Raw genomic sequence first — 269,608 nt, 5'->3', positions numbered from 1 at the left:
TCCTAGTCACAAGGCAATCGTTTGATACGATTTGAGTATCTATCTATCCAGAAAGATGCAAGACAGGAACCACAGCTTCAAGCAGGGCAGCATCCGGTATTTCTCTTCCTATGGAAGCTCTTGCCAAATCCACATAGAAGAACACTAGCTATTTTCTTTAGTCCCCTGCTTACAAAGCTCAGGTGCAAGGAAAAGAAATTCACATTGGGTAGGTGCAGGACCTGCCTGGTTTACATGCCTCAGGGGCCAGTATATCTTGTAACGATTCCATAGGCATAGTTTCTAGGGTCCTCCTGATGGATTCATCTAGCCAAAGAAGTCAGCACACAAACCTGTGGTTTCCTATTAGGTATTAATAGTTCATTTATAATTCCTTCCAGTTAGATGCTAGTTACCAATCAGGGGTCAAGCAGTGTTACTTAGTAACATATTTGAGACAAACTGTCTTACCGAATTACTAGGAGAAGTGTTAGAGAGTCAGTTGAAAGTAAAATTCTCATGAGAATTTTTATAAGAAAGGAAGTGAACCCTTTGCCTATACCTTCTTCAACCCTCCTCTGATGGAAGCATGTCATCTGCTACTTTGGCCTGAGGGCATGCTGTCAGGATAGGGAAGGCACAAGGCTTAGGGGCACATTTGAGCCTGGCGTTCAGAAGGTTTGAGTGTTGGCCAGCTCTGCCACTAACATAATCTTATATAATAATTCCCTTCACGACAGGTTTGCCTGCACTTACGTGACCAACAGACCATCTGCAGGGGAATCTATTGGGACCTGAAGTTTCAACCAATGAGGATCATGGAAGGAATGTTGAGATGAGGGGGCAGTTAAGAATGAAAGCAGACAGAAAGCAGATAAAGGACTCTTAAATACCTAGCTATGGCTGTAAATTATAGCAGAAAACCTTTTGTTTTTAATTAATAACGAAATAACCTCTGAAATCACTGAAGATATAAACCATGTATTTACATGGAATGTTATCCATACATCTATATAATATAAATTCAAGGACCATAGCATTTTGCCTATCTTATTATTGTGATAAAATTACCCTTAATGTTTGGATAGTCATTTTTCTTACATGTAAATTTAATATTATTAATAATTTACATAATTTAAATTAAATATGTGTGCATTTACTTCTGAGTATAAAGGATCTCTTTACTGCTTTATTACATGTTTAGAACAAAGGGTCATGTGGTGGCTCAGTCGGTTAAGTATTGGACTCTTGATTTCGGCTCAGGTCATGATCTTGCAGTTCGTGATTTCAAACCCTGCATTAGGCTCGGCACTGACGGTGAGGAGCCCACTTGGGATTCTCTATCTGCCCCTCCTCCATTTTTGCTCAGTCTCTCTTTCCCTCCCCCTCTCTCTCTCTCTCTCTCAAAAACAAATAAAACAATGTGTGGAACATGATGTTTAGTTGCCCCCATAGTATGTATTACTCTCTCTCCCTTCTCTGTCAGAAGGAGGGAAGGACAGATGTGAGATTATTTAATAATGCTTAAGGATGTAGGCATGGACTGTTGAGTAAAAATATTTTTAATTAGCTTGAAAACAATGGAGACCTAATAGTGAGGAATTGCTGGGCAAATATCTAGGAGCAAAATTCAGAGAGTTGGTTCTGGCATTTAGAGCCACTTTTTTTTTTTCTCCCCTGAGGGAATGTGCAAATTCTAGAAAATTTGGCTGAAAAGCTGAGTGAATCTTTCCCCAGCTTTGTAAAAGTAAGGGGACAAAAACTGGAGTCACATTGGAGGCCCTGGTAAGCCTCTTCCATTTAGGTTGGACTCTAAAAGGCTGTGTGCCAGTAGTAAGGATTAATTGGAAATAACTGTCCCTCACAAAGACTACCGTTTAGCTTCCAGTCATCTGAATGCTCCAAAAAAATCTCAGTTGCAGAAATTGAATTAAAGAGATCATTGATTCCTGTTGCTTCAGAAAACTTGTCAGAAACAAAACTTAAATTCTCTTTGTAGAAAGATGACATCATCCTAGACCTCTTTTCAAAAACAGGTTTTTATATACAATTTCCAGAATATGATCAAGGATATCCAGGTACATGAGAACAAGCAGTAGCAGAAATTACAGGTAATAGAAACAAACCTAAAGGGATCTAAACTATTGGAATTATTAGATTTAAAAATAACTATGCTTACTACTATGGACTTCTAGCCTCCAGAATTGTGAGAAAATAAATTTCTATTGTTTTAGCCACCCAGTCTATGTTGTTATGGCAACCTGATCTAAGACAGATTTTGGTGCCAGGAGTGGAAAGCTGCTGTAACAAATAGTTCAACAATGTGGAAGCAGCTTTGAAACTAGAGAATGGCCAGAGGCAGGAGAGTTGTGCAGTATATACTAGAAATATGGATATTAAGGGCAATTCTGGTAAGGTGTCAGACAGAAATAGGGAATGTGTTACTGGAAACTAGATGGAACACAATCATTTATAAAGTGGCAAAGAACTTGGCTGAACCTTGTTGTAGTGTTTTGTGGGAGGTAGAACTTGTGAGCTATGAAATTGGATAGTTAGCTGAGAAGACTTCTAAACAAAGTATTGAAGGAGTGACTTGGTTACTCCTGACTGCTGATATAGTAAAATATTGAAGGGAGATGAAATGAAGAAGGAATTATTAAACAAAAAGGAATAAGAACTTGAAGGTTTGGAAAATTCTCAATCTATCCATATTTCAAAGAAATGAGAAAGTGTATTCTGAAAAGAACATTAAGGGTGTGGTTGAACAGCTATTTGATAAAGAGCTTATAGGATTATAAGAGTAGGAATACTGCCAGTTTGAACTGAAGGAGATGGAGGCAGGATGAAATGAAGGAAGGCTGTCAGACCTCTTGGCTTTGACAGGATGAACCGATAGAGCTACTATGAGGCAAAAGTACACAATTCTTCAAACAGTTTCAACAGGTCAGATGGCCTTGATGTAGAACCCTAAGAGTGGGACCACCGTGGGACCTGATCCAGGCAGAGGTGCAATGATAGGACCCTCACCAAGAGCCAGGACAATGGGACACAGCAGAACCAAAGCATTGGGCCATCCTCCTGATCCATGGGAGTAATGCTGCCATCCCCACAGACCTAGAAGGCAGGACATTGAGGCAGAGAGGATTAATTTCAAGCTTAAGAATCTGATAGGATTTGTCTAGCTAGGCTTTGGACTTATTTGGGACCCATTACTTCTTTCTTCTTTCTGATTTCTCCCTTTGGAATGAGAATATCTATTCTATATTTGTTCTGCCATTATATTTTAGAGGTACATGACTTATTCACAGCTGGAGAGGATTTTGCCTCAGGATGAATCATACCTTGACTCTCACCCATACCCGATTTGTGATTTAGAGGATATTTAGATGAGATTTAGTTGATGCTCTAATGAGTTAAGACTTTGGGGGCTATTGGGATGGAATGAATGTATTTTGCATGTGAGAAGGACATGAACTGGGGGAGGGGAGGGCTGGGGTGGAGTGCTATGGACTTGTGTCCCTCCCAAATTCAGATGTTGAAGCTCTAACCTCCAATATGATGACATGTGTAGATAAGGACTGTGGGAGATAATTATGATTAGATGAGATCATGAGGGTGAGTCCCCCATGATGGGAATGATGCCCTAATAAGAAGAGACACCAGAGAGCTTGTTTTTTCTGTTTTTTGTTTTTTTCTTTTTTTCCATGCCATATGAGGACATGGCAAGAAGGCAGTGATCTACAAACCAAGAAGAAAGTTGGCCCCAGAAACCGACCATGCTGACATCTTCATCTTGGACTCCTAGCCTGCAGAACTGTGAAAAAAATAAATTTCTTTGTTTAAGCTACCCATCCTATGGTATTTTGTTATGGCAGCCTGAACTAAGACATTATGTGTAAAGAGATAAAAATCAATATTGAAATTTTCAAGAGAACTGTAAATGATAAAAATGATAAAGCAGATTTGCAGAAAATAATTCTAGAATCTAAAAACACTGTAGTCAATGCATGGAATTAATAAATACAGCTAAAGTGAAAACCAGTAAATTAGAAAATAGATGAGAAGAACTTACTTAAGAAAGAATACAGGAGCAAAGAGATGGAAACCACAGAAGAGATGCAAGGATTGATGTAGGAAACTTAATCCTTGGGAAGAGACAAAAAGATAGTAGACATACATCGACCACTGATTTTAGATATTTGATTGCTAAGAAGAAATATGTTCGGAAATCTTATGAAATGTGAATTTTCTTTTTTTTTTAAGTGTTTATTTTTGATAGTGAGAAGAGGAAGTGCAGAGAGAGACAGGGACAGGATCTGAAGCAGGCTCCACAGTGACAGCAGAGAGCCTGATGCAGGGTTTGAACTCACAAACCATGAGATTATGACCTGAGTTGAAGTCAGATGCTTAACCAGCTTAGCCACGCAGGTGCCCCTGAAATGTGAATTTTCTAAAACCAGTGAAAGACTCAATATTTAGGAACCCTTCTTAACCCCAAACAGAAAAGAATTAAAAATCTATACCTAGATATATTTTAATATGACTGCTGAAAACAAAAGAAAAAATATCTTAAAAGTTTTTAGAAGAAAAGTTGAATTACCTTCAGAAGAGCAATAATTAAGCTGATAGTTGACTTTTCATCAGAAGCAAAACTAGAAAATAATGGAATGATATTGTCAAAATGCTGAAATAGTGTAATAAAATAGAATTCTATACCTTGCAAATATATCCTTTGAGAATGACAATGAAAGATATTTTCAGATAAATGAAACAAAATTTGTCACTAGAAGAAATTGCCACAGGAAAAACACAAGGGTGTTTTTCAAACAGAAGAAAATTTATCCCACTTGGAAAGTTGGAGGTAAGTGAAGAACATGTAGATAAATATTTATTGACTGTATAAAACAATAAAAAATAGCAATACAGTTATACAACATAAGTAGTGTATAAGTCAGAAATCCATAAATGGATTAAACTGTCCTAGGGCACTTGCATTATCTAGGAGGAAGATAAAAGTGTTACTTAATATTATCTTTGATAACTCAAGGAAACATTCTGTAACCTCTAAGGTGAATCCTAAAGGATAGTAAAAAGATGTAGGACATTGAAACTAATAGGAGAAAATTGAATTAACCCCCCCCCCACCACCACTCAATACAAAAGGAAGATAGGAGAGAGAAAGGAAACAAAACCAGTAGAAAGCACCAAATAAAATGGTAGGTATTTATCACTGATTCATCACAAATTTATATTAAATGTAAATAAATGCTCAAAGTCAGAATTTTTCAGACTGAATAAAAAGGCTGTTTGTAAGAGGCATATATAAAAATACAGAATCCTTACAAGGAGAGAAAAAAATACCATGAAAACATCAGCCACAGGAAAGGTGATACAACTATATTAATATCAGGCAAAGAAGACTTTAAGGCATAAAGCTCTGTTAGATAAAATGAGGGTCACTTCATAAAGATAAAGGTTTTAATTCATTGGGAGAGTATGAGTCACAAATATGAATGTATCTAATAACATGGCCTCAACTTATGTAAAGAAATTTTAATAGAACTGCAAGGAGAAACAGACAAATCCAAAGTAATGCTAGGAAACTTTAATCTCTCTTGGGAACTGATGGAGCAAATAAAGGGGAAAAAAGTAAAAAACGGAAGATTTGAAATACATAATTAAGAAATTTGACCTAACGCACATTTATAGAATATTACATCTAACAACTACAGAATGCATATTATTTTCAAGAACACACACAACATTTACAAAAACTGTATACTGTCATAAACCAAGTGTCAACCCTTTCAAAGAGTCGAAATCATACAAAGTGTATTCTTTGATAAAAAGGCAATGACAAGATAATTCTAATGTTTGAAAATTACAGATATAAATCTGTTCATCAAAGAAAGTGTCATAACAACTAGAAAATATTTTGAAAAATGACAAAAATGTACGTATCAAACTTCTGGAACACAGTTAATGTGGTGCTTACATAGAAATTTGTAGTCTTAAAGGCATTTATCTGAAAAGATGAAAATAAAGACTAAGCATTCTTTTCAAGAAATTAGAAAAATAACAGCTAAGTAGATACAAAAAAGCAAAAGGAAAGAAAGAATACACTAAAATAACAGAATTTAATAAAACAGAAAATAGACATGTTTACTGATTCTAGGTAGGATGTAGTAGGTAGCTGCAACAATTAGAGAAAATAAGACATTGTAAAAATCATTTTTAAAGACATTGGAGAGCTGTGGAAATTGAAGGGACTAGAACTAAAAGGACAGAGAAAAGTCCTTCTTAGGTGATCTGAGATAACTGGCCATTTTCTTGCCTTGGGGCATTAGCCAAGTTTGGGCATAAGCTGGGGCTCAGGCTTGCCAAAGACAGAAGGGTCTTAATTTACTAGGGGAAACAGAAACCAGGAAGGTTCTTAAAATCCATATGGGCTATCATGATGGATTGCAATTGAGAGGAACACCAAATGTAAGGCCAAATTTCCCCTCAGAACATCAGCATTAGGTTTTTGGTGGATAAAACTTTTACTGATGAAAACATGTTTGAATCTATCATGTGTTATTTAACCAGCTGTCTCAATGGTGATCCTCACTCAGTCACATGGATTTAACCATTGCTAATTATTGCAACATGAAAAATTTTTTTAGTCATAAATAGCTGCATGTCTTGACTTGCCCTACCTACTAATACTCGATGGCTTAGCAATGGTGAGTTTCAGTGTGAGTTTTTGAGCTCAGATTGAGATTTTTCTAAGAAAACTACCCTTATCCACTATTATGGAATCCTGGATGGCTTTGGAAATTAGCTTTTGCTGTAGACTTGGTAGTATTTTTTAATGAGTCCAACCTAAAATCATAAAGCATAACAGAGTTTATATGTAGAACTTAACACTATGGTAAAGTCTTTTCAGTGACAACTAACATTGACTCACAAAGTAATGGCAAGCTGCTTTATATGCTTCCTGTGCTATCAAAAGTTAAAACAAGAAGTTAATTCCCACACATATTTGCAGCGAATGTGTTTTGAGTTTAAATCACTGAGTTATCAAAGATAATGTTAAACACTTTTATCTTCCTCCTAGATAATGCAAGTGCCTGTGGGCAGTTTAATCCATTTATGGATTTCTGACTTATATATACTACTTATATACACTTCTAGGAGCATTTTTTGGACTTTGAAACAAGTGCAAAGGAAATTTTCCCATTTCACAGTCTCTTTACCTGTGCAATGGAGGGATGTCTACCTAACCTTCAACTGGAAGTGATTAAAATGCATTGTAATGACATGCTTAGAGGGAAATATCAAGAGAAGAATCTAATTGAGTTCTGTAAATGCCTTCCAAGCAATAAATATGCACAATAAAAGCCTATGCTCATGGATTGATATCAGTATTGGCAGCATCTATCTGTGTGACAGACATTTTCAAAGCTGAGATGGGGGCGGGAGGGCCTCATTGCAAATGTTTATCTGCTAATGGTGATATGTAATCAGTTTTGATGATCTGAATCTCAGGCAAAATGTTATCCCCTAAATGAGACTCCCTTTTTTTTTTCATTAGTAGACCTGTATTAAAAAAAAAAAAAGAAAAGAAAAGAAACCTACATGGGGCGCCTGGGTGGCTCAGTTTAGCATTTGACTTGATTTTGGCTCAGATCATGATCTCACAATTGGTGAGATCAAGCCCCACATCGGGCTCTGTGCTGACCATGTAAAACTTGCTTGGGATTCTCTCTCCCCTACCTCTCTGCCCATCCCCTGTTTGTGCACATGCGCACACTCTCTCTCTCAAAATAAATTATTAAAAAAAAACTATAGTCAATTATTACTGTCCTTTGAATTTTATCAGTAAGAGATTTGTGAACATTTGTTTTGTTTCATTGAGTACTGACATAATATCCTTGATTTTATTGGCCCACAAAGCCTAAAATATTTATTATCAGGCCCTTTGCAGAAAAAATTTGTCAATTCCTACTATGCAGCAGTTAAAATGAATGAAACAGACTGAATACAACATGGATGAATCTCACAAATAGAATAAGAATTGAAAGAAGCCAAATCCAAAAAATAAATCTACACTGAGTCCATTTATGTAAATTTCAAAATTAGCACTAAACTGTGGCATGTAAGAATGCATAATTAGGATGCAAAGATATAAAGAAAAGCAAGGAAGTGAATACTATAAAAATCAAATAAAATTCAGAATAGTGACAACTTTTAGGGAGAGGGTTGTGATTGGGAAGGAGTAAGTGGGAACATATACGATTTTTTGACCGGTATGGTATTTACATAGATTAGTATTTAACATGACATTCACTAAGCTGCACATTGGTTTTCTTTATTTTCCTATATGCATCATATTCTGTAATTAAAAGCTAGATATGTCTGCATATATACAAACATATATATACATGCATGATGCCTTCAATATACACAAAATATTTCTGGAAAGATCAATAAGCAATTGGTAAGTATTTGTTGGTAGGCATGGGAACTGGGGGGAAATAGACATACTTTCCTGCTATTAATATCCTTTTGTAGTGTGAATTTTTTTTTACAGTGTACACATATTAAGTTTTCAATTATAACTCCATTAATGTAAAGTTTTTAAGCTGTAATTTGAAAACTGAGACCCTGTGAGTTAAGAAACATTTGGATCATGAAATTCATATGTGGCAGAGCTAGGATATGCTTGGGATGTCTAGCTTCTGAGCCAAGGCTCTGTGTAATTGCATCACAGTAATTTTTTGGATATATTGGTCTGATAATGATTGTTTCTTAAAAGGTGACATAATCGGGGCGCCTGGGTGGCTCAGTCAGTTAAGCGGCTGACTTCGACCCAGGTCATGATCTCGCGGTCCGTGACTTCGAGCCCCACGTCGGGCTCTGTGCTGACAGCTCAGAGCCTGGAGCCTGTTTCAGATTCTGTGTCTCCCTCTCTCTGGCCCTCCCCCATTCATGCTTTGTCTCTCTCTGTCTCAAAAATAAATAAACGCTAAAAAAAAAAAAATTAAAAAAAAAAAGATGGCGTAATCATAAACATTTGTGTTTGGTTGTTTTTACAGATTATGATCTTTTAAAAAACAAGCTGTACAAATCATCATAAAGAATTCCAATAGTCTGTACTTCTCCCAAGATGTGCATATCTTACAGATTTATCAATGTGTAATTCATGAGAAAAGATAATTATTTTCCATAAACTTTGAATAATTTTAAATGATTTTCAGTAATAATAATCAAATGAAGGAGGTTTCTTCTCTTTGGTGTTTCCCGGATGCTCTACTTCAAGAGAAAATTTTCTCATGTGTCATTTCAACATTTGTTAACTAGGAGGATATTCTAGCTTGCCGAATCAAAGAAATGTTACTGAATATTTCTTACATAGTTTTGGCTTGCTATTCATAGTGCATTGCCCTACCTACTAAGTTGGAAAGCATGCATACCCCAAGACCTGACATTTCATCTCCTAGATATATACTCAATAGAAATATATACTCAGTAGAAATATATGAGTATGTACACCAACAGGCATGACAAGAATGTGCATAGCAGTACTTTTCATTATAGCCCCTAAACTGGAAACCCAAACATCTATCGACATTGGCATAGAAAAATAAGCTGTGGTATATCCATACAATAGCACATCAACTTACCATTGAGCTTTAGAGCTAAGAAGAATATTCATGCAACACCCATAGAGAGAGTGCTGTTGAAAAGCAATCTGCCCATCCTGTGTGTTGACAAACATCAGGATCCCTCCTCATTTAAAGATTGATAAATAGGAAAAAATTAAAAGCATCAACAAAAAATCTACATGGGCCTCATATGCATGTTACTCTGAAAACAGAATAAAGCCTATCTTAGAAAATATCTTACTTATAGGAAACAAAAAGAGCTTCAGAAACTATCCACTTGGTGATTTTAAGGAAGCAAAAAGAAATGACTGTTAGGAAGCCGAAGCAGGGAATAATAAGAGCCGACACCAACAGATGCAAGCTGAGAAGAAAAAGCTGGCTAAAATGAAAACAAAAATACAAAAAGATTAAAACTCAATGAAACACAATTCGGATGCAGTTAAAAGAACAGAAGTAACACAGCAGAGAATAAAAGAGGTGATGTTGCTGACAAATTTGTCAAGTTATCCAGTATGGTTTGGGAAGTATAGGGTAAAGAGATGAAAATGACAAAGAGGTTAGCTTGGGATGACCAGTCCTACAAGCAGTAGGAATTCTTGAAGAAGAAAGAAAACAAAATAAAAATAAAGTTGTAATAAAATATTTTCTGAGCTGAAAAAATACTTGATCATACAAACTGGCTAAGGTTTACTTGTATGGGGAAAACCAGGATCAGGGTAATGTTTTTTTTTCCCTGAGGATCACTGACAAACAGAAAAGTACTGCACAAGTGAGGAGGCAGTTGAGTTTTGTTCCTTAAAAATGCTAACCTGAATGAGGTAAAAGTTATTCACCTGTAAAATTTTTAAAAAAAATCAGGAACACAAGACAAAATGAGAAGCACATTAGGCATGATGGAATAGAAGAGGAGGGTTGCTATACAATAGACAATCGCAAACTTATTCTGTAAAGAGCCATATAGTAACTATTTTAGGTTTTGTGGGCCAGTCCCTGTTGTAATTACTCAACTCTGCCATTATAAGATGAAAGCAGCATTGGATAACACATAAATGAGGGAACATGCCTGTGTTCCAATAAAACTTTATAAAAACTGGCAGCAGCCAGATTTGGCCCATGAGCTATAGTTTCCCCATTCCTACTATATAGCAAGGAACTAAAGTTAAAATAAATACGTACTTTGAAAAAGGGTTTAAAGTGGCTTCTAATAAAGAAGATATAATAAAACTCAGAATTTTTTTTGTTAATTTTATCTTACTGTGAGCATGAGCCAAGCAGGTAGAGAGAGAATCTTAAGCAGACTTCACACTCAGCACAGAGTCTGATGCAGGGCTTGATCCCATGACCCTGGGATCACGACCTGATCCAAAATCAAGAGTCAGACGCTCAACTGACTGAGCCACCCAGGCGCCCCAACTTAGAATATTTTCTAAAACAATCTTTATGCAGTCTTCTAAAACTAAGATTTGTATTTAGACAAAAAGGAAAATACAAGGTATTACAGAATTCTCATTAGCTAGCTGAAGTTTACCAGGAGGGGAAAACTTTTTTTCTGTTAGTAGCGATGTTCTACTTATAATAGCTTTAGTTAAACCACCTGAATTTTAATAACTTTTGCTCTTGAGAATAAAACACCTTGAGTGATGTTTAAAGCTATGTGATCATAACAACTGGAGCCATGTAGTGGTTTGGGGCCAGATTAGTACAATCAATAGCAATATACATCACCATAAACTGAATTCTAAGGTAAAAAACTTTTCTCATGGATGCATAATCAGATAGTGAATCCTTGTGCCACTTAACAAAGGCATTGCCTCTTTTCAACATTTTTAAGAATAGACAAGGTAAAATCCAAGGAAGAAGTGTGTAGTGTGAATAAAGGATCTCCTTGGGATGAGCAACTGTTAAGCACAAAATTGTTGGAGATTCCCAATCCTTAAGTACAGAGCTCCCAGACAAATTAGAGTATATGTTGGTTCAAGGGAACACCCATCTCTCTTCTCAATTGTGGACCGTGGTGCCCACTTGTGAGGAGAGTTGCACCTACTAAGACAACTTGTAAATACTTTTATGCAGCAAGCTGCAGAGGCTTACAGACCCAGTCACCAGTAGAATGGAGAATGCTGAGTGGCAAGAGTATCTGAAAGCAAATGGCTTTGTTGTGGAACAAAGGCTAGGCTAGCCTCTTAGCAGTAAAGTAGCATAGAGATTAAGAGCCCAGCGTTCTGGATTGAAATCCCAGTCCAATGACAGCGTGTCCTCAGACAAGTTACTTGATCTCATTAAGCTTTGGCTTCCTCATAGCTAAAATTGCATAACCATAGAATGTACATCATGGGGTTGGTATGAGGATGTGATGAATTCATTCATGTAAAAGGCTTAGGACAGCAGCTGGCATATGGTAAGCACTCAATAAGTACCATTTAGCTATTTTTGTTATTACTATAGGATAGAAGCAAAAGAGAAATGGGTATAGCAAAGTAACTACATCTGCTATGCAGAAAGTGGCTCAGGGGATATCAAGCACTAGCCAAATAGATGAATTTCTCCATCTCACTTGGGGAAGAGTGAGAGGAATGAGTGCCCCCATGTTCTTTAGAGTCCTGGAATATTGACAATAAGGGCTCACTCTCTACCAGACATCAGAGCAGTAGAGGGAAGCCGTAAGTATTGTGAAGAAGAATTTCCCAGAAAACTTAACTAAAACCATTGAAGGAGGCTTCTTTTGTTATAGGTGTCAAATGTTGAGGAAACTGGAAACAGGCTATAATAGTCCTCAACCATGGCTGCATGCTAAAGTCATTGAGTACTTTAAAACCATTGGTTCTTAGACCTCTCCAGACCAATTAAGATAGAATCTTTAGAAGTGGAGCCAGGCAAGTGTTTGTTTTTTTTTTAAACTTCCCAAGTGATCTAATGTACATTCAAGATTTAGAATAGGAGAAATCTTTCCCAAGGAAACCGTCCCTCCCCAAGTATTTACCATTCAGAAATTTACCATGGGAGGCAGGTCTTTAGTTTTAATGATATTTTATTTCTAACTCCTCTCAACAATTCCAAAAACAGGGGAAACAATTGTGGGAGGAAACTCAGGCACTGGGCACAACCATAACACTTGTACTTCCTCTGCAGTAGCAGATATCACACTTGATTGTAATTGCCTGCATAATCATCTCTCTTAACAACTGGCCAGTTAGCTCTGAGGGGAGGGAGGGCAGAAGCAGTGCCTCCTGAATACATTTGTTTTATTCCTGGTACCTGGCCGTCTCTGGCACATGGTAATCTCTAAGTATTTACTGAATGAAATTCTACATACTTAATGTTTGTAAAAGCAAATGCTTTATGATGTGATGTCTTGGTATTTTATGGTATGAAATAAATCAGTTTGCAAAAACAAAATTTTAATTTGTAATATTCATTTCCAGCAAACAAAGTTTTAACTTTTTGTGATTCAACTGGTGAATGTTAGGAAGGAACCAACTAGGCAGGCCTGGCCCTGCTTAGCTTCTGAGATCAGACCAGATCAGGCAGTCAGGGTGCTTTGGCCATAGACCGAACCAAGTAAGTCATAAAGGGAGCAGGGGCCTTCTATACTACATCCTGAAGGGAGTTTATCTGCACAAACAACATTCAACAACTTAAGAAACCTCCAACAGATTTTAGAGGAGATGCAGAAATGTTCTCACTATTTTTAATAAAAGTTAAAGACCTATTAAAACATAACCATAAAGTCAGCTTCTAATTATGATAGAAGAGGTCAGCAATTCTCCACAATATCCTCTACTGATGATAGATGATGATAGATAGATAGATAGATAGCTATACCTAGACAAAATTGTCAAAAACACCCGTTTTAGGGCACTAGATATCCATCAGAGATGGTCAACAAATTTAAAACCTGCTGAAGATTCTGATAAGAACAGCAACTCCCACCCAGCTCAGTCAGCATGAATGGCAGTCTTCCAACCTATCAGCCAGAGAAAGGCTTGATTTAGGGTGGGGAAAAGGGGAGAAATCTTGTGATGTTACATGGTAAAGGTAGCACATTCTTCTCAGTAGTTGATAGAACAATTAAACAAGAACTCAGTACAGTTTTAGATGATTTGAACACTACTCACAGCCGTGACCTAATGCTAATTAGAACACTACACCCAACTGCTACAGGATATATATATTATTTTCAAGTGTACATAGAATATTTGCTGAGATAGGCCATATCCTGTGCCATAAAAAAAGTCTCAAAAAATTTCAAAGAATTGATATCTTATGAAATATATTCTCTAGCCACAGAAATAATTACACTGGAAATCAGAGCAAAAACAAAAAAAAAGAAAGGAAAAGAAAAATAGAACTTTGAAATTTATGGGATACAACTAAAGCAGGGGTTAGAGAGAAATATATAATTTTATATGCTCCTATTAGAAAAGAGGTTTAAAACCAATTAAGTTCCCACATAGGAAAGATACAAAAAGAAAAAATAAACCCAAAGTAAGTAGTAGTAAGGCAGATACTTTAAGGTAAGAACAAATCAATGAAACAAAACTTACAAACAGTAGAGATAACAAAGCCAAAGTTTAGTTCTTTAAAAAGATTAATAAAACTAATTTCTAGCAAAACTAGTTTAAAAAAGAAAACACAAGAGGTGCCTGGGTGGCTCAGTGTCCAACTCTTGGGGCATGTGGGTGGCTCATTGGTTAAGCATCTGACTTTGGCTCAGGTCATGATCTCACGGTTCGTGGGTTTGAGCCCTGCATTGGGCTTGGTGCTGACAACTCAGAGCCTGGAGCCTGCTTTGTATTCTGTGTCTCCCTCTGTCTTTGCCCCTCCCCAACTCGTGCTCTGTCTCTCTGTCTCTCAAAAGTAAATAAACATTTAAAATTTTTAAGAAAAAAACACAAATGTCAAAATGAGAAAAGGGGTATCACTACAATGAAAGAAGAAATGTCACTATCGACCCTACAGGCATTAAAAGAATAAGGAAATATTTGGAAAACATAACAATAAATTTGAGAGCTTAGATGGAATGGACAAAGTCCTTGAAACACAGTCCTATTGTTATATCTGTTTTGTTAAGAATATAATATCTGAATAGCTCTGTACCTGTTAAGTAAATTGAATTTTTATTCAAAAAGTTTTCCACATAGAAACCTTCAGGACCAGGGGCGCCTGGGTGGCGCAGTCGGTTAAGCGTCCGACTTCAGCCAGGTCACGATCTCGCGGTCCGTGAGTTCGAGCCCCGCGTCGGGCTCTGGGCTGATGGCTCAGAGCCTGGAGCCTGTTTCCGATTCTGTGTCTCCCTCTCTCTCTGCCCCTCCCCCGTTCATGCTCTGTCTCTCTCTGTCCCAAAAATAAATAAACGTTGAAAAAAAAAAATTTAAAAAAAAGAAACCTTCAGGACCAGATAGTTTCAGTGGTGAATTCCTCAACCAACCAAATAAATAAATTCAATCACATAAATTCACCAAACATTTAAGGATACTGATACCAATTTTATGCAAACTCAGAAAATAAAGGCGGGGGGGGGGTGCCTGGGTGGCTCTGTTTGTTGAGTGTCTGACTTTTGATTTCGGCCCAGGTCATGATCTTGCAGTTCATGGGTTTAAGCCCCACATCAGTCTCCATGCTGACAGCAAGGAGCCTGCTTTCAATTCTGTCTCCCTCTCTCTCTGCCCTGCTCCTGTCTCTCTCAAAACTAAATAGATAAACTTTAAAAAGAAAGAAGAAAGAAAGAAAGAAAGAAAGAAAGAAAGAAAGAAAGAAAGAAAGAAAGGAAGAAGGAAACACTTCCCATTATATTTTAAGAGGCCAGTAAAATCATGATACCAAAACCTAACAAAGAAAAATAAAGTTATAAAAAATTAAAGAAAATAAGACAGAAAAGAAGGTTATAGGTCCATATACTTCATGAATATAGACGCAAAAGTCATTACTAAAATGTTACCAAGTCACATCCAGCACTACACAAATGGAACACAAAAACCAGGAAAATACATCAGGACCAGTGGATTTATTTCAAAGATGAAAGGTTGGTTCATCATTCAAAAATCAATATAATTCACCATGTTAATAGAAAAAAAGATAAAAGCATTATGACCTTAATAATTGAAGAAAATTCAAAATCTCATACTCATTTAGGATTAGAAATTCTCAAAAAACTAAAAATAGGAACTTATTCAATCTAACAAAAGAATCTATACAAAATCCTCCAGCTAGCATCATAGCCAGTGGTAAAATATTGAAAGCCACCCACATCAAGATTGGTAACAAAGCAAGGATATTCACCCCTCCCCCCATTCTATTCCACACTGCATTCATGGTTCTAATGGGTGCAATAATGCAAGGGGACAAAAGCATAAAGATTAGAAAGGAAAAAGTAAAACTAAAAACATATTTTTCAGAAAACATAATTGTTTACACAGAATAACCTAATAAATATTAAATTTCTACTAGAATTATTTAACAAAGTCATAGGACACAGGGAAATATACAGAAAAATACGTATTTCTATATACTAGCAACAAACAATTGGAAGATGCAAATAAAATTAAATTCTATTTACAATAGTATCAAAAGACCTAAATACTTAATACATAATAAATTTAACAAAGGACATAGAAGACGTCTGCACTAAAAACTACAAAACACGGTGAAAAAAATTAGAGACATATAATGAATGAAGAGATATATGAAGAGACATACAATGTTCATGAACTGGAACACACAATATTATTACAATGTCGACTCTTCCCAAATAGATTTATATTCAAAGCAATCACCAAAAAGCACAGGCATTTTAACTTTGATAAGTTGATTTTAAATTTTACATGGTAAAACAAGGGGCTAAGAAATAGTCCAAACAATTTTGAGCAAAGTTTAATAGGGCATTCTACCTGGATTCAAAATTTGCTATAAAGCTGATTCCAGAACTTGCTTGTAAAGACAGCATAATGTTGGCATGAGGATAGGTAAATAGATAAATGTTACAGAATATGGGGTCCAGATATAGGCCCATACATTGACAGTTAATTGATTTTTGACTAAGATGTCAGAGCTATGTAATGGGGAAAGGATAGTCTTTTCAACAAATGGTGCTAGAACAACTGAATAAATAAACAGGGGAATGAGTCCTTGTTACCCACATCACACCAAACACAAAAATTAATTTGGGATGGATCTCAGAATTAAATTAAAAGCTTAAACAATGAAGTTCCTTGAATAAAACATAGATGTCTTCATGACTTCTCTGCAGAGGAACCAAAAAAGACAGATATGCCTATAGCTCCCTCTGGGAGAGGTTGTTCACCATTATGACCAATGTGGACACAAAACCCAACATGGCAAGGTCTTGGGCTTCTGAAATAGACTTTTCTTATTTTATTGATCACTTTTCTCAGACGGAAAGCCTTACTACAAACGACCTGTGTCATTTTCTTGTATAGAGAAGGGAACTGAGACATACACAAAGAAGTTATGAAATGAGGCATCCACTAGCATTGGTAATATCAGAAAAATGGCAAAGTGGACAGTTCTAAACTCCTGTTCCTCCACAGAAACACTGAAGAGCAAATACCAACTGTTAGAACCAACTTTGCTAGAACTCTTGAAAAGAGTCAAAGGTTTATAACAACCAAGCAGATGCTGAATCAAGAAAAGGACAACTTAAAAATGGTAGGAAAGTGATCACAAGACTTCTGGGGAAGATGGGAGAGTAGGAGGATCCTAGGCTCACCTCATCCCACAGATACACATAGATAACACCCACAACAGTATAAATAACCCAGAAAATGACTCAGAGACTGGCATAACAGACTCTCCACAGCTAAATGTAGAGAAGAGGCCACATTGAAATTGGTAGAAAGGGAGAAGACATGATAAGGAACTAAACTGACCCATGAGACTGTGAGAGGAAGGGCCCTACAGAGAGGAGCAGACCACACACCAGGCACCCAGGCACAAGGGACCCACACTGGGAAGATGAATCCCCATAACATTTGGCTTTGAAAACCATAGGGCCTGACATTATGCATTCTTACAATCAGTGGGGCTTACCACCTAGAACTTACTCCTGGAAGAGCTGAATCCCTGTCCTTAAAGAGACAGCATAAAAAAAAAAAAAAAACACCAAAAAAACAGGCCCATGGAGATACAGCATAGAAGCAGCAGTTTGAAGAACATCTGGCATATATAGGAGGGAGATTTGTTCACTAATCTCAGCGTGTACGCTGCAGGGGCAGGGACCTATGGGAAACTTCAGCAAGAACAAAAGAGTTGATGGACACAATTCCCATCCCCTGCCCCCTAGCCTAGATACAAGGACACCTGTGAGAGCCAACACAGTGTGAACACTCTCACCTAGCTTGCTAACAATGCACCCTGAATTCCCACTTCTGTAGACTGCCTCCTCCAGCCCTAGTCTCAGCAGGAGTTTTCTCAGGTGGTCACAGGTCCCCTCATGTAGCAGCCTGGGTAGGATGTCACTGACACTACATACACACCACTACCACCACCACCACCACCACATTCTCCTGCAGATCTGCCACATCAAACATCCCCTTAACAGGAGTCTATTTAAAGCAGCACTGCAAGCCAGGAAACATGCAAGCCGGCCCAACAGAGGGCAGTCCACTCTAAAGTGACTCCCACCACAGAGAGAAAGGAAGAAAACCACACATATCAGTTTGATTGCAGCCCTAGCAGTGGGCGGGGGTAGACATCTGGTCTGACTACAGGCCCCACTCACCAAGGAAAGCTTCTCAGGGGACAACACAGGAAGAGCGCCTTGTAGTTCTGTCCTATTGCATCTCTGGAAAACTCCTGGTCTGACTCAACTCAAGCCCAAAGCAGCCCCAGACTGGTACATGAACAACACAGGGATCAAACCCTGCCCACAACAGGCAAAGAGAGCCATTGCAGACGACTGGACTGGAAGCAAACATGAGTCAGCCACAAGCAGTCGGGCACATGCAAACACACATAGGAAACACCCCTGAAGTTCCAGGTTCTGGTGAACATAGGGCATTGCACTGCAGGGCACTACAGGACCACTTCTTCATAAGGCCACTACTTTCAAGAGCAGAAGATATAGCTGACTTGCCTAACTAACAGAAACAGATGCAGAGAGTTACCACAAAATGAGGAGACAGAAGAATATATCCCAAATGAAAGAACAAGACAAAAATCACAGCAAGAGAGCTAAACAAAATGGAGATAAGTAACGTTTCTGACAGATTTTAAAGAAATGGCCATAAAGATACTCAATGGACTTGAGAAAAGAGTGGAGGACCTCAGTAAGACCTTCAACAAAGAGACAGAAAATATAAAAAAGAACCAATCAGAGATGAAGAACTCAATAACTAAAATTAAAAGTACCCTAGGTAGAATAAATAGACTAGACGAAGCAGAAGAATGGATCAGTGACCTGGAGGGTAGTGTAGTGGAAAGCAATCAAGCTGAACAGGAGAGAGAAAAAAAAATAATAAAAAATGAAAATAGGTTAGGGGAACTCAGGTACACCATCAAGCATAATAACATTCACATTATAGAGATCCAAAAAAGAGAAGACAAAGAAAAAGGGGGGAGAAAATGTTATTTGGAGAAATAATAGCTCAAAACTTTGTGTGTCTGGGGAAGAAAATAAAAATTCAGGTCCAGGGGGCACAGAGAGCTCTCCACCAAAAATCAACCCAAGGAGGTCCACACTAAGACAGAAAGTAATTAAAATGGCAAAGAGTAGTGATAAAGCAGCAAAAGAAAACAGTTACATATAAGGAAAACCACATAAAGATATCAGTTGATTTTTCAGCAGAAAACAGACCAGAAGGGACACATGATATAAGCAAAGTGCTGAGTGAAAGAAACCTGCAACCAAGAGTACACTATCCATCAAGGCTTTCATTCACAATAAGAGAGAGTTTCCTGGACAAACAAAAGTTAAAAGGAATTCATTACCACTAAACCAGCCTTACAAGAAATGTTAAGTAGGGCTCTTTGAATGGAAAAGAAACACCATAAGCAAGAGTAAGAAAAGTAGGAAGCACCAAAGCAAAAGTAAAATTAAGTATATCTAAAAACTCAGTCAAAGGATTCACAAAAAGGATGTACAGCATGACACCATGTACCTAAAACGTAGGGGGAAGAGGAGTAAAACTTTAATGCTTTTAGAATGGGTTCGAACTTAAGCAACCATCAATTTAAAATAGAGTGTTATATGCATAGATGTTACATATCAACCTAATGGTAACATCAAAAACCAGTAACAGATATGCAAAAAATAAAGAGGAAGGAATCCAAGTACATCATTAAAGAAAACCGGAAAATCATGAGAGAAAAGAGTAAAAGAAAGGAACAGAGAACTACAAAAATAAACATAAACAAATAGCAAATGGAAATAAGTACATGCTTATAAATAATTACTTTGAATGTAAACGGACTAAATGCTGCAATCACAAGACATAGGGTGATGGAATGGATAAAGAAGCAAGATTGAACTCCACATTGGGTGTAGAGATTACTTAAATAAATAAATAAAAATAACTTTAAAAAAAAAGGCCCATCTATATGCTGCCTACAAGATCTAAAGACACCTGCAGATTGAAAAGTGAAGGGTTGGAAAAACATTTATCATGCAAATGGAAGTAAAAAGAAAGCCAGGTTAGTAATACTTCTATCAGACAAAATAGACTTCAAAACAAAGAGTGTAGCAAGAGAAAGAAGGACAGTACATAATCATAAGTGGAACAATCCAATAAGAAGATATATATAACAATTGTAAATATTTCTACACCCAGCATGTGAACACTCAAAGTTGCTAATAATGAACATAAAGGAAGTAATCGATAGTAATGCAATAATAGTCAAGAAATTTAACATCTCACTTACATCAATGGTTAGATCATCCAAACAGACAATCAATAAGGAGAGTGGCTTTTAAGGACACATTAGATCAGATGGATTTAAGAGAGAGATTCAAAACATCACATTCTCAAATAGTGGCGCACACATTCTTTTCAAGTGTACATGGAAGAGTCTCCAGAAGAGATCACGTGTTAAACCACAAAACAAATCTCAAAAAATTCAAAAAGTTTGAAATCATATTATGCACCTATTCCAACTACAATACTATGAAACTAGAAAACAACCACAAGCAAAATCTGGGAAGAACACACATACATAGAGGTTAAATAATATGCTACTAAACAATGAATGGGTCAACCAAGAAATAAAGAGGAAATTTTTAAAATACATAGAGACAAATTAAAATGAAAAAACACGATGGTCCAAAATCTTTGGGATGCAGCAAAAGAGATTCTAAGGGGTAAGAGTCCATTTCTTGGTTTGCCTCTCTCTCTTTTTTTTTTCCCCTTTGCTAGTCTGATGATGGTTACCAGAGGGAGATGGGCGGGGGTATGGCTTAACTAGGTAGTGGGGATTAAAGACTGCACTTGTGATGAGCACCTTGTGTTGTATGGAAGTGTTGAGTCACTATATTGTATACCTAAAACTAATATTACACTGTATGTTACTTAACTGGAATTTAAATTAAAACTTTAAAAAAAGAGGGAAGTTTAGAGTAATACAAGCCTACCTCAAGAAGCAAGAAAAATCTCCAACAATCTAACCTTACACCTAAAGGACCAAGAAAAAGAACAAACAAGGGTGCCTGGGTGGCTCCGTCAGTTAAGCGTCTGACTTCAGCTCAGGTCATGATCTTGCAGTTTGAGTTCAAGGCCCATGTCGGTCTCAGGGCTGACAGCTCAGAGCCTGGAGCTGCTTCAGATTTTGTGTCTCCCTCTCTCTCTGCTCCTCTCCTGCTCATGCTCTCTCTCTTTCTTTCTCAAAAATGAATAATAAAATATTTTTAAAAATTAGAACAAAAAACGTTAAAAACAACAACAACAACAACAAATTAAACCTCAAACCAGTAGAAGGAAGGACATAATAAAGATTAGAGCAGAAATAAACAAATAGAAACTTAAAAAAAAATAGAATAGATCAATGAAACCAGGATCTGCTTCTTTGAAAAAAAAATCAACAAAATTGATAAACTAGACGAGAGAGAGAGAGAGAGAGCGCGCTCAAACAAAACCAGAAATGAAAGAGGAGAAATAACAACCAACACCACAGAAATACAAAGAAAGATTTAGAAAGAAACATACGTGTCCAGGTCAGGACACATGTTCAGAAAAGACCTGAGAAAACCCTAAGCTTTCACCACCTACCTGAGCACATCCCAGAGAAATCCTAAGAGGTTTTGAGAAGGACCACTTGCTTGGTTGATAAACACCTGTTGTCCTCAGACTCCTCCTCTAGTGAAACACTCCTTTAGTAGACTAGCTTTGTTGTTCTTTCTAAATATAAATATTCCTTGACCAGGTAACACATTCCGTGAATTCACATTAAGGATACTTCCTAGGTTAATCAGATCTGTTTTCCTCTGAAGAGTGGCTTAGGAGCTCCATGTTTCTGGTTGCTGCAACAGACAACGTGTAGAACGGAGGTCAGAGACTCAAATTTTTCCTACTTTCCAGCCGTGCTTGAGATGGATTCAGACCTAGTTGTGGGGCATCTGTACGCTGTCCTTAATAATTACAGTGTCTTATCCAGCTGTTTTCTTAGCTTAGAGGCATGCCTAATGTTGAAACAGTGCTTGCAGACTGCAGATGCCAGGCAGTTCCACAGCCTTCCTCCTGTCTTCTGGTCCATGAGCTCACAAGAGACCCTTCTAGAAGATCCCTGCAGAACCTGAGAATAGTTTCTTTGCCTCAGTGGTTTTATAACCTGTTCTTAGTTCCCTGTTTCTGCTGTAAATAATTCACCATTTTTTCTAAGTGAGATAAGGCCGGCCCTTGTGAGCCAGGAGAGATTTGAGAGATGATGAAAGCTATGTATTTTGCCCACAACCCAAGGACTTCTGGCAAGCTGCCCCACCTGAGCTGGGATCCTGCCCTTTTTTTTTTTTTTCATGAACACATAAATGCCTGTTTTTACAAAAAGGCCTATTTTTTAAAGACTTTTTTTTTTAGGGTATAGATTCGCAACAAAATTGAGAGGAAGGTACAGAGATTCCCCATTTAGTCTCTGTTCCTGCACACACATAGCCTCATAGCCTGCCCCATTATCAACATCCCCCACCAGAATGGTACATTTGTGACAATCAATGAACTGACACTGACACATCATAATCACTCAAAGTCTATAGTTTACATTAGAGTTCATTCTTGGTGTTGTGCATTTATAGGTTTGGATATATGTACATTGACATGTATACATCATTATAGCATCATATAAGAGTATTTTCACTGCACTAGAAATACTCTGTGCTCCCAGAAAGGCCTCCTTTAAACTTGGAGATCAAAGTTTCCTGGAATGAGTTCCTAACACTTTTCAGTCTTCCCACCCACTGTGGTTGTGTCCCACTGGTCATAGCTTTGCAGGATATCAGGCCCTGAATGTAGCTGCCAGGGCACACTAGACAGGCTGCTTCCACTGGGAACTCAATCCAGTATTTCAGCCCTTCTAGGTCCTCCCTGTCTAAGACTCAAGTCAACCTCCTAAGAAGTGGGATTTATAATCCAATGCTCCCCAGCCCTAGCTGAATCCCCTGGACAGACAGGAACTGGAGTGGAAGACAGGAGTCCCCAGGACCATGGGTCCTATTCACCACTGCTGGCTGAAGGTCACTAACAGTGAGATGTGTGCACCATCTTATTTCTGCATTTTCTTGGGAAGAGCAAAGCAAGGAATCCCTTGATGAATGTTGACCCTAGACTCCAATCCTCTTCACTCCTGGGAGGGGAAAGTTGAGTGGAAGAGAAGAAACCAGTCCAACTAAAAAACGAAAACAGACTCATACTTATTCTTGCTTTTCTTATCTCAGGAGAGCTTGATTAAAACATCTAATTCAAGATAAAAATAATTTAAATCAGAAATAAGTATAAAGAAGTCCAAATTACCCAGGAAGTCTGTGATAATTGTTTGGACATCCCCAGTTCTTATCCCTACCCATATAATTGATCAGCTCCCCCTCCTTCCTCCTCTTTCTCCCCTTCTTCCTCCCCCAGTGACTCAGCTTTACTGTTGTCAGAAGCACGTACCTGGTCTACTCTCCACGTCAGTCATAAAACACCTTTTAAAACAAAGCAAGTAGAAGAAACATAGTTTGTGAAACCCACTGCTTTAGGCTTTTGTCTGCTCTTTTCCCTTGAGAGCTAGAATGCCATCAGGCTGCTGCCAGGGAACATGAAAGATCAGGTGGACTGGTGAGGAGCTGCTGGCTCTGGCCAAGCCCGGAGGAGGACAGAGCCTTGGACCCTTTCTCCGAGGCCGTTCTGTGGCTCCTGGTCGGCCATCAGTCCTGAGGTGGAGCTGCAGGTCACACACCCTGCTATGGGCTCAAACCCCTCATTCCTCCCTTTTCTTCTCTCCCTGTGTGTCCCTCTCTTACATAAACATTCTGGCCCTCACTCATCATCCAGTACCTGGCCCTCACTCATCATCCAGTACTTGGTTCACTTTCATGCCAAGTAACAATGTCCAGGAAGGTGGCTTACTTAGACAAAGGACAAAGCGTTAGGAGATCTAATTGTGAATTAACTTTCCCCGAGAGGTACAGCACAGACACCCTCAGATGCATGAATTTCCTCAGAATCAGTTAGACAAAGCAGACACTAGCAACATTCCTCACCTTCTCCTGTGCTTTACAGTGAAGACATGAGAGAGAAAAAAGTAGGGGCACATAATGAGAGTAAATACGGTAGTAGGTTCATTTGCTAGTTGGAGCTCTGGACTTGGGACTTAGGAGTGCCAGATGGGGGCCATTCAGAGCCTACGTCTGACCTGGACTGAAATGTAGGTGAGAGACAAGATTGGCTCACATCCTAGGAAATAACCCATAACTAGGGAAGAGGAAGCACTGCCTTACCTTCAACAGGAGCCACAGCCTCTGCCCAAGCAAATTGTGCTCTACTGCGAAAAGCATAATTTTAAGGTAATGTTCCAGTCTTCACCAAGGCAGCGACTTCAGGGGTACAGAGGTTTTGATTGATCCTTTGTTCCTAGTTATTCAAAGTGGATCCCAAAGGAGAAGTCACAGCAAAGAAGTTGCCACCAAGCAGGTATGGATTTCTTTCTTTCTCTTTTGCTGGGGGCAGACTGCACACCCACCCCCAGCTCTCTGCAAAAGAAGTGTGGGAGCACAACTGTATCTTAACATTTGAGAGCAGCATCAGAGAGGGTTGTATATCCCGTTGGCCTTGCTGCTGTTCACATTTCCAGGATGGAAAAAAACATGAAGATAATCATTTAATACAGAGTTCCATTAACCATGCTCCCTGATCATGCAAGTATCTCCCAAAGAAATAATCACAGTGGAAACGTCAATCTTGTATCAGCCACGATGAGTCACACATACAATCAGCCCCCTCTCCGTTGCAGGGCTGGAGTCTCCAGATCCAGAAAATACCAAGGTGCGGAGACTGTGGGAGCTGGGAACGACTCAGCCCTGTTCCTGTAGGCCACTGGGGGAACTGGCAGCCCTTGGGACCAGGCTGAGACTCAGCAGCAGGAGTCGTAGGGCCTCACCACCTCAGTGAGGGGTCCCCAGGGGCTTTTCCAAACCCCTACCCAGTCCTAGGGCCTAGTTGGCTTTGGGCCAGTGAGGTTTCTACCTTTACTTGCCAGAGTACACACCTTGTCCCACAGTACAAAAACCTCTCCTACATGTGCTTGTAGAAGCCCTCCTTCTTCCCATACTACAGCCCATCCTGATTGAGGCTATAGTCAGAGGCTTTAAGACAATACCTTATCTGGGGATGGTCAGGAGTCACCTCTGAGGCCACTGAACCTTGATTCAGTGAGTCAGCTGTGACAGGCACTATACCACTCCTACATGGGGTGGTTGTGAGGCTCTGCTGCTGGGAAAGTCAACGGTCAGCACCAAGACAGCTGAGGTGACTGGGTTATTTCCACTGGGATGGGCCTTTGATCTCTAATGATATGACCAGAGTCCAAATATTCTAAGCAAGGCCCCAGAGGCTACTACTTAATTAGTTATCTAATAGGAAAGATTAATTTTTCCATATACCGAAAATACTCATTTTTAAAATATACTTGAAAAATATGTGTTAGTTGTATAATGAACAGTCTAAACCAGGGATTGGCAAATTATGGCTTACAAGCCAAATCAGAACCACCAACTATTTTTGTAAATACAGTTTTATTAGAACACAGCCATGCTCATTAATTACATATCACCTACAGCTGCTTTTGCCTTAGGACGGCAGAATTGAGTAGTTGCAAAAGAGACAGTATAGCCCCCAAAGCCTAAAATGTTAACTATCTGGCCCTTTACAGGAAAAGTTTGCCAACTCCTAGTCTCAAACTATCAACTTACTCTTCAATTATTATGGAACAAACATAATAAACAACCACAAAACTGATTAAACTATTGTTAGTAGGTAATAGCTTTTTAAATGGATGTAACACATGATTACTTACTCTTTGTAAAATGATGAATCATAAAGTTAAAAATAGGACTACCTTATGATCCAGCAATTGCACGACTAGGTATTTACCTAAAGGATACAAAAATACTGATTTGAAGGGACACATGCACCCTAATATTTATAGCAGCATTATAAGCAATAGCCAAATTGTGGAAAGAGCCCAAATGTCCGTCAACTGATGAATGGATAAATAGGGTATGGTATACATACAATGGAACATTACTCAGCCATCAAAAAGAATGAAATCTTGCCATTTGCAATGACGTGGCTAGAGCTAGAGAGTATTATGCTAAGCGAAAAGAAGTCAGAGAAAGAAATACCTTATGACTTCACTCATAGGTGGAATTTAAGAAACAAAACAGATGAACATAGAGGGAGAAAAAAGAGAGGCAAACCATAAAATAGACTCTTAACTATACAGAACACACTGAGGGTTGCTTTAGGGGAGGATGGGCTACATGGGTAATGGGCATTAAGGAGAGGCACTTGTGATGAGCACTGGGTGTTAAATATAAGTGATGAATCACTAAATTCTACTCCTGAAACCAATATTGCACTATATGTTAACTAAAATTTAAGTAAAAACTTGAAACAATAAGTAAGTAAGTAAGTAAGTAAGTAAGTAAGTAGGTAAGAATCAGCATAGATAAAGCTCATCTCCTTAAGCCAAAAGTAACTGCTATAACTAGTTTAGGGTATTTGTTGCCAGTCTCCTCTGCATTCACATACACATATGTGTACTAATAAGCCATTTGTTGTCATATTATTCTCATTCTATTTTTCCATTCAACAAACTTTTCATATCTGTTTTCCATATGGAGACTTTCCACAACCGTATGTAGCTCTACCTCCTTAACTTTATATGTATTATACATAGATTATGTGCATTTTAATTTTTGTTACTGTGAAATCCCCTCCATAGTGCCTGCACCAATTTATACTCCCACCAGCAGGGAATGATAGATACTGTTCCTCCACACCCTGATGCTTGCTATTTATTAAGCATTTTCCTGCTTACTAATGTGTCAGTTTGCCAGGCCTAATTTTTTTTTTTTTGTCGTATTGCCTTTTCTTGGCCTTCCAGAACAATGCAGAGGAATAGTTAAGACCAAGCATAGTCTTAGGGATGATGTATACAGTTATGTGAGTAGTACACTGCACAATTCTAAGGGTACCATTCATAAACCTTTAGAGGTCTTAGGTTTTTTGTCACGTTTCTGATTTTAATTCATTTTTATTTCATGTGTGGACTCATATTTCTTGGAGACTGCTCTGTTGGACTCTTTGACACAGGAGTGTGTGTGGTGCCTTCTAAGTGGTATGATTTGAAGGGGACTGGGAAGAGTTCCCTATCACCCAATACCTCCTCATCCACCTGCCATACCTTCTAAACTTCTGTGAAACACCAAAATAACAATATCCAACTGGAAATTAAGATACAGAGATATATCCAAATTGTTCATGTAATGTATGAAACAATTCTCCTGGGTCTCTATGAATGCCAAACTATAAAACCCTAGGCGATAAGAACATTGCACGTGTATGTAAGACACAGTTCAATCAGAGGTCATTGTGTCCTGTTAAATATTGGAAGATGGTGCAGGGTGTGCTTTTGACTTGGGCTGATACCAGCTCTTGACCCTGATCTGTATCTAGGAACAAATTTTCTGACAGCTTGAATCTGATGACTGTACCCCAGGAAGAACAAAAGCCATGTTTCATTTATGGCCACCTAAAGATAGCAGCTGACTTTTCATATTTGAATTCGTGTAATGTGATCTTTGCTAAGTTCCTTCTGGGTGCCTGTCCCATGTCAGGGCCAAGGAGGGAGTCCTGTGCAATATTTGATCCATTTTTAAAAAAACTTTATATGATCTCATTTTATCCCGGTGACTTTTGTGACAAAAAATGTAACTTACATAGTACATAGTGTATCCATTTGCACTATAGGAAGAATCAGAATAAAGGGAAAAGGAAGTTCAATCACTTGTTGCCTTTGTGCCCTTGGACATACAGCCCCAGTTTCCTCAGTTGTAGACAGTAAGACCTGTCTTGCCCTGCTCAACTGTGGAAAGACCTCACTCTGCTTACCTCACAGGCACCTCACTTTGTAACAACAAAACCTGTGTAATAGGAGTTAATAAAATTTCTACCTTTTCCCTTCACCGAATAAAGCCAAGAGTTTGTAAGCTTCACTGTCAATTTCTTAGAAACCCAATTATTGTGTAAGTTTCCCTTTACCTGCTTTTTCCCCTCTTTACCCTCTGGCCAGTTCTGATATATATACACACACACATACATACATTTCTGATTTTATACATTTATGTGTATAGATACATACATATATCTACACACATAAGATATATTATACATAAACATATGTGTACTATAATCCTGCTGCTTCCAATAGTTTCCATCCCTAAAATCATGAGTTCTGTATCATTTTCTCCTTCCACTTAGACTCCTTTTGGCTTCAAGTCCAAGTTGCCCACGCTTTCCTCCCCATAATCTTGGCGACCTAGTTCCAAAGCTTTTTGATTTGACTCATTTGAAGATTAAATGTATATTCACCTCCTCCCCACCCCCTTTTCCTTGGAAGGAGCTGTCTCACCCCCAAATGTATATTGACTTTAGACAACAATTTACAAGGCCGGTTATTTCATATGTGTGTTTGATTACTTCCCCCATTTTCTAGAACCCCCCAAATGTTTGAATTGCCATACCCTCTGCCTTCCGCTCAGTCATCTTCTCCATCGTGTCCTTTTTGTGTCCAGCTGATTTTCTGGCTGGGTTAGTTGGATTTCTTAGGTCCTTACCACTCCAAGTGTGGACATAGACCAGCAGCACCAGCAGCATCCAGGAGCCTGTGGGAAAGAAGGCGCGGGGCCCACCCAAGACCCAGGGACTACAACGTGCATTTAACAAGCTCCCCAGGTGATCTGTATTCACTTTAATGCTGGGGAACCTGCTCTGAAATTATATGCACGTGCTCTCGGTTCCCTTAACGTGGAATCTGAAGCAGACGAACAAGACAAGGCAGGCAGAAATTTTATCTTAACTGTCGCCGATTTCCAATGTGGTTGGAAAGCCAGGCTCGTTCAAGCTCAAGCGCAGCTGGACTGTGACCTGGTTATCTTTTTATTTCTCACTGTAGTGCTTTTAACTACTGTTGCTTCTTCTTTCCTTTACTTCTTTAACTCCTTTCCTCCTGCTTCATCTCTGCCCCTGCCGTCTGCTTCCTCACGGCCCTGCCTGGCTCCACAGCTGCCTTCTCTGTGTCAGGGCTGCCTGTGCAAAGCAGGACTGAGATATGTGGCCACTCACATCAGTCTACTATTTGGCCTTCCCTTTTAATATTCGTTAAATATTTGATCAACATTTATTTAGTGACAAGTCATGTTATTTATTTAAAAAAAATTTTTTAATATCTATTTTTCAGAGAGAGACAGACAGACAGAGCGTGAGTGGGGGAGGGGCAGAGAGAGAGGGAGACACAGAATCGGAAGCAGGCTCCAGGCTCTGAGCTGTCAGCACAGAGCCCGATGCGGGGCTCAAACTCACAGTCTATGAGATCATGACCTGAGCTGAAGTCTGACCCTTAACGGACTGAGGCACCCAGGTGCCCCACAAGTGATGCTGTTTTAAAAATTTATGGTAAAGGGGCGCCTGGGTGGCACAGTCGGTTAAGCGTCCGACTTCAGCCAGGTCACGATCTCGCGGTCCGTGAGTTCGAGCCCCGCGTCAGGCTCCGGGCTGATGGCTCAGAGCCTGGAGCCTGTTTCCGATTCTGTGTCTCCCTCTCTCTCTGCCCCTCCCCCGTTCATGCTCTGTCTCTCTCTGTCCCAAAAATAAATAAACGTTGAAAAAAAATTAAAAATTTATGGTAAAATACAGATAAAATGTACTGTCTTAGCCATTTTTAAGTGTACAGTAATGTTAAGTATATTTATATTGTTGTGCAGCCGATCTTTTTTCATCTGATAAAACTAAAACTCTACCCTTTAAACAACTCCTTATTCCTCTCTTGCTCCAGCCCCGGCAAACCATTCTCCTACCTTTTTATACTTTATTGAGAAATAACTGCAAATAAATTTGTATATATTTAAAATGTACAACGTGATGATTTGCTATACATATACATTTTAGAATGATTACCAACATCGGAATAATTAACGCATCCATCACCCCACACAGTAGACATAGTTAATTAACTCTGTGTGCGTGTGTGTGTGCGTGTGCGTGTGTGGTAAGAATGCTTAAGATCTACTCCCAGCAGCTTTCAAATAAATAATACTGTATTATTAGCCAACTGACTACATTAACAATGTTGTATTATTAACTATAATGCCTATACATTGCCGCCATTCCACTTTCCGTTTCTATGAGGTTAGCTTTTTATTAGTTTAGGTATCTCGTACAACTGGAACCATATAGTACTTGTCCTTTTGTGACTGGCTTATTTCATTAGCGTAATGTCCTCAAAGTTCGTCCATGTTGTAGCCTGTGTCAGAATTCCCTTCCTTTTCAAGGCTGAAAATATTGCATTATATGTATATGTCACATTTTGTTTGTCCATTCATCTGTTGGTGGACACTTTGGTTGCCTCCACCTGTGTTGTGAATAAGGCTGCTGTGAACGTGGGTGTGCAAATATCTCTTCAAGACCCGGTTTTCAATCCAGAAGTGGAATTGCTGGATCATATGGTTCTATTTTTAATTTGGGGAGAACCACCATACTGTTTTCCACAGTGGCTGCACCATCTCCCATTCCCACTAGCAATGCACGAGGGTTCTAATTTCTCCACACCCTTGCCACACACTTGTTATTTTCTGGGTTTGTGACAGCAGCCATCCTAATGGGTGTAAAGTGAGGTCCCATTGCATTTCCCTAACGATTGTTGCTGGGCATCTTTTCATATATTTGTTGGTGAGTGATTTTTTTTTCTGATGCAGAAGGTGTATCACGTACCTCATGGTCAAAATAAGTAATTTATTCTGTGCCATGTTCCAAACCAGACAACTTCTTAGAAGGCATGTTTAAGTGTTTCGATAATATTCTACTCATTCCATGAAAACAGCCCTACACCACACATGATTCTGCTTCTGACTCTGTCTGCCAATTTTAGCAGGTTATTCAGGGTTGTCCAGAGGCTTCTCCTCAGGTGGTTGGCTGCAGTGGCCCAGAGTGACAGGCATACGAGTGCCCCCGATTACTCCACAGGGACTAGTTTGCACGGTCAAGGAGTGCTTAAATCTCTGCCTCAGGGTGATGATGACCTCAGTAGGAAAGGAAACAGCTTATGATTCACTTCATTTCTGATTTGTTCTAGCAACATTTTGATACCCTTTGAATACGGTGGCTCCCTTGTCAGCAGCCCAGTCAGTCAGCCCTTTAAGTTGCTGTGTCTGTATATCTGCATTCAGTGTCACTAGGAGAGGATCTCAGTGGGTCACTGGATCACTTGTCCCTGAGAGAGAGCAGTAACCCCATCCTTCACAGGCACCCAGAAAGTCTATGGACCCTTTGTTCAGGTTCCTGGACCTGGTCCAACCCGGAGCCCCTCTGAGGGTGTTGTGAATGGGGTGGGCCTGCTTAGCATTCTCTTGCTGCGAGGTCAGGCTGGGTGAATTTAGGAGTCTCCTTTATGAGGACAGAGATGGGAGGCTGTGAATACTTGTCTGCAACATCATTTCTTCTCATGTAATTGTCTCACAAATGTTGGCATTTTATCTGACACATCTTATCTTCTTCTGATGCGAGGGGACAGGGGAGGGGGTAATGCTTTTTTCTACCAAAAGCTTTCCTTGATCTCTGTGCTTAAAAAAAGTTGTTTAGTGGGTGTCCTTTCAAAACCCCAGATCTGACTTTAAGTCCCACACTGCTGCCAATCCCTTCTCTTCGAGCCAGAGTCCACTCTTGCCCCTTCAGAGTTACCAGACAGAAACAGAAGCTTCAATCCTTGTCACTGAAGAAGATTAAAGAGTTAATGGTGCAGCAGGGAGGCAGGAGAGGGTCAACCACAGGCGAAGCAGTCCCACTGTGCCCGATCAATGGAAGGGGCCTCTCTGAAGACTTCCTGTTTTGCCATTTTTGTCAAGACATTTGGGCCTGACCTCAGCATCAGCCTGTAACACAGAGAAGACTGAGCAGCGAAGGCTCTGCCGGCCGGTCTGAGATGTGGTCCCTCCTGGAGACACCAGCAAGTTGTGTAGCTTAGTTTACAGGAGCAACAGAACCAGAGAAGAGATTGATTTTAGCTAATGAAGCTTAAACTTCTGGGCCCCTTACTTACATAGGATCCTTCCCACAGCCGTGTGTTTTTGTAACATTTTCAAAAGGAAGATATTTAAGCATGGTTGTTTTGAGACGATTTCTACTCCACTGTCCTATTTCCCCTGAAGTCAGGGGTTGATGGAAGTTGGCCATGGGCTCATTGGAGATTAGTTTAGGGGCAACTGAGTTGGGGATACGTGTAGTTTGGGTGTATTCACATGGTGGTGGTTACTTGCGTGTGAAGTTGAGTTACTGCTACCCATCCAGTGTAGCAATGGGTCCCAGGAATGCCCCACTCTGCTGCTCGTCCACTATCACTGCAGGTGGCCAGCACAGGCTAAAGGAGGGGAATGAGGTTTGAAATGTGTGGAGCCAGAACCTAGACTGTGCAAAATTCTTCCCTATATGAACATTTATATGAAAGAATTTTGGTAGAGGTCTTCTTAAGTTTGACAACAATCCTCAGCTAGATGGGAAGATGAAAAATTTTCCCATTATCATAATAGTTATCATAATAAAAAGCAAATTTTGACCAGTGATGCTAGAGGAAAAACTTTATTATCTTTCTGTTCTTGGTATAAAAAATGACATTACAAAATCATTGTTATTTGAGGGGAATAATTTGCTTTCTATTGCTGCTGCAATATTACCACAAACTTGGTGGCCTGATACAAAATTTATTATCTTATAGTTCCAGATGTCAGAAGTCGAGAGTCAGTATCACTGACTGAAAATCAAGGTGTTGTCAGGCTGGTGCCTTCTGGAAGGTCTAGGGGAGAATCTGTTTCCTTGCCTTTTCCAGTTTCTAGAGACTGCCCAGATTCCTTGGCTCATGGCCCCGTCCTCCATCTTCAAAGCCAGCAATGTAGCATCTGAGACCACATCTCAGACCAGCCGGCAGAGACTTCGCTGCTCACTTTTCCACTGTCACATCTCTTCCTCTGACCAAACCCAGGAAAGTATCTCTGATCTTCAGGATTCATGTGATTACATCGGGCCCACACGGTTACTTCTGGATAATCTCCCTATTTGAGGTCTGTACACTCAATCACATCTGTAAAGACCCTTCTGCCATATAAGGAAGCACATTCACGTGTTCTAGGGATTAGGACCTGGATATCTTTGGGGGCCATTATTCTGTTTCCCACAAAGGACAATATTAATATTTGTAATTCATTGTGATTTCCTTTCTTAATCTTTCTCACAGATACATATTCTCTTTGGTACCTAATTATGTATTTGCAATGAGTATTCTTTTTCTTGAAGAAGACCCCCTCCAGTTGTAGAAGCCTCAGACCCCACATAATCTAACTACTGCCCACCTCTGCTCGCCCATTGACTAAGTTGAGAATTTGGTGAACGTTCCTCCACACCAGCTGGGCAGAGTCTGTCCTAGCTGGGTGGTTCTGCTCATGGACCAGCGAGGGAGCCAGGGAAGAGCAGGAGAGGATGGTGCCCGTGTCTCACACGGTGACCCTGGAGAATCACTTACTGAGCAGAGTGCAGCGTGTGGACGTGCAGGAAGGGACACCCTGGTGGAGGCGGAGCTCCGGGGGTGCATATGGAGGGCAGTGGAAGAGCCTCTGAACCGCTGGACTGGGAACTTAGTGAATGCCCTGCTTTGGCAACTGCCATGGTGCTCTTCTCAACAGAAGCAGGGCACCCAGTTCACTCTTTCCCTCCTGTTTGTGAATCCAAGACCATCATGTCCAGCTTTCTGTGGGATTCTTTTCTGGTCCCAGTATTAACCGAAGTCTCTCTTGCTCCTTCCATAGCAGATACTTAACTCACGTTTCCTTTAGAATTTCCCTCCACTGTCGCCTTGGGATGCATCACTCTCCTTCCTTTCTCTCTCCCCAAGTTCAGACTTGTCTTCCCTGTAGCACCATTTTCCAGCATGCTCAGATTACCAAGCCATGGAGGAACAGGTGCAACGCCCAGAACAAACACAACTGGATTCAATTGAAACTGCATATTTAATTAGTCTTATTAAATTCACATGAAAGAGAGATGTGGCTGACATACCAGTCACCAAGTTATTGTAATTTTCCTGTCTACAGGGCACCATGCTGTGAGGACTGATGTAAGGGGGGAGTAGGGACAGAATTGCAGGCATCAGCTGGCACACCCATCCACCCCAGGTCAGATCTATTTCTAACAAAACTCTAGGGGTTCTGTTTCCATTATCTCTTGCCATGTAACAACCTCCCCAAAACTTACTCCCCCAAACCAGCCACCATTTTATTTTCTGTCATGATTCTGTGTTGGCAGAGCTCAGTCAGGAGTTCTGCTCCATATGACATCAGTAGGACACTTAACTAGGCTGGGACGTCCACAAGCGCTTGTTCAAATGTCTGGGGCTTGATGGGGATGGCTGGAAGGCTGGGGCAGCTGGGTCTTTGTCATCTGGTCGTGTCAAAGTTTTCCCTCTTCACATGGCCTCTCCGCATGGTCCCTTCAGGGGGTGATCACCCCAGCGGCGTAGCTAAACTTTCTCACATGGTGGGTTAGGGCTCCCCAAAGGGCAGAAGCAGAGGCTACCAGGCCTTGTGGCTTTGGCCCAGGACTGGCACAGTGTCACTTCCGACGACTCTACTGGTTAAAGCAAGTCACAGGCCCTCCCGGATTCCTCACAGGAAAGGATGGCACTAAGGTGTGGCCCCCAGGAGGGGTGGTTTTGGGGAGCATAGGTTTTTGGGAGCATAGCTGTCACAGGGTCTCTAACTGGGGCTTCCTGACCACATGAGAGACTGAACTGCAGAATGTACAAGATCTGTCTAGTTAACAGTAAGCTTAGGCCAAACAAAGTAAAAGTTACACAAATGCTCTGAAATGAGTCTCTGGCATTAATCCTAATACCCCCTCATTACGGAACTGGAGAATGTATCAGTCAGACACAGCATAAGTAAAAGCCTCCTCCCCTTTGTCCCTTTGCGAACAATTCTTTGTACGTGTAATTCTGCTGTAAGTTGTTTTTGCTGGCTCTTGTTCAGGCTGCTGTGTTCGTCTCTGGTTCATGATTTGTGAGTTTTTGCTCGTATTTCTTGAAAACTACTTGTATGATTCTTTGTGCCTGGGTGGAAAGTGGTTCCTCTAGAGAGGAGGAGTGTGTCTGCCTCTGAGGGTGTCTGGGAACACTGCCCACCAAAAAGCTCTTTAAATCGAATCCTTGGCTTCAGGTTTTTGGGAACGCTCTGCATACACATTTTGTCAGCAAGCCCATTTGAGGTCAGGGTTATGATTTGAAAAATCAGGGCAGATTCTGTGCACACCGGTTCAGTTCAAGTTTCTGTCAGCCTATTTTATTTGCAGTTTTCTGGAGGGTCGGGGCTGCAGGACAGATTAATTTCTAATTCGTCTTTACAGGTGAAACTGCTTGCTGTCATCTGTCATGCTGTTGGAAACAGAAACTCGAGTGTTGAAATTTTTTTTTTAATGTTTATTTTTGAGACAGAGAGAGACAGAGCATGAACGGGGGTGGGTCAGAGAGAGGGAGACACAGAATCCGAAACAGGCTCCAGGCCCCGAGCTGTCAGCACAGAGCCCGATGCGGGGCCCGAACTCACGGACCTCGAGATCATGACCTGAGCTGAAATCGGACGCCTAACCGACTGAGCCACCCAGTGTTAAAATTTTACTAAGGCGCCCCTCGAGTGTTAAAATTTTACTAAGGTTTTATTTGAGGTTTAGAAAAGGCAGCGTCATCTGCGGTGTGGCAGCCCTTCAGAATCAGTGCGCAGAGAAGCTTTTGAGAAGAGTCGTGAATGGGACAGCTCCCCATTTCTGCTCACCGTCCTCTGTGCTCATTCTAAGTACAGAATCCAAGTCACGCTGTCCGGGTGCAAGCTGCCTGGGGCGAGCCTCTTGAACACAGCTCTATTAATGGGTACAAGTTCTTTGATTATTCACTCATGTCCCAGCTAGACTGGGACCTGGGCCATTTTCTTCCTGCTTCCTGAGCCTGGCTCCTCTCTGTCTTTCTCCCCATTTGCTTGGTTACTCAGTTGAAATCCCTCTTTCTGCACAGCTTTTAAGCTGTCTCTGGGAGCTTGGGCCACAACATGCCTGAGAGACTGTCTCCTTCGGGTCTCCCTAGTCCCAGACCATCTCCAGAAAGTGGGCTGTTCTATGGGCCTTTGACCAGATCATGGGCTCCTAATCTTAGTATATTCTGTAACTCAACCCAGATAGCCTTTTCTTTTTCCTTCTCATCTCTTCTCCTTCCCCTTCTCTCTCCATTGTGCTTGCTCAACGTGCCAGGGCCCTATTATTGTATACACAATGCCATGGTTACATCTCTCTTGATAACAAGTCTAACCCACCCCCAAATCTTCCACCTGGGGTCAGCTCTTGGGTCCACAGAACCACATGTGAGCGACCACAGTGAGGACTGCCTCAGCATGTCTCTGTCCAGCCCTTTCGTTCCCTGTGGTTTTTTCACTTGTAGCCCAAGAGGCCCGGCAGCCAACCTGGAGGAGAGACCTGGAGAAAGCTGGAAACATGCTGCCCTTATGCACTGTGAAGCCGCAGATTCAGCTCCTGGGAAGCCTGCCATCAGCACACTTGAGGGAGATGGGGGTCCCCAAATCTGCCGTGTATGCGGGGACAAGGCTACTGGCTACCACTTCAATGTCATGACATGTGAAGGATGCAAGGGCTTTTTCAGGTAGTTACCTGCCAGCATTTGCCCACCTGCCACCTCCAACACTGGGTCATGTCTGATGGGGTTCTGCGTTACCCGCTGGGCACTGCTTCAGGGCCTCAGCTTGACCTATCTCCCGGGAGTGTGGGGCAGTGGCCCATTCAAAAGCCTCCTAATGTTTCAAGAGAGCCATGACTATCTCAGGGTAATTCATCTTCCATCTTCCTACCCTACGTGGGAAAGGGCCCCTCTCATTAAGATATGCCTTTGTTTCTCCATGTGTTCTTGAATAAAATGGAGAGTCAGTTCATAAAAGAGGAAAGCCAAACTGCAAGTACTCAAACCAGCTTTAGGGAGTGACTGTTAAGTAAAGAAAGGCATAAAAGAAAAGAAGAGTAGGACAAAGCAATCTCATCTAGAAGCAGGGAAATGGGGAGGCCCAAAAAAATTAAGGATTAAGAAGTTCCAGGCCAGAGCAAGACAGGCCTGGACAGAAGGGCTCACATTGTTCCAAGTGAAGAAAGATTGAGGCCGAAGCTCCATGCAGGGCTCAGATGGGAGGAAGAGCAGCTGACCAGGAAAGCAGAGCCAGAGAGAGAATGTGTGAGGAGGGATTCCCAGTCTGCCCTCAGGGCCAGGTATGTACACAGCAAGCAGCTCCCACCCAGGGGCCCGCTCAGGACCCTCCTGAATTCCCAGGACAGCCAGCCTGCCTTGGTCCTCTGCAGAGTTCTTCCTGGTGGCCGGACATGTGGATGGACATGGGCCCCAGAGCCAGGACCCACCCTAGGATCCCTAAGATGGGCCGCCAGTCAGCATGTCGTGGGTGGGGGGCCAGAACGCACCGGGGGTTGCGGGGGACTTCCAGGGAGGCCCTGAGGCAGCTTCCGCATCTCCCAAGTGAAGAAGCACGGGCTTTGGGGCTGACGTGGTGAAGCCTCAGCTGCTCTCAGGTCCCACGGGGTGAGGCGTGGCCAATGCCCGTCAAGGGCACCCGTGTTCCAGCGAGAAATTAACGTGGCGTTGTACGGATTGTAGCTTGGAGCCCCCCAGCCTGGGAAGCTTGGGTATTCCCCGAACCTACCTTTTGCTCTTTGTTCTTTCACAGGAGAGCCATGAAACGCAACACCCGGCTGAGGTGCCCCTTTCGGAAGGGCGCCTGCGAGATCACCCAGAAGACCCGGAGACAATGCCAGGCCTGCCGCCTCCGCAAGTGCCTGGAGAGCGGCATGAAGAAAGAGAGTGAGCGGCGGGAAGTGCCTTGGGCGGGTGTGGGCTGGGGTGCACGGGCACTGAGTCCGGGGTGGGGGGGCAAGTAGGAAGGGAGCGTGGGGACGTGTATGAGCACGTGTACAGACATGCACCGTGAGCGTGCACGTGTCAGCACGTGGCCTGGGTGCCGCAGGCAAAGTCGGGCAGAGCTTGTGGGCCATCTGCCCGCACCACCACGGGCCCTTGCCGGAGGGACTTGACGGGTGCAGGGCATCTTTATTCTCTGCTCCGGCAGGTGTGGTGGGCATCTCATGCCCCTCGCTCCCCTCAGGTGCCCTTGCATGATTCTTTTTGTCCCCTTCATAAGTGTCCTAATGGTGTTTTAGCAAAATTGGGCAAGGTGATTTTGGGAGAAGGAAGTCAGAGACCCATGGTGTGATATGACCTCCAACCTTCCAGCAGCGGGTGCCCATCAGCCTCCCAAACCTGGTGTCCTACAGAGGAACTGTTTGCAGACAGGTGCCAGAGGATGCTCTCATTCTACCTGCCAAGCTTTGGTGTTATAATTGTGTTCCCAGGTCACTGAGTTCAAAGCTAATCGGGAAAAGGCTGGAAGCTTCTAGTGTATATTTTTCTCCACTCGTCACAGAGTAGGCAGCCTCTTTCAGGGGACAAGTTCCCTGGGCATGTGGACAGAAAGCAAGTCTCTCCCCTGGCTGTCCCTGCTGTTCCTCACACCAACCCCACATCTTTGCTCTGCACACATAAGTGGGCTCCAGAAATCCACGGAAGGCCCTAAGGCTCCAGGCTACATAGGAAGTGGCTGGAGTTGATATTTCTTGCTAAGCAGTGGCCCCAGCTCGCTAGGGTCTTGGAGACCCAGATACCTTGGGGGACTCTGAGGAGTCTTATTGGTATCTAATCCACCAAGAAAAAAAATACTATCAGGTGCCACTGACCACTTATTACGTGCCAGGAGCTCTGTTAGGCATTTTCCACCCAATGCCTCATCGTAGCAATGGTGTGAGGTGAGCATTGCCACTCCATATTATGAAGAAGGAAACTGAAGCCAAGAGCCGGTAAGGAGCTTGCTCAAGGTCACGGCTAGTAAATGGCAAAGCTGTCGTGCAAACCCAGCACCTTCTGATTCTGCGGCCCGAGTTCTTCCCACCGTTCTACAACGTTGTCCCAAAACCCACTGCCGTGCACAGCACACCAGCTACACCTCATTCTCTCCCCTTAAGCAGGGGAGCCTGGGAAAGGCGGGGGTTTTGTCACCAGCAAGTCCCCTCCTGCTGTCACAAAGTGCAGCCAAGCTCTAGCAGGTGCTTGCGCTTGCTTCTGGTTATCCCCGCAGTGATCATGTCGGACGCGGCTGTGGAGCAGAGGCGGGCCTTGATCAGGAGGAAGAAGAGAGAACGGATGGGCACTCAGCCCCTGGAAGCCAAGAGTCTGACTGAGGAACAGCAGACAATGATCAGAGAGCTGATGGATGCTCAGACGAAAACCTTTGACACCACCTTCTCCCACTTCAAGGATTTCCGGGTATGAGGATTTCCAGTTGGCTCAGCCATTATGCTAGCTCTTCAAAACCCCAGTCTTGTGCCCAGGGGTTCTCAAAGAGTGGCTCCTGCCCCAACAGCAGCAGTGTCCCTCGGAAATTGTTAGAAGTGCCAGTTCTCAGATCCTCCCAGACCTGCTGAGTCAGAAACTCTGAGGGAGGGCCCAGCAGTCAGTGTTTTGACAGGAACCCCTAGGTGATTCTGACACAAGTTCAGGTTTGAGAATTTCTTTTCTCTCCCTCCACAGCAGGTAGCAATTGGGTCTGAGCCATAAATAGAGTTTTGGAAAGCTGAGTAGCCCCAGGGCTGTTGGCATTCAGGGCTTTATGAGGACAGGGTCAGGACCATGGGGGTGGCATTTGTGAACGGGTTTTACAGATTTAAGAAACATTTGTGACCCCAGCAACGTTAGCCATGTTTGATCCCAGTGCCCCCCTCCTCCTCTGTGCTCACAAGTATTTTGGGTGGCCTGCTCCATTCAGAGAGCTGGAAGTCAGTGGCCCCAGAAGTCTGTTATTTCTTTCTTTCTGTTTTTTTTAATGTTTTTATTTATTTTTGAGAGAGAGAGAGACAGAGCATGGACAAGGCAGGAGCAGAGAGAGAGGGAGACACAGAATCCAAAGTAGGCTCCAGGCTGTCAGCACAGTGCTCAACACAGGGCTTGAACTCACAAACCACGAGATCATGACCTGAACCAAAGTCGGACGCTCAACCTACTGAGCCACCCAGGCGCCCCAGAAATCTGTTCTTTCTATGTAGCTCCCAGAACCTTCTTCCTAAGTCAGGCATGCTTGGAACACACCCATAGGTGGAGACCCCTTACCTTCTACTGGGAAGAGAGCAAACTCATTCCAGACCAGACAGGATGTGAGGGAACATGGACAGGCAGATCGAGAAAGTGCACCACCCGACAGCAGAAGCCCAGAGAGAAGAAACAAGTGCTCTGTGTGTGTGTGTGTGTGTGTGTGTACGTACCTGCTGTTGTGCGTCCTCTCAGGCTGCAGCTGTGGCTGTGCACACCTTCTGGGCCTGTGTGGAAACCTGTTTGGGAGAACACATGCCATCTCTCCTGTCCTCTCTTCACCTCCTGGCTCCTGTCTCAGCTGCCAGAAGTGCTCAGCAGCGGTCCTGGGATTCCGGAATCTCTGCAGACTCCATCGGGGGAGGACGCTGCCAAGTGGAGCCAGATCAGGGAGGATCTGTGCTCACTGAAGGTCTCTCTGCGGCTGCGGGGGAGAGATGGCAGCGTCTGGAACTACAGACCCCAAGCTGACAGCAGTGGGAAAGAGATCTTTTCCCTGCTGCCCCACATGGCTGACATGTCAACCTACATGTTCAAGGGCATCATTAACTTTGCCAAAGTCATCTCCCACTTCAGGTAGGACACAGGAGCTGGGTGAATGGTGTGGAAAGGAGCAGGCAGTGGCTAGCAGGTTCAAAGGGTGAAGGGTAGATCCCTCTGCATTTGGGAGTCCACAGACCCTCCTTTATCTCTACCAGCCCTGCCCCGCCCCCCCCCTCCCCGGCCTGAAGCACCTGGTACTGCTGGGAAGTGGAGGCCTCACCCTCTGGCTCATTAGCTTTAGACTGCAGGCCTGCCATGTAACCCAACTGTGCCTCAGCGTTCTCGTCTGCTAATAACGCCCACTGCAAGGCTGTTGTGTGAAATAAGCAAACATCTTAAGAGCAGCCAGCACATACATGGTAGGCATTCAGATAGTAAATCTCTTCCCTATTGCCCCGCAAAAGGGCAGGAGTTGGCCATCTCAAGTTGATGGTTCAAGAACAAAGAAGGAGTAGGAAGGAAAGGGAAGGAAGTCCAGAGGGAGAAAGGGAGAGACAGGAACAGACACCAAGAGAAGGTTGTGAAGGTCATGAGGAAGAGGGGTGGTCCTGAGAACCAAAGGCTTGGGCTCCCCACAGCTAGGTATGGGGACAATGATGGGCAACTGAGGTTGGCAAGAACCCCTGGGACCGTCTGGTGTGGTGGCAACCATGGCCCCGTGATACGTAGTCTGTCAGGTCTGGACAGGCATATTCTTCAGTCCGAGCACTGGTCTTGCCAGGCCTGGTGAGCTACAGCTGAGTCACACATACAAGAAGCCCCTGATTCCATCAGTAGGCAGAGGGCAGGTCATATTCCAGGACCCCACCAGTTCCCCTTGTGGCCCTGTGGGTGACATGCAGGCCTTATTTAATGGGGTGGCCACCAGTCAGATTGTAGCAAATTAGGTCGAGTAGGGAGAAAGGCCTACTTCCATGTGTGGATCTCGCAGATCCCCACTGACATCTGATGACCCACGATGTAACATCGAGGTGTGAGGTTACTTGCCATTTCTTGTGACCACAGTTGTGAGCACAGTCACCCTTAGAGGTACACATTAGTATCACCTTCTTTCTATTCTACAAATAGAAAACTGAGGTTTACCCTGGTCACGGAACTTGCACAGGGTCACAGTTAATCAGAGAGGCCAGATTTGGAAGCAAAGAGTATAGAGTTCAAAGCCAGCTGCTTGCCAGGTCGTGAGCCAGGCACTGGGAGACTCGAGAGAATAGGATCAACTTCCTGAAATTATGGATCTAAAAGAAGGGAGGTGGTGCAAAAAACAAGGGACTGGATTTCCGATGAGACCAAAGCCAGGCCAAGGGCCCCCTCAAGAGCCAGCCTGACTGTCCTCCCTCTTGGGGTCCTACTGGGAACAGCCCTCAATGGGGAGCTGGGGGGTGGGCCTCTCAGATTGGGAGGTGTGTCAGTCTATCCAGGAATGTCAGAGGTGGCCACTGTGGCTAGGCCCGTATCAGTGTTGGGAGCAGGGCTTGCGGCATCCAGGCTGCCTGGAGAGAAGTGGCAGAAATTAAATCTAAAACAGACAGCAAGAAGCAAATATTCCTGCTGCATGGGACTCATGCACTGGAGGGGGTGGCAGAGAGGAGCGATCTGCTCAGCTGCCGTGAGGGGAGAGAGTGGAGGCAATCCAAAAGCCAGGACTCCTCATGGGGCCAGGGCCCCTGCTACCTGCCCCTACCAGATTTCTGCATGATGGGAGGGGGCTGGCCCATAGACCCCGTGTGGAAGCTGGCGCCCCCCATCCTTGCTGCCAGGGACCTGCCCATCGAAGACCAGATCTCCCTGCTGAAGGGGGCCACCTTTGAGCTGTGCCAACTGAGATTCAACACAGTGTTCAACGCAGAGACTGGAACCTGGGAGTGTGGCCGGCTGTCCTACTGTTTGGAGGACACTGCAGGTGCCAGACAGACGCCTGCCCCCAGGGCAGAGGGAGGGAAGGACAGCCCAGGGGGAGGGGAGGAGCCACACCAGGATCTGGGCGTTTGGAACCAAGACCTTGGTGAGGGGAAGTCTGGGTCAGCTTCCTGAGGAGTTTGCTTGCCCTTCATGCCACACTCACCCACAGGTGGCTTCCAGCAGCTTCTCCTGGAGCCCGTGCTGAAATTCCACTACATGCTGAAGAAGCTGCAGCTGCATAAGGAGGAGTATGTGCTGATGCAGGCCATCTCTCTTTTCTCCCCAGGTGATGACCCCACCTGGCCTATGCGGCCACTTCCGCACCGCCCCCACCCCCTCCCCCCCCAACTTGCTCACACCCACCCCCCCCCCCCGGCTTAGCTATAGGAGGCAGCAACACCCCCAACCCCCACATCCCCCACCCTCCCCAGGGTGGGTCCCAACCAATGAATGGCCTTGCCCCCCAGTTGCTGCTTGGCCAGGACCGGGACACTGGCTGGTTTTTCCATGGGTCGGTGGGGTGATAAATAGCCCTCCCAGTGCTACCCTTACTTCCTGGCCTGGGTGCCTCTGACTCTGGAAGGTGGTTGGCTGGCACTTTGCCCTCTCTGGGCGGAACTGAGCTTGTCTTCACCCCCACTGTCTTGCTGGCACCACACGGCCTTCCCCTCCCCACCAGACCGCCCTGGTGTGGTACAACGCAGCGTGGTGGACCAGCTGCAGGAGAGATTCGCCATCGCCCTGAAGGCCTACATCGAGTGCAATCGGCCCCAGCCTGCCCACCGGTGAGCAGCAAGCAGGGAGGGTATGAGGGGGTCCCTTCAGCAGCCCCATCCTCCAGCGCCCCGCCCCCTCCCCAGGCCTCTCTGGGAGGGCAGACTGGAGCCACTCCTGGGGCAGCCTCTGATTTCTGGGGCTTTGGGGCCCTGCTCCGTGACCTCCAGTGAGGCCTCCTGCCCAGTCAGCCTGAGCTTCAGCCCAACTAGAGAAACCTGAGGAGGGCCAGAGACCATGCCCAGCCATGGACATTGCTCCCTGGCTCACATCTGCCCTTTTACGCTCCTGTCAGCCAGGGACGGGAAGAGCCAGGAATTCTCCTGAGGCTCCTACGGGGTCTTCTAGCAAGAGCCAGCAAGAACTGCAATGATAATAAAGATAACCAGGATAACAATAATGATGATAATAAGAAATACATTTGTATTGAGAAGTGTCAGCCCTGGTACCAAGCAGTTTACATGTATTGTCACCTTTAATCTTGAGAATAGCCCCATGGAGTGGGTGCCACCACTGTCCTGCGAGGGACTGGAGCCTCAGGGTCCAGAGCCAGCTGGGTTGGATCTGGAGCTAGCCCCGGGTGGATAAGTCCATGGCCCACACCTCTAGGAACAAACCCAAGCAAACAGGGTAGGAAACTTCTTGGTTTGTTCTGGTCACAAGCAAAGGAGGAAGCAAAGCTCAGGGCTTCACCAGATGGGGGTTTCCATCCCCTCAGCAGTCTCCATGACCTGGTGCCCGAAGGCCTCGGCCTTGAGGGGTGAAGGCCTGTACTGGGGATGCTGGCTGAGCCTAAAACCTCAAGTCCTTACTTGGCCTGCTTCAACTTTATTTTGAGCTCAGCATCTGGGATGCTGGGGGTGACCAGGTCTAGATTTGCTTGGTCTTCCCCTGTATGGAGCCAGGAGGCATCATGTGGAAACTAAGGCATAAGGTTTGTCTGAGACACTAGATACCAGGCTAGATGCAGGAAGGATCTTCAGGGCAGCCTGTAGTCCCTGCCTCCACAACTACTCCATTTGGTCCTGACCCACAGCCATTAGCCAAGGCAGTGATTTCTCCCCAAGATTGCCTTATGTACTTGGCCCCTGCAATGCCCGGATTTTCCCATGGAAATGTCTGTCTACAAGGACTCAAGCCCCATGCATTAAGGGCAAGTGGAGAGTGCAAATCCACACCTCAATCCCCCCAAGGCTTTTCTGCCCTTTTCTTCCACAGACTAAGGGAAGCTTCAGAAATTCAACTGAACCTTATCTCTTGGCTTGCCTGAGATGTTCTGAGATTAACAGAACATCCAAGCTCCAAACTTGTGCAACTTCAAAGCAGTCCCAGGGTTGGCGGATGGGGACAAGGGTGGGCTGCACCCCCAACTTTTCCTCTGGCTGGTCTGCAGGTTCCTGTTCCTGAAGATCATGGCCATGCTCACCGAGCTCCGCAGCATCAACGCCCAGCACACCCAGCGTCTGCTTCGCATCCAGGACATACACCCCTTTGCTACCCCCCTCATGCGGGAGTTGTTCAGCATCACGGATGGCTGAGCAGCTGCCCCTTGGACGAGCCTCCGTGGGGCAGCCAGAGCCCTCGGAGCTGCCATTCCTGGGGCTAGATAGATGGATACGGCTGAGAGCTGACAATGCCTTACAGGTCCTGCCTCCCTGGGGAATGCACAACCACCCCTCCGACAATGCTGCCTGGCATTCTTCAGGAAGGGGATAAGGGTCTCCCCAGCATGGAGAGTGAAGCCACATAGACACTTTGATGAAGAGTGCACTGGCCTATAGGTTGGACCCGTCCAGAGGCGAGATCACCCTCCCCTTAGAAATGGCCCTGTGGTCTGGGGATTTAGTGTCATGGTGGGAGAGGGGAAGAGGTGACTGGGGCTGGACCATCTGGGAGTCTATGCTCGCACCCAAGTTCATTAGCTTCTTGGATGTTTCCACTGCTATCTCTAAGGATCCCTGTCTTTCCCACCCCACTCATTCCCAACCTGCAGCCTCTTGTCCTGAGCTGTTCAGTGAGTCCCAGGCCTGTGTTCATCAGCAGGTGTTGTGTCTGTGAGAGAAGCCTGAAGGCCTGTAGCAAACGGCAGAAGCTTGTCATGACTTCTGTGTCTATTCTTCCTTCTTTCTGGGCACCTCATTCTGTGTCTCTGCATCCATTCAAACACATTAGTAAGCACCAACAGTTTGCAGCTCGGTGTGGGGTATACAATGCTGACTCAGACATGGTTCCCGACCTTCAATACTTTCAAGTTCAATCTAACAAAGCAGAAACACAAATAGCTTTGATCAAAAGCAGTGATAATTGACATAAGAAACACAAGGAATTTCTGTGAATGCCATGTGGGGTTCTGCATGCACTTGAGGACCCAAGTGAGGGATCTCTGGAACGTGTGTTCGTGGGACCGAACTGGCTGTGTGCATATGTGTGTGCCTTGGTTGTAGGTCTGCTCCGCATATGGACTGGGGCTTGGCTTTTCTCCTGAGGCTGGAAAACAGGGGTGCTTTGTGTGACAAGGCTACACTGGCAGGCAGTTAATAAACCGTCTAGATACACATGCACCGTATGTTCCTGTTTACACGTCTATTTTGAAAGCTACAGAGTATGAAAGTGTTTGCGTTGTTTATAGCCATTTTGACTAAAAATGTTTTTGCCCTTTGTGCAAATTATATTTTGACTAATTTCACAAAAGGCATTCTATACCCAAGGACAGGCTTAGCAAATAGGTTCCTGAGTTCAGTGTCAAATAAAGGCAAGAGGACTTAAATAACTTTTGGCTAGAGATGTAAACCTTTTTTTGCCTTCTTTTCTGGGGGAGAAAGAAATGTGGGGGTGGGAAAATAGAAGTATTATTATATATTTCTTTACTACTTATTTTACTATTGCCCTTTACACATCTAAAGGCTATTGGTGTAAAAACATAACAATGATTTCACCTGGTTTGCTCACGATTATTCCATGTAAAAACCATATAAAAATGCTACATCTCCCCAATTGTGTATGTGTTTGTGTACATATATATAAAAAATTTAAACGTAGTAATTGAATTAATTTTAAATGTCTAATGTTTTGATGCAAATGAAGCTATAAGTGTTATAACTGAATTTTGAGGAACAGATACTTGTTTATCATTTTACAAGAAGGTGGCCAAACTTTGAGAACATAAGAAATCACTGATACTATAAATCAAGCAAGCATATTTCTTTCCACCCCTCCAGACTTATCAGCCTCTTCTGCATCAAGGATATAGAACACACTCATTTTTAGAAAAGAAACTGAGGAAAAAAGAGCTCCTCTCTCCAGATACAATGAATACAGATTTTGTTCCCGGGAATTTTGTCTAATTATACTCTTTTGGAAATATAAATTTCATTCAACTGTATTCATAAATCACATGCATCTCCTCTTCCCCCATTGAAATAATTTTGAGTGTGCTATGAATTCAAGAGCCCAGAACAGTTGTTAAATGTAGGCTACAGTAAGGTGAAATTAAGATGAGATGTAAACTCCCATGTGCTCATATTGATTTTAAAAATATGTGGGCAGCTGAATGAACATAGGAGCTATGTATATTATAAAAACTATTGTAGTCCAAGTGTAGTTTAGATTCGAGGTGAGAAACACCAAATAGCTCACATAGAATACTTTGTGGATTTTGAGTTTATAGGGCTCGGAGCCAGGTTCAACTTGCCTACTCTCTAACATTTGGATTACTGTATTACTCCCTTTCCTGAGCCTTTGAACACCTAAAACTGTCCGTTTCTAGGCATCCCAATGGCTGCTATTCATTTACTAGGTTTTGCCTTAGGTGAGGATGGAGTCCATCCCTATAATTAGGCAGAAAAGCCCTTCTAAGTAAGTACTGCTTGCCTTCTGGTTCCCCCATTTATCAGAGGCACTCTGCGGCCAGTCTCTACCTGCCCCAGACTTTATGGGCCCAACTAAAGCCTTGATAACGTTTTCTTGTGGGAAGGCCCGGGGTGGCCTCTCTTTTCTGGAGAAAAGAGGATGTAAAGAGAAACATACATTTGATTGATCATCCCTTCCCAGCTGCTGACTTGTGGGCCTCATCATGTCATGTTACACACCAGCTTCCGTTTTGCCTTGGACACGTTCCCTTAACATGCCCGCAGTGCTTCTAAATCTGTAGGTGCTAGGGGGTGGATGAATACCTCACACCTGAGAAATGGGTGGCCACATCATCACTTTTGGTCACTTCCTTTCACAAACTTCTCCCTGAACTCTGCCATCTGATCCCTCCCTTTCCCAACTACTCTTCTAGTGCACCTGTAAAATGGCATTTGCTATCATTGCTCTCTTGAAACACGATCCAAAGGACAGGTTACTCAGTACTTTTTGGAAGACCTTACATATTAAAAAAAAAGGCACTTTCCAGGATTTTAAGTTAAAAGGGTATCCTGCTCAATTCCAACTCCAAATAAGGCAGGAAATAAAACAGTGGTGAATCCCAAACAAATGCATTTCAATGCCATCAGGAGGCCCATCCCACAAGTGTGATCTTTAGGTCTGCATGGATTCCTTTCCTTCCCCCCAAACCCCTGGCAACTGGTGAACATATTTAACTATTTTACAGATATCAGCCAATCCCATACCACCACCATAAACAAAATAAATAGAGAGCAGACTTTATCCAATATAAATTTGTTTTTATTGAAGCAGCAGTCACATGACTTTATATCTAGCCTTTAGATTAGGCCTGACAGAGTGAGCCAGCCCTAAAAAAATGATGTTTCTTTTTGCACTAAGAGACATAACATGTTTACATACATCATCCAGTATTGGAAATGAGCAGATTCAAACACAACATGTGTTGGTAACCTGGGAGGTACAGCCCCACTGTTTGTGGTGTTCATATATTTTACAGATACTCCCAAAGACCATTACTAATGGGATGAAAGTTAAAAGAAAATACAGCTACACCAAACCATGAACACAGTAATCGAAGACAGCAGCTTATACACATTTTAAAAATTTGTCCCTCTCAGGGACATTTCGTTCTTTTCAAAGCAGTGTCTGCAAAGCTTCCTCTACATCAAATCCAAAGGTTTCCAAGATGGAAGCTGCACCTCTTGGGGCCATACAATATAATAAGATCATTTAAAGAAGGAGAACTAGTGTTTGCATCTCGATTTTTATAACAAAGATCCATGTTTCTCTAATTGGAGGAACGGAGATGGTGATGTGACTATATACCGCAGTAGCAGAATAGGTAGGGTGAAGAAAAGAGGGTTGGGTACTGAAATAAAGACCACACACTTGTGAATTTTAATTTCATTTCCAGGCTAACCTACTTTTTATTTAATGCAAATTACAGTACCAGTTAACTATTTCCAAACCAAGTCACATAGAACGAAATGTATTTACAAGGGAATGGGGAAAGGGAAAAAAAACATTGAGCATACTTTCACAAAAAAGTTTATATTTAAAATGAAAAAAATATCAGTCACAGAGGCATTCAAGTAGTAATAATGTTATACAGATTTTGCTTTTCCTTTATATCAAGACAGATTTGCACAAGTGTTTGCAATAGTTTGTATACAACCCACAGTCCTTTATATATATATATATATATATAATAAATTTTGTTTAGATTTGTTTTTAAGATGGAAGTGGTCACGCTAATTGGTATGTGTACAGGCCCAAGTGATCCATCGGCAACACACTTATAAATGCAAATTTTACAGGCAAGCACATTTTCATACATCTATCTGTATCTGCCTGTAGACAGATATAATAAGAAAAAAAAAACAAACAAAATGAACACAAGGAAGTCTACTTTGTCAAGCTAACCCCTTATGTACTGGTTGTCATTTTGCTTTTATTGCAGAGGTACAAAACGGAGCAACAAACGTGAATAAAACGTCATAACCCTTGTGAAAATAATCCAAACCCCAGGGATTACTTTCAAAGCCTCTCAAACGTAGACCTTAGTCTGGGACTCTATTCTGCTTTTCTCTTATTTTCAGTGGCTCAGGTTTCTACTAGAAAAGACAGATTTTATTGGAAAGCATGCTTACTTTATTTTTCTATATAGGGGAGAAAGTGTTCGGCTCTGTGATTAGATGATCACTAACATCAACAATAGAAATCAGATACAATTTTGGTTTAAAACAAAGAAAAAAACCCCCAAACTCCTGGGGATCTGGCATTGGCCAAACTTCCTTTGGAAGATTCCAAAGTTAAATCCCTTAAAAAGGAAAGGGAAAAAGAAATGAAATGCCAGTGTCTTTATATCCACAGGGATAGAGAATACAGTAGTCCTCTCAGAAACCTTTGCATTGGTGCAGACAAGATGACTGGTCAGGTAGGCTTTGTTAAAACACAAACCAAAAATATGTGTCTAAAAATTAAGAGGACTTAAAAAACTGACACAACATGTCACTGGAAAGAAGGTGCAGTCTTCTGCCTTGCTGGAATGAACACATGATGTTTCAAAAATAGCAACCTTTGGTTTGGTAAAGTTTTTTTTTTTCTACTACTCAAGACATCTTATATGGAGTACTCGGAGGCAAAACAAATGATTTTGATTTTTTTCTTTCAAAAAAGGCCTTCATGATGGGCACACAGTAAGAATTAAACTTATTTTTTTAAGAACGAAATTAAAATTACATTTTACTAAACAGGGGTAGAGGTGGCAGGAGGGAGGGGATGGGCTAAAAGTTCCCTTGTTACAACGACAGCCCTCTATCAGCACGCTGGAGTTCCGTGCAGTAACTGCTAGTAATTAATTGCACTGTAGCATTTTAGACCACTGATGTATCAAAACTCAATACTATTAAGAAACTCTGATTTATAAAACCATCTCTCTCTCTCTCTCTATCAGGAGGGAAGCAGATAAAGAGGAGGGCATGTAAGGCTCCCGGAATCTGCTGTCTGTAAGACCCATGGTTAGGATTTGGGGAAGAGATGAGCAAACTCGAATCTATTCGGTATCTTCCAGATCTAGGGCTCGCTGGCACTACACTAAGTCCCTGGATGGACTTAAGTATGAAATGAAACTCGTCACTGGTACTGACTGAGGAGGAAACAACTGTTCAGAACCAAAACCAAGGCAGGGCTTAAATGAAATGAGATCATGAACATGGTTTCCTCTTTCCACGCCTGAGCATGGTATCACTGAAATTAACTGTGGAAGGGGCAAAGACACTGTTAGGAGCGAGCTAGTATTTCAAAGGGAAAGGGGCAGGACAGGGACACATGGATAGAAAAACCAATTAAAACTTAAAAAATGAAAAACAAAAACAAAAAACAAACACATGGAAGCGAAGGCACTCCAAACTATATAGATACACTATACATTGCTAGAGTTATTGTTACAATAATACAGGCCGGTACCTACTGTACAGAGTTAAAACTATATGGCTTTAAAAAGCTCGTCTACATTTTGTCTGATTATTAAACAGAATCACTGCCCTGAACAGTAACTTTTTGCTCATTAATAACAGTTCCTGGGTCCACATATTTACATACAAAACAATAAAACTTAAATTTAAAAACACTGAAAGAAAATATAATGTACAAGCTTGAATTTGGTGAGGAGCTTTTATTATTATTATTATTATTATTATTATTTACAAAAAGATATTCAGAGACCTGGATCTCACTTGTATAAAAGAGTTCTGTGATACCGCCATGATCCTTGAGAAAGAAAAATCACACACCTCAGCCCTCACACACACACACACACAATAAGATGAGAGAAAAGCATTATACTTTTCTCTCTTCTTCTCTTACCCCAATTATGGGGGCAAAGGAGGGGGGAGTGTTTCCCAAAACAAGCACAGATTTTTATGGACTCTAGTGGGTATACCAAGTCCAGAGTAGTGTCTGTGTCCAAATCTTTGGCTGGGCAGTCTGGTGCGAAAGCAGGTTTACTTCTCTGTCAGAGACCTGCTGTTCAGCTTCTCTATAAATCTTTTCTGAAAATGGTCTATCAAAGCCATTCCCTTTAGGAATTACCCAGCCAAATACTTTGATTCAGACTTCTTTCAAATCTTAATTAGCTCTCAGAAGCCCATTAGAAAATGTAAAAGTCAATTTGTTTGATTTGGTTTGACTGAGTGTGTTTCCTTTCTCACGAACTCTGATACAACCAGAGGTTTGAGAAACCCTTTTTGTGGCCTAAGAGCTTAGCTAAACAGTGAGTGAAAACTAAGACGGCTCACAGTTGCCCTTCCGGGTACTGGTTCACTTCAGCAGGCAGTAGGACTCTCTTGGAGAGTCACACACACTTGGTTAAGAAGCAGGACAGGGAACTGGGACCTGCGTGAGGGCCGCCAAGAGACTCCACTTCCCAATCACAGGGAGGGCGCAAGACCCCGAACATGACCTCAGGTGGCAATGAGGGTGAAGGGAGGCTACACACAGTCTAGGGCTCAGCTCCTCAGCCCTGCAGTCATCAGCTAACCTTGGAAGGTGTGTAGGGAAAGAGTGGTAGAAAGGAAAGGCGGCCATCACTCAAGTGATCTTTAAATGTAAAGTACAACTGATTGTGCCTTAAAGATTCATAGGTCAAGTAATGGCCCATAAGCACCAAGGTGACTAAGGTTCATTTTCGAGTATATAAGGCCCACAAAGATGGCAACCTTAAAAGTATAAAACAAACTAGTTGTGAAAATCTATTTCCTCACTGCAAACATAATCCTTCAATCCTCTTTGCTTTCCAAGGAATATTGCTTTTTCTTCAAAAACAGAGACTGAGTCTTACACCGTTCACTGATACACAAAGAGAACAGAACAAAAACTCTTAACTGGGTGTGGGGGGAAACATTCTTCTTCTCATGCTTCAACCAGTTGATTTTGATACTGTGGACAAAAACAAAAATAAAAGGCAGTATTGAATCTATGTATATATAACATATATACATACACACATTTATATAATCAGCTTTCCTATAAAGTCAGCAGTACACGTGACTGTTTATACCATTTTGATGTGTAGTTCTTAAAATTCCTACCATCTAAAATCATAATGGTCTATCTGACATACATCAATAAATAAAAATTTAAAAGCATGAGGTTAAAAAAAAGCTGAAATTAAATACAGATTTCTAGATTTGGATTTAAAATTAGAACTATGTGCAGAATGTGGCAATTTCTGCAAGCTCAATTTGTAATTAAAAAATATGAAAAATAAACCAGTAGACTGTTACAGTTCACATTATTTAACTATAATGTCCTCTCAAGTGTCTCTTTCCAAGGGAAGCAACTTTAGAAACAAGTCTGGACAAATTCGTTCACAGTGCTGAGATCTGGCCTTGGCCTGTGCCCTTCCTCCAGGTTCATCAGCTTTTGACCGCTGCAGCCAGAGAGACTGGCTCAACACCCTCTCAGCCTTCTCCTAGGCCACTAGGTTAAACTGTACTAAGATCTGCAGAGAACCTTCAGTCAGGCAAACAAAGACCTGCACTCGGAGCACGCTTGCTCCTCTGATCGCCTCCTCTTGAGTTTCTTCACCACTAGCACTGATTACGAGCAAAACAAGACCTTATCAAGTCAATTAAGAATCTTCAAACTTTATTGACCTCCCTGGGTTACATACAAATGATACACATTTCCTTTTTTGTCTGCCACACCTGCCACCAATATGCCAAAGGCAAGTCTTCAAATACCAGAGGATATGGATTAATTTTACAAGTGACATTTAAGTCCCCACTGAGTTATACCTGCTAAAGCTCCCAACCAATTTCAAGCTGTGCACTAGCCCAAAGTCTTACACTTGACTTGAAAAGAAAACAAAGTTCAAAAAAACTTCAGCACAGAACAAAGTCTTCTTCTTTGTGGAAGGGGCATGAGGCAGGAGTCCTGTTTTTAAAGTATACAACAGCAGACTTTTGATAAAAAAGATTGTCGTGGGAGAGAGATTGTGTGTTCTAGTGCTCCGCTTCCCTCCCCACAACCCCTCCCACCCCCTGGATCTCCCTCAAAGTGAGAATACAATGAAATTGGTTTGTATTTATAGATATTTTACAAGGTTAAATAAGAACAACAATAATAATAAAAAAATTGAACACTAAAATGAGCAGGTTTTTTTTCTCTTTTTAATTTTCTTTCCAAACGTGACCAGTGTTGCTGAGTGACACTCAAGTAACTGGTGGTTTTTCCTGTGCAGCTGGCCGCTGGGGGCTGTTCAGGTGGAGTTGGAAGCTGATGCAGAAGCAGCGCTGTTGGTCTGTCCACGGTCTCCAGCATTAGCATCTGCAAATCAAAAGTCCCGAGAGAGCATGAGCAGTGCTGTAACAGCCCGAAGAGAAAAGCACACTGCCCGAATTGCAGACTGTGAGCCGGTGGTCTTCCAAGCTGTATCTAAAAATGTTGTTTTAAATACGGCCAATACCATGAAATCCGAATTTCTTTCTGCTTAGAGCTAAACCCATGCCTTGGCCTGGTCCTGGTGCAGGAAAGATAGTGTCTTTGAGTTAAGTTATAGACTTAGGGGGCCAGACCCCACTTATGTCAAAACTCTTGCTACAGCTGGGATTAACAGTACATGCATGAATACTCAGTTGGGAGTCAGCTCACTTGAAAATAAATGAACATCGCACAGCTGCGAAACTTGCTAAAAATTCTGAACCGTGTTATAATGTGCCATCTGCTTAAGTGTAAAATGGGTGGAGGCAATGAATGTAATACGGGTCAGTGTTGAGGCAGAAGCGCTATGCATAAATCAAGTTCAGCTGTTCACTTTCTAAGTCCCCCCCCCCCTTTTAAACTCCATTATTATTCCACAGCATCTATTAACATTTAAGCAGTTATTTAGTTGCATCTGGGGCAGCACTGCCTCTCAGGTAGGCAACAAGACTGCTGTTCAGTCGGCTAGTCCAGCCACGTCCCTGTGTCATCATGTATGTGACTGTTAATACACAGCTGGGCAAATTTTCTCCCTAGCCACTTCATGCTAAGCCTTGAGCAAGAAGAGAAGTGGCTTGACTGGGATGGGTAACTTCTATGAGCCATCTCCCTAGAAGTCATACTGCCCTTGACCATACAAGCTGGTGACACTAAAAAACAAGTCCAGAAGTTTTGCCTCCCTAGAGGCTATAGCTATATCCTATGATGAGTTAAACAACTGTTATGGCTGAATGTAACATTTGGTCCTTGGATCTTTCTTGTTTGAATTTTCTTTTTTTTAAAAAAATTTTTTTTGGGGCGCCTGGGTGGCGCAGTCGGTTAAGCGTCCGACTTCAGCCAGGTCATGATCTCGCGGTCCGTGAGTTCGAGCCCCACGTCGGGCTCTGGGCTGATGGCTCAGAGCCTGGAGCCTGTTTCCGATTCTGTGTCTCCCTCTCTCTCTGCCCCTCCCCCGTTCGTGCTCTGTCTCTCTCTGTCCCAAAAATAAATAAACGTTGAAAAAAAAATTAAAAAAAAAAAAAATTTTTTTTTTCTTAAGTTTATTTATTTTTGAGACAGAGAGAGACAGAGCATGAACGGGGGAGGGGCAGAGAGAGAGGGAGACACAGAATCGGAAACAGGCTCCAGGCTCTGAGCTGTCAGCACAGAGCCCGACGCGGGGCTCGAACTCACGGACCGTGAGATAGTGACCTGAGCTGAAGTCGGACGCTTAACCGACTGAGCCACCCAGGCGCCCCTGAATTTTCTTAATTATAGGAAGAAACAAAAAAAAACCCAAGAACACACAGGAACTCTTCACGTAAGGATTAGGTGTTCAGTTTATCATTCCAATGGCTACTCTAAAAAAACTAAACTTCTTTTCTAAATTCCTGATTTTTCCTGCCCTCCAGCCTTCCTTCTATATATTTAACTCAGCCTTTGGGGAAGAAATGTTTATATCTCTTAATTTGGTTACGTGTAATTCATTTAATTTCCTTCAAAACACTTAATAGCTACTTCTACTCCTATTTTCATGCAAATAAGCACAAACATTACAGCACAGGGTCCATGCACAGACCATATTACATTCATTAACTCATCAGTATGGCACATAGACAGGTGGCAGGGTATATGACACAGAACCTTTCTCCAAGGGCAGGTACATGTCTTTTCCAATAATCAGTAAATAACAATGTCTAAAATGTTTTCTTCATGACTCCTGGTCTTTCTTAGATATGTCTTTCTTAGCAGGAATTTTACTCTTCAATGATCATCCAAATTCTATCATCAGGGATAACATCAATTTCTGTCTATGCACATATTGTAAGCCTTCCTCAAGAAAAACAATCATTTTCGTAATTCAGGCACGGGCTGCTTAAAAAACAAGTCTAGAAAGAGTCTGAAAGGCCACAGAGCTATTTCAGAATTACAATGTTCTTCACAAGTCCAAACTTATTGTGGCATTTCCCGTGCTTTGGCAAACGCTCAGAAACTATGCGTGATCATCACCAAATAGCACTCCTCTCTCATTTTTTATATGTTCTGGTCTTCTTCGGGACTTAAGAGATTTACCAATCATGAGAAATTAATCTGCTTGACCATTTAACAAATATACCAGCATTGTTAGCAGCTCTGGCCATGTCAGCCATCAGCTACACTAGAGGACAACCACTAAGGCTCATCTACAAGGCCATCCAGCTCATTATGTAAATTTACTCTTTAGAAAAATCCTATTGTGTGCATATAACCAGAACAAATTCACCTTCCGAACAATAAAATTTGAAAAGACACTTAGGCTCCTCAGATTTGTCATTTAATGATCTCATATTTCTTCTCTGAATTATCTCCAAATCACTTAGTAACTAAAATTTTAACAGCTCATTACTTTGATTACAAATATCCTTGATACCTAAAGTCACACGACTGTATTCATTCATCAAACAAAAATACCTTTGCCCACTGCAATGAATTCCACTTAAAGTCAAATTATATATGTCCTTGAGAAAAAGAACTGAGATCTGTTTTTCAGAGGCAGACAAAGTATAGGGAGGAGAAACGCAAAACAAAGAAAATATAAAGTTCTACAAACTCAATAGTAGCTCCAACAGAACACCTGGCTTAGTGACTGAACAAAACTACATTTCAGATGCTCTTCTTGGTACATACTTACTTTGTTCCTACTGTCAAATCAGAAACCTTATTAAAAAAGTTTTTTTTAACAATTTTTTTTAACATTTATTATTGAGAGACAGAGATACAACATGAGCATAGGAGGGGCAGAGAGAGGAGAAGACACAGAATCTGAAGCCCGCTCTAGGCTCTGAGCTGTCAGCAGAGCCTGACACGGGGCTCGAACTCAACAAACTGTGAGATCATGACCTGAGCCGAAGTTGGACGCTTAACCGACTGAGCCACCCAGGCGCCCCTTATTTTATTTTATATAATTGAATATGGGCCTTTTATAATAAAAATGTTTATTAATTACAAATTGTCACTGGATTTGGATGTTTACTGTAATTTCTATAACGTTTCTTCTCAAACATTTAAACAGTGACTGTTTAAAAGCAGCAAAATTCATTTTGCTCATTTCTCCTGCATTCCCTTCCCTTTAACATTCATACTGGTAAAATTGATGCTACATGGCATTATGGTTTAAAGGATAGGCTAACGTCTTTTGATTATAAAGCATCCAACTCAACTATGAATAACCACAGACTGACTATACAGTCTCTTGTTTTTAGTCTTGAGATGCTATTTTGAAATTCACAATGACACATCTTTCTTAAATCTAATCTAATTCCACAAACATGGACTAAGAGACCCAGCAGTACAACTTAACAGCTGTGTGATCCTATAACAGGTTATTTAACCTATGTCTTAATTTCCTCATCTGTAAAATGGAGATAATATCACTTGCCTATGAAATAAGACCCATAAGGTGCTTTAGCACAGCACCTGGGTTATAGTAATTGTTCAATCAATGGAAAGGTAAAAGAGACATCTAAAAATACATAAATTTATAGTTTAGTGTGACTGCAATAACCACCATCACCACCATAATAAAGGGGCAGCAACTGTTAACATCTGAGTGCTTACCAATGTGCCAGACATCATACTAAGTACACTGCAGCATGTCATTTAGCCCACAGAACAACCCCAAGAAATAGGTATAATTATTGCTCCCATTTTGCAAAGGGGAAAATAGAGGCAAAAGAAATTAAGTAATGTGCCCAAGGTTGCAGAGCTGACAAGCGGGAGAACTGAGTACAGAGGGATTAGAGAAGAGAATGATGGCCTTTATGGGCAGTACAGGGGACAGAAGAAAGGATTTCCTGGCAAAGGGAGAAAAGAGCTTAAGGGGACTTTCATTCAGACCCAACTCCTATGTAACTGATTTACTACGATTTCTAAAAGCCTATTTCTATTATCTAAAAGGGTTACTCATTAAAACAGATCTGTGAATTTATGATATGAATTAAAAATACAGTTATTTTATTTCCTAATTCTCAATCTATATGGGGTATACAGAGATACAAGTGTTTTGGAAACAACTATAGAGGTGATATTTCACTGACATCTAAGCTTCTTAGAAACCAGTGCCTATTACCATCCTTCTAATGCTACTTCAGAACCAACCAACCAACTAACCAACCAACCAACAAAGGACAGATTTCAGGGAGAATGGAGAGAATAATCAGCTTTGAGGAATGAAGGTATAAGATCATTCTTACACACTGTGGTAGCCGCTTTCCAAGATGGCCCCAATGAGTCATGCCTCTTGGATGTCGATACCCTAAGGTAGTCCCTTCTCCCAGGAATAGGGCTGACCTATGTAACCAACAGGATACTGCAGAGGCAATGAATGGTGTGTGATTTCCAAGGTCAGGACATAAAAGACACTCTGGTTTCCACCTTGTCCTCCGTCCTCCTTGGATCACTTGGTTCAAGGGAAACCAGCTGCCACAATGTGACACTTTAGCAGCCCTATGGAAGGTACACATGGTAAGGGGACATGCAGCCAGGATGGATTCACCAAGCATATAAATGAGCCATCCTAAAAGCAGATCTTCCAGCCCCAGGTAAGCCTTCCAATATCTGGAGCCCTGGCTGACATCAACCTCATAAAAGACTCTGACCTAGAATCATCCAGCTAGGCAGCTTCTCAATTCCTGACCCATATAAACCATGTGAGATAATAAATGTTTATTCTTGTTTTAAGCTGCTAAATTTTGGGGTATCTTAATCTGTAGCAACAGAAAACTAACACATACACATAGGTCAAATAAGTTAAATGCCAGGCAGAATTTACACTCACAAGCCCATGAGAGCATCCCTGACCAACTCCCTTTATAAGATTAAGTATGCTCCTAATAAAACATAAAAAAGGCAAGGAAAATGGTATCAGATGATCAATTGTTTTTTCCCCTAATTCTAAGAAGATTCTATGGTTCTGTAGCTTTTGTGCTGGATAGCGCAAAGGGAATTTGTGTACGTATTTACTGAAACCAACTTTATTCTGTGTGGCTTCAGAGACAAAAATGACAAGTAGGGCAACCTCATAGTGAAGCCAAGAGTGAAGCCCTAAGGTGTCTGGTTCTCAATAAAATTCATGAGGGTGCAACTTTTGTCCCACAGAATTTTTTTTTAAGCTTATTTATTTTGAGTGAGAGAGACAGGGGGAAAGAGCAAGAGCATGTGCAAGAGTGAGCAAGGGAGGGGCGGAGAGAGAGAGAATCCTAAACAGGCTCCGTGCTGACAGTGGGGCTTGATCCCACGAACCATGAGATCATGACCTGAGCCGAAATCGAGTTGGCTTAACTGACTGAGCCGCCCAGGCGCCCCATGCTCTAGAGAAAATTTTGATGTACAAAATTCCATATATAATACACATACATTTTTCTCGGAGAGGAACCATAGCTTCTCCCCTACCTCTCAGCCTTTCAGAGAACTGTCAGAGTGGCAAGATAACTGAGTCATGGATTCATTGAGCAGCTGTCTCAATACTGAGGAAACTGTCCCACCTAGTTGCTCAGGTCATAAACCACAAGTGATCACCAGGATTCTTTCCTTTCCCTATCCCCCTACATCTAATGCATCAGCAAGTACTGTCTATTCTCCCTCCCAATGTGTTTAATCAAATGTACAAATGGCAAGGGGAAGGAGAGTGAATGGAAAGTCCCATCTTTATAAACTGTTGCCAAAGTGTTTAAATGAAAAGAGAGTTAGCAAACAAGGAAACAAGCTGGGAGGAAAGGACAGAAAACATAGGAGGCTGGGTGTTCCAAAGGCCGTGCCACCATGAATCAGCATTCTGCAACTATGGGTTTATAAAAGATAAAGCCTTCTAAGTAATATAAGTGCTCACTGGCCCCGCAGCAACAATGGAAATGTTCTATCTACACTCTCGTATAGGGTGGCTGCTAAGCTACATAGTTACTTAATTTTAACTGAAATTAAATAAAAATAAAAGCTTAGTTCCCTATTTATCCTAAACATGTTTCAAGTTCTTAAAAGCTATAAAAAATCATTAAATTTTTAGTATTTTTATCATTGACAGATTAGTGAAAGAGCATATTTCAAATATATCAAATCCTTTTTCTATTTTACATGTACTTTATAAGTATATTTGGCTAGCTTTAAGTACACTTTTATTTCCTTATTTCTTTTATTATACTCTCCCAAGTCCATTTTATGTTGCTATTTGCCACTATTGTCTTTCTATTAACAGTTAGAAATGTTGGGGCGCCTGGGTGGCGCAGTCGGTTAAGCGTCCGACTTCAGCCAGGTCACGATCTCGCGGTCCGTGAGTTCGAGCCCCGCGTCGGGCTCTGGGCTGATGGCTCAGAGCCTGGAGCCTGTTTCCGATTCTGTGTCTCCCTCTCTCTCTGCCCCTCCCCCGTTCATGCTCTGTCTCTCTCTGTCCCAAAAATAAATAAACGTTGAAAAAAAAATTAAAAAAAAATAAAATAAAATAAAATAAAAAAAACAGTTAGAAATGTCTCACGACAGGTCAACTCCTCTAAAAGATAAAATTTTGGCAGCCTGGGATATGTTACTTATACTGTGTAGCTAACTCAGGAAGTTCCTATTCAAATTGTTCCAAGTGGAAATATCTTTATTAAAAAATCATATTTTAGATACTAGAGTTATTAACTGACACAGGAATAAGACCATTATTTACAGAGAATCAAATGGATACCCTAAGCTTGTATTTAAATTGAAATCATAACCTACATCAATGAAATGAAAGTATCATCTGTAAGGAAAAGGACTCAATTTTCATTTTTCTCTTTATAATGTCTACTGAGTTTTTGACAGTTTTGGGTGTATAATAATGAGGGAGAGGGAGGGGGGAACCCCTCTTCAGCAAAGCATCATTACCTCTTTTTTCATATTTTTCTGAGGAAAAGATGTGCCACAAGTAGTTTCAGTCATTTCAAAAATAGAACTGCAATTCAGATGCTAGTGAGCCAAACTAGTCCACTAGCAAAGTTGGAGGGCTTGTCAATAAGACTGTTTATATTTTATCTGCCAGCACCAGAGAGGTGTTCTGGGCTCAGGCATAGAGGACACTGAAGAAACGTGGTCATTCAGGGTAGGGAACTGAAGGTCATGGGGACACAGGAAACACTTTCACCTAATTTAGGAATAAAGAATATGCTTATATGAATATAAGCAGGTGACTTCAGGCAAGAAACTAAGGAATATTTGAAGAACATCTAAAAGAATATTTGATAGGACGTTCATCAACTTAATCAACTTTTGGAGGGGGGGAAAAACAGGTACAATTTTTGACTCAATGGGAGAAAACAGGTTTTGAATAAAAAGAAACAATTTCTGGGGCACCTAGGTGGCTCAGTTGGTTGAGCCCCCCCGACTCTTGATTTCAGTTCAGGTCACGATCTCAGGGTTGTGGGATTGGGCCCCATGTTGGACTCTGTGCTGAGAGTGGAGCCTGCTTAAGATTCTTTCTCACCCTCTGCTCCTCTCCCTCACTCGTGCACTCACTCACTCTCTCTCTCAAAAAAAAAAAAAAAAAAAAGGAAAAAAAATTTCCTGAAAATAATACTTAGTGCTGCTCTGATGAAAATAATAACTAAGCTGGTTTGACTTTAGGTATCTATATAAAAAACCTGCCAAGTGAACTTGAAACCTTAACATAGGATAGGTACATCCTCATTGGTGTCAGTCATTGTGTCAAACTGACACATGTGGATGGATGTATTTCAAACACAGAGCCAATAGGAGGAACTGAGTATAGCACTGTACCTAAAAAAGACACCCACATTCTTGGGCTACCAAGTTAATAATACCTAAAAATACATGTCCACACATGCACACAGCACCTTCTCCACCCCCACTCTGGGCTGGCTAATGTTAAGGTAATGGAGAAATGGAAAAATATATCCACTGCCAGTTGGCAGTGTAAACTGGGACATACTTTCTGGAAGGCAATTTGCTATGTATCAAAAACTTAAAAATCTTTCATTATCTTTTGACTTGGCAATTATACTTTTAAAGACTGAGATGTAACACAAATGCCCAAGAATAAGTAATTAAGTTAAATAAAGTATGGTATAGGCTTAAGATGTATAGTCCTAACCCCCTACCCCCTGAATACCATAGCCCATTAAAAAAAAAAAAAAAAAAAAAAGCACGTCTCACTGCCCATTCATATATAGACTAATATGTAAAATGTTACCTTTCATTAATCTTAGGATTGAGAATATGGGAGACTTCTATTTTCTACAATAACTATATATTATGTTTTTAATAGAGAAAATTCCCCATTTTTAAAAGTTATATACTATTAGAAATTCCATATATATTTGGGTTAAGATAAAGAGACAACAGAAAGGACATGGTTAGGAAATGGAACACCTGAGGGCATACCCTCCAGATTCTACAATCAGACAAGATACGGATTCAGCTTTCCCAGAACACACAGTACAGTGGCAAAGAGACAAAGGATAATAGTACCTGGGGAGGGGATGAAAGGATGGTAACCATCATTTTGGAAAGTATTTGATATATGGACTTAATTTGTATAATATTTTAACTCTCAAAAATCAGTGAAAACAGACAATGGGAGAAATTATTCTGGGTGTAATTCTGCCCAGCTAGAAAGAACTGACTGGCGATGTAGGTGACAGGAATTCTGAAGTAAAAATAACTGTAGTAGCAAGTAAAGGGAACCACTGGCCCTGGCTAACTCTGAGCCATGACTTTAGTCAATGGATTCAGTCAATGGATTTCAAAAAGTTCAGGAAACAATAGGTATGATTTTATGGCTATAGTCTTCAAAAGGGGCTCAAAACTGACAAGAAATAGAACATCAGAAAAAACAAAACTCTGACCAAGCAATTGCAAATAATCTCAATGCAAAGTAAAGGGAGAAGAACCAAAGAAACCAACTGAAAGGGTTTTCTCTGATAAAGTCATAATTTTAAATATAGATAACTTTAAGAGGGGCACATATCCAAGGAAGAACAGAAAATAACAATATGAACCTGTAAGAACAGGCCAGTTTCGGTTTAAATAAGGTAACAGCATAAGGTTTTCAAAATAAGGTCAAGAAAAGTTAAACCCTCTGACCAGGTAAAAAGACAGAGAAGACAGACCTTGTCCAACTCCTATCATGATTCCCTTTTCTGTTAGAAGGGTTTTCAACCTGGAAAGGATATAACAAAAATCCTAATAAACAAAATGCAGCCCAAGGAAGGTGAGGGCAATCTATACATTTTAAATGTCTTTAAACCCAGAATCAAAAGTCCAAGAAATAAACTCTTAAATGGATTACAGAAACCCACAGTGGACAAATAGTAGACACTAGAAATTTTCCTAAGTCTTAAAAAGAAAGTTTAATTTCCATTGATAGTTACCTTTTTGATGGAAAACATTTCTTGAAAAATTTCCTGATAACAATAAAGCATTTTATAAAATTTTTCATAACATTATTATACACATAAGCATTGTAAAGTTGGTCTATAGCTAAGCAAACAAGAGGGGTAAACAATCACTCAAGAGGCCACCAGAAAAATAATTTCTAATAAGCCTTGCCTAATACTATTTAACTTATTTTATCAGTAACTTGGGTAAAGGCAAAAAAATCTCTAAGTAGGCCCTGCCTTGCTTGTACTGTTGGACATAATTTATTAGCTGCTTAAAAGGAGGCCAAAAATTGTTATGTTTATGAAACGTGTACATGATATATAATTGTACAGAAAACCTAACTCCTTGACACAGAACATATTCAGGATCAGAGTCTGAAATCCTCATTAATATGGAGAGTAGTTGGTCATCATAAAATTTGAAGGACTTTTGGGTGTAAGGATTGGGCTGGTTCTATATAATTCCAGAGGAGGAACACAGAATGAAAGAAAGTATTAGGGACAAATTTCAGGTTGAAAAAAGGATAAACTTTCTAACAGAAATACAGACAGAATATGCTCATTCTTGCAGTAATGAGCTTCCAGTTACTGAATATACAGAAGCATGGGATAGATGGCTAGTTCTCACCAGTCAGTAAGGTGAACTGAAATCAGTGGTTTTTATTTATTTATTTTTTGAATGTCAATTAGTATTTTATTTTGTTTTTGTCAATTACTATTTTATTTTATTTTTTTTCAATATATGAAGTTTATTGTCAAATTGGTTTCCATACAACACCCAGTGCTCATCCCAAAAGGTGCCCTCCTCAATACCCATCACCCACCCTCCCCTCCCTCCCACCCCCCATCAACCCTCAGTTTGTTCTCAGTTTTTAACAGTCTCTTATGCTTTGGCTCTCTTCCACTCTAACCTCTTTTTTTTTTCCTTCCCCTCCCCCATGGGTTTCTGTTAAGTTTCTCAGGATCCACCTAAGTGTGAAACCATATGGTATCTGTCTTTCCCTGTATGGCTTATTTCACTTAGCATCACACTCTCCAGTTCCATCCACGTTGCTACAAAAGGCCATATTTCATTTTTTCTCATTGCCACGTAGTATTCCATTGTGTATATAAACCACAATTTCTTTATCCATTCATCAGTTGATGGACATTTAGGCTTTTTCCACAATTTGGCTATTGTTGAGAGTGCTGCTATAAACATTGGGGTACAAGTGCCCCTATGCATCAGTACTCCTGTATCCCTTGGGTAAATTCCTAGCAGTGCTATTGCTGGGTCATAGGGTAGGTCTATTTTTAATTTTTTGAGGAACCTCCACACTGTTTTCCAGAGTGGCTGCACCAATTTGCATTCCCACCAACAGGAAATCAGTGGTTTTTAAATTTAATAGCAGAACCACTGCACTGAAAGAAACCTTACTCAGAAGACTGATATACAAAACAGATAAAGAGAGAAAACTGCTCTAGCTAAAATTCCCTACCACATCTCACACTTAACTCATCTGGCTTTGGACCAGATAATCTTTAAAGTGATTCATGTTTGATCAGTAAAACTACAATTTCTCAAGATTTATTACTCTAAATAGTTTAGATGAATGGTCTTCCAAATGGAGTGAATGAGAGGTGGGAGAGTGGAGCAAATCAGAATATATATATATATATATATATATATATATATATATATACACACACACACACATACATACACACACATATAAAATTGTTATATATTAATATGTATAATAAAATTATATATCACATATATGCAAAATCATATTTTATTGACAGAATAGTATATATAATTTTCAAGAGTTTCTTATCAGAGCCATGATCAACTATAATGTCCCCAGAAACTGAGGTATTTTAAAAACAATTTAGAAAGAAAGTTTTTAAGAAAAAAAAAAAAATCAACATCCATACCCACTAATTTAACACAACTGTTTTAATTTTTGTATATATTTAACGTGTTTCTATCCATAGACAAACATTAATTTTGGCACTTGCCAACATGGTACATAAGATTTGATGAATATTTCTACAAATGTCTATGTAAGCTCATAATTATTTATAATTACATAAAGATGGAGATTCCATAATATATCAAAACAATTTCCTCCTGTTGACCATTCAGATCAGACTGGCTCTCCTTGTTATTATTATATAATTATTCCTATTTGTATCTCTGTACACGGTAGCTTTTTGTCTTCTATTAAAAGTATCCTGAAGTTAAGATCTCCAAAGTGGGGTTAGTGAACTAAAAAGTATGAACTCTGGTGGTTCTTGTTATATACAGTAATGCCTTCCAACAGGTCTTAAATCAATTTACCTGCAGTCATCCCCTGAACTCTGAATACAACACTAGTTTAAGCACTTTTATACTTTACATCTTCTCACAAGTCTATGTAATGAGTATTTACTATTCCTGTTTTTTATGGATAAGGAAACTGAAGCCAAGAGAGACAATAAGAGCATGTATATTTTAAGGTCTTATTAAAGAATATAACCCACATTGCCAAATTCTTATTTAAAATATAAATAATCATACATACACATTTATTTAAATATAGACAGCTGTTAATGTTGCATAGTCAATTCCTTCATCTAGATCAGCATTTCCTGAGACACGTTTGGTAACATACTTTAGTTCTCACTACTACCCCAAAAGAAAATGGTTTCCCCCTGACTATACTGTGGGGTTATGCTGTTAGCTTACACCATGGGGCGCTTAAAAAGGTATCCTTATGAAAACTCATTATTGCATTTATTATTGGAATGCTGAAGGGAACTTCATTTAATGTATCTCTTATAGTACCAAATCTGAGGCCCCAAGGGAGAAATATTCAAACAGCAGGGCCAGAAACATTTTGCTTCTCCTAAGCCATCAGTGTGCTTATTTAATGAAAAATGGGAAATTTTAACAGGTAGCATTTCTTTATTTACTTTAGCCACTAGGAGGAAGCTCAAGGCAGTATCTGAAATCCTCTTTGGTAAATATTAAGATACTCAAGTATCTTCTCCCTGTATTAAATTCCTCATACTCTATTTTACTTCAACTTTGAAGTAAACTCTTAGGACAAGAGTCCAATGTCATTTCCATATTTATACCGAAAGCTGATTTCAACTGCTTTAAGAATACACACACACACACACACACACACACACACACACACACACAGTTAAAACCTTGGATTGCGAGTTCTTCAAGTGTTCTGCAAGATGGGCAAACATTTCTAATATATTTTAACCTAATAAACGAGTGATGTCTTGTAATAAGTGTAGTACCTGATGGAGAATGTCATATGACCACAACTCAGCCAATGGTTCTTGAAATCCAATTTGATACACAAGTGCTTTGGATTAGAAACATGTTTTCAAAACAAATTATCGCAAACCAAGGTTTTACTGTATTTTTTTGGCAGCGGGTGTGTGTGGGGGGGAATCTGCTGTAACTTGTATCAATGCAACATAAAGATCAGGTTACACTATGCTTCGACCAGGCAGATAATATGCCCCAAACCTTACTTTAATTTGTTTAGTATCTCATACTAAGGAAGTCATTTAAAATTACCCAAAACTTACCAATCATAATTCTCATTTGTATTCATAATCCAAAGCAATTCTAACAAAACTCCTGGAAACTAGCTCAACAAGTAACTGCATTAATTCAGGGTTAGGGGCTGTTCATGTTTTGAACAATCAACCTACTCTACTCAGGCCAGGGATTTATTAAGTTTATTAATAGCTCATTTAAGCAATTCTATCTTGCTTTTAAATAAATTGGTCATAGTTTAAAAACATTTATATTTAAAAAATTTAAAGCACAATTCAGCATATATTTGATTTTTACAATATTACTCTAGGAGAGTACTGCCACTCATTTTACAGGTTGAGAAAACTAATAAGACATTACTAAAACTAATGAAGTTCATATGACTTTCTCAAAGTAGCATGTGCTGATGGAACTAGAACTAGAAAAGAAACCTTTCTAGACTTTTTCTGGAATGAAGGTAGGACATGGACTAAAGTGAAATGTTTCTCATCTTTATTAGCAATGTTCTAAAAAAACTTTGCAGAGGAACAAACAACTGTGTGTCAGAAAACAAGAGATGAATTATGACCTTTCTGCTGAATGCTAAGAACTAACAATGAAATATTTTATCTCTTGCAGCATCAATGCCCTTAGGCAAAAATGGGTCTGATCAAACTCAATTCAATGTAACAGATGATTTAAACTTCATTTTAAACAGCATCTAGCCATTCTTCGGAGAACCTTTAAATTCATTAGAGAATTGGGAGATTTTCAGAATATCTGCAGTTCTCACAAAATCAGGCCCCATTAGCTGGCTAAGGAGACTAGCAGTATACCCGAGCTCTAACCTAGGAGACCATGAGGGCATTTTTTTTTTTCACTGATGAGATCTAGTCACTTTTGATCTAAATCTTAGTTAAGTGTATTTACACTACAGTTTTAGCCCTTTCAAAATATTAAATTATACCAATCTATATTTATACTTCTTGAAAATTTGCCTCTCTAGTATATATAGTTTACATTCAGAGTGATGGAACTAAAGTAAATTACCTTCAATATTATTACATTTGTACAGATTGTTTCCTGATACAGGTATCTCATCTGACCTATATTAATCAAGAAATTATTTGAAAAGAATGATTTTTAATATAACAACTAAGATGACAGAATTTAACATTAAGATATTTACAATTTATATCTAAAGTATTTATGGGGTCCTTTCATGCTTTTTGGAAATAAAGCAACATTTTATTCACATTTATTCATTTGGCTGTGCTATGTTTTTAATACCTGGATGGTATTAAATGTTCACATGTATCAAATGAAATAAAATGGAAGTAATCATGTCTTTAAAAAAAACAGAGTATTTTTTTTTGCATTTAATAACTTGTTTTATTTTTTATTTTTTTAAATTTACATCCAAATTAGTTAGCATATAGTGCAACAATGACTTCAGGAGTAGATTCCTTAATGCCCACTACCCATTTAGCCCATCCCTCCTCCAACAACCCCTCCAGTAACACTCTGTTTTCCATATTTATGAGTCTCTTCTGTTTTGTCCCCTTCCCTGTTTTTATATTATTTTTGTTTCCCTTCCCTTATGTTCATCAAAACAGAGTATGTTTTTATGGAAGAGACTTATGTTCTCACCTGAGGCTGCTGTGGCATTTGTAGGGGTTGAAGCAGCTGCTTGAATCCGAGCATGAGGAGGAATAAGAATGGTAGCTAGAGGTGGATTACTTGACAGTTCTAAAGAGAAGTAAGATACATGTTAGAACCCATTCTGAACTCTGTATGTGAAACTACTTTTATTGTTAACAATAAGCATAAAATACTGCATTAAAACACTGGCTTAAGAGAAAAAAAGACATGATAAACCTACATCTAAAACTAAATCAATGAGCTAGAAATCAATTTATAGACAAAGTCCACAGAAATGTTGTACACATAACTAAGGCACTATCTGCTAAAATTAATATATGTCTGAGAAGTAAAGATAGCTTAGGGAACTGTACTGGCTGATGGTTTGAGAATAAGCATATCACTAAGATATATTTCCATCTTTCATTAACTTAAATATACTAGGTTTTCCCATACGGCTCTGACAGTATTTGACTACAGGAATTGAGAGTGATGATGTCATAGAAAAGAGACTAGGACTATTGTTTGCGTATGCATGCATGGACCAAACTACCCGACTGTTAAAAGTTTCATTGCTTTTATTAAAAATAATTTTTTTAAGTTTATTTATTTTGAGAGAGACAGAAATAGTGCAAGCAGGGGAGGGGCAGAGAGAGAGATGGAGAGAGAGAGAGAATCCCAAACAGGCTCCATGCTGCCAGCGCAGAGCCTGACCTGGGGCTCAAACTCATGAAACCATGAAATCATGCCCTGAGCCGAAACCAAGAGTCAGACGCTTAACCGACTGAGTCACCCAGTTACCCCAAAAATCAGAATGGTTTTATTCCACTCTATTTTCCTTTTTAACTCAGTAAGATCATTACTTTGATTCTAAGTTTGAAATAGGCTTTTTACCTTCATGTAGAAGTTTTTGTCGACTGTAAACAGAGTGGCTTTCTTTAAAGAATCAAGTTCTATATATAAGCCTTAAGAAGCAATTTAAGATGACACTGGATCTAATGATGCACACATATAGCAAGAAGTGGTAGTGAGCTCTTACATGTAAGTATCTGGTATTAGCTTTGGTAACGTGACTGTTTTCCTGGTCTGCTCAGGATAACTCTGGTTTATTTTTGTTATCCCAGCATTTATCTAGTGACTGTTGATTTTCATGCTCATAAGTGTTGCAATTTGAAGGGATAATTACACAACCATACTAGTTACAGGAAGACATTCTTTGAGCTACTGCATACACTTTGACAATTTACAGATATGGCATGGAATAAAAAAAAGTTAACCAGTATAATCTTAAAGTAAATTCACATAACAAAATTAACCATTTTAAAGTGTACGGTTTAGCGGCATCTAGTACATTCACAATGTTGTACAACCATCATCTCTATCTAGTTTCAAAACACTGTCATCACTCAAAGGGAAACCTTTAGCACTCACTCCCCATTCGTCCCTCCCCCCAGCGCCTAGCAAGGGAAATAGTGTTTTAATATAGTAGCTTAAAAACATTTTCTGTTGCAAAGCCCCTGTTAATATGGACTTACTCAAATTGGTACCTAAATATCTAAATTTTATACTAAACGATACCAGATTCTGGTAAAAATAAACAAACAAAAAACCCTCAACAAACCTATCCCAAGATTTATGAAAAATGAATGGGAACAAAAGCCTAAAACTGAGTGAAGACTATTTATTAATTCTTCCCCTTAAATGAGAAGAGGTAAGGCAGCTTCCCTGGATAGAAGTATTTCTCATGTCTTCCCTGGAAGCCAGTTAGAAAACCATTGCCTTAATGATCAAGTTTGAAGAGATGCTGTTTTCTCATAATCAGCTTTTAGCTGTTTTGGTTCTCACAGAGGAAAAGGAAGATCCTAAGTTGTTTTATTTCTAGTTAATCCAATTTTAACCCACAATCTTGTATCTATGAAAGCAAGAGAATCCTAATTACCATAGCTGATGACTCTATGGTTCTAGTAATAAAAATTAATGCAGGGTGTGGTAACTACTTTTGATTAACCTAAAAGATTTACCATCTCAATTACAATTAAAATCTGCTAAAATAGAAAGGCTTCTTAAAATTCATCCATCTATCCTCCCATGTGTCTATCAATACTGAGCATAAAACTGTGTTAAGTCAGAGAAAAAGATAACCATCTTTGATTAAAAGAAATTGAAAATGGAAGGTCAACTGCACAAATAAGCCGGCAAGAAAGGCATTCAACCTATTCAGGATAGGGGCACTTTTAAATTAAAAAGATCTCTATGAGGGACACCTGGGTGGCTCAGTCGGTTAAACGTCCAACTCCGGCTCAGGTCACGATCTCACGTCACGGTTTGGGAGTTCGAGCCCTGCATTGGGCTCTGTGCTGACGGCTCAGAGCTGGAGCCTGCTTCAGATTCTGTGTCTCCCTCTCTCTCTCTCTCTCTCTCTCTCCCCCTCCCCTGCTCATGCTCTGTCTCTCAGAAATAAATAAAAATTAAAAACAAAAAAAAAATGATCTCTATGACTAAGTGCCCAACATCTAAAAGAAAATCTAAAAATGGAAAAGATGACCAGAGATTTTAAGGCATTTTGACAAAGCCACTTTTAATATTATCTTTAAAATGTAGGGGCGCCTGGGTGGCTCAGTCGGTTAAGCCGCCGACTTCGGCTCAGGTAATGATCTCACGGTCCGTGAGTTCAAGCCCCGCGTCGGGCTCTGTGCTGACAGCTCAGAGCCGGGAGCCTGTTTCAGATTCTGTGTCTCCCTCTCTCTGACCCTCCCCCGTTCATGCTCTGTCTCTCTCTGTCTTAAAAATAAATAAAAAAAAAACGTTAAAAAAAAAATTTTTAAATGAACTGAATATCAGCAGTCTGTGGTCACTGTACTTACTGTCCATGCTGCCCACTTTCTCCCATTCATTTACTCTCTTATCAGACCACCTTTCTATGTATCTGTATATCCAGTTGAAGGGTCATGGTGGTTTTAGGTCACACACACACACACACAGGGCTTGAAAAAAGCAACCTCTTTTTCCTTAGGTAGTAGACAGCCATTTGGGTCTAGGGTAGGGAGAGAGGGGTAACTAATGAAAAGAAAGGAGAAAAGTGAAGAAAATAAGGAAACAAGAAAAAGAGAAGCTGTGGGATCCTGGAGGTTTTGCCATATCCAAAGACAGAGGGGAGAGTAAGTAAATTCCACAAAACAACTACAAAGACTAGATTCTTAACCTAGAGTCAATGAGTGGCCTTTGGGTGGAGGCAGGGGGCTTTTGCAAGTTTTTTTGACTTTGACATACTAAAAATTAAGGAATCCTAAACCCTTCCCATTATCTATAACTCACTATCCTTCTTCTTTTCCTTATAAGGATTCCTTGAAGTCCACTGCTTTCCATCTGTTAGCTTTTCTCTACTTCAGAGAGATTGTTAATTGTTGTAACTTCTGCCTATGTGAAAAAGGAAGCCTCCTTATATTCTTGCTATAGTCCTGTTCTCTACACTAAAGTGTATTCCTTTTGTGGGGACAGATTATGGGCACTTCTATGGGGCTGGTACAAAATGGCTGTAATGATTTTTTGCTTGCAAGAATTACACCCACTCCTGGTCTCCCTGCCTATCCATGACAATGAAAAATAAGGGAATTGAGGCAATGAGTGCAGATCCAAACTGCAGTGTGGGCACCACAAAGCAAAATAAGATGACATTTTAAAGGACAGGTACAGCAAAGCAACAGAACTTTTCAGGATCAGGGAGAGTGCATGTATTCTTGAAGACAGAGAATAAGAAGTACAGAAAAGACTGAAAATAAAAAGCTGAAAAAAAAAGTAAATAGTATTATTTAATAAATATTTGTCCTAGGCTTGAGAGTACGGAGATAATTAAGGAAACAAGGAGGTCCATGATACTGAATTGGTGCTAGTTCGGAGAAAAGGTAGGAATAAGATAGACCATGTTATCTCAGAGACATGGTTGAAAACAACATAGCAACAGGCTCAGAAGGCTTTGGAAACGTTAATGATGATAAAGGTTTCTTTAACCAACTGCAGATACCATGAAACTATCCATCAAAAAAACCATATAGTAGTTTATCAGGGAATATTAAGAATCTTTTGATGGTGTATCAATCATTATGTGCTCCATAACCAAACACTTTAATGGACAATTTAAATAAAAGCAAAATGAATTTTATTTTATTTTATTTTTTTTTCAATGTTTATTTATTTTTGGGACAGAGAGAGACAGAGCATGAACGGGGGAGGGGCAGAGAGAGAGGGAGACACAGAGTCGGAAACAGGCTCCAGGCTCTGAGCCATCAGCCCAGAGCCTGACGTGGGGCTCGAACTCACGGACCGTGAGATCGTGACCTGGCTGAAGTCGGACGCTTAACTGACTGCGCCACCCAGGCGCCCCGCAAAATGAATTTTAAAATAGGTATCGATAAAGGCAAGATACATTTATCCAATTATCCAAGATACAGGTGTGCTATATTACCAAGGGACACATGCACCCCCATGTTTATAGCAGCACTATCAACAATAGCATGGAAAGAGCCCAAATGTCCATCGATGGATGAATGGATAAAGAAGATGTGGTATATATATATACACAATAGAGTATTACTTGGCAATCAGAAAGAATGAAATCTTGCCATTTGCAACGACGTGGATGGAACTGGAGGGTGTCATGCTAAGTGAAATTAGTCAGAGAAAGACAAAAATCATACGACTTCACTCATATGAGGACTTTAAGAGATGAAACAGATGAACATAAGGGAAGGAAAAAAAAATAATATAAAAACAGCAAGGGGGACAAAACAGAAGAGACTCATAAATATGGAGAACAAACAGGGTTGCTGGAGGGGTTGTGAGGGAGGGGGATGGGCTAAATGGGTAAGGGGCATTAAGGAATCTACTCCTGAAATCATTGTTTCACTATATGCTAATTTGGTTGTAAATTTTAAAAAATAAAAATAAAATAAAAAATTAATAAAGCCAAGATAGATATTCATCAACTAAAAAGCTGACTGAATTCATTTAACTAAATTTTGCTGCACTGTTGTTTATAATGCAAATGAAAGAAGAAACATTCCCATGAAAGGGCAAACTGAATAAACTCAAACATACCTGACTACTTGATAAAGCAATCTTTTAAAATATTAAAACAAAACATAAATCTAGTTGACGAAACCTTAAGTATTCCTTAACTTAAAGTTTCTATTCTTCCAAATATGAATCCCAAATTCAATGACAAGTAGATAAGAAACTTTCCTAGGTTTTTTGGGGGGGTAGGGGGGACAGTGGCTCAGTGGGTGGGTAGGGTGTATATGTTTGTTCAAATTGTGTATAGTGTGAAAGCTGAGGATAAGTTGGAGAGAAGCAATCAATGTGCTAACCAGAGGGAAGCAATCAATCCTTTTGTTCACCAGACCTTCTCTAACAGTGATGTAATAAAATACCACTCATCAGGTAGAGAGGAATCTTCATTAGTTCTGAAGCTCAACCTGCAGACCTGCCGAAAGGAGTCACTGCAAGAGGCAGACATGCTTTTTCTTCTGCAATTAGGTCGAGGTCTTCATGTGTATATCAGGCCTCCTATATACATATGAAAATTGCCAGTGGTTGTCTATTATAGGTAAAGTGGTATTTCTCTCACAAAAAGGTTTAGACAATTTCACAATGGCATGCCCATTTCATCTGTGTACTTTTCATGAGCAAGAATTCAAATGCTAGGATGTACACCTTGATCACACACATTACTGAATCCTAATGCTGCTTCTATGGATTTTTTTTTAATAAACAAATAACCCTATTATAACTGCTTTCTTCTCCTAACAATTTCAAAGTGTCCAGAAAATCCCTGACCAAGTTTCTAACAAAATCTTAAAATTAAACAAATAATTAAGCTTATTAGAAGGTCAGACAAATAGTAAAATAATTAGAAGGCTCACTACTGCTTTTTAGTGATATTAATGATGTTTAATGTGAGGACTACATAATATCTACACAAATCCATGACTACTTTGCCTTGGAACTGCCTAAGAGGAAGCATCACAATTTGTACCAGTCACCAAAAAATGTCTGAATGTGTTTAGTATACTACATTTATAGCAGTGACATATTTTAGAAGTTACCCAGCAAAATGTTAGTATTTTAAAAGATCTGGTGATGAAATCCCCAACCAGGACAATGCTTGCTAAAATAACTTTCCTTGTAAAAGTTCATACAAATTAGGTAGAAAATTTGGTATTGGGGAGGTGTGGTGGGATTAACTGTAGACTCACTTAAACATACAAAGCAACCAATTTCCCAATATATTCTAGCCATGGAATAGGAAAGGAATTGGTGAATAAAGAAAATACTGATCCCCGTTGGAATTTCCTGATTCCAATTCGTGAGGTCTGATTCAGTTATGTCCAACCTTTGAGATCCAATGACTGAAGGAAAGAGGGTGTGCCAAAGGTCTCTTCAGGTTTCCAACATCTAGATGAAGATAGTATCATTCAGGGGGTCCCAGAGCACTGAAGCCCCAGTGCCAGAAAAATGAGATGTCTGATAATCTGTTTTGTGAATCCAGAAGGTCAAAAGGATCTCCAAGTTTTCTGTCCCTTGTTCATTCCTCTTCTTCCTCCTCTAGCTGATCACAGAAATGCTTGTTTTAATTATGAGTAATACTAGTGACCATTTATTGCTAGTTACTTGTGGCACAGTAACAAATATCAAACTGCAGTTAGCTTTATTGTTAAGCTTTACTTTAATACAGCCCTGTATTTTACTCAAGTGTTTAATCTTCATAGTTCTATTCATATGGCAGGTTTACTAGTTAAAACAACACTAACAGCAACTAGAAGGCACATTAGAAATGTCCAATAAATATTGGTTACATGAATATTGTGTTTACTTAAAGTGGCATGTGTGACTCAAACATTCATTAAGCACCTACTACATGCAGATCAGGAGTTATCTTTATTTCACTTGGGGGAATTAGTACAGACTTCACTGAAAATGTATGAGGCTGGAGGAGGGTTTTATTCTGCCTATAGCAGAACCTCACTAACACCCTCCCACCCCAGTGTTTCCTATCTCTGAACCCTCTCTAGCTATACAACCAATTGGGGGATTGATTCTCCTTTTCCAAGTTCTTGTATTACCCGGCTTTATTCTGGTTGTTCATTTATTGCTATTAATATGTGCTTTAGAGTTGCATCTGCACAACAGTTACATCTTTGCCTTGGTAAACAAGATCATCATTTGGAAACACTGATCCAAAATCAGAATACAGAAGGTCAAATAGAACAACATCAAACAACACTTCTTCCCTGGGCAGAAACACTCTTCGAGTGTAACAGTGATCTAGAAGGAAAAGGAGAAAGTACTACCAGTGATGACAGCCCAGTTTCAGAATGGTTGTTAAGATAGGGCATTTTAATGCTTAAAAAGGAAGGACCATCTCTCAAAATGATGGCACTCTCAATTTAACACATTTAGTTTTATGGAAAAGGATTTCAAGAACATATCTACACATTTCATGTGAACAGATACAAAGACTCCTGCATATCCTTTTCACTAATATGCACAGAATCACAGAGTCACAGCGCCGTAGAGATTGCATATACTCTATACACACCAAATACACACACACTCTTTAAATCCCCAAAGACATATTAATGTATATTCAGACATACATAGAGCCATAATTATATCTGATATTCTGGGCAAATATAACAATTTGAAATACCAAAATAAAACAATCGTCACTCCTTTTAAAAAGCTTGTAAATAACAGATATGTATAAATAAAGTTTGAGCTAAATTATTTATTCTTCTTCAAGTTGAGCCTTTTCTTTACTTTAAAATGCATATGTCAAAGCTGAAGTTAATAAAAACTTTGGAGGCTTCTAAGGACATTAAAGTTAGCTGACTCTATTAAATAATTAAATAACTCTTTAATTAACAATTAATTAAATATTTAATTATTAAACAAATAATTAAGTAAATCTGATTAAATAATATGAAAAACTGTCCATTCACAAAAGTCCAATATTTTCAAAACCATATTCTAAAATCTAAGTCAATTTATTTTCATGTCAGTTTGTCTTATGAATGTAATTTACTAGAGAATAGGTAAATAGCATTTACCAGGCTGTGATTCATTATTGCAATAAACTTATTTAGGACCACAATGCACAATGAAACACCACTTCACATCCACTAGGATGGCTATTAAAAAAAAAAAAAAAAGGAACATAAGTATTGGGGAGGATGTAGAGAAACTGGAACTGTTGTAAACTGCTGGTGGGAATATAAAACGTGCAAACCACCATGGAAAATAGTTTGGCAGTTCCTCAAAAAGTTAAACATAGAATTATCACATGACTCAGCAATACCCAAAAGAATTAAAAACAGTATTCAAATAAATATCTGTAAACAAATGGTCATAGCAGCACTATTCATAATAGCCAGAAGGTAGAAACAAGCCAAATATCCACCAACAGATGATGGATAAACAAAATGTGGTGTATCCATACACTGTGTACTGATTGTTTGTGTCCCTAAAAGTCATATGCTGAAGCCCTACTCCCCAACGTAATAGTGTTTGGAAATGGAGCCTTTGAGAGGTAATTAGGTCATGAGGGTAGAACCCCCATGAATGGGATTAGTGGCCTTATAAGAAGAGACACAAGAGACGTAATCTCTTTCTACCATACGAGGATACAGTAAGAAGGTAGCCATCTGCAAATCACAAACTATGTCTTCATCAGACACCAAATCTACTAGCACCTTGATCTTGAATTTCCCAGCCTCCAGAACTCTGAGAAATAAATGTTTGCTGTTTAAACCACACAGTCTCTGGTGTTTTGTTATAGCAGCCTACACTGATTAAGACATACTACAGTGGAATATTATTCAGCCATAAAAAGGAATAAAATACCGACACATGCTACAACATGGATGAACTTTGAAAACATTATGCTAGGTGAAAGAAGCCATATAAAAAGGTCACATAATGTATTACTCCATTTATATAAAATATCCCAAATAGTGAAGTCCAGAAGCAGGAAGCACATTGGTGGTTGCCAGGAGTTGGAGGAGGAGTTAATGGGGACTGACCACTTAATGGGTATGTTTTCTTTAGGAGCAATGAAAATGTTTTAGAACTTGATCAAGGTGGTAGTTGCACAACATTGTGAATATACTAAATGCCACTGAACTGTTTACTTTAAAATGGCTCATGTTATACAAATGTTTCCTCAGTTTTCAAAAAACTTAGGATTCCATAGAATAATAAATTTAGTTGTTTTAAAATTTTACTTTCTTTAGTAACAATGAATAATTATTAGTGAGTAAAGAATCGTATATATGAACAATGAAACCAAATCCTGGATTTTTAAATCTGATTAAATAAAATGTTTAAGTATCTCAGTTTTGATCAACACATACAGGTGTATTAAAGAGTTTATACGAAATTTGTCTGAATATAGGGAGAATCATTCTCCAAAATGTGTCCATTATAAATATCATGTGTGTTTGGGGTTCTACTGAATTGCTTACTTGACAAAAGGCTTCCTTAATTCATGTATTTGAGAAACAAAGTACTCATTGGAGAAGATACTTCGTGTGAATAAAACCACAATCAATGCTTGTTTGGGAAACTAAGTTCACCTGACAAAAGTGGTTAAAAAAAAGAGAGAGAGAGAGAGAGAGAGAGAGAAACAAATAAAGTTAACATTAACATAATAGTTTCTGATGTCAAGATTCCACAGTAACAAATGCTGGATGTCACTGTATACAGAGCCTTTTAGAGACCACTTTAAAAAGCAACCCAGCAGATAGTTATATGTGTAGCTAATTAACAGACACCTACAGTACAAAACAAAACAAACAAAACAAAACAACAACAACAAAAAAAAACTTATGAAATTTGATACCTGTAGAATTTCCAGTGGTGGCCTCATACAGATTCAAAAAGTGCTTCATATCAAAAAATTTAGGTGATATAACCTAAAAATCTATGATAGTTCAAAAAGTAGCTCTACTGATGACAAAGACACAGATGTAAAAGATGCATTTATAAGAAGTATTAATAAAATTGTTTCATGAAATGAGAGGTAAAAAAGTGAAATGCCTGAATAAATATTAATCTTGTATAATGTATAATTTTAAATATTTTTGAGTTAATCAAAAGAAACCCTTTTGTGATCTTAATGGGAAAATAGAGTATCACTTTATATTCAAAGATTATCAGTATATGTTGCATCAGAGAAAAGACTGAAAAGAGCTACACTATGAAAATGTTACAGTGATTAATTTGAAAGGTAAAAGTGATTACTTCAGGATTGTGATTTTAATTTTCTCTATACTTCTTTTGCATTTTCAACATTTTCCTCAATCTACATGTACTACTCTTGATTAAAACAGAACAGTAAGAACTGAAAATAAAGTTTATTTTCTTAGTGACATGGAATTATATAGAACCTTTGCTCCAGAAGAGGCCAAGAGTCTCCCAGTCTAACCTACTGCCAAATTGGAGAACATTGGACATCATCCAGATTCTTCCTCATACTGAGATCAGTATTTTGAAAAACACTTGTTCCACTGTTAAACAATTGAAAAATTCCCTGATTCATCAGTAATTTTATTTATTAATCTCTATCTATGCCAGGGGCTGAGGTCTGCATGATAAACTCAAATATGTAGTATTCTCTAATTTTCTGCTACCTACTATTTCCAATTTTATAATATGGAGAAAGAATATAGGCTAACACCTTTCTTTAGAAGATAATCTATGAGGTATTCTTTAAGTTTTCACTTTTCCAGGATCTACTGTCGGTTCTGTTCCTTTGTATACCCTACCCGTCTTTCATTAACATCTTAAAATGGCGTAGCCAGGACCTAAAACAACATTCCAAATGATTTCTGATCAGCCCTAAAGAGTCAGAATTAATCCCAGGATATCTGAATATTTTTCTTTTACCTTTATGAATGCAGTTTAAGACTGTATCAGCACTGCTAATAGTTACATGTTATTGACCACTTAAGATTATAATCAATGGAATCACCCAAGTCCATTTCACTAACAACTCAGGTCTTCCAAATCTACTGCTTAAGCAAAATGCATTTTTCCACTTCCAAGTTTAAATATGAGTGGGAGGGGAATTCATCTTAGAATAAAGGAAATATATATTTCTTGGTCACACAAAGCTCTCCATTTCCCTTGTATATTTTTAGCTTGACTAAACTAATAATCAATCGAATATTTATTGCGTGTTTTATCTACAGGAAATTGTACACTTTTAATGTTCAGTTTATGAAGAAAATCACAGCATCAAAGGCAGTATAGCTGATTAAATGAATCACTTAAGGTCTTAATCAGAGAGAAAAGTGAACACAGAAGTGGTTAAGAAATAATGACTTTCCCTGGGTCTTTTAGAAACCACCGATTCACAAACTCTGTTTTCCTCTCAATGTTCTCTCAGCAGCAGCAGCAGCAATAATGCCAAGCCCCAGCAGGGATAAGAATCTCTCTACCTACATCCCTTATACAAGTTCTAAGAAAGAGTTACAGAATTCCAGTTTTCCCTGTTTATATCTGACTTTATACAAATATAGCCACCAATTTATTTCTAGGTTTAAAAAACTTGATAAATCCTTGGGAAGCAAGAAATACTAACATTCTAAGTTTCAAATACAAACCTGAAAGTTAAATTGTACATTAGTCTTATTAGCGAAATCTCTATAACTTCTCATGTGCCAAGATTTATTATAATCTGCCAAAAATGAGAGCAGCTATGTCTACTGGAAAAATCTTATCTGCCACTATTTTGTCCAAACCATACAAGTAGTGGCCTAGTGGCCTAGTAAGTGGTTAGAAAAAATGCTCCCTACTTGCATAAGCACTTAATGTCCCCACTTTTGTCCTACACAGATTTTAATTAACAGAATGTCACTTCACACACATACGTAGTTTTCTCAGAAATGGTAAAAAGAGCTAAGTGTTTGGAATTACCTTGAGTGGTGAAGTTGAAGAGTGCAGGTGTGTCTCGCCCATTTGGTAGTTTGACATTTGGGTCCCTTAGTTCATCAAAAAATGAATGTGCACAAGCTTCCAGTGGTGTCAATCGGGCAGTTGGTGTATACTCCAGCAGACGGCTACACAGTGCAATTGCCTCCGGTGGAGTCCGGGGTCGGAAGACCTACAGCACAAAAAAAAGGGAAAGAACAATTAATGCTTCAGTGTAAGAATCTTAGCAAATTATCCTTTGAGTACTGAGTTAATTCCCACCACGTACAACAACATGGTTGCATTTGTGAAAGGAAGCATCTAGAATGAAAAGAGTTAACTGCATATGCTTCACCACAATGGGGTGAACTGCTAATTAAAAACTATATGAGAAAAGCTCAGAGAAAAAACTAGGGGAAATAGGAAAAAAAATCTACAGCACAATTAAATATGCACACAAAATACAGGCACAAGAGAAAGACTGGATTCTGGAGGTAAGCACACCTAGAAAAATATAAAATTTTTAAAAAAGATTTGACTACTGTGGCAGTAAAATAAAAAGCTGCCTCTTTTGTGTGATTTTTAGCAGAATAATTATCAGAATAATTGACAGACCTACTCAAATTTGGTAATCAAGATCTTTTAAAAGAGAAAAGCTATTTACTTTAGATCTACAAATGCCAGTGACTTGGTATTAACTCTTTAATATAAGAGTCTACCTTATTTGAAAAAAATTCTTGAGTACCCAGAATTTGACAAAATGTCCAAGGCTTTTCTCAAGGAGTAGCTGTTATCACAAACATGGCCAGATTACCCTCATTTGAATGAATATTCTAGGGTTTTAATTAGGGAGAAAGAAATGTACTTTTCATTAAGAGCCATTAATTCACAGAAAAAGTCAACTGAAGGCTATATTAAAGCAAAATACATATGAACTAGTTTGCTTAAAAGAACAGAACGCCTTCCACATCTATGTCTTGAAATGCTTAATCAATACATAAAACTATGAAAATAACTGTTCTAAATTATGGAGAGTTGAAGAATAAAAACAGAAAGGAGAAAAACAGAAATAAATATAAACAGATGAACAGAAAGCCTTTGAAACAAAAGAAAAATGAAACGTATACCCCTTGACAGGAAGAACACAGGATAACAGAGGGTGTGGTAGTGGCAGCAGACAGACATATAAAGAGAGGCAGAAAAGTATAAATGGAAGGAAACAGTGCAGGAAGGACATGTAGATTGTGATGAGGCATGGAGGACCCTGGGAGTAAGGTTTCCTGATGAGAGCAGCTCATGTAACATCTGGCCGTTCACTTAGACTGGAGGTAGGAGAACTAGTTACTACTATAGAGCTCATTACTTTTCAAGAGACTACTTGTAAGAGTACTTTCTACAGTGAAAACCTTTTTTTCTTTTGTTTTTACACAAAGTTTATTGCTAATAAAGATATTTTCCATGGAAATCGAGAAATTGGCTTGAGTAGGAATTCATTTCAGGACGTTAAAGGCCTTAATTATTCATTTGACCATATTAGAAAACCCTCTGTACAGTCAAAAACTGCTTTATCTTTATTCTTTTGAGTGATCTGAGTTGCCTCAGTCAAGGAAATCTTCGAAGTATTATATTATTTGAAACGTTCAGATCTTCCACTATTCTAAGAAATTTTTCCCTCTCTTGCTTTCTAGCCAGGTTCATTTTCAAACTCAGAATGTAAAAGAAAATAATCAGTGGGAAAACTCAGAAAACCTTTCATAAAAATATCAAGTATTACTGAGAAGTTTTATCCCTGAGGGCTGTCTGCATTTATTTCACAGCACATGGATTTATTTTGCTAGCTAGTCTAAGGAAAAATGCTTTTGCACCAATATGGGAGCACATAAGTAGAATTAAAAGTACCACTAAAAGTAGAAATAAGTGTCTCCTGCTAACATTCAAATGTAGGGTAGCTGGACAGTGAGTGTACTTTAATGAAAAATTTCATGTTATATTAATGAAGATTTTGTGTTAAAGGTACTAATAAACCAGTACTGTAACCTTATCTCTGATTATTAAAAAAAAAAAAAAAAAAAGTCACCCACATCCTTTTAGTATCTTACTGGCTACAAATGACCATCCAGGTTGGTACTAAGATAGGTATTAGCTTATTTTGCCAGGGAATCCTAACTCATGGAAAAACAGAGTTAAAAACAATAAAGAAGAATTCATTCTAAGAGCCTACATTAAAATCAAGACTTAAGCTGCCTTTAAAAAAGTATCCGTTATTTTTTTTATACCCTTTGAGAGATTCCTGATAAGACCAGTACTCTATGGATAAAGGTTAAGTGGGAAATTATGTGGAGTCAAAACCAGTGTCTCCCAAAGTTCAGATTTGTGACCATAATATAGGGTGTGGTAGCATACAACTTCAAAAAATTAGAGGCCAAACTAGAAAACAGCTCTTCTGAATTATCTTTGTGTCTAAAGAAAAGGAAGCCAGTAACTACTGAAATCTGGCTAAAAACAAAGCTTCTGCTGCTGTACTCATTTAAATTGTTTAAGATTCATAACCTTTATTGCTGCGTATCGTTGTTCATATTTATTCTTGTAAAAGTAATTTTTAAACCCCACAATTCCTAAACTTTAGACTAGATGTCAATAAATCACTCAGGAGACTGACAACCTAAATATATGATAAGTAAAACCTGTATCGCCACATAGTGAATGAAGAAGAAATCACAGCTAGCTACCTATGCTGTTTTTACTTTTACATTTCCAGAATGAATAACGGTTTTGCCTTTCTAAAAAAAGTTTTCCCCCTAGTTTTATAGACCTGCCCTGAAATTTTGGGAAAAAAAAATTAAGTACATACCCGCACTCCTGAGGTGAAATGTCCTGTTCCTGACGAATCCTAAAGATGATAATGCAGTGAAATAATCCAAACAGGGGAAGTCAATCCAAAAGAGAATAGTCCAGCAAGGAAAAATATATCCAGTGTTATAAGAAATCCATGGTGTTGGGGGGGGGGACATAGAAAATGTTTATACAGTTATAAACTTTAAACATCAGTCTCCACAGTAGCAAGTCCAAGTTTTAAAAATTATTTCACCACAGTGTATGCAAAAAAATTTTTGATTGCGCAATGGTGAGGCACAATAAAGAAACATTTTAATTTTAATTTATTATGTTCCAATGCCAGTGCGTTTATTAAAAAAATACAAAACCAAAAAAAGTTAAAATCAAAATGAAATCTAGAAGTAAACTTCCCAAAGTAAAGTGTTTGGTCTTCTACGACCTGGATTCATCATCCATTGACATGACTGGGATGGGGCATATTAGCCTGCTTTTAAAGATATCAGTTCCCAATATGCTAATTTTTATCTACTAATTTATTCCAGTTAGACAGTATAAACATTTTTTTGCTTAATTATTAGTGATGGAAGAAAGTAATAAATATATTTAATTTATATTACTATAGATTTCAAGCCAGATATTTTCAATTTGTGTGAGCTAAGAAGGATCAGGCCACCGCGGATTATTCTCCATTTTGGATTGACTTCCCTGCTAAAAGATATTTGCTGACATTCTCATTATTTTAGGATTCTTCAGGAAATTGACATATCACCTCAGGAGTGCGGGTATAAACTTACTTTCTCTATTGTGGGCTTTGCCCCCTCATACCCTTGCACCCATTACTTAGTAAAAATAAATATAGAACATTCTTTCCTTTTTGGAAAAACTCACTGAAAAAAAAATGCTACATCTTTGAGCACTACAAATTCAACACAGTTCCATGTGCAAATATGCCCAATTCACCCACCAAAAGCTAAACAAAAAATATATACAATAAACAATACAACTAAGGGACAGTCACAGTTATAGGTGACATGCATAGTAATGTACACCAACACCTAGGCACAACGGAGCCAAATACGCAAGGGAGCTAGTAGGATCTATTATGTCTAGGTATTGAGAATAAAAAATGGCAGAACTCACCAGTAGCTGTGAATTCCCTTGGCTATTCTAAGAGAATTTAACATTCTTTTAGGATAGTTTCCAGTGGGGGAATTAATATTTTGCAAAAATAAATAATCCGCGGATTACTTTTAGTCTGCAGACTAAAATTTAGTACACGGATTAAAATCCGGCCCATCAGAATAAAAATCTCTCATGAACTAAAACACAATCAGCTGGACAAAGATAGAAAGCAAGACTAAAAAAAATGAGAGCACAAAGTAAGACTCAATTGGGCCAACTAACGATTAGTGCGCAGACTAAATATGGCCAGCCAAGTATGTTAGCAAGGCCATGAAGAGCCCAAAACACCCCCTGTAAAAACTAAAAACAAAAGTAAATAAATAAAATAAAACAGAACAAAGCAAAAAAATAAATAAATAAACAAAAGAAAGAAAACAGAAAGGAAAAATTGAAAAGAACTAAAACACTGACATGAACTTTTAAGTGATTCAAATACTACCTCACCTGTGCAGCAACTCATTTTCTTAAATTGAAGCAAACTCTCACCACAAATACTAGTCCATAGAAGAAACTAACAGAAAAAATTCATTTTTTCAAAAAGAAAGTCTCTATGGTATTGAACAAATGCAAATGAGTCCTTAAATGAAGAATTATTCAAAATAAATTTGCATTTGGGTAACTCAAAAATGACAGAGGCAATTTTCTCCTTACATGTCCTAGACAGAAACTTTTGCCATCAAATACCAAATTTCAAGCTGGAGCTAACTGTTGTAACTGAATCTTAAGCCTTTTAAAATTACCATTTATAAACAAATATCAAGGCCTATGATTGATTCTCATAGCATCAGCTCTCAGCAATTCTACTATATTAAACAGCCAACCAGAGCAATGTAAAAATGCCTATGGCAAAGATAATTAATCTAAGTAGAACACAGAACAAGTGCTGTGCCTGTTCCGAACAGCTATTCTTTCCTAGATTTCATTGTGATAAATAAATGTACAACATAGACGCTGTTCTCTGGTTATACACAAAATACACAAGCACCCAATGTTGAAGACTGATAAACCATGAACACTCCTAAAGAGCAACCCCAATACTGCCTCTCAAGCAGTCTATTTATCATCTAAACTTATTTGCAATTTGTAAACCTAAATGTAGGATTAAAAGTGAGACGATGCCATAGATTTGTTGAAGAGTTATGTTAATTAACCAGGTTAAGTAGCTACGAAAAAAACTTAAGTCTACTAAAGAGTTCACATGTGGTACATCATTCATAAGAAGCACAAACATCCTTTCCTTAGCCAAAACAGAGACAGCATTCAACAAATTTCATCTGTACTAATTAAAAGGCTTATTGAGTTTTCCTGAGCTCTACTACAGTAAGAAATTATTATATGTGTTGACATCAGCATTTAGTTAATTTCTCCCTCTAACATCACTCACTGATAAAATAGTACTGCAGGCTTACCCAGAAGTATGATTTACCAAATGTCCACTTACTCAATTTAATCTCTCATTGTTCACAAAATAGTTACTGTAGTTAGACTGACCTTCCTAGGAATATAGGAATATTTTCTTTTTATCCATACCTCCTCATCTTAAGGGACAGTCCCCTAGGCTACAACAATTCCTGACCTTACCAACATCTAATCAAATCAAAATCCTCCTTCAACAGCCCACCCCACCTTTTTCTTCTATCACCTTTAAGAAGGCTTCCTTTTTTCCTCTACCTCCCTCACTGGAGATCTGCCTTATACCTATACAGCATGTGAAACACCTCTGAACACCTACAGCACACAATCAAGTATCTGGTTATATATTATTCAATATTTGCTTCAACTGAGTCATTTATATCACCTGTAAGCTTTTCAAAAACAAGGGCTATATATTTTACTTCTTTTTCATACTTTATGGTATCCGGCACAGTGCTGGGTACATAGGAGATAGGTGTTTTAAGGAAAAAATGATATATTAAAAGTAGATTTTTGCTTTCTTTTTTAATTTACCTCCAACCCTATCCCTCTGCTCCCCACAAGCGATCTCAAAACTTATGCCTTAGTATTCTTTCTTGTTTATTTTATCCATCTTTCATAGGGATTAGCTACCCTAGGGGCTAGATTTTAAAGTGCATAGTTTTCAGCAAAGAAATGGGAGCATAGCCAGTATAACTAGAAAAATGAGGAAGTCTACGCACATAGGAAAATAAATGTTAGAGAAGAAGTGATTATTCTAGCACTAATGAAGATGTAGGTAGAAAATTCAGTAGAAAACAGTGTATTTTTGACACAAGTGATAATGGATTAGTAGAATGTTCAGGGCAGATGTTAAGTAATAATATAAAACTAATTTACCTAAGCAACAGAACAAAACAGACAGGTGCAATCTTAGGAACTAGTGGAAATCCCACCATTGTTTTAGGCTTTCTGGAATACATGTGAGCAAAACCAGAAAAGGTTGATAAGCTTGCCTGCAAAAAAAGAAGTCTGACAACAAATTTTGTTTTGTGCTCTCTCAACCCCTCTGAAGGCATTTTTAAAAACTGTAAATGTGTTAAACTATAGTTGAAACAGCTAAGTTTACCAAGTGAAAAATATTGTACTGAAAAGCTCAGAAAAAAAAGGTAAAATTATAAAGTCTTCAAAAAATAAGTACGGTAGGAAAAAAAAAAGTACAGTAAGGTTTTGTGTTTAGTTTTAAACATAGAGAATAAAAAATGTACCATGTCCTATCTAGTCTGGTACCTTTAACAGCTGAAACGACCTCGAACCCAATTTTCTGCTTACTCATAGCTAGTTGTAAATAGTACTACATTTATTCATTTTCAAGTATGTGGACAGTGTTCTAAGAAATTGAGTATGTAAGGACTGACTTGTGGATACTGTTTTCTGTGATACTTAACCAATAATCTACGGCCCCATATACACAGACACTTAACTATTAAACTTACTACATGTTCCAAAGACTTAGCAACAAACATTTTAAAGTAACTGATATCCATCTTATTATTACCATTATGAAAAAGAAATTAGGAACTGCTACAATACATATGGTATAACTTGAAAGGTACTATAAGAGTTATATGGTGGGAATTAATCATGGAGAGCTCAGAAAATTAGAAAATATTTCATGGGAGAAGTTAAGATTTGAGTCTTGACAAAAGATTAAGATGTGGTAAGCAGGCAAGAAGATCCTTCCAAGTGTGAAAAGACGCTAATAACAGAGAAATATAAATCGCTTCTCTGGGGGAAAATTAGAGGTTAGAAAGGTCAGGAACAGAACAAGAATAAACTTCTTGCTTTTCTGGGGAAAAAAAGAAACAATAAGGAACAGAATGACTGTATAATCTATTATCCAAAATGGGACACTTTTGAGAGTGAAGAGACATTCAATTAATAACTGAACTAGACAAGCAAAAGTGGGACATAATCATCACCTTGTCTTTATATGTATGTCATATTTTCCTAAAAGCAATGAGTAATCAGAGAAGATTTCTAAATAGGAGTGACAGTATTACATGTACTTTTAAGAAAACTTTGAGCCACCTGGGTGGCTCAGTAGGTTAAGCGTCCCACTCTTGATTTTGGTTCAGGTCACGACATCATGGTTTGTGAGACCAAGCTCTGCATGATCAAGCCCTGTGTCAGGCTCCACGCTGACAGTGTGGAGACTGCTTGGGATTCTCTCTCTCTTTCTATCTCTCTCTCTCTCTCTAACCCACTCTCGCTTGACACATATGTGCTCTCGCAAAATAAACAAACATTAAAAAAGAAAAAAAAAGATGTGAAACTGAAGGAGGGAACCTGGTTAGGAGGCTGTTTTAACAATTCTATGATACGATGATGGCCAAAACTAAACTCCGGGCAGGACAGACAGGACAAACCATAGAACTATATTGGAGGCAGGATCTTTATATTATTTTAGAACTAAAATAAAATAATCCTTTATGTGCATATTACTATTTTCCAAAGAATCCTAGAAAAGACAATAGCTAATTGGTATCTTGCAAAAGAAAAAACTCCAGGCACAAAGAGTAGGAGTGATGTTCAAACTAGATCCTCACTTCATACCTAATAGACAGACTGTCATTTAACCATACCTCGGTATACTAAGTGCAGAATTTAAGCTTCCTCTTCTGCCAGCCAATTTCCATCTCTTTTTAATTCTCAAACTTTCTTTGCATCACTTGTTTTCCTTTCCATCTGGCTTTTTATTCTTTGAAGTTTACAGTATACAGCAATGCAGGAGGTTTTTATCCTCTTATCCCCACTCAGTAATGGTCCCTGTTTCAAAACATTAGCATTTTCTTTCCTACTTAAACATTAAATCAATGAATTAGATTGCTCTGGCTATTAAGTAATAGTCAAGGGCAACTTATTGGATTTCTAAGTTCTCAAGATTCCTGCCCTAAACCATACTAGAAACATCTCATTGTCTAGTTCTTCTGTTTGCTATTTTTCCTACACATCTAAATCCCTTCACTTCAATGTTTGCATAAAAGACATTTCTTTCTTGATCTTTCTGTCTGCCGACATTTTTGAGCACACCAGCTTCCAGTATTTGGGGATATAGCTGTACTATACTGCAGCACAGAAAAGCAGGGTTCACATGCTCACAGTTTTAGGAAATGGACCTAATGTAGGTTCTATCAGAAGACCAAAATAAAGGCAAAGCAGCTTTTGTTTCCAGACTTTGTTACCTGCCCTCAAAAGGCAAGAAGCTCTTCTCTTTAGAGAACATTATGTGTTTCTTAAAAAATAACTTCACTGGCAGCCTAGCGTAAGACAGTACTTCTGAGGCTGGTGTTTACTATCATAACAGAGAAGACAGGGGACTCACTTCCTGCCAGAAATTTAAAATTTTGTGTTTTCATTTTGATAATAACCTATTTTAAAAATCAACATAAGCATATTTTGGGTCATCTAGATTCATCCAGATGACAGAATAGTGTCATGGAATTTCTGTGTCTGAATTTGGTTTTGTGTTTACAACCAATAACATCAACCTAGTTATGTGCGCTAATGAGAAATTAACATAAGTGTACTTATTACATAATAAATGCATTTGTACTAAGTGAAAATCAAATTATGCCAAGGCACACTATATGAATGAAGAGTTCATAGTAGTTTGAACACACAAAATAGGTGGGAGAAGTGAGTCATCATTCTACACATGGTATATAGGAATGGAAGCCTAAAGAAGACAAACAAACAAAAGGGCTTTATATAGATTATTCAAGTTTGAAGAGCATTATTGTAAGATATAAAACATCAGGAGTCCACATAAGTAGAGGAAGATGTAAAGTATACATATTGACCACAAATCTTATGCAGGCTGCATTTTAATTATAAACAACCATTCCTCACCTCACGTTCCATCTTAGCTAATACTTCAAAAGATATATCCTGGGGGAAAAAATGCAGAATATGACACACACTAATACTGGCAGCAGTCTTGATGTAAAAAAAAAAAGGATAGAAACTGTTAAAGTAAATTTCATGACCTCAATTTCAGCATCATGTTGGTTAGATAGATACTCTATATTAAGGGTAGCATGTAAGGAATACTTAGATTATACCAAAAAGAGCTTTATTTTTCTTTCTTCATAAAAATGACACTCTTATTAATGAAAGTGTGGAAATGCAGAACAAAGAAAATAAAATCACCTACACTCATCTCACTCAAACATTAGCATTTTGGAGTATTTCCCTGTATTTATTCAATATATAGAATTCTCTTTATTTTTTGTTTTTCTTTAACATGGTTGAAATCATAGTATACTACAAGTCACTTATACTTTAACTTATAAAACTTCACTGAATTCAAACTACAACTCAACCTTTAAATCCCAAAAGGTCACCTAGGAATCTCTGAGTTTAGAGCCAGGTGAGAGACCCTAAGTATCTTCTGACCCAGTTCAAAATAAACTTTAAGCATAAGATCAAAGAATGGTTTATCTCAGAATACTTAGTGTTTATTATAAATTTTAAAAGGTGTGGTGGGGAAGGCAACATCATGGCCAGTAAAAGCTAACCTAGAATTCTGGCACTAAAACACCAAGATCTCCGATTCTAAACAAGTAATTAGTGACAAAAGGATCTTCTGCAGTGAAGAGAGATAATAAGATTCTGAGAACTTGAAGGAAAAGTAACAAGAACCATAATACAATTTACAGAAAGAAACATACTTTGAATCTGGGAATATAAATTATTTCATCTATAGCCCTAAATTATTTCACCTCTTATCATAAAAGATACATAACCAACTAAATGAACCCATCAATGCTCAAAACAAAATGTTACATCTACATTTTTAAGTACAGAAAATCTCTGCTTGAACCATAAAAGAGCTGAACATTTCTAACTCACAAAAATATATAATGAAATATACATAAAGACGAGAAGAGGTACATGTTACATAACTCTAAATAAAGTCTGGCATTGCATGCGCGCGCGTGTGCGCGCGCACACACACACACACACACACACACACACACAGAGTAGAAGTTTAATCCTGGCTTTGTCATGGCCACCTATGTGATCCTGAATAAGTCACTTGGTATCTTTGGCCAGAGTTTCTGAATCTATAAAATAAGGACACTGGAGATTCACTCTAGCAATAAGCCCTGATTGAGATTTTTCTTCCTCTGCTCTAATCTCACAAATTACACCGAAATGAAAAAACTTTTAAGTAAAATCTCTCTTAAAATTATTTCAATTAAGTATCAAAGAAAAAAATCAATTTTCTGGTAAATTAGTACCTATGCTCTTAGAATTGGTTCCATCTAATGTTGGGGTGAGGCTATCCAAGGGCTAGTGATATCCCATTAACATATCAATACTTTCAATGTATACTCCAAGCCAGATCAAATCTTTTTATTTCTCTCCCAAAACACCAACAGGAAAGTAAATAAAAGAAAAAAGACAGTATAATCTATAATAAGATCTACATAATAATAGTTTTAAAAATAAATATATGAAATATACATTTTCATATGCTATATATTGAAAAAGTATCTCTAATTGTGTGAAGAAATTAACTTCTGAGTTTTACATAGTCAAAATTTATATATAAGATACTACTCCTGATGAAATTCTTTATTTTGATGATATAGGTACACTGTCGTTATCCTACAAATAAAAACCCAGGCTGAAAACCATCTACAGGAAATCAGTAGGGACAAAACTATATACTGTCAATGACACACTGATACTACCCAACTATATTTAGATGCAGAGCTGCTGTATACTTTGTACTCAGGCAGCTATCTAGTATCAAAATAGTTTAGTTTAAGAACAATGAGAAACCCAAATTTAAGTTAACTACTGGTTAATGTGCTTTTTAAAAAACTCTTTTTGACTCACCTTAGTCCAAGGATGTGCCTTAATTTGAGGGAATTTGAATTCTGTGTAGTTTGGGTTCATTTCTCTAATTTGCTCCCTTGTTGGTGTCCCCAGGACCTAGATAAAGAAAGCAAGTTATTGCCATATTTTTCTATATACTTACAAATATTAAGTCTTTATGTTTTAGCATATTGGTTTCATTGGAAAAAGGAATTCCAAAGTTATGAAATACAAAACTGGTTAAAAAGAGCAGATTTTGCACGAGACTTTTTTTTTTTTAAGTTTATTTTTGAGAGAGAGAGAAAGAGCACACGCGCTTGTGGGGTAGGGGCAGAGAGAGAGGGAAAGAGTGAATCCCAAGCAGGCTCTATGCTGTGAGCGCAGAGCCCAACATGGGGGTGAGATCGTGACCTGAGCTGAAGTCAGAAGAGCCTGACACTAAACTGACTGAGCCACCCAGACGCTCCAAGACTTTTAATTTTTAACTGGCTATGGATCCTAATGCTATACTACCCTACACAGACTTCTATGAGATAATCATAATGTGAAGCCACTGTTGTAAAAAAAAGATCACTCAAAAGCATTCAAGTAAAAATCAAACATCTTTGTTCTAACTAGAAAAACCATCTACTGTAACCATGGACATTTGAAATGAGATCTTTTATTCATTTAGTGTAGTCAAAGGTTTTAATTTTTTTTAAGTTTATTTATTTTGAGAGAGAGAGAAAGAGAGAGAGAGACAGAATGAGTGGGTAGGGGCAGAGAGAGGGGGAGAGAGAATTCCAAGCAGCTCCATTCTGTCAGCGCAGATCCCGACGTGGGGCTCGAACTCATGAACCATGAAATCATGACCTGAGATGAGGTCAAGAGTCAAACACTTAATGGAATGAGCTACCCAGGTGCCCCACAGGTTTTATTATCAATAAATTAATAAGGAGAACTTACTCAAACAGTCATCAATAATACCATTCAGTGAGTATTTAGTGATTGTTCCCTGTGTCCAAGGAACTATGCTATGACATATGGAGAATACAAAGAAGAAGAGATTTCTTGTTATAATGAAATTACATATTTGTGCATGGGAAAGAGTATAATACAAAATAAAAATATATTGAATGCATCATTGTCTCTAGAGATGCAGTATGCACTGGACAAAGGAAAGTCTATGGAATTGACTGCACAAGACAGATGACAGGAAGAAACATAAATTACTAAAAACGAGAGTGCTTTGAAGAAAGATGATACATATCTTTCTTTATAATTCTAAAGCCTGGTATAAAACAAATTTGTTACAATATTCAGCCATTTGTAATTCAAAAATAGTGGCAAAGAAAGAGTGGAACTTAATAATAAGTACTGGATTTGTGGTGGTAACCGGTGGATAATCAGGGCAAAGTAAGAATTTCAGGGTTTTCCTGGTTTGTTTTTTGGTTCTAATTCTCTAGACTTCATTAAAACCAGAACTTAATCAAAATTTTAAGAGTTTTATTCTTCAAAGACACTTTTTTTTTTTTTTTAATGTTTACTTATTTTTGAGAGAGAGAGACACACAGAGTGCGAGCAGGGGAGGGGCAGAGAGAAAGGGAGACACAGAGACCAAAGCAGGCTCCAGGCTCCAAGCTGCCAGCACAGAGCCTGACATGGGGCTTGAACTTACAAATAGTGAGATCATGACCTGAGCTGAAGTCTGATGCTGAACCGACTGAGCCACCCAGGCACCCCCAAAAGACACTCTTAAGAAAAAGGCAAGCTACAGACTGAAAGAAAACATTTGCAAAACATACATTCTGCAAAGGACTCCTATCTAGATTATAGAAAAGACTCCTATAAACTCAAAACAAAACGACAAACAACCCAATAAAAATGGGCAAAAGATAGAATCAGACACTTCGCCAAAGAACACTCAGATAGTAAACTAAATAAGCACATGCAAAAATGCTCAACCTCATTATTATCAAGGAAATGCTAGTTAAAACTGTAAGATACCACCTACATACCTATTAAGATGGTTAAAGTTAAAAAAAAAAAAAAGATTGCCTGTGTAAACCAAGTCCTGGTGAGGATGTAGAGCAACTGGAATTCTCATCCATTGCTAGTGGAAAGGTAAAATTGTATGGCGCCTTAGAAAATACTTTGGCAGTATGTTAAAGACATAAACATATACTTACCATACATCCATCATTCCTACTCCTAGGTATTTACCCAAGAGAAATGAAAGCATATGTTCATACAAAAACTTTTACACAAATGTGCATAGCACCTTTATTTGCAACTGCCAAAAAAGTAGCAACAACTCAAATGTCCACAACAGATGAATAAATAAACAAATGAGGGTATACCCATACAATGGAATACTATTCACTAATAAGAAAAAGAACATGGATGAATCTAAAAAAATTTACACTGAGTAAAATAAGCCAGACCAGAGACAGTACCTACTGTTATCATTTCATTTGTACAGAAATGTAGAAAATTTTGTCTCCAGTGACAGAAAAGAAAGCCATGATTGTGAAGGCTGGAGACAAGCCTTACAAAGAGTACTAGTGAATTATGGGGGGTGAGGAATATGTTCATTGTCTTGATTTCATGGTGGTAGTTTCTTATGTGCATACGTCTTACCAAACTGTGCACTTTAAATATGTGCACTTTATTATATGTCAATTATATCTTTCAGAAACTAAGTATAAGAATATATAAAGTTGAAGTAAGAGAGGTATAACATTCTGAGCTATAGAGTTATATACTATTATTTGTCAATGTAAGTAAAAAAAGAATCTAGTTAACTATAAAATGACTTTTAATTGCCTAAAAGACAATTTCTGAGCAAACCCCTGATGTCATTGAGGGGATAAAAAAAGATGTGTAAAAATGATCTAAATTATAACACATCACTCTGTGGAAAGCTCACTTTTGGGCACTGGAAATGTATCTCCAGTTATTTAAGCTCCCTTCCTTTTTGTAGCAGAAGTCCAACTTTACAGACAGGAGCAAGGTATTATCTAGTATTGGGAAGGGAAATCACTGGCTTTTGTAGCTGTAGACATCAGACATTGTAAGTAAGGAACTATTCACACTTAAAATATGAAGGCTAAAAAGGAATCTTAATTTTTATTATTATTTTTTTTTAATTTTTTTTAATGTTTATTTATCTTTGAGACAGAAGACAGACAGACCATGAACGGGGGAAAGTCAGAGAGAGAGGGAGACACAGAATCGGAAGCAGGCCCCAGGCTCTGAGCTGTCAGCACAGAGCCCGATGCAGGGCTCGAACTCACGAACCATGAGATCATGACCGGAGCCGAAGTCGGAGGCTCAACCGACTGAGCCACCCAGGCGCCCCAATTTTTATTATTTTTAAATGTTTATTTATTTTTGATAGAGAGAGACAGAATGTAAGAGGGGGAGGGGCAGAGAGAGAGGGAAACAAAGAATCCAAAGTAGGCTCCAGGCTCTGAGTTGTCAGCACAGAGCCTGACGTGGGGCTCAAACTCATGAACTGTGAGATCATGACCTGAGCTGAAGTTGGATGCTCAACCAACTAAGCCACCCAAGAGCCCCTCAGTTTTTATTTTTAAGTAATAAAGCAAACACTAATATCCTATTTTAGACCCTCAATGAAGGGTGTGTGTGTGTGTGCATGCGCGCGTGCGCGTCTGTGTGTCTATGTATGTGTGTATATGTACTGGGAAAGAGGGAGAGGAGTGAAAAAGAAGGGAGTGTGAACTAATCGATAATTCTGCTCCCCAAATGCAACCCTAGTGGATTCTTTTAACTACTGGAAGAAAACAACAACAACAACAACGACATGAATAACTGAGTATTTAAAATGCGTATCTTCGGGGCGCCTGGGTGGCGCAATCGGTTAGGCGTCCGACTTCAGCCAGGTCACGATCTCGCGGTCCGGGTGTTCGAGCCCCGTGTCAGGCTCTGGGCTGATGGCTTGGAGCCTGGAGCCTGTTTCCGATTCTGTGTCTCCCTCTCTCTCTGCCCCTCCCCCGTTCATGCTCTGTCTCTCTCTGTCCCAAAAATAAATAAACGTTGAAAAAAAAAATTAAAAAAAAAATAAAATGCATATCTTCAATGATGCTACAACTTACTAATTCCATTTTAAGGTATATCCTCTAACCTAGAGAAACTTTTTATACATCCAAAGCAACATTGTTCATAATAATAAAATACTGCAGGCAAAAGCAAAAATCCCAAAGTAGCATTAATAAATTGAGGTACAGTCATAAAATGGTACATTAACTACACATCCCTTCTGAAGAATCTCACAAAGTGGTGTTTTCACTCAGCAATGAATACATACAGTAGGACTGCCTTATATAAAGCTTAAAAGCAGGCAAGACCAAAGTATATTTTAGTTTATATAGTAAAATTCTAAAACTATATAATAAACAAACATGGGAATATTTGTTAGGAAAATCAAGTATGGATTATTAAACTCAACAGAGAAAATATAGGAGGGATTATAACCAGATTGGGGCATAAATAATTCCTTTGTTTTTTTTGTAACCTTTTAAAAAAATATTATTTATTTAAAATATGAAATTTATTGTCAAATTGGTTTCCATACAACACCCAGTGCTCATCCCAAAAGGTGCCCTCCTCAATACCCATCACCCACCCTCCTTTCCCTCCCACCCCCTAGCAACCCTCACTTTGTTCTCAGTTTTTAAGAGTCTCTTATGTTTTGGCTCCCTCCCTCTCTAACCTCTAACCTTTAATTCTTAATATGAGTAATAATTACATGATATTCACTTTATTATTGTGCTTTACACTGAATACATTTTAATATATTTCTGTATTATGATATATTTCACAGTAAACGAAATGACATTTAAGAAAAATGCCCACATTTGAATCACTATTTGCTGTGCAGTCCCCCTCTATTTATTCAGTACTTTGTTAACACAAGACACAGTCCTAACTCCCTACTAGTTGGTAAGAATGCCAAAAGAAATGAGAATTGAATGATGTCCAATTAGTAAATGCAGACTGTATGGACAGAGATCACATGGACTTATCAGCCATTTGGTTAACTTTCCAATAGGGGCTAAGCAAGAGAATTCCAGTTACAAACTATAATGAAAAGGCAGCATCCTCCCTGAAATGAATGTTATAATTCTTACATGTTTTTTATTATAACCTAAGGTGAAGTAAATCTGTGAAATACACAATAAAACAGCTGTGAAACATGCCATATATACAAGTTTGCTTTACAAACTTTTAATAATTTATTTAATGTGAAAGCAAGAAGGTATACTGTGTGTTTTCACTCCCATATCTTCTCCTTAAATTCCTATCTCAGAGCTACTCACATCTAAACATTTGCCCAAAATTTTATATGTATTTTTTTCAGTGAAAACCCTTTTCCTTTATACCAACTACCCAGATTCTATGATTAACATTTTACTGTGTTTGGTTCATCACACTTCCATCCATCTATCCACATATATAAATTCACCTTATTTTTTGATACATTTCAAAGTCAGCTGCAGACATTAGTACACCTCAGCATATGTGTACTGGAATTAATTACAGTTCAGTATTTATGACTTTTACATAAGTATTTTTCTGTGTATTTCGAATCTTCTTTCAATATACACAGTGTATATATGTGCAAAATCTGTTATCACACTGAGAAATAATGTTTTGGCAAATAATGATATAAAAAAGATTCTTAATTATAATTATAATTGATGGTCAGAGTTTAAATGTGTCCTTTACTTTTAAAATATGTGTATTTGTGACTTCTGAGAACCTAGTTACTAACCAGTAAGTGGAATCACTGATCTATTCACTATCAGTTAGTTAAAAGCAATTAACCAAATAAACTAGTCTGTTACCACAAAGCAGCAATGGAGAACTTCTTATCCGTGTTATGGCCACATGATCATGACTCACTGAGGCCATTAGATGGGGAAACAGAGATTCTAATGTCATAGGATTTTCTATGTTTAACTTCTCTTGCCAAATAGTCAACTACTATAATATTTTTCTATTCTTTTTACTATTTTTTAAAAAATCTTAAACCAGGTTCTCCCCAGGTTGGCTAAAAGAGATGAAAACTAAATGGGAAATCCCATAGAACAGGGGTCAGCAAACTTTTTCTATAAAGCATCAGAGTAATACTTCAGGCTTTGTAGGTCACAGAGCCTCTGTCACTACTCAACTCTGCTGCTGGAGCAAAATGCAGCCATAAACAAAAGTTTATTTACAAGAATAAGTAGCAGAGTGAGTTTGGCTCCTGGGCCGTAGTTGCCAAACTCTGACCTCTTCCAAACAGTTTTAGAGATGAGAAAAAATGAGGCCCAGAAGGAGCACCTTTTCAGGTTAAAACTAATTAGAAGCAGAGTTGGGCATAATTCAAATCTCATCAGTGGCAAAACAATTTTAGGAGATGGTATCAAAGAATCCATTTATTGGACTTGATTGGAAGACAGTATTTGTTTCTAATTTTGGAAGCTGTGAAAGATGTTGATGCTATTAAGCATGAACGCATAGTGCTGGAAAAAAAACAATATTTAAGACATTCAAGAAGAACTTAGGGGCCAATATTAGGTATATCATTTCGAAGAGGGCATGAGGGTAGAAAACAGGTTTGGTAGTACTTGATGTACAGGTGCTTGGTGGATGCGACAGTGTATAACAGGTCGAGCAAGCTGAAGGAGAAGAGCACTAAAGATGGCCCATGGGACACAAATATATAGGTAAAAGGAAAATTTAAAAAGAAAACTGAGACAGAAGTCCAAGAGACTAGAAGTCCTACAGACAATGATACCATGGAGGCCAAGGAAAGTAAACATTTAAAGGACAGAGGTAACTTACGACACAATTAGCTCAGCTAAAATAAAGCCCAAAAGGTGTTTACTACATCTGGCTGTGAAGAGACTTCCCTTCTGACCATGGTGAGATCAACCATGAAAAGAGGAAGCAGACACAATCATCTGAAGTAAGTGGAGACAGCATATGTAAGTTCTCCTTTCAAAAGGTCCATGAGTGAGGAAAAGGAGAGAACAAAGAGAAGAAATATTGAGCATTCAGTATATAGAAAGCTCTGCGTGACGGATTATCAGTTTTCTTTTCTCATTTAAACTTTATAAATACTTTTTTACCCATTTTACACTTAAAAGAAACCTACAAGTGATGGCGGTAAACCAACTTCTCAAAGCTACAGTTTGTCAGCTGTAAATATGGGATTCAAATACATGTGTAGTTGACTCCCTAAAATGGTCTACCTAATATTAAGGGAAAAAAACAAGGAAAAGTTTTTTTTAAATAATTCAAAAAAATCATTTTCTTAAACTCTAATGATTATACTATAAAATGAAGTCTGAATCTCTTTGAGTTGTGCAGGATATACTAAGATTTTATAAGATCACAAGGCTATAATTAAAAGCTAAAAAAATAGAATTAACAATAAAAAATAATTTAAAATAAATCTACTCATATCTGGTAATTCAACTTAATAAAAAGAATATCTTGGGGCGCCTGGGTGGCTCGTCGGTTAAGCGTCCGACTTCGGCTCAGGTCATGATCTCACAGTCTGTGGGTTCGAGCCCCGCATCGGGCTCTGTGCTGACAGCTCAGAGCCTGGAGCCTGCTTCCGATTCTGTGTCTCCCTCTCTCTCTGGCCCTCCCCTGCTCATGTTCTGTCTCTCTCTGTCGCAAAAATAAAAACATTAAAAAAAATAAATAAATAAAATAAAAAAATAAAAAGAATATCTTGAACGGTTAATATAGATCTGAGGCAACAGAAGAATTATATGAAGAAATGTAAGCATCTAATTAGCTAAACAAGATTAGAAAGTTTAACAAACCTCAAACTTTGATAAATCACTTTCAGACTTCCTTAATTGTAGATTCTCACTATAAATCCTATGCTTACTCATGTCTAACTATATTTGCAATACTAAGCATTCAACTTTTAGTATTTTTGCCTGCCGTGATTATTTCACATGTATAAAATCTTGCTTGGAATGTTAAACAGTGGGTAAGTGCCATATTATGCATAGTTGTGCATACTGTAATTTTATTGCAAGAATTTTTAATTGCAAAGCCTAACTTACAGAAACTATTGTTGTTATTAAATTGTTTTGGGAGCCATAACTGCTTAAAGGTGGTCAAGTGTAAACTAAAAGCCTTAAGTAAAGTAGCACAATTTGTGTAATTTTGCATCAGTAGTTCAATAAATTTGGAATGTCATGCAAAGGCTTGCACTATTTAAAAGTAAAAAAAAAGGGGGCGCCTGGATGGCTCAGTCAGTTAAGCAAGCGTCCGACTCCTGATTTTGGTTCAGGTCATGATCTCATGGGTCATGGGATTGAGCCCCACGTTTGGCTCTGTGCTGATGGCGCTAAGCCTGCTTGGGATTCTCTCTCTCTCTCTCTCTCTCTCTCTCTCTGAAATAAATAAATAAAACTTTTAAAAAAGTAGAAATTGTCAGACTCTATAAAAAAAGTAAGTATATGTTGTCTGTGAGAAACTTGAAATATAAAGACACATAGGTCAAAATGCAGAAACTTATACCATGCAAACACTTATCATAAGAAAAATGGAGTGTCTACGTCAGAAAATGGAGACTTCAGGGCAAAGAAATTAAACTAAAGAGGGACATTTCCTAATGATAATATTAATTTTAAGACTATACTTGAACACCATGTATAGACGAAAATGTAGAACACAGGAACTCTCTTATTTGTTGGTGGGAGTGAAAAATAGTAAAACTGCTTTGGAAAACAGTTTGCTAATTTCTTATGAAGTTAACATACGCTTATTATATGACTGGCAACTTCAGTCCTTTATAGATACTTTCAAGTCCTTTCTTGAAAAGAAATAGGCATATGCCTGCAAAAAGACTTGTAAACAAACATTCATAGCAGTTTTACTTGCAACAGCCAAAAACCAAAAACAAGTCAAATGTCCATGTACAGGTGAAGAGATTAAAAAAAAGTGTGTTCGGGGCGCCTGGGTGGCGCAGTCGGTTAAGCGTCCGACTTCAGCCAGGTCACGATCTCGCGGTCCGTGAGTTCGAGCCCCGCGTCAGGCTCTGGGCTGATGGCTCAGAGCCTGGAGCCTGTTTCCGATTCTGTGTCTCCCTCTCTCTCTGCCCCTCCCCCGTTCATGCTCTGTCTCTCTCTGTCCCAAAAATAAATAAACGTTGAAAAAAAAAAAAAAAGTGTGTTCTAATAGAATATACCTCAGCATAAAATGGAAAAAACAGGTGATATAAGCAACAACACTGATGAATCTCAAGAACATGATGTTGAGCAAAAAAAGATACAAAAGAAACATACATTCATAATAAATTATAGACAAGAAAAACAAATCTGTACTGAAAGAAAGCAGACCAATGGTCATCGGAGACAGAAGATGGGGAACTAACTGCGAAGGTGCATGAAGAGAACGATCAACTGTCTTGGTTTGCCTGGCATACGCTGGAATATTTACTCAGCCCAGGCTGTACACAGGAACACTTTTGGGGTGACGGAAATATTCTAAATCTTGACCTGGACATGGTTATATATATTTGTCTAAGCTTATTAAACTATATACTTATAACAGCTACATTTTATGTAAATTACACCTGGATGATGTTGACTTGAAAAGTAAAACAGACCACTATGTAATTTGTGATACATTTACTACACTAAATATAACCAGATGCTTATCCTCATCCTCTGTTAAGGCCAGCATCTAAAGTGTCAGAGTAGGTACCAAACTCTACAGAATTATTTTATATATAATATATACATGGTCTTTAAGAAAGCAAAGGTATGGGGCTCCTGGGTAGTTCAGTCAGTTAAGTGTCTGACTTTGGCTCAGGTCACGATCTCATGGTTAGGGAGTTCAAGCCCTGCTTTGGACTCTCTCCTGTTAGCATAGAGCCCACTTCAAATCCTCTGTCCCCCTCCTGCAAGCACACGTGCGCTCTCTCTCTCTCTCTCTCAAAATAAATATTTAAAGAAAGCAAAGGTAAGACAATCAAGAGGCATTTAAAATTTTGTGCTCAGCCTCTTAAGTCATTCATTCATTCAAAACATTTATTGAGTTCCTATCTTCAAAGAGCTGTAGGGCAGAGAGACTTCTACAATCAACAAAGATCAGTACAACAAAATAAGCGTAGATACATGTGTGAGATGAAAGTGCTACCCTGCTCTAGAGGAAGGGGAAGGGGTTCAGGAAAGAGTTCTGGAAGGAGAGACAAGAGATGACTCTACTTAAAGAGTCTAGGAAGCAAATGAGTCAGACACGCATTCTATGCATGATAGGTGTGAAGTGGAAAACAGCCTGATTTGGATAACAGTAACAGCTGAATAGGAACAGAGACTAAGAACTAGATAATGGAGGGACAGCAATGTTACAGGCTGAAAAGTAAATGACAAATTATGAAGAGCAAAGATTCTAAAAGCATCACTATCTGCAATCAATACAATAAACACAGAGGACATTTAACTGACTATCCTATTTCTATTTGAGTATATCTTTAGGTTTTATATTCAATTTTATTATATACAGAGTATATATTTCTACCTGATACGCTATTAGGAGTATATTTCTACCTGATTTACTCCACCTCAATTATATAGTTGGAATTTTTCAAATTATATAAACTGAGCCTTTTCATTTGATAGATTAAAAAAGAATGTTTGAAATGAATCTTATCAACTCTTTAAAATTCCCTTGAATTTTAAAAGATAGAAAAATATTTTAAAATTCCCTTGAATTTTAAAAGATAGAAAAATATTTTTCTCCAAAACTTTTAGATTAAGGACATATGGTAAGAAAAAAAATAACTCTTTCTGGGTTTCCTAAAAACTGAGTTCTGCCATGACTTAAAGGAAATGAAACTACACATAAATGTTTTATGTACTTTCTGTAAGTATGATAGTTCGCACAATTAAAAAAGGGGGGAGGGGAGATGTTAAAAATTATCACACTACCGTTAAGAGTATATGTATTCTGTTATCTATTATTAGAATAAGACCTCTCCATTTACTGTAAAAAAACACCTTTTGTTTGGCCCACCATCCTAGATCATGACAGGTAAGGTGGTGAAAGGTTCCAAAAAATCAGAGATTAGTCGGCCACGTTGGGCTGGGAATGCTGTTCGTGATTAAATCAATCACTTCATTTGCACCCAGGCCCATCCACATTTGTTGTAACATTTTCTCACTCATTTAGCTACATAGGTACCCAGACACTGATATCAAATGAGGACTTATTTATTTCTTCAAAGAAAGAAAGCCAAGAATCATCTGACTAAAGTATGATAAGCAGTTCTTTCACAGCTTTATTTTTAATAGCTCAACACCAGAGGTCGCCAAACTTCAGCAGTAGAATGCTGCATGTGCAGCCTTAACAGCAAGGTGAAGTAAAAGAAATCCTATTACAGTTTTTACTCTTCTGCTTAAAATCCTGCAGTGGCTTCCTATTACCTACAAGCTAATGTGGTCTGGCTATGGCCCATAGCTCCAGCCTTCTCTGTCCCAGTAAATTCCTATCCTAGTATACCCACCATTCAGAACCTTAAGTTCAAACCATAAACACGTAACAGACCCAATTTCACTAAGCATCTTTGCCCAAATTCATGCACATGTCCTCTATTTCCTTCTAAAAGGTCCTCTAAAAAGGCGAATACCTTTCCTTGCTTCAAGATTCAGCTCAAGAGTCACTTGTCCCATGATACCTTTCCAGAGAGCACTCCCTCCAAAAATACAATGCTGCCTTTGTACTCTGCCCAGACTTTTGGGTAATACCCACCTTACTCCATTGCCCTCAGTTATTCCCCCCTTCCTCTTAGTCTCTGAATTCCTTGAGAGCAAGGACTCTCTGTGTTCTAGCCCAGCACCTAATAAAAACATTAGTAGTAGTTAAAGTGGTATGCTCCCTGAAAGAGTAAAGGGGCGCATGGCCAGGCCTATTATATAATAAAGCTTTTTAAATAAGTGGATAAAAATTGAATAACCTAGAGGCAAGAGAGATTATATGTAGCATGGCTGAACAATCAAACATCTTCACTTCTTTTCTGCAAAAAAGAACTGTTTTCCAGTTTGGATAACTCTCAGGTTTGGCTGCCTACACCATAAGCTTGACAAATGTATCTAAAACTAGAAAACATGTCACTGAGCTATTCTATTTCAAACTATCAGTATTCTAATGACATTGGAATTACTACTTTACATTTGCACTCCCAGAAAACTGATGTAGATTTTATCCAATATCTGCCTCTTCCCTATAATATATGATTGAAATTTTCATATAAGAAACCCTTGTCTTTATGGTGCAATGTTTCTCTCTTAGGGTTTTCTTCCAATTTCTAAAAGGCAAGGAATAAAAAGCTGTGATAGCAGTACAAATTTTTAAATTCCATTAGGAATTTCACTGAAAAGGGCAGCAAGTTGTCATGTTATTTGAACAAAACTATACGATTTGGCTAGTTTAAATTTTCAGCCTAGGGAAGGAGAACTGGGGTAGGAGGGTTCCTTTATGTCTCCATGCTCTAGTCCATTCACTCTTGTACCATCTGTCAGTTGATCAGGTGCCAGGGGGTAGATGGATAAATATGAGAAGTCATCTAGAGTCCTTTGCAAAAATATGATCAGAGTAACAACAAAGCTACCTTATCAATCAACAGTTTCATAAGTAGATGCACTCATTCTTATCTTTTTAAAAAATATCGTTATTGAGATATGCTTCATATATCATGAAATTCACTCCTATATAACTCAGTGGTTTGTTAGTATATTCCCAGAGGTATACAACAATCACTGCCATCTAATTTTATAATATGTTCTTTACCTCAAAATGAAATCCTGTACCTAAGAACAATCACTCTCATCCCCACTCCTCCCAGCTCCTGACAACCACTAATCTGTCTTTATAGATATTTATTCTGAACATTTCATACAAATGGAATCATATAACATGTGGATTTTTGTGCTTGACATTTTATCTGTTCATTAGCTGATGGACATTTAAAATGTTTCCACTTTTTGGCTATAAATAATGCTACTATAAACATGTATATACAAGTTTGTACACATGTACAAACACAGGTGTGGACATGTGTTTTCAACTTCTGAGATACAGACCTATGAATGGAATTGCCGGGTCATATGGCCATTCTATGTTTAATATTTTAAACATAGTTAACATATACAAACCATTTTTGGTTTGCACCATTTTACAATCCCACCAGCAATGCATGAGTGTTTCAATTTCTCCAGATCTTCAACACTAGCTATTGTTTGTCTTTTTATTCTAGCCATCCTAGCGAATGTGATGTAGTATTCATTGTGGTGCTAATTTGCATTTCTCTAATGAGTAGTGATGTTAAGCATCTTGTGCTTCCTGGCCATAGGTATCTCATTAGAGAAATGTTTATTCAAACCCTTTCCCCATTTTTTATTGGGCTGTCTTTATTGTTGAGTTGTTAGGAGTTCCTTATATATTCTAGATATGTCCTTTATAATATATATGATTTGTAAAAATTTTCTGCCATTTTGTGGGTTTTTAACGTTTTTGAAACACAACAGTTTTTAATTTTGATGAATTTCAATGTATCTACTTTTTCTATTATCACTTGTGCCTCCTGTCATATCTAAATAACCACTGCTTAATTGAGGGTCACAAAGATTTCCTTCTAAGAGTTTTACAGTTTTGGCTCTTGCATTTAGGTCTTTGATTGATTTTGAGTTAATTTTTATAATATGGTATGAGGTAGCAGTTCAACCTCACTCTTTTGTGTATGGATATTCAGTTCTAAGCTCTAAAAAGACTATATTTTCCCCCACTGAATTGCCTTGGAACCCCTGTCATATACCAAATGACCATAAATGTAAAGGTTTACTTCTGGACTCTCAATCCTATTTGATCTGTAGAGTTATACTTGTGTCACCATGTCCTTTTTTTTTTTTTTAAAGCATAAAATATACAACGTAGTGATTCGATGTGCATATACACTGTGAAAGGATTCCCACTATCTAGTTAAGTAACATCTCCATCGTCACACATTTTTCTTTTGGTGAGAACATTTAAGTTCTACTCTCTTTCCCAATTTCAATGAAATAGTACAGTGTTATCAACTATAGTTGCCGTATTTTACATTAGATCCTCAGACCTTACTCATCTTACAGCTGAAAGTCTGTACCCTTTACAGCCTTTCCTCATTTTCCCCCACTCCCCAGCCCTTGGCAAATACTTCTCTACTCTCTATTTCTAGACTTAGACTTTTTTCTTTCTTTTTTTTGGATTTTACGTATAATTGATACCATGCAGTATTTGTCTTTCTCTGCCAGGCTTATCTCAGTTGGGATAATGCCCTCAACGTCCCTCCATGTTCTAAAATGGCAGATTTCCTTCTTTCTTATGGCCAAATACTATCCCATTGTATATGTACTTGTCTTGATAACTACAGCTACATAATAAATTTCTAAAATGGGAAGTACAATTCCTCCATTTCATTCTTCTTTTTTTTTTTTTTTTTTTTTTTAAATTTTTTTTCAACGTTTATTTATTTTTGGGACAGAGAGAGACAGAGCATGAACGGGGGAGGGGCAGAGAGAGAGGGAGACACAGAATCGGAAACAGGCTCCAGGCTCCGAGCCATCAGCCCAGAGCCTGACGCGGGGCTCAAACTCACGGACCGCGAGATCGTGACCTGGCTGAAGTCGGACGCTTAACCGACTGCGCCACCCAGGCACCCCTCATTCTTCTTTTTAAAGACCATTTTGACCCTCGTTCTTTATTTCTTGAATAAAACTTTATACTTGGAAATAAGTCTCCTCCTTCCCCCTAAAAAGGGAACTATTGTTTTGCAAACTACTGAATGTAAGTAAAACAGTCATTCTTGGCTGATACATATTCCCAGGCATCAAAAGACCTTTTTTTCTAGGTGAATCTCAACTGAAGTAGTATGCTCAACAAAGGAGTATAAAAATAGAAAGGGGTGGCAGGGGTGTGTTTGTGTGTGTGCATTGGGGTGGTATCAGAATCTGTTCATTAAAAAAAAGAAAAAAAGAAAAAAAAAGAAACCACTTTATTTTTTTAACTTTAAAAATAGCACACCCCCTGTGGCGCCTGGGTTGCTCAGTCGGTTAAGTGTCCAACTAAGCTTGGGTCATGATCTCATGGTTTGTGGGTTCGAGCCCCACGTCGGGCTCTGTGCTGACAGCTGAGAGCCTGGAGCCTGCTTCGGATTCTGTGTGTCTCTCTCTTTCTGCCCCTCCCCTCCTCAGTCTCTCTCTCAAACATAAACATAGAAAAAAAAAAAACTTAAAAAAATAGCACACCCTCTTTGAGTATGTAAACATTTTATTCACACAACATCCAACTCTTGCTTCGAGAATCACTAACACTATAGTTCTTTGTAACATAATCAACCAAGATTTTTTCATGTTTTCCTTGTACCATATATATCAATAAAACACAACCTGTGTTTTATAAATATGATATAGCATTCAGTATACTTTTATAAACTATAAACCCTCTCCATGATTCCAGAGTTTCTTCATATTTTTTTCACAGCTCAGCTGTTAAGAATCATTGCTCTCAAAACTTCTAACCTTTTGCTTAAAAAGGAAACACAGAGTTCTTCTCAGTAAAAGCATCAGTCTTGAAATCAGGGTCTGGACTATGAATACTGTTAACTTGACAGATTTCTCTCCCTATCCCATCTCTCACCTGCCCCTTTACATACTTTTAGAGATTATGCCAAACACAAATAATGCAACTGTGCAGAAGAATGTGCAGTTGATAAGTAAAGGGTACTATATTCCAAGAAGAGTAATCCTATGAATGGTCTTTTGACTCAGATTCTACAATAGGACTACCAGTAAATTAGTTTTGAGGTGACAATGTCATGAAACTTCATTTGTGTGAAAACATCTCTTTAAATAAAACATATACTGGCAACTTATTAAATGATAAAAATTAGTTTTGAGGTGACAATGTCATGAAACTTCATTTGTGTGAAAATATCTCTTTAAATAAAACATATACTGGCAACTTATTAAATGATCCTACACTGGTTGTTTTGGAGAAAGTAAAAGATTTCAAATGAATGCCATTATTCTCAAGTCAAAAGATGAACCAGGTCACATTGCCAGGAAGCCACTTTCTATGCCTGGGCACACATACCCATAGTGTACACAGATTTAGCCAACTATGAGTAAGTTACTATATAGCCAGTAAAATTTCATAGTAGTAAGTTAAAACGGATGCTTCTTCTGGTCTATGGAAAACATTATTTAATGTAAAAAGGCAGATGAGCAATACATTAAAATAATTACTTTAATGCCTCCTTTATCCATTCACTTACTTCAAAAATGTTTACATCATATTGTATGTGTAATACCTACACTGCAGGCAGTTACTACAAAGCATAACCATAGTTTCTTGCACTAGCTTAGGGATATTTGACCTACGGTTCCTGAATGAGCTTAGAAAGCTCAAGAATCACCTGAAATTATATGTAAAATTCTGGTATGTATGCATTTTTCTAGAGAAGAGTCCACTGCTAGAAATCAGATTTTCAAAGTGGTCCATGATCCAAAAGTTATTAAAAGTTGCTGCTCTGGTCAGTAACAAACATGGAAAAATTTAAACAATAAAAAATGAATTAAGCAAATACTCTATATATTACATATTATATATATATGTATATATATATTTATACACACACACACACAAGTAAAAGTGTATACCACAATGTATAATGGGGTGTACTTACATGTTCTGGAAAGTGGAAAAAGAAGACAGAATTAAGTTTAATATATTATCCCTGCAGTCTGTTAACAACAAAAGAGCTCTATTACATAAGAAATTTTACCAGGTAACATAGCTTTAAACTCCAAATGCATATTAGTAAAGACACATCACGGATCCATCAAAAATCTTAGGAAAATAAGTATTTTTCATACTTCTTAACTAATATCTTAAAGCTCTGAATGAGAGACTATTTGATAGAGTGTTAGGCCAGGAAAGGAGAGTGTACACACACAGGTGTTGAACAAGCCATAATATGGGAATAGGATAACTGAAAATCTAAAACGTTTGCTAAACAAAGATGGTGAAAGTTAAGGTTGAGCTATACTTGAAAGCAAAGAAATCCACCATTATAACTTTGATTCCTTTAGATGAAGCACAATTAGACCTAGTCCAAAGACATCTCAAGCTGATTTGGTGTATTCATCACAGTAAAATTTAGGAGCTTTTTCCTTTAGTTTGTGGTCACGTTTCTTTTTTTAACAGTAATATATGATAAATATGACTCAATTGGTTCTGGATATCAAGTTAAAATTAAGGATCATACTTTTCCCCCAGAGCTATAAAATTCTATAAGCAGGGGACACCAATTTAGCTAAAGATGAATCAGATAGAATTTTTCTATCATCTAACCTCTCCTGGATATGGTGGTGGTAATCATCATAATCATCACCATCACCATCACCATCACCATCATCTTCCTAGGATTAATGTTAAGGGTTGATGTAGTAATGTATGTAAAGTGTTTAGCTCAGTGGCTGGTGCAGAGTAAAGTCTCAACGAGTGGCAGCTTTTGTGATTAGCAGTAGTTTCCCAATATTTGAAAATGCAGATTTTGAGGAACCAAGAAATCACTGATCTCTTTGTCTAAATTATATTACAACCATCAGTCAAGCTGGAAGACCAGGAAAACAACTGTTTAGACAAACATTTATAACAAAATGGGTTCTCTTAACTGTTTTTGTTTACTAACAAAAGATTCCAGCACAATTGAAAACATCTGTTTTCCTAGTTTCTGTGACTGCAAAAAAATAACAATTGTTTCAAAAAATCAACATCACAGAACAATAAAAAGTGAAAACCTTCTCCTTTCCCTCTTCCCTTAATCCCACTCTCCACTGCTAAATCTTTTTCCTTCTAAATCTTTCTCTACTTACAGGCATAAGAAATGAGGTCCACCTACTTAGCTATAATCCCATAATCAAAAGATTATTTGTATCTTACTGTTTCCTATTTTCAAATTTCTCAAATAATGCTTCTACTAGAGGAAAGATTTTATTAGCTCTTATCTATGGAAGAGCTACCTATGCAGATATCTAAACAGTAATTATTGCTAAGAGAAATTAAACAATTTAGTAAAGATAAATTATAAGATAAATTAATAAGATAAATAAGATAAAATAAGATAAATTTATAAGATAAATTAACTTTAATTGCCTTACAATAATTTTATTACTGCAAATAATTTAAGTATCTATATGTTTAATGTCATGTTTTTCTAAAAGAAATATATCCAAACTTAAAAGGCTAGCTACTAAAACTATGGAAGCCCCATTGAAATTCTATCAAGAAATAGGACTCTGACCAATTCTGCTCTAAAACTCTTCCATTAGGGAGCAATGGCCAAATTATCACAAAGCATAAGTAAACATTTATGTAATAAATAAAAGGATATCTTTAGGAACATTAATTCATTTAAAATTTGAAATTCTACACAGTAATTGGTTTCTTCCAAACTTTTAGTTTTTTGAGATATTTTTTATTTTTTAAAAATGTTTCTTTATTTTAGAGACAGAGAGACAGAACACAAGCAGGGGAGGGGCAGAGAGACAGGGAGACACAGAATCCGAAGCAGGCTCCAGGCTCTGAGCTGTCAGCACAGAGCCGGATGCAGAGCTCGAACTCACAAACTGTGAGATAATGACCTGAGTCGAAGTCAGACACTTAAACGACTGAGCCACCCAGGCGCCCCAATATTTTATTTTTTAATATTTATTTATTTTGAGAGAGACCGGTGAGGGGGAGGGGGGAGGGGGGAGGGGAATGGGCGGGGAGAGGGAGAGGGAGAGGGGGAGAGAGGGAGAGGGGGAGAGGGGGAGAGAGGAGAGGGAGAGGGAGAGGGAGAGGGAGAGGGAGAGGGAGAGGGAGAGGGAGAGGGAGAGGGAGAGGACGAATCCGAAGCAGGCTCCGCTCTGTCAGCACAGAGCCCAACACAGGGCTTGTTCTTACAAACCATAAGATCATGACCTGGTTCAAAATCAAGAGTTGGATGCTTAACCAACTCAGCCATCCAGGAGCCTCTTGTAATATTATAATCCAGAAACTGAGCTCTGCACTGAAGTTCACCTTTCCTTACTTGAAATTTATAGTTTAGAATTCGGAGGGGGATAAGAAACTATTAGTAAAATTTACAGCACTTCCAGGTTCAGAGCTTCAGAGATTGCTTCAACTTCAATCCATTTGGGGAGTATGGGGTAAATTTGTCATTTATATAATGTAATAATCAAATCTTTGAGAAGCCAAAAATATCATGTAATTTCTTTTCAAGGAAATAACATATCGCATTGCCTTCGTTATGCTATTCTTTTCAAAACCAATTATGTAATTCAGAATATAATCATACAATAGAATCTATGCATTTTTAAAAGTCACTTAGTCAAAATATACTTCTTGTGAGAAATGAAATGAGTTATTTAGTAAAAAAAAGTCTACAAAACAGATGGCATTTTTGTTTAAACATATATACGTCCAGAAAAGGATATCAAAATATTTATAGAAGTTGTTTTTCATGATGTGCCAGAACTGTAACTGCTTTTGTTCTTTTCTTTGTATTTGTGTGTCTGTGTATTCTCAGTCTCCTGAACTGGGCACAGAAAATACAGTATAATTATAAAACAAGTAATTGGCATTAATAAAAAACTACCTTCTCCAAGTCTTCAGAAGACTCTTTTCTAAAGAACTCTACTGCTATGACTGACAGCAGAGGTGCCAAAGGACAATGCTATGTCACGGAACCTGTGTTTGTGAAACTCCTGGTAGAGATTTTCCCCAAATATTGTATTTTTTATCAGATAGCTGAAACCACATCAGATATTTTTCTCTCTTTTTTTTTTTATTATTTATTTTTGAGAGAGTGAGAAACAGAGTGCAAGCAGGGGAGAAATAGAGAGGGAGACACAGAATCTGCAGGCACAAGGTTCTGAGCTGTCAGCACAAAGTCTGATGTGGGGGTTGAACTCACGAACCATGAGATCATGATCTGAGCTGAAGTCAGACGCTGAACACCCCCCTCCTCCTCCTGACAGATATTTCTTGAACTTATCTTACGTAGTATGTTAAGGAGGAATTTGACGGGGAAAAAAAATCTTAACTGAGAAGTCCTTGACAGAATTTCTCTTTTTATAAATATTTTGAAGATCCAAGCATTTCTTGATATTCAGAGATTGACTGGCATAATGAATTGCTGATCTAATGGTCCTATGTATGAAACCAACCTCAGAAAGTGTTCTTCACACTTAGAAATGATTTTTCAAGACTTTCAATTCCATTTTCCTTTACACTTTTAACTTATTTGAAGATAACATACTTGGATTTATTCTAAATATTTTATAAAAGTCTTCTTATTAGAAGGTAGGGAGAGAGGAGATCTCTCTCTCTGCCCCCTTCACCGCTTGCATGCATGCACGCTCTCTCTTTCAAAAATAAACATTAAAAAAAAAAAGAGAGATGAAGTTAGCTCAGTTTATAAAACTCTGTTACTCATGCTACAAATTACTGGTATGAGCATCTGAGTCAACAAAATTTAATAAACAACATATACAACAATCACAACTTTTCTTATTAATTCCTAGATAATTCCAAATTCATGAATGAACAATGGTCTTGCAGCTTAATTCAACTTAAATCTTTACTGAAAACTATTTTGATGCCATTGGCTAATAAAACATAACGATAAAGAAAGTCCCTATTCATTATAAAATAATGTGGCAAGTCTATCACATATAAAATATATGAAATTTGCTGTATGATTGTTCATTTTTTGCATAAACTCAAATCCTGAGAGAAGAGTATTTATTTTACTGGCGGTCAGCTACCTCCAGATACTCAAAGCAATCATAAAATTTTAAAGGGAGAAAATAGAAAAGAACAGATTTTTATAGATTCCCTAATTATCCTAAGGATTCATTACTATATTATCTCAAAAAAACTGAGAAAGGAATTGGGCACCTATAAGATCACTTTCATAGAAAATTCAAATCTATTCTTCTTTTTAAATTTTTTAAAAATGTTTTTATTTATTTTTGAGAGAGAGGGAGTGTGTGAACACGAGCAGGGGAGGAGCAGAGAGACAGGGAGACACAGAATCTGAAACGGGCTCCAGGCTCTGAGGCATCAGCACAGAGCCCAATGTGGGGGCTTGAACTCATGAACCACGAGATCATGACCTGAGCCGAAGATGGACACTCAACCAACTGAGCCACCTAGGCACCCCTCAAATCTATTCTTGAAGCCCTGATTAGCAATACTGACAATATCTGTTTAAACTATAAAATGCGTTTAATAACATTTAATTTAAAGGCTAACCAACACAACTTGTTTTCTGATTTACAACTTAGATCAGGAAAACTAGAGAAGTTACATCAGAATTAGTTATGAATTTTTATGTCAATGAAACATCACGGATATCCAATATTTAGAAAACAAATATACAAGATCAACAAGATTTTAGAGCTATATTAAACACATACACAAAACCTATACAATGCTTATTAACCTCCAGGCAGTAAGATTTAGTACATACTACGCACACATACCACAACACAATGTCTAATAATCTCAATGTAATATATAACTTCAGGTCACCAAATGGGTAGTAAACTAGTACAGGGTCTTTATGCTTAAAACTGTAAAAGGGATCAAGAAGCTGGATATTCCAAAGTGCCCCGGGATCCTAATTCCTTTATCTCATATCACCTTCAAAACATCTATAGACAGTGATCGTGGAACTACAGTAGGGTTATGACTATGTTCCTTACATATAAATGCAAGATGACAAGACAACACATATTTCAGAGTTGGCCTCCAACTACAAATTGATTAACTAACACTTAAACAAATAAGCCCTATATGATAATGAAAAGTCTTAAATCATCAATAAATAACAAAGTAACAGTTTCTACTAAAATCTATTAAATAAGCACAAACCAATACTAGGTGAAAAATGAATTAAAAGGACCATAATGGTGGTGATAAGAAAAGCTCTAGATACAAAGATTTATAAGATATGATGGCAAGCACGAGACAGGGACTTATTACAGAAGGCCACTTAGCTTCATGACTAATTTCATTTGTATCGTATATGAACTGAAATTAATGACAAACAGAATAAATCATCACAAGATTCTAAACTATAATCCATAGGAAAATGACATAATTCTAATAAGCTAAACATAAATGACAAATAGAATAGCAATATGCCCAGACAATTATAGTATGGTGAGCTCAAGTACATCAAGTGAAAACCTGGGGATAAAAGAAATGCTGAATGACTGCACTATAGTATGGTCGAACTAAGGCCCAAACTCTTGTTTTTGTGGTCTATGAACTAAGAACTGATTTTACAAATAATCATTTTGATGACATAGATATCAACTTGATGATAGGGAATACTAACTTTTAACTCCAATGAAGAGAAATGTTATAGCCTTCCCTCAAAAGAACTCCATTCCTCTAAAAGAACTCCATTCCTCTAATTAGTAGCCTTGTATTACAAAAAAAAACTATACTCAATTATTAATATATTTTGATGTTCCTCGATGAAAAACTTGAAGAAATTTGTTTTCTCTTGTTGCCTATCTCTATGACATCCTTGATTTGTGTTTTAGCCCACTAAGCCTAAAATATTTTATCTAGCCCTCCAAAGAAAAAGTTTGCCAAACCCTGTATTGGAATATTAATTTGAATAATGGGGAATGGGCTTTTCTGAAACAAAAAAGACCAAATTATTTGAACTCAGATCTGAGTATAATGTGAGAATCAGAAAGGAAGCAGATCTGCTGAACAAAGTAAAATTTAATGTGGAACTGAAAGATGGTTACCCAAAAAAGACTGCATATACCACAGAGGTTTCAGGTGTAAATCATAAAAAATATGGATAGTTAAGAAGATTCTTGATCACACAGTAGTCTCTTCAACCATACTCACAAAATCACCTTATCAAAAGTAACATTTTTACAGAATGAAATGCAAGGATTTTTAAGTAACAATCATAGTTCTGTGAACAACTGGTAAAAGCTACTGAGGAGTTATGGCTCAGCAAATAAAAACTAAATTCAAGCTATCTAGATACAAAGCAGATTGGATTCCAAAGTAGTGATTTGATACTGGAAGTCTTTAAGGGAACACTGCAAATCCATCCTGTCAGGAATGTAAGTAAGATGGTTCTTTCACTGATTGGAGAGTTGAACTACAAGACCCCTGGGGAGATTTTCAATTTTACATTTTTAAGAAATATTTAGAAAATCAAGACTAAAACCCAAAAGACAGCAGGTACTGCTGCTTTGAACAAACTATAACCTTAGAATGAAGCTATCTAATGGTGTAAATATATAGACACTAGATTTTTTTTAAAGGGGGTGGGAAATTTAAGGTCTCAAATATTAAAAACTCTTAAAAATTACATTTAAAAACTCAATTAAAATCTCACCCCTACTGTTCTTTAAATTTTTTTTTTTCAACGTTTATTTATTTTTGGGACAGAGAGAGACAGAGCATGAACGGGGGAGGGGCAGAGAGAGAGGGAGACACAGAATCGGAAACAGGCTCCAGGCTCTGAGCCATCAGCCCAGAGCCTGACGCGGGGCTCGAACTCACGGACCGCGAGATCGTGACCTGGCTGAAGTCGGACGCTTAACCGACTGCGCCACCCAGGCGCCCCACACCCCTACTGTTCTTAAGACACAATATTAATTCCAAGATAGTAATACTTTAAATCTAGTGTTGTTAATAAAAGTGCTGATAAGATCAAATAATTAAAATTATATTAAACCCATAAGTCAAAATTCTACTTCTATCAATGCTCTGTTTGTACATGTTGATATTTACACATACTGAAAAAAATACAAGCATCATGTGCTCAGCAGACAGGACATGGCGAGCAAAAATACACATAACTTATGCTTGTATTTGGTGTATATACATTTTAGTGATCTTAAGGCTTTTGAGTACTTTAAATAACAGATATATCCTTGTTTTATGCATACGATATATCTAAAATACCTTTTATAGGATCATATAACAAAAAAATAACTCAATTAGAAACCAAAAGGCTGTGTTCTTATACTTCCTCTATACCTGACCCTGTTATGTGATCTTTTCCATTTTTGAAGTTTTCCCTGGGTGTATGTGATATGGAGTCTTAGAATAACAAAAAAATTCACTGCATTCAAAAACTCTGATTCAAACTCTCACCTTGATTATTTCCACCAATTGATCCACACCACTGTCCCCTGGAAATATTGGTTGTCCTAGCAACAGCTCAGCCAACACACAACCTGCAGACCATACGTCTGTAGAAAAGAGAAAACAAGAGTTAGTAATGTGTGTAGCTTAAGATGCATTGGAAACTATTTGTATACATGTTCTAATTTCACATTGATCCCAGAATAAATATCACAAGCAAAAAAGTGTAGAATCCAAAACCGAGGGAAGAAAGCCCTCAAACCGTCCCTAAAGTGTTAAATTTACCAAAGAGGAAACAAAGCTGATAAGAAAATTCCAACAAAGGGGTAAAGTCTATTTAATTATCAAATATCAGATGTTCAAATCTTCAACAACCAAGGCAGGGGATTACAGCACCCAAACATAGGGCATGCTTATCTACTTATCATACTTTAAAATAAGTCAAAGTGACACAACCTCTGTACATTAGCAGTGCTTACAGAACAGCCACAAACAAGGGTTCAATCTCTTGTCCACAGGGTTTTAGGCCAACGTAAATTAGGATAAAAAATTTTAAACCTTAAATGGTTGGCTTCTGTGTTGTAATACAATTGACAGGAAAATGTGCTTAAATGTATCATCATTTTTAAATACAAATATATAGAGGAATGAATTGTATTTCATAAATCCAAAAAACAGAAAAGGAAGGAAAACTTCCAAATTTACTCTATGAGACCAGTATTATTACCCTGATACCAAAACAAGATAAAGAATCCAATTAAAAAGAGACCTACAGGCCAATATCCCTGATGAACGTGGATGCAAACCGAACCCAACAATACATTAAAAAAAAAAAAATTCAACACAATCAAGTGGGATTTATTTCTGGGTTGCAAGCGTGGTTCAATATTCACAAATCAATCAATGTGATACACCACATTAATAAAAGAAAGGATAAGAACCATATGGTTATTTCAATAGATGCAGAAAAAGCATTTGACAAAGTACAACATCCATTCATGATAAAAACCCTCAACAAAGTATGTTTAGAGAAACATACCTCAACATCATAAAGGCCATATATGAAAAACCCATAGCTAATATCATCCTAAATATGGGAAAACAGAGCTTTTCCTCTCTGGTTAGGAATAAGACAGGATGACCACTGTCACCACTGTTATTTAACACAATACTGGAAGTTCTAGCCTCAGCTATCAGACAAAAAAAAGAAATGAAAGGCACCTAAATCAGCAAGGAAGAAGTAAAACTTTCAGTATTTGCAGAATACATGATACCTTATAGAAAACCCAAAACTAAAAAAACTGCTAGAACTGATATACGAATTCAGTAAACTCACAGGATACAAAATAAATGTCCAGAAATCTGTTGCACTTCTATACATCAGTAATGAAACAGCAGAAAAAGAAATTAAGGAAACAATTCCATTCAAAATTGCTGCAGAAACCATAAGATACCTAGGAATAAACCTAACCAAAGAGGTGAAAGACCTGTACTCTGAAAACTATAAAACACTGAGGGGGTGGGGTGGGGGGGAAGCAGAAATGGAAAGACATTTCATGCTCATGGATCAGAAGAACAAATACCGTTGAACTGTCTATACTACCCAAAGCAATCTATACATTTAATGCAATCCCTATCAAAATACCACTAAGCAATTTTTGCAGAGCTAGCTAAAATTTGTACAGAACCACAGAAGAGCTCAAATAGCCAAAGCAACCTTGAAAATGAAAAGCAATGTTGGGAGCATCACAATTCTTGACTTAAAGTTGTATTACAAAGCTGTAGTGATCAAAACAGTATGGTACTGGCACAAAAACAGACACATAGATCAACAGAACAGACCAGAAAACCCAGAAAAGAATCTACAACTATATGGTCAATCTTCAATAAAGCAGGGAAGAATATGCAATGGGAAAAAGATAGTCTCTTCAACAAATGGTGCTGGGAAAACTGGACAGCAACATCCAAAATAATGAAACTGGACTTTCTTACACCAAACACAAAAATAAATTCAAAATGGATTAAAGATTTAAAAATAAGACCTGATGGGGCGCCTGGGGTAGTTCAGTCGGTTAAACGTCCGAATTCAGTTCAGGTCATGAGCTCACGGTTTGTGAGTTCGAGCCCTGCATCGGGCTCTGTGTTGACAGCTCAGAGCCTGGAGCCTGCTTTGGATTCTGTGTCCCTCTCTCTACCTCTCCCCCACTTGTACTCTGTCTCTCTCTATCTCTCAAAGATAAACATTAAAAAAAAATTTTTTTTAATAAAAATAAGACTTGAAACCATAAAAGTCCTAGAAAAGAATATAGACAATAACCTCTCTGACACTGGCTACAGAAACTTCTTTCTAGATATGTCTCCTGAGGCAAGGGAAACAAAAGCAAAAATCAACTATTGGGAATTCATGAAAACAAAAAGCTTCTGCACAGCGAAGGAAACAATCAACAAAACTAAACGTCAGCCTACAGAATAGAAGATATCTGCAAATGGCATATCTGATAAAAAGTTAGTATCCAAGATCTATAAAGAACTTGTCAAACTCAACACACCAAAAATGGGCAGAAGACATGAACAGACATTTTTCCAAAGACAAACCGATGGCTGAAAGCAATATGAAAAGATGCTCAACATCACTCCATCATCAGGGAAATAAAAATCAAATCTACAATGAGATATCTCACCTCACATCTGTCAGAATGGCTAAAATCAACAACACAAGGTGTTGGCAAGGATGTGGAGAGAAGGGAACCCTATTGCACTATTGGTAGGAATGCAAACTGGTACAGCCATTCTGGAAAACAGTATGGAGGTTCTTTAAAAAAAAAAAATAGAGCTACCCTACAACCCAGCAATTGCAGTACTAGGTACTTACCTAAAGAATACAAAAATCCTAATTCAAAGGGATACATACACCCTAATGTTTATAGCAGTATTATCTACAATAGCTAAATTATGGAAACAGCCCAAGTGACCATCGACTAATGAATGGATAAAGAAGATACGGTATATATGTGATGGAATATTAGCCATAAAAAAGAGCAAAATCTTGCCATCTGCAACAACATGGATGGAACTAGAGTGTTATGCTAAGCGAAGTCTGACGAATGAGAAATACCATATGATTTCATATGTGTAATTTAAGAAACAAATGAGCAAAGAGAAAAAAAAATATAGACAGAGGCAAGCCAAGAAGCAGAATCTTAACTATAGAGAAGAAAGTGATGGTTATCAGAGGGGAAGTCGGTAGGGGGATGGGTTAAGTAGATGATGGGGATTAAGGAATGCACTTGCTGTGATGAGCACTGGATGTTGTATAGAAGTGCTGAATCATTATACTGTACACCTGGAACTAATATTGCACTGTATGTTAACTGGAATTTAAGTAAAAGCTTTAAAAAAGGACAAAAAAAAAAAAAGGGAAATCCTTGAAGAGGTCAAGGTTAAGATTAGAGATATAATCATTAATTTTCAATATGTAAGTTTTGTTATTATTATGGTATATCCAGGTGGTAATTTGGGTAAGAAGCGGACTATATATAGTATCTGGTATGAGGATGGTTTATTTAACTGTGCATTGCTTATTTTAGCCAACTAGAAGTTTTCTGTACTTAGTTTTTCAATATATGAATTTTTCATGTTAAAAAAAAGAAAAAATGTCAGCCAAAGATGGCTGCGTTCAGGCTAGTTGAGCAAAGGTTGGCGTGAACCCCAGTGTGCCGAGGAGGGTTGTGAGCAGAGCATAAGGCTCAAGATGAAAAATCATGAACCAGATGATACTGTCAAAGAAGACTTAATTTTCAATATCATAACCAGAAAAATTAACCACCTCCCAGAAGCAGAAAGGAATCTATTTGAACATGGATCAGTTTATATCGGACTTAATGCTGCTCTCTGTGGTCTAATAGCAAATAGTCTTTTTCGACGCATCTTAAACGTGACACAGGCTCGTATAGCTGCTGGCTTACCAATGGCAGTGATCCCATTTTTGACTGCGCATGCATCTTACAAAGGTTTTGTAAATCTACCTTTGAATACAGGTGATTTGAATTGTGAAACCTGCACCATAACACGGGGTGGACTGGTTGGTCTTGTTTTTGGTGGTCTGTACCCTGTTTTCTTGGCTATACCTGTGAATGGTGGCCTAGCAGCCAGGTATGAGTCAGCCCTGCTACCAGAAAAAGGAAACATCTTAACTTACTGGACTAGAATTTCTAAGCCTGTCTTTAGAAAGATGTTATTTCCCATTTTGCTCCAGACCATGTTTGCAGCATACCTTGGATCTAGACAATATAAATTAGTTATAAAGGCTCTTCAGTTACCTGAACCTGGCCTAGAAATTCAGTGATTGTTAAACAACTTTGTACACAAAAATAAAACTGTAATGTATGAAAAAAAAAAAAAAAGAAAAAAGAAAAAAGTACCAGGTGAAAGGACGTTAGGGTAAAGAAGAGCTTCATGATAGCAAAGGACAAGCACAAAGGAAAACAAGAGATGTGAGAATGAATATCAAGGTATATGAAAGCAAGCAGAGTCAGAAACCAAGCAGAATGAGTACCGAGAAAATTAAATATGTAAACTACAATTGAGGAGAGAAAAGAAATGAAGGAGGGAAGAGTCCAAATTTGGATGGGAATGTGAGATCTGAGCCTGCCAGCTAGTTATTTTGTTGTAAAATTAAAATACTTTAAGAAAAAAAAAAAACCAAGAAAAATAATTCACTTTTACCTCAATCCTGAGAGCAAACTTTTAAAATAAGTTTTAATAATTTATAACTAAATTTAATTAACAAAAAATAATTTAAAGTACACAATACTGGCTTACCCAAGATAGTCCTGGTTTAGATTTACTGTCCTGGGATAATTACTAATAGCATTCCTTTTCTATCTTAAAAGTATTACCAAATAAGAAATTACATGGTTACTCTATTTATGCCTACCATTAAGACTTCCTTCAAGAAAAAGCTAATTTTCAGTTTCTGGAATACTGAGACTCCTGGGTTTTGTCTGAACCAACAATCAAATGCTTTAGGAGATGAACATAAATCATTGCTGGGCTTTCTCATCTACTAGCAGGAAAGAAAAATGGTCAATGACATTGGAACAACGAATAATTCAAAAGGTCTGATGTGGTTAGATGCACTATCAAAAGGGATTAGAAATCCCTGCTCCAGTGACTAACTTTTTACTGACCTAGGAAAATAAGGATTCAACAATTTTATTTAAGAAATTCAAGTTGATTTTGTCCAGTTCTAAGCAATGATAACCAAGACACCTATTTTGCAAACACCGAAAGAGCCCTCCTTGATATATTAGATAGTTGCTAAATGAAGAAAATATCAAAACCTGCTAACAAAACTGTACTTCACTCAAAGTCAAGTAATACTAACTCTTAAAATGAAGTGGAAAAGATGTATATCTTCATGAACATAAATGCTTTATCTTGATCTAGGTTTAAAAATATACCTTTACCTAGGTAACTAGATGGAAGGTAATATGCACTCATTTCTTTCCTCTATAGAGAATAATTCATCTCAGAAGACAAGGCTGGAAAAATTGCAGAAGAATAATTAAATGTTCATTAAAAACCATGGGAAATACTTTCTTAGGCAGGACTTAGGTACAAATATGGAAGACAAGGAGTAAACCATTAAGGGATACTATTGCTTAGTGGTTGCCACAGATTTAGGTAGCAACTACACCAGTGGTCTATCATTCACTTTCTGAGAGATACCAAAATCTATTCTGTTCATAGTTCGTGGGACAAATGAATAATATTCTCCAAATAGAATAAAACAGAATTAACAGAAGGCACGAAAAATAAGTGTTTTGGCCCACTGACTTATCTGGTTATTTGGGGTTTCAGCCAAAATAGCATTCCTCTTCATACTTACCTCTAATTCCTGGTTAAAGTGTTCAAGACTACCTAGTTTAACATACTTAATCCACAGAAAAGGAAATTAAGCCACAATAAAGTTCAGTGACTTGTCCAAGGTAAAGTTACTGAGTAGCAGAGGTAGGCCTGGAATCCAATTTCAATTCCCAATCAAGGTACTGTCTTTTTTTTTTTTTTTAATGTTTATTTATTTTTGAAAGAGAGAGCATGCATGCATGCGAGGGTGGAGGAGGGACAGAGAGAGGGAGACAGAGAATCTGAAGAGGGCTCCACATTGATAGCAGAGAGACCAATGTGGGGTTCAAAGTCATGGAACCGCAGGATCATGACCTGAGTCGAAGTCGGGTGCTTAACAGACTGAGCCACCCAGGCGCCCCTAGACATACTGTCTTGAATAACTGCCTCACTATCGAAGAATAGCTACTTGTCTCTTCAAGGGCCTGTAAACTCAATTCCTGGTCCTAAAGAAGCCATTTATTCTCTGCCATTTCTCAGCAAGACAATATAACCAGAGCCATCAGCCTTAGTTCTGGTTATATCTAAATATGACAATACTCTAACTAGAAACAGCTACTCTTTCATTTCAAATAACACTGTTAAAAATATTCCTAAAATGTACCTGCATTAGTACACTATTAAGTATTTTTGTTTTTGTCTGTCTACAAATCTCCCAGAGTCATGAGAGGAAATATCCAAGTCTAAAAAGGGAGGTCAGGGCTCCTGGCTGGCTCAGTCAGTTAAGTACCTGTTTCTTGATTTTGGCTCAAGTCATGATCTCACGGTTCATGAGTTCAAGCCCTGTGTCAGCGGAGCCTGTGTGGGATCCTCTCTCTCTGCCCCTCCCCAGCTCATGCTCTCTCTCAATCTCTCTCTCTCTCACAGAATAAATAAACTTAAAAAAAGGGGAGGGGGTCAAATCTAGGTTTATTATGGTTCAAAAGACCTCAGCTGAGGTGAGCCCTAAGCCTAGAAAGTCAGATTCTGGCTTTAGCCATACAAAGGAGGTTACTGAAAAGCAGGTACTCATAACATCCAGAGAAGTGGTTCCTAAGAGAGAAAATGGACTAAAAGGCTCCTCTTTTGTGAGACAATTTCAAAGAACTGCTAGGCACATGGACCTTTATAGAAGAGTGCTAGGCACTCTTAAGCAGGTCACAAGTTCATAATAAACATGCCTTACTGAGTCAGATGATACGGTCATGACTTTCTAAAAAGAAGCAAACTACATTTACTTTCAGTGACCCTGGCACAACTCATCCCAATATCTGGTATGAAGATGATCAGTATCATATATTTGAATAAAATATAAAGCAGCTGGAAAATCCAATGATATTTCCAAAGATAAAGGGCTTAGACTTAAATTTGCTCTCATGGAGAATCTAGTTAACAAATACCACAAGTGAATACCATCTTACATTTCTACAGTACTTTCACTAACATTGTATTTAATCACCACAGCCACTCAGAAAGGTAGGCAGAACTGTTAGCAATCTCCACTTCATAGCTTAACTAAGTCATAACAAACCTGGAACTCAAATCTAGTTCTACTCCAATCAAAATACCCTTTTTGCTATTTCTCATTTGTCCCTTAACATACACAGCCATGATGAAACTTTCAGCACTACACACACACACACACACACACACACACACACCCATTGTATTCTCTATCCTCCAGTGCAACAAGTCTTAAAGTATGGTCTGAAGGGTCCTGGGCTTCCTAGACCCTTTTCAGAGCTCCTAAAGGGCAAAGCTATTTTCCATAAGAATTGGTGGGTAAAACCTGTGGGCCCCTTGGCACAAATCAAATTGCTCTTTGGCATTTTGTCCTTTGGCAAAATAAAAATGGTAATGTGGGGGTGCCTGGGTGGCTCAGTTGGTTGAGCGTCCGACTTTGGCTCAGGTCATGATCTCGTGGTCTGTGAGTTCGAGCCCCGTGTCGGGCTCTATGCTGACAACACAGAGCCTGGAGCTTGCTTCAGATTTTGGGTCTCCCTCTCTCTCTGCCCCTCCCCCGCTCATGCTTTGTCTCTCTCTCTCTCTCTGTCAAAAATAAATAAACATCAAAAAACATTTTTTTTAAATGGTAATGTGTTTCTGTCCAGAGGTCTGTGCTCAACAGAGAATTTCCACTTGTATTATTTTTTTATTATTACTACTTAAAAAACTTTTTTTTTTTTTAAATTTTAGAGAGAGTGTACATGTAAGCAGGGGAGAGGTACAGAGGGAGAGGAAGGGGGATGGGGGGCAAAGGGGAGAGGGAGGGGAAGGGAGCGGGGGGATCTAAAGCAGGCTCCATGCTCAACGTGGAGCCTGAAGCAGGGCTCTATCCAATGACCCTGGGATCATGACCTGAGCTGAAATCAAGAGTTTGATGCTCAACCAAATGAGCCACTCAAGCGCCCCTCCACTTGAATTAAAAGACAAAAACTGTTCACATTGTGGTTTTTCTTAGTTTTCTGTAACCATGGTTGGTTTTTTTGGTTGGTTTGTTTGGAATCTGCATGCTCTTGTTTCTGTTTTTGGACTAAGGAATTCTCTTCAGAAATAGTATACAACAATAAAATAATTTTGACCTCTACCTACACACCTAGCCTAAAGTTGCTCTCCTTTCTTAGCTTCACTATTCATGTCCATATGATGGTACTCTATGTTCTCTATTAGTGGGCTAAAATGGGGTAGAAGAGGTCACTGAAGACTGAAGCAAACTGTCCCTATTCAATTTGTGCTATCACTAAAGATATTTTGTGAAGACTTCTACAGAATCAGAATCAGAATCATTAGCCAAACTAATGAAAAAGTCAAAATTATTTTTTGTGACCTGACTTAAATAACCCACTGGGACAGCCTAGTAGGAATGTCAACAATATGGCCATCCTATCATTTTCACCATAAACATAATGGATGTAAATTCTCCACCAGTGATCAAGCTCAGAAGTTAGTATTTCAGGGGAATTGCAATTTTTAAAAAGAAAAGATATACTTAGGAATGATTTGAAATTTTAGGTTAAAAACAAATGTAATCATAATGGAACCACACACTCATAAAGAATAGCTTTATTTTTCTAAAAATCATAGAAACTGTAAAATAAAATAGTAAAGGTATCTTAAATTCTAAAAGTTGAAATTTAAAATATTTTACACATTTTTGTACATCTGTCTTTAAGAAGAAACAGACTTTAGGTCATTCTTATTTTTATATTTAAGTTAAAGTATAGATTAGTAATACTAAATTACTAAAAACAAGATACAAGTAACAATTACAAGCCATTATATTCATAGTCAGTACTTACCTATACTAGAGGTATAATCAGTGGCTCCAAAGATCAACTCTGGTGCCCTATAGTACCGAGAACAGATATACGAAACATTGGGTTCTCCTCGGACCAGCTGCTTTGCACTAATGAAAAAAAATAAAAAGCAGAAATTCTTTAAACTAAGTCTAAACCTTAAGAGAAGCTAAATGCTATCATTCACAACACTGACCATTTATCTAAGATTCACACAATCTATTCACACAAAATACAAAAAGGAAAATATAAAACGTAACTATCTGACAAAAGAAACAAAGTTTTAACATAACAGTATTTAAAAAAGAAAAATAACAGTAGCTTTTAAAGAATGTATTTGTCAACTGTTACCTAAGGAAAAAGAGACAAAGTCATAAAAGGATAAATGCTGAATTTCTTGTGATCCTCTTTTCCTTGAATACTACCTCTAAAATACAAAGGAAGGGCAGAAAAAGAAGTACCGCCACCCACTAAAAGCATAATAACGGATTATAAGAATGAATACTTCTCTAATATATTTTTAACAGAAATTGATCACTCTCTTTTACTTTGGCTTCTGCCTCGGAGTGACTATCCCAAGGCTTACAGACCCCAATCTACTTTCTTTTTCCACTATGTAGGTCCCTTTATTAATTGTCTAAACATACATTACCCAATAAAGAATACAGGCCCTCCACTTTTGGACACAGATGATTCACGGTCTCTGAATTCTAACTCTGCTGTCTGAAGTTTAGTTACATGTTCTCTACTCCAACTTTCCTCCCAAAATACTTTGTGGCATGTATTTTAAATATTAAAGTAAATTAAAATTAGTTTCTTTTGAGATGTCTCTCAAGATCATTTGAAGATACACTGAAATAAACACCTGTAGAAGCTGACTACTTTGGCATATGATGACAGCAAAGATAGAGGCAATAAATACAAACACAACAAAATCAAAATACTAAGAATGTAAGTAACAAAGAAAGGGAAAACTTTGAGGTAATGGTGTAGGAAAACAGAGAAGAGACAAATGAAAATAGTCATAAAGGTTTCAAAGTTTGGATTTTCTTTTCTTCCATTTATTTCTGGTCAATGGTAACTCTTACCTTAACCTGTTCTTTCTTCATTACAACTTTTGAAGGTGGGAGGCAGTATATTTTTTAATATTCTCCCCCAGTACTGACACAGAGCAACAATTTCATAAATTAATAGTATCAATCCTTGTTTTTAGGCTGCGTGAAAATTAAGACACCTTTTCAGCTCAACTGATAAAACTTTTCTAAATTAAAAAAAAAAAGGATTCTTTTTATTAACAAGATAGATACCTATTATATAGTCAGAAAATTCACTATAAGAAGGTAATATCGGAAACCCTGTAGGTTTCCTCAATACTTGATGAAGCTACCTCTCTCCTTCAGGTGAGGCTGTTTGTTACTTCCTGCCCTTTGAAGGATAAGAGGATCCAATGCAGTTACTACAAATAGTTCTGAGAAATTCCAACTCTTCAACCTATTTCCAGGCCTTATTTCATCCAGTAAAGAATTACTGAAAGAGAGTAATACTGCTTTGTTCAAGTCACCATCAACCTGGCACTAAGAATCCAAAGTGTATGGAAAACTCTAGTTGCCCAAACCAACTAATAAAAACATAACAGGCAGTTTCGTTACTTATCAGAGCTATTAAAAATGACCTATTACCATACAAGTGAAATCCCTATTCCAAATAGATTAGAACAAAACAACTTCTATATCCCAATAAAAAGGTCCATAACAACAGTGTTCTGACACTATAGCGAGAACAGAAGCTTCACTGAGCTTGATGTCTCACAGTCTCTTCACAGTTCATACTAATCAGTCACTGTCAGTGCAGAAGACACCCTGTGACAGTAATACTCAACTGATCTCCAGTTTGTCCTACAGATAGATATTAAGCAGTAGTGCTTTGTTTCCATCATCAGATAACAGTTTTGATTTAATATCCTTCAGCCTTTCTGATAGTTTAGGGAAGAGTTCTAGCCTGCAAAATGAGCTGAATCCCACAATAGGTGTCTGAAATCAGTGAACTGTAAAAGGGGGATGGTATGAAGGAGCACACCCTTGTGAGACTAAGAATGAATTCCTGACAGAGCAGATGTGCTTGTTTTTTAAAGACACTCTTAAGAGACAGCCTGTGGAAAATATATCTTATATTAAACCTAAAATTTAAACTGTAAGTTAATACAAAACTATTACAAAGAGGTGGGAACAGAGATATTAGGAGGTGTAGGTCACTATCTATGAAAAGCTGAAAAGTAAGAATTTGTGAGGATGAAAAAAATTGGAGAGAATTCAAGTTATGTTGCAATGTCTTAGGGATTGAGAGGAGAGAAACTAATCGAGGGGGAAGAAGGTTAACTAAGTTATATGAATATGTAAGCTTGGTTTCATGTTGAGAGGTAGATCAAAGAGGTACAAGATGTGGAACACTATGAAAATAAAAAGGATGAAGTTTTATTACACAATATATTATTACCAAGGAATTAGTTTAAGAAAACAAAGTGCACTAGAATTTGCAGAAAAGGAGAATAAGAGACTCATTTAAAGAGGAAAAGGAAGAAACCGCTGCTACTAAGGTTAACACTGAAGTGGAAAAAAATGCAGTAATGAATGATAATATTTTTAAAAATTTATTATTATTGAGAAAGGAATATAAACACAATAAAAAATTCAAACGATACAGAAGTACCATCAATGAAAAAGCAACTATACTATACTCCCAGTTTCCCTTCTTAAGGGGCAACCAATGTTGTGGTTTTATTATGTATCATTCCAGAAATAATCATATATCTGTATACACGTGGCTATACTATGTGTGTTTTTAAAACACAAAAAGGAACATACTGTATATAGTCTTGACCTTGCCTTTTCAATTTAATATTTCTTAGACATCATTCCTTTTAAATTCAGACAGCTACCTCATTATCTTTTACAGCTGTATGTATTACATTTTATGTGTATATACTTGAATTTATCTGGTCATTTTCCTACTGACATTTATAAACAATGCTATAATAAAAATCCCTGTATATACACTATTTTAAAGTATTTCTAAGGGAATAATTCCTAGGAATTAAATTGCTGGATGAAAGACTATACACATTTATAATTATAACAGAATTTACCAAAGCTATTCTCACAAGAACCTGTACTAGTTTATACTCCCTGAATAAGGACTATGGTATTTTTAGACTGACACTGTAAAAGGCATATATTTTTAAAAGAGCATATAGGGCGGGAGGGTGAGGGAGGGGAGGAGTGAAAGAAAGAAGAAAAGAGAGCTAGCTTACCTTCCAAAGTCACAGAGTTTTAAGACAGCTGTATCAGGATCCAACAAGAGGTTCTGTGGTTTAATATCCCGATGGCATATTCCAAAGGAATGGATATAGGCTAAACTTCGGAACAGCTGATACATATACAACTGGAATAAACAGTAAAAATTAATTGAAGACTTTCTGCCCCAAACAAATCAGAATCCTTAAGCAGTAAATAAATAAAGCAACAGATTTTCAAAAGAGAACAGCATTCAATCTTTTAAGAGTTTCATGTCATTTCTATATTAGCTAACTGCAGTTGCATTAACCATGCCATATTTGCACTATCCTTTAATAATTTAAAAAAGGAAATGCTACAATGTGCTTTATAATTTTTTATTTTATTGACATCTTGCCTTAAGCCCACTAAGATGGGCTTCTTTAAAAAAAAACAAAAAACAAACAAAACAGAAAAGCCAGAGAGGTATCCCAAATCAATGATGACAACAATGATTAGACCAGAAGCCAAGTCTTCTGTTTTTTTTAAGTCCATCATTCTTTACAAGTATGTACAATTTCATCTTCAGAATAACATTTTTCTGAGATGTCAGCCATACAGGTTATTGATACAGGGGCCTGAGAAAACTCACATGTCAACTGAGAAAATTTATAGTTGATGTCCTATCAAGACATCAGTAACTCCGTTATAACAGCATAGCACTCTTCCTGTAATATCCTTCAGAAATAAGTAGACTTTAAAATGCCATTTAATGGGATGCCTGGGTGGCTCAGTTAGTTAAGTGTCTGACTTTGGCTCAGGTCATGATCTCATGGTTTGTAGGTTCAAGTCCCTCGTTGGGCTCTGTGCTGACAGCTCGAAGCCTAGAGCCTCTTTGGATTTGGTGTTTCCCTCTCTCTCTGCCCCTCCCCCACTCACACTCTCTCCCTCTCTCAAAAATAAAATTAGAAAAAAAAAATACCATTTAGAACAGATCCTAGCTGACTACTGACATCAAATTAAAGAATATTTATTTCAATTCTATTACAAAAAAATACACTGAGGAACTGAGTCTGCATGGACAAAAGACTCAGACTCTTGGCTGGGGAAAAGAGGTACTTCATGAAGAAAATGAGTTCTTAAACTTCTGTTTATCCCAAGGCTGGTGTTTAAATTTTTCTGACTACTTACCTTCTGACCTCTACCTCAAAGTTACCTCTACATCATGGAAAGAATTTTTGAAATGATTCAAATCAAGGACACCAGTATCTTGGTTAAAACAACAACATCAACAAAGACAGTCAAAGGTCAGATAAAGCACTGATATAAGGCATCACCTAAGGAGGCTACTGGTATGACTCAGTTTCTTGAAGTTAACATGAGACCTACTTTCCTTCAAAGGCATTGATGAAAACTACAACTGACTTTCAGTACATCATTAATGTTAATACTGAACTAAAGCTGGAAAAGTTTAAGCCATCTTTAAAATGAAGCATGTTGTTGGGGCGCCTAGGGGGTCAGTCGGTTTAGGGTCCAACTTCAGCTCAGGTCATGATCTTGTGGTTCATGAGTTTAAGCCTCACATCAAGCTCTGGGCTGACAGCTCAGAGCCTGGAGCCTACTTTTTAGATTCTGTGCCTCCCTCTCTGCCCCTTTCCCACTCGTATTCTCTTTCAAAAATAAATAAAAATTAAAAATTTTTTTAATGAAGCATGCTGCAAAATGTATAGGTAAGGTCTGCATTTTGTCCCCAAAGTTAGAATTAAGGAACTTAGGTATCCATATAACTCTTTAAAAGCTTCCTAATTCTACCACAGTATTATTGTTCACAGAATCCATCTTCAAGTCCTAAAGCTTACTCTCAGGATTCTAAAGGTTTATTTAAAAAAAAAAATTTAATGTTTATATATTCATTTTTTGACAGAGAGAGAGAGAAAGAGAGAGAGAGGGAGGGAGGGAGGGAGGGAGGGAGGGAGGGAGGGAGGGAGAGAATATGAATGCAAGCAGGGGAGGGGCAGAGAAAAGGAGAAACAGAATCTGAAGCAGGCTCCAGGCTCTGAGCTGTCAGCACAGAGCCCGATGTGGGGCCCAAACCCATGAACTGGCAGATCATGACCTGAGCCAAAGTCGGACACTAAACCAACTGAGCCACCCAGGCACCCCTAAAAGTTTATTTACTACCATTAAGAAAATGAGCTCCAAGAAGAAACTGAGTTCATAGGCATTCATTTACTAAAGGAGAGAACTTACAAACTCTGTGTCAGGGCACTAATGTCTAGGTCAGCAATAATCAGTGGGAAAAAAGATTTTCTTGTCAAAAATGCTTAGAGCTTAAATGAGGTTGAGGGGTCTTTTTACTATATTCATTGATCTGAAAGATCTACTCATTATATTCATTCTCCTCACTTTATCTTTTGAAAAGATAAAGAATGAAACATGCAATTTCATCTTTTGTTTTTTTGACTCTGTAAAAGTTTATTTATAAAAAAAATGGAGAGGCCTTCTCTAGATTTATTAAAAAAAAATCTAGATGTCTATTAAGACAGCAATAACAAGAAAAATAACTTATCATGTGCCAGGCACTATTCTAAATGCTTTGCCTGTGTTTTCATTTAACCTTTATCCTAAATAGGTACTGCTATTTGTATTTTACATATAAAATAACTGAGGCACAGAGGTTAAGCAATTAATCCAAATCAATTACTAAATATTCTATACTGGCTTGGGCTAAGTACACTTCTTTAATAATGATTTCCATATTTTGTTATATTTTTATTCTATTAAATAAAAGTGGAAAATGTAACCATTAAATAGCTTGATCACTAAGTAAAAACTAGAATGACAAACTTAGAAACTCAGGAGGTATTCAACACATTTTTATATTCAAGATTTATTTAATAGGTACTGTCAAACCAAGAGGTTTCACCCTTTTGTTTATTTAATTCTTGCAATCACTCTGTGAGATGCTCATTTATCCTCATTTTTACAGAAGTGGTAACTGAAGCCCAATGAACAGTTTGAACAGTTACAATGTTATCAAATCTAACTCCAGTCCAATGTTCTTTCCTCTGTGTTATTAAACCTGTTTAAAACAAATAATAGAATAACAATTTTATAATTCACAAAAATGCCCTCAGCTTTCTTGTGTACTCACACCATATCCTTAAACATGTCTTTCTAATTAAAAAAAAAAAAATTCAAGTTCACAATGATGATTTTCCCAGCATCTGTTTCAGACTTGGATTTTAAAACCGACTTAGTTATAAATGATGCTCATCAGAAAGGAAAGGTACTCAAAAACTTCTTAACTTGTATATTAACCACTGTCAACTACAAAGCAACCCGTAGTATAAGACTGAAGAAAGGACTGACGTAATAATACAATATAATATACTCAACTTCCCCAGAAAAAGTGAAAAAAGTGGAAGTCATAAAATTACAAAGGACTGTAGTTGCCATTTTGGTGACATATATGCTAAACAACCCCTTATTAGATGGTGAGGTCTATGAAGACAAGAGTTATATGTGTTTATCACTTTTACTTCCATCTTCCAATCCAATATTTTTCATGGAAATAGTTTTTTATAAAACTAGGTAGAAGGAATAAGTGAAGGAGATCAAATTATCAATTTCAGAAGATGTTTTTATCTTTTTTAGACTCTGAAATGTGAGAATAAATTTGTGTCCTCAAAGAACAATGTCCAGGGCCAATAAATCAGACTCTGGAAGGTCTGTGGTTTATAAAAGAACCATCCTTTTTTCAACAAGGGGTAAGGGGGAATGTTATATCTTTCTTTGTTTGCCAACTTCAATATGCATAATAACATTATTTTCTTTTTTAAAATATAGAATGCCAGAGACCTCATCCAAATACATGCTGTCAAAAACATAGAAAGCACAAGGCTCTTCACTACATTATTTCTTAATAGCAAAAACAAAAACAAACAACTGAAAACAATACACCACTAATAGGTTACCAGCTTAATAAATTAGAACATAGCCATATAATACACTAATGTGCAGCTATAAAAAAGGAAGGTGAAATACCCACATTAATACAGAGCGATTTCCAGAATCTCTCTCTCTCTCTCTCTATATATATATATATGTGTGTGTGTGTGTGTGTATTATCGAGAAACAGAGAGAGACAGAGCATGAGCATGGGAGGGGCAGACACAGAATCTGAAGCAGACTCCAGGCTCTGAGCTGTCAGCACAGAGCCCGACACGGGGCTTGAACTCACAAGCCATGAGATCATCATGACCTGAGCCGAAGTCAGTCACTTAACTGACTAAGCCATCCCGGCGCCCCAACCCAGAATATATTTTTAATTTAAAAAGTATGACAGAGGGGCGCCTGGGTGGCGCAGTCGGTTAAGCGTCCGACTTCAGCCAGGTCACGATCTCGCGGTCCGGGAGTTCAAGCCCCGCGTCAGGCTCTGGGCTGATGGCTCAGAGCCTGGAGCCTGTTTCCGATTCTGTGTCTCCCTCTCTCTCTGCCCCTCCCCTGTTCATGCTCTGTCTCTCTCTGTCCCAAAAAAAATAAATAAATAAACGTTGAAAAAAAAAAATAAAAAGTATGACAGAAGAAAATGTACATATTATATAATCATTTACATAAAAAGGAGGTGGGGGAGTAAAATAATTATATACATTTGCTTATTTATTAACCTATGGTAGGACCATAAAAATTTTAAATATTTAACTCTGGGGGAAAGAAAGAATAGGGTAGAAGAAACAGGGATAAAAGCTAAACTTATTTGACTATATATATCTTGTTTTGTAGATTTTACTTTGTAACTATGTAAATATTTTATATCAATTTTGACATAAAATTTAAAGTAACATTAATTTAAAATTTTTAAAATGCCATCTATAATAAAAGTAAAATGAAATAAAGCTTAGTGAGATATAATCACATAGAGAGGAATTATTCAATGCTTCTTTAAAAAAGAAATTTAACTGTTTATACCTAATGAAATATACCATGGGAATAAAAAGAACTGCAAAGAGATCTTAAATTATTTTCAGTTGGTGATGGTAGTGTCAGTATTATTATTATAAGAATATTGTATGTAGAGTATAGGACAGAACAAGTAATTATACTATCATTGAAACTGGAATTTTTAATGTAAGAGAAAGGAAATACAAATGTAGACTGTTGCATCCAATATTTAGTTAGAAATGTCAATATATATTCATTTTGAGGCTAAAAAAAAAGATACCCCATGCTATCTTTGAAAAAATTATCCACATATTTTCTAGCTCTATCCACTAAAAACCCTAGAAAGAGTAACCAACCCTGTAGCAATTAGCACTCCTAACATCCAGACAATGGTCTCAAACACCATTTCTCACTAAAAGAATCAGGTCGGGGCGCCTGGGTGGCGCAGTTGGTTAAGCGTCCGACTTCAGCCAGGTCACGATCTCGCGGTCCGTGAGTTCGAGCCCCGCGTCGGGCTCTGGGCTGATGGCTCAGAGCCTGGAGCCTGTTTCCAATTCTGTGTCTCCCTCTCTCTCTGCCCCTCCCCCGTTCATGCTCTGTCTCTCTCTGTCCCAAAAATAAATAAACGTTGAAAAAAAAAAAAAAAAAAAAAAAAAAAAAAAAAAAAAAAAAAAAAAAAAAAGAATCAGGTCTCCTTGAAGGAAAGGCTGAGTCCAAGTCTGGGGAAGAAATGTTTAAGATGAATCTAGAACACTATCATGACAGAAAGTGAAGAAGCTAGCAAAGATAATTAAGACTCATGCAAGAAATTTTAAAACAAACATACAACAACAAAAAATATCTCATTGGTCACCTCTGGGGGATGCTATGGAACCAATTCTATGGAACCAACTAATTATTATAAATTTTGGTACATAAAGGGATATAATCAAATATATATCCTGTATTTTTTATATTAACTGTAGTATCTGAGGGTAACCAAAGAGCTGACATGGAAAGTTTCTATTTACAGAACTACTCCAGCTTATAAATTTAAAAAGAACTAATATTAGAATACCAACATTTTGTAAGCCTTGATAAATTAATGAATTTAGGCAATGATCAATGCCCACAACATCACAAAAAAACAGACATTACGTGCTTCCTTAGGAAAGCTCTCAACAATATATATGAAGTAGTCTTAAATTTTACAAAAATATATCTAATCACCAATTTTCAGGAAACATATTAACACTACAGTAATCCAAACAGCAAAATCCAGACCAACAAACTGCAGGTCAACTGACCCAAGTTTCTTTAACAACGAAGTTTAAGAGAGAGTGAGTCTATTAAAAAGAAACATTAAACATAAATCAATTATATGGACCTTACTTAGATCCCAATTCTAACATATGTAGATCCCAATTAAAAACATATGTAATATAACATTTTGGGAATAAAAATAGTAACTAGATATTTAATAATATTGATGATTTACTATTTATTGTATAGGTAAAGACAATGATATTGTAGCTAAGTTTTTAAAAAGAAAGTCCCTATCATGTACACATATATACTGAAATAGTTACAGATGAAAATAACATCCGTGATTTGCTTCAAAATAAAGCAAGTAGGGAATAAATGGTGGTGTTGATGAAAAGAATAGCGATGAACTAGTCATTGTTGAAGCTGTATAATGGGGACATGGGGGTTCATTATTTCATTTTCTTTTTTATTTCTATTTGATACCTTCAATAAAAAAATGTTTAGAGGAGCTAAAAGATCCTGAAGTAAAATTTTTGTAGACAGATATAGGATAAGAAAATCATTTGGCACATTTTATGTTGGTGGGAAAATAGGTACTGGCTCAGCTATGGAGCAATAGAGATCTGCTAGGAGGTAAGTAAATTTGGAGGACAGATTCAATAGAGGTATTACTATAAACTTCTCTTGGGGCGCCTGGGTGGCGCAGTCGGTTAAGCGTCCGACTTCAGCCAGGTCACGATCTCGCGGTCCGTGAGTTCGAGCCCCACGTCGGGCTCTGGGCTGATGGCTCAGAGCCTGGAGCCTGTTTCCGATTCTGTGTCTCCCTCTTTCTCTGCCCCTCCCCCGTTCATGCTCTGTCTCTCTCTGTCCCAAAAATAAATAAACGTTGAAAAAAAAAAATTAAACTTCTCTTGGAAATTTCACCATTTTAAAAGAATAGGACATATCTAACCACTTTTGTAACACTTTTTTTTTCCTGTTTTATAGTTATTTGTGTAATCTTTTTTCTCCTTACCAGAGGAGGAATAAAATATTTTATTAATCTTCACATTATGCTGCAATCATTTACCATTTATTTGCTGAATTAGAGTTAGAACAAAAAAACTGGTAGAACCACGTGCACTTCTTATTAAATGTTCTCAATGTGTCACTTTTTAAATCTAGTTTTATGGTCTTCTGTTACTTGTATTCTATAGTTCCAAAAATGTTTTCTCATATGGTAAATTCATCTTATAGACCCATAATGCTATATAGTGAGCAGGAAAGAAAGGAGTACAATTTTACCAATATGGAAGCTACCAACATGGAAGTTAAGGAGAGAATGGAGTGGTAACTGCCCAAAAGCAGTTGGATCTTAACTTCAAGAACTAAATCTAGGGTTTTTTTCTGCTTCATAAATTTGCCAGTGCTCCACATTTAATAATATGAGCTATGAGCAGGTAGAATGAAACCATCACCATTCTTTTTTTTTTTTTTTAATTTTTTTTTTTTCAACGTTTATTTATTTTTGGGACAGAGAGAGACAGAGCATGAACGGGGGAGGGGCAGAGAGAGAGGGAGACACAGAATCAGAAACAGGCTCTGAACCATCAGCCCAGAGCCTGACGCGGGGCTCGAACTCACGGAGTGCGAGATCGCGACCTGGCTGAAGTCGGACGCTTAACCGACTGCGCCACCCAGGCGCCCCTAAACCATCACCATTCTAAACTGAGAAGTTCAAAGATTACTCTAGATTTAGGGATTTCAAAGGGATATTCTATTATGCTGGTTATCTTGAATAGGGCCTTGCTATTTTAAAACCAGAATAAAATACTAAAGTAAATTTGTAGTACAAAAACTGTGTCTTTTTAGTTCTTACTATGATCAATTGAACCACAAACTCAACTAAGTTTTAAATTCCTAGCACTGAATTCAACAGGAATCCTGGCTCCTTGTCAAAATTAGCTAGCAAACTCCTGCCTTGGTACCCATTTTATTACTATAAAGTTTAAAATTGTAATTATTAAGTAAAATTCAATACTCAATCTTAAAATATTTAGAGTCACTGCCATTTTGTTTTCTAGAGTCATCACTATAAAGGATAAAATGTAAAAAATTATATTTAGGTATCTAGACTTTGAAACTTAACTCCTAATTTTCACAATGTCATAGGTAAAAAAAATCATACTTCAATAAATTTTTTTAAAGATCTGATGGCACAAAAACAGACACATAGACCAATGGAATAGAATAGAAACCCCAGAACTAAACCCACAAACGTATGGCCAACTAATCTTTGATAAAGCAGGAAAGAACATCCAATAGAAAAAGACAGTCTCTTTAACAAATGGTGCTGGGAGAACTGGACAGCAACATGCAGAAGAATGAAACTAGACCACTTTCTCACAGCATTCACAAAAATTAACTCAAAATGGATAAAGGACCTGAATGTGAGACAGGAAACCATCAAAACCCTAGAGGAGAAAGCAGGAAAAGACCTCTCTGACCTCAGCCGTAGCAATCTCTTACTCGACACATCCCCAAAGGCAAGGGAATTAAAAGCAAAAATGAATTACTGGGACCTTATGAAGATAAAAAGCTTCTGCACAGCAAAGGGAACAACCAACAAAACTAAAAGGCAACCAACGGAATGGGAAAAGATATTTGCAAATGACATATCGGACAAAGGGCTAGTATCCAAAATCTATAAAGAGCTCACCAAACTCCACACCCGAAAAACAAATAACCCAGTGAAGAAATGGGCAGAAAACATGAATAGACAGTTCTCTAAAGAAGACATCCGGATGGCCAACAGGCACATGAAAAGATGTTCAACATCATTCCTTATCAGGGAAATACAAATCAAAACTACACTCAGATATCACCTCACGCCAGTCAGAGTGGCCAAAATGAACAAATCAGGAGACTATAGATGCTGGAGAGGATGTGGAGAAACAGGAACCCTCTTGCACTGTTGGTGGGAATGCAAACTGGTGCAGCCACTCTGGAAAACAGTGTGGAGGTTCCTCAAAAAATTAAAAATAGACCTACCCTATGACCCAGCAATAGCACTGCTAGGAATTTACCCAAGGGATACAGGAGTACTGATGCATAGGGGCACTTGTACCCCAATGTTTATAGCAGCACTCTCAACAATAGCCAAATTGTGGAAAAAGCCTAAATGTCCATCAACTGATGAATGGATAAATTGTGGTTTATATACACAATGGAATACTACATGGCAATGAGAAAGAATGAAATATGGCCCTCTGTAGCAATGTGGATGGAACTGGAGAGTGTGAGGCTAAGTGAAATAAGCCATACAGGGAAAGACAGATACCATATGTTTTCACTCTTAGGTGGATCCTGAGAAACTTAACAGAAACCCATGGGGGAGGGGAAGGAAAAAAAAAAAAAAAGAGGTTAGAGTGGAAGAGAGCCAAAGCATAAGAGACTCTTAAAAACTAAGAACAAACTGAGGGTTGATGGGGGGTGGGAGGGAGGGGAGGGTGGGTGATAGGTATTGAGGAGGGCACACCTTTTGGGATGAGCACTGGGTGTTGTATGGAAACCAATTTGACAATAAATTTCATATATTGAAAAAAAATAAAATAAAAAAAATAAATAAAAGAAAAGAAAAGAAAAAAGAAAAGAGAAAAGAAAATGATTATAATTATTATTAAAAATAGATAAAGATCTGAACCTAATAATAATAATGATAATAACAATAAAAATGTTTCTAATTAGCAATCACAACTTTAATCAGAATTATGCTGGGTAAATTCCTAGCCAGTCTGTGACACTCTGTGTCTCCATGAGATGACATTAGGTACTAAAATTTAAGTAACACCCTAATATGCACATCTGTGCATATTTAAAATTATAGAAAGTTTAGGGGCGCCTGGGTGGCGCAGTCGGTTAAGCGTCCAACTTCAGCCAGGTCACGATCTCGCGGTCTGTGAGTTTGAGCCCCGCGTCGGGCTCTGGGCTGATGGCTCAGAGCCTGGAGCCTGTTTCCGATTCTGTGTCTCCCTCTCTCTCTGCCCCTCCCCCGTTCATGCTCTGTCTCTCTCTGTCCCAAAAATAAATAAACGTTGAAAAAAAAATTAAAAAAAAAAAATTATAGGAAGTTTAAACTTTAGCTACAGTTACAACATATCTATAAATGATGATATAATATTTAATTTGATCACATATAGATGTTTTATAATTTTATATGACATGCTTGCTCCTATTTTGGTCTATGGCATAATAAAGGTATCAGAAATTAAATAAAAAGGTGCTATGGCTAATGAAATTAAAATGCATAAATGTCTATGAAAAATTCACTTGTCAGAAAGATGACAAGTTATCTCTAATATCTGAGTCATGAAAGTTTAAAAGGTGAGTGAAGGTTTCACACTTTAAAAAGTATACAAGAATTTAACAAAACTCTAGCAATACCTACTTTGCAGCTTCCCCCCTTGGCATTAGATGCAATAATATAGTTAAAACAGATCCAGCACTTTTCTTGCTTCATAGTAAGTACTTTTTAAAGTGGAAAGTTGTTCCATTTTTACATACCTTGACATAGATCACAGGGAGCGTCTGTTTGGCTCGACTATAGTGTCTGGCAACTCTGTATACTGTTTCCGGAACATAGTCCAGCACCAGATTAAGATAGACTTCATCTTTCTGAAAGAGTTTATTGAAAACAAACAAACAGAAAAAACAAACTTAGAAACCAGTCTTTTAAGTATTCAAATTAGAGTAAAATCTATATAGTCACTTATTCAGATTTTTTCCTACTTATTCGGATTTTTAAGAAAAGATTCATGCATTCAATTTTAATTATACAAAAATAATTCAGAATGTAACTATAATAGTAAAAGCAAGTCTACCTTTTTACTAATAATTTCATGGAAAAAACATAGCCATTTCAATACTGTTAAGATTCCTAACTATATTTAAACTATTATTTTGGTTATAAGAGGATATCACCTGTCACAAAATTTCATCTTTTTTTTTAATACGTCTATTTATTTTTCAGAGAGACAGAGAGAGAGAGCAGGGGAGGGGCAGAGAGAGAGAGGGAGATAGAGAATCCTAAGCAGGCCATGCACTGTCAGCTCAGAGCCCAACATGGGGCTTGAATTCAGGAACCAAGAGATCATGACCTGAGCCGAAATCAGGAGTCGGAAGCTTAACCGACTGAACCACCCCAGTGCCCCACAAAATTTCATATTTTCTAGTTTGAGAACCAGTACCCTCATATTCTATAAGGAAAGCTGTCACTGTAGTAGAGTGAGTACTGAACTGGGAGCTAAGATTTCCAGCCCTCGCTCTGTGCTAATGTATGCAAGTCAATCTCTCTAGGCTTTGTTCCTTAACTATAATATGAAAAATTGGGCTAGATGGTCTTCAAAATTTCTCTAACCTCTACAAGGTTCTATGCTTGTCTAATAGTCTGTAATTAGTAGAATAACCACTGTTTTCTACAAGTAACTGAAAGAAAAAGAATAACTTATAAGGAGGCGAGTTACCATAGTCACAAGTTTATTGCAGGTCATATGTTTAAACATCCTTTCTCAGCAGCCTAAAGACACGAATCCAAGATCAGTGGAGAGAAAGAAGGGAATTCCAACTAAGTACAAAGTAGGAAAGAGGGACAGAGTGCTACCCTTACTCTCTTCATGTGAACAATAGCAGATAGATAAAATGAAGCAGAAAACAAAGTTGAGAATCACATGCAAATCCAGAATTGGCTACTGAATGGGAAAATCTGTAAGTAAAGAAACTTTCACAATCTTCCCAATTTGAAATCATGTTATCTACCAAAATGAAGTGAAAATTTTCCATTTTCAGCAGTTACTGAAAATTTTTCATGTTAATACTGACATTTTCCATGTCAGTAGCCACTGCAAAGGAAGTAATAAGGGTGTAGGTATAAAAGAGATGACATCTAAATTGAGTATGAGAGGAGCACTTAAGGCATAGAGAAAACTGTATACAAGATATGAGATCAATGAATACAGTGGAGCACAGGAAACAGTTTAGTGAGAGAGTATGCCACTGACTCTATTACCTTTGCGTTATTGCTCACTCCCGTTTTCTCCTCTCTTCTCTCCATATCCAGCTTAAATTCCACAGTCTACCATTATCCTCACTCTCTAACACAGGGGTCAGTAAACAACAGCAAAAGCCTGATGCCTGTTTTTATAAATAAAGTTTTAAGGAGCAAAGAAATGCTCATACATGTATGTATTGTCTATGGCTGCTTTGGGGCTACACTGGCAGAGCTGAATAGTTATAACTGAGACTTTAGCCTGCAAAACCAAAAATATTTATTATCTGGCCCTTTATGAAAAAGCGTGTCAAGTCATATCTGTTTAATAAGCCACAACCGTGGTTAAATCCAGCTTTCCATCCATTCCATGCCTGCACCCAAACTGCTGAATGTGGCTAAAACTGTGGTGTTTCTCACATTAAATTCATTATCAAGAAATTCAATTGGCCCAGCAATAATATATTTGCCTAGTCCATTCACTTTTCCAAAGTACCATACTTGATTTTTCTGTCCTTCCCTTTGATTTCCGATACCCCTCTTTCCATTTCACCCTCAGCTGATGTCCTTGCTTGCACCACTACATGCACCCATCTACATCATCTAATTCCATATGCTCTTCCTTCCCTCCTCTAACTAAACTAAGTTCCTTTTTAAGGTAAACCCTACTAAACATAAAATAATAATTATATATACACACATACACACACACATACTATTCTGCTTTTCCTAATCACAATCAGTGCTTCAGCAATTTTCCTATCTCTCTCCATTAATTTTTCTCTCTTTGGGAGCATTACAATCTGTACACAAACTTGCTGTTATTTCTCCCATTGTTAAAAAGAAAACTCCTTCTAACTGCACTAATTACCACATTTTCTGGCCTCCTATAACAGTAAAATTCCTCCAAAGAGGCGTCTAAACTGACATTCTCCAATACCAGTCTCTTCTCATTTTCTCTGAAACTCACTCCAGTAGGATTTCATCACCACTGCTCGAGCAGAATTGTTCTTCAAGATCAGTAATCTCCTTGTTGCTGAATCCAATGCCAATTTTCAGTCATCATTTTATCCCTCCCTTTCTACGTGACTTAGCACCACTATTTAACATAGTTGGATCATGTTCCCTTCTTCCGAATGCCTGCTTTACTTGGGTTCTAAAACACTATACTCTTCTGGTTTTCATCTTACCTCAAAGACTACTCTTCTTGCTCTCCATTTCTGGCTCATTCACTTAAGGAATGGAGGATCCCAGGGCTCAGTCCTCCAATCACTGTTCTTAATGTAAGCTCACTCTCGTGATGATTTCATCCAGTCCGAAGGTTCAATACTACTCTACACTGATGACTCCCAAATTCATATATATGCTGGGCCTCTGCTTTTAACTCCAGGCTACTATGTCAAATTGTGCACTTAACATTGCTCAGGCTGAAAGCCTTAGAATCATCATTAATTTCCCACCCCCATCTTTCTCTCACACATATACATACACCAAAAAAACATTAATGTTTCCACCTTTAAAATTTATTCAGGATCTAATCAATTCTTACCATCTTCACTGCTACAACCCTAGTCTCCACCACTACCACTTCTCACCTAGATTATCGCCAATATCCTCCTAAATGGTCTCCTTGCTTCCATCTTTACCCTTTAATCTAATATCAACAAAACAGAAGTTAGATTGTAGCTCTTCCACTCTATCTCACTAAGATTTATTCTTAGTGGTCTGCAAAGGCCTCCACACATACTTCCTTATTTTCCTGTCCTCTACTTTACTGCTGTTCCCATTGCTCACTCATCTCTAGTGACAACAGCAGCTTCCTGCTATTTCTTGACCACATTTGGCAGGCTTTCACATTCAGGGCCTCTATACTGATTACTCCTTCAGCCTAGAGTATTCTCCCCCGAGACATAAACACACACCTCACTTGCCTCACCTCCTTCAAATCTGTGCTAAAGTGTTACTGTTTTAGAGTGGCTTTCCTTAATTGGACTCTCCCCAATTCCTCTACCCCACAATCCTACCTACCTTCCCCATATTATTTTTTCCCAAGATATTTATTGCTTTCTAACCACATAGTTTACATTGTCTGCTTCCCCCCAACTAAGCTCAATGAGAAATAAGACTGTCTTTTGTTCACTGCTCTTTTCCACCTAGAATATTGCCTACCACATAGTAGGTACTCAATAAATATTTGGTGAATAAACTAAACTCAGAGGCAATGAATATTATTTAAGAATTAGGATGACAAAAAAAAAATTATAAAAAGAATTAGGATGACAGTCTTACAAGTCGGCTTTAACTCAAACAGCACTGTGCAAAGTGGGATATGGTAAGGGGGCAAGGAGGAGTTAGGAAGGTTAAGAGTGAAAGCAGTGTCAGCCTCTAGAAACCTGTAAGAATCCAAGGCCTACATCAGGGCTTCGGCAATAAGGACTGAAAGAAAAGGGAGGTTGGGAGGGGCAAGTATATTGGCTAGCTAAACATGAGAGTAACAGAGAACCAGAGAAACAAATAAGTTGAAATTAATTAAACAGTCTCTAAATTTTCACTACTATCATTGTTAGAAAAAAATGACACCACATTTTTTTTCCTGTACACCTAAAATAAATTAAGTTAGTGAGAATTGTAAGTAAAATAAGTATATGTTTAAGGACACTCTTTCTTGTAAAATAAGAAATAAGGTCATTTGCAGAACTAAAGGTAGTGAAAGTAATACTGCAGGCTAAGAGAAGAAAATTTCACAGGGCGCCTGGGAGGCTCAGTCGGTTAAGTGTACAACTTTGGCTCAGGTCATGATCTTGTGGTTCGTGGGTTCATGCCCCGTGTCAGGCTGAGACAGCTCAGAGCCTGGAGCCTGCTTCAGATTCTGTGTCTCCCTTTTGTGTCTGTCCCTCCCTGACTCACGCTCTGTCTCTCAAAAATAAATTTAAAAACATTAAAGTTTTTTTTAATTTCAGAGATGAAGTTTAGACAAGAAGCTTCAAGTGAAGTTGAGGTCCAATAAAAGGAACACATAAATAGAACGTCCAGCTGGTGTCAAAGGGATGTGTACATAGAATTCAAGTGATGGTAAGCTTTGGGTTTCAGAAAGGTCACTAACACAGGTGTTAAAACTATCCTTTAAAAAAAACCTGATTAGCTAATTACAGGGTTTCTTAATTTTAATAAATCATTTGAAAGAGTTAATTATGATATATTTATGATTTTTTTTTAATTTTTTTTTTCAACGTTTATTTATTTTTGGGACAGAGAGAGACAGAGCATGAACGGGGGAGGGGCAGAGAGAGAGGGAGACACAGAATCGGAAACAGGCTCCAGGCTCTGAGCCATCAGCCCAGAGCCCGACGCGGGGCTCGAACTCACAGACCGCGAGATCGTGACCTGGCTGAAGTCGGACGCTTAACCGACTGCGCCACCCAGGCGCCCCTGATATATTTATGATTTATGAATGACCTGAAGATATGTATAGCACTGTATTACAATTTAACTAATTTGCTAAACAGTATACCAAAAGTGAAGAATAAAAAATGAAAACATTAATGTCAAATTCGAGAAGAGTTTCTAGTTTCTAGTTGTATAAGCTCTGTCCTTCCCCTGTCCTAATCAATATTTTCAAAAATGATTTCGTATATTAGGGGTCGCAAAAGCAAATGCCTTCAATGGCTAAGCAACAAATGTAAATGTGTGAGGCCAAAATGGGTACTGTAGTAAGGGGTAGTGGTTAATAAATCAGACAGATAGTACAAAACTTAACTCTAAGCATCCTAATTCACAAAAAATTAACAGAATGCACTAGCCAAATAAAACACATCAGGGGATGAATGTGGCAATTTACAATTTCTGACTTTAACACAATCACCAAAGACTGACACAAACCCAAGAAGAATGGCTTAAAATGGAAGACCAAATAAGAGTTTAAAGAACTCTAATATCCAGGAAACCTACAATATAATATTTAACAAAGATAAATACAAAACCCTATGATTAAACTCAAAGTATCAATTTATTATGTAGAATGACAGATAAGACTTGACAGCAATTCAGTTGGAAAATAAATGATAGGTGTAATGAAGAGAACTCAAAAGGCAATCTACATTGAGGTGCAGTTGATGAGAAACTTAATGCAATATTAGATTACAGTTGAACTATTATGTTCAGATCAGTAAAGATAATTCCACTCTACTTGGCACAGTTCAGGCTTCATTTGACATACAGATAAGTATCCATTTTTAGGTAATGTATTTTATTCCTAATATTAAAAAAGCAGAATACACCAAAGAAAGATTAAAGAAACCATGTCTGCTATAGGCTGAATGTTCTAATTCACTACGCTATGAGAAATATGGGATTTAAATTATATTTAGACTACTGCTTTGCAGATTAACATAAACCTGTCTCTTTGCTCAAATATATTTTGTTTATTCACTCCATTAATTCTCAAAAACTTGCAACTTCTTTAGAACCATACAGGACATCTGTCCATTTTGTAAGTGAAGTATAAATGTCCATATACATTTAAAACTGTCATTTTGAATGTCTTCATTTTCTGAAACATTGAAGGTGTCTCATTATACTTAAAGGCACTGTAAATACCTTTTATTTCATTGTTCTGTGCTTGTATTAAAATCACATCCACTTTTTTTTTTTTTAATCTAACTGGATCCTAAGGCTGGAAACCAAAGCAGCCAACTAATAACACTATCACTGCTCTTGATTTGAAATAAATGGGCTCAACAATATCATGTTCTTTAAATACTCTTATTAAACTTACAGACAGATATTCTGCTAAATGTAATAGTCATAGGAATAATCCCTGAGGAAAGCCCATCTGTAGGAAACATCAAGTACAGAAAAGACTAATATTTTCACATTCCAAAAGTAGTTTTATTGGGAGGTTCATGAAAAATATAATTCATAGGACAGGGTATGCTAATATTTTGAGAAGAAAGGACCACGACTCAGCTTTTCTATCGCTTGTAATTTTCTAAAATATCCTAGGTCTGCCATTTTCTCAATGTAGTCTCTCTCTTTTAGGTTACTAGACAATATTTGAATACTCACAGCTTAGCTATAAGCTTTAAAAGCCAAATATAAAAATACAACATGTAAAAACTATCATTTGAATGGATATGCCTGAAAACAGTCTCTCACATAATGAGAAAGTACTAATTTCAAAGGACAATTATTAGGTTTCCCCCAAATTTACTAAGGAGTCACTGTTATATATCTTTTAAATTTTTTTTTAATTTTGCTTCTTTTTTTTTCTTTACATTTTATTTATTTTTGAGAGAGAGACAGAGCACAAGTGGGGGAGAGGCAGAGAAAAAGGGAGACACAGAATCCGAAGCAGGCTCCAGGATCTGAGCTGTCAGCACAGAACCTGATGCGGGGCTCGAACCCACAAACCGTGAGATCATGACCTGAGCCGAAGTCGGATGCGCAATCGACGGAGTCACCCAGGTGCCCCATGCTAAATATCTTTTAAAAAGAATTCTGCTAATATACAAAATGGATCTTATTCAGAAATCTCTAATATATTACATGATGTACAATTTAGGGAGTATTTCTCTCAGTGGTTCAGTTTTTCTAGTTGTCACTTTAACAAACTACTCTCTAATTGCTGGTAATCACTCCTCTGTGAACTCTACTCTAAAACCATTCAGTCGGGAATAAATTTAAGTGATAAAACTTTGATCACACCTAACAACTAAACAAGAGCTGAGACAACTCTATCCAACATTTGGAAAATAGACAGATGATTTTTGAGGTCAAGGAAACAAAATTACTTGAGGCTGCAGCTTTAAGCAAAATCATGCTATAATTCTAAAAATTTGATGGAATGCAAAGCGGCTTATCATAGAACCGCAGTAGAAGACATTCAACAAAGTAGACAGCCCAGGATTCTCCTCAGAACTGGGTTTAGGAACTTGACTAGCAAACCTCCTCCCCAAAAAACCCAAAAAACAAAAAACTTAAAAATGAATGCCTTTTCTCCAATGGGTGTGTCAGAGTAGGCCAGAGATGGGAATAACACTAACAGTAAATAAAGTGGGTCGATTAGGGAAAGGGAAATATTCTTTTCCTTGCGAGGGGTGGGAATGGGGAAAGGGAGACAAGTACCTGGCATATAAGATAATGGCAAGCTTCATCCTCATCTCACATTATATATAACACAAAATAAATACCAAAACTACAAAAGTTAAAAAAAATACCAACTATAAATCTACCAGAGGAAAACATGAGTGTGTTTGCAATCCTGGAGGCAAAATATCTATAAGCTATTAAGGAAAATGATGCCATTAAGATTATATAAAAACATCAAACTTTTATACAACTTTCCAGAAGAAAAAAAAAGAGCCAAATTTTAAACAAGGACAATATTTTTGTCCACCAAAAACTATTAGAACTAATTAATGAATTCAGTAACATTGCAGGGTACAAAAGTAATATACAGAAATCTGCTGTATTTCTACACACTAATAACAAAGTAGCAGAAAGAGAAATTAAGAAAACAATCCCATTTATACCTGCATCAAAAAGAAGAAAATACCTAGGAATAAATTTATCCAAGGTGGTAAAAGACCTATACTCTAAAACCTATAAAACAATGATTAAAGACATTGAAGACAACACAAAAAGGTACCATGCTTACGGACTAGAAGAATTAACATTGTTAAAATGTCCATGCTACCCAAAGCAATCTACAGATTCAATGTAATGTCTATCAAAATACCAAGAGTATTTTTTCACAGAACTAGAAGAGATAATCCTAACATATGTATGGAACTACAAAATATCCCAAATACCCAAATCAATCTTGATAAAGAAGAGCAAAGCTGGAGGTATTACAATCCCAAACTTCAAATTACACTACAGAGCCATAATAAAAAAGTATGGTACTGACACAAAAACAAACACATCGATCAATGGAAAAACCAGGGAACTCAGAATTAAACCTACCTTGGTCAATTAATCTACAATGAAGGAGGTGAGAATATAAAACGGGGGAAAAGACAATCTCTTCAATAAATGGTGTTAGGAAAAACGGAGAGCTACATGTAAAAGAATGAAACCAGACCACTTTCTAACATAAACCATAAAACTCTTAGAAGAAAATATAGGCAGTACATTCTTGGATACCTGCCTTAGCAATATTTTTCTGGTTCCATCTCCTCAGGCAAGGGCAACAATAACAAAAGTAAACAATTGGGACTACATTAAACTAAGAAGCTTTTATACAGTGAAGGGAACCATCAACAAAACAAAAAGGCAATCTACTGAGTGACAGAAGATCTTTGCAAATGATAGATCTGAAAAGGGGTTAATATCCCAAATATATAAAGAAGTCATACAATTCAACACCAAAACCACCCCAAATAATCCAATTAAAAATGAACAAAAGACCTGAATAGTTTTTTCCCAAAGAAGTCATAGAGATGGCCTATAGGCTCATGAAAACATGCTCAATCTCACTAATCATCAGGGAAATGCAAATCAAAACCACAGTAAGATACCACCCTCACACCAGTCAGAATGGCTAGTATAAAAAAGACAAGAAACAGCACAAGTGTTGGCGAGGATGTGGAGAAAAGGGAATCCTCATGCACTGCTGGGTAGGAATGTAAACTGGTGCAACCACTGTGGAACAGTATGAAGATTCCCCCCAAAATTAAAACTAGAACTGCCATAGAATCTAGTTCCACTATCTGGGTATTTACTTGAAAAAAACAGAAACACTAATTTGAAAAGATATATGCATCCCTATGTTTACTGCAACAGTATTTACCACAGCCAGGACATGGAAGCAAAATAAGTGTCCATCAATAGATGAATGGGTAAAAACGATGTGGCATATATACACAATGGAATATTACTCATCAATAAAAAAGAATGAAACTTGCCATTTGTGACAACATGGATGGACCTAGAGAGTTTATGCTAGTGAAATAAGCCAGACTAAGAAAGACAAATATCATATGCTTTCACATAAATGTGGAATCTAAAAGAAAAAACAAACAAACAAAACAGAAAGATACTTCTAAATACAGAAAACAAACTGATGGTTGCCAGAGGGGAGGGGAATGGGGGGATAGGTGAAGGGGATTAAGAGGTACAAACTTCAACTATAAAATAAGTAAGTTACAAGGATGAAAAATACAGCATGGGGAATGTAGCCAATAATATCATTAATAATTCTGTATGGTGACAGGTGTAAACACACCGATCGTGGTGAGCATTTTGTAATGTACGTAGTTGTCAAATCACTATGGTACACTGAAAAATACTATCACACATTGTATATCAACTATAATTTTTTAAAAATTGACAACTTGGCAAAAAAATTTCTGCTCATATAGGACAAATGACTAATGCTTTTAAATTTCATTTTTTTTGGAGACACAGAGTGTGCGTGCGAGTAGAGGTGGGAGAGAGAGAGAGGGAGAGAAACAGAATCCAAAGCAGGTTCTGCCCTATCAGCACAGAGCACGATGTAGGACTCGAACTCACAAACTGCGAGATCATGACCTGTGCTGAAGTCAGATGCTTAACTCACTTAGCCACCTAGCTGCCCCTAATTTGTTTTGTTTAAAATACAAATAACTCATTAATTATGACCGAAGTCAGTAAGAAAATACTAACATACCGATGAAAAAAAAAAATTAAAAGGGACATAAACAAATGGCTGATAAGTCCTACCAATGGCCAATAAAAATAAAGATGCTTAACCTCATTCATAATTAAAGAACTATAATAAAAATAACAATGAGCTATCATTGTTCACCTAACAAACCAGAAAAGAAAATTCAATCTGAGAAAAGTATGTATTGGGACAGGGTCATTGTTCAATATGAACTATCATACACTTGTGCTGAAAACCCCAAACTCTTGCAACCTTTTGGGAAATCAATGCACTAATATAATACATCCCAAAGAGATGTACAGAGATCCAATTCAACTCAGCAATGCCATTTCTAGGAATCATGTGTATGAAAATATGTCTTTGCATGTGCACACAAAAAGACAGTTGGAGGGGTGCTTGGGTGGCTTAGTTGGTTAAGCGTCCAACTTGGGCTCAGGTCATGATCTTGTGGTTCATGAGTTCAAGCCCCGCATTGGACTCTGTGATGACCATCAGAACCTGGAGGCTGCTTCAGATTCTGTGTCTCCCTTGCTCTCTGCCCCTCCCCCACTAGTGCTCAGTCTCTCAGTCTCTCTCTCAAAAATAAATAAACATGAAAACAAACTTTAAAAGACAGTTGGAAATTTGCGTAGAGCAAGAAATTAAAAATAATCTGCATGCCAGAAAGTAGAGACATGCTCAAAAGCAAAACTAAACAAAAGCCCACATGAATAGGGTATGTCAAAAGTAGACAGAAGCTAACTGGAAAGAGCTCCCAAAGGCCAAAGCTGGAATAGTCCAACCAATAAAATGACTAAAAAGATTAATAAATGGGGGAGAAAAGACCATGTCTCATGCAGAAGAAATCCAAATAATTATGTAGCCGATCTGCTCTTAAGGAGAAGGAACATAAGTCCTCCCTTCTGAGCTGTAGGTTTCCTTCCAAAGTAACTTCCTTACAAAGGACAGAGCATGGAAAGCTGCAGGGGTGGGAGGGAAGGGGTATAACTTCACAGTGGAGAAAACTGAAAAGTATTAGGTCAGCCAGGTGATCAAGGTTAATAACATCCACAAGTTGTGCTAATGGTATATGCCATTGATATGATGTGATGAACACAGCACTGTGGACTTTTACAAATAACCAATTTATTATGAGATACATATCACACAAACCCCAATAGTGAGGCAAGCAACCAGTACTCCTCAAAACTGTCAGTCACCAAGAGCAAGGAAAAGTCTGCCACAGTCAAGAGGTGCCTAACAGACAAAATAACTAAATGTAATGTGGTAGCCTAAATGGGATCATAGAAGAGAAAAAAGCATTAGGAAAAAGTAAGGAAATCTAAATAAACTATGGAATTTAGTTAATAATAATGTATCAATTTGATTCATTAATGCTAACAAATGTAACCATACTAATGTAAGATGTTAACAATGGGGGAAATTAGGTGCAGTGTCTATGCATATAGACATAAAACACCATATTGTTATATTTGGGGAATGAGGGCAACATGTTTCAAAATAATATGAGTATTATTACATTAACATGTGATATACATGCTCATATATGAATACAGGAAATTTACTTCTACAGAGAGGGATTTGAGGATTTAGATATCAGGTTAAAGATTTTACTTTTATCTACTGTCCTGTGTTATTTCAATTTTTTTCTAATATGAACTGTAATATTTTATACTTTCATTAAAATATATTAAAATAACATAAAAACAAGGTGGTAACTGATATTCAAAAGAAACCTATAGATTCACATCTTCAAACAAATGACAGTTATCATCTCACTTGCTATCATTTATAATTTATGAAGAGCCTTGACAATTCATCTACCTCAAGAATTCTGCATTATCTATACATTCATTCTCTAGTTCACACTCCTATTGAAAAGCCTGCATTGATCATCAGGAAAATTTTCATACAGATAATATGTATACCACTTTAATAGAATTCAACATGAAATTTTAAGTAACAAAATTGTGGAGTTATTTACACAACGTCTTTATTTCAGTAAATAAAATTCTCTGCTACCAGTGATTTTCACAAAATAAGGAAGGTGAAAGAGAGAAGATAAAGGAATGGAGGAGAGTTGTATTTTGTAAAGCAGACCAGGTGTACACAGTTATAACTTTGTACAGCATTTCTATACATACACCATTTCTAGAACTTGAGATTTCATTTAATTAAAAAGTAACAAAAGACACTTTTCACATAGGGAGGCTGACCTTGATCCAATCAATCACTTATGAACTCCTTTCTACATCCCTAGCCTCAACTCCCACTACTAGACCCACACTCCCATACTTTATATACCAGAACTTTCAAAATACTTGTATCTCTTCTACACAGACTATGTTGTTTAACCTCACCAAGCATTTCAAACATCCTGTACTTCTAACCTGGCACACTTATACTGTACTATTTATCTAAAGAGCTCCTCCTCAAAACCCTAAGTATCATTTTTCCTATGTAATTCCTTTGCTGACCACTCTGGATAATTTATTACTTTTCTCTATAGTATTTCTGTTCATAGTGCAAGTAATTGTTACTCCATTTGTCATTTTACAGTATATTTCTTTTCTTGTCTTTCTCAAATTCATTTAGACAGACCTTATACTTTGTCTTTGTACCTAAAACACTATATAGTGCCAACAGGCTGAAATTAAAATGAACTTGGAAGATTTCAGAGAGTGGGTATTTGGAAAGAACACAGACTTAATAGCTGAAGAGTCTACAACTATGTGGCAGTAAGCACCACATAAATTTTGGATATTATTATCACTGCTGCTATAATTTTTGTCATAGAACAAAAGGCTATTTACTCTTTTCTAAAAATTCTCCAAAGTAGACACTATACAACTTCTCCTTGTTTAGCAATAATTGCTGAGATATTTTTAAATGTTATATTTCTAATACACTACTCCTGGAGAAATTTACATTCTATGCTAAATAGTATATACAGCATACTATACAGACCCTGGAGACAGACTTTCTAGAGTTGACTCCTAACTTTGCCACTCAATAGCGGTAGGACTCTCAGCTAACTTACTTAACTGCAATTGCCTCAGTTTCTTCTTCCATAAAATGGGGGACAGTAACAGTACTCATTCTTTACGGGGTCGCTGTAAAGTTTAAGTGAGTTATAAAGTACATGTAAAGTGCTTACAGCAATACCTGATGCAGAGCAAGTGTAATATATATTTGCTATTATTAAACAATAAATTGTAAAATAGTTAATGAGTGTTAATTATATGCCAAGTGCTATGATAAGCACTTAAACTTATTACACTTTTTTCTTACAAAACCCTTACTGTATAGATGAGAAGGGGAAAAGGCTTACTACAGTAAGTATCTTGCCCAGTCATACTGCTATCAAGTGGCAGAATTGGGACGCAAATCCAGCTAGTGCTCTTTAATTTTCAGAACAGATTCACTCCTACCCTTTCCTCTCCAGGGCTAGTGACAAACAGGCATAATCAAGCACAGCATTCTTCTCTCTGATCCCAAAAGCAGTGGTAGAATCTTCCTCTGCATACAGCCCTCTACACAGTTACTATCAATAGAACAAAGTTAATATGAGGAATGAAATCAATTTGTCATCCTTGCTATTTAAACTGCCTCTCATGCAAGTAGAGGGAGAGTTTTATTTTAAGGAAGGCAATTTCTTTATTATCCAAGTAATCAATCTATGATGAACAAAGGTAAGATAGTTTCACACGTAAGTTTACTTATAAAAATTTTTCTTAAAAAATTAATTTAAATAAAATTTAAGGCTCCTGTAAAGACACAATGTGGTTTACAAACTATGTCATTCAGAGTCCTAGGGTTCTACAGAGGTGAGCTGCAACTCAGAAAAGCAAAGTCAGCTGGTCCCATACCCCAGTTTGAACCAAAGCAATTTTCCTTTTTATCTGTTCTATTTACAGAATAGGGGTTCTTCATAAAATTTTATTTAGGGGGAAAGGAATTTCTACTGCCAAATACTGATATTGAAAAAACACCATTCTCTAGGGTACTCAGAATTCACAAAAGTATATTAAGCCTAGACTTTCAAAACATTCAAAAATCCCATTTTTCCTCTGGTCAAGGAGAAAGAGTGCTATTTTTTCTGAACTAAATCAGTTACTAAAACCTACTGGGTAATCTAAAGTATACTAATTGACTACATGATGCTCTAGTTACTATAGCAAACACTAGTAATTCGAATCAGAAGACTACAACTAAGACTAAGTAACACCTCTGGTCTCTGTTCTGACTTAATTCCTCCTTCTTTTAGTCATCCTGGTTACTCCTTTCCTCAGTTATATGCTAAAAGCTGATTATTCATAATCCCTAAATAAAAATACTGTTTAAAATGGCAGAGTGGAGCAAAATAAAGACAAGTTCACCAAAACAGATATAACCTTTCAAACTGTGATCAGTGGAAATATCTGCCAAGTATTACAACAATCCTACTCTAACTTCATCCACAACTGAAGAGTGCTTATGGACAAAAATTATAATGAAGCTTTGGGATAGCTTAGCTATAATTTTAAAATTAAAAATAACAATGTGGGAGTAGTTAGGGGGTATTATGCAGTTCAACAACTCAGTGAAATACATACTATATAACCAATAACCAGAAATATTATGAGATCTCCAATATTTAATAAGATTATAAATAATTATTCATACAATTTTGTAAAACATGTACAAATAGAATGAGATATGTAGAGATGTAGAAGTTAAAAGTCAGGATAGAAAGAGAATGAAGAAGGCTCAGGACAGATGAGAATCTATATAAAGATTTGGAAGGATCAGGCATTCAACGAAAGATGGGAAGAAACCCAATGAAAGAAGAGTACACAAACCCAGAGATGAGGCTGAAATCCACAGAGAGAGTAACCAAGAGAGAGAGCAAAAGACAGACACCAGAGTTAAAGCAGGAAAAGAAATGAGGGGGTGACATAGACCAAGAAAGAGGGACAGAAACCCAGACCAAAACATAGAGAGACCCAGAACCCAGAGTAAAAGGAGCAAAAACCCAGAAAGTAGATGGAGGAGACTAAACAGAAGTGAGACAATAGGCATAGAAGAGACAGAAAACGGTAGAGAGATAATGATGACGATGAAAAGGTTACAAAATATTTCATATCTGAACTCATACATCGACTAAGTCTTTCATCCTTATAATCTTGAAACACTGAATTCTGCTCTTTCTCAACCTCAAAATTTCTAAAATCATCCCCCTAACTGCCTCCTCACATCTCCTTTGGGCTCCTGTTCTGACCACTGATCTCCTGTCCAGATGGTCCCCTAAGCTCTCTGAAACCCCAAAAAGGAACTCTTTTGAATCCCAGTCTCTTCATGGAGGCTTCTTATACTGCTTTGCCCTTACACTGCTTTTCCCCAGATCCACCTGGATCCCACCCAAAGGCAATGGTTTCCCTACAGCTCTCTCAAATGAGGACTCTTCTCACCCTCAACACATTCTAGGACCAGCAGACAATACTTGGCAAACTGCTGGCTCTTTGCTGTGCTGGTCTCAAACAGCCCCTCTCCCAGAACTCCTAAGAGCTCTTTCACATGGCTACACAACTCTCTCAACCCAACTTTGTCAATATCATTTCTCCACTTAGCACCCCACTTCCTGACACCACCACCACCACTACATGTGAAATCATACATGTATCTAATGGGTATTTCTATTTGCTTGTCCCAGAGACATCTCAAAACTATTAACTTGTTATTTCCTCCCCCCAAATTTATATATATATAAACATAAACACACACACACACACACACACACGCGCGCGCGCACACACACAGGCAGTACACCAAGCTTCTCTTCAGACAGAAATCATCTTTAAAGGTCTGTAAGAATTTCCTAAGACATTTAGATCCCTTTCTACAACTGTAGTTCTAAGTTCACTCTCAGTAATCTACTCTTGGAGAGTCAGAACTGATAATAACAAACCTAAGCTCCTGGGGTACCTGGGTGGCTCAGTTGGTTAATGTCTGAGTTTTGATTTCACCTCAGTCACGATCTCATAGATTGTGGGATCAAGCCCTGCCTCAGGCTCCATGCTGAGCGTGGAGGCTGCTTCAGTTCTCTCTCCCCTTCTCTCTCTGCCCCTCCCCAACTAGCGTTCTCTCCTCTCTTGCTCAAAATAAATAAATATTTAAAAACAACAACAACAGGGGCGCCTGGGTGGCGCAGTCGGTTAAGCGTCCGACTTCAGCCAGGTCACGATCTCGCGGTCCGTGAGTTCGAGCCCCGCGTCAGGCTCTGGGCTGATGGCTCGGAGCCTGGAGCCTGTTTCCGATTCTGTGTCTCCCTCTCTCTGCCCCTCCCCCGTTCATGCTCTGTCTCTCTCTGTCCCAAAAATAAATAAACTTTAAAAAAAAAAAAAAAGATTAAAAAAAAAAAAAAACAACAACAACAACAGAACAAACCTGAACTCTCAACCCTAGAGCAGAACCCGTCTTTTCATATGGGACATATTAGTTTATTACCTGGTCTCTTGAGTAATGTTAGCCCTGCCAGAACAATTCAGAAGAATGGAAGTAGAGATGGTGAGGAAAGCAAGAAGAAATCATCTTTTCGGTGGCTAGAAGATCATGGGAGGTCCTGCACCTGTGTATTTCTGCATATCTTCAGAAAACCTCTTTTTGTTAAGGAAGGATCATTATTTTCAGCAATATATCACAACTTTTTTTCCCCCTTTCTGTTTTGTTAATGAAGCTATCCAAAATTAAGAGGAATCTTTTTTTCACTATGAAAAATTTACAATGCTCAAGAGAAAGTTCTGAGATAAATAAAACATTATAAAGTAGTTTCTTTTTTATAATAGAGGTTCACTGTCCTTCTGGTTAACCTCCTTTAATAACTTCTCAATTGCTCTTTATCTATAAGACCATTTTTAATAATAAGCAGCTCTAAACAGCAACAGGGAGGAAAATCATCCATTGGGATACACAAATAATAGTCCACTGTCACTACCAAGGCAGAATTAAGTGAGGGTGAGGGCAGACTGTGATCAGGGCTTCCACCAGACCAAAACCAGATAGGTAAGCCTTTTGATGCCACCACAAACACAGCCTGATATTCAAAAGTTTGATATTCTTCTTTTTCTGCTCTTTATCTTTGTGAGCATTAAATGAGTTAATATTTGTAAAGTACTAAAAACAGTATCTGCCATATAGGGAGAGCTAATAAAGTAATCAGGAGAAAATGTTTAGGGGCTTTGATAATTCTGACCTCTACTTTCCTCCCTGAGGTATTATTAGGTCTAGCATCTAACAACAAAAAGTCATGAGGATGCAAAATTCCATTGTAAGAGTGCTGTGAACATAACAGATGTTCCATAATTTTATTTGGGAAGGGCCAGGAAAAAGTAAAGACATATCAAAACAAATAAGATTAAAGACATAACACGCTGTTTGCTAGGTTTTTAAGAAAAAAAAAAAAAGTGGCATGAACCTCATAATTGGCTTTAGAAACAAAAGAGCTCAAATACTTATAAAGGCTTACAGTCCCTAATACAAGCACCTGAGAAACAAGAGTCACAAAGGAACCAATTTGCTAATTATCATTGCTAAAACATTAGCTGTGACTCACACTCACTCACTCACACACACACACACACACACACACACACACACAAATATATAAATAACATTTATGTATCTACACAATGTATATCACAGTTTTGGCTTAATACATAGGCATCTTCCCATATTACAGGCTCTGTCATGAAAAAAATAACTTCTAAGGAAATAACTAAAATTTAATGGAAAATGATTAAACTCTGATACACTGGGAAGTAGTTACATGAAGTAAAAAGAACACTGGGCTTAGTAATCAAGAGGGATTACAGATCTAGGAACTTAAGATAATATGTGCAACTTGACGTCAAAAATATCAAATGAACCTATCCAAAGTCATATTTATTTAGCCAAAAAGATTAAGTGGTTTGTTATTTGCCCTGCCCCCTCACCAGAAACCAGTAAAGTAGAAATTTAAGGAAAATACTGAATCTGGGAAGAAAGGACAGTGAACAGGCAGAAAGAAGAAGGTAAAACAGAAGAAACAGACTTTCTGTGCTTCCATCTCCAGGGAGCACAATGACATTAATTATTATTATTTGAAGAGAAAAACCAAAAGGGTCAGGGATTCACAGTATATGGTCTTCTTAAATTATCCTTTGCTTTCACAAAATTAAATGCAATCATAAATAATGACCATGTATAACAAGCTCTATAATACTGTACCTTTCTAACTTTCTCCCTCACCAAGGATAGGTTAAATTTGCCTCCCAATGTTGAAGTCTCATTCTGGTCCTACTGAAGTCCTCCTGTTCCCCTTTCCCTCCAATACTTCCACTTAACAAAATGACATCATTTTCCACCCTCTAATAAACAACTAGAACTATCATGTGGCTCCAGAAACGCATAAGGAACACAGAAGTTTAAAAAATAAATAAATATATGTGTGTGTATGAGTGTGTATGTTTGTGTGTGTGTGTAAAGAACTAAAGACAAATGTTCCAAAAAAGAAAATTCTTCAAAATTCATTTCCCTTTATCATCTCATTAACATTTTCTGATACAACTACTGATAGTCAATGATTATGTCTTGAGCTCAGGATTACTAGGGCTTATGCTTTAGAATTCTTCCATTTAATATTAGCAAAACTGTTTCACTCACTGGGCCAGGGTGGGGGATCGGGTGCAGAACAAGGACTATTTTTAGAATAACAAGTCTATCACAATATTCAGTACACACTTTCTTCAAGACCTACCTTCTCACCACTTGAGTAGAAGAAATAACGCAATCGAACTATGTTACAGTGATCTAGCTTTCTCATGATTTGGAGCTCTCGGTTCTGAAAAGGAAACACATGAAAATATTTTTTAAAGGATAAATGCTATTCACCATATTGACTACGATACTAAAATTTCATAATAAACACTACAAAGAACAGGCCATGGATATGTTACTAAAAAGTATGGTCTAGGGGTTGGGAGGCTGGGCAACATAGGTGAAGGGGATTAAGGGGTACAAAGTGCCCACTGTAGAATGAATAAATCATAGGGATGAAAAGTACAGCACAGGGAATATAGTCAATAATACCGTAATACACTTATCATGGTAAGAATTTCATAATGTATATAACTGTCAAATCACTATGTTGTACACTTGAAATTAATATAATATTATGTCAATTATACTTCAATTAAAAATTTAAAAACTAAAACAATAACAAAAATTTTCTAAACAAGATAAAAAGTATGGTCTGTACTGACCTGCAAACTATTTGTTATTAGTCTATGAACTATTTACTACTGCCTTGCGATAAGATAAACACAGAAATTGAGAATAAGTGCTTAGAATCTTTCACAGCAATTTGACAGAATAATTTCATATTTATGAATCTTAAGAGTGGGGCCTATATTTTGTATTTTTTAATTTCACTTTTCTAGTAATTGATTTGTATTTTATGTTACAAAAATATCAGTCTGATGAACTGGAAATTTTTTTAACTAATACTTCACAACTAATAGCTTGAGAAGCAGTGATCTATATTATGACAGAGATACCTGGAATGAGCTATTATTACTGGAATCTTTCACAACTGTAATAAAAATCAGCTTCTCACTAAACACATAAATTTGGGTGCAAAGAGCTCTTACAAGCCCCACTATCTTCCAAGATATGGTCAAAAAAAAATTTTTTTTGAGAGCCCCATAAGACAGGTTCAGTTGCTAAGTTTTACAGAGTTATAATAGGACATCCCAGAAACTGTACAGTCCTGATAAATTTATAAACCACACAAATAATTTTTCCTTTGGGGAGTTTCAAAGTTATGTTCATTCTTCATGAAAAGAAACCATCAAATAATATGATGGCTTCCTAACAACATAAGTTTTTGCAGTAATAAATTCGAAGAGTATATATTAACAAAGAAGATACATTCCAACAATATACTTGGCTGTCAAAAGTCCAGTTAATAAAGGCAAATTACATAACAGAAAAAATATTAAAAAGTACCAGCTATATGATCAGGAAATATAAAATTTCAGGTAAAATAGTGAATTAGAAGAGCTACAAAACATAAAAGTTAATATACCTGGGAATCTGGATGGAAAAAATGCTTTATGGTTAGAAAAAAAAAAAGCCAAAAAAAGAGGGGCTGGGGGTTGCACAGCAGATGAGGAGCCTAATCAGCAGAACTATCCTAGAACAGAGTGGTCCCCAGTTCTTAGATGATAGAAGGGGCTCCTGGATGGCTTAGTCAGTTGCACATCTAACTTCGGCTCAGGTCATGAACTCGCCATTTGTGAGTTTGAGTCCCGCGTCGGGCTCTGTGCTGACAGCTCAGATCCTGGCGCCTGCTTTGGATTCTGTCTCCCTCTCTCTCTGCTCCTCCCCCACTTGTGCGCTCTCTCAAAAATAAATAAATGTAAAAAAAATTTTAAAGAAAATAATTTATGTAATACTAACAAAAAAAAAAAATCAAACCTGGACCTACAAATGGCACCTTAAAAAACGAAGGCCATACATGAGAACAGAGGAACAAAACCATGAGAGGTAAGCAAACAAAAAGCAACATGGCACAGGTAATTCCAACCGTAACAAAAACCACATAAAATGTAATTAACTAAGCACACAATCAAAGGCAGAGAATGTCAGATTCAATAAGAAAGCAAGCTCCAACTATATTCTCTCTCTGATACACACACTTCAGATTCAAAGACACCAACAGCTTGAAAGTAAAAGGATGGAAAAAGATACAGCAAGTAAACAGCACCAAGAGATCTGGAGCAGCAATGTTATTAGCAGACAAAGTAAATTCTGAGAGACAGCGATTTCCCCATTTCCTACCAGATAAAGTCTAAATCACTTCATATTCTGGTTCCTTATTATCAGCTTCATGTTATCTTCCACTCATAACCAACATGATCATAACTAGATCCCACTTCTCACTCTTTCTGACCATATTATCTCATTCCCAATTCTAAACCACTGATCACATCATCACTGGAATGTCTTGATCCCTCCCTTCCACCTACACACATTCTATCCATCCTTGAAGTTCCTATTCAACTCCCACCTCTTTCACAAGGCTATCCCCAGCTGTTCCAACTCACACTAATCTTCTCTAATCTCTAAATTCCTGCAGCACCTACCAATATTTTAGAATTGAGTATATACTTTCTTGGTTTTTATTTTTGTAAACTGTAGTTCAATAGTGTCATATAAAAGAATGCGTTTCAAAAAGTACCTTATAGAAATCAGATACTACATTGTAGTCACTGTAGGGAAACACAACACACACTAACACAACTTGTCCAACTAACTTACTATACATGTGCCTTAAGAAAAGCTGAATTTTGTATCTTTCTGTATCAGAGACGGAGCTCTCAAAGCTGGTTACTTTGTCTTTCACAGAGTAAATTCCCTGTTTTTATAATTTCTTCTGCCTTACAACTTGCTGTAGACCCGTATTCTCAAACTGTGGGATCAGCCAATCAGGAAATGAGAAGGGGGTGGGTAAGGAGAAAAGAATAAGAAGTTTAATACAGTAAGACTAAGGACTTTTTCATCAAACTTACTTCAGTTATTTTTCTGTGCACTGGGTTGCAATGTAAAATCTACTTCTTACTACAAGATCATAGTTAAAAATTTTAAATCCATTGTAGAAAAACAACCTGTCTATAAAGGCAAATTTTTTCCAATACAGAAATGATAAAAACTTACATGTAAACTATTTTTATCATTCCCACCTAAAACAAAATAAGAGAAAACAAAAAGACTGCTCAAGATGGAATAAATAACACACAAGTATAAGAAAACCTGAAAGGTACATTTAAAGGAAAAATTATCCTTTTGGTTTAACCAATAGCCATTAACATATACCCTCCTCTAAACTAGACAGGGGCTATTGTTCATTTTTACATCATTTGACATCTCACACTTTAAAAAAAGTGGGGGGGGGGGTACTTCCAAAGCTAAAAGCACTGTGTCAAGGGAATCCCTAAAGGGTACTTTATGTACCCTATGTAAAATTCAATAAAGGAAAAGCTAACTTTTAGGTGAGGTAACAACCAGAAAGCTTAATAATACTGTAGATGTCAGGTAGGCAGCATATGGCTATCATCTTCTCTTCTTCACCAAATTTCATTCCACTGGATCTTTCCTACCATAGAAAGTTCCATTTTCATAAAATCTAGTAAAATAGGACTGACTTCAAAAGTTTTGCTTCAGGGGTGCTGGGTGGCTCAGTCGGTTAAGCATCCAACTCTTGTTTTCCACTCAAGTCATGATCTCTCAGTTGGTGAGTTTGAGCCCTGCATTGGGCTCTGCACTGACAACAGTGTGGACCCTGCTTGGGATTCTCTCTCTTTCTCTTTATCTCTGACTCTCCCCTGCTTACTCTCTCTCTCTCTCTCAAAATCGATAAACTTAAAAAAAAAAAAAAAAAGTTTTGCTTCAAAGGCTATTTTGTCCAAAACATACCTTCTTCTTCAAAAAGGAATTACCTAAAGTTCCATCATCCTTCTTCTGAAATCACACTAGGACTGAAAAAGTGTTTATTTCAATCCATTTCTAAATCTTTGATTCCAGAGTAAATTCAGATACCCCCAAAGACCCTACAATTGGCTAGAATGTCACCTCAAAATAATTCCCTGTGTACAACAAATATTTTGAAGCTAATTATGTGTCAGAGCCAGGGCTCTGAGCGTATAAAAATTCATAGTCCTCACAGTTTTCAATGGGTAAGCAAACCAAACAATTACAATACAATGTGGAAACTGTAGGTCACTCAGATAGTGCGATAGGGTAAATGGGGATTTGGACCTATAAAAATTTTGCTTATTAGTACCTTGAAAAATTCGGGAAAGAGACCTGGTGGAAAGTTTTAAATATAATGCTAAAAAGTTTGAATACTACAAGCCATGAAGAACCACTAATATGTTCTAAGCAAGAGATTTGTTTTGGGAAGATCACTGGTTATCAAAAAAAGTTTTTTGTTTTTAAGGAGAAGATAAATTAAACTAAGACCTGTACGGAGGTAGAAAGAGTCAAGACAGAAGGAAGAGAATGGCTCTGAGAGGCAGATCAACAGTTATTTGATCACATACTGTTACTGCTTTGGTAAATGGAAGGAGGGGAGTGATAACTATCAAACTTCTGACTCATGTGACTATTAACATGGCAATAGAGTTCACTGGCCTAGGAAGCTGTTTTGGAAGAAGGAAGGAATGAGTTCAGTTTGGGACACGTTTAGCTTTAAATGCCTGAAGGACACAGATATGTAAAGGTCCAGAAAGCAATCTGATATGTTCATCTTATCCTCTAGCAAGAGGTCTAGATGGTTCTTGAAGCTACAGGAATAGATAAAATTGCCTGTAAAAGAAGAAGGAGGTAGCCAAAGTCTCCAGGAGCAGAAAAGCCTATAAAGAACACTAAAAAAGAAACTGGTTAGGTAGTAAAAACCTAGACGATGGTGTCACATAAGCCCCAAGACAGGTAAGATATTCTGAAGAAGATCCTGGAGAATATGAACATTTAGGCAGACAGATGAAAAGGAATCATACAAGAAACTGAGAATGAGCAAAGCTGTAAAAGATGAATCACCAAAATAATACATTAGAATAAGGGTCAGTCAACATTTTCTATAAAGGGCCAGATTATAAATACTTTAGGCTTGCAGCCCACAGTCTCTGTTGCAATTATTCAACTCTACAGAAAAGCAGTCAACAATATGCAAAGGAATGGGTGGCTATGTATATCCCAATAAAACTTTATTTACAAAAAGAGGCAACAGACACACAGTTTGCCATCTTTTGTTCTAGAAGCCAAGGAAAGAAAATTCTTTATATATTCAATCTCTTTCACAACTTAGCACGCATGCGTGCATGCATACACACACACACACACACACACACACACACACACACACACACACACATCGTATATATAGTGGACTTTCTAATATCAACTAATGTTCTGGAAGTTTACTGTAACATTTTTCTTTTACATTACTATAATTAGACATATATAAATAAATAATCTAAATTGTGAATTAGATATAAAATACATACTGCTCAGGTAGGCTTAAAATCTTCTACAAAGAAATTTCAATTTTGAATCCTCTTTCTCTCTGACCTCACATTCAATCTGTCAAAAAATCCTGCTGGGTTCTACCTTCAAAATATATCCAAGGGGCACCTGGCTGTCTTAGTAGAGCATGAGACTCTTGATCTTGGGGTTATGAGCCGGAGCCCCACAATCTCTAAAATCTAAAAAAAAAAATTTATATAATTCTCCAAGCTTTTAGCAATTGCACTCTTGGGCACTTACGCAACAGAAATTTATGTTCACACAAAAACCTATGGATGAATGTTCATAGCCATATTATTCAGAATAGCTACCAGATGTCTTTCAAAGGGTGAATGGATAAACAAACCATAGTATACTATACTATGAAATACTACTCAGCAATAGAAAAAAACTAATTATTGACATATGCAACAACTTTAATGAATCTCCAGAGAATTATGCTGGGCAAATAAAGCCAATCCCAAAAGGTTACGTACACTATTTATTCTATTGATAAACATTCTTGAAATAACAAAGTTATAGATATGGGAAACAGATTGCTGGTTGTTGCAAGGGTTTTAAATTAGGGGTTAAGAGTGGAGGAATGGCAGGGAGAAAAATAAGTATGGTTATAAGAGGGTTCTTGTGATGATGGAACTGTTCTAGTGAATACACAAAACTACACATATAATAAAACTGTACAGAAGTACACACACACACACACACACACACACACACACACACAAAGTAAATCTGGGGAAATCTCAACAAGACTGGTGGATTGTATTAATGTCAAGATCCTGACTGTGATGCTGTGCTATATTTTGTAAGATGTTACCACTGAGGGAAACTGGGTAAAGGGTACATGGTATCTCTCTGTATTACTTCTACAATTGCAGATATATTTACAATTATCTCACTACAAAAAACAATAAAAATACATGGTGTGTGTGTGTATCTCCAGGGTGTAATCATTTCTCACTACCTCTCTAGTGCAAGTCTTTCAGCTTCCCTCTGTTCACCTTCCATCTATGTTCAACAAAGCAGGCAGAGTGATTTTCACGTTTTAAAATATAAGATAGACTATGAGATTTCTCTGCTTAAAACCTCCAGTGGCTCCCTACCTTGAAGAGAGTTAAAGCCAAAATCCTTACTATAGCCAACAAGGCTTCTCCCAACTGCCCTACCCATTGGAGAAAACATTTGTAAATCATATATCTGACAAGGAATCTGTATCCAGAATAAAGAACTCTAGTCAACAATAAAAAGCCAAAATGAGCAAAGGAAGGACTTCTGGTCTCCAGCCCAGTATGTAAGGAGCTTGGAAGTCATCCTTCCCATCTTCACAGAGCTGAACCACTGAAAAAAGTCAACAACTCTTCTTAAATCCATTAAAGAATTGAGGGCTCATGTGGCAAACCACTGCCCTAAAAACTGGAAACAGGCACATATACAGAATCACAGCTTACTGGAGCAGAAACCCAGGAGCAGAAACTGCCTCTGGAGTCAGTACCAGTAGAGGAAAACCTAAACTGTAATGGACAGAGGAGCAGTATGAACAAGTCTGAGAGTTAAAAACTCCAGAGGGGGCCTCCACATGTTTCTCAGTTTTATTTCTAGGAGCCCTACCAGGTCCTTACAGTGAAAATCTAGGAAATATCTGGAGATGAGATGAAACATTTATAAACAGGCCCAAGAGTATTCTGTTTTGCTTGTTTTTTTTTTTTTATGTTTATTTATTTTTGAGAGAGATAGAGTGTGAGTGGGGAGAGGCAGAAAGAGAGAGAGACACGGAATCCAAAGCAGGCTCCAGGCTCTGAGCTGTTAGCACAGAGCCCAATGCGGGGCTCAAACCCACAAACCGTGAGATCATGACCTCAGATGAAGCCAGAGCTTAACCGACTGAGCCACCCAGGCACCCCAGAGTATTCTGTTAAGACCTGCCCTCAAAGAAAACTATTCTACCAGAGCAACTGAACTGGAGGAAAAGAAATACCCAATTCTAGCCTTCTCTAGACTTAGATGTGGGGAAAAAGAAATACCCAATTCTAACCTCTTCCTATGTGTGAGAAGAGAGATATAAAACTCCAGCCCCTTCTAGTCTTCTTATCTCACCTATGAGAGGGGAGGAGGATTAAAAAACTGAAAAAACATTTGTAAAGGTCAAGCCCTAAAAAAGACCTATTACCTAAATAACTTTTAGTGAATATGTCATAACCAGCTTTCAACAAAAAATTTACAAAAAAATACTAAAAGACTAAAATTAAAGTGTGACTACACATAACAGGCATCAGAATCACTGAAATTTAGTGGAGATGTTCAAATTATCAGACCAGGAATTTAAAACAATTGATTAATATTGTAAAGTAGCTCTAATGGAAAAAGTAGGTAACACAAAAACAGATGGGTAATATAAGCAGAGAGAGATGGAAACTTTAAAAAGAGTCAAAAGTAAATGCCAGAAATCAAAATCACTGTAACAGAAACCAACAATGCCTTTGATAGGCTCATGAATACACTGGACATGGCCAAGGAGAGAACCAGTAAGCCTAAAGAAACGTCGATAGAAATTTTCAAAACTGAAATGCAGAGAAAAATAAAAAATAAAAAATAACTGACTATCCAAGAACTATGAGGCAATTACAAAACCTGTAATGTATGCATAATGAGAATACCACAAGGCAAAGAGACAAAGGAACAGAAAAAACATTTGAAGCAACAATTGAGAATTTCTCAAAATTAATGTCAGATACCAAACCACACATGCAGGAAGCTCAGAGAACATAAAGAAGGATTAATACCAAAAAATCTACAGCTAGGCATATCATTTTCAAAATGCAAAAGATCAAAGAGAAAGAAGAAATCTTGAAAGAAGATGGGGAGGGGGGCGACCTCACCCATAGACAAGCAAAGATAAGAACTGCATTGAGCTTCTTTTCAAAAGTCATGCAAACAAGAAGAGTGAAGTAAAATATTTTAAATGTTGAAAGAAAAAAATCTAGAATTCTGCATCCAGTGAAATTATTATTCAAATGTGGAGAAATACAGACTTTCTCAGAAAACAAAAATTAACAGAATTTGTCAAGAGTAGACCTGCCATCCAAGAAATGTTAAAGTAAAATATTTACCAGAAGAACGGAAAATGACATAGGTAAGAAATCTGTACCTATGTAAAGAAAGAAAGAGTATTAAAGAATAATGAAAGTAGAATATATTTTACTTTTCTTATTCTTAATTGATCTAGCTGCAACAGTTTGTTCAAAATAACAGCAGCAATAATGTATTCAGTGATTATAGCTTATGGATTAGTGAAACTAATGACAGTAATGTTATATGGAATGAGAAGGAGAAATTGGGAATACTCTGTCATAAGGTAATTGCACTATCCCTGATTAGTACAGTCTCCTTAAAAGTACAGTTCGAAAAGTTGTAAATGTACACTGTAGACTCAATGGGAAAAGATACTGGCAAATGACATATCAGATAAAGGGTTAGTATCCAAAATCTATAAAGAAGTTATCAAACCCAACACCCAAAAAACCCAAATAATCCACCGAAAAAATGGGCAAAAGACATGAATAGACACTTTTCCAAAGAAGACATCCAACTGTCTGACACATGAAAAATGCTCAACATCACTCATCATCAGGGAAATACAAATCAAAACCACAATGATGTACACCTCACACCTGTCAGAATGATTAAAATTAACAACTCAGACAACAACAGATGTTGGCAAGGATGTGGAGAAAGAGGAACCCTTTTGCACTGCTAATGGGAATGCAAACTGGTGCAGCCACTCTGGAAAACAGTATGGAGGTTCTTCAAAAAATTAAAAATAGAGCTACACTACAACCCAGCAATTGCACAACTAGGTATTTATCCAAAGGATACAGGAGTGTTGATTTGAAGGGGCACATGCACCCCAATGTTTACAGCAGTACTATCAACAACAGCCAAAGTATGGAAAGAGCCCAAATGTCCACTGACTGATGAATGCATAAAGAAGATGTGGTATACAGGGGCGCCTGGGTGGCGCAGTCGGTTAAGCGTCCGACTTCAGCCAGGTCACGATCTCGCGGTCCGTGAGTTCGAGCCCCGCGTCAGGCTCTGGGCTGACAGCTCGGAGCCTGGAGCCTGTTTCCGATTCTGTGTCTCCCTCTCTCTCTGCCCCTCCCCCATTCATGCTCTGTCTCTCTCTGTCCCAAAAATAAATAAACGTTGAAAAAAAAAAAAATTTTAAAGAAGATGTGGTATATAGATATACAATGGAATATTATTTGGCGATTAAAAAAAAATGAAATCTTGCCATTTGCACAACATGGATGAAACTAGAGTATATTACACTAAGCGTTACACTAAGCGAAATAAGTTAGTTGGAGAAAGACAGATATCATATGATAGGGGAAGGGAAGCAAAAAATAAGATAAAAAAGAAGAGGGAGATAAACCAAACCATAGGAGACTCTTAACTACAAAGAACAAACTGAGGGTTGCTGGTGAGGTGTTGAGTGGGGGTAAAGGCTAAAGGGGCAAGGAGCATTAAGGAGGTCACTTGTTGGGATAAGCACTAGATGTTATATATAAATGAATCACTAAATTCTATTCCTGAAATTTTAAAAAAATGTTGAGGGGAAAGCATGAAAGAAGAGTAACAAATATTTGACATTTTTTTTATAACTGGAACTTCTACTTTTGTGTGCTTGAAATTTTCCATAATAAAAAGTTAAAAATATATATTCAAAAATAAATGCTAGAAACCAAATACATTTTGATTAATACATTTCAGAGAGAGGAGGAAAAAAATGGAATCAAATAAAATGCTCAGTTAAAAACAGATAAAACAGAAAAAGAAAGGAAGACAAAAGAAGAAACAAGAGCACTGAATAGAAACAGCAACAAATATGGCAAAACTATGATCCAACTATATCAATAATTTCCTTAAACATCAAAAGCCTAAATATACTGACATGAAAGACAGAGACTGTCAGTGCATTTAAAAAATAAACTTATACAATGTCATGTCAATTATATCTCAAGTTTTAAAATAAAACTTGATAAAAAAATTAATTTTAAAAAGACTCAACTATATATAATCTACAAGAAACCCACCTTAAAGGACACAAATACATTTAAAAAAAGGGACGGACACAATGAGAAAACTACAGACCAATATTCCTGATGAATACTAATACAAAAACCTTCGAAAAAATACTAGCAAACCAAACTCAATAGCACACTGAAAGGATTATAAGCCACAACCAAGTTTTATACCTATAATGCAAAGATTTATACTTGGAACTCAAGAATGGTTCTATATACAAAAATCAATCAATGAAAACATACCACGTTAGCAACATGAAGGACAAAAGCCAGATGACCATCTCAATTGGTACAGAAAAAGCATTTAACAAAATTCAACACTGTTTCATGATAAGCATGTTCACCAAACTAGGAATATAAGGAAACTGCCTCAATATGTTATACATGATGAAAAGCCCACTGTTAACGTATTCAAAGCCGAAAAAAATTGAAAGCTTTCCCTCTAAGATCAGGACCAAGGCAAGGATGCCCATTTTGCCACTACTATTCAACAAAGTACTTAAAATCATAGCCAGAGCAATTAGACAAGAAAAATAAATAACAAAAGGTATCCAAATTGGAAAAGAAGCAAAATCATCTCTGTTCACAGAGGGATGATCTTATGTGTAGAAAACTCTAAAGAATTAAAAAAGAAAAGGCTATTACAACTAAGAAATGATTTCAGCAAAGTTTTAGATACAAACTGAACACTTAAAAATTGGTTCTATTGATTGCTCATTTGAACAATCAAAAAAGAAAGCAATCTCATTTACTATAGCATCAAAAAGGATAAAATGCTTAAGAAAAAAAACCCAATCGGGGCGCCTGGGTGGCTCGGTCGGTTAAGCGTCCGACTTCAGCTCAGGTCATGATCTCACGGTCCGTGAGTTTGAGCCCCGCGCCAGGCTCTGTGCTGACAGCTCAGAGCCTGGAGCGTGTTTCAGATTCTGTGTCTCCCTCTCTCTCTGCCCCTCCCCTGTTCATGCTCTGTCTCTCTCTGTCTCAAAAATAAATAAATGTTAAAAAAAAAATTTTTTTTTAAAAGAAAAAACCCAACCAAGGAGGTAGATTTATACACTGAAAACTGTTAAGACACTGCCAAAAGAAATCAAAGAAGATAGGAATAAATGGAAAGACATTCCATGCTTGTAGCTTAAAAGACTTAGTAACATTAAAATGTCAATACTACCCAAACCCATACAGAGATTCAGTGCAATCCCTATCATAATGCCAATGGCATTTTTGCAGGAATAGAAAAACCAAATCCCAAAATTTATATAGAATTTGAAGAGACCCCAAATAACCAAAACAATCTTGAAAAGGAAGAACAAAGTTGGAAGTCTAATACTTCTTAATTTGAAAACAAACTACAAACCAATAGTAATCAAGACAGTATGGAATTAGCAGAGAGACAAATACATAGACAACTGGAACAGAAAAGAAAAACCAGATATAAACCCTCATGTATGGCCAAATAATTTTCAACAATAGTGTCAAGACTACACAATGGGAAAAAGACAGTTTCTTACCCTTATGGGTGTTGGAAAAACTGGACTAAGAAGCAAAAGAATGAAGATAAAACTTTACCTTATACCACACACAAAAATTAACTCAAAAGGGATTGAAGACCTAGACATGATACCTAAAACTATAAAAATCCTATAAGCAAATATAGGAGAAGAGCATCAGAACACTGGAGATGGCAATGTACTTGATTTTTGGTGACTGTTTTATTTCACTTAGCAATAATATCCTTAAGGTTCATTCCTTGTTGTTGCAAGTGATAGGGGACACCAAAAAGTGCAAACAACTAAAGCAAAAATAAGACAAATGGGACTATGACAAACTTAAAAACTTCAGACTGTCAATGGGAACAATAAAAGCACAAACTCCCTTATGTGGACTCCTTAAAAAACGAACAAAAAGGTCAAACTCAAAGAAACAGAGTAGAATGGTGATTACAAGGGGCTGGGGGAGTGGGGAAGATGGAGTCTTCAGTTATAAAATGAAGAAATTCAGGGAAACTAATATACAACATGGTAAGGATAGTTATTGTATAGCTGAAATTTGCTAAGAGAGATCTTAAATGTTGTCACCACATGCACATGTGCAAAAACAGGTAACTATGTGAGATGAGGAATATGCTGATTAACCCGACTGAGGCAATTATTTCACAATGCATACACAGATCATCATGGTGTACACTTTAAATATATGCAATTTTATGTCAATTAGACCTCAATAAAACTGGGGGGGGGGAAGAGTTCAGCAAAATACAAACTTAGAAGAAATAGTTACGATGGTAAATTTAAGGTTATATATATTTTTTTAAGTAAAGGGATGGAGAATGTACACTGTACTAAGAGTAATAAAAAAAACTGGAGTAGTTATATTAATTTCAGGCAAAGCAGACTTCAGAGTAAGGATAATTTTCAGGGATAAAGGGGGGCATTACATAATGAAAAAGTGATCAGTTCTTGAAGAAGACAACAATTCTTAATGTGAATGCACCTAACAAAAGACTATCAAAACACTTGAGGCAAAAACGAATAGAATCATGAGGAGAAATAGACAAATCCGTTATTACAGAGACTTAAACACCCCTTTATCAGTTATTGACAGATCCAGCAAGCAGAAAATCAATAAGGACATAGTTGAACTGAATGACACTATTGAGCAACTGGATCTAATAAACATTTATAGAAAAATGTATCCAACAACAGCAGAATACATCCTCAATTTGATAAAGAACATCTGCAAAACTCTACAGCTAACATACTTAATGAGAAGAAACTGGGTGTTTTCCTACTAAGATCAGGAACAAGAGAAAAAAAGACTTCACTCCCATTCAACACCGTACAGAATACAATAAGGAAAAAAAAACGGAAATAAAAGGCATCCAAACTGGAAGAGAAGAAATGAAATTATCTTTGTTTACAAAGATTGTAAAAATCTGCTTGTAAAAATCTCAAAAAATCAACAATAAAACCTCCTGGAACTATTAAGTGATTATAGCAAGATTGCGGGTACAAGTTTAAGGTACAAAAGTCAAATGCTTTCTTATATACCAGTAATAAAAAATTTGGAATTTGGAATTAAAAACAATACAATTTATGTTAGCACCCCCCACAAATGAAATGCTTAAGTATAAATCCAATAAAATATGTGTAAAATTTACATGAGGACACCCATAAAACCCTGAGGAAAGAAATCAAAGATCTAAATAAACAGAAACATATTGCATGTGCATGGATAGGAGAACTTAATACTGTCATGATGCCAGTCCTTTCTAACATGATCTATACTCAATGCAATGCCAAACAAAAAACCCAGCAAGTTATTTTATGGACACCCAGTAGTGAACACAATATTGAAGAACAACCAAAAGACTGTCACTGAATGACTTCAAGACTTACTATATAAAGCTACAGTTAAAAAAAAAAAAAAGTGAGGGGCACCTGGGTAGCTCAGCTGGTTAAGCATCCAACTCTTGGTTTAGGCTCAGGTCATAATCTCACAGTTTGTAGGTTCGAACCCTGCATTGAGCTTTGCACTGATAATGTGGAGCCTGCTTGGGATTCTCTCCTGTTCTGTCCTTCCCCTACTCATCCCACCCCCCCTCTCAAAATAAATAAACTTAAAAAAATGTTTAAAAAAAAAAGTGATAAATAGGTCACTAGAAAAAACACAGAGCCCAGAAAAGCCACCAAATACACTCAACTGAACTTTGACAAAGGGTCAAAGGCATTTCAATGAAGAAAGGATATTCTTTTCAACAAACAGTACTGGAATAACTGACAGTCACAGGCAAATAAATGAATGTAACCACAGATTTTATAGCTTTCACAAAAATTAACTTAAAATATATCATAGACCTATCTGTAAAAGGCAAAACTACAAAACATCTAGAATACAACATAGTAGACAACCTAGGTGTCCTTGGGTTTGGCAGTGACTTTTTATTTATTTTATTTTATTTATTTTAAGAGATAGCAAGTGCAAGGGGGGGAAGGGGGAGACAGAGGGAGGGAGAAAAGAGATAATGAGGGGGGGGGAGAGAGAGAGAGGGAGGGAGAATCTTAAGCAGGTCCCATGCTCAGTACACAGCCCAACATGGGGCTCAATCCCACGACCGTGGGATCTTGACCTCAGCTGAAATCAAGAGTCGCACACTCAACTGAGCCATCCACATACCCCTGGCAGTGACTTTTCAGATGCAACACCAAAAGCATAATCTATCAAAGAAAAAATTGAGAAATTGAATTTTTATTAAAACTTAAAACTTCTAATGAAAAAATAAGTTACAGCCTGGAAGAAATCTCTGCAAAACATGTATCTGAGAAAGCACTGTTATCCTAAGTATTAAAAAAAAAAAAAAAAAAACTCTTAAAACTCAACAATAAGAAAACAATCATTAATAAGCACTTATATGAACAGACACCTCATCAAAGAAGATATACAGACAGCAAATAAGCATATGAAAAGATGCTCAACACCATATGTCATCAGAGAATTGCAAATTAAAACGTCAATTAGATACTACTGCTCTACTATTAGGATGGTTAAAATTTAAAACACTGACAACACCAAAGCCTCGTGAGGATGTGGAACAATAGAAAAATCTCATTCACTGTTGGTGGGAATGCAAACTTATTCTTTACAGTTGCTTTGGAGGATATTTGGCAATTTATTGAGAAACTAAACAAACTCTTATCACACAATCTAGCAACTGTGGTACTTGGTATTTAACCAAATGAACTGAAAACTTATATCCACACAAAAACACATTAATGTTTACAGCTGCTTTAGTCACAACTGTTGAACTTGGAAGTGACCGAGATATCCTTCAATAGGTGAATGCATAAACATGGATAAACAAACTGCAGTACATGAGTACACTGGCATACTTATTCAGTGCTAAAAAGAAACAAGCTATCATGCCACAAAAAAACTTTGCAAGCACATTAAATATCTATTGTTAAGTGAAAAAAGCCAAGCTGAAAAGGTTATATGCTGTATGATTTCAACTACATAACATTCTAGAAAAGGCAAAACTATGGAAACAGTAAGAAAAAAAAATCAATAGGGTTGGGGAAAGAGGGAAGAGAGAGGAATGAAAAGGTAGAGAGCTCAGGGAACTTTTAGGGTAGTGAAACTATTCTGTAAGACCCTGTAATAGTGGACATATGTCATTATACGTTTGTCAAACTCACAGACACAATACAAAGATTGAACTATAATGCAAACTACAGTCTTTTAATTACTAATAATGTATCAATATTGGTTTGATTGTAACAAGTCTACATAAATGCAAAATGTTAATAACAGGGAAAACTGAGGAGGAGGGGAGTATGTGAGAACACTGTACTTTCCACTGATTTTTCTACACAACTAAAACTGCAAAATAAAGTCTATTATACATGAGAAGATGCTCAACATCACTCATCATCAGGGAAATACAAATCAAAACTACAATGAGTTACCACTTCACACCTATCCGCATGGCTAAAATCAAAAACACAAGAAACAACAGGTGTTGGTGAAAGTGTGAAGAAAAAGGAACCCTCTTGCACTGTTGGTGAGAATGCAAACTGCATTCATACAGTTACTCTGGAAAACAGTATGAAGGGTCCTCAAAAAGTTAAAAGAAAGAACTACTTTATGGTCCAGTAATCGCATTACTGGATAGTTACCCAAAATATATAAAAACATTAATTCAAAGGGATACATGGACCCCTATGTCTATAAGCAGCTTTATTTACAATAGCCAAACTATTGAAGCAACCCAAGTGTCCATTTATAGATGAATGGATAAAGAAGATGTGATATGTATACACAATGGAATATTATTCAGCCATAAAAAAATGGAATCTTGCCATTTGTGATGACATGTATAGAGCTAGAGTATAATGCTAACCAAATCAGTCACAGAAAGACAAATCCCATATGATTTCACTCATATGTGGAATTTAAAAAAAAATGAGCAAAGGAAAAAAAAAGCAAGCAAGTGTAAGCGAGAAGCACAAACCAAGAAACATACTTTCAACTACTTTGTCAAAGATTAACTACGTATGTGTAGGTTTATTTCTGAGCTCTCTATATTCTGTTCCATTGATCTATGTATCTTTTTTTAATGCCAATACCATACTGTTTTGATTACTATAGTTTGTAATAGAATTTGAAACCTGAGAATGTGAAGCTTCTAGCTTTGTTCTTCTTTTTCAAGATTGCTTTGGCTATTCAGTTTTTCATGGTTCCATACAAATTTTAGGATTATTTTCTATTTCTTTAAAAAATACCAATGAAACTTTTAGAGGGATTATACTAAATTTGTAGGTTACTTTGGGTAGTATGGACATTTAAACAATATTGATTTCTTCCAATCCATGAGCACAGAAAGAGTATCATTCCATTTGTGTCATCTTCAACTTCTTTCATTATTGTCTTGCAATTTTCAATATAGAGTCTTTCACCTTGTGGTTAAATTTATTCCTAGGATTTTGTCCTTTCTAATGCAATTGTAAATGAGACTGCTTTCTTTATTTCTCTTTCTGATAGTTCATTATTGACATACAGAAATGCAACTGATTTTTGTGTATTGATTTGCATATCCTGCAACTTTACTGAATTCATTTGTTCCAAAAGTTTTCTCGATGGAATCTTTTTTTTTTTTAATGTTTTTTTATTTATTCTTGAGAGAGCTAGAGAGAGAGAGATCCAGGAGGGAAGGGCAGAGACAGAGAGAGAGACACAGAATCTGAAACAGGCTCCAGGCTCTGAGCTGTCAGCACAGAGCCCAACGCAGGGCTTGAACTCAGGAACCATGAGATCATGACCTGAGCCAAAGTCGAACACTTAACCAATTGAGCCACTCAGGAGCCCCTCTATACATAATTTTAAAAGCAAAATCAACAGGACCGTTCCACACGAAACTTTGTAGTCTCTAAAAATTCAATTCAATTAAAAAATTTTACTAGTCATACCTACACACTTAGGAAAGTAGCACCATCCTTATAAGGACTGGTATGGTAATTATGAAAATGTGTCTCTTAGATCTCCCACTATAGGGAGCATCACTGATCAACGGCCCAGCTGCTGAGCTTTCAAAGCCTTGTTCAGGCCATACCAAGCTACCCATGTGCTGTTTCCAGAAACTGACTGAGCATGGCAGATGTATTTAATGGAGATCTTTTCCCAGGAGACAATGGATTCCCCTGATAGTCAACCTTGGGCTGAGACTTCCCCCCACCGGTTTTGCTAGAATTTCCTTAAAGCTGCATGGCAGTGTAAGATTTTTCCTACCTGCTGTCTTTCCTGCTCCCCAGAGGTTAAGACCTGATTTCTAGCTTCCCTTGATAACAAGTTTCTATGACCCAAAGAACATAGCTTCGTATGGCATAAGTAAACTTCTTTTCAAGTTGCCTGTTTTCAAGTATACTTCTTTTCAAGTTGCCTGTCAGTTTTATCAGGAAATAGATTTTCCACAAATGACTTAAAAGAGTTACATAAATACAATTAGGTGCCTCAAAATAAGACTACCCAATTTAATAGAAAGTAAAACAAACAGGTAAAAATCCAAAGTGAATAGCCATTTGTAGTAATTCAAATGCCTAAAAATAAAAACAACTTAGTTATAAGGAGTTTTAGAATTCAGAAAATGTGGGGCACCTGGGTGGCTCAGTCAATTAAGCATACAACTCCTCATCTTGGCTCAGTTCATCATAATCTCATGGTTTGGTTCATGAGTTTGTGAGTCCTGCATTGGGCTCTGCATGGAGCATGGATCCTGCTTCGGGTTCTGTCTCTCCCTCTCTCTGCCCCTTCCAAGCCTGCACTCTCTCTCCCTCTCTCAAAATAAATAAATAAACTTTAAAAATAAATAAAATTCAGAAAATGTTCTCATAATACATTGTTTCATTTGATTTATACAACACTGAAGGGGAAAAAAAGGAACACAATAATGACTCCTTTTCTGTGCCAAACAGTAAGCTGGGGCATTGCTGTAGTAGTAGCATTCTCATTTCATAGATAATGAAACTTGAGACTCAAAAAGTTAATAAATATACTCTAGTTTACAAAACTACTAATGCAAACAACAAGGTCTTCTTTCTTCTATGGTGTCTCCACAACATCATGCAGAGAATAATCATACCTTCAAGGATCAAACCAGGCATTATTTCTCCTCACTCTTGAAAATGGTATATATTACAAGTAGGGCTCTATTCACTCTCTATTCACAATAGAACAACAGTGACACTTCACACCTCCACTCCCATATCTAACCACAGAACAAGTGAAACCAAGCAGGAGACCTGAAACCTATGACTTAGTTCAAAGGGAGAAATGAAATTAATAGTTTATGAAGCTAAGATCATTAATTAATTAAAAATGCAACTAACCAATTTTCAAATTAGAAAAGCTGGCCTCAACAAGTGTCAGTAGCTTTTGGGATTGATTAATCTTCTCTCTGCTCTAATATCAAAGGTCTCCTACATAAGGTACCTAGCTGGACTTTACCTCTACAAAACCACAAGAGCATTTTCTATAACAAGTACTTCTAAACTGGCTAAGTGAAGTAATTTAATTTCTGTTTAAGTAATTTGTCACAGAATGGTCACGGGGGGGGGGGGTGGGGAAGCATTCAAACTGCAGGTAAAACATTACTGAAATGAAGATTATTCCAGAAATTTCTAATAGAAAAGCTCAGTGTCTTAGATATAGTTTACATGATTGCTGATGCAGGGTAATTCCTCTTGATTTTCTTTTTGTCTCTGACCGTTTTCTCTCTCCTTGTTTTTTCACCAAAACAAACTGCCTCTCACTGATACTAGCAGGTTCAACAGGTTGGTTTATTTGATTGGGCAAGGAGAAGACTTCAAACTTTTTCTGGAAATATCTAATTATTTAATATAATCCTAGGCAGCAGCTACGTAAACCACAGATGTGAAACTACAGAATTTTAAGTTGTCAGAAAAATTCGTAGTATATATATTATAATAATCAAGAGAAATGAATTGGTCAATGTATCAAATTTTATTATTTTTTTTAAAACAGTTAACATTTAGCAAGAAGAACAAATACTTAAGTTTCACAAAGGAAAGGTGATACAGTGGAATGAAATGAACTTACCACTTTTTAGCATGTAAGAGAAAAAATTAAAATAAAAACAAAAACAAAACCATACAATAGCAATAAAAGCAATAAGTACTTAGGAACAAACTTAATAAGAAATGTCAAAAGTCTATATAAATAAAACTCCTGAAAGACACAAACGTAAATGTGAACAAATAGATTATCTCTTATTCCTCGATAAGATAATTCAACATCACAAAAAGGTTAGTTCTCCCTAAGTTAATGAGTTAATGAAATTTCAATTAAGAGTATCAGCAACCTATTTTAAATCGAGTTAGCCAAATTTATGTCAAAGTTCATATGGAAAAATAAACATTCAAGAAAAGCTAGGAGAAAAAAAAAAAAGCCTCAAGAGTGGATTACCTCAACCAGATATTAAAACATACTATAATGTGGTACTGACACAGGAACATGTATGCAAATGACCTAGTGGAACAGAACAGAAAGTCCAGAAACAGACCAACTACATGTGGAAATTTAGCATGTAATAACCATAGCATCTCAAATCACTGGAGAAAAGATCGGCCTTTCAATAAACTGTACTGAACAACTAACCGGTTAATGATTGAGAAAGGATAAAATTACGGGGTGCCTGGGTGGCTCACTCGGTTAGGCATCCAACTTTGGCTCAGGCCATGATCTAACAGCTTGTAGGTGTGAGCCCCATGTTGGGCTCTGTGCTGACAGCTCAGAGCCTGAAGCCTGCTTTGGATTCTGTGTCTCCCTCTCTCTCTGCCTCTCTCCTCCTCTCTCTCTCTCACAAAATAAATAAACGTAATAAAAAAAATTTTTTTTAAAGAAAGGATAAAATTATATCAGTAACTCATACCATACAGAGGCATGAACACCATAAACAAGAATAAACTTCAAACAGATCAGGGAATTTAAATGTAAAAAGTGAAATCTTGTAACTACCAAAAGAAAATATGGTTGAATTTCTCTTTAACCTGGGGAAAAGGCTTTTTATAAGGAAAGGCTTTATAAGGAAAAGGCTTTCTTAAATTTTTTTTTTCAACGTTTTTTTATTTTATTATTTTTGGGACAGAGAGAGACAGAGCATGAACGGGGGAGGGGCAGAGAGAGAGGGAGACACAGAATCGGAAACAGGCTCCAGGCTCCGAGCCATCAGCCCAGAGCCTGACGCGGGGCTCGAACTCACGGACCGCGAGATCGTGACCTGGCTGAAGTCGGACGCCCAACCGACTGCGCCACCCAGGCGCCCCGGAAAAGGCTTTCTAATCATAAATTAAAATCCACATATGGGGCGCCTGGGTGGCTCAGTCGGTTAAGCGTCTGACTTCAGCTCAGGTCATGATCTCACGGTCAGTGAGTTCGAGCCCCACGTCGGGCTCTGTGCCGACAGCTCAGAGCCTGGAGCCCGTTTCAGATTCTGTGTCTCCCTCTCTCTCTGCCCCTCCCCTGTTCATGCTGTGTGTCTCTCTCTGTCTCAAAAATAAATAAACGTTAAAAAAAATTTTTTTTTTTAAAAATCCACATATGATAAAAGAAAAGAACAATAAATTCGACTGTATGGGGTAGTGGGAGACTTTCATATGGTATAAAAACAGAATACACAAGGTAAAAATACTCAATACATCACAGATAAAGAATAAATCCGTAACAAAGAACTCTTCAGAGTTGAGAGGAAAAGACCAAAAACTCATTTAAAAAATGGACAAAAATGGGGCGCCTGGGTGGCGCAGTCGGTTAAGCGTCCGACTTCAGCCAGGTCACGATCTCGCGGTCCGGGAGTTCGAGCCCCGCGTCAGGCTCTGGACTGATGGCTCAGAGCCTGGAGCCTGTTTCCGATTCTGTGTCTCCCTCTCTCTCTGCCCCTCCCCCGTTCATGCTCTGTCTCTCTCTGTCCCAAAAATAAATAAAAAACGTTGAAAAAAAAAAATTAAAAAAAAAAATGGACAAAAAGAAAAAAGAACAATTTACACATACAAAAACAAAACGGACCTTAAACAGATGGAAAGATGTTGAACTACATTCATAATAATGAGATTATAAATTAAAACTACAATGAGCTACCATTTCTCACATATCAGATTGGCAAAAATTGAAAAACTTAGGCAAGGCAAGTTGTCCACGCTAAGGGGAAATAGGCACTCAAATGACCAAAGAGGATGCAAACTGATTCAACCATTATGGAGGGGAATTTAACAATATCAAACAAAATTACCTAAGTGTTTATGCTTTGACTCAGCAGTCTACCTCTCTTAATTTACTCTGAAGATACACATCTAATTAAAAAAATATATGAGAGAAGGTTTTTCAGAGCAGCACTCTTGGAGATAAAAAAAAATACTGAAAAGAAATGAAATATCCATACATACAAGAATGGTTGAATCAACTCTGGCATACTATGCAGCTAGATGAGAAAAATCTCTGAAATGATATGCAATGATTTCTAAGAACTGTATCAAGAGAAAAGGCAAAGTGCAAAAGAGCTCCCTTAATAAATTACCTTTTATGTAAAAAAGAAGCCAAGAAAATTATACTTAATTGCTCACTTGTGCAAAAGAAACCCAGAAAAAATGAACCAAAACATAATGAGACTGGCTAGCTACAGGAAGCGAGTAGAAACAAAATACAGGGAATAGAGAAGAAATGGCACTTGTATATTTCTGATCTTTGGAACCATGTTAGTGTGTTTCACAGATAGAAAATATAATTTTTTAAAAAGTAAAAAAAAAAAAAAAAAAAAAAAACAGGGTTAAAGTTCTAAGAAGGGATACATTCAGAAACAAATGAACCAAACTATTTCAAATGAATAAATAAACCACGCTAAAGGGAAAATTTTTAATTAAAAAAAAAAAAGCAAGAATACAAACACAAATACTTTCTAAACAGAATATATGGTTCTGATGCAGTGATGATAAAATGTTTAACAAAGCACTCTGGAGTCAGAATGCTTGATTCAAATACTTGCCCAATTTTCTACTTGCTAACTGTGTGACCCTGGACAAGTTAATTTATAATCTCTGTGCGTAAGTTTTCTTAGCCAAATAACAACAGTACCAATCTCACAGTACTAATGATAAGGCTCAAATAAAACTAATTATGTAAAAAGCTTAGGAGATCACTGGGTATATAACAAGAATTTGTTAAGTATTTGCTATCATCAATACTAATCCAAAACAAAAAACAAAAAAACCAACCCACTGATTTTGCGGGTTTCCAGGAGATACATATAATAAAAATGGAGTCCTTGTCATGAAAAAATTTGGAATTTCCTAGTTTAGGGACAATAAGTGTTCAAGGAATTTAGAACAAAATCCATATGGCTGGCCGGAATCATCTGAGAAATTTCATAAAGGACAGGATTTAGATTAGCAAGAGAACGGGAGTGACAGAAAGGAAGCTAAATAAAAACCAATATATATTTCACGGACAGTAGCATAAAAGGTTTGGAAAGCTGAGTATTTGGAGATAAGACTACAGAAGTCCCTGAACACACTACTGAACTAGGCAGGCTTTATTTTCTAGACTATGAGGAACCACAGAAGAATTGTGTGTAGGAGAAATAATGATCAACCTTAAGTGTGGGATTATTCTTGTGGTGGTATGCAGAAGATCAGAGGTAGAGTCTTACTAGTAGGTAAGCCAAATAATGGCAAGGGCCTGACTAGACTACTAGTGATGAAAAAAGGAAAGAAGGCACAAATCATCAAGGCAGTAAAGAAAAGAAAAAAAATCAATGCAGGGTGACAAGTGGATATGAGATATGAGAGACCAGAAAAGTCTGAATGACAAAGCGAATGACATCATTAGAAGCAAAAAGCAAAAAGGAATGGGAAGCAACAGAAAGGATTTCCACCAGGTCTCAAAAGTCAGATCAGAATTAAGCAAGAAGCCCTTGCAATGTGAGATACCAGATATCAATATCCAGTGGGCATTTGGCAACATGGGACTAGAACTTAAGAGAGAGAGTACTGAAGACAAAAGGTGTAACAATTTTTTTTTTCCTAAACAACCTCTTTAGAATGTTTGAGACACTCTAGAGCAATAAAGATAGTAGACTCTGTGCTATTTCAGAGCAGTGATCATCCCTTATTTATTTTTATAGCCCTTCATGTTTGGCATACTTATTAGTACAGGGGAGACTCTCAGTAAGATGTTGCAGAGGTGGCAGAAGTAGAGAAGAGAACAGAGCTGCATGGCTTGTTAATGGCAGAACATACGTTAGAGCCCAGATCTTTTGACTCTCTACACTATACCATAACATAGAGATGACCTTTCAACATTCATGCATAGGATCCCCTAAAGAGCTGGTGTAAGAAATGAAAATAAACTGTTTCTCAGAGTAGACTGAAGAAAGACATAAGAAAATAGCAAAGAAAAGTCAGTTATTGGGGAAAAAAATGATAGTGTTGCATTACAGATTCAAAGGAAATTTTAAGAAAGGAGGCATAGTCAATAGTCAAATGACCAAACACTACAGGTACTATTTCTCTGGTCTCCTACACCAATGAGACCCTAGGCAAGGAGAGGTCACTTTTTAAAAGTATAAATTAAGAATTTTAATCTACCTTTCACAGCATTTTAAAATCATATATCACTTAAGGCAGTGGTTCAAAAATAATATTGCAATCTTTAGTAACTTTTATCTCTACAAAATATACAAGAGAAAATACAGTGTCTACAATAAATCTGCACAGTAAATGAAATTTGAAGCAAAAAGAAATGATTAGAAAAAATACTCATTCACATCAACTGATAGCAACAAAATGCATGAAATACCAAAGGTCTTACCTTAAATCTCTTGTCTTGCAATACTTTCTTGATGGCAACCAGTTCTCCTGAATCACAAAGTTTGGCTTGATATACCACACCAAATGACCCATTTCCAATCACTTTAGTGTCTGTATAGCTGACTTCTTGTGGCCTATCGGGACCCTGCCCAGGAGTTGCCACCACTGTGGTTACCTTGCTGCCATCTTTGTCTCCTAAAAGAAACAAGAGACAGAAAAATGAGAACTGTAAAGAATTAAACAGAGAAAATTGCTGAAGTACACAATAGTTTACATAGTAAACTATGTTTTTAACTACAAATCATTTTTAAATGCTCATCTTAGTTTATTGTATAGAATTACTTCAACTATTTGTTTCAATTTGTAAGTAACTTTTTAACCACCATTTATTTAGTCATTCTGTAGACTAGACATCATGCTTAGTTTACATATGGGGATTTATTTAATGAAAACAATCACCCCATGAAGTATATAATACTGTTTCCATACAAAACTAATGGAAATAATGTTAAATTTGCTGAAGGTCCAAAGTCAAATGGTGGACCCTGGGTTTGAATCCCATCTGTTCTTTCTAAACAAGGCCCTAGTTCTTTTCTCAAGGCTTCCTTATTTTACTTGAAAATAAATACTACTGAAAACATCTAAATATGTTGACTCTATTCAGACCATTCTGCCTTTAGGAAGGTAAGGCTTTGAGTTTTTCTTTCTCTGCATCTTCTTTTTAAGAAAATCAACTATCTCTTAGAGAAAGGTCAAATGGGGAAAACGAACATGGGAAAGAGTATTAATTTGGAGTAAGAAAAGAAAAACCAAAACCATTCTGAACTGAGTGAGCCTCATTCATAAGTAGCTCACTGGTTCTGTGGTCTCTGCCCACTCAATAGCTCTTGCCTTATCTTCTGTGCCTTCCCACCCTTCCCAGTAACAATCTAAAGACTTCAATTCAAGCTCAAGAGCCACCTCTTATTGCCTAGGCAGAGTTCACAATCATCTTGGGTCTCTGAACTCTTAAACTATTCTAAACCATACTATGCTACCTAGAACCTGATTCTAAAGAGTTTTAAATTGTTCTTTTAGTGATTTCAGAATACACAGAGATTCTACTGAGTACAATCATTGGTAAGTAGCAAGTATGACTTGTGCTTCTCTCTTCCCTGACAAATCTGAAACCAAATCTCAGTACATCCAAGTCCTTAGGCTCACTGACTAAACTGCACTTTTTCCGTTTGTTTCTTCTTCTACTCTTCCATTATATCAATTTTATTTGTATGATGCTAACTGAATTCATACTAACCTAATAAAAGAAAAAAATGTAGTTTTTAACTCTAGATACCAAGCCAAGATTTTGAAGTATTCACTTGAACCTCACATATAAAAAAATATATATTAATCTCATTTTCCAATGGTTTGAGTGTTTTTTCCCAAAATAAAATTACCAAATGAATATCCAAATGTTAGTGGCACATTTAACCAATATGTATAGCCATTTTAGTTCACAAAGGTACTAATATAGGCAAAAAAAAAAAAAAAAAAACCACACTAAGTGATATCTGTGACTAATTAATGCTCCTGTTTATAAGGCAGCCTTCCTGACAGACACAAAAGCAATGAAGGATTCCTACATAAGATAGCAAGGTAAATTTACAGGCAGTCTACATTATATATTATATCATGGCTAACTACCTTAAATATGTAGGGTTTTGGTTCTAAGGTATAACGCCCAACAGATATGACAGCACAAATCTAACACCACTTGTAGAAAGGTAACTCAAATCTTGTCAACACCAACATTTTTATTCACAACAGTATTATATGTACTTTAAATACATGCAAATCCCAGCACAAGTCAATACATATACAGTAGTTCTCAATGCTTTCAAATGATCCCTTCACATTTCACTTCCTAGTAAAATAAATCTAATATATTTGCAAAACCTAGTTTAATCAAATCTCAATTCTAAATCATCATGCTCAATTCCCCCAAATATTCCATATCACTTTCACTTTTGAGCATGTTAATGTTAACTACAACTTTTCAGGTTGACTATAAACCTTAATGTAAGTTATTTTCTTCTTCATTTGTAAAATAAACCTATCTTTCCTTTTTACATTCCTCTAAAGACAGAATCACAGTCTTCTGACCTTAAACTCAAAATGAAGAGATCTAGAAGGTTAGATTCAGGAAAGATTAAAATTCAAGGTACTGAACACATTTTCTTACAATCCAATTGTCCAAAGAAAATAAAAAACAGAATTGATTTCAAACAGTCCAACCAACTCTTCCCTAGATCATCCAAGTCAAAACCGTATCACCAAAAACTATATATTTCAAGAACTATGAATAATTTCACTGAACAGGTTGCTTGCAAAATCTCACACGTCTAATCCACAAAACAAAGCATCATTATTTTTAAAATAACAGATTTTAAGAATGGCTGTTGCATTCCACAACTTTAACTGAAAACAAAAGCTGTCTGAGGCATAAACAAAAATTATGCTTTTCTACCGTATAACCATATTTCAATAAAGAAAACAGTAGCCACAGTTTTGTACTTGCTTTCAGTAGAGAACTTAAAACAATATAAGCATGTGTAATGACTTTCCTTACTTGCCTCTTTAGGTTGCATTTCTCCACATTTCAGAAAAATGGTTTGTTTCAGGGTTTCAAGAATCAGCTATGAAAGATATCCATCAGAACCCCGGGATTTTTTTTTTTTTTTTAGCTTCATTTTAGAGACAGAGAGATAGTGTGAGAGTGCGCACACGCGTGAGTGGGGGAGGAGCAGAGAGACAGGTAGACACAGAATCCAAAGCAGGCTCCTCCAGGCTCTGAGCTGTCAGCACAGAGCCCAAAGTGGGGCTCAAACTCATAAATTATGAGATCATGACCAGAACTGAAGTCAGATGCCCAACCTACTGAGCCACCCACGCGCCCCAGAACCCTGGGATTTAAAATCTCTTCAAATCAACTATTAGGCCTGGGTAATGCCTAACATCTAATCGTGCTTTTTCTCATATGCAAATTATAATGCATAAATGAAGTAATTCTGCAAAAATATTAAAGCAGGGTAGAAAGATAAATAGATAGGTACTACAGATGCTATCACTGGAAGAGACTTTTAAGTCTTAAGGCCTCTTAGTGTTAAATTATGATTGGATATGGACAAGGACCAATCCTTTCACCTTCTTGTATATCTAGTAAAAAAAAAACAAAAAAAAAAACGACTTACTATCTCAGCAGAAATTAAAGATTCACTCTATTCTCTTTCGAGCAGTTACAGAAAATGCTGAGAACTCTTATGGGCTACATTCTCTACTAATATGAAATCTCTAAGTATAACACGAACGATGGTTCTCAGGCTTTCTACCTCAAGCATTCTGGAATTTCTATTCAGAATGCTTCATCGGAGATCTGAAATAGCAGAGCTGTAAAAAATGGCAAGATAATACTGGGGATGACTTGGCATGAGCATTAGGAGCACATGGGGCAGTCAGCAGCTAATGTGCCAAGGAAAAGCATGCCACCATTTGGCATTGTAATTTGCCGACTTAGCAATAAAATAGCTGTATAAAATTTCACTGTATATCCATCCAGTTCATTGTTTTATCTACTCTAATACTTACAATAAATGTAGGGATACATTATAATAATGTTTACTATGCAAATGAGGAAAGTAAAACTAAGAGATGAAAGCTCTGAGTAGCAAGAATTCTTCCCTTGCCTCATACTGCCTCTGCTATATTTTACAACCTTCCTACTACAGCTGAAAGACTTTAACTTCATATACTATTGCCCCCCCCCGCAAGAAGCAGATGTTTCTGAAAATATAAAAAGATCAGCTCCAAAGTAGTAAGAAATAAAAGAATAAATGATAATCTGTTACAGATTTCAGGCCTCAATCATTCACTTATTAATAGCTAAAGAGCTATTTTCCAAAATACTTTGGTAACCTTCAATTTCAAAACTTATCCCAAAGCAAAAGCACATGGAAAACAAAAATGTAAAATAATCGATTCAGTGATGTTCAAACAATTTAACATTTGCTACCAGAAATTGTATAATTTTCAATCTTAGCAACAGAGCATTATAAAGCACTGCTACCAAGAGGCCGAAAGCCTGATGAAAAACTGGAAAGCAATAAATCTCCCTCATTTAAAAAAAAAAAAAAAAAAGTCACCACTCTGCCCAATGCTAAATTTCTCAGAATGCATGGCATAGTGAGTCTCATACCAATTACAACAAAACTAGTCTCCAAAAATGCAGTACAACAACAGAACAGTGGGAACAGCTTAGCTCCAGGAGGCTTTGTCTCCTGCCAGAGGACTCCTGGGATCCTCTATTACAATTAAAATTCACTCAGGAGGTATAAACTTCCTATTATAATTAGAAAATAGAATTAAATCCCCTACTCTTTACCACAATAAATAAATCTTAAATATATAAACCACAATAGACTCCTTATAAAGCAACAGAAAGATGATATACAAGAGAATAACCACTTTCTATTGAAGGCTGTTATATATATAGAATACAATTTTTTAAAAGCCTTAGGCATATCCTAAAATAATATGTGTGACCTAGTATCCAACCTCTCAAACATAGGTTTGTACGTTGTAAGCAACACCTCATGGTTACATTTTTTTAAGCATCCAAGTGTGGAGTGAGCATCCCCAAACCGAAAGGCCACTTCAAGCATGTTTAAATATTTAGGAGGTATCTGACACTGACATCCTAATTTTCTATGAATGATAAATCTCATTCATATTTTAGCCATTTGATTTGATGTTTAAGATTTAATTTTTTTTAACGTTTATTTATTTTTGAGAGGGGAGGTGCAAGGGAAGGGCAGAGAGACAGAGAGGGAGACACAGAATCCGAACCTGGCTCCAGGCTCCCACTGGGAGCTCAAACCCCATGAACCATGAGATCAAGACCTGAGGTAAAGTCGGACGATTGAGCCATCCAGACGCCCCATGATGTTTCTTAAGATTTAGAGCTGAGGAAAAGCAAAAACTACACTTTCTGTGAGGCTTATAGAGATGTTAACAAGTCATACTGAACAAAGTCAATGACTGTCTAACAATTTCCTTTAACTCAAAAATAACCTCTCTCTACAGAAATAACAAAGTTAAAAGTCTGTAACAAAAACCCAGAGAAACCAGCATACTACTTGTGACAAGGAAGGTATGAAGTATTGTTAAGAATTTATTTTGTTTTGGGGCGCCTGGGTGGCTTCAGTGGGTTAAGCGTCTGACTTCAGCTCAGGTCACGATCTCACGGTCCGTGAGTTCCAGCCCCACGTGGGGCTCTGGGCTGATGGCTCAGAGCCTAGAGCCTGCTTCCAATTCTGTGTCTCCCTCTCTCTCTGCCCCTCCCCCGTTCATGTTCTGTCTCTCTCTGTCTCAAAAATAAATAAACATTAAAAAAAAATTTTTTAAAAGAATTTATTTTGTTTTATTTTGTTTTGTTTTATTTAACAACAGTACTAGTAGGGTAAACACACTGCCTATGCTTCTCCATCCCGAAGAGAAGTAACAGCTATTTTTACATATGTTTAACAATAACATGGCAAAACTCTATCAAAAAATATTATATAAATTACTCAAAAGAATCAAAATGAACATCAATTTCAGGCATGATTAAGATTGTCTGAAGTGGAAACACTGACTACTGTCAAACTTTCAAGTTTTGATCTCAAAGTTCAAATACTTTTTGTCCTAAGTAACTCGCTAAGGAACATCTATTAAGGCAAGATGTTCACAAAACACGAAAACTTGTTTAAAAACATGAAAAAAGCATAAAAATAAGCAAAAGAAATAAAAAGTAAGGAACTGAGGTCCACAGAATCAGAGGTGAGCAAATTCAAAAATAAACTTGTCGTGAAATAGGGACTCGACTCTATGATGTGGAAGCTCTAGCCAGAGTGCATCTGCTCACAACCCCAGAGCAAAACTATGAAGAAAGGAACGTCAATCAAGCACTTCAATCAAGCACTTCAATCAGCCAGATCAACCCCAATGGCCAAGAGCATGATATAAATTTTAAGGCAATTTCTATGAAACCTTGATATGCTAAAAATCTTTCCAGCAGAGACATTTCCCTGAGACATCATTCATTTCCACATGATTCTATCTAGAGGACTGAGAAAAATAAAACAAAAGAATTGCTATCATTTCTTTTGAAGATAGAGTAAACAAAAGGAGAGGCAGGGAAAACAAAACGGACAGATGTTACACATGGGCTGGCTTTGGACACGTTTCCCTATATATCACTTCTAGAAATAGAAAGGAAAAACAGGGTGGCGGAGGATAAAGATGAGACAGAAGACTCCAAAGTCCCTGGCAGCATAGTAATACATTTTTAATCAAAGGAATATACCATGTAAATGGGATTAACAAGCATCAATTTTGAAAAACCGTAAAACTCCCCTTAAGAAAAAAAATTTGGTCAAGTTTTTTGCTAGAGATATATTGTATTATATGGACTCCGAAGTCATATCAAGGTCTGAAGTACATATTCTACCACTTAGTACCTATAAAATGGAGATAGCAGCTACTTTGTAAGTCTGCTATGATGATTAATAGGTTAAGCATTTTTTTAAGTGCATGCCCCACAGAGGGTGCTCAACAAATTATAGTTTCTCTGACCTTTGAATTATTGGCAGTGGAAATGAAAAAAAAAACAAAACAAAACATTCTTTTGCCCTGCTATGCTCTTTTAACATGTGGTATATGCTCTTCTACAGTGCTTATCACAATGTTCTATAATTATTAAGAGTCTGAGCCCCTCACTTGACTAAGGAGTTCTTAGGAAAGCCAGACATTATCTGAATCATATACCTTTCTCTAGCGCTTATTAACACAGGGTTTGGCACAAGGCAGGTGCTCAGCAAAGGTCTGCTGTTGAATTTCTGTACAATTACTCCAGCACAATTGTCAGGATTTGGGAACTGACTACTTTGTGTTAAACTTTAAGCAGTGCTTTTGCTTCTTCTTATGCTTACCATTGATCAGATACAACTCCCTAGGTACAAATGGTCTTACCAGTAGTAAAACAGAATGAAGGGTTTACTGCAAATATGGTGATAACATGCAGCCAAACAAATGACCCAATGTGCCACATTTGTATTTATTTATAGGTAGGAGAATTAGTCTGTTTCATATCTCTTTTCCAAATAATTCTGTTTTTTTTGAGGCATTAATATGCAGCAATGGATAAGAACTGGGCAGGGGACACCTCTTGAGGTCTTAAGTTCAATTTGTATCAGTCTATATGTAAGTATATTCTTTGAGTACCATTTTACAGTTTGTAAGAACCTCTCACAGAAGACAGAAGAATTACCTGGGAGAGTTTACTGAAAATAGAATGTCACCCCTAAAGAGACTCAGTAGGTCTGCAATGCAGCTCAGAAAATTGCATTTTTAATAAGTACTCCTTCTAATTCTTAATGCAGTTCCAATGACCGTACTTTGAGAAAGAACTATAATACTATTGAAACCCTACAACAACCTTGTGACATACCCACGATAATCATTTAACAACTGGAAGAAACTGGAGTACCTGGGTGGCTCAGTCCGACCCCAGCTCAGGTCATGATCTCATAGTTTGTGAGTTCCAGCCCAGGGTCAGGCTCTGTTCTGACAGCTCAGAGCCTGTAACCTGCATCGGATTCTGTGTCTCCCTCTCTCTCTGCCCCTCCCCCTCTAATGCTCTGTCCCTCAAAAATGAATAAACGTTAAAAAAAAAAAAATTGGAAGAAACTAAGGTAACTGAAAAGGTTTCATAACTTACCCGAAGTAACTCCCTTGGTTGCACCCACAGGATTCAGAACTAAAACCTGTACCCTACAATGTTACTTTGCTTTAAATCCATGCTAAAAAACAACACAGGCGTTGAGGTCCCAAAATCAACTTTCTATTTTCAGCAGAACTGAAAATCTGAAATACTTTACAAAAGGTTCTGAGGTATCTATCGCAAAAGTATGTATCTCAAAAGTTTTAACTCAAAATATCCATAGTCCTTTTGAACTAATTTTAATTGACTCAAAATGTTTCTCTTCTCTCAAAAACCTAATTTTACTTTAAACCAAACAAACCAAAAACCAGAATGAATCCTGCCAATTTTCAACAGCCTGAACTTAAATATTATTTTACTTTTGAACCATGACCTGGAATCAAGCATATTTTTCCTCTGACTCCAGTGAATTGGAGTAAAATTAAACCAAACCCCAAATGAATAAATATTTCACTTGGTCTTAAACCCTCACTTGAAACAATATCAAGATGCATTTTAGAGACAGGTTTATTTTCCATGAAAGTCTAAAAGGCTTGCAGGATGTGTATAAGAACTTCAACTTTTAGGAATTTACATTAGAATATTTAAGTTTTAAATATATTTGTCTGTTTGATTTACAAACTGCCCAAATTTGGGGGAGGGAGATTGGAATAAGGGGTATATTTAAATTTTCCTTAATGAGGAAGTTTATCATATGACAAAAATGAATATGTATATGGTACATGAGTAGAAAGAGTAAATGGAAAACACTTAGACAAAAGAAATAAATAATTACTTTACAAAACACACTCACTGATCCAGTGGTCACACTTCTGACAACTTGAGTCTTGAGCAGCAACAAGTCCAGAAGAAAGCCAGAAAACAAGCCCTAACAAAGCTGATATATTTTATTTTAGCCTTTAAGTGAGTGTAAAATTCATATCAACACTCTACATTTTTTTTAATGAACTAGGTCTTTTCTCAGCCTGCCAGATACCCCCATTATCCTCAATACTGCCTTCTGACAACTCAGATCCCTGCAATGTAACAGTGCACTGCCTTGCTTTCCCCTGAACTATGCGCCGAAGTTATCCCCACCTGTAAATTCAAATTGCTTTTCCTACAGCACAGTATACAAATTTACACACATTTTTACACACATTTTAAAGTGGAGGTTATAAAACTAAAATTTTCTGTTAAATTTCAAACACTGGTGCAGGAAAGAAGGCAGGATGGGATTTCTTTTCCCCCAGAAGACTTGCTTATTCTCAACTGGTCCAATATGCTTTGGATATTATCCAATCTATGAGGGCAACAATCATGTTTATCACACGTTTATTGCTGTAGCCCCATGTTATGCTTTATGCACATAGGCTGTAAAATATTAATTTATTTATAGGTGAATGAATTCATCCAAGATTCCACTATACTTTGGAAACCACTAAATGTCTAAAAGTCACTAAAGAAAGAACCTCTAACTACTCTTCTAAGATGACACAGGACTCTTATCAACACCTCTCAAAATGGTTGGGTCATTCAATAGAGAAGAAAATGCAAACACAAAATTCAGAGATTTGACAATCACCACACATGACCATCACTCATCATCATTACATAGTAACAAATTATGAATCACTTTACAGTTTATAAGCATGTTTACACCCATTACCTCACTTTAGCCAGGCAATAGTCCTATGAGGGAGGTAGAACCAATACTAAATGGAGAAAAGAGAACTGAAGTTCAAAAGATAAGTAAAACTGCTCTAGCTTATACAGTAATATTGAAAATTACAACCCAGTTCCTCCAACTCCCAAGTTTAGTACACTTTCCAATACCAAAAATAGAAGGAAACAAATCAAGCCATCTACTTCTATTCCAAAATAGTCACAAAAATAACTGTCCAGTATAACCATACATTTTAAGTAAATGTCCTCACATTTTTTAATATGTACTGCAAAAATATCTTTTACTATAAAACTGCTTCATTTTGTCTGAGATATAAGGTTACCTGAGAGACAAATCATCTAAATTGAGTACAAGAAGAGTTGGAATTCTGAGGAAAATCAAATCAATGAACTGACAACAAACATTTAAGCACCTGTATCAGGAGCAGATGTATCAGAATACAAAGTAATAATCCACTGGTTAACAGCTGCTACTTTTGCTGGGAGACAAAGAGCATTTCCTGCTTTTTTTTTAGACTGGTTTATTCTAAATAAGAAATACTGGGATCTGAAAAAGCAGGAAAGCATGATTTTTCTAATCAATAAACAGAAAAAGGAATGTGAAGACTAAATCTCTCTACATCACAATCGCCTGCCTACATTATTCTACTTTTCAGAAGTTTAAAGATAATAGAAGATGAAGAACAAGAAGAAAAAGAAGAATCCAATTTATTATTTTGAAAATACCCCACTGGGGCGCCTGAGTGGCTCAGTCGGTTAAGCATCTGATTCAGCTCAAGTCATGATCTCATGGTTTGTGGGTCTGAGCCCCAGGTCCGGCTCTGTGCTGACAGCTCCAAGCCTGCAGCCGCTTTGAATTCTGTCCTCTCTCTCTCTCTGCCCCTTCCCGGCTTATGCTCTCTTTCAAAAATAAATAAACATTTAAAAATTTTTTAAAAATACTCCAATGTATACAATTATTTGGGTGGTGGTTGCTGTTCCACATCATGAAAAACTCTGAAATATATGCATATATAAACACCAAAATCGCTCACTATTCCTCATACCTAGTTCTAAACAGCTTCCAAAGATACTCAGGAGCACCTACTGACCAATACAAGGATGTCTAACCCAGCACACTTAACCATCTTCTCTCTCCCCCAACAGGAATCCTCATATTGTTAACACTGCCCCCTCCCCTTAAGCCTGCATTATTCTTCTGTCAATTAAATCCACCTCAGGCAACATCCTAGGGTTTTCCATCGTCTTTTTTTTTTTTTTCTCTCAAATCTTAGAGGAAAATTTTTCTCTCTTCCCTACTCTCTTCATTCCACTCAAGAGCTGGGGTGCAGTGGGGGGGGGGGGGGGGGGAGAAGGACAGGACCCCTTAACCACAGCTGGTAAGCAAAAGGATAGCACTTCTGCTCTATACCAGTCAAGAGAAAGTTAAAAGCCATGAGTTGAAAAGCCAATGCCATCAACCTATAAAAGCTCCTGAAAGTAACCAGAAAGATCTGTCAGCATCACACAAGTCTCTATCTATTCCTTATCCCCCTCAAATTAAATCTTTTTATCAATCAACTACCAGCATTCAAGAGAATTTTTCAAAACTAGTTTTAGGGTTTTTTAATAGTTTTGTTAAATTAATACCCCTGCAATATTATTGTTTACTATTATTTTTCACTATAAATATGTAGCTCTCTGAGCTTATTATGGCTTAGGCTTTTGTAGAATAGCCTGCCTAGCACCTAGCCATTTTTATTTTACATACTTAACAAAACTTTCAAAGGAAAAATATGTTCTAATTTCCCCCAAAACAAGTGATGAACTTTTAGAATACAATTTACTTACAGGTTAAGACTTTTCTGTATAATCTTGGTGGAAAACACACCTAAGATATTACATTTTAACTTAATAAACTGTTAAAGTAGAAATAAGGTAGGGTACCCCCTTAAGAGTTTTACAAGAATCTCACTAATATGAAAAATAAAATAACCAGGTATAAATCCTATATTAATTCCATTTCTACAAGAGGCACCACACATTTTCAAATTAATTTTAGTTTACATTTACAACTATATGAGTAATGATGCTACATTTATAGTTAATAAGGAATATGCTTAAAAGAAAAATAAATTAAGTAACATTGTCCCACCTGTTTCTAATTAGTTGGAATCAAATCCATATTGGGTTTTTATATGTGCCCCTCTTCCTCTTTCTAAAACTAGTTTAACATCCCCTAATACTCTCCCCATAAAAAAATGGACTTTAGAGAACCTAGCAATACCATTCAAGTAGGACAAAGGACAAATCCTAGGCCCATGTCTCCACAGAAGAGTACTGACAGATCCACCGGGTAAATTCACAAAGCAGAGTCCATTTAGCATTTCTCACTACAAGGCTCTGCTAGAAGAGATGCTAACTGTACCATTGGAATGACACAGTCCTACACTCACAGTGGGACTATAGTAAGTTCTGGTTCTGTCACTGCCTAAGATGTATGGCTAATCCTTTTGCCAGGGGATCAGAGAAGCATATGCTGGATACTCCCCATGCCAGGGCAGAGTACTTCTCACACTGCTGACTCATTACTTAAAGTGACAGAAGTCAAGAGGACTTAAAGATAGGAAACACTTTCTCTTGAAAAAGAACTTTTGTCCTTGGGAAACAACTACATTCCTAACCTTGCCCTTTTCAGATGGTCTTTATCATCTCCTACTGTTACTTATTTGACCTAATAATAAACCAGGGCAGGACCCGCACCAGTTTGCTAACACCACTGGCTAAATTTCTTTTTTTATTCATACCTCCACAATGCTTCTGCAGAAGCACTGGAACATAACCTCATTTTTAAAAGAAAATCAGTGGAAAAGTGAGTACTATTTAAAATGAAAGCAAGAGAAAGGGATGCAAGCCTATAATTCCAATACTTGTACTTCAATAAATCACTCCTTAGGTGGCTTTGTATATTATTAATTCTCACATATATGCTCATGGCATGCATATCCTTTCTATTTTGTAAGTATTCTCTCATATTAATGGTGATTAGGCTGACAAAAAGTTTCAAAAATCTTGAGAACAGAAAAGTAATGATGATATGATAGAATTTTTGGTTCAAATACATTGTCATTATTGATTAATCCATCACATGCTTAATAAGCACTATTCTGTGTACCAGAATGTGCTAGGAACTAGGGTCACAAAAATGAGTAAGACAAAAAAATAAATAAAGACAAACAAAGCCCCTTCCTTTATGAAGCTTTCTGTTCAAAGAAAATTTATTTATTGAGAAAACCAGATTCAGTATTTATTCAAAATTTGGATTCAGTATTTCTTACTACACAAAAGAGCCAGATGCCTTACCAATTATTTTCACTAAAACCTTTCTTAATCTTTTCTTTTTCTAAAAACCTCTCTTTAATGCACCTCATCTTAATCCCGTGAGGTGCATGAAATTACCTCCATCTCAGATGAGGAAATTGAAGCTCTAAGAAGTTAAGAGACTTATTAGAGATCACAAACTAAATAAAGAAAGGACACATTAAAACAGCTGTTTTAATTCTAAGTGTTGACTCTATTACTAATGTATCAACCTGCTTCTAAAGAAAAGGCCAAAGGGGAAAAGATACTATTGAATGCCCAGATTACTAAATTAACTTTTTACTCATGTAAAATTATAAAAATATTTAAAAACATTCTGGTGTGGGAGTGCCTGGGTGGCTCAGTCGGTTAAGCATCCGACTCCTGGTTTTGGCTCAGGTCATGATCTCATGGTTTGTGGGTTTGAGCTCTGCAGCAGGCTCCACGCTGATGCATCAGGCTCCACGCTATGAGCGTGGAGCCTGCTTGAGATTCTCTCTCCCTCTCTCAAAAAAACAAACAAAACAAACACCAAAAAAAAAAAAAAAAAAATTCTGGTATGAACATATGCAAATAACAGGACCAAGATTCCACCGAAAATTTTTTCAAGTTGAGCTTCTGAGATTCCATCCGATACAGCCTTCCATCCTGTAGAACATTTGCGCTTCATAGATGAAATGTATTGTTAATAAAAGTTAGCTATAAAATAAGTATCTGTAGAGCCATCCTATTTTCTCACCCATTTCCATTATAAAAACTGAAACTACATACTCATAGAAGAGTTCCACAGCAGGTAGAGTTTAAGGCTTCAGAGATTTAATAAATAGTCCCACAGATCAACAAGGTCAACAGAAAGCCATCTAACCCATTACCCTTAAAGTCTTACTTTAAATTTCATCGAGAAGAAAAAGACTATTTACCCTATACTGAGACCTCACACACACAACCCGCATAGTTCATTCCTCTGTCCAAGTACCTACATTACTCAAAAGGGGGCAAAGTAAACATTAAGCAAGAGAACAAATGTACCTAACAATCAACGCACCATGACAGAGAAGAAATGGATTCCAAATAAAAAAGAGAATATTTTAGTTGTGTTATTTGACTTCTTGGGTGGAGTAAAAATTCCAGATAACCTAGCCAACAACATAAATGGACTCCAAAAATTAACTAGGCACTGAGAGTCTTAAATTTTCTTACAAGAAATTTCCCAGATTCATATTTCTGGGAGAGTGTAAACAGACAATTCTTATAGTATCTGATACACATACACAAAGCCAAATTAACCACTAATTTTCTAACTTTTCAGCTTCCATTTTCAACTATGAGTAGTGTTGCTACATTAATAGTTAATAATACACATACACCCCCTCCCTCTCCTCTGAAAACTTTTTTCCCCTTCTAGTGGGTTGAGCACCTGAATATATTCACTGAAGTATTTATTTCTCCCTAGACTGTGAAAACGCAACAATAAATTACAAACTCCCTTCTCCCATGGACCTACCACCTAGTAAGAATAGCAAATATTATTCATACAAATACTTGCCCAGTTATATATTAGTGGAGGTACGACTATATAAAAGAGAATTACAGAATGCAATGGAGCCTATAATGAAGGATCTAGCATCTAATCATGGTTGGGTTGCCTTGAGCAAGTGGTATTTCAGTTGAAATTTCAAAGGTGTGAAGGGGGTTGGGAACAATGAGGTGGGAAAATAAAGGCACAGAAAAAGAAAGACACTGATGGAGTTTAGCAAAATATGGTAATAAAAGAAGGGTAGTCAAGCATAAAAGACCATATATTAATTACATGATCCTGTTTGTATGAGGTCCAGAATAAGCAAATCTACAGAGACAAAAGGTAATAGTGGTTGCCTAGGGCTGGGGAGGGAGGTGGGGAGGAAAAGGGGAGTGACTGCAAATGGGTTAAGAGATTTCTTGTGGGGATGATGAAAATGTTATAAAATTAGATTATGGCGACAGTTGCACAACCCTGTATACATACTAGAAGTAACTGAATTGTACACTTTAAATCAAAATTTTAAACTTTATGGTATGTAGGAGCACCTGGGTGGCTCAGTCAAGTGTCCAACTTCACTAGGTCATGATCTCACAGCTTGTGAGTTCAAGCCCCGCATCAGGCTCTGTGCTGCCGGTTCAGAGCCTGGAGCCTGCTTCGAATTCTGTATCTCCCTCTCCCTCTCTGCCTCTCCCCCACTTGCACAGATCTGTCTCTCTCTCTCTCTCTCTCTCTCAATAATAAATAAAAACATTAAAAAAAAATCAACCACTGTTGGAATAGAGCAATAATGTCATACCTAAATATATGCATATATATTGTTAAATATGAGGTCTTATTTTATATGAGATCCTGTTTTGATTAAGTGTAATTTTCTTTAAATGCAGCAGCACCAACAACAAAGCCTTTCATCCAGTATTTCCCTTTCTAGGAATATGGTGGAGGAAAAGTAATAAAAAACTGAGAAAAAAATGATTGACATATATAGATATTCACTGAAGCACTGTATATAATATCACTGAACTGGAACCAATCTAGACGCCCAATAGTAAATCATTAGATAAATGTATGTTCACACTGAACAGAATATTTAACACCCATTACAATTACATTTTCAAAGAATACTGAAGGAAGCTATAAAAAAAATATTCATGATGTAAGATTATACAAAAGAGCAGGTTACAAAACTGCTATGTACTATGTGATCCCAATTTGGAACACAAATGTTAGACAGACAAGAAGACCAAAAAGTAAACAGTTTGCTCTGCATAGTAAGAATACAGGTAAATTTTTATTTTTTTTCTACCTCTTTATAATTTTCAAATTCTCTACAATTAAGCATGTAAATTTTTTTAAGATGAATCTGCTTCAAGTTCTAAAAAGGTAACTCTTTTCATAAAAGTATTATTGTTATAATCTAACATTTCTTCACTGGTTCTAAAAAGTCCAAGCATGCTTAAGGAACTGTTTAAAGTAAAAATGAGCAAATGTCTACTACTTGAATGATTTATCCTTGAGTATAAAAACATTATGAAGAAATGGACTGAGTGCCTCATTCATAGTCAACGTTTATTCTTCAAGTAAGCACTAATTCTTGTACTCAATACAGAAAAGAATACAAGAAAATAAGCTTGGAAATCATGCATCATTTAATGATGTATGTTTAAAAGATTTCCTGAAGGGCTATATCTGTACTCAGACTCAACTTCTATGAACCACTTTGTGACTATTCATTTAAATCCTACAACAATCAATGAGATATTACTATTTAACAAATGAAAGTACTAAAGAGGCCAGCCCAGAGCCTCACCATATCACAAATGGAACCTGCTAACACCAGCTTAACTCACCAAAAACTGGTTCCTCCTCCCACAAACTATTTAAAACTGTCCAGACCCCACCACTAATGCCATAGATCCCTTCAGCTGACCAAAGACTTCAAGGACTAAATCTATCATGTCATACCCTTGTTTACCTAAATCTTCACCAGAAATGCAAGCCTTTCCCATTTGTAATTATATATTCCTCCATCTACTCTATATATCTTTTTCTGAGTTGACTCCTCAACCCTACCCCTTCTAGAATGTTCTCTGAATTACATTCTGTGCCTACCAAACACCACCTTCTTGCCTTAAGGAAAATGTAACTACCTTATAAATCTCACAAAGGCTGAGATTATTCATTTCCTTCACACATCTCAAAATAATGTCCTCCTTGCTCCCTATTGCCATTTCAGGACCTTTGGTCATCCACAACAACAAACATTCCTGATTACTTAAGGCCCTCCTATGTTGGTTCCTCTTCTACCAACTTCTAAATGTTGGAGTTCTAGAACTCCTAGATCCCCTTTGATCCTAGATCCCCTTTCTCTTCTGTCTCTATACTCTCCCCAAATTATCTTAGGCATTTCCAGAACTTTAAATACATGGTATTTAAAATACTATCATTTGAGAACTGTTGGTTCTCCAATTTACTTTGCCTTTTAATGTTTATTTATTTTGGAGAGACAGAGAAACAGAACACGAGCAGGGGAGGGGCAGAGAGAGAGAGGGAGACACAGAATCCGAAGCAGGTTCCAGGATCTGAGCTGTCAGCACGAACCTGATGCGGGACTCAAACTTACGAATTGCGAGATCATGATCTGAGCCAAAGTTGGATGCTTAACAGACTAAGTCACCAAGGCACCCCTCCAATTTATTTCTGTAGCCCAGACTACTCTTTCAACCTTTAGAGACCTCTATATTCCACTTCCCACTTCTTCAGAATTACACTTGTCTATCTTGTTTCACTGATTTAAACACTTAAAAGCTTCAAAATGTTCTACAAGACTCTGCAAGATTTGGTTTGATTCTTATCTCATGCCATTCTTCCCCTTGCTCACTATCATTCATCAGTTATACAAGGCTTCTTTTGATTTACTGAATACACAAAGCTCTTTGCCTCTTCAGGACTTTTTTTATACGATGTTTCACTTTGTCCAGAATGTTCTTTCTCTAGCCCACTAGCCCATTCCTTTTTTATTCTTTAGGCTTCAGCTTACATGTCACTTCTTCAGATACCTTGTCTAGAACTATCCAAATCTAAGGTAATTTTCCTCTGTTATTATCCTCTCACAGTAACTAGTTATTTTCCTTTAAAAAACACTTATCATAGTCTGTAAATAAGTAAATACACAAACCATATCCTGACCATATTAAGCATACTACTAACTACATCATTAGCCCAATCAGTAAATGAATGGGCTTACTCACAACCATACAGCTAACACACAAAAAACTAAAAGCTGCCCAATCTAAATTCTTAATACACAATAATAATGTCCCTACAATTCCTCATCTCAAGCATAATGTAACTACATTTAATATTTATATTTAATTATCCTTACTATAAAAGGATATGGTAAAGTTTTAAGAGATCTTAAAATGTAAAAATTTAAGGACCAGAATGCTAAGAAATGTAACAGGAGGGTCTGGATTTTCAAAAAGTTATCATTTCAACACTTCTCAAAATATTTCTAAAACGCTTATATATGTGAATAAACAAGAGACAGACAATTAACTAATTTAGCAGAGTTCCACATTTTAACTCATACAATTTTTTGGAATGAAATACACAGATAAAAAATTTCCAGAAAAGGCAGTAATTTATATTTTTTTAATTTTTTAATGTTTATTTGCTTTTGAGAGAGAGAGAGAGAAAGCACGAGCAAGGGAGGGGCAGAGAGAGATGGAGACACAGAATCCGAAGCAGGCTCCAGGCTCTGAGCTGTCAGCCAGAGCCCAAAGTGGGGCTCGAACTTACAACTGTGAGATCGTGACCTGAGCAGAAGTCAGATGCTCAACCAACTGAGCCACCCAGGTGCCTCAGCAGTAATTTATATTCTTAAAGCAGCCCACAAAAACCTATTTAACAATGGTTAAGTAGGCTGTTTGTACTAACAGCACAAACCTGAGCTCTGAGTTCAAGGAGCAGGACTCTGTGGTGAAACAGAGTGGAGGAATTAAAAAAAAAAAAAAAAAAAGGAACTCATTTGAGTCCCTGGATAACCAGCTCGTTTTTGGACTCTGCCACGTTCTAAGCCTCTTTGCCCCACGCCCAGACTTATGCAGTCAACAAGGAGCACAGTATGAAGTGGGAGGAGAGAAGGAAAAAAGTAGTATTTATTGAACACTTTACAACAAGTACAGTGTTGGGCATATTGTATTTCACTTACTCCCACCAATCCCACAACACAGTTATCATCATCTTTTGTTTCCCAGGGAATATTTAACTCTAAGCCTATACTCTTTCCACTAAAGATTTCTTAAGCAACCTCCTCTAATTAAATAATTGTATAATTAACTGTTCAATGTACTTTCCACTAGGAGATAAGACATGTCTGCATTTTTCCACCAGTTTTCATACAAAGAGCTCAAAATCTCTTGGGTTAATGGATGACTGAATCAGTAAATGAATGAATGACCAAAATAAATTCAAGTATCATCTTCTCTATGTTTTCCTAATCATTCTAAACTACCATGATTATACTTCCTGTGGAGTCACACTGACTCACTCTACTTGTGCTTTTCAACACAACAGTCACTAAACTAAATTGAGCTATTAAGCACTTGAAAGTGGTTAGTCTGAATTGACATGTGCTATAATACATAAGAGATGGTGAGTTAGTGTAAAAAATAGAATGTAAAATACTTCAATAACTTTTATATGTATTACACGTTGAAATGTTAATTTTTTACATACTAGGTTAAATCAAATATATTACCCAAATTAATTCTACTTAATTTTTAATGTGGCTATTAGAAAATTTTAATTATATATGTACCTTGCAATATATTTTTACTCAACAGCACTGATCTAAACCATCAATCCATATATATCAGCTTATGTATTACCATTTTATAGCATCTCTTATGTTATTTAAATATTCATGTTTCCCTAAAATGAAGTGTCCCTAGCCTTATAAAATTACCATATAAACTGGAATATGTTTTTTTTTTTTAATTTTTTTTTTCAACGTTTATTTCTGGGACAGAGAGAGACAGGGCATGAACGGGGGAGGGGCAGAGAGAGAGGGAGATACAGAATCGGAAACAGGCTCCAGGCTCTGAGCCATCAGCCCAGAGCCTGACGCGGGGCTCGAACCCACGGACCGCGAGATCGTGACCTGGCTGAAGTCGGACACTTAACCGACTGCGCCACCCAGGCGCCCCTGGAATATGTTTTAAAACAGCTGTATTGTTATAATTCACATAACATATAATTTACCCACTTAAAGTGTATAATTCAATGACTTTTATCATATTCACAGGATTGTGCATCTATCATCACAATCAATTTCAGAACATTTTCCTTACTCAAAAAAGAATCTGCACCCCTTAGCCATCATTCCCCAACCCTTCCATTCTACTAGCCCCAGGGAAACATTAATCTACTTTCTAGCTCTATAGTTTTTCTTATTGTGGACACAACATATAAATGGAATCCTACATCTTTAGTGACTGGCTTCTTTAACTTAGAATAACGTTTTCTAGTTTCATCCATGTTGTAGTATGTCTTGATTTTTTTTTACATGATTTCTTTTGATTACTCAGTAATATTCCATTGTATGGATATACCACATTTGTCTCTCCATTCATCAGCTGATGAACACCGGGGTGTTTCTACTCTCTGGCTATTATAAATAATAAAGCTATTAACATGGACATACAGGTATATATCTAGGAGTGGAATCCTGATCATATGATACCTCTATCTGTAACTGTGAGGTGCTGACAGGTTGCTCTCCAAAGCAGCTGCACCACTTTACATTCCCAGGTGGGATTCCCAGTTTATGAGGGTTCCAATTTATCCATATCCTCACAAACATTTGATATTGACTTTCTGATTCTAGCCATTCTAGCGGATGTGAAGTTGTATTTCACTGTAGTATTGATTTAAATTTTCCTGATGGCTAATGGTGTTAAATGTCTTTTCACGTATTTATGGACCATTCGTATATTTTCTTTGTAGAAATGCCTGTGCCAATTTTTAATTGGGTTACTTGTCTTTCTCATTGAGTTGTAAGATTTACTTCTATTTTCTGGCTACAAGTCCTTTATCAGATAAATGATTTGCAAATATTTTTTCCCTTTCTGTAGATTGTCTTTTCTCTTTCCTAGTGGTGTTTTGAAGCATAAATGTTTTTCTTTTTAATAATGTTCAATTTATTTGTTCTTTTGTTGCTTGTGTCCTTGATGTCATAGCTAAGAAGCCATTGTCTAACCCAAGGTCACAAAGATTTACTCCTGTTTTCTAAGAGTTTTAGTTTTAGCTCTTGCACACAGGTATTTGTTTTGAGATAATTTTTGTATGCAGTATAAAGTAGGAATTCAACCGCACCGCTTTTTTTTTTTTTAAGTTTGTTTATTTTAAGAGAGATAGAACAGGAGCAGGGGAGGGGCAGAAAGGGAGAGAGAATCCCAAGTGGTATTCTCTTGGGAGAATGACAATGTAGAGCCCAACCCCATCAACCATGACATTGTGACCTGGGCAGAAATCAAGAATCAGACACTTAACTGACTGAGCCACCCAGACACCCTCAACTTCATTGCTTTTGCATGTGGATATCCAGTTGTCCCAGACTGTTTGTGGAAAAGACTATTCTTTTCCAACTTGTCTTGGTATCCTTTTCAAAACCACTGACCATAAATGTAAGGGTTTATTTTTTTTTATATGAAATTGTTGTCAAATTGGTTTCGATACAAAAAAAAATACGGAAGCTTCACGAATTTGCGTGTCATCCTTGCGCAGGGGCCATGCTAATCTTCTCTGTATCATTCCAATTTTAGTATATGTGCTGCCGAAACAAGCACTGTAAGGGTTTATTTTTAAACACTCAGATCTATTTCATTGATCTGTCTATCCTTATGCCAGCTGCACACAGTCTTGATTGTTGTAGCTTTGTAATAAGTCTTGAAATTGGGAAGTAAAAGTCTTCCAACTTTTTTTTGTCAAGATTTTTTGAGCTATTCAGGTTCTGTTATGGGTTGAATTGGGTCCCCCTCACCCCCCGCCCACCACCAACCCCCAGAAACAGTTACGTAGAAGTTCTAAACCTGAGTACCTCAGAATGTGATTTTGGAAAGAAAGGCTTTATAGAAATAATCAAGTTAAAATGAGATTATTCAAGTGTCTCTAATCCAATATTACTGGTGTCCTTTCATTATAAAAAGGGGGCTTTGGGACACACACAACACACAAAGGGAAGACAATGTGAAGACACACACAGGGAGAAGATATCCAGGTAAATGGAGTCATGCATACACAAGCAAAGGAATGCCAAGGACTATTGGCAAACACCAGAAACTAGAAGAGGCAATGGAGGATTCTTCCCTACAGCTGTCAGAGAGTGCATCACCCATTCAACACCTTGATTTTGGACTTCTAGCTTCTGGAACTATGAAACAATAAACCTCTTTTGTTTTCAGCCACCTACTTTTGGGTACTTTATGTCAGCCCTAGAAAACTAATACAGGATCCCTTATATTTCCATATGAATTTTAGGATCAGCTTATCAATTTCTGCAAAAAGGCAGTTGAAATTGTGATAGGGATCGTACTGAATCTGGGAATTAGAGGCATATTGCCACCTTAACAATATTAAGTCTCCCAGTCCATAAACATGGGATGTCTTCCCATTTATTTTGGTCTTCTTAATTTCTTTCAACAATGTTTTATAATTTCCATAGTACAAGTTTTGTCATTCTTTCATTAAATTTATTAAATAATTTATTGTTAATTTTGTTAAGTATTTTATTTCGTTTGATGCTACCATAAATGGAATGGTTTTCCAATAATTTGCTCATTTCTACTGTATAAAAATACAACTGATTTTTTACATTGATTCTCTATCTTGCTGAGCTCGTTTATCAGCTATAACAGTGAATTAATAGTGGGTTTCTTAGGAATACCTGGGTGGCTCAGCGGGTTAAGCATCTGACTTTGGCCTATGTCATGATCTCGCCATTCCCGTTTCCGAGTTCAAGCCCCGCATCAGGCTGTGTGCTGACAGTTCAGAGCCTGGAGCCTGTTTCAGATTCTGTGTCTCCCTCTCTCTGTGTCCCTCCCTCCCTCCCAAATATAAACATTAAAAAAGTTTTTTTTAAATAGTGGATTTCTTGAACTTTCTATACATGTCTGCAACAGAGATACTTTTAACTTCTTTCTTACCCATCTGGATGCCTTTTCTTTTTCTTGCCAAAGGCCCTGTCAAGAACCTCAATGTTGAAGGTTGTTTATCTTGCTTCTGATCTTAAGGGAAAGCAGTCAGTCTTTCATCATTAAGTGTGATGTACACTCATGGTTTTTTCATAGATGCTCTTTATCAGGTAGAGAAAGTTCCCTCCTACTCCTCATTTGTTGAATATCTTTATCATAAATGGAATGTACTTTTAAAAAATACTTATTTATTTTTGAGAGAGAGACAGAGTGCAGGCGGGGGAGGGGCAGAGAGAGGGAGACACAGAACCCAAAGCAGGCTCCAGGCTCTGAGCTGTCAGCACAGAACCCAATGCGGGGCTCAAACCCACAAATCACGAGATCATGACCCAAGCCGAATTCAGATGCTCAACTGACTGAGCCACGGAGGTGCCCCTTAAATGGAATGTACTTTAAAAAGTCTCTGTACTTTATATAGTATGTAGCCTGCTGATGCTCTATGGTGGATTCAATGACTAAAACCAGTATCAGGTACAATTTGCCCCCCCCCCAAAAAAAGTCTTGGTTGTTTTTTTTTTTTAATATATAGCAGGAAAATATAAATTATTAGTTTATTCTGGCAATTCAGAAGATATCCTCATTAAGAATATGTTGTCAAATTAATTCTGGTCACTAGCTTCTGTTGTTTTATTTTGTTTTGTTTTGAACATCCTCAGGGTATCACCAATTTAAATATCAAAGAGAAGGGCTACCATGACTCATATAGGTGCCAAATGACTGAGAATAAAGAGTTAATTTAAAAAACAAACCTATGCCACATAGCAGTTTTAAAAAAAAGAACTGTTTACACAGAGATCAAAATAATAGCATGCATCAATAAGCATTTTAGAATCACTGTTAAGACACATTTACAAATTCTGTACCACAGAAATAAATTTAACCTAAAACTCAAATTTGCTTTGAAAAACTCAAACTTTATGATAACTCAGCAGGACAGCAATTCTTATCAGTGCATTAAACAATTATCACCCCAATACCTTATATACTAAATACACAGAAATGCTGAATATGTAAGTGTGGAAATACCCATAATTCAATTCATAAGCAATTACTTGAAGCAAATAAGGAACTGCTTAGCTTTTATTCAAGGTGTTGCCCTAAAGGACCCTTATTTATCCCTTTGTCTTACCCAGCCTGAACTTTAAAAACAGACAGGCATTTCTTAATTATACTGCTAACGGTTCCTCATCTACTCTTAAGGGGGAAAAAAAAAAATCAAGTAGTAAGATACTAGAAAAGAACACTTTTAAAGAAATAGCTTATCCACAGCAATTAAGAAACACATGCTTCTCTGCCCAGAAATTCTGTGACAGATTCTGAAGAACTGAAGACACATTACCTTAAAAAACTAAAACACGATCTAAAGTAAGAAATGATTCTAAATATATAACGAAGCAGATAGTGTATAATACATCATATGCAAAGCAATTAAATACATTTTATAAAGTGCTACAACTCTTCTTTCACCATCTTCTTATACCTATAACCTTTAGTCTTAAGCGATTTGATGGTATTTATTGATTTTTAGAAAAAACAGAGCATATAAGAATGAAGCACCGTTTTTGTTTTTACAGTTTATACTTTAAAAAAATTTTTTTTAATGTTTTTATTTATTTTTGAGACAGAGAGAGACAGAGCATGAGCAGGGGAGGGGCAGAGAGATAGAAGGAGACACAGAATCTGAAGATGGCTCCAGGCTCTGAGCTGTCAGCACAGAGCTCGACACGGGGCTCAAACTCACGAACTGTTAGATCATGACCTGAGCGGAAGACGGACGCTTAACCCGACTGAGCCACTCAGGTGCCCCATACATTTTATACTCTTTAAATGATGGTTATTCAAGGTCATTCATTAAGCTCCCTTATGTAAATCTGCTTCTGCCAGAAAGTCATCAATAATGATAGAAAAGGTCCAAGTATATTGTTTATTCCTGTTTATATTATTATTCCCTTACAACACACCACAAGGAACAACAGAGATTAGTGAATTAAAAGTATCCAAAATATTTGAGGCTCTTTATTATTATTAATTTTCCATAACTATAATATAGGCAAAGCACTATACTAAATGCTTTATGCTTTATAGTACACAGAATTTATTTAGTATAAAAACACTTTTTATAGATGAGGAGGTTGGGGCAGTTAAATATTTTGTCCAAGGTCACAACTAGTAAATGGCATATTCAGAATCTGAATAAAAGAAATGACTTGTTCCAGAGCCCAAGCTCTTACTTAATATGCTAGCTACTAACTTCTCAGTATTTTTAAGCTTTGTAAGTCAAAATAATGATGATAATCTCAGGTTTCTTATTTTAATAATAAGAACTCAATTTTGTGTATGCACATTTGTGCATACTCCATTGAAAAAGGACATCAAAGGGCATGGCAATCTTCTCTAAAAATTGTGTTACATCAACTGGACATCTACATGCAAAAAAAAACAGAGAGAGAGGGAGGGAGAGAGAATAGAAACTGAGCTTATACCTTCCACAAAAATTAACTCAAAATGGATCATAGACATAAAGTAAAATGCAAAACTATAGAGCTTCTAAAAGATAACAGGAGAAAATCTAGGTGACCTTGGGTTTGGTGATGACTGTTTAGGTACAACACCAAAATCACGACTCATGAAAGAAAAACTGATAAGCTGGACTTCATCAAAAATAAAAACTTATGCTTTGCAAAAGATACTATTAAGAATGGAAAGACAAGCCACAAACTGGGGAAAGATATTTGTCAAACACATAACTAATAAAGGACTTGTGTCCAAAATACACAAAGAACTCTTAAAATTCAACAATAACATGATTAAAAATAGGCAAGTCATGAACAGACACTTGACACCAAAGAAGATATACAGATGGTAAATAAGCATATGAAAAGATATTCAACATCTCACTAGGGAATTGCAAATTAAAACAATGAAATATTACTGCAAACCTATTAGGACAACTAAAATCCAAAACATTGGCACCACCAAAGGATGCAGAACAAGAGGAGCACTCACAAACTGCTGATAGGAATGCAAAATTGTACAGCCACTTTGAAAGACAGTTTGGCAGTTTCCTACAAAACCAAACATACTCTTAAACCATACAATCCAACAATTGCACTCATGGATATTTATGCATGTGAATTGAAAACCTGTCCACTCAAAAACCTGCACAAAAATGTTTATAGTAGCTTTATTCAGATTTGCCAAAACATGGAAGGACTCAAGATATCCTTCAATAAGTGTAAGAAAAACAAATCTTGGTATAGTTATACAGTGGAATATTATTCAGCAATAAAAAGAAATGAGCTATCAAGGCACAAAAACACATGGAGGAACCTTAAATGCCTATTGCTAAGTCAAAGAAGCTGCATACTCTATGATGCAACTACATGACATTTTAGAAAAGATAAAACTATAGAGATATTTAAAAGACTAGTGGTTGCCAGAGTGGGGGAATACAAATAATAGGGGAAGCATAGAGGATTTTTTGGGCAGTGAAACTATTCTGTATGCTATTGCAATAGTGGATACATAACATTATGCGTTTGTCAAAAGCCACAGAACTATCCAACAAAAAGAGTGGGCCTAATGGCAGTTACGAATAATAAACTATGGACTTTAGTTAGTAACAATCTATCAATACTGGTTCATCAATTTTAACAAATACTACCACACAATACACGATGTTAATAGTAAGGAAAACTGGGTAGGGGGAGAGAGTATAGGAGAATTCTCTGTAGTTTCTGTTCAGTTTTTTCTGTAAACCTGAAATTGCTCTAAGAAATAAAATCTAGTAGTTACAAAGAAGGGAAAGGGGAGAGGGGAAGGAGAGACAGAGAGGGGAGAAGAGGAAAGGAGGCATTACAGCACAATGGTCCTAAACCACTACACTATGTATCACTTGGAAAAATAATTCATTATTAAAAACCTAAGGGGATAGCATGGTTTTGAGTTTTAATTTTACTTTGTTTTTATTATCTCATTACACATGTCTGGCCCACATCCCAAATCTAATAAAAACAAAAACCTTTGGGAGTAGGACCCTAACTCATGTAGGATTCCAAAAATTCCCAAATGATTCTACTGTCAACATGATGCAAAAGAGTCTTTTAACTTCTGAGTTAAACAGACTGGTTTGACTGCTGCTTTGTACTAAGCTTGAACACAACGTAACTTCTTTGTACCCCAGTTTCCTCAAATGTAAAACAAGAGGGTAACTTGACAGACAAGAGCATGAACCAGAATATTAAGGTCACTTTCAGCTCAAAATTACTTTCTGCTCTACATAAGTGTAACTAGAAATGATTTCTAAACTACATACTCCTTTAATTATCTTAAATCTAATCAAAACACAGAATTTTCATTGTTTTAACTAAGGTGCTACAAAAGACCTTTAAACTACAATTAAACTGTCTTACCTGATCAAATAAACCAATGCTTTTTCCATCACAATTCTCTCCTCGGAAGAACAGCATTTAGTCCTTTGCAACTCTTTGAGGTATTCAAAAAGATTATCAAGAGTGTGAGTTAAGAATCTCAGATAACTGTAAGAAATTAGATACTCTCAAGAAGGCAATCCAATCGATCTCACTGGTAGCAAATTTCCATATTTCCTAACATTCACATGAGCAAAGACTAGTAGCACACCTAATGTCAGCATGGCTCAATTTCCCTCTTAAAATTGGTCTGAGTATCATACTGAATGTCAAAAGTCTCTTCCTAGAAAACTAAAATTTATTATCTATCCTCAGCATGAACCAGCACCTGTATACCACATAACACGGTATGTAGTGGACAATTCTGTATTTTTCATCAATTTGTAGCAATCTAATAGTAGTCGAACACTTACTGTATGTCAGGTACTATGCTGGGCAAAGAGTGAACAAAACCAAGTCCCTGTCCTCATAAACTTTATGCTCTAGTAGGAAAGACAAACTAATACATGCCAAGTGGCAATAAATGCAATTTAAAAAAATGAAACAGGGGGGCCTGGGTGGTTCAGTTCGTTGAGCGTCCGACTTTGGCTCAGGTCATGATCTCACAGTGTGTTGAGTTCGAGCCCCGTGTCGGGCTCTGTGCTGACAGCTCAGAGTCTGGAGCCTGCTTCAGATTCTGTGTCTCCCTCTCTCTCTGCCCCTCCCCTGTTTGTGCTCCCTCGCTCTCTCGCTCTCTCTCTCTCTCAAAAATAAACATTAAAAAAATTAAAAATAAAATAAAATAAAACAAGGTAAGTAAGGGGTGGGGTATTTATTGACTGAGAGGGGCCATAAGACAGCCTTCTGAACAATGATGAAACTGTTTTATACTTCATTTGATATGAGGGGTAATGTATTCATTGAGTTGCACACTTAGGCTTTATGCCATCTGCTGTATGTAAGTTATACCTCCAAGTGTTCTTTTAAGTTTGCTAAAAGAAACATCAAAAAGACCAACCCCACCCAGCTCCAGTGATGATTTCCTTGATTACCACAGTATAATTCCAAGCCAAGGGACTATATATCCTCACAGCTAAACAAAATTATATCTTCTAGAACCACATACATGATTTTATGTTTCACTATATGTATTTAACTTTCCAATTATAATGTGCTGCTTCTACTGCTTAGTTCTTTGCATAAGCCAGATCATTCAGGAAGATCATTTAGTACGTATATACTGTATTCATATAAGTTAAGGCAAAAGAAAACCACACTCTTGCCTTTAAAAGATAAAAATGGAATAGAGCTAAAAAGAAGTCCACAACTAATGATAAATATAAAGTGGTGTTTATGTGTCTTAAAAAAAAAAAATCGATCTTTAACCATTTGGTACTTCCTCCTTTCCACACTGACCCAAAATCCTAGTCAGAGTTTCTGTTTTAGAGAGAAATGCAATGAATGCAAGAACCGAGCACTTAAATCATTCCATGATCCGTAAAGAGAAAATCCAGCACAGTGACCAAGAACGTGTAGTGTGGAGCCAGACAGCTTGGATTAAATCCTGGTTCCACCACTTACTACCTATATTATCTTAGCCAAGTTTATTTATTTCACTTCCCTATGCCGCAGGCTGCTCATCCATAAAATAAGGATAATGGAGCCCCTGGGTGGCTCAGTCAGTTCAGTATCTGACTTTGGCGCAGGTCATAATCTAGCGGTTCATGAGTTCGAGCCCCAAGTTGGGATCTGTGCTGACAGCTCAGAGCCTGGAGCCTGCTTCAGATTCTGTGTCTCCCTCTCTCTGCCCCTCCCCAACTTGCTCTCTGTCTCTCTCTCTCTTAAAAATAAACATTTAAAAATATATTTAAAAAATAGGGATAATATCTATCTCATAGATTATAAACGAGTTAATTTATATATTGTGGTTAAAACAGCAGCTGTCACACAGAAAAACACTAGACAAGTGATTACTACTACTACTACTTCTACTACTTCTACTTCTGCTGCTGCGGCTAGGAATCCTACCAGGACTGGCACCTATGCACACCAAATAGGCAAACTAATCCAGTAAAGAAAAAATACAGCTAACTCACAGCTAATGGCAAGAGTAACAATCTATTCCTGTTCCCATTTACACCCAGACTAAATCAGTACTTTTGGAATAACTCTGTCCTCTCAACTTCTTAGCACATTCTACCTAAATCATTCCTTATAGATATATTATATAGAAAAGATCATATGATGCCTAATGGATGGCACAAAGTATTCAATTAAAATCAAATTCCCAAGTACAGAGGGAAAAAATGCCTTATGTGACAAGGGGGAAAGTTGGTAATTAAGTCAATCAAGTTCTTTTCAACAGGGTTAGCTAGACAGTTTCACTTTGATGAATGCCCACTCTCCCCAAAAGGAATCTTTGTACCTCTTCACTCTGTCTAGGTAATAATTCAAAATCAATTTTAACAACTACAGATACCTACTATGGGCCGAACATTTCCTCAGATATAATCAAAGGATGTAAAAGTAGAGTGAGACCTAATTCCTACCTTGACAGACTAGTTAGGAAGAGTCTAACAAACACAAAAGCAATCAACCCATTCAGCCAACAAACACTTCTTGAAGAGTATTAAGTGCCTGGTTCCAGGCCTGTTCCAAGGCTGGTTTTAAAGTCTACTAGGGAATACTCTTAAATGGATAAAACAGCCCAACAGTTATGTTAAGTACAGCAAAAGTTGTAGAAGGTATGAAGGAAGCAAAGAAGAGAATAATCAGAAATGTCAAAGACTTCAAATAGGGAGGGGCTTTATGCTATGATAAGAAAGGGTCTTAAATTTTATTCTGTGAGGAATGAGTAGCAAAAGATTTGTGCAAGAGGATGTATGTCAAACTTCTGATATTCAACTGGGGTGGGAGAGAAGGGTAGACAATATTAGAGACAGAAAATCAGGTATAGCCCAAGGGTAGGCAAAGCTTTTCCATAAAGGGCCAAACAGTAATTTTTAAGTAGACTTCATGCCTAGTGCAAAGCCCAGTGTGGGGCTTGAACTCACAACACTGAGATCAAGATCTGAGCTGAGATCAAGAGTTGGATGTTTAACTGACTGAGCCACCCAGGTGCCCATAGACAGTAAATATTTTAGGCTTTGCAGGCCATGTGGGCTCTGCTGCAAGTACACAACTCAGTCTTTGTAGCATAAAAGCAGCCATAAACAACGAACACCTAAACTAATGAGCATGGCTGTATTCCGAATAAAACTTGATCTACAAAAACTGGCAGCTGGCTATATTTAGCCTGTGGGCTATAGTTTGTGAACCCTTGTCTAAGAAGAGTGATAAGATCCTAAACTAAAGTGAGGGCTACAGACAGGGTGGGCGCCTGGGTGGCTTAGGCGGTTAAGCGTCCGACTTTGGCTCAGGTCATGATCTCCCGGTAGTGAGTTCGAGTTCCACGTCAGGCTCTGTGCTGACAGCTCAGAGCCTGGAGCCTGCTTCGGATTCTGTGTCTCCCTCTCTCTCTCTGACCCACCCCCCACCCCACCCCCCCACTCACACTGTCTCTTTCCCCTTCAAAAATAAACAAACATTAAAAAAATTAAAGCGAGGGCTACAGAAATGGAAAGGAATAGATATTCCTGAGATATTTAAGAGTGGGGTAGACCTGAAGAATGACTAGGGGTAGAGAATTAGGTATAAGGAGGAACAAACTCTGACTCCTAGGAACAAACCCAGGGATCTCTATGGACGATCATGGTCCCATTTACCACGAAAGAAAATGGGAAGAAGAGCAATACTGAGATTTCATTTTGTTTAAGGAAGAAGACAAGATGAGGAGAGAAAATTATTTCAATTTTAACATGTTCAGTTTAAAGTAGATAGGAAACATCTGGGTAGAAATTCCAGCAGGTCTGGAATTCTGAAGAGAACTGGTCTAAAGGTCTAGGTTCATTACAGAAGTAGTTAAGATCAGGAGGAAAAAAGGTGGGAAGACTAAGAACAAAGGGATGAAGACCAAATATTAACACTGGGGGAGGGTCCTCCCCATCCCCACACCCTGCAGGAAAGAATGAGAAGAAACAACCTGAGAGACACAATAGCAGTTTCAGTGAAGTCAGAATGCTAAGGGTCACTGTAGCCTAATTTAACTCTAGAATACAATCTTTGTGAGGGGGAAGAAATTAGTGGACCTAACGCTGAAGAAGTCTAATAGGATTTAGGATACTCTAGGTAGAAAGAACATAAACAGATACACAAGGTAAAAAACAAACAATTGCCCAGAATAGGTAAATCCACAGTGACAGAAAGCAGCTTGGTGGTTGCCAGGGGCTTGTGGGAGGAGGGAATAGGGAAATGGCTGCTAATGAATACAGATTTTTCTTTTGAGGTAATGAAAATGTTTTGGAACTTGATAAAGGTGTTGCTTTGCACACTGCAAATGTTAAATGCCACTGAATTGTAGACTTTGAAGTGGTTCTGGTTTTTTGTTGTTGTTGTTACAACAATTTCATCTCTACTAAGAAAAAAAATGACAGGGAGAAAACCAGTAAGCAAGCCAAAGAACAGAATACTGGGAAATAAAAATTAACAGACTGAGAAGAAAACAAGACTAAAAGGCTTCAAGGAAAGAGGAAGACTTAATCAGATTAAAACAGAAGACCATTTCAGGCATCTCTTCCAGTTTTCTTAACTAGAAGGGGATACAGCTCAACTGTTTAATTAGGGAACCCATATGCATTATGTGGGGAAGCTGTAACTGTAAAAGAAATAAGATAAAAACTGTTGTAGATATAGCACAGCTACACAGTGGAGTGGATAGGTGCTTTATCACTAATAAAAGTTTTTTAAAAAGTATATGATTGGGTAATCGAAAAAAGCACTACAGAAATTTTGTGGGAGATTGATTGCAAAAGTTCTGCCAATTCTGCAGGCCTCCCTATATTTACACCCTTTGCATAACTTTGTAGTCTTCTCCCACCTCTTGAATCTGAACTGGACTCATGACATGCTTTGGCCAATAGAAAACCGTGAAAATGATAGTTTGCCAGTTTTTGTTTTGTTTTGTTTTGTTTTTTAATTTTTTTTTTCAACGTTTATTTATTTTTGGGACAGAGAGAGACAGAGCATGAACGGGGGAGGGGCAGAGAGAGAGGGAGACACAGAATCGGAAACAGGCTCCAGGCTCTGAGCCATCAGCCCAGAGCCTGACGCGGGGCTCGAACTCACGGACCGCGAGATCGTGACCTGGCTGAAGTCGGACGCTTAACCAACTGCGCCACCCAGGCGCCCCGATAGTTTGCCAGTTTTGAGCATGGCCCTCAGGAACTCCTGCATGCTTCCATAACCTCTCTCTTGGAAGTATGTTCTGCTACCATGAAACAAGCCCAAGCCAGTGTGCTGGATACCTAGAGATGCATTGCTCAGTCACCCTGTTACCTCAGCTACCAACCACGACCCTAGCCAAGCTAGTCTTACCCAATCTACCAGCTAAGCCACAAGAAATACAAGCAAACCCATATAAAATCACTTAAGCCTAGCCCAAATCTGCAGAACTACCCAGTTGATCCAAAGATTCATGAGCAATAAAAAATGGGTGGTTATTTTAAACCAGGTTTTGGAATGGTTTGTTATATATCAATAGCTAACATACACTAATGATAGTAGTGATGACAGGAAAAGACCGTTAATTTGGCATAAAAGCTAGATTTATGTCATCTAATACTAATTTCTTCAGTGTGGTTTGGGTTTTACAGATATACTCCTATAACTTAAAGAGAAAAGGAAAACCTAACTATTAAATTCTTACGATTACTTGTGATTGGGAATCTGAAAACTGATCTAAGCTACCACCACCTTTTCTCCTAAAACTACAGCAGCTTAAAGCCATTAAAAACATAAATGCAATTTCTGATAACATGATGTGTCTTTGGAAAATAACTACATGATAGCAACTGAGGGGAGGTACTTTTACAGCTAATTAAAATTGGAGTTTTTAGAGGGTTTTGTTGTTAAGTGAGGGAATTCTCTAATAAGAGTTTCTAAATTTTTCAAGTGCTACTTTGGTGACTTTTAATTTTCAGAAGCACTATACCTTAAGAGCAACTTTTTTTTAAGTTTATTTATTTATTTTGAGAGAAAGAGAGAAAGAGCACAAGCAGAAGAAGGGCAGAGAGACAGTGAGAGAAAGAATTCCAAGCAGGCTCCATGCTCTGCACTGAGCCTGAAACAGGGCTCCATCCCACAATCACAAGACATTGAGTCAGAGGCTTAACTGACTGAGCCACACAGATGTCCCAGAAGAGCAACTTTTATTTTATTTTAATGTTTATTTATTTATTCTTTTTGAAAGAGAAGACAGAGCACAAGCAGGGGAGGGGCAGAGAGAGAGAGAGAGAGAGAGAGACAGAATCTGAAGCAGACTCCAGGTTCTGAGCTGTCAGCGCAGAGCCGGGTACAGGGCTCAAACCCACAAACCAGGAGATCATGACCTGAGCCAAAGTTGGACACTTAACTGACTGAGCCACCCAGGCATCCCAAGAGCAACTTTTAAAACAAAAGGCAATCAAATCTTACTTCAACAAGGCAAAAATACTAAGCCATATTAATTCAACACCTTCCACAAACAGTACAATCAATCATTTTCTCAACTGGCAGGCATCTAAACATACTTCAACAAATGACAGAGACTTCATCTTTTTTCCCTTCAACAAAAAACTAGCAGTGCTTTGTCAAATCACTGACTTATCACTGCCAATGCCCGCTCTATTGCTGAGAGGATAATTCTGTCAGCAAGACAAGAAATAAAGCATTCATGAGTCATTTAGTATGACTGCAGACATGGAGAGACTTACAAATAGGAAGACAAAAACTTTAATAGTTTTTAAAATCATTCCTGAATTTAACATGGTCTTTTCACTAAATGAGTTATCAACAAAAGTAAAATCTGTTTTTACGGCACTTAAAACAAGTCAAAATTCCTATGTGAGTTTAGCAGCGTTAAACTTTAAATACCATTAACACACCTGGGCCAATTATCAGAAGGAAACAATTTAGTTTACTATTTTTATTTTTTTTAATTTTTTTTTAATGTTTATTTATTTTTGAGAGAGGGAGAGACGACAGAGTGTGAGCTGGGGAGGGTCAGAGAGAGAGGGAGACACAGAATCCGAAGCAGGCTCCAGGCTCTGAGCTGTCAGCACAGAGCCTGATGTGGGGCTCGAACCCACGAACTGTGAGATCATGACCTGAGCCGAAGTCAGATGCTTAACTGACTGAGCCACCCAGGCACCCCTAGTTTACTATTTTTAAACAAACTAAATGCTTCTCTCCTTTATAAAGGGGGTCTGTGGGTGTTAGAGAAATTTAATGGCTAGGACTACCTTAACAAATGTACTCCTACATTCACAAATCTAGAAAATAGGATTTTCCACCCACTAACGTTTTACTATACCAAAAAGGTACTGACTCTCAACTGGACTCTAAGATGTCTAAAAGAATAGTACAATTTATTTGATAGAAAGAAGAAAAGAATGACTAAATTGATGGTTATCAAATATCCTATATAATTTCACTCTTGTCTCTCAAGAGTGCAAGTCTCATATAAAAAGGAGAATAAGGGTTTTAAGGGTTTTCTCAGACCATGGCACAAACCTAACTTCCTGTCTTTCAAGTAATGTTCTGGGTTAAATTACAGGTTACCCAGTAGTTTTGTTACTCAGCCTGCAATACTCATGAGCCTCACCAGGTTACATTAATTTCCTGTCCTAAAATATCTAGTCTACAACAACCCCTAACTTCCTACACACACACACACACACACACACACACACAAAGATATTCCATACCATAATTCTAGGTGATCTTTCACCCCCCTAATTTTTAAATACTAAATATAAAATAGTTTTTAGTATTCAATAAAAAAATTAAGTGCTTACAGGACCACCTCAAGAAATAGAGTGTTTCCAAATGCCTCTAAAAAAAAACCCTTCCCTAACAAACCAACCTACCTTAGGAAGTAAATCCACTTGTTATTTTTTTTTTAATATATGAAATTTATTGTCAAATTGGTTTCCATACAACACCCAGTGCTCATCCCAAAAGGTGCCCTCCTCAGTACCCATCACCCACCCTCTCCTCCCTCCCACCCCCCATCAACCCTCAGTTTGTTCTCAGTTTTTAACAGTCTCTTGAAATCCCCTTGTTATATGCTACAAATGCTCACTTCCCACCTAGATACATAAAATCTACAGTATGACTCTACTTGATCTGTTCATTTTTCAAACACAGTAACAACTCTCTCATCAAGAAGACTACCAGGAACATCAAGCTTAGAAAATCAAAACCCTGGAGACAGAAAATAATTGTTAACAGCAAAGGTTTATTGAATCTACCTATTCTGTCCGAAGCTATGTTCTTCTAGGATTACACCATTTAACCTCCACAATTGCTCTGTGAGGTAAATACTACTATTATCATTTTAAAGATGAAGAAAGCCAAGTTCTGGTAGTAAGTCATTTGTTCAAGTTCATAGTAAGTGTTGGAGTTAGGATTCTAAAGCAACCTAACTATAGAGCTCTAAATTTTGTAAGTGAAACAGCAGTAGAAAACCATATATATCACAGACTAAGCTTTACAGAAGCAACCCCCCCCCCAAATCCTTACAATCTACTGATTAAAATTACTAATTTCATTCAGAGCACAATTCTAACAACTGGTAATATGGATTTCCCAGTTCACAATTACTTAGGTACAGTACATGCTTGTAGGAACAAGTCGTGTTATTGCTAGGATCAACCACACTAATGAGTTAGGGGGGGAGGGCGGGGGGGAGCAGATATGCACAAAGAAAAGATGAAGCTGACTATTAAAAAGCTACAACATGACAAAATAGCCCTAAGATGTTATATTTTATTTTTTTTATTTTAGCTGTTGTATTTTAAATGAGGCTATCTCTATATCCTTCAGTAGAACAGTAAAGTAACAGATATTCATGGCAACTGAAGCAGCATAAGAAAGTATCAAAGATCACAGGGATACCTTGGTGGCTCAGTCGGTAAACATCTGACCTTGGCTCAGGTCATGATCTCTTGGTTTGTGAGTCTGAACCTCACATCAGGCTCTCTGCTGTCAGCACAAAGACTGCTTTGGATCCTCTGTTGTCTCTCACCCCCCATCTTTCCTCTGCTCACACTCTCTCTCTCTCTCTCAAAATAAACAAACATTAAAAAAATATTTTTTAATAAAAAATAAAAATCATATTTAGCATTATCTAAAATGTACTGTATATTTTAAAACAATTTTTACAGAAAAGGCAAACAATTGAGGCATCTGGGTGGCCCAGTCAGTTGAGGGTTCAACTCTTGATTTCAGCTGAAGTCATAATCTCAGGGTCGTGGAACTGAGCCTTATGTCCAGCTATACACTGGGCATGGAGCCTGTTTAAGATTCTCTCCCTCTGCCCTGCTCACATGGGCTCTCTTTCTCTCTCTCTAAAATAAATAAAATAGTTTAAAAAACAAAAAGGGCAAACAAAAGTTTTTCTAGAAAGTTTAAAATGACATTATGTCCTCATCTCTCGGTTCAATCTCTGAGTCTCTTCCTCTCAACATAACATTCTCAAATCCCTATGTCCATTTGCAAGCTTCTCAAAAAAGTAGCCAAAACTCACTGTATTCCATTTCCTCACTTCTACTCTATTTTTTAAGTTTATTTATTTGTTTTTGAGAGACAGAGAAAGTGAGCGGGGAAGGGTCAGAAAGAGAGGGAGAGAGACAATCCCAAGCAGGTTCCGCACTGTGCACATAGAGCCCAATGTGGGGCTCAAACTCACAAACCGTGACATCATGACCTGAGCCAAAAAACCAAGAGCTAGACACGTAACCGACTGAGCCGCCTAGGCGCCCAGTCACCTCTATTCTCTTTGCTAACAGCTTCCACACCCAGCTTCCCAGTTAAGCTGTTTTTAAGTCATCAATGCCTCCTTATTCCTAAATCAAATGAACAATTTTCAGGTCTTATTTGAGCTTGTAAGGAGGATTTAGCATTTCAGATCCCCTTCTCCCTTCCTCCTCCTTTAAATTCTGGTCAGTTGCCTTTTATACCACTACTCTTCTATCTTCCCTCTTCTGACAACTTTTGGCTAGATTCATTTTCCTCTAACTCTCCGTCAAATGCTGGAGAATCACTGGCCTTCTTTTCTCCTATTAAGAATTCTCAAAAGATGATCTTAATCTCCACTCAATCACATATGCTACACCACGAACTCTAGTCCACACAACTTTCCTGGTAGCTTTATGCCTCCCACACATCTCCACCTGAATATTTCCAGGCCCCTCAAATCCAACATGGCCACAATTGAACTCATCTTGGAAAGCAAAAGAATAGAGCCTTGGAAAATACAGATGTGCTGGGAGATTTATTTTGTTGGGAGTGGGGCATATTCCCCATTTTAGTATACATCATTATCCACTCAGTGGTAGAGCTGGGAGTCATTCTTGACCAGACAGCCAATAAATCATCAAATACTAAAGGAAGACTGTACAACCTGAATCTTTGCAAATCCACTTCCTTCTCTTCACTCCCCCATCATTTCTCAACATTAGCTTGCTTAGGCTCTTCCATAATATTAATAATTGTTTGTGGCCATAGTAATACTTATTACAGAACATGTATATTTCTTCATTAACCTGCAAATTGGTTTCCCCTGGCAGGGGAAATCATGTCTTGCTCTTTGTATCCAAAGCACCTAGAAACACACACTGAATAGTAAACATAAGTCTGGTGAGTTAGGAATCCCAAGAAGCTAAACAACACATGAAAAGTCATACAATTCATCAACTGTGGAGTAGGAATTTATGAATTGTTCAACTTGCTAGCATTTTTCGATATTGAAATAACTCCCATTAAAGTATAGTAAGAGACTATAGCACTCTGCCTATTCAATGTAACAAAATACTCTTTTGTTTATGCTTCTGTGTACATTTCAAATGTCCTATAATGATCATGTATCCCTTTCATAACTGGAAAGGAAACAATATTTGTTAGAGTAAAACGCCATAATCAACATGAATAAAACATCTTTAAGTTTTTAGGGCAATAGGTTGTGAAACTGAAGTCAGTGTTTGAAGGATTCATCAGCAATCTAATACACCAAAATAGAACATTAAGCAAAGATTGCTAAGACTACTGCTTTCACTGCAGTTAAACTCAGTAACTGAGAAAAAGTGGGTAGGTTTAGAGTTTCATCAGTCAATGATTTACGTAGAAATGGATCTTTCAACAAAAGGATGCTTAACTGGGAAGAGGGGGGATTATAAACTTAAACTCAAATTCATTCATTTAAATTCAGTCATAAAAGGGGTGTCTGGGTGACCCAGTCAGTAGAGCATCTGACTCTTGATTTCAGCTGAGGTCATGATCATGATCATGATCATGAGGTTGAACCTGTTGGGCTCTGCACTGACAGCCAGAGCCTACTTGGGATTCATTCATTCACTCTCTCTCTCTCTCTCTCTCTCAAAATAAATAAATGCTAAAAAATAATAATTAAGAAAATTAAATTCAGCCATAAAATTCCAAGAGTAATATATAAGTGAACATTTGTATCAGCAGTTCTTAAAGTACAGTTCAGATCTCTGGACCTTTTCAGGGGGCCTATGAAACCAAAACTATGTTCATAACAATAATAATATAACATCTGCTTTTTCACACTCATTCTTTGGAGTATACAAAACAGTTTTCCAGAGGCAATATGTCCCATGATAGATATCCCCAGAGATTAAATGCAGAGACAGATATATGAGAATCCAGCTACATTCAAAGAGCTCTGCAAAAATAAAAATTTCCCAATTTTTTTATTTGGGAAAATATAATTATTTTTCATTAAAAATGGTATTTATGTTAACATGTAAAAAACTTATTGCTTCTAATAAATTAATATTTTATAAAATTCTCAGTTTTAATTTCTAACGTGGCAAGTATCTACAGGTGTAACCCACACTAACAAGAGCTCTTCAGGGTTCTCAATAGTATTTAAGAGTACAAAGAGGTGCTAAGACCAAAGTCTGAGAACTGCCAATCTGTACCGTTCGTGGAGCAATACCCTAAAGCTAGAAGATCAACACATATGTTAGCATAAACTTTTTAAACTTCTATGCATCCAAAAATAAACATAAGCAAAAAAATAATAATAAACATAAACATAAATAAATACATAAACATAAGCAAAATTACAAGATAATTTAGGGGGGAAGTACTTGCAACATACAACAATGAGTTCAGAGTATTCATATATAAAGAGCTCTTTCCATCACTAGGAAAAGATAAATAACCTTCAAAATGTAAATGAGGACTTGAAAACTAATGGGAAAACAGATAGATAATACACAAGGGGCCAATATGCATGTAGAAAAATAACCCTCAACCTTATTAGTAATCAAAGCAATGTAAATTAAAATGGATCAAATCAACAATGATGATTTAAAATTATAATATGTAACACAATAAGAACACAGGGGAACAGATGACCATATGAATTACTGTTAGGAACATAGTTACAATATCTTCAGAAGGCAATCCAGCAACTTGAATCAAAAATCTTAAAAGTGTATGTATTCTTTGACTGCTAGCTTCATTCTAATGGGATGAAAACATGTTTAAAGGTCTGCTACAAAAATATTCATTGAAATATTATTTATAACTGCAAAAGAGAGAATCAGAAACAATGAAATGTCTACCAAGAAGAGGATGACTGATTATAGCATCACATGGTACACATAAGTTATTATCTGAAAATTTTAAATGCTGTGATTTATATCAAAAGATATTTTTGATACAGAGGTTTAAAAAAGGCAGTTGTAATTTTTGATAATTAATTTCAGTAAAAAATAATATATCTATGTGCAAAGAACTAGGATGTGCCTGGAATTTTAGGTATATGACAAGCATTTCATATGCCTTTTACCACATTTAATCATCAAAACTCTAAGATGCTCTATAATATAGGCCTTCTCTAAACCTCACTTCTTTCATATGCAAAACTGAAATAAGTAATTTGCCCCAAAACCATGAAAATCTCAAATAACAAAACCATTAGATGGTAAGAGTTCAGATTTAATTCCAGGTCACACAGACTCTGGAACCCAAACTATATTATTATGTTAAGTACTACCTGTACACCAAAAATTTAACACTGGATCAATAAAACTCTTTTACTATCCCAGCTACCTTTCTTCTTTTCTTTTTTTCTTTTTCATCCCCCTAATCTTATATTTTTTCTATGATGAACATATTTTACTTTTTTAATACAAAAAAGAATATTTTTTATTTTGAAATATGCTGGGCTTTCCCCCAATTTGGGGGGAAAAAAAACCATTTGCGGCACAGCTTTCAAATTTAGTACATCTTGTTATTCAGTATTATCTACGGAGAAAATAAACCCTCACCCCCACACAATTAATACCAACTTCCTTTGGAAGATATCACAAAAAGCTAATGGACTTCAGCATCAACAGACCTAGTTTAAATTTCATTAAGCAATGACCCTTAAGCAAATTACTTAACTTTTCTAAAAACTCCATTTTATTATTTGTTAAATACTGATAATAATTCTTCTCTCTCGGGATTGTCATAAAGACCATGTTAAAAGTAGAAGTAAAAGATACATAAATATTAAATAAATGCCAATTCCTTAAGAAAGACATATAGACATAAAAACTCTAACTCAATAGTAAGTTGATATGAAAATTATACTATAATTATTTATCTTCTCCGTAGTTCATGGCTCCTTCTCACTTTCAACTTAAATTAAATCAAACTCCCAAATACCCAAGAAAATAAATCCTCCTGCCTTTTGGGAGACCCCAAGCCTAGGAGAAACAGTATGAAACAAACATTTTTACTGTCTCTTCTTTAATAAAGCTGTCCTACTTGACTATTGCTAGGCACTTGGACTAGAAGAGTGCCTAGCATATAGTTGGTTTTGAACACTGAATGAATAAATGTGGACACCTTGGAACACCTAACACTGTCTCTCCAATAATGAGTCTCATTATCACACAGTCTTAAAGCCTTCACACAAAACTGTGGTGCTAATTAATATTCAACAACAATTTTGATTTCAAAAAAGCAATCATGCAGCAAGTTTCATCCAGCTCACTTCCTTGCAACATATTTCCAAAGAAATATACCTAATAACACAAAATCCTGAGATGAATCATAAAGTCATAGAGAACCAGAAAGCTCTTAAACCTTAGTCTAGCTCCCTCACAAGGATTAAAGTTACTTATAGATTTAAAGTATAACCAACAGAATTCTTTTTTTTTTTTTTTTAATTTTTTTTTTTTCAACGTTTATTTATTTTTGGGACAGAGAGAGACAGAGCATGAACGGGGGAGGGGCAGAGAGAGAGGGAGACACAGAATCGGAAACAGGCTCCAGGCTCTGAGCCATCAGCCCAGAGCCCGACGCGGGGCTCAAACTCACGGACCGCGAGATCGTGACCTGGATGAAGTCAGACGCTTAACCGATTGCACCACCCAGGCGCCCCTAGAATTCTTTTTTAAAGGTGTTTAGGGAATGCACTGTTCAGGAATCTTGGAAGTAAATCCTGTAAAATCAAAGTACCTTTTAAAAAAAAAATTAGGTTTCTTGTTAGATAATATATGTTCACTGAAGAGAAACTATAAAACGGCAAAAAGAATAAAATTAACATATCTGAATAACACATTGTAAGTTTAACTAGATTGTAAGTATAATACAGGAGTGTAAGTATAAATATTTTGGAGAATATTCTCAGTTTGGTCACAGTCGATGCAATCAGTGCACATACTCTTTTGCAATGTACTATTTTCACTCATTGTTATTACGAATTTATATCCATACTGGGGTGCCTGAGTGACTAAGTGGGTTAAGTGTCCAACTCTTGATTTCGGCTCAGATCATAACCGCATGGTTAGTAGGCTTGAGTCCTGCCTCTGGCTCAGTGCTTTTAGCACTTGGGATTCTCTCCCTCTTCTCTCTCTCTCTCTCTGTCCCTCCCCTGCTCTCACAGGTGCTCTCTCTCACAAAATAAACTTTAAAAAAATGTGTACTTAAAAAAACTTAAATGTGTACTTAAAAAAATATTTACATCCATGTTAAATATTCTTCTATATCATCATTTTTAATCCTCTTGCATGAATATCATAAGATCATTGAGAAGATTAAATAAATGTAATGTATGGCATGGGGAAGCACTATTTAAGTAATATTATTGTTATTAGTCCCAGGATTAAAATTTCCATAACGATTTATATGTATCTAAATTTGTGAGTCTATCTCAATTTCTTTCCCTAACGTCCCAGAAGTAGAACTTCTGAAATTCTGTCAAACTGCCCTCCAGAAAGAATATACAAACCTATTTTCTTCAGCAACACATCTTTCAAAACCCTTGTCACCAACTATTATGTATCTAATCTTTGTCAATTTAAATGGGGATTAGGGGAACAATTTTTTCTCATTTTATTTTTGTTTTGTCAATTACACTAAAATGAATACTTTCACAGGTTAACTATAATTTCTCCTTATCTGAATTGTTTGTCCAAATATTTTAAAATGAATTACTCCAACATTCATGGTCAGAATAGTCAGATAATTATCTAAAGCATGTTACATACACCACCACTCTACATAAACACATTGATGTTATACACTCAAAAAGGGGAGTTACACACTTTAACTCCATCATATCCCTCAACTTAGTATCTTCCACTAATATTTTAAAAACAAAACACTAGTGCCCAAGGCTAATGGAGAAAAATGGTTCAAATTAAAGTCTTTAAACTACCTAAATATGTAACATATGATATCTCCATTAACCCATTAATTTAAAAGAATAGACACTTAAGTACTAACATGGAAAATGTCCATAATACATTAACAAGTGAAAAAACAGAATAGTTTGTATAGCATGATCCATTTATAATTTACATTATGAAAATAAAATAAGTAGAGTGGGAAGAACAGGGAACCAGTTGCTGTCCTAGGTGCTAGGGACCCGGTACTAAACAAGAAAGGCAAATTTTTTTCCTGCCTTTACAAAACTTACATTCAACCTGGTTATTACTAAGTATCTTGACTTTATTTAGATTCACTTTTAACATTAAGCCACAATGGATTACAACAATAAAATCTAACACACACTACTTTCTGGATTTAACCTTTGTTTTTAAAGTTTATTTTGAGAGAGAAAGAGCACAAGCAGAGGAGGGGCAGAAAGAGAGGGGAGAGAAAGAATCCCAAATGGATTCTGTCAGTGCAGAGCCCAATGGGGAGCTCGAACTCAGGAACCCATGAGATCATGACCCGACCCGAAATCCAGATTCTGACACAACCCACTGAGCCACCCAGGCACCTCACTACTTTCTGTATTTTAGGGCAGTAATTAAAATACAGAAAATTTAGGAAGTTACACACACACAAAATATGCTATCCAGTGTTAATGAAAGAGAAGGAAAAAAGATCTCAAAACTGTTTTTTAAATCTTATTTACACTCAGGAATCTCTTTTCATTACCCAAATTTAAAGCTCAATCGATAATATTATATTAAAAAATTAAGTTGCAGAACATTCAGATATGATCCCAATTTTCTTAAAAAACCATTTGTGGTACATAGAAATGTACACTCGTAACAGACAAATGTCTTGAACTAACTTAGTAGTAATTTCTGGAGATGTGAGTAGAGGGAAAGTGGGCAGAAAAGAATCAAAGAAAACTTTTTTTTACCATACATAGTTGTATACTGTTGGGAGTATTTGTGGTAAAACAGTATCTTTATAAAAATGAAAAATAAAATACCTTTTAAAGTTTCAGTGCCAGAAGAACAAGAGAATTGGTCTCACTGAAAATTTCCCTATGTAACACCTTAATCTCTACCTATATAGAACTGCTTGAATAAAAAACCTGAATGCTATGCAGATATACAAAGCAATAAGAAGAGCTTCATATACTATGAGTAATTTCTAGGATTTCTGTTAAGTAAAAAAATACAAAGTATAAAATAAAGTGGAAGTTGTATCTAAGAAGAGAGAAAGATGAATAAGTACACGTACATTTATTTTTTTAATAGCCAAAAATGAATATAAATGGTTACCCGTAGGGGAGGGAAAGGATAAAAGCTGACTTTCTGATTATACTTTATACTGTAGTTTTGGAACATAAATATTTTACATAATTATAAAACAAAATTTAATCAAAATGAAAATAAGTTACTGCCAAAAATTGACAATAAAATGACCAAAGAAATTATGTATCAAACAAGTGGCTTAATGTCAGAGAGAAGTTATTTCAAATGATTTTAGAAAGGTAATTTGACTGTAAATCCCTAATAAAATCTATATTAAACACAAGAATTCTTAAATTATTTGCAGCAACCATTTTCTACAATAATCTCAAAATAACAACACTAATATGTATATATAAATATAAATCAAGTAATGCACTACTCACAAGATTTTTGGCATAAAACAGCTATAGATATAAAGATTTAAAAAGTCAAAGGCAAAATCTTACAATAGCAACCTCTTACCCTTGAAATGACATCAGATTTGGAAATATTGGTATGAACTCATGGTGTTATTTTCTGAATCATACAACAAGTTCAGCAAAGTTGCAGAATATAACATCAACACAAAAATCAGTTGTATTTTTATATACTAGCAATAAATAATCAGAAAAGGATATTTTCAAACAATTTAGTGTACAACAGGAATAAATTTAACCAGGGAGGTACAAGACTTGAAAACTACAAAACATTACTGAAAGAAATTAAAGAAGAGTAACTAGAAAAACATTCCAGCTCATGGATTAGAAAACATTATTATTATTTTTTTTTAATTTTTTTTTTCAACGTTTATTTATTTTGGGGACAGAGAGAGACAGAGCATGAATGGGGGAGGGGCAGAGAGAGAGGGAGACACAGAATCGGAAGCAGGCTCCAGGCTCCGAGCCATCAGCCCAGAGCCCGACGCGGGGCTCGAACTCACAGACCGCGAGATCATGACCTGGCTGAAGTCGGACGCTTAACCGACTGCGCCACCCAGGCGCCCCGAAAACATTATTATTAATACATCAATACAACCCAAACCAATCTACAGATTCAACACAACCCCTATCCAAACCCCAAAAGGCTTTCTTGCAAAAATGGAGAAGAGGATCCTAAAATACATATGGAATCATGAAGAATTCTGAATAGACAAAATAATCCTTAAAAGTTGGACATTTAAACTTCCCCATTCCAAAATATATTACAAAACTACAGTAATCAGGACAGTGTAGTACTGGCATAAATACTATATATATGTACACACACACATACATATATATAGTATTTATGCCAGTAAATGTGTGTACACACACACATACATATATACACACATACATACATATATCTCGATAGAAGAGAACTGAGAGTCCATGAATAAACCCAGGTATCTATGGGTAACTGATTATCAACAAGGGTGCCAAGACCATTCAATGGGAAAAGAACAGCCTCTTCAACAAATATAACTTGGAAAACTAGACCCTTACCTCACATCATAAATCAAAATTAACTCAAAATGGGTCAGGGACCTAAATGTAAGTAATGACACTATAAAATCCTTAGAAGGAAACATGGGTAATTTTCATAACTGGATTCAGGAGTGCTTTTCCTGGTATAACATGAAAAGCACAAAAAAGAAAGAAATGGATACATTTGACTTCAAAATTTAAAACTTTTGTGCATGAAAGTACACTATCAAGAGAGTGGGGGGAAAAAAAAGACAACTCCTAAAATGGGAGACTGTATTTTCAAATCATGTATCTGATAGGGTCTAGTATACAGAATAAGTATAAATTAATACAGAATAAATATAAAGAATCCTTACAACTCAACAACAAAAAGGCAAACAACCCAATTTAAAAATGGCCAAAGGACTTGAGTGTATACTCCTATAAGAAGATATACAAATGGCCAACAAGCCCATGAAAAGATGCTCAACATCATTAGTTATTAAGAGAATGCAAATCAAAATCACAATGAAGCACCATTTCACATCAACCAGAATGGCCATTATCAAAAAATGGAAAACAAAAGTGCTGGAGAGGTTATAGGAAAAACTGGAACTCTCATTCATACACTGCTGGTGGGAATATAAAATGGTGCAACCACCCTAGGAAACTGGTTGGCAGTTCCTCAATAAATTAAACACAGAATTACCATATGACCCAGCAATTCCACTCCTAGTAAATACCTCCAAAAAACTGACAAGCATTCAAACAAAAACTTACACACAAATGTTCACAGCAACACTATTCACAATAGCCAAAACTCAAATGTCAATCAACTAAACAGATAAACAAAATGTAATTTATCATACAATGAAATATTTTTAAGCCATAAAAAGGAATGAAGTACTGATACATACTGCAACATGGATGAACCTTGAAAACATTATTAAGTGAAAGCCAGTGTACAAAAGGCCAGATATTGTACAAGTCCATTTATATGAACTGTCCAGAACAAGCAAATCCATACAGTCAAAAGCAGATTAGTGCCAGGGTCTGGAGGGAGGGAAGAATGCAGAGTGACTGCTTAATGAATACAAGGGTTCCTTTCGGGGTGTGGAAAATTTCTGGAACAAGATAGTGGTAATGAACACACAACAGTGGGAATGTACTTAATACTGTTGAACTGTACACTTTAAAATGGTTCAAGTGGTCAATTTTATGTGTATTTCACCACAATAAGAAAAATCCAACAAACACACACATCCACAGATATACACCCTAGCTCTGTCCACTAAATGAGCCTAGAAACAACAATCAACCAACACATAGTGACAAATATCCAAATTATGGTCTTTAAATACTAATACTAATAGGAATCAGAATCCCTCAGAGAAATCTAAATTCTGGTTCTGGATCTAAGGCAGGTTATGGATAAGATGAGCCTGAAACATCCTGTATACTAGAAAACAGAATTACCAAAGATTACTGAGGTTATATCTACAGATACAGGAACCAATATGAAGGGGCTCCCACTGACTAAAATGAGACAATTTGAAAACTAAAAAGAAAAACTACAATGGATTAAAACAAACATATTCAAAACCGAGGTTCATATAGACACAAAAAAATTAAGCAATCTCACTGGTCATTGGCTACCCCTATCAAATAGTAAGAAAAGAATCTGCTGTTCCTCAGAATAATCATGTAACCTACTGAAATAAAGCTCTTTTTTTAAGTTTATTTATTTATTTTAGAGAGAGAGCAAGAACAAGCAGGGGACGCTCAGAAAGAGAGAGAGAATAAATACCAAGAAGGCTCCGCACTGAAGTAAAATTACCCCCATTCCACCAGAAGCCAGGTTCAGTCCCCATGAAAAGCTAAGTGGAAAGGGAAAAGAGAAAAGGAAAAATGTGAAAGAAGGAACCTTGTGACTCATTCTCTCCTCTCTATTCTGGTTAGTGACAAAGCAGTGAGGTGCTGCTGGCTGCCCTTTTAAGAATGCCCTGACAAGGACAAAGAGTATTTTACTTATAAGAAAAGGTTTCCCATGAAAATCACTCTGCCTTAAACTGTGAAAAGTGTCTGATGTTCTTTAAGCCCCCAAAGATTTTGGCTGTTTCAAAGCAGTAAATAAAAAGTGAAGAAGGGAGAAGAAACTTTTCATGGGATGGGGAGTGGATAGTTTCTCTCCCCAGCTTCCTCAAATTAGAGAAGAAGGAATCAAAACTGAAGGAAAACGGGGGCGCCTGGGTGGCTCAGTCAGTTAAGTGTCCTACTTCGGCTCAGGTCATGATCTCGTACTCCGTGAGTTTGAGCCCCGCGTTGGGCTCTGCACTGACAGCTCAGAGCCTGGAGCCTGCTTCCCATTCTGCCCTTCCACCGCTCATGGTCTGTCTGTCTGTCTCTCTCTCTCCCCCCTCAAAAAATAAACATTAAAAAAAAAAAACTGAAGGAAAAGAACACAGTATTCTGCTTAACTCCATTCACAGTTAATAGCCTCAGTGGTTTTGAATGGTTCTAAATAGTTATCCAAATGTTCAGAGAGCACCTCAGACCACTTTAACTCTACCGAATGCGACTGCTGACAACCTGATTTGGGGCAGGGGGCGGGAAGGAGAGAAAAAATCTTCACATTCCATAGTACTCTGGTGTGCCCATCACAGTTAAACATTTAATAACCTAATGGCCAATGTAAACCAAACTGCCAATGAATACAAACTAGATAAAAATAGCTTTCAGAAGAAAAATAGGCAGCCTTTAAAAGACTGACAACACAGACATCAGACTGACTTAAAATACAAATCTCACATTAAAAAACAAAAAACCTTTATGGACACTAGGCCAACATCTGCTTATTACAACTAGTATTCACTGATGGGGCGCCTGCCTACGTGGCTCAGTTGGTTTGGTGTACAACTCTGGCTCAGGTCATGATCTGTGGTTTGTGAGTTCCAGCCCCATGTCAGGCTTTGTGCTGACAACTCAGAGCCTGGAGCCTGCTGTGTGTCTCCCCCTCTCTCTGCCCCTGGCCTGCTCATGCTCTGTGTGTGTCTCTCAATAATAAATACATGTTAAAAAAAAAAAAAAAAATTACAACTAGTAGTCACTAAAAGTTTGCCAGATCCCTAATGGGAACTGTAACTGTCTTATAAACTGCATCCAAGATATAATTTCCATTACTTTAAAAAGGTTATCTGAAAAAAATAAATTAATTAAAAATAAAAAGGTTATCTGGTGATGATTTTTTCTTAAAATTTAAAAAAGAAAAAAAAAAAGATTTGGAGGCCTCCTTATGACCACCCTAAATACACATGCCTGTCGGGGCGCCTGGGTGGCGCAGTCGGTTAAGCGTCCGACTTCAGCCAGGTCACGATCTCGCGGTCCGGGAGTTCGAGTCCCGCGTCGGGCTCTGGGCTGATGGCTCAGAGCCTGGAGCCTGTTTCCGATTCTGTGTCTCCCTCTCTCTCTGCCCCTCCCCCGTTCATGCTCTGTCTCTCTCTGTCCCAAAAATAAATAAACGTTCAAAAAAAGAAAATTAAAAAAAAAAAAAAAAAAGAAACAATTTAAAAAAAAAAAAATACACATGCCTGTTAAAAAAAATAAAATACACAGGAGTGCCTGGGTGGCTGAGTCAGTTAAGCATCTGACTCTTGATTTCAGCTCAGGTCATGATCTCAGGGTCGTGAGATCGAGCCCAGTGTTGGGCTCCGTGCTAAGCGTTGAGCCAGCTTAAGATTCTCTCTCCCTCTCTCTCTGTCCCTTTCCCTCTTGTGCGAATGCACACACACTCTCTCAAAATAAATACACTTAAAAAAAATATACAACAGATACAAAGAGGTAACAACCTACACCTAAGCCTTAATTATTATTACTATTAATAATAGCAGCTAAGATTATTATGGGTCAGACACTGTGCCAAGCATCTTACATGCATAATTATCTTCGTTAAGCTTTACAATCTCCAGAAAGGTAGGTAACTGAAATTAGTAACGTCTAAGTTCACTATACCTGATCAAAGAGAGGCTCTGGCCTTATGATGTCAAATATAGATATAAAACTATACATACCTAAAGACAGTATCAAATCTCACTCAAACAGGAGCCTAATTTGTAGAGTATTCTCTAAAATCTTCCCCCCCAGAACATGGAGTTCATCTATGCAAAACAAAGGATGCAGGACATGGTCAACTAGTCAAATTCTTTTTTTCTTCTTCTCTAAATAGGGAAGTATATACTCTTTCCTAGTACTACTGCTAAGTCACCATTTGTAAGTAAAACCAGAAATTCAATACAATCACACGGTAGCATAGCAAAGACAAAAGAGCAAAGATTTAGGAATCAGAGAGATTGGGATCCATTCCAGTTCTGCCCTGTTAGTATCCTCTACCCTCCAGAAGTGCCTTGGGTTCCTTGTCGGTAAAATGGAGACATCACCTAGGGCCTGTGAAGTAATGTTTTTTAAATGCTGGCTCCTTTCCCTTCTCTTCTAAAATAAATGCAAGATCCAAATACCTAAGGCAGAGCTTCCAAAGTGTGATCCAAGGAATACCAGTCCTTCAAGGGATCCTATAAGTTACACTTCCTCAACTTGTCTGGCTATAGAATACTTGTTATAGTATAACACCTATTAGAGTAACTACTGTAGGAAACACTGACCAAAGGAATTTCATATAGGCTAAAAAAAAAAAAAAAAAAAAATTGCTTCACATTCTACGATAGCTCTTTTGGATCTTTATCAACTATCTAGTTCCTGCCGTCATTCTATACAATCAAGCTGGCAAAGAAGTGCCTTCTGGACATATGAATACTCCATTTATTAAGTACTGTGCATTAAAACCCAGATATCCAGGGGCGCCTGGGTGGCGCAGTCGGTTAAGCGTCCGACTTCAGCCAGGTCACGATCTCGCGGTCCGGGAGTTCGAGCCCCGCGTCAGGCTCTGGGTGGATGGCTCGGAGCCTGGAGCCTGTTTCCGATTCTGTGTCTCCCTCTCTCTCTGCCCCTCCCCCGTTCATGCTCTGTCTCTCTCTGTCCCAAAAATAAATAAAAAAAAACGTTGAAAAAAAAAAATTAAAAAAAAAAAAAAACCCAGATATCCTCTTATAAGTATGGTCCAAAAAAATCTAACTACATGAAAAATAGGACTTAATATTTCAAAGTTAACAGAAAACAATTATTTTTCCAATAGTCTTCCAGTTAAAGAATAGAAGTAACAAGGAAGGAAAAGTACATATATCAATTTTAATTTACCAGAATTGTGCGAAAGCCAATTATTACAAACAAAACAGGTACCTGGCCTCACTGGCAGGCACTAAGGCAGGGCAGAGGGTGGGAGCCAACTATACTCTACCTGAATTTTGTATCACCACAGGATTTCATTGTAATCTGACACTTAAAACACTCGTTAACTAAGAAAAGTTCCTCAGAAGCACAGAAAATTTTCTCCAAGTCATGAGAATCTTAAATCAACCTTTTAAATTAACATTTTAGGGGCACCTGGGTGGCACAGTCGGTTAAGCGTCCGACTTCAGCCAGGTCACGATCTCGCGGTCCGGGAGTTCGAGCCCCGCGTCGGGCTCTGGGCTGATGGCTCAGAGCCTGGAGCCTGTTTCCGATTCTGTGTCTCCCTCTCTCTCTGCCCCTCCCCTGTTCATGCTCTGTCTCTCTCTGTCCCAAAAATAAAATAAAAACGTTGAAAAAAAAAAATTTTTTTTAAATAAATTAACATTTTAGTCCCCAAAGCTACAGAAATTCTTCTTTAAAAACAATACAAAACAAAACAATTAGAAACAAACAAACAAACAAACAAAAAGATGATGGGTCGCCTGGGTGGCTCAGTCAGTTAAACGTCCACCTCTTGATTTAGGCTCAGGTCATGATCTCATGGTTTGTGGGTTCTGCACTGAGAGTATGGAGCCTGCTTGGGATTCTATCTCTCCTACTCTCTGCCTCTCTCTCTCTCTCTCTCTCTCTTAAAATAAATAAATAAACTTTAATTTAAAAAAAAGATTATCAATGAATATGTTAAAATTTCATCTCTATACTTAAGACTTTCAATTTTTTTGTTTTTCAACATTCAACATTTATTAAGTGCCAACTTGATAAAGAGAATTTTCATGTTCAAGAATAATATTAAGCAACAACAAAAAATACTGAGACAAGTGAGCAAAGGAAACAATAAGGACAGAAGCAGATAAAGTCTAACACTTCCCTTGAGTCAAACAATGATGTGTTATCTGGGCTCAAAATTAGTGTCTTTAAGTTATCAGAGGTAAGAAGGCTCCATTTCTGCACAATCATTCACATTCTCTTAGGCCAGTAAAGCAGTTAAGAATTAGAGCTCTACCCTAAATAACCTGGACTGGAATATAGGCTCTGCCATCTGCTGCTTCTAAAACTTTGGCAAAAGTTACTTAACCTAATCCTGAATTTCCTTAAAGATAATGAGTTCTGGCTCAAAACTGATTCTGCAATATGGATTTCAACTATAGTTCTTACCCATTTCTTATAGCCACTGTTTTATAGATAGCCTGTATTAATTTTGAAAGCAAAGTATTTGCTATTAAAGTTTCATTACAAAAAAGGATTTAAAATACTTAGTTTACTTGCATGTGATTGACAATTATGTTCTTCTTGGTAAGAAACATCATAAAAAGTAGAAGTTCCTAGGTTACCCATAGAAACCTTAGTTCAATCAATTTCACACAATGTTCCTATTCTCTTTCCAAATTATAAAGGCCATATAGTGTAGCAGTTAAGAGAACAAATTCAAAGTATGGTGACAAAATCTGCTGGCTATGTAAGACTCTCTAAGCCTCAAATTTATTCATTTATAAACTACATTTGCCTTACCAGGTTGTGGTAAAGACTGAATGAGATACAGATAAATTGCTAAGTACAATGCAATGACACAGTAAGTACTCAAAAATTTTTTTCTTTTACTTGAAGTCTAGCGTCCCGAGTTCAACATACTGGACCTATTCTCTACTACCTGTAAGATCCTTAATAAATCAATCATAATATTTATAACTTAGCTTCTTCAGCCATTATATGGAGATAATATTGCCTCAAAGAACTATGAAAGTTAAAGGAAAGGATAGTGCTTGGCATACAGTAAAAATACTTAATGGGTACCCGAATCTAAATTACTCCAGTTCTAAGATCTGGGCTACCATCAATACAGCATCCATGGAAACTCAATACTCATCATTACTATAAACATTGTTCTAATTCTTATACATATACATATATACATATGTATATATGTATATGTATAAGAATTAGAACAATGTTTATATATATATATATATATATATATATATATATATATATATATCACTAACATTTCTCTAACTTCTTTCTCAACCCTCACTCCTCACTTCTCAACCCGTAGCTCTGCTCATCTCTTTCCAAAACTTTAGAAAGTACACAGGCTTTCTCAGGTATATGCGAGAAATAAAAAGATTTTTTTAATCAGGACACTACATTTTTAAACAATATCTTACTCCTAAATTAATGCTGTTAACTGACAAGCTGTACAATTTACACTGATGCTACATGCAAGGCAGTGGAGTCATAGAATCCTCTGCTTCTTGGGATCTTCCTTTTCTAAGGTCCCCAGGAACTGGTCCACCTGCTCCAATTTTAGAAGCCATGACACACACCCTTTATTTTTTACTTGGTACTCACTTTCCACTACAGCAGAAATATAATACTAGAATATTTCTTCTATCCTTTGAAAGTACATAGACACTCTTAAATTTTTCTAAAAACTCACAAGAGGTAAATATATAGAACATTAAGGTCTCAAATGTCTCTAAACAAAGGTTATCCCTGATATTCAACTGAATTGAAATAGAACTATGCTCTGTTCAAAAAAAAAAAAAAAAAAAAAGATCTTTGTGGGTCCCTGTGTGACTCCAAAAAAAAAAAAAAAGAACTATGCTCTGTTCTTTAGTAACTCCTCCTGGACTTCAAGAACGGCATACCAAACAATTGTTACTTACAGAGAAAATAAATCTCTTCCATGTCTAAAAATCATGCCCCAAGCCAGGCAAGCATTTCACAATTAACACAGTGAGTCACAGAGGCAGATACCATGTTGATCAGTAGAATCCAAATTATTATTGTGACAATATGATTTCTCAAAACCAAATAGAGAAGAAAAAGAAGTCCTGTAAAAATTAAAGTTTTCATAAATCCCCACAATACAATTACAATCCATGACGAAAGGGCCTGTTAATATTTACTTTATCTCCTGCAGAATAAGCTACTTGGTGAAAATTTTAAAATTAATTTGTCAGATTTCATTGATCTACATCTTCTCTTCTATCCCCACCCACTCCAAATAAATTCCCAGAAGGTTTGAGGGTACTGTAGGAGCTGGACAGGTTCAAGGTTTTAAAGGTACTATGCTCACCAACCAGTGTGACCTAGCATTCAATTCTTTCATTCATTCAGCTACCCATCCAAAAAGTTCAGAGCCACTCAGTTGCTAAGCACATAGTATAAAGTGTCTACGTCTGTGTCTTTTTCCTTTCCCTGGTATTACGCCTTCATTTTTAAACAAAAATTCCTATTTGACTTTATAAATTAATTTCTTATATCAAAACTTTAATGTTTCTATAAATATCAGTGATAGTTTGGTGACCTGGAAACTCTATACCATATAACTACCATATATGGTATACACGTAACTACCATGATAAATTGCCTTCAACTCAAACATATATTAAGTGACCCAATTTAAAAGGCACTGTGCGGGGCGCCTGGGTGGCGCAGTCGGTTAAGCGTCCGACTTCAGCCAGGTCACGATCTCGCGGTCCGGGAGTTCGAGCCCCGCGTCAGGCTCTGGGCTGATGGCTCAGAGCCTGGAGCCTGTTTCCGATTCTGTGTCTCCCTCTCTCTCTGCCCCTCCCCCGTTCATGCTCTGTCTCTCTCTGTCCCAAAAATAAATAATAAAAAAAAACGTTGAAAAAAAAAAATTTAAAAGGCACTGTGCTCCACATTACAGTAAATACAAAGGTAAATAAAATGCTCCTTTTACTGTACCGGAACTTAAAATCCCCTAGGGTGAGACAAAACAAGTTACCCAGAACGCAAGGCACAATGTAAGAAGGGTGACAGAGAGTGCTACAGGAGTTACATGCAAGCGAATTTCATGCCTTGTGGGGGGTAAGGCATGGAAGAGTAAGTGGTTGGGGTGGCATCTGAAACCCTGAAAGCTGAGTAGGTCTCTGAAACAGCAAGGAGAGAGAATGTATGACAAAGAAGATTTACACTAATAAGATTCCATTGGGACCAGGGACAATCATGGCAATGAAAATATTTAACAAACATACCAGTAAGAATTTCCATATACAATTTTACAGTTGTGCTAAAATATGGGGAAAAACTCATTGCCTCCGATAGCAAGCACCTTTCTGAAGAACATAAATGTCTCAACCTCTTTTAATGTGGTATAAAATTTCAAAATTAACTGAAGACATGACTAAAAACAAAACAAAGCAATAAGACAAATCAATGAAGTGTTTTTAAACCACATACATCTTATCTGTTCCTTGAAAATAAACAGACTAGGGGCGCCTGGGTGGCGCAGTCGGTTAAGCGTCCGACTTCAGCCAGGTCACGATCTCGCGGTCCGTGAGTTCGAGCCCCGCGTCAGGCTCTGGGCTGATGGCTCGGAGCCTGGAGCCTGTTTCCGATTCTGTGTCTCCCTCTCTCTCTGCCCCTCCCCCGTTCATGCTCTGTCTCTCTCTGTCCCAAAAATAAATAAACGTTGAAAAAAAAAAAATTTTTTAAAAGAAAATAAACAGACTATATGATTAAACAGATTGACAACAGTGTTACACAATAACATAATTCTTGGACAAAACTCTAAAGCTACATTGTCCAATACAATAACCAGTAGCAACATGTGGCTACTGAGCACAAAATATGGTTACTTCAAATTAGGATGTGCTATAAGTATAAAATACCCACTAGGCTGTGAAGATTCAGCACCAAGAAAAAAAAAAAAAGAAAAAGAAAAAGAATGTAATGTATCTTATTAGTAAATTTTATATTGATTACATATTGAAATAATATTTTTGATATACTGGGTTATTTAACAATATTAAAATTAAATTCACCTATATCTATTTACTCTTTTTAATGTGTCTCCTAGAAAATTTTATATTACATATGTGACTCACATTTGTGGCTTGCATTATATTTCTATTGAAAAGCTCTGGTTTAAACAATTGCTTAACATTAGTTCTTGAATTAGTCTGTACTTGGCTTTAGGTTATTGCTTCATGTCGGCATGGCAATCACTTGATCATAATGATAGAAGGTAACCGCCCAACATCTATGCCTCAGTGTCTAGATACTGAAAAGATGAGACACATACCAGAAAAGTATGTCGGCCTAACTACTGTTTTGGAGCAAATGTGTAAAAAAACAACCAACTAACAACTTTTCTGGATACATTTACCAAGCAGTTAATTTTGGAGGCACTGCTGGCTGATGTCAGAGACTGTTAAAGGAGTATTCAGCAATACAAAGAAATGGAATGCAGGGAAATACAAGAGTGGACCCTGAAGAGTAATGACGTCAGAATGACAGCTGCATAGCAGGACCCGGAGAACAACCAAGCTTGATGTCAGCAATAAGATGAGGACTCTAGGAAAGGACATTCCAGGAAAATAACAGACGGTGGGGCAGAATCTAGAGAATGCCTGATAAAGTTTGAAGGGGGGGTTGGGGGACAGAAGCGAAATTATGATCATTGCAAACAGGGCAAGAAAAATAATATGGCAACAATGAACTGTAAAAGAAAAAAAATAAAAGTGAATGGAATGTGATTGCCACTTTGGAAACAATTTGATAGTTCCTTAAAATATTAGTTACCAGTTACCATACAACCTAGCAATTCCACTCATAGGTATGTACCCAAAAGATACAAAAATATATATCCACACAAAAACTTGTTCACAAATGTTCACAGAAGTATTATACTAGCCAAAAAGTAGGTTAACAATCCAAATGCCCATCAGTTGATGAATGGATAAACAAATGATGGCATTTCCATACAATGGAATATTATTCAAAAATAAAAAGGAATGAAGTACTGATAAATGCTAGAACACAGATGAACCTAGAAGACATTATATGAAGTAAAAGAAGCCAGTCACAAAAAGTCACATACTATATACCATTCATATGAAATGAGAACAGGCAAATCCATAGAGACAGAAAGTAGGTAAGAAATGGGAGGAAGGAGAATGTGGGCAATGATTACTAATGGGTACTGGGTTTCTTTTTGGGGTGACAAAAGCGTGCTAAAATTAAATTGTGGTGATAGTTTCACAACTCTATGGACATACTAAAAACCACTGTGCATTTTAAATGAATGAATTTTATGGTATGTGAATTATGTCTCAATGAAATCATTTTTATTTTTTTTTTTATTTTTTTTATTTTTTTTTCAACGTTTATTTATTTTTGGGACAGAGAGAGACAGAGCATGAATGGGGGAGGGGCAGAGAGAGAGGGAGACACAGAATCGGAAACAGGCTCCAGGCTCTGAGCCATCAGCCCAGAGCCCGACGCGGGGCTCGAACTCACGGACTGCGAGATCGTGACCTGGCTGAAGTCGGACGCTTAACCGACTGCGCCACCCAGGCGCCCCTGAAATCATTTTTAAAAGGCTTATGTGATCATTGTACACTACTTGTTCCTGCTAAGAATACTGCTTAGTGTCTAGATACTGAGTATTAACCATTTGAGTAATAATTTAAATAATTATTTAACTGAAAATAATGGTATAACTATATTACCATGATAGCAAAAGGGCAGTTAGGATGAGAATAAATAATATCCAAATAATGAGAAAATAACAATATCAAAAAGTAATTTTAATAGCCAAAAGTATGCTAATTAAAAATATGACAGAAACTTATACGGGAAAACAGCCATCACAGTTTTAAGGTTGCCTGTGAGAAACAGAAATGAGAAAGAGAAGACTGACTTCCATAATAAGACTTTCTGCATGATTTGATTTCTTTGGATCATATGAATATATTATTTTATAAAAATTAAAAATTTTTAAAAACAGACTAAGGAGTGCTTGGTTTAGAAGCAGAATGAGACCGTGCGCTCTTAAAGAGGTAAAAGGCACAGGCTTCATTGACACTGACGCACTCTGCGCCTCTGATCTCTCAAGAGAACAGGTTTTTCTCACCTACGATGTTAGAAAAATGGAAAGTTAAAGGAAAAAGTAAATGTTCCTTTGTGTTTTTCTTTACCATGACAAACTACTTCCAGCAAAAAAGATAATACCTACTTGACACTACAGATCATTTCTCAAATACAACAAGAGTAGGAAATATTTTAAATGTGATAGTGTTCACTGGTTATGACTATTAGCATTTTACCTCTTATTGCCAAGAGAAGCACTCTCTCATCTTTCCACTTACTCCCCATCTAACTCACGTTTGGAAAAAATAAGGGTTTAGTAACCTACTAGGATGGAAAACAACAGCAATTTTCTAGAATCATTGATTTAAATTTTATTTTAATTCTAACATTCTTATGGTAAAGCCTGTGTTCATTTAGGTGTATATACACAAAGTATAATTCCATAATAGAAATAACCAGTAAAGAATCAAAATATCTACAGAAGGATACTTAAGAAACTGGAATGCTGACAGTCCCCAGGAAAGGGAACTGGTAGTTAAAAAGCAGGAGTAAGGCAAAGACATCACCGAAAATCTTGAAAATTTTGAATTATATGAGTAAATTCTAACTTTTAAAGCAAAATATGTAAATAAGACAAGCACGTAATTGTCCATCATATGGCATGCAATTAAGTGGTTATTACTATTTATTACATAAATATGACACACACATATATATACATATAATTACAAACTATTATTGAAACCCTACCAACTCAAAGCTTCCCCCTTCCCTTCAGAGTTTAATGAACAGAATGTGAAAACTGAAATTCCGATCGGACAGCTAATGCACCTGCAATACTGGCAGTCTGAAGCCAGGCATAACTCCAGCATCTCAAATTCTTCAGATGCTGCCTCTATAGACTTAAAAATCTAGAAGTAGCAATTTGACTCAGCTCAGTAACTTCAACACAAGTCGTGAAGAAAGTGGTTAATCAATTAAAAAGAATTAACTGACTTTATGGAATAAGGGGAAGTAGAAGGAGTCACATTTTAAGAGATAGGTTAACCTTCCTTGGAAAGAAATCTAAAACACCCAACCTTTTTAGTTATGTTAGCCAATTAAGCCTGTAAGAATTTCTTAGACTTCCAAAAGAGAAAAAAGTACTTTGCCATGATTGTCCTTTTTCTTCAGATCCACAATTAAGATAGTGACCTTTTCAATTCTCATTAATAGGTCTTAACTGTGTTAGTAAAGTTACTCTCTAACAGCTAATCATAACTCATAAGAAAGCTTAAGTAACTGTATGTAGTGCCTTAACTAGAAGATAGCTTCACAGTTACAACGTAACTAATGTCCAATAAACACTTAACTGGTTGTATACACATAAAATCAAATACATATATACACACACACATTTTCATGAAGTTTGCTGCCAACTATTAAAAGGAGGAAGAGAACACTTACAACACTTCACACCCTATAGAAAGAGAGAAAGAAATAATCCTTAAGAATGGATAATTGAGAATCACATTCCAATATTACCTGGAAATATAAATACACCAGATTTACCTACGAACAATCAGTACTTCTCAATAAAAAACAGTTCTCTGAACATTAAAAAAAAAATCAATACTACTTATTTCTCTTTTTTGGCTGGCATTAGCCCGAATATCTCCATTTTCATGTTTGTCTTAAAAAGTTTTCCTGAAATCTTAAAAGCATTTTTTAAGCATTTTTTGAATATAACTATAAATATTTAAGTACTGTATTTGCTACCAGGCACGCCCTGAAACTAATTCAAAAGCAGTACTAATCATGAAAGTCTTATACATACACTGCTAAACTATCAATGAAAGACTATCCTACAAGCAAAAGGCACTCTAGCTTATCTCTGGAATCTGAGTAACAGGCAACAGCAATACAATTCTCTGAAACATATACAATAGAGAGCAACAGCTCTAGAATCAGGATGCCTGGGTTTAAATTCTAGCAAAGCAACTTTTTGCCCAAGTCATCTTGGGTAAATTGCTTCACTTCTCTAAATTTCATTTACCTAACCTATTAAGTAGGGATAATAGTATTAGTTACTTTGTAGAGTTGCTGTAATGATTACAATGAAATACTGCATAGGAGCACATTGGTGGCTCAGTCAGATAAGCATCTGACTTCAGCTCAGGCCATGATCTCATGGTTCTGAGTTTGAGCCCCACATAAGGCTCTGTGCTGACAGCTCAGGGCCTGGAGCCTGCTTCAAATTCTGTGTCTCCCTCTCTCTCTGCCCCTCCCCTGCTCACGCCCTGTCTCTCTCTGTCTCTCAAAAATGAATAAAAATGTTTAAAAAGATGAAAATATTGCATATAAAGAATTTGGCAGAATGCTTATTTAGAACATAGTAAACATTCAATAGGCACATCACATGTCAATCACATTATTATTCATGGCCACTTTCTATTAAAGCAACCTATTTATTTTTAGCTTTAAAAGCCAAGGATTTCACATGACATAATTAATGATAAAACACTGATATTAGTGCTCTATACCAGTGTTACTAATATTTTTGCCTGCCTGCCTACCTACCTCTCTGACTTTAGGGCCTATAAGTGCATTTAAATTTCATCACCATCTAAAATACAAGTTTCTAGAAAAACAGTCCTTTTCAATCAGAAATGTTTACTTTTTATTATTAATTCAAAGGATAATCAAGAAATTAACAACCCCAGAATATGTTGACAAGGGAACATATTAAGGGTTCATCTTTTGTGCCACTGTTGGCTATGGTACCCTGGAGACAAAAGGAAAAGTTGATTTGGCAGAATTAACTACAAAACAACAAAATACATCATTACCTCAATCTGATCAAACCAAAACGCTTCTAAGAAAACTATTCGATAAGAAAATATAAGACTCAACTATTTACAAAGTTTTAACTTGCACACCCTTTGAAAGTAGACCTTTCTCACCAAAACATAAACAAGAGTGGGAAGGGGGACTGTAAACTAAAAACCCAAATCTACAAAGTTTTATCTTTATATTTTTTTATACCAGAAGAAGTACATTACAGACAAAAATATATATTGAAATAATTTACAGAATGCCTATTATGTACTGTGTATTAACTCGTTTTTTAAAACAACAAATGTCCCTTCTTAAAATCAATTTAATGGTAAGAAACTTTTGGAAAAGCAAACTGCTCCTTTAACTCTACTGTCAGTTTTTCTTTGTACTATTCACGCAGGTCTTTATATGAATATACAGTTCTATATTACATTCAACCAATTTCAAAGGCAATTCTTATAACCAAGGAAGATTTGTACAATCCAAAATAGGAGCAAAGGCTGTAACCTCTACTTTAAACCCAGTAAACCATAAAAATACTACCCTTGAAATCATTCAAAATTCCCTTTGAACCACACTCCCCCATCCAAAAATATGCCAGAAAACGAGGCTAAACGTTTCAACAAATTCATTTACTTATGGTGATTATGCTCTTAGTAGAAGAGGATCTGGGAAATCAGGTTGGTCCTGTTAATACTAGCATGTACTCCACACACTCGTGCTCTGTCCGTCCATTCTCCATTGTAGGGTGGAGTATCAAAAGAGACAGCAGACTTATAGCCTGCCTGACCCCATCCCTATCTCACAATCCCATGAGTCTTATTATAAAGTATGAAATAGTAGCATCAGGGTCAGCATATGCCTGTTTCACAGCATTCTCTTTACACACAAAAACACAGCACGTGCAGTCTCAGAATCTGCTGCTGACACCAAGCTTCCCCAGCCTTGCTGTTTCTCCAAAACAGTATCTCACATCTGCAACTTAAGTCCAAAACAAGGAGCAGACAGCACAGGGTGCAAGAACTGATTTTCTATGAACTATACCAGTGATATGAATGTCACCTCATTTTCTCAATGTCATTCACAATCAGCCATTAATAGATGTGTGAATCTCTTGGTTCCCTTGAAGTTTGGTCCTAGTATCTGTGCCTTATAGTCATTTCACAATAGCATTCTACAGATGCATGCATCAAGAGAGCATGCAATTCTTAGATGAAAGTCTTAGTGTTTGAAAAACTCTGGAAAGATCTGGTTGGGAAAGGAATGAAAATTTAATGAAAGTAAAGTTCTAGCTTTCAGTCTCATACACAAGCTCTCTTCCACGTAAACATGGATGATTTAGAAATTGCCTAATTCTGATAACCTAATTTTTAAATGTCACAAGATTACACTCCCTTGGGAATACAGTAACTCTAGGTTGCCACGTAATCTTTGGTTTTAATACTATACGACTAAATACTGCACAATATACAACTTCTATTAATTATTCTTTGACTAAAAAAAAAAAAAAAAACCTGACCTAATTAAGAGATACTCACGTATTTTCCTCTTTCCAAATGTTATACTTAAGCATTAAGCCTACCCAATTAGTTAAATTTGTGCCAAGAGTATACCAAAAGCATTTGTTACTAATATTTTAAACAAAACCACCACAGATAGTCCCTTTCCTTCTCTTTTTTGAATAAAATATCACGTAATTCTACAGAAGGAATTGTATAGCTATTTATGTTTATTTAGTAACACTTGAGTCTGTATGTGAACAAAAAAGAAACACTGGTTTCACCATAGTAAGTAAAAAGCAATATTTCAAATACACAATTTAAATACATGATTCAAACTTAGGATGCAGGCTTAACTCAACCAAAAAGGCAAAAAGCATTTTGTTGTAAAGTCAACTTTTAATTTCTACTGAAGCCTTCACAAACCAAGTAAAGGCTGCTATTATTACTATTATCATTATTTTAAATGCAAGGTTTACCTAAGAATAATCATTATTTATGAAAAACAGGTTTTAAGCATGTTCCAAAGACTAAATTAAAGGCTAGTTAAAATACCTATTTTTACGTCACAATTTAGTCCAAAAAATATTTCCATTGTTTTCCAACAAATTACCATGGAACTATTATAACTAGGGTCAAGTGTGAGGCTTTTGAATCTACATAAAAAATTACTTTCTTTTTTAAGACTTCAATGGAAAGCATTTAAATTAAAACCCTTAGTTTATTGCTCTAAAAAATAAATCCAACATTTTTAGGGGAAGAAATGTTAGAAACTGTGCAATTAATAGGCTGTAAAGTTAAATATCATTGCCAGTAACCAAATGCTGTCTGAACTTCCAGGGAACCTACTGTACATTAAATTATTAAAAAGTGAACTCATCTACCCTCTCATCAAGGCACTTTCTCAACTTTCCCATTACAATCGGCAATATAACTCAGCAGGTCAAGTCTTCCAGACCAACAACATCAGAATTTATTTTTAACTCCTGACTCCTTCCCAAATATTCCCCCCCTTCGATCCAATCCAAAGTCCTGCCAGTTCCTCATTCACACCACCTCTCAAACGTGTTATTTTCATACCATTTTCACATTTTATTTTATATTTTCTCATGATTCACAACATCCCCTACTATCCCCCTAAAAGGGCTCCAATGACTACTGTAAGCCATTAATTTCAGCTGCCCAAATCATCTTCAAATATCTTGTTCAACAACCTAACTCTAACAATCCTAAACTCTCTTGAACCTCAACCAAACTCTTACAGGCCCCCTCTGTCCTCCATCAGCTATCAAAAACACATTTCCCAAATTCTATCTGTTCTTATTTTCCCATTTAAGACCCTTTAATTCAGATTTACCAACTTGCTTTTTAAGTACAAAAATTATCTACCTACCATACAAAAAAATACCATCTCTGTGCCTCTGCCCATTCCTTCCACCTAGAATCCTTTATGCTTCTCTATAAATTCAAGTGACTGCCTCCTTTAACACCTGTCTTAAAACCCATCTCTGCAGGAAGTCTTTCCTCTCCAACCAAGATGCCTCACCCCTGTAGTCTTCATCCCTCTGAACAAAGCATTCTATTTGTATTCATAATCTTGCAGTCACCATGCTATTGTTTTCCTACTTTTTCCCATAAGCTGCCTCTACAACTAAACGATAAGCTTTTGAATCCAAGGACTTCAATTTCTTTATGCATCTCTCTTTTGAACAGGGGTTCCTTAGAACAGTAGCACTAACAAATGTTTAATGATTCCCCTTTCTTCTAAACTGTCCTTAAAGTCAAGTGGTCAAAAACACATTGAACTCCAAGTTTTTAAATGTTAAGTTAAACTATATGGTAATAGAAAATTAAACACTTTGACACACACTTTACAAGAGTTACTCCATCCTCCGTCAACATCCACGCTACAAGGAATTAAGGAGTCATTTTCGAAGAAAATCCCAAAAACAAAATAAAAAGTCCAAAAATTTAACATTATAAGCTATTCTATTTTGAGCTCTGAAATTGATCTAATAAAATAATTACCTAAAACTGATTTTAGTGGATTTTAAACTACACTACCAAGATGAAAAACATACAAACACTCCAGTATCACAAGAGGCTCTTAAGTAGCTATTATAAGATCTGCCTCATCATAGCTGAAAATTACCCCAGAATTTTAAAATATTCCTTTCAAATGACCCCATGAAGTGCTTAGAAAGCTTGATTCTTCCCTGAAAAATGCATCATCAGCTCCCCTCCTCACACACCCTGCATTCTGCACGAGTCACAAAAGTAAATAAATAATAGATAAATAACTTTTAAAAATAATCTGCCATTCAGCTACTACCTTAGACTACCCTGGTTCAGGCAAGTCCAAAAGCCAACATGAATTGAAACCCTGAGTTCAATTAAAAGTGATAATTTTATGTTCCTTAAGGATATAATAAATTTCACATAGGAGCATTTACAGATTTTTTAAAAATCTCAGTTCTTCAGTTCTCTCCTTCTAGGCAACAAAATGGGTTTTCTTTGCCCTCATCTTGTCCCCTTCTTGAGGAATAAGGAAACAATGTAGATATTTTTGTCAAATTCTGGAAGTATGGTTTAAATAAGCTATCACTAAATATGGTTCCACATCCTGGAACACTGGAACTTACTACACCAAACACCTCAAGAACATAGACTTTTTAGCACAAATCTAGGACAAAAGTACAGTCCGGAAACAACCCTGAACACAAGCTCAAAACCATACCAAACACCTCAAGAACATAGACTTTTTAGCACAAATCTAGGACAAAAGTACAGTCCGGAAACAACCCTGAACACAAGCTCAAATATCTCTATTATATCCAGGACGACAGCCTTCAGCAAAACCCATGACAGAAAGGTCTAAATCCATATTCTCATAACTAAACCCATAGTTTTATCTAAATGTGACAGGAAACCAATGCAAGAGTATTTTAAATCGTCCTAGGAAGGGACCCCTGACTTCTAGCTCATTTAACCAGGGCTGAATGCAATGACACCCCAAAACTGAACTTGATGAGTCAGTGACAATTAACATTCAACGTAGTATTTGGCAACATGACAATATAAACCTCAATCAAAACCTGGACCTACTTCCAAGTTACCTTTTGATTAAATGTAAATTACATAGTGGTAACCTGGTAATGTCAAAACGAGGTTAAAAAAACATTAAATCACGTATTCAATTTAAAACAATGCCTGAAGAGATACTACTGCTACTAAGTCTCTACCAGCTCCTACGGACCTTTTCTAAAGGTCCATGCTCGCCTACAAACCTGAATGGTAACTGAATTAAGTTCATCTCTGGATTAAGAACAAACACTTTGTAGTCACACAGGCAAGAAACAATTGTCAGGAGACTGTGACATTTAGTGTTTCTAGGAAGTATACAAAACTATGGTAACACCTAAGACCTGAGCTAACTAAGATATATGCCTCTTTCCAAAAGACATATACTCCGCAAATGTACAAAATGAATGGAATCAAGTCTTGTCCTTCTCTTTATTCAAAAAGATGAGCAAGTAAACACTCATCACTACTTCAACATGGAAATACTCAAGCACTTGATAAAGCGGACTACCAGCAGCACAAAAAGTATAAGAAAACATGTTTCAAACTAAATCATCCAAATAAAAAGCATATTCTCTCAATTCAAGGTTAATGAGACCAGGGGAGGGGGTAAGGGAGGAGAAAAGAGGGAGCAGCCTTATCCTTGACTGAAGATAGGTTTTTGCCCTTTTCCATTACCTCTGATTATTATATCAGGAGGTCCGATATTTTAAGATCCTGGTTATTAAAGGTTTCTTATCTTAAGGATGAGGTGAAGTAGGGGTGTAAAATAAAATCAATACTCACTGCTAACTTTCATGCTGCCAAAAGCTGAAGGCTGCTGCACTGGCTTGCAGCTCTCCGCAAAGGAGGTGGTTCTGGGCCGCCCTGACATGATCACTCTCTTCCCGAATCACCCTCTTTTCCTTCCTTCCTCCTTTTCTTCCTTTTGTTTTATGTTGGGGTGTTAGGTTAATGATAAATGCAGCATTAAGTTCTTCCACAAGAAGGAAAAAAAAATAGACTTCTTCCTCTTGGCTTTTCACTCCTTTTGTACAGCTATAAAAAAACAAGCGATGTTTCTCCTTCAAGACAAATCAGTACGGATATTTAACATATAGATGATTTGGGACTGGGAAAAAAATACAGTTCCTTCCCCTCCCTTTCCTTGGAGGGGAAAAAGGGAGGGGAGAATCTTAAAAAATATATATCACGTGAAACGGGGGCAAATACTTGATTGAAAATAAGTACTTTGAATATTATAATTTCCTCGGGGATTTTTTTTCCGAGTCAATGAAGAAGGGAAGCGGCGGAAGGATCACGAGTCTCACGCTTGAAAAGAAGGGGGGATGGGAAGGAGGGAGAGGGAGGGGGGTGGCTCGGAGATGCGACGGGAAACGCTGCGGCTCCGGCAGCGGCGGGATCCGGCGGGCTGACGGCGGGGGCCCGGCGAACTGGAGGGCGGCGGAGTCTCGAGTCAGTCAGAGGCGGGCGGTGGCGGCGGCTCCTCTTCTCATTGCGCCAGGAGCAGCTGCAGGCGGCGGCTGGATCCAGCGGCCATGGCGGCGGCGGTGGCGGAGGCAGCTCCCTTCAGACCCCAGGCAGCGGATCCTCGACTGCTCCCCATACGCCGGGGACATGGGAACCCGGCAACCGCTTCCGTCCCTCGGGGCCCCCTCCCCCGTCCGCGGCACCAGTGCGGCCGCCCTCCCGCCCCTCGCCTCTGCTCGGTGCCGGCTCAGGAAGTGTCCGCGCTTTGCCCCCAGCCCGGAGCCCTGTCAGCGGCTGCGGGGCCGGCTCCTCCTCGCTTCCTTCCTTCCTTTGTCACTCGGCCCGGGCGGCGGCGGCGGCAGCGGCAGCAGCAGCACAATCCTGCATTCGCCCGGGTCGGGGGCTGTTCTGTGTGAGGAGCGCCGTCTGCGCAGCCGCCTAGCTCTTCCCCACTCCCCCTCCCCCCTCCTACTCGTCCTCCGCCTCCTTCCTCCCCCACCCAGCCTTACACCGCCCAGCGCCCCGCCACCCGCGTAACAGGCGTCTGGGAATCGCCGGCCGAGCCCCGCTCCCGCCCACTTAGGCTACGGTGCCGAAGCCCGAGCGGAGCCAATCACGGACGTCGATTGTTTGTGGCTCCTCCCGGAAAAAGCCGATCGACCTGAGAAACCAATTAGGAAGTGTCGCTGGAAATCCACGCCCAAAAAGCGGAAAATGCCGAAAATAGCCGAACGAAAAGGTGGGTTCTCCTCGTTCAGTGGCTGGCTAGAACAGAAATTCGACAATGGCACCAGTGGCCAATCAAAATCGCCGGCCCTCACGAAAAAGCTTGAAGAGTTAAGGACGGTGAAACCCGGAGTCACTGGTGAAACAGCACGGTCGGGCGCCGCGGCCGCTTTGTAATTGGCCGAAAACTCCGCTGGGAGTGTACCTCCCTCGGTGATTGGCGAAGCGAGGGGGGCTTCCGAGGACAGTCTGGCCAGTCAGAATGTCTCCTCCCTCTCCAGGGTGGAGAGAAGAAGAAAGAAAAGGGAGGGCATCTATAAAGCGCCTTCTCATTGGCCTGAACCCTTGTAGCTGGAGTGGGGGCAAAAGGGAAAAGGAGGGAGGCCGAAACCCGTAGCGGCAGCCAATCGGCACTCACTGCCGTCCAATCGCAAGACCTAGATGCAGTGTGATTGGCCTTCCGCCTCCGGCGGCGGTCCCAGGAGCGGAGGGAAGCTCGATTAGGGTCGTGGCGGACCTTGTGACGGGCTTGCCTGCGGCTGCTCTCAGCCGTTGTGGAAACCGCAGATCAGGAGCGCGGGCACTGCGCAGCCGGTCCGAAACTGCTGCGGTCAGCGGCGCTGGGCTCGGAGCGCTCAAGCGAACAGGGAATTTAGGGGCTCTCCCCACCCACGAAGAGGTTCTCTCCCCGGCGCGGCTAAATCTGCGCGCCCGAGCCTCCCCTCCGCCCGGGATAGCGCGTGCCGAGAATCAGCGTCTTCCCCGAAAGGGCCAGACGGAACTAGGACGCCTACCCGGCCGGGTGCGAACTCTCAGTCGCTAAAATAGTAACAAAGCTTTCAGAGAGGCAGCGCTTCTGGGCGCTCGCGCCCTGCTCAGCTGCGGGGGCCGTTGATAGAGAGGCCGACCGCGCCTGGTGTGCGCAGCCAGGCCGGGCCTCCTGGAAACGCCCCTGAGAAATGAGCTCATGCTGGATGCGCGCGCTTCTTGGGCGCGCCTGCCCAGCGCAAAGCGAGCCCCGAAAGCAGGTATGGGGAAATGCCGTCAGGCCGGATATCCTGAAGCCTCCGAGGAAACGGGGAGTCAGAACAGCCCATAGCTTTTGGTCGTTTGGAACCAGGGTGATCTAGAAAAGTACTAGTTAAGTAGGTTTCACACATAGGCCGGTATTCATTGTTCTACAGAGAACCAATTCCTTTGGTTTGCTTTAAGACTGTGAGGTATAGTTACGCCAGGATAGCAGAAAAAGTAGAATGAACAGCTGCCATCCTGACTAATCCCGTGGTGCCTGTAATTTCCATGTGCACAGTCATCCTTTTTGTGAAGATACTATCTCCAGAAAGCACATGTAAAAATACAGTTGATCAGCTTACCTAGCTATTGCTTTGAAATACTTGTGAGGGACTTGGAACAAAGTAAGCTTTGATGGGAGACAGGAAAGTCTAGATAGGGCTTGCAGACTCACATGTCTACGAAGGCCAGAAAAGTAAAGCAAATGAATGAAATTGGCCTTGTATATATAAGACAACGGAGAATAATAAGAAATGTGGCAAATTATTGTCCGTGGTGTAACTGAAAGGAGCAGCTGTTCAGCTCTAGCAGATTGTTGCCTACAGGCATGTGGGTCCAGTGTTCTGAGATAGATGGTTTTTTCCCAAGAGAAACCCTAAAACTGGGTTTTTGTGTGAAATCTCTGGTTGTTGGTTTTTTGTTTTTTTTTTTTTAACATTTATTTATTTATGAGAGACAGCGGGAGATGGAGGGAGACACAGAATCCGAAGCAGGTTCCAGGCTCTGAGCTGTCAACACAGCACCCGATGCGGGGCTCGAACTCACAAACCATGAGATCATGACCTGAACCAAAGTCGTATGTTTAACCGACTGAGCCACCCAGGCACCCCTTGAAATCTCTGGGTTTTTAAATGTTGGCAACCAATATTCAGAAATCTGCAGGCCAAACTTAAAACATTCAGAAGTAGACATGGCCAACGTGCAGTACATTTGCAATATCGAACCTGAACATAGGTTTTATAGCCCATAGAGACTCTTGGTTTTTGCAATTAGAGAAATCATGAGGTCTCTGGATGTCACGGAAGAGGATAAAGAATGTTAAAAGTAAACTCAGTATATGGCAACTTTGTCAGGTGAATGTTGTCTCTCCATGCCATTATGAAAGACCGTTGCTTGAGCCTGGGTGGCTCAGTCAGTTAAGCATAGGACTTCAGCTCAGGTCTTGAGTTCCAGCCCTGCACTGGACTCTGCTGACAGCGCAGAGCCTACCTGGGATTTTCTCTCTCTGACTCTCTCTCCTTCTCTCTCTCTCTCGCTCTCTCTCTCTTCCAAAAATGAACATTTATTAAAGAGAGAGAGAGAGAGAAAAGACCTTTGTCTCTAGTATCTAAAATGCTGTGAAGCAAAGCTTTAAATCCTGCCTTCCTCTTTACTCCCTATCCCTGCTTCCAATTATACCAGCAGGAAACTGGATGACAAAAGTTCAGGTTATACAAATTGGAAACATGGCTATTCTTGTATATACAACAAAGCACAAAAATAGTCAAACTTACTGCCTCCAAATATTTTGAACTGATGCTGTTAAAAAAAAAGTCTGACCAGGGTGCCTGGGTAGCTCGGTTAAATGTCTGACTCTTGATCTCGGCTCAGGTCATGGTCTCAGTTAGTGAAATCGAGCCCCAAGTTGGGCTGTCTGCCATCAGCTGCTTGGGAGTCTCTCTCTCAAAAAAAAATCTGACCAACAGAGGGAAATTTTATAGGAAAAAAAAAAAAAGTATTTCAGTCTAGAATTAGGGCGTAAGAAGGGAGAAGTTTATGAGAAAATACAGTACTGAAATTAACATTCAGTGATTCTCTGAACTTTCAAACTCTTGCTTTACCTTCTCACCTGTTGTCAACCACTTATCAGTTTATAGTAATTTCTTTAAGTTTATTTATTTTGAGAGAGGGAAAGAGCAAGCAGGGGAGGGACAGAGAGAATCACAAGCAGGCTCCACACTGCCAGTGGGGGGGGGGGGCGGTGGGGAGGGGGGCTATCATAATTTTAATAGTTGATATTTACTGAGTGTTTACAATGTCCCAGACAGTGTTATAAAGTGCTTCACACATATTATCTCAAACTTATAACACTATGCTGTAAGTCTGCACTGACAGTGTGGAGCCTGCTTGAGATTCTCTCTCTTCCTCTCTCTCTGCCCCTCCCCTGATCTCTCTCTCTCAAAATAAATAAAAAATAATTTTAAAATAAATGCACAATAAACTAGCTTCTGTAGTAGTAACAAATATTTGTATAGCAGTTTGCAGTTAGGAAGTACTATCATGTTTATAAAGTTTAGGAAGTACTATTATGAAATTACTGTTTTTACAAACGAGGAAACTATAGAGTAAATGACTTGCTTAAAATCACTTAGCTGCATTTTTAATTGAAACTAGAAGAAAATATAGGCAGGTTTCAGAATGAAGATAGCAAATAGAATATGAGATGCAGTTTAAATGAACCCAGAGTCAACCATTCCAAACAGAAGCCCACAGGCAAACTCTTCATCATAGAACCTAATTTATTTAGCCAGAATATAGCCAACTTAAATGTTGGGTGCTGGTCTTCAAATTTTAATAAGAGATGGTCTCTGTGCTCCGGATACTTGCAGTCAAATACTATGAGATGAACAAGAGTTGGTTAATGAACTCTAGGAAAGCCCTCCAATATTAAGGTCAACGATTAAAAGAAAGGGAAAAATATATTTACATTTATTGAGTGACTATTTAACTTTACCAAAAAACCCCAAGGGATAGGTGTTATTAGCCCTTCTTTTAATAGGTGAAGGAAAAAATAAGGACATCACTCAAGGTCACATGATCAGTAAATGGCAAAGCTGGGATGGGATCTACACCTTAGTCTCTTTCTACTAGCTCACCCTGCCTTCCATCAAAAAAGTAACATAATTTATAAAGTTATATGTGTGTGTGTGATGTTCAGAAATATTAATTCTGATGGCATTTTGGATGACCTTTATTGTTTCCATGCTTTCCAGTATTATCTTCATTTTTCACTTTTACAATGTGGAAGAAAACACTTAAGAAGAAAAAACAAAGGTAGGAATGCAGAAGAACCAAAAAATAAAATAAAATAAAATAATAAAATAAAATAAAATAAAATAATAAAATAATAAAAAATAAAATAGCTCAATTTGGGAATTAACACATTGAAAAGTACAGAGGTACCTTAGTCAATAACTTTTGATAATGTTCCACAGGAAAGTAATCTAACAGGAAAGGTAAGTAGCAGTTGCTAGACAGGCACTTTTAGAGGGATTCAAGGAGACAATTTCAGGGCTGAGTAGAAAAGAGACCTAGAAAAATAGAGCATCTTTAGAGAGTCTGAAGCAATAGAAGAAATGTGCTCCTCCCTCGGTAGTAGGCTTTGACACCAAAAAGAGATTGGTCATTACTGACACTACCATGTAAATGGGTCAATTTTATGTCTAAGGGAGATGAAGTGGACTATTGACTAAATAGGAATCATCAGAGGAATTTAATTTGGCAGCAGTATTGAGCCATTTTGAAAATTATACCCTTTTTTTAAAGTTTTTATTTTATACCAGTTATTTAACATACAGTTTATAATATTAGTTTCAGGTGTACAATATAGTGATTCAACACTTCCATACAATACCCCAGCACTAATCACAAGTGCACACCTTAATCCCCATCACCTATTTAACCCATCCCCCCACCCACCTCCCCTCTGGTAATCATCACTTTATTCTCTGTAATAAGAGTCTGTTTCTTGGTATACCTCTTTCTCTCTCTTTTTCCCCTTTGCTCATTTGCTTTCTTTCTTGATTCCACATATAAGCAAAATCATACAATATTTATCTTTCTCTGACTTATTTTGCTTAGCATAATACTCTGTAGCTCCATCCATATCATTGTAATTGGCAAGATTTCATTCTTTTTTATGGCTGAATAATATTCCATTGTATATATACATCTTTATCCATTCATCAGTCAATGGACATTTGGGCTGTTTTTGTAATTTGGCTATTAAAGATAATGTTGCTATATCATCAGGGTGCATGTATCCCTTTGAATTAGTATTTTTGCATTCTTTGGGTAAATACCTAGTAGAGCAATTACTGGATTGGATTGTAGGGTAGTTCTATTTTTAACTTTTTGAGGAAACTCCATACTGTTTTCCAGAATGGCTGCACCAGTTTGCATTCCCACCAACAATGCAAGAGTGTTCCCCTATCTCCACTCTTTGCCAGCACTTGTTTCCTGTGTTGTTGATTTTAGCTATTCTAAGAGGTGTGAAGTGATATTACAGTTTTGATTTACCCTTCCCTGATGATGAGTGATGTTGAGCATCTTTTCATGTGTCTGTTGGCTATCTGTATGTCTTCTTTGGAAAAGTGTCTATTTATGTCTTCTGCCCATTTTTAAATTGTATTATTCATTTTTTGTGTATTGAATTTGATAAGTTCTTTATAGATTTTGGATACTAATCCTTAATCAGATATGTCATTTGCAAATATCTTCTCCCATTCTGTAGGTTGCCTTTTAGTTTTATTGATTGTTTCCTTTGCTGTGCAAAAGCTTTTTATTTTGATGAAGTCCCAATAGTTCATTTTTGCTTTTGTTTCCCTTTGCCTCAGGAGACATAGCTAGAAAGAAGATGCTACAGCCAGTGTCAAAGAGGTTACTGCCTATGTTCTCTTCTAGGATTTTTATGGTTTCAGGTCTCACATTTAGGCCTTTAATCCATTTTGAATTTATGTATGTATAAGACAACATGTTGCTGTCCAGTTTTCCCAACACCATTTGTTGAAAAGACTGTCTTTTTCCCATTGGATATTTTTTCTTGATTTGTCAAAGATTAATTGACCATATAGTTGTAGGTTCATTTCTGGGTTTTCTATTCTGTTCCTCTGACCTATGGGTCTATTTTTGTGCCAGTACCATAATGTTTTGATCACTACAGCTTTTTTTTAAATGTTTATTTATTTATTTTGAAAGAGAGAGAGGGAATGCATGGGGGAGGGGCAGAGACAGAGGGCAAGAGAATCCCAAATAGGCTCTGCACTATCAGCAACAGAGCCCAGTGTGAAGCTTGATCTCATGGAACCATGAGATGATGACCTGAGAAATCAAGAGCCAGACTTCAAGTTAGGAATTATGAATTGAGGTCCAGAATTGTGATGCCCCCAGCTTGCTTTTCTTTTTCAAGATTGCTTTGGCTGTTCGAGGTCTTCTGTGGTTCCATACACATATTTGGATTGTTTATTCTAGCTCTGTGAAAAATGCTGGTAGTATTTTGATAGAGATTGCATTAAATGTGTAAATTGCTTTGGGTAGTATAGACATTTCAAGAATATTTATTCTTTCAATCTATGAGTGGGGAATGTTTTTCCATTTCTTTGTGTCATCTTCAATTTTTTTCTTCAGTGATTTATAGTTTTCAGAGTACAGGTCTTTCACCTCTTCGGTTAGGTTTATACATAGGTATCTTACTGTTTTTGGTGCAGTTGTAAAGGATTGATTCCTAAATTTCTCTTTCTGCTATTTCATTATTGGTATACAGAAATACAATGAATTTCTATACATTGATTTTATACCCTGTAACTTTACTGAATTTATCAATTCTAGCAGTTTTTTAGTGGAAACTTTCAGGTTTTCTGTAGATAGTATCATGTCATCTACAAATACCGAAAGTTTGATTTCTTCCTTGCCAATTTGAATGCCTTTTATTTCTTTTTGTTGTCTGATTGCTAAGGCTAGGACTTCCAGTACTATGTTAAATAAAAGTGGAAAGAGTGGACATCCTGCCCTGTTCCTGACTATAGAAGAAAAGCTCAGTTTTTCCGCATTTAGGACATTAACTGGGTTTTTCATATATGGTCTTTATTGTGTTGAGGTATGTTCCCTTTCAACCTACGTTATTGAGAGTTTTTATCATGAATGGAGGTGGTACTTTGTCAAATGCTTTTTCTTCATCTGTTGAAATGATACGGTTCTTATCCTTTGTTTTACTAATGTGATGTATCATATTGATTGATTTGTGAGTATTGAACCACACTTGCAACACAGGAATAAATCCCATTTGATCATAGTGAGTGATTTTTTTTTAATGTATTGTTGGATTTGGTTTGCTAGTATTTTATTGAGAATTTTTACATCCATGTTCATCAGGGATATTGGCCTGTAGTTCTTGGTTTTTATTGGAGTCTTTATCTGGTTTTGGTATCAGGGTAATGCTGGCCTCACAGAATGAATTTGGAACTTTTCCTTCCTTTTCTATTTTTTGCAAAAGTTTGAGAAGAATTAGTATTAACTCTTCTTCAAATGTTTGGTAGAATTCACCTCTGAAGCCACCTGGTCCTGTTTTGATTACTGATTCAATTTCTCTGCTGGTTATTGGTCTGCTCAAGTTTTCTATTTCCTCCTGTTTCAGTTTTGGTGGTTTATATATCTCTAGAAATTTATGCATTTCTTCCAGGTTGTCCAATTTGTTGGCATATAGTTTTTCATAATAGTCTCTTATAATTGTTTGCATTTCTGTGATGTTGGTTGTTATTCCTCCTTCTCATTTGTGATTTTATTTATTTGGCTCCTTTCTCTTTTCTTTTTGACAAGTCTGGCTAGAGGTTTATCAATTTGATTATTTTTTGTCAAAGAACCAGCTCCTGGTTTCTTTGATCTATTGATTTTTTAGTTTCTATATCATTTATTTCTGCCCTAATCTTTATTATTTCCTTCCTTCTGATGACTTTAGACTTCATTTTTTCTCCCTAACTTCTTTAGATGTAAGGTTAGGTTGTCTATTTGAGATTTTTCTTGCTTCTTGAGGTAGACCTATATTGCTATATATTTCCCTCTTAAGACCACTTTTGCTGCATCCCAAAGGTTTTGAACTGTTGTGTCTTCATTTTCATTTCTTTCCATGTACTTTTTAAAATTTCTTCTTTGATTTCCTGGTTGACTCAGTAATTGTTTAGTAGCATGTTCTTTAACCTCCATGTATTTGTGGTCTTTCCAGATTTTTTTCTTGTGGTTGACTTCTAGTTTCATAGCATTGTGGTCAGAAAAGTTGCATGGTATGATTTCAGTATTTTTTGTTGTTGTTGTTGAGGCCTGTTTTGTGACCCAATATGTGATCCATTCTGGAGAATGTTCAATGTGCACTTGAAAAGAATGTGTATTCTGCTGTTTTAGGGATGGAATGTTCTGAGTATATCTGTGAAGTCCATCTGGTCCAGTGCGTCATTCAAAGCCATTTTTTCCTTGTTTTTTTCTGTTTACATGATCCGTCCATTGATGTAAGTGGGGTATTAAAGTCCTCTAGTATTATCAATTCATTCCTTTAGGTTTGTTATTGATTGTTTTTATATTTGGGTGCTTTCATATTGGGTGCATAAATATCTACAATTGAATTGTTCCCCTTTATGATTATATAGTGCCCTCTTTATCTTTTGTTAGAGTCTTTGTTTTAAAGTCTAGTTTGTCCAATATAAATATTGCTACTCCAGGTTTCTTTTGACATCCATTTGCATGATAAATGTTTCTCCATTCCTTTACTTCCCATCCGTAGGTATCCTTAGCTGTAAAAGTAAGTCTCCTGTAGGCAGCACATAGATGGGTCTTTGTTTGTTTGTTTGTTTGTTTGTTTTTATCCATTCTAACACCCTACGTCTTTTGACTGGCATGTTTAGTCCCTTTACAGTCAAAGTAATTATTGACAGATATGTATTTATTGCCATTTTATTACTTATTTTGTCATGGTTTCTGGTTATTTTCTGATCCACTCTTTTCTTTGTCACTTTTGGTCTCTCCTTTCCACTCAAAGAATCCCCTTTAATGAAAATTTTACCCTTTGATCAACAATAAATTTAAATTATCTGAGACACCACGGTAGGTGTTTGGAGCACATAAGCCTTTATATAGTAGTTGAAATTTTTCTCTATTTACTGATGAGAAAACTGAGGAACAAGAGATTAAGTGACTTTTCAGTCATATTTGACTTTTAACTATCTTGACCCTCACAGGTTGAAGTGATTCCTACAGATATATATAGATGACAGATTTTACTAACAGTGCAAGAGTAAGTGAATGAACAAAATAGCAAAGTTGACATTTTCCTACTCTTGGTAGAAACGCCTCCTCATTCACATTGTTAGGTGAAAATAATGAGCTAATCAAATTTGACAAGAAATTGGCCTGAAATTTTGAAATTCTTGAGAAAAATTTTGCAAATACCAAGTTACCATCCACTATTGGTAAAGTCAACGCTTACTCTAAGTTTAAATATGATTGAGGGGCACCTGGGTGGCTCAGTCAATTAAGCTTCAGACTTCAGCTGAGGTCACGATCTCGTGGTTCACGAGTTCGAGCCCCATGTCAGGCTCTGTGCTGACAGCTCAGAGCCTGGAGCCTGCTTCAGATTCTGTGTCTCCCTCTCTTTCTACCCCTCTTCCATTCATGCTCTGTCTCTATCTCTCAAAAATAAATATTTAAAAAATTATATGTTTAAATATTGTTTATTATACCTTATCCTTTTTTATTCTTGTATGTGTCTTATATGTGCATATCACATTAGGTCAAGAATATATGTTTTGTAAATATGCAGATTATATTGGAGCTGATATTAACATTTTTTTTACTAGTAGGATATAGGATCATAAAGGTTTCTAGACCACTATTTTAAACAAAGGTCAGGTTTCCAGATGGGTAAAGGGAAGAACATTCCAGGCAAAGAGAAGAGGTTATTCAATGCCAGAAATGTATGTAATGAGGTATTCAGAGAGCTGGAGGTAGTTTGAAATTATGCATATAGGATTAGCATATAAGGGGTGCCTGGATAGCTCAGTCAGTTAAACATCTGCATCTTGATTTCAGCTCAGGTCTTGATCTTAGGGTAGTGAGTTCAAGCCCTGCATTGGGCTCTGCACTGGGTGTGAAGCCAACTTAAAAAAAAAAAAAAAAAATTGGAGCACCTGGGTGGTCCAGTTGGTTAAGTGACCTGTTTTGGCTCAGGTCATGATCTTACCGTTCCTGAGTTTGAGCCCCACATTGGGCTCTGCGTTGACAGTGCAGAGCCTGCTTGGGATTTTTTCTCTCTGCCTCTTTCTCAGCCCCTCCTACGTCTCTTTCTCTCTCAAAATAAATAAGTAAACTTAAAAAATTAATAAAAATTTTTAAGAATATTACCATATAAGATACAGACTTAGAGAAAACATGGGAAAACAATAATCAGATAATAGAAGTGTAGTTAGGTAAACTATATTATGTCCATATTATGCAGCCAGTAAAAATGTAAAGACTAAAAGCAACTCAGAAACAATACTAATTGAAAAATATAGGACTTCACATTATATGTTACCATATTTCCAATTCTGCAAAATATATATACATTCAGATCAAGACTGAAAAGGAAGACAGAAATTACAATGATTCTGTTAACATATCAGCATATTTAATTATAGATGAAAATATTAGCTTTAAATGTTTTCATTTAATATTTATACAATAAATCTGATATTAAAGGAAATTTGCCTCCAGACTAATTTCTTCACTGTGATTCATTCACATATTCCTCAGAAAGCCTCTCTAGGGTGCCTGGGTGGCTCAGTGCATTGAGCCTCCGACTCTTGATTTTGGTTCAGGCCATGATCCCAGGGTCATGGGCTCAAGCACTGATTGGGGTTCTGTGCTGAGCACGGAGCCTGCTTGAGATTCTTTCTCTCCCTCTGCTCCTCTCCCCAACTCGTGCCCAATCTCTCTCTCTCTCTCTCTCTCTTCTCTTAAAAAAAAAAAGGAGTGGGTTGCGCCTGGGTGGCTCAGTTGGTTGAGCTTCCTTCCAAGCTTCAGCTCAGGTCATGATCTCACAGCGGGTGAGTTCAAGGCCCACCTCAGGCTCTGTGCTGACAGCTCAGGGCCTGGAGCCTGCTTCGGATTCTGTGTCCCCCTCTCTCTGCCCCTCTCCCCCTCACACTCTGTCTCACTCTCAAAATAAATAAAAAACATTTAAAAAAAATTTTTTTAAGCCTCTACATGGAATTCCTCAGCAACACTATCCACCACTAACATTTTTATTGATAATCCTTTGTAATGTGACTTAAATTAATAAGTCTAGTCAGTATCTACTGAGTACATACTATATGCAAGACATTTGTTAGATACCTGATATAAAGAGGTATATTAGCTACATGAGTGGCTCTGTGCCCTTGGGGAGCTTATCTTATAGGGAAACAAACACATGGTAAGTTAAATAATTATTTAAAATCACAATTTGAGGGGCGCCTGGGTGGCGCAGTCGGTTAAGCGTCCGACTTCAGCCAGGTCACGATCTCGCGGTCCGTGAGTTCGAGCCCCGCGTCAGGCTCTGGGCTGATGGCTCGGAGCCTGGAGCCTGTTTCCGATTCTGTGTCTCCCTCTCTCTCTGCCCCTCCCCCGTTCATGCTCTGTCTCTCTCTGTCCCAAAAATAAATAAAAAAACGTTGAAAAAAAAAATTAAAAAAAATTAAAAAAAAAATAAATAAAATAAAATCACAATTTGAACCCATAAAAAACTTACAAGCCAGAACACAATTTGCTCAAATGAATTTTCATGCTGTCCTATTTATAATGAGTGGAAAACACTTCAGTCTAAAGTGGATCTTAAAGGATAAGTACTAGGATTTGGAGATGAAGAAAGGAGAGAGGAAGTAAATTATTTTCCACTACTTCATTTCCAACCCATCAGACAAACCCCCTTCTTAGTAAATTCTGAGGTGGGTGGAGCTGTCAGAGCAACTGAGGGCAATGTGAGTCTATTTATCTGACTTTAGAAAAACCAGTCTGGTTAGAACAGAAAGCTGATAGAAGAGACTAATGGAAGATAAGGTTTAAAAGGTAGTTTGGGGCCAGATTTGAATGTTACACCAAGAAATCTGGGATTTGTCTTGTAGACATTGGAGAATTATGGGAGGCATTTTAGCAGATATAAGATGTCACTGCAGGAGAGCCTCTGAGGTAACTCACTTGTGTGGTTGCTGAATATGTGCCCAGGATAACAAGACATATCATACTTGGTCATGCTTGTTCCAATCAATGAAGTGGGCCCAAATGGGACAGTAATAGGTGACTACCCAAAAAGGACAGTGTTTGAAATATTGCCACTGTGAAGTAGACTCTGGTTATATTAAAAGTTTCATATCAAGCCTTTGATAGGTCATATATAAACACTCTAATTTTACTATCCAAAGGACTGTACTATGTAAGATAAAAGGAGAACAAACCTTTGATGAATCCTTTTAGTTTTTTATGCTTGTCACATTTCTGCTCCTAAGAGGGCATATTGTGTTGTTAATATATTATTACTAATTAGATTATTTGGGGTTATTTCAATATTATTCCATTTCTATTCACATTTTTTCAGAAGAACTTTTTTAGACAACTGTAAGTACTTTGTGTTGATTGAATACTTTGACTTAAGCATACTTCTCTACAACAAATTCTAGGTAGTTCAGCCTTGTTTTATGTGCATTATAATGTAATAGATACAGGCCTGAGAAGTTCTCAGTCAGAACAAAGTTTGGGAACTCATTAGCTGGCACCAAATCAGAAATGGTCAAATTTTTCTTCTTTACATGGAATAGGACTATTTCAGAATAGAACAAAAATCTTTAGGTCTTTATATAATGTTGATGGTAAATGTGGAACCTATGAGAAAACTGGCATTCTGTTTCTTGGCTATTGAATACCTTTGACTCAGAGCGAAAACTTGAAAAAAAAATATTGAAGTCCCATGGATTATCAAGAAGAAATTCCAGAATGCAGAGAGGGCCAATCACTGGATTGTGGCCACTAAGATGCATCATTGCTCAACTTCATTCCTATACCTGTAGGATGGAATTCTACAAGGGGATGGGAGAGAACACACAAAGCCCCAAGGAATGTGTGTTCCTATGTAACTTCCCAATCAGACAGTAGTAGAAAATGCCAGATATCAGACCAGAAAGGGTTTTTCTGGGAGAGGGTTTATAATTCAGTTTTGTAAACCCATTAATATTTCAGCACGTCTGTTATTCCTTATTTTTACAATTTACATTGTGTATTCATTAGCAGTGTTCCAGTGCTTGAAGATGAAAGTAATAACTTAGGAAAAATAACTAATATTTCCCTAAATAACTCTTACTACTGTTTTAGGAGCATTCAGGAGTCTCAGGAAAGTACTAATTCAGCCAGTTTGTAGACCACTACTTTAAACAAAGTTCAGTTTTCCAGATGGGTAAAAGAAAGAACATTCCAGACAAAGAGAAGAGGTTATGTAATGCCAGACATGTATGTAAAGAGGTATTTAGAGAGCTGGAGGTAGTTTGAATCTACGTATGTGAGATTAGCATGTAAGATACAGACCTAGAGAAAATAAAGGAAAACAGGATCAGTAATAGAGGTGTGGTTAGGTAAATTATATTCTGTCCATATTATGTGGTCAGTAAGAAATTCAGGTTTGGGTTTTTTTTTTTTCTTTTTGAGGAATCTACCAGCGTGAGACAGCTGAACACACACCCGCCACTCCCCCCACGCGACCCTGTCAGCACTCTACTTTCTCCAACCATTACCTGAGAATTTGAATACAGTTTTCCCACTTAGTCTTCTTATCAAAAGTGATCCAATTATCCTAATTTTTTATCATTAAACTCTTTGGCTGTGATTCTATACATTTTATAAGTTTTGCTAGTCTGCACTGGAAAAGAGGAAAAGACCCACTACTGAATATCCTGACACCACTAGTAAGTACCTATTGTACATTCTCTGTGTGCCCACAACTATGCCAGAGGTGGTGGGAAATACATTTGCTCACAGCAAATTGAGAAAACTGCTGTATATGTTTCAAAACCTGGCTATGGTCTGTTCATCTGCATTTTTAAAATATTTTCAATGTCAACAGGGTATGAGCCCTTTTAGAATTAAAACTAAATCCCTTACAGAGCCAAGTCAGCTGGAACTCTCAGTAAGTAAACTATTCTGTGGAGGTTAAGCTTTTAATCTGGCATGAGAGGAGTTAAAGTGAAGTACTTCTAAGCATAAGAGAAGCCATTGAGTGATAAAAAAGCCATTGAGTGACCCAAAGAGGACATACATGTAGTTTGCCTTTATATCTTTCTCTCCAACTTAAATGAAATTACATGGAGATATAAAGCATCTCTCTTGATCTCAGTTGATGTTGTACACATAGTAGTAACTCAAAAAGAGTTGGCAAAATGAGCAATATGATTGCACTTGAAAAGTGAAACATAATTGTAATGATTAAAATTACAGTTTTATAAAATATTTGCATATGGGGGCGCCTGGGTGGCTCAGTCAGTTAAGCATCAGACTTCGGCTCAGGTCATGATCTTCGTGGTTAATGAGTTCGAGCCCTGGTTCAGGGTCTGTGTTGACAGCTCAGACCCTGGAGCCTACTTCAGATTCTGTGTCTCCCTCCTTCTGTGCCCCTCCTTGGCTCATGCTCTGTCTCTCTCTCCCTCTCAAAAATAAACAACCATTAGAGAAATAAAAAATAAAATATTTGTATATGGGCAAGGACCCAGAGAAAATGTCCAAGAATAAAAAGTTGCTTGATTCATTCATTTGTTGGTTTTCTGAATGTTTTTTCTTACATTTAAAATGTTTCCATTATTGTTGCTACATATAATTTGAGTATCAGTTTTATTAAATTAAATGCATTCAAATATAACTTCTCTGTTAGGACAAAGTTCTGTCCACCACTGGGGTTCAAATGTGTCTTGGCATATCCAGAAAATTGGTGGGTTTAGGCAACCAAGAAATGATTTACATATGGGTTTTGGCAGAAAGACTGTCAAGAAGTGTGGACACCATCGACAAGGGGGTTTATCCAGGCTATTTTTCAGTCCATTTGCACTGCTACAATGCACTAGGCCAGTGTCCCAATTGGTCAATGCCCATGTCATGCTATATCTTGGATATCATGCTATATCTTAGATATCACTCTTGGATTGAGGGTATATGCTTACGTATCTGGAAGATTCATTCTCTAATGCAGCTTCATTGACTCCTCTTAGAAAACACCATAAGCAGAAATAGCAGTGCATTAAAATCTTTGTTACATCACTTATAATCCATAAATGAGTAATTAGGGCTTTTTTTCCCACTTCTTGGGGGAAATACAACATAATTTTGCAGTATTGGAGTCTCCAGAAAACACAAAAGTATTTTAATTTCTTGAAGGCTACAATGGAGATCATGAAAATGTCCAGTAGAAGGTGGTGGTGACCTGGTCTAATGGGGCTGGTTCAATGATTAATATCACAAGTGTTCAATGACAACAGAAACTTTAGCAACAGACATCCGTGTGGCCACAGATAAGTCTTGTTCTTGAAACCACATAAAACACTGTCTCAGGGCTCTCAAAAATTATGAGCAGAGTATTTTGCAAGGAGCTGGAGGTCCTGCACCAGCAAGCAAAGGCAGGAGCCAATGAAATAAGGCTTATAACACCATTAGTAATACATTCATAATCATAGGTTTTAGTTCATAAGGAATATGAGATGTGAGAAGTGAATCTGCCATTCTTTCACTCAGTGGTCCTCATTCCCACTTCCCACATGCTTATTATTTGTGTGAATATAGGGAACTGAATGTACTGATAGTTTTTAAAAATACAGGGCATATTGAGGCACCTGGGTAGCTCAGTTGGTTGAGTGTCTGACTCTTGATTTCAGCTCAAGTCATGATCCCAGAGTCATGGGATCGAGCCCCATGTGGGGCTCTCTGCTGAGCATGGAGCCTGGAGCTTGCTTAAGATTCTCTCTCTCTCCCTCTTTCTCTCACCCTCTTCCCGTCTCCCCCACTTGCATGGCCTCTCTCTCTCTCAAAAAAAAAAAATAATAATAACGGGACATATTTTTTGTATAACATTTCCATAAATGGAAATTAAATACAATTCTTCATCTGGTGTTCAACCAAAGAAATAGTGATATGTTCCAATACTGGAAGAAAAATAGCTGGACTGAATTTATTGATATTTAAGGTCTTTTAAAGGGTAATTTTAGATATTTGTGATTCGCACCTAAAATGCTATTCTTAGCACCTAAACCTTGCCAAAGAGGCAACTCCAGGATTTCACCTTTTATGCATAGTACTTAATAGTTTATAATGAACATTATAGTATTGGGTGTGTAATGAAACCTATAAGGTAGATAAGACAGCTAATATTATTCCCATTTTACAGATTAAAAAAATAGTGGCAAAGAGAACTGTAACTAGCTTTTTGGGCTCAACTTTAACACATTGATCAATAATTGTTCACTGAGCAGCCATAGATCTATGACATCCACTATGTTCTCAGAATAATATTTTTCTTTTTTTTTAATTTTTTAATGTTTATTTTATTTTTGAGAAAGAGAGAGACAGAGCACAAGCAGGAGAGGGGCAGAGAGGGAGGGAGACACAGAATCCGAAGCAGGCTCCAGGTTCTGAGCTGTCAGCACAGACACCGACGCAGGGCTCGAACCCACACACCGTGAGATCATGACCTGAGTTGAAATCGGCGCTCAACCAACTGAGCCACCCAGGTGCCCCAGAAAAATATTTTTCTAAAGACATGAAGTTATGCTCGGAGCAGGCTAGAGAACTCATGAACTGCAGGCAGTTTATAAGGTGACCTCCTTTAAAAAAGAATTTCATGGGCCTTCTTTTTTCTCAATGGCCTATTCCTTTATGTTTTGTAGTGACCAGTGTTTAATAATTACATAAAAATAAATAGATGCCTTGGAAACCAATAAACTTGAAGTACAAGACAGTGTTTATGGTATCTGATAAATGAATTGGAGATTTTTTAAAAGGAAAGATGTATACATAGGATCCCACCAGATTTGAAGTATGGTTACAATTGGAATTTAATTAGTGAACACTGAGTATCTATTATATACAAAGTATTATTCTTTTTTTTTTAACATTTATTTATTTTTGAGAGATAAAGAGAGAGCGTGAGTTGGGGAGGGGCAGAGAGAGAGGGAGATACAGAATCTGAAGCAGGCTCCAGGCTCTGAGCTGTCAGCACAGAGCCCGATGCACATCGAACTTACTGACTGCGAGATCCTGACCTGAGCTGAAGTCGGACAATTAATCAACTGAGCCACTCAGGCACCCTTACAAAGTATTATTCTTAATGGAAGTGAATCAAAAAAAGAATACAAGACATGATCAGTACCCTTAATAATTTTTAATTTGGCTAGAAGGGATAAGATATAGATTCGGTATATCGAAGGTCCTCAACAAATATTTATTTAATGCATGGTTGAATGGATGACTATAAGAGATTAGTATTGGTCCAAGGTAGCATGTGACATATACCAAGAAAATGAGGAAATATGTGTATGCATGTGTGTATTTAAAAAAAAGACTGCAGGGCGCCTGGGTGGCTTAGTTAGTTAAGCAGCTGATGTCAGCCCAGGTCATGATCTCGTGGTTCATGAGTTTGAGTCCTGCATCGGGCTCTGTGCAGACAGCTCAGAGCCTGGAGCCTGCTTCAGACTCTGTGTCTCCCTCTCTTTCTGCCCCTCCCCTGCTCACACTGTCTCTCTGTCTCTCAAAAATAAATAAACGTTAAAAAAAATTTTTAAAAAGACTGCAAAATGATATATTTATCATTAAGAAGTCCTCTATATGTAGAGTCAGAATTATGAAGGTGAGGTAAGGTTGCAAAGGAATTTTGAATAGATAAAAAAAAATAATTAAGCTAAGGAAATCAGAGGTTAGAGGTAAGAGTACAGTAAGAAGATATGGGGATACTAATGTTTATCTTAGACACAACTCATGACATTATTGGAGCAACCTGAAGTATGATGCTCACTCAAGAAGCCAAGAATTGGCACAGAAGTAAGTATTCCTCTATCTAAGGTTAGATTCACATTACTTGCTAATACAGTGGGAAATGGAGTGGCAGTTTGGAATTTCCCTCATAAAGAAAAAACAAATTAAATTGAGATAATTCATATTGAGATTTTGTACATTTGCAGGGACAGTGGTAATCTATAGGATTTGGGCAAAGATATAATGAAATTTATCTCCAAAGTGAATGAGTCAAAACTTGCAAATTTTATTTTTTTTTTAATTTTTTTAATCTTTATTTATTTTTGAGAGAAGACAGAGTGTGAGCAGGGGAGAAGCTGAGGGGAGGGAGACACAGAATCAGAAGCAGGCTCCAGGCGCTGAGCTGCCAGCACAGAGCCTGACGCGGGACCTGAACTCATGAACCATGAGATCATGACCTGAGCCGAACTCAGACGCTCAACTGACTGAGCCACCCAGGCACCCCAAAACTTGCAAATTTTAGAGACTGGCTGAAGCCTCATCAAGCAATCAAATGGATTTTTTTTTTTCTTTTGGAAAATGACCCAGAACCCAGTGAATTTGGGGACAAACTTAAGTGCTCTTGCCAGGTAGCCATTTAGAAGACTGGTCCCTTGCCTTGAACTTTATTTTTGAAACTATAACTTATTGGCATCCAAATGACAACTTATGAAAGAGGCCTCATCATGCTCCCTAAAGAAACAACTTGTTCTCTGCCAAAATTAGGATTACCTTGCTTTAGGAAGAGGATGCATACTCTACTGACAGCCAAATGATGATTTGCCAGAAATATCACTCCATTGTGATATTTGAGGCACCAAGGAGCCTCACATAACCCAGAAGGCAGAGGGTAGTAGAGATGACCTTCTAGACAGTGAATGGGGAACATGCTGAAGGCTGTTCTGAAGGCAAAATAGTAGTAACTGGGCATTGCACTAACTTAATGACCTGGCAAATTAGAAACCACCTTGGTAAAGGTGAATCCTTGGGTGGGGGTTTTAAGCCCCAAGTGGTAAAGCCTAAGGATAGGCTTCACCGAAAAATGAGTGAGTACCTGTGGCATGATTTATTCCATTTCTGTACCCTGGCTAACATGGATAAAATAGATAATTTAGTCTCAAGGTCCTTCTCAACCTACATAGCACATTAAGTAGTCACACTTATCAATGGGAATTGTCAAGTCATTTAAAACCCATTTCCTTGCCTATGGATTGCTCCCATGTGATAGATGTTCACTCCATCTTTGAATGAGAAGGTAACAGTCCTGAAAAGCACTTGGCTGTGGAAGGGGCTCTCATTTCACAAGAGGTTGGAGGACATAACTGAATCAATATACACTCAGGAAGATGTCTAGGAAGTCAGGGATCCCATCTACCATCCTGCTGACCCCAGGAGGTGGACTTCCACACTTCATTACTCATGGACCACTCCATGAATAACTGTTCTGAGTAGCCATCAGCTGAGAGAACCTTTCCATAATGAAATTCTTTTTTTTTTTAATTAAAAATTTTTTTTTAATTTTATTTTTTTTAAGACAGAGAGAGACAGGGCATGAGTGGGGATGGGGCAGAGAGAGAGGGAGACACAGAATCCGAAGCAGGCTCCAGGCTCCAGAGCCCGACATGGTGCTCAAACTCACAAGCTGTGAGATCATGACCTGAGCCAAAGTTGGATGCTCAACTGACTGAGCCACCCAGGTGCCCCCATAATGAAATTCTAATGCAGCCAAGATGCCTAACAGAGTCTGTGGTTAGTTACTTCTTGGCCTTGACTTTGGATTGTTTTTGTTTTTAGAAAATACTCGGGTTTTGAGGGGATGAAATGAGACCGCACCTGTGAAAACGGTTTGAATATTTTGAAGGCCTGCACTCAT

General features: G+C 37.6%; 3 protein-coding genes and 1 non-coding gene across 6 annotated transcripts; 2 read left to right on the top strand and 2 right to left on the bottom strand.

The window, feature by feature from the left end:
- Positions 1-33,813: 33,813 nt before the first annotated feature.
- Positions 33,814-45,373, top strand: NR1I2 (nuclear receptor subfamily 1 group I member 2). The gene is made up of 10 exons (XM_047100438.1): positions 33,814-34,008; positions 36,092-36,240; positions 36,849-37,067; positions 38,152-38,285; positions 39,613-39,800; positions 40,921-41,195; positions 42,920-43,062; positions 43,231-43,347; positions 43,741-43,846; positions 45,229-45,373. Exons 1-10 carry the CDS (start codon positions 33,814-33,816, stop codon positions 45,371-45,373), a joined length of 1,671 nt encoding a protein of 556 aa, XP_046956394.1.
- A 3,746-nt stretch (positions 45,374-49,119) lies between these two features.
- Positions 49,120-249,047, bottom strand: GSK3B (glycogen synthase kinase 3 beta). 3 transcript variants are annotated; one of them, XM_047099859.1, is made up of 13 exons: positions 248,461-249,047; positions 182,597-182,790; positions 158,320-158,403; positions 139,423-139,533; positions 128,730-128,860; positions 125,426-125,532; positions 116,250-116,347; positions 92,031-92,126; positions 83,563-83,601; positions 80,718-80,904; positions 68,754-68,852; positions 63,308-63,357; positions 49,120-54,053 (listed from the first exon to the last, which is right to left on the bottom strand). In XM_047099859.1, the coding sequence occupies exons 1-12, from the start codon at positions 248,546-248,548 to the stop codon at positions 63,353-63,355; spliced, it is 1,239 nt and encodes a 412-aa protein (XP_046955815.1). In that variant the 5' UTR covers positions 248,549-249,047; the 3' UTR covers positions 49,120-54,053; positions 63,308-63,352. The 3 variants fall into 3 exon arrangements, with proteins under 3 accessions (XP_046955815.1, XP_046955813.1, XP_046955814.1); XM_047099857.1 differs by lacking the exon at positions 63,308-63,357; XM_047099858.1 differs by lacking the exons at positions 63,308-63,357; positions 83,563-83,601.
- LOC124526729 (transmembrane protein 126A-like) lies at positions 119,952-120,621 on the top strand. Its single transcript, XM_047099860.1, has one exon. The coding sequence runs from the start codon at positions 119,992-119,994 to the stop codon at positions 120,583-120,585; it is 594 nt and encodes a 197-aa protein (XP_046955816.1). The 5' UTR covers positions 119,952-119,991; the 3' UTR covers positions 120,586-120,621.
- LOC124527483 (U6 spliceosomal RNA) lies at positions 203,658-203,764 on the bottom strand. The gene has a single exon (XR_006965906.1). It is a non-coding gene; the product is annotated as a U6 spliceosomal RNA (small nuclear RNA).
- Positions 249,048-269,608: the final 20,561 nt, after the last annotated feature.

Source organism: Lynx rufus, unplaced genomic scaffold, assembly GCF_022079265.1.
Source record: "Lynx rufus isolate CCGP_SWC_20201006 ecotype Redwood Valley unplaced genomic scaffold, mLynRuf1.p SCAF_5, whole genome shotgun sequence".
In the NCBI taxonomy this organism is placed as follows: Eukaryota; Metazoa; Chordata; class Mammalia; order Carnivora; family Felidae; genus Lynx; species Lynx rufus.
The sequence above is the reverse complement of the archived record's forward strand: the minus strand, read 5'-3'. Positions and strand labels throughout refer to the sequence as shown.

Coding starts and splice junctions, on each gene's coding strand:
- NR1I2 (XM_047100438.1), top strand. CDS start 33,814: ATGGACCAGCGAGGGAGCCAGGGAAGAGCAGGAGAGGATGGTGCCCGT. Junction 36,241..36,848: donor ATCCAAGTCACGCTGTCCGG/GTGCAAGCTGCC, acceptor TTTCACTTGTAG/CCCAAGAGGCCCGGCAGCCA. Junction 43,348..43,740: donor CATCTCTCTTTTCTCCCCAG/GTGATGACCCCA, acceptor CCTCCCCACCAG/ACCGCCCTGGTGTGGTACAA.
- LOC124526729 (XM_047099860.1), top strand. CDS start 119,992: ATGAAAAATCATGAACCAGATGATACTGTCAAAGAAGACTTAATTTTC.
- GSK3B (XM_047099857.1), bottom strand. CDS start 248,548: ATGTCAGGGCGGCCCAGAACCACCTCCTTTGCGGAGAGCTGCAAGCCA. Junction 128,861..139,422: donor TCCCTGTGATCTATGTCAAG/GTATGTAAAAAT, acceptor TGTTTATTCCAG/TTGTATATGTATCAGCTGTT. Junction 68,853..80,717: donor CTTCAACTTCACCACTCAAG/GTAATTCCAAAC, acceptor ACTTCTCTTTAG/AACTGTCAAGTAATCCACCT.